Genomic DNA, 285,830 nt, shown 5'->3' on the forward strand with positions numbered 1-285,830 from the left:
AAATGCACCGCCGGAGATTAGAGATAAAGTCGGTCTAAGCTTTCCGGTATATCGCTGGAAAAGATAGATCTGAAGCTTTTTAGCATCGGAAAATCGAAATCTAGCTCCGCTAATTCGCTTGAGAGGATAGATCTAAAAGTTTTAGGTATAGAATCGAGATTTAGCTCCGGTATCATAGAAATTCAAGAGCGGAGGACGCTAGCTTCGTCGGAGAAGATGATCGGCGGTGGCTCCGAAGGAGAAGATGACCAGCGTCGGCTTCGACGGAGAAGAGAGAGTTGAGCTAGAACAGAGAGGGGGTTGAGGAAAAAGATTGATACAATGGAATAAAATGAGATGGGTTTTGAATTAGTTACCTTGTGTAACTGAAATACAAGATTTAGCTATGAAATGTAATTAAAATAAAGTGTAACTACTAAATATAAATAACTCCTAATGTTCTTTACACCACGTAGATATCCCGGAAAATTATGTTGGGTGTCCCTTGATGATAGGAATCGGGTTACTTGAATAAAACAAGATTATAATGCGGAAGCGAAAATACGAAGATTAAAAACAAGAATGTAAAGATAGGTGAAATGCGAGAATAAAATCCCCATATTTCAAGATTAAGTAATAAGAACCCTTATTGATCTTAGTATTCAGAATTAGCGGATTAAGACTAATTACGATACTAATAGAGTCAATTCAAGAACTTATATCAAAAGGTGATCTATACCCCTATTTTGAAGAAATTAGGGACAATAATTAGTATAAGACTAATTAACTTATTTAATTTACGAATAAGAATCAAAGATATCAAGTACGAATTAATCTTACCTCTTAAAAGAATCGTTCTTAAAAGAATCATTCTTATAAGGTTGCAAGATAAATCTAAAGTAGTCACACACAAAGGTGTAAAGAAGAGAAACTCTCAATAATAATAATATTTGTCTAATGAAAATAACAAAATCCACCCTATATATAGGGAAACCTACCCCAAATAGAATGGGATTCGAATTCTACTTTTATGGAAATAATAATAGCAAAACCTAACTAGAATTAAACTAGGAAACTTTAATCTAGGAAATCATGTAAAATAATACCAAAATTCTTCCTAAATTAACTAACAAGAAAATAAGGAAATAATTGACTTTGTTTGCTCCAAAAACCCCACGTCCAATTCCCCATGTTTGGGCGTCACTTTTGACCCCATTTTGGACTAGAATTCCATGTCTTTTTTAGCTGAATTTCAACTCCTTTCTTGGGCTTCTTTTTGGCTCCATGTGGGGCCCTTTTCTTGGGCTCTATGTGAGCCCAATCCTTCTCCTCTTAGACTTGGACCATAAAATATGTGTAGAAATTAGCCCACATCCCATAATTCTTAAGTCATTTTTGGGCTCTTCTTCCACGATAAGTATCTTCTCGATTTTCCACTGAAGCACGTCAACCTTTAATGCAGGAATGCTGCCATGGATTCTATCATAATTCTTGAGTCATTTTTTGCCTCTTCTTCCACGATAAGCATCTTCTCGATTTTCTATTGAAGCCCATCAACCTTTAATGCAGGTATGCTACCATGGATGCTATCATTCCCCTCTTCTTGAAATAAATTCGTTCTCGAATTTGGTCCTCGCAGAACCAAGAAGACATACATTAGTAAGCGACATCCCGAAAGTCACAATAGTAGGAACAAAACAAGATAGTAACCATGTGTCCACTTAACCCAATTAAGCCTAGCATGTATAAATACACACTTATAAAGCATGTGGATATCATCTTCCCAATAGAAAATTTTCTTACTTATATAAGCACAATGAAAGTCAAGTTTAGGTTCCATAGGAAATGATACGTGCCTCTCCAATTTAGTTCTATCAATAAAGTACTCTAACAGACATGAAATAGATGACGCAAGATCCCTATAACATGCACCAAATTGAACACTTTTATGATATATCCAAGCATCCTCAATTACACCTCTCATAGATCCTTCTACACATAAGCTATTCACATAAGCACATGAGCTTTCAAGAAAGATAGAAGAACTCTTAAATTTCAAAACAACATCTCCATTAAATTCGAACTCATTATCGGGATCATCACAAATAATATTCTTTAACTCATTGAATTCTAAGTAATTGCTCAAATTCTCAAACAAGTAATCATCAATAACAATTATTGCATCACTAGTATCATAATAATCATGTATCTCCTCATCACTAGTAGCAAACACCTTTTTAAGCTCACAATCACCAATATTTGAAGAATCATATCTCATCACATAGAAAGAATCATATTCCAACAAGTTATCACATGAAAAATCATGCGCAAGCCTCCTCCCACAAACATCACGCCTCTTTTCAACAAGTGGGAATTCACAATAAACAATGTCATGCTCAATTCTAAAAGGGAACAAATTATTCTTATGCTTGAACTTAGGGGGCATAGTTAATGACTTATTATATAGCAAAATAACATCATCGTCAAAATTAATAAAGTCACAAACATAAGAAATAAGAGTGTAGTTCATTACCTGCAGAAAGACCTTAGGTGATCTAGAAATACCAAGAATGTGAATAAACCAATTATACATACCGTACTTGGTCTTATGTAGAAAAGGATTAATATCACCTTGTTTTCCCTTGTTCGTTTGTGATAGATTCACAACTGCGCTGTTGGACTTCTTGTCATGAGTCTTACCTTGGACAGGCTCAAAATAATTCTCTTTACCTTTATCCTTCTTATCAACATATACTTGTTTCACGGGATATGTAGCTTCGACCAACTTAGGATTAAATTCATCCAAAGATGGTTCTCTAATGCAAACTTTCTCATGAGTACCTATAAGAGAGTCAAAACAACTAGAAGTAGAAGTAAGAATGTTAGAGTTAGACTAAGAAATAACCTCACTCAACTACTTTCTTTTTCTTTCTCACTCTCACAACCATCCTTCTCCTTTTCTATTTTGTGGTCATCTCTCTTTTCTTTCCTCTCAGTCTCACTTTTTCTCAATTAACATCTCATTCTCTTCACTAAACACAACCTCTCATTTTTCCTCTCTTGAGATGTCAACATGCACTCCCTTACACCTCTCATTCTTTTCTCTCTCAAAATTTTTCATTGCTTCCCTAACACGTTTTTGATCTTCATAAACTTGGGATGGAGTTAAAGGTGCAAGAATATATTTTCTTCTATTTAGCTTAATAGAAACTTTATTCCTTAAGAGAAACTTTATTCTTTCTCCTATCATGAATTGCATTCCTATTAAACAACCATGGACGTCCAAGCATGATATGACAATCTTGCATTGGAATTATATCACAAAGAACATTATCGGAATACATTCCAATGGCGAAAGAAATCATGCATTGCTTTGCCAGCTTAAGCTCACCAAAATCATCCAACCATTGCCGCATATAAGGAGTAGTGTGTTTGATGCATGTAAGTTTCAACTTCTCCACCACGTATGAACTCACCATGTTAGCACCACTTGCACTATCAATAATCATAGAGCATATTCTACCATTTACCCCACACCTTGTATGAAAAATATTTTCCCTCCTTAAATCAGTTGCGGTGACATTCATATCCTCCAATAGTATGGTAATCATACGAGACACTTTAGCTAAGTTGGTGTCGTTTTGAGTTCTAGCTTCAATTTCCTTACCTGTTTGAGACATCTCAAGAAAATATCAAAGAAACAAGTATCTCTCAATTTGGCTCTTTTTTTTCTCTCTTTTGATCTCATCATCTCTTGCCTTTTTCCACTCAAATTACTACCTTTGGTTGGCTCCTTTAGGATTTATATATAAACCCTCCTAGTAACAACCTTTTAGAAGGAAGATGTACAAAGAAAAAAGAATTTACCAACTCCCAGATGAATTGGGATTGATGAGACTAGAAAAAGACCAATTTGTGTAAAAACTCCAAATTTCCCCTCTTCTTGATTCTCCTTCTTGATGTTGAAACCAAGAAACACAACAATCCGAGTTTCTTGAAAATAACTTAATTCTCAAGCAATTGAATTTTCTCCTTTTTTTGTTGTAATTTTCGTTTTTTTTTCCTTCTCCTTTTTGCTATGTAGCTACCTTTCAAGTTGCTACAATAAAAAATAAAAATCAATTTTTTTTTGGCCTTTTTTTTACTACGATGAAACTCCCAAGATTATCAAGAACGGAACCTTGATAGAACTGATCTGATGCCACTTGATAAGAATCGGGTTTGAATAAAACAAGATTATAATGCGGAAGCGAAAATACGAAGATTAAAGACAAGAATGTAAAGATAGGCGAAATGAGAGAATAAAATCCCCAAATTTCAAGATTAAGTGATAAGAACCTTGATTGATCTTAGTATTCAAAATTAGCGGATTAATTAAGACTAATTACGATACTAATAGAGTCAATTCAAGAACTTATATCAAAAGGTGATCTAGATCCCTATTTTGAAGACATTAGAGACAATAATTAGTATAAGACTAATTAACTTCTTTAAGTTACGAATAAGAACCAAAGATATCAAGTACGAATTAATCTTACCTCTTAAAAGAATCGTTCTTAAAAGAATCGTTCTTATAAGGTTGCAAGATAAATCTAAAGTAGCCACACACAAAGATGTAAAGAAGAGAAACTCCCAATAAGAATAATATTTGTCTAATGAAACAAAATCCACCCTATATATAGGGAAACCTATCCCAAATAGAATGGGATTCGAATTCTACTTTTATGAAAATAATAATAGAGTAAAACTTAACTAAAATTAAACTAGGAAAGCATGTAAACTAATACCAAAATTCTTCAAACAACTCAACTTCTAGTGCTTCTTCATTTCTAAATCTCTATAATATTGTGTGATTTGTACAATGTGTTTGCTTTTTTAGTGTTTTTTGGAAACTCTAATCTGTTTTTGCTTCACTTTTATGAGTCGGTGGACTATTTTCTTAGAGATACAAGCTATATCCAGTCAATAGGTAGGTATTGTGTTGGAATTTAGGGTTTTTATATGACATTTATGTGATTATGTTTGTGAGTTATACTTATATCTGTGTTTGTTATGCATTTAGTTTAATAATATGTGTATAAATTTTACTAAGTTGTGTTTCCACTTGAAAATTTGTGTTGCCCAATTTTAAAACAATTTGGTATTTTTTGAGGATTATTTGTTGAATATAATTCTCATTTGCATCATTTTAAAGTCGCTATGCAGTTCAAAATGGTTAACCGTATGCCTGGGAAAGTTTTAGGTCACGGGACTAAGGTGGATATGACTTCAAGTGTTGTGTCTGATGACCAACCAGTTGAAGTTAACTCTGTTTCGAGTACAACCCTGGTCGGCTAAGAAAAACCCTTCTAAACAACCGCGTGAAGTGATCTCGGTTGGAAGTGCTCGACTGATTGAACCGCATAGCAAGCGAGTAACATGTGCCCAATGTTATATCCCGCATTTTTGCGTATTTGGATAATTTAAGGTAATGGTGGAAGGTCAAGAACAAGACTATAATTTTGATTTTGATTGGCATACAAGTTGTTTATGAAAAATTTGAAGTGGGAATATTAAGAAAGGTCAATGGCATAAAGAAAAATTTGCAATATGACTCGTGGAAATATGGAGGAAGGCGAGGGGTAAATTTGGAATTTTAAAAAAAAAAAAGAATTCATGAGTTACAAGACCAAGAGAGCTAAATATGGGTTTGGAATTAAAAAGGGGCCACTTGGGCCATCCACATGGATGGGCTAGGCCCAACTAAAGCTTAAGGGGTCAAAAATAAAAAGGATGACCAAGTCATCTTTTCCACTTCAACTTCTAGAAATTTCAAGAGCCTAAGAACACTAGAGAAGAAGGAGAAAAAAATCTCCAAGGCCATTTTCGGCCAAGTTCAAGACCATAAAAAAAAAAAAAACTTCAAAAATCATTTTCTACCAATTGAAGGGTCCTAAACAAAGTGGAGTGGTCATTGAAGCAAGAAAAACACATATTCATACAAGTTGTGAATTCTAGCTAAGTGGAGGATTAAAGGAACAAGGTAAGAATTCATCCTTCCTTATATGTTATGAATGTTTATGGATGTTTATGCATGTGGTAGTGTACAAAAATGGATGAAATTCATAAGAAAAAAGAATATGGTGGTGTGGCCGTGAGGTAGCATGTGTGGGTGTAGAAATCATGTTTTAATTATTTTATCTAGTAATTGGTTGTTATTGTTGTGAATGTTATGTTGATAATGGAAGTTGAATGATTTTGGAGAGGTTGTAGTTGTATATGCATGATGTATAGCCATGTATATTTGGTGAATCATGAAGGAATGTGAGCAAGTTTTATTTGGTATGTTGGTTGTTGTGTTGTGGATTTTATATTGCAAATAAAAGCCTAATGAGCTTAGTGAAGTATTAGTAGTTGGAGGCTTGCCTTGGAAGATTATGTAAATTGAATATTATGTCCTTACATGTATAGAAGATAATGATATTAGTATGGTGTTGTTGGAATATACAGTATAAGGTTGTTACTGTTTTTATTGGAGTTGGAAGGTTTTGAAAGAAGTAGTAAATTGATTAAGTTGTTATAATGTATCTTGGATTGAATATGGAAATTGTTAGTGTGGTTGTTGAAATTAAGTTGATAGTTTGGCCGGGTTGAATTCCCGGGATTGTTGTTGATTGAAATTGGCCAAGTTGAACTTGGTGGGATGGTGTATTTATAGGGGAAGTGCTGCCGAAATTTTGGTAGACAAATGTTACTTTGAGATTCCAATTCAAAAATGCTCTAATCAAAGTTTGGTAAATTTGACCAATTTGTAGATTTTGGCGGATTTGCAACTTGGATTCGGAATAGCATAAGGAGCGAAAAGAGGTACGAGCCTCGGGGACAACTTTGTTCCCCGGAATCCGCACCTAAAGTTTTCCACTTTTTGTTCAATATAATTGAACTAGAAAGTGTGCAAATGGTAGAAAGACCTCCTAAACCCCTAGAAGTTGCATAAATGGGACCCGATTACCCTAGAACCCTCACAAGTAATGCCAAGACATGTAACATATGTAAATCGTACACGCTACCTCATCTGGCCCGAGGTGGGCCCGTTACTCTCGGAATTTCCCTATAGTCTTGTTTGACTTACTTGAAGTGAATCCAAAGGGGACCTTTGATCCCGATCCCGCTACCAAATGATAAGTGTTGTGACTACTTTAACGAGAATGTTTCTATGGTGAAAATGATAACGACAATGTTAGACAAGAGAATGTGCATATGATAAGTACGACCGGAACGATTCTACGACTAAGATTCCTAAGCTAAGGAGTTAATGTGAATATGAAGTTGATAAACTAATTTGTGAATCTTATTTGTATCCTCTAGCTATGACTTTACTTTCTAAAGACTCCCAAGCCTATGAACTGTCATCTGTGACGCCCACGATTTCATTATACGTTTACTTTAATACTATTCTCCGTTGACCGTCTCACCTTAAAATATTCGTCCCTTCGAGGTGAGACAAAAGCGATCACGAGTATTCCATAATGTAATCGGAGGTCACCGACCTTACGTCACTCCGATGGCTACATGATTTTTCCTTGGGCTCCCTTGTGTGCTTATATGATATATATATATATATAAAACATGTATATGTATATATATATATATATATATATATATATATATATATATATATATATAAACATGTATATGTATATAAGATATGTGTAAGTATATAAAATATGTATATGTATATAAGATATGTAAATGTATATAAGATATGTATATGTATATAATCTATGTATATGAATACAAAAATATGTATACGTATATAAGATGTGTATATGCATACAAAGTACATATATGCAAGCTATGTATATGATCCTGGGCTGGGGGGAAGGGTTATATGGGGGAACGGGAAGGGAAATATGTTTCACTGCCACCTGATCAGCTGGGTTATCATCCCGGACGCGGGGTGCCCGGACGCGGGATATATGGGTGAGCCGGTGCGTATCTACATCGGCGCTATGTGGGTGAGCCGACATTGTTCGGCGCTATGATATGACCTACCATGTCATGACCAGACATGCTATGCTATGATATGACACGATACGCTATGATACGCTATGCTATGATAAAAAATGCTATGACAAGCTATGCTATGACATGATATGCTATGATATGCCATGACATGACATGCTATGATACGGTAAGCTATGCTATGATATGACAGGCTATGCTATGATATGATAAGCCATGCTATGATACGATAAGCTATGCTATGATATGACAGGCCATGCTATGATATGATAAGCTATGCTATGATGTGACAAGCTATGCTGTGACATGATATGCTAGGATATAATACTTCCATGACATGATATGCTACGATATGATATGATACGACACGCTATGATAGTGCAGAATGTAATATGATAAAAACATAACATGATTTAAACCATATTTTCCATGTCTATGAAAAAGAAATGTTTCAAAGAAAAAAAAAAGAAAAGACAAGGGGCCTCCCTAAGTGCAGGTTACTTTCTTACCTCATTATACGTCCTACGACTCCATGATACTATTAATCGTACTCTATGTTACTACTTGTATTATCTTCCATGCCTTACATACTCGGTACACTATTCGTACTGACGTCCCTTCTTGTGGACGCTGCGTTTCATGCCGCGCAGGTCAGCAGACAGGTGGACGTGATCCTTAGAAGCTCTACCAGCCGCACTTGACAGCGCTCCAGTTGTTTCGGAGCCTCACTCCAGCGGTACTATTTTGTGTATGTATATTCAGGCCCGACAGTACTCGGCCCTCTCTATGTATAAGTATACTATGTCTAGAGGCTCGTAGACAGATATGTACAGTCAGTCAGGTACGGTTAGATATATGGTGTTTTGGCATGGTTGTTGTATAAAGTGATAACGAAGTTTACTAGTCTATGTTCATAATGACGCTGCTAATGTTAATGTTCATTAATGTTAAAAAAAAAAAAAACATGGCACTGTTTATACGGCTTGCTAAGAGGTAAAGGTAACAAGATAAATAAGGGGTGCTCGGTACAAGTATCGGGTACTCGTCACGGCCCCTAGTCGGGTCGTGACACCCAATCTAGAAGTCCTCGGCAAAAGGTTAAAAAAGCAAAAGTAGTGAAAAGGCATAGAAAAAAAAGATAGAAAATTCACATATATACAGCCCCAGTGATCTATTTTTCATCCGCCATAGCCCACTTCCCTTTTACATAAAAAAATGGCCCAAACCACTTAAAACGCGCTGGCCTAATCTAGTTTTCATTATAAGGCTTCAAGTTTGGGCTAAATGACCTGCGAGCTTTAAGTGGTTTGGGCCATTTTTTATGTAAAAGGGAGCAGGGCTACGATGGATGAATACTAGATCGCTGGGCTATATATATGTGAATTTTCTATCTTTTTTTTTTCTTATGCCCTGTCACTACTTTTGTTTTTTTAACCTTTTGCCGAGGGCTTCTAGATTGGGAATGTGTTACTCGCTTGGCATGCAGTTCAATTAGTGGAGTGCTTCCAACCGAGATCACTTCACGCGATTGTTTAGAAGGTTTTTTCTTAGCCGAACCAGGGGATGTACTTGGAACTAAGATAACTTCAACTAGCTGATCATCAGACACAATACTATATCGACCTTAGTCCCGTGACCTAAAACCTTCCCAGGAGTATGGTTAACCATTTTGAACAACATAATGACTATAAAATGATGCAAACGAGAATGATATTCAACAAATAATCCTAAAAAAATATCGAAGTATTTTAAAATTAGGCAACACAAAGTTTCAACTGGAAACACACAACTTAGTAAAATTTATACACATATCATTAAACTAAATGCACAACAAACATAGATATAAGTATAACTCACAAACATAATCACATAATGTCACATATAAACCCTAAATTCCAACACAATTCCTACTTATTGACTGGATAGAGTTTGTATCTCTAAGAAAATAGTCCGCTGACTCAAAAAAGAAGCAAAAATAGATTAGGGTTTTCAAAAAACACTAAAAACAAACACATTGTACAAATCACACAATATTATAGAGATTTAGAAATGAAAAAGCACTAGAAGTCGAGTTGTTTGCCGAAGTTGAAGAAAAAATAAGGTTTTCAAAACACACTAAAAACAACACATGCAAACACATTTTTGAAATAAAACTTACAAAGATCTAAGACAAACAAGCACGAGAATCGATACAGGGATTGAAGAAAGAAAACGATGGTGGTAAAGTTGTGCGGACAGGCCTATGTATAGTGAACGTGATATAACAAGAGCAGTTGTAGGGCTTTCGACGACACTGGATTTTATAGGCTCTAATGATGTTTTCAGTTTTACTAAATTGCCCTTATTAACTTTAATAAATTAGAAATGCTTAGATATAAATGGAAGAACGATAATACACATGTGGTGAAAGCAAAGAGAAGGAGAAATCCAATTTGGTGAATCTCTAGTTGTTCCTCGCCCTTCTTCACATTAATGTCGCCAACCACATTGAATTTCTCTTTTTCTTTGCTTTCACCACCGCATACTTCTGATTACTATTCCAAAAAGAAAAAAAATAGATATAAAGACCACTTGCCTTTTATGGTGCTATTCCTTAGAGTTGTTTAAGTAAATTTTAATTTAGGACCTTGAATTGGAAAACCTTGAAAAAAGGATTTGAAGTCAGATCGACATGCTTAAATTGAAAAAAAAGATGGATAAAAAGAGCTGACCTTTATATGGTGTCAGCTCTAGGACTTTTTAGCAGAAATCTTTGGATTTCAAACCTTAAAATAGAAAATAATGAAAACATATTAGATCTCAGATCGACATCCTTAAATGCTCGACACATTCATAGAAGGTCGTCAAAAGTAATGGAAAGATTGAAGACGGTAGGATAAAAGATTCAGACTCTTCATTTTATTTCCCGGGGGGATTCATATGACGGCTGCAGCCATGAGTTTGATGAAAGATGAGAAAAATAGGTGGAGAGAACTGTGTATAGTGAACGTGATAGGACAAGAACAACTGTAGGGCTTTCGATGACACTGAATTTTATAGGCTCTAACTATGTTGTCAGTTTTACTAAATTACCCTTATTAACTTTAATAAATTACTCAAAATGCATAGATATTAACAAAAGAAGGATAATAGACATGTGGAGAAAGAAAAGGGAAGGAGAAATCCAATTTGGTAAATCTCAGATTGTTTCTTCGCCCATCGTCACATTGATGTCGCCAACCACATTGAATTTCTCCTTCTCTTTGCTTTCACCACCGCACACCTGTGATTACTATTCCAAAAAAAAAAAAGATATAAAGAACATTGGCCTTTTATGGCGCTATTCCTTAGAGTTGTTGAAGTAAATATTTAGCTTAGGACCTTGAATTGGAAAACCTTGAAAAAGGGATTTGAAGTCAGATCGACATGCGTAAATTGAAAAATAAAAGATAGATAAAGAGGGCTGACCTTTATACGGTGCCAGATCTGGAACTTTTGTTAGTAAAATCTTTATATTCAAGCCTTAAAATAGAACTAATGAAAACACTAATTAGATCTCATATCGACATCCTTAAATGCTTGGCATGTTCATAGAAGGTCAAAAGTAAAGGATAGATTGAAGACGGCGAGACAAAATATACACACTCTTCATTTTATTAGTGGAGATGCAAGGGGAGGGAGGGAAAAGGTCATATAAGGGCGCAATTGCAGCCATGAGTTTTGATGGAAGATGAGATAAATAGGCGGAGAGACCTGTGTATAGTAAAAGTGATTATAACAAGAGCGGTGATAGGGTTTTCGATGATGCTGGATTATATAGGCTCTAACGATGTTGTAATTTTTACTGAATTACCCTTATTAACTTTAATAAATTACTAGAAATGCTTAGATATTAACAGAAAGGAGAATGGACATGTGGTGAAAGCAAAGAGAAGGATAAATTCCAATTTGGTGAATCTCCGGTTGTTTCTTCGCCCTTCGTCACATTGATGTTGCCAACCGCATTGAATTTCTCATTCGTTTTGTGATTACTATTCCAAAAAAAGAAGCGGTAGACGTAAAGAACACTGGACTTTTATGGAGCTATTCGTTAGAGTTGTTGAAGCAAATATTTAGCTTAGGAACTTGAATTGGAAAACCTTGAAAAGTGGATTTTAAGTCAGATTGACATGCTTAAATTGAAAAAAAGGATGGGTAAAGAGAGCTGACCTTTATATGGTGTCAGATCTGGGATTTGTTAGCAGAAACCTTTACATTCAAGCCTTAAAAACACATATTAGATCTCATATCGACATGCATCCTTAAATGCTTGACACATTCATAGAAGATCGTCAAAAGTAAAGGATAGATTTAAGGCGGAAGGACACAAAAGATTCATACTCTTCATTTTATTACTCACTCCGTCTAGTTATACTTGTTCGTTATACTAAAAATAGTTGTCCAATTTTACTTGTCAACTTTAGAAAACCAATAGATAATTTACCACTTTTTTCCTGTTTTACCCTTAATATCAATAAGTCAAAATTTTCAATTCCTTTTTCCAACATTTTGGAATTATACTAGTCAAACTTAGCTTGATATGAAAATTTTGGCTCCAAAACAAACTTTTTATGGGAAATATGTGGATTGTTGGAACCCATAACTTAATTAGTTGGTTGTACTTTTTTTTTGTAAGCTTTAACTGATTTTAATCATTAGGTAATTAGCATTAATATCGTAAACTTTTCATTCTATTTTTCGTTCCTTAATAGACGTACCAAGTCAATATGTGAAAAGTAAAACTGGACGGTGGGAGTGGTAGAGATGCTAGGGGAGGGAGGGAAAAAGTCATATAAGGGTGCACTTGCAGCCATGAGTTTGATGAAAGATGAGAAAAATAGGCGGAGAGACCTGTGTATAGTGAAAATGATTAGAACAAAAGCGACTGGAGGATTTTCGACGACGCTGGATTTTATAGGCGTTAACGATGCTGTCAGTTTTACTAAATTACCCTTATTAACTTTATTAAATTACTTGAAACGCTTAGATATTAATGGAAGAAGGAGAATGGACATGTGGAGAAAGCAAAGAGAAGAGAAATCCAATTTGGTGAATCTCCTGTTTTTTTCTTCGTCCTTTGTCACATTGATTTCGCCAACCACATTGAATTTCTCCTTCTCTCTGTGATTAATATTCCAAAAAAAAAAAAGCGAAAGATATTAAGAACACGGACTTTTATGATGCTATTTCTTAGAGTTGTTGAAGTAAATCTTTAGCTTAGGAACTTGAATAAACCTTGAAAAAAGGATTTATAAGTTACACTAACATGCTTAAATTGAAAAAAGAGATGGATAATGAGAGCTGACCTTTCATCGATTTACTTGTATTTAGCAAGACCTTTAAAGGTTGTGGGCCAAAATTCTAATGGTGGCCGGTGGCTGATTTCGACGGTGGAGGAAGAAGAAAGGGATTCTAAGGAGAGGGGAAGAAGAAGGAAGGGGAAGGCTGTGGCCTGGGTGGGTTTGGGGAGAAAATAGGTTTTCTTTTTCATTTTTCTTTATTGAGATACTCTTTTTAATTTCCTAAATTGGTTTAAAAATAGGTTTTATTTTCGTTAACTCAAAATGTATTTTTTTGTAAATATTTTGGGCTCATATGCCATGTGTCCTCATTTCATCGTTCATTTGCGACACTGTCTGAAAGTAAGTTGCACGCACCATGTATTGGGAATTGGATGCCATTTTGTGCTTAATATGTATAGATTTGTTAAGGTTGGAGTGTCTTATAGGAATAAAGGTATGTTGAGGTGTTTAAGTGAATTTTGTGGACAACTTTAAGAGATTGTCGATGACTTAAGCCTTTATTATTTAGGTGTAGTGCTACTTTCAGTTTTTGGAACCAATTAGACATTTCCTATGTAGTGTCCTTGCTATGCAAAACTAAGTTTATCTGTGAGAATATGTGTATTACACATGATGCTGTTAGTTGCTTAACATGTGTTGTGTCTTCTTAATTGCAGGCTACAAGAATTCTTGGTCACGTGATTGTTACAGGTTCTGGAATAATGACTTAACGTTTGCTCAGGAAGGTCATCAGGCACTTGCAAGCAAGTGTTTGTGGACATATGGCCACTTTGATTCTCTCTTTGCAATAGTTAATTGAGCATTTTACAACCTCAAAAGAGCAAAATAAATAAATTTGGGCTTTACTAAATCCAATTTAAGCAATAACAAATACGGTGCTATTTGTCAAAGACACCAGCTTTTGAGGTGTTTTTGCACGGAAAGTAAGTGCAAATGAAAATCCATATGTACTATTTTTTAAAATAAAAAAATTATTTTATTACATAGAGGTAAGGGAAGGGGAAATAAGAGAGGGAGTTACAACGTGTGGATTTGAACCCTCGCCAATAAGGTAAAAGTTCAGGTAGCCAATCAACTGAGCTACTAGATCACTATGAAAATCCATTTGTACGAACAAGGTTTTGGACCTTCATATTACAGCACATACGTATATTGAATTTGTGTGATGACTCAGTTACCTGGTGCAAATATATGCCTGAAGCGGTGACATCTTTATGACTTGCCTTCGCTTTACAATGTGGTTGGTTAATGAAAGATGGCTCAACAATCAGTGCTGTTCAAGAAGCAATCCTTTTTTTTTTTTTGTGAGAGTTCAGGTAGTCAACCAACTGAGCTACTAGATCCCTACAAGAAGAAGAAGCAATTCACAATATCACTGATCAAGCATTACCATGATTAAATCAGAGGCTAGGGAAATTCTTTAGCTGTGTTTTTGCTAGAGATTCTCCTGGTCTTTGAGGAGTATGTTGAGCAGAAATGCATTGTCCCACTCACCATGTTTTTCCTATAAAGGTTTCCGATGTATCTATTTTCAAATTTTGCCTGTGCACGCTGTACTATACCTTAGGTAGAAGCATTTTAATTAATTATTGTGTTATTTTCATCGCCTTTGCTGTCCTTTAGCTCAAACCCTCATTTCTACCATTATTTCAAGCATATCTGGCAGTAAAATCTACCGAGTCACATTGAAGCAATGCCCTTGATATTGTCACGACCCAATCCACGAGTCGTGGTGGCACCTACACTATCCCCCGAGTAGGCGAACCACATTCCCAATAACAAGTTAAATAATCAAAAAATTAAGGAAGAAGAAGTTATCAAGTCTTAAATACTTATTATCACTAGAAATGTCACGACATCCCCAAAATCTGGTCAAAGGTACAAGAGCGCTAAACATAGTCCGGAATACAAGTCTGAAAATACTCGAAGGCTATAGTCTGTCGAATATAAAAACAGAAGTAAATAAATGAGGTCCTTCAGGGGCCACGGATGACCAAGTAGCTCACCCTGAATGACTGGAAGATGTCACCCTCGCGTATCAGCCACGGGGTGTAGAACTGGAGCCTGGATCGTACTCTGCACTCAACAAAAAGTGCAGCAAGAGTAGTATCAGTACAACACTAGTACCGGTAAGCATCACAGGCCAACAATGATTAGATAACGCATGAAGAAGTGGAAACTAACAAGTAGCACATAGAGCAAATAGGTATGGTCACGTATCATATACAAGTAAAGTGTAAAGGAATCATGAAATCAGCCAAGACAAATATAGTTCACCAAATAATCAGTCAAATATATGAGTGGATGAATGCAATGCAAACAGTCACTTCTCTCACTCCACTCTCGTACACACATGCTAAGGGCAGTGCCTCAAAGCCATGACCCATGGGGGACCCGCGAAGTCCATGTACCACTCGTGCTCTCCGGCAGAAACCTCGGAGGCTATCAATCACTCTCAATCTCCGGCAAAGACCTCGGAGTCTCTCTGTCACTCTCAATCTCCGGCAAAGACCTCGGAGTCTTTCAATTACTCACCTCACCATCATCACAAGAATAATATGGAAAGCATGTCATGCATGATATCGTCTCAACAATATCACCAATATACAATCAACAAGTACAAGTCATATTACTATCCACTGTTCAATTATCAATATTACAACTCTTTTCCACGTGATGAGTGAGCTAGTATGTGACGGAGATACACACAGGTGATAATCACATAAAATAACACATATGGCGACAAGCCCACATAACAGCTGACAGAACCAACTTAATTGGAATTCACCTCCACTCCATGCCCGAAGGCCTAACATGCTATCCCCTTCAATTTCTACAACTACATACGATTTTCTAATCAGAGTCTAATTAAAGTAGACCGTAACCTACCTCAATGTCGAGCGGGTGCCACGAACAATCAAACTAATGTCTTCCCTTTGCGTAGAGCCTCTGAACGATTAAAATGTATAAAATATGTGATCTACGTTAGCATACGAATCTAAGGACACCCATATTGCTATATTTATATTCGAAATCCAAAAACACACCCCAAAAAAGTGGCCTTGGGCCCACAAGGGCAAGATTGGAATTTTATTGAAAAATAATTTCACCCATTATCTAAAGATCATATATTTTTAAAATTGGTCAATTTCATCCATAAATGGACTCTCAAATCATTAATTCTCCTTTCTTAGGACTAGGACTCGAAACCTCTAATTTCCCCAAAATCTTAATTGGCAGGAATTTGGAGGCGTACATATAATTTAATACATCTAATATTTGACTTCATATACCCAATATATCAAAACTATAGTCAAAGCATCGAAGTCGTAAAAGAAATTTTGAAACATGAAGAAATGGACGGACCAGTAGCTTGGAATAAGCATTACAAGTGAATTCATTAGAATTAGAAAACCTTTAGCTTAGAAACATATCCTCATTATTGCCCACAATTATCCATAATCATTACCCAATCAAAATGATAAATTAGAACACTTATTTCATGTCATTCATGGAAATATTAAAGTTGCCCTATAGCACATGACATAATTAAAAAATGGAAAATTCTACCAAGGCTTAATACTATATTAATGGTTATATGAAAAGATAAATGGACAAGAAAAGGGAGTTATCCAATTTGCCAAGAAAAGGTACGAACAAATGCTACAATTCTCCATATTCACAAAAAAGCAAATTGAACCCACAATCATTACTAATATCATCTTTGACATTAACGCCATAACCTAACCACTAAACACATAGAGGATTAATTATATTACACCAAGAATCAATAATTCAAATGAGACTTACTTGATGCCCTTAAACTATATGTACGAAAATCCCTTCAGTTATTGCGTTCTCCCGTTCTTTTCTTTTCCTTGCCAAAGGTAAATATATTATTTTTAAACCCTAGGATTTTAAGATATATGGGTTATAAGAAGTGGGTTAAGCCCCATAACTTAGCCCAATAATTTCTACAATTTACTTACTCACTTAACCATTGTAGTAAATATAGTCATCCCGTCAAATACTTTATTTACCAACTTGTACCTTATATGTGTGAAACTCATATTCCTATAAATAAACTATTTACACACATTAAATATAATGTATTTCAAAAAGTACCAGTTAATTAAATCACCGTGCCACCAATTCCCGTAAGTCAAGAATACCTTTTAAAACTACGAAAAATGTATTTTAACGAAAATGATTTCAAAAGTGCTAAACGACCAAATGGGTCGTTACATATGTGGTGGAATAGATGGCAGAGGAACAATGAATGGCGAGGACATTGAGAGTGAAAGTAGTGTCTCATGGTAATTTGTCATTGGAAGCGTAAGATTTCACCTCTTACAAAAAGTACACATGGTTAGTTATTTGATCTAGTCCATCCGCAATGAAAAGACGAGAAAGGGAGAAGCCGAGCTCGAGGAGTAAGCCGCTCCACGAAAGGATTAAGTAAAATAGTGATAACAACTTACTCGTTCTATGTGTTTACACCAACCCATTAATACATGGCACATGTCTTCACGTACATCTTATTACTAAATTGTTGTTAACCATGGTACCTATGTTTACCTTAATTTATGAATTAACCATGGTAACCTAGTAAAGCATCGGTGTAAACATTGAATGCGGCTAACTTTTATCAGATATATGCTGAGACATTTGGTTGCACTTTGATCATTCTCGTAAAGAGGCGAGTTTTCCTAAATGTGTTAAAGCTAGCCGCTAGGTACTTCCTCTACTGCTATATCTTAATAGTCGTAATTTAGTTAAAACTACTTTTCTATATTTATTCAGTTAAATGAGGTGCTTCCTTATAAAAATAGGAGGTACTACTAAAATTTTGATAGAGGGTGGGGGTATTTTTTTTTACCTGACAAGTTATTTAGGTATTGGAACTGCAAGAGCGATGCGTTATCATTTTGTATTTGTACCTTCTTTTTTTTTTTGAAACCCTAGGATATCTGCACCCACTATCCTTCGGTGCGCATGGGGTCACTTGCTCAGTGTGAAATAGCTCGCAAACCACACAAGAGATGTAAACCGCACTAGGCGAGCCCGGTGCAATGAGCTCTGACTGAGAAAGATGCTGGTGAGGGGAATTGATCTCAATTCTCCCATGTGGGAAATCACTCATCCAACCAACTCAGCCAGTCTTTGCGGGTGTATTTGTATCTTTTATGATGGCTAAACCTAAATCGAGAAAAAATTGCCAGTAAATTTCATTTGGGTACTCAAATTACGGCATTTTACAATTGATCATCTGAATACATGAAAAGGTGTTTTCTATTAGCTTCCAGCGCCAATTTTGGAGAAGTTTGTGCACGGGTTTCAAGCGATCATTACGTAGATAAGTTAAAGTTTACGGCTGACAAAAGTTAATGTATATAATTAAAGGAGGTTAAGCGGTTAACTTATTACCTAATGAGCATTTGAGAACACACAAAAGTTTTTTCAAATTTGAGTTGAAAGTGTTCAATAGCAACATTTTATCATGTACCGAATGCTTAATTGAAATAAGTTGTACCTCGATTATTCAAATGAAACTTTGTTTGCAAGTTTAAGGGGTTGCGGGTGCGTTCAGCCTTTTACTATAACTAGTTTCTCTATACGTGTGTTGCACGTGTATACCGAGCTTTGTAGTATACGATGTTATAAAATAATATTAACCCTATTAAAATAAAGCTCTAATTAATAATTTAATTATTAAACATAAAAGAATAAAAAACTAGTTTAGTAAATGATCAATATATGTGGATCGTCATAAGGTGCTTATTTATAAATGTCTAAATGATGATATTGTTTGAAGCTATGAAGAAGAACAATCGAAGTTATTGTTTGAAGTTACGAAGAAGAACAATCAAAATTGTCTTTGAGAAAGAGGTGATTTTTTAGTAGTATTGTCTTCTACTTCTGTCACTGTTATAGTTTATAGTTCACACAATTTTTTTTTTAAATTAGTTGTACACAATCAACTGATCGAGTTAGTATCATCTTTTTTTATTTGGATACAATTTATTTTTGGCTTACCATTATTGTTATTGAATAAATATTATGTTGAGGATAAAAGTTAATGCAACAAACTAATGTTCGACCAATAACTATTCTTCTAATATATCAAATTTTCAACTTGATTATTATTTTGATTTTAAATATTTCAGCAACACAATATATTTTAATATGAGCAACATCAACTTGATATTTCAGCAACACAGTATCAAGTACATCTGATATTGCCTTTAATATTTGTTTGTTTCCTATCAAATTATTATGTCAAAGTAAAATATTATGGCTAACAAATAATTTCTTTAGGTTTATCTAATTTTTTGAGTATGTGTTTGCTATGATTTGCCATGTTTAATTTTCCTACATTAGATGCAACATATTTTCCTTCTTTTAGATATCGTGCCCAATTTTCTTTTGTCCAATATAGATAAATGACGCGATCAATATTTTTAGTATTCGTGCTTCGATTGTTTTTTTATTTAAATCTTAACATATCGGTCTTCATATTATAAAACTAATATAGCAGTAGTTGATAAGTAAATTTACATGGTGAATCATTTAGGAATGGATACAAACATGATTTAAATTTTAAAAAAGAAAGAGCTTCTACCTTGTTTATAGCGTTTTTCAGTGCTTCTGTTACCACTAATCCCTTCCTTGTACATAATTAATGAGAAACATCCACAAAAAAATTCACAAATAAATGGCAAGTATATAACTGAATTTACACATTTAAAAAGGAAAAGGTGAATAATATAACATCCAATTTGACAGTGATATCATAACTGTAAAAAGAAGAATTTCGTTGACGTATTTACAAGAAAGAATTTTGGTGAATTTAAAGAAATTTTCAAACAGGCAACCCTGAATTATTTTTCTCACATTGGTTCCTCTTCCACCAGAACTAATATTTGAAGATGGGATAAATAAATTTAATATCTTTTATAAAGACCAGATAAGACAACAATTAACAGCTTCTCTTAGATAATATTGGAAAGTTGAAGAATATGTTATCACACTCGTAAGTCGTAAATAAAACCAAAGAAGAAACTTCCAGATATCTGGCATGCACGGTCCCTCATTTCCTCATAACACATTCAGACCCATTGACTATAAAGTATTCTAAAACTGTTAAATCCTGAAATTAACCACCGAACATTAGACTAAAGAACATACACAACAAAGCAAGAAAGCACATATTTATGTCCGAAAGTATAACGGTAAACAACAAGAAGCGTTAGTTAATTCAACCATTAGTAACTAATCTTAAAGATTCCATCTCTTCAAATAAATTGGTGGGCTTTTTAATAAGTAGGGTATTCAGTTTAATCGAAAAAATAGTAATTAGATAATTCAACCGTTTAATTTAGAGTTCCTCTTTTTAATATAATAATATAATGTTAAACTTTGTTTCATCTCTGAAGATTTACCAACGGATGGAGACTAATTTTGAAAGAAAATGTTTTTTAAGCCTAAAGGTTGACATAGTTGAAAGGACAGACCCTTTTTTAAGAAAGGTTACTTCAATTTTATTTTATTTTTAGATATTATTAGAGGTAATTTAACTTTTGATTTAACCAATTCTCGAAGCTAAATTGGATTATATTGAGCGAATATTTCAAAATTATAATAATTATCTGTCCTCACACTTCTCCATTCTCAATCGCTTTTGCTGTTTTGAATTTGTTGTGTACTCAAATACCGGTAATTCCATGGATAGAACATGCAAAAACGTCAAGGAAAAATTATGTATATTGTTATTATTTTCTTGATAATTTAACATTGCATCTTATGTAATGTTAACAATTTTTTGCAGAAGGAACTTTAAGTTATCCTAATTCCACAGTCACCTTCTCAAAAATTTCAAAGTCAGGCCTTCCATCCTAGCATGAAATATGTGTCAGTAGATTAACTAGATAGGAACAAAGTAGATGCCATATAAAACAGAGTAAAGAAAGAAATGATCATACAATACCGTTAATTAGATTCAAACATTGTTCGGCCATTTGAAAACATATATGAATAGACAAGGCGTGAATCTCAAACGGTGGGTTCAGAGCTATTGATTGTTGACCACAATGATTCTGTTAAACCCATAGTAGATTCCGTGGACACAGATGGAGGAATTGTTATGAGGGACTATTGCTCCTTGAATAATAAAATCGTTGCGACTGTCGGGTTGCCTTCGTAGGTTGTGACTGTTGCGTTGGTCGTTGTAGGATTAGATTTTTTTTATTTTTATTTTTATTTTTTTGCTAAAAAAAGTTGTAAGGGTTGTTAGATTATTAAAGAGGGCATTTTAATAATTTAACTTTTTAGTTAGAAAATTTAAATTTTTAATATAATATAGATTTATCTTCCTTTTCTCTTTCAACATAGTAGGGTGAATAGTGGTTAGGCTTAGGTAGATAGATCTGTCATTGCCGAAATGTTTGACAATATAGGATATGCCGTAATAATTGGTGTTTAGGGGATATCGTGTATGACTCTGTCAAGTTTGAAATCTGAACCTTACATTGATCTTTGAGGCAAGAAGAAATAGACCTTCAATTTTACCCACTGAAAAATCTCTATCTTGTCTACAAGCAGGGACTCAAATTCAATACATTTTCAGGAAACCAACAAAAACAGTTAAGACTCCTTAAGTGAAAACGGTAGATATCTTTTCGAACCGCCACTCACGAACCCCCACTCAGGGGCGGAGCCAGCATATGTCCAGGGGGTCGTCCGAACCCCCTCGACGAATAATTACAATGTATTTTTAAAGTTAAAATTATTTTATTATGTATATATAATAGATGTTGAATCTCCTGACTTTTTCGTATATTTACCTTTTAGAATTTTTGAATCCCTGGATGAAAATTCTGGCTCCGTCACTGCCCTCACTCCTGCCCCATCCCAATTACATATAAATATTTTTAAGATAATATTTTTTTGCTTAGTCACCAAACACTAAAAAATAAGTAAAAGTCTCACTTGTTTTCCAAGAAAGCATTTTTCTTGAAAAACATGTTTCATGGAAACACATTTTCCATCATACCAAACACACCCTAAATGTCATAACAAGTTAAAACACACTAATAATTATAGCATGTTTGAATAATCGTGTCATCCTCAAAATGGATTAATTCTATTATTTCCATCTGTCCCAAATTGTATTTGATGTAGTTGAAAAATAAGAGGACATTTAGCACTTTTCTTCATCTAACTTTCCTGTCTAATTAGTGGAGTGTTAATTAAGTGACAGGGAGAGATAAATGGTAGTTCAATAGATACACTTATGATTTACAAGGTTATAAAAATCTTTTCCAATGCAATTTGCAGAACTTTAAAGAACAAATTATGCGACCGTGATATTATTCACAGAACTCAATTTACACTGTTCCATATAAAATTTAAGTCATACACACACACAATTTAGCGCAAAGAATTTTTTTATACTAATAAGTCACCCAAAAAATGAAAAATAATTATAATCTTGAAAATAAGACACATTACTTGATACAACAAATATAATACATACAACAACAACAACAACAGCCCAGTGAAATCCCACATCTTGGGGTCTGGGGAGGGTATAATGTACGCAGACCTTACTCCTACCAAGGTAGGATGGCTGTTTCCGAGAGACCCTCGGCTCAATAGAAGCATAAAAAGGGGGTCAGATAAGGTTAAAAGATTTAAAACGATATTGCAATGAAATAATGCAAGCGACACAGTAAAACAGGATAATCAAGGAATTCAAAGCGATATGGAAATGCAAATCACGAAAGCGGCACAGATAAAATAAAGTAATCAAAGTACAGAAAGTAGCAAATAATAACATAAATCAAAGCACAAGAAATTATAATGCGCTAATGCGCCTACTAGTGATCTGATAATAAAAATATAGACAATTTATATATTCCTTATTACCTCAACACGCAAGGTACATAATAATTGTTAGAATACAAAAATGACTCAATCGAGAACCCTCTAATTTAAGGCTTGCTTTAATGGGGGTCCCGACCCCTACGAGTGAGCAGAAAAGGGAGGAGGAAAGAGGCCTGATGAACCGTCATAATTAGTGAACAAGTGTAAGCTTCGCTGCCTGACAGTATGGGAAAAGGAATTTATGTACTACTGATCTATTTTTTATGATAAGAAAGTAAAGACTAGTTAGGTGAACGGCCCCACCCATATCGACGTCTTGAAGAAAGGCAAATTAAAGTCGAGATGAAGATCATGATTCACGATATTTCGGCAGTTTACGTGTTTTATTCACTTTGATCGTCGAATCATAACGCTTTCTTTTCAACACTAGGAGCCTAGATGGGCTTAAAATAAGCCGCTTATAAGCTGAAAATAGCTTATAAATTAAAAAAATAAATTGGGATAAACTAACTTTTTTTTGGCTTATAAACTGTTTCACCTTATAAGCTGCTTTAAATAAACTAAGCTAAATTGATTCAATTATTTTTTTGAGCTTATTTTATGCACAAAATGATTTTAAACTGACCAGTCAAACATTCAAAAAAGCTAAAAATAGCTTATAAGCCCCTTCAAACAGACTTTAGGTAAGCTATGCCCGTGTTGTGAACAGGCCCCACAGATTGAATAGTTGTAATGTTTTTAATATTAATTAGCGTATAATTTTTTAATTTTTCTCTGTTATGTGAGTTTTAACTTTATTAAAGTTCATGAAAAATGATTCTCTGTCTTTTGTACTTTTGTATATTTATCATTGTACAATATTTGTTAAGGATGGACTCAGATAAAAATAATTAGTTATACATTTTATTAAAATTACAATTAAAATAAAATAAGAAAATATACTGAGAAAAATTATTTTAAGCGATTTAAATTGGAGTTCTAAAATTGTTAGCCCATCTATAAATGGGGTAAAAATTTATTCGCACTCAGTGTTTACACTACTATTAAATTTATTATAGTTAAGTGATTTAATGAGACAATAATGCATGTTAATTAATCACGGTTAAATACTAAAAAGTTATGTGCAAAAAATCACAGTTAGGTAACATAGATCTGTTCTGGAAAAATAGTTTTAATTTACAATAAAACTTTGTGAAGAAGGTTTTTGGAAAAAAAAATCGTGTCTTTTTGATGGATTATATGTTGTGTAATTGTTTTCTGAAATCTGGTTTGGGACAGCTTTCAGAGATCCAGTTTTAAAATTTACCAGCATTGATTTAGTTTTGTTTTTCAGTTGCTATGATGTATATAGGTAAAAATAATAAGTACAAGGCCACTAAAAAAAAAGGTAAAAATAAGTAATCCAAGTGGAGTACTTTTCATTTGTCCCGTTGATATTACGTAGTACTAATAGTTAAAAAAATGAGAACACCTGACAATTGACATGACATTCCAATATTCCATTGAAATATGGTTTGGCTGTGGGGCCCAAATGAAATGATTTATCTTGGAATGCGTGGGATGACATTAGCCGAAGAGGGTACAATAGTCATGAAGATATGTACTTTCAAGGGAGCTAAGTAACCTAAATGACAAAAGGTAGGATATACTTGGTGTTTTCATAAAGATGCTTGGGTACTTTGTCATTAAAGCACGGGAGAAAAGCGGCTGAGCATACGTACAAGCACTCATAGCACAAACCTTAGGATGATATGGCTAAATTGTCCAGAAATATCACACAATTTCCCAAAATACCATTACGACCGGAAGCAGCTCTTGTTAGCCGCTTCAATATAAGTGGTAATAGTAATAAATACAATGAATATGGATGAAGTTAAAATTTCAACTTTATAAATTTTAAATTTTTGAATACTGATTCACATGCTAAATATCAGAGTTGTAAATTTAATATGTATATATTAAATAATTTTTTAGTATAAATTTATTGTTTGAACAAAAATCTTTTTTTTTGCGCGAAGTGCCCTTCTTTTGGGCTGGTCATTATATTTTGTCCCTCATTTATGCCTTCTTTAATTTTTGCCCTGCCGCCTGTTTAATAAAAGTTTTTTTACGAGATTACCCTTACCTCATTAAAACCCTTTCTATTTCGTCATTTGCCCTTTTCTTTTCTTTTTTTGCTTCTTCGTTCCTCCTCTGTTTTGTGTCTGTCTTATCTGTTCTAAAATTTAGGTACATATTTGGATCTTTTGCTCGTTTCAATATTTGTTTTTATGTTAAATTGTTGTTTGTTGAATTGATATCTTTGTCTTCGTCGTTTTTTATATTTAATTGATCCTTTTTTATTTAAAATTATAGTGTTTTGTTAAAGTGTCTGTATGATGTTTGAACTTTAGTTTCGTTCCCCTTATATATATTTTGGTTTTTTGAATGTCGTATTATGAATGTCGTAATATGTTTTAGTTGATTTTGATATGCGTTTTGGTTTTCTCTTTGTTGAATCTTTGAAGTTTACTTACTGACTTTTCTAGTTCTTAACAGTTAAGTAAATTTTTGTTTTGCTCATGAAAATGAAAGTTTACCTCTAACAGCATACTTTGTTCTTTTGTAAAGTGAACTTCTGCCTCCTCCGGCGGACTTGTCTAATTCTTAATACTTGTGTACTTTTTTATTTTGCTTATGAATATGAAAGTTGTCTCTAACAGCATACTTTATTCTTTTGTAAAGTGAACTTCTGCCTCCTCCGACATACTTTTTTAGTTCTTAACACTTGCGTAAATTTTTGTTTTGCTCATGAAAATGAAAGTTTGCCTCTAACAGCATACTTTGTTCTTTTGTAAAGTGAACTTCTGCCTCCTCGGGCAGACTTGTCTAATTCTTAACACTTGTGTACTTTTTTATTTTGCTTATGAAAATGAAAGTTGCCTCTAACATCATACTTTGTTCTTTTGTAAAGTGAACTTCTGCCTCCTCTGACATATTTTTCTAGTTCTTAACACTTGCGTAAATTTTTGTTTTGCTCATGAAAATGAAAGTTTGCCTCTAACAGCATACTTTGTTCTTTTGTAAAGTGAACTTCTGCCTCCTGCGGCATACTTTTCTGGTTCTTAACACGTGTGTACTTTTTTATTTTGCTTATGAAAATGAAAGTTGTCTCTAACAGCATATTTTGTTCTTTTGTAAAGTAAAATTCTGCCTCCTCGGGCATACTTTTCTAGTTCTTAACACTTGCGTAAATTTTTGTTTTGCTCATGAAAATAAAAGTTTGCCTCTAACAGCATACTTTGTTCTTTTGTAAAGTGAACTTCTGCCTCCTCCGGCATACTTTTCTAGTTCTTAACACTTGCGTAAATTTTTGTTTTGCTCATGAAAATGAAAGTTTGCCTCTAACAGCATACTTTGTTCTTTTGTAAAGTGAACTTCTGCCTCCTCCGGCATACTTTTCTAGTTCTTAACACTTGTATACTTGATGTTTTGCTTATGAAAATGAAAGTTTGCCTCTAACAGCATACTTTGTTATTTTGTAAAGTGAACTTCTGCCTCTTCTGACAGACTTGTCTAATTCTTAACACTTGTGTACTTTTTTATTTTGCTTATGAAAATGAAAGTTGTCTCTAACAGCATACTTTGTTCTTTTGTAAAGTAAACTTCTGCCTCCTCCGCATACTTTTCTAGTTCTTAACACTTGTATACTTGATATTTTGCTTATAAAAATGAAAGTTTGACTCTAACGGCATACTTTGTTCTTTTGCAAGGCGAACTTCTGCCTCCTTTGGCATACTTGTTCAGAACTTTGCCTGATTATTTTTTGTCAACTGAAGTTACTGTAATTTCAAGTCTAAGTCATTGAGCATTGTATACTAATCAAATGGAACGTATAAACTAATCAAAATCAGAACAAAGCAATAAATTTGATCAATTCTATGTTGTTGAGTAAAATTATGATTTGCAATGTTGAATCTCAACTGAATATCAGTTGTTTAGTTCATAGAAGATGATTTGTTGTTATTTTCAAATATTAACAAATCTAAACTTAATAAAGCATCAAATTGAGTTGAATTACGTTCAATTGAAACGCTATATATTATGTATTTACCTTTCCGACGTTGTAGCAGCAAAATCAATGGAGATTTCTCTGGTGAAATGTTGGAACAATGGAACGATTGAAAGGTTTGTTGTTGGAATGATGGATAGATTTAATTGGATGTTTGGGGTTCGTTACAGACTTTTAAATTTTTATATGTTATGGGCAGGGATAGTAATATCTTTTTTTTATTATCTTTTAGCTCAGAAGGACAAATATTAAAGACCACGCATTATAGGGGCAAAAATTAAAGACCAGCGCATTTGAAGGGCATTCGCGCCAATTGCCCAACAAAAATTAGTGAGTTCAGTAAACGGGCTTTGCCCTCCGCCAATCATGAATACATGATGAAGTGGGTCAACGAAAGCCGAAAACCATGACTTTTTAAATGCTTTGTTAAAACTTTCGTTCAAGCTTTCATACGTGCTCTCGCTCTCTCTTTCTCTTTAAAGCTAATTATTAATATAAGATACAGAGAATGCACAAGTAGAAGTTTATACTTTACTCTCACTCTAAGCTAGCGTTTTTAAAACCAAAATATAGACATCTTCAAATTGTTTTTCACAAAGCTTCTGATCATGATGAGAACTCCATGCGCGTTTCCATGCAAAAGGCCAAGCTCGTATCATTATTTTTCAAGCTTTGGAAATGCCAAATTAAAGGTGAGTTTTCAAACTAGATTCACAACAAAGGATAAGAGCCCGTTTGGATTGACTTATAAGCTGTTTTAATTTTTTTTGAGTGTTTGACTGGTCAGCTTAAAGTCATTTTGTGCTTAAAATAAGTTTTAAAAAATAATTTGGCCTATTTGACTTAGTTTATCTAAAACAGCTTATAAGCTGTGAAAATAGTTTATAAGCCAAAAAAAAAAGTTAGACTACCCAAATTTTTTTTTTAACTTATAAGCTGTTTAGCTACAAACAGCTTATAGACATAAGCCCATCTAAACCGGCTCTAAGTCAAGCATATATGTTTTTTTCATTTTTTCTTTCTTCTAGTTCGGGTCGGCGATGATGTTTTCCTCCTTTTGATAGAAAAATATTATATTCACATTTAACGAGGCACTTAATACTTCTTCATTTTCAATTCACGTGGCAGTGTTTTTGACTGGATCAAAATTTCTTTTTAGATTATATCTTTTTAGATTTTAATTAGTATCATTCTACCTGAAATAGACTATGAAGGAACTAGTGCTGATCACATAAAATGAAGCAAATTAAATATTGTACGTGGTGTATATGTATATAGTTAATCCTGTGGTATGCAGGTCACTCTGTCTCTATGCCTGATTGCCTTGTGTGAGGCGAAGCATTTGGTACATCTGTCTTTATTAGTACTCCTGATTATTAGTATCTACATAATATAGGATTAGCTCCTCTTCATTTTCATTCTCTTCATTTTCCCCAAGTTTCTATTTAGATGAGAAACACATGTCATAGTTAAAAATTAAATGTTAGAATTTAATTTTCCAAAGTAAAATTCTAATCATGGTTAAAATAATAAATATTTCCTTTATTTACTCTAAAAAATTTGGACAATCCCACAATTCTAGCTAAAACATTATCTTATCCATAAATATATTTAAGATTTTCTCACTTTTCCTACTTTATTACGAGTTTTTTTTTAACAGATTTTGTTTTTATTTTTATACATGTACTAAACTACCAGTTTTATATTTTCCCCCTAATTCTTCTTTACATTCCTATCAAATATGAGGGAAATAGACATCATTAGCTCAGTGGGAACAGTAAGACCAAATTGAATCAACATTTAATAATTTTTTAAAAACAAAAAATAATATTTGCATTTTTTAAATTAAAAAGAATTTGTGAGATGTTAATTTTCTTTATTTTTGCTAAACTGATAGTTATGGAAATCTTTTAGCAACAAAATAGCTATAAAAATTAATAGAATAAGATTGTTCGTCGAATTAGACGATCGCAAGCGCTATCATGTCTTAAATGTCCAATGGAACAAATGCGATTATAAAAGAGTTATAACACAATTTGACAAAATATAGATATTCATGATATGTGTAATTAAAACAAAAAAAAAAGGAACACGCAATAGAATAGGAAAAGTGAGAAAAAATCAAATATATTTATGAATGAGATAATGTTTTAGCTAGAATTGTAGAATAGTCAAAATATTTAGAGTAAATAAAGGAAATAATTATCATCCTAATCATAATTAAGATTTTGCTTTGAGATAATTAAATCATAACTTTTAATTCTTAATAATGACATGTGTCTCTCATCTAAATAGGAACTTAGAAAAAATGAAGAGAGTGGAAATAGAGAGGAGCCTAATCTCATAATATAATATAGATGGTAGTAGCATCTAAAATGAAGACGTGTGAGATTGACTTTATGAACTTTAATAGTGACGTGTACAATAAATTATAAAAGAGAATGTAGTTCTAAGATTTCATGACCTGAGCAACTCCAATTTAGGGGAAGACCGGGAAGTGTAGTCGATAAAATAATTTGTTGGTCTCTTAAAAGAAGTGCCTAGTAATGCCCGTTTGCTTGGTGGTTTTCATCTCATTAGTCTTTGAATCTGAATTGTAGTTTCTTCTACCCTTTTTTGGTAATAACCACTTATTTCTCGCATGAAGAGGTTAGATACAAATCTAAAAGGCAAAGTGATAGCCTCTTAAACTTTATCACATTTTTTTTTTTGGGGTATCTAAACCGAAAGTTATATCTATTGGGTATCTAAATCAATTTAAATTCGATCCTATTGAATATTTTTTGCCTATATGGCGTCTACGTGGCGCATCAATTAAGTCTACTTTTTATTGGGCGCATGGACATCCTTTTTTTTCATAATTTTTTTTTTGGTTAAAATTTTATCTATTTTAAATAAAATTTAATAGATAAATAAATAAAAAATTAACCCACTGTCCACCCCCCACCCCCGACCTTCTGTCCCCTGACCCCACCCCACCCCTCCCTTTTCACCCATCTGTCACCTGACCCCTCCCCTTTCTCCACTGCACGTTCTCTTCAATAATTCTTCTTCTTCTTCCTTTTTTTTTCCTCTTCTTCTTCACTGCGCTCAGTTCTCTTCTTCTTCTTTCTTCTTCCTTTTTTTTTTCTCTTCTTCTTCTTCATTATAATAATTCATTTCTTTTAATCATTTATATAAAAGTAATTTGTGAATTGGATGTTATTTCTTATCATCATCTTTTTTGTCCTTTTTAGATCTAAAAAGTAACATTATCATCTTGTTCACCCAAAAAAATAGGGATTTACCATTACTATGACTTTTTATTCACCATTACTATGACTCTTTTTTTTATCTCACCTTTCATTAAAGGTTGGTGGCTCTTGTAAAGACATTAATAGACCTAAATAAGAAAAAAAAAAGAGAATAAATTATTATGGTACCCACTGGGATCGAATTTAGACTGGTTTAGATATCTAATAGGTACACTCTCAGTTTAGATACCCCTGAGGAAAATGTGATAAAATTTAGGGGGCTATCTATGACTTTTGCCCATCTAAAACTCTTTATGACGTTATGTCAATGTTCCTTTAAGATTCATGTAATGCAATAGTGACATCTTAGCACGAGCCATCATCGTGGACCTGGACCACCTCCACCGGTACCTCCGCCTCCACGTACCACAAGACTAACCAGCCTCAACCATCTTCACCATCAACCACCACCTGTGCCACCAGCCCCCACTGCATAGTCATCCGGCCCCCCCAAACCATGTTCTGACATCATCATCTTTGCCTATTTTTCCACAAACACTATAGAAAAAGATAGTTTTTCTCATTGAAATTCAATGGGAAATTCATGCTATAGAACAATGATTTTTTCTCTTCCCACCAACATTTAGTGGGAAATAGCCACTTAATTAACATTTTTTGGTGGAAAATCAATGAGAAAATAAATAGAGATTTTTTAGTAGTGAAATACAACCCGCCAACGTGGCAAAGTCAATGTCGCAGTCTCCTCCCTCAACCACGATCACCACCAGCCACCATCACACAATCTATCGCCACAGACCACCATCACCTTCAGTAGCCACTGCCACTAGCTTTTAATTAGATTGGATCCTAGGGAGTACATGTTTAGATGCAGAGAAGATGCGAAGAAAATAAATAGTCTTACTTATCCGATTTTTAAATTTGAAGCAGTATAAAATGAATATTTAGTAATGAGAAATGTATTCATATTTAGAGTCTGTTTGGATGGGCTTATGCCTATAAGCTGTTTTCAGTTTATAAGCTAAAAAAAATAAGTTGGAGTAGTCTAATTTTTTTTTTTTTTTTGGCTTATAAACTGATTTAGATAAGCTAAGTCAAATGGGCTCAATTATTTTTTTGAGCTTATTTTAAGCACAAAATGACTTTAAGCTGGTCAGTCAAACACTCAAAAAAGCTGACAATAGCTTATAAGCAACTTATAAGTCAATCCAAACGGGCTCTTACACAGCTTAATCTTCGAAAAACAAAAACAAACGGGCCTAAGTCTGGTTCAAAGTAGCATTGACGTTAGGAAAGTTCGTAGGAGTAAAATTCCCTAATATTAACAAGTTTTCATGTAACGCATTCATAATCTGATTCAAAAGAACGTTCCAAGAGAATTTAAGTAAAACATATTCCCCTTTACTCAGCATCTACCATTAATAAATTAGAATTAAATGAAAGTGCGGCGTTCCACAAATCTAATATACTATGGTCTATGCCTATAATCCAAGTGAAAGCAACTAAGTCACGTTACTTAATTATTCCCCACTAATTAATAAATTAAACTTGCGTGCCCACTCTTTCTTAATTACTATTTACCTACCTTCATGCCTTGTCATGCAAAAAGGCAATTAACTAGCCAACTTCAGCTAGCTAAGAACAGAGGCGAATTTATGTATTAATTTTGAGTCACGTGAACACATGATCACTCGATTAAACTCGATATATTATGTGTATAATTTTAAAAATATATCTAATATTACCTGAAGTAACACATGGTCAAACCAGACTGAGTGGAGCATTGGTTAAGGGTTGTGCTTATTTTCTCAAGGTCTCGGGATCGAACCCGAGCTCGCAAAAGAAATAAAAAAACTCCATAGCTAATAGTGAATCTATCCTCTTAAAATTCTGAATCCGCCTCCGGCTAAGAATAACGAAAATTCTACTCATCTATATATAGCTTCCTTAAATTAGGCATCATTATGTATGTACCGTTCTCATTGAATGTGATATGCATTGTGACTACTACATGGAGACACATGGCTATGAATAATAATTAACAAAAGCTAATTAACAACCTACCATTAATAGACTTGAGACGATTTAAATTACTTATTGGAAGTTTTGAATTTTTACTACAAGGTCATTTGAATCAAGTTCATTTTTTTAAAATGATTATCGTATGATGTGAATAGGGCTAGGGGTGTCAAAAAAATATGAAAAATCGATCGAATTTAATCATACCGAACCGATTTATAGTGTTTTTCTAATAAACCGTGAATTTTTATTTAAGCTTATAACCGCCCCGAACAATTAGGGTGGTCTTTTTAATTTATACAAAAAATCGAAAAATTCTCGAACCGAACCTAATAGCCTTACATGTATGAGATATATTTTATATAATACAGATATGTTAAATTGAAAATATAAAATATATTTTATAAGTTCTGTTTCAAATATAGAAAGGAATTTTGGCCACTAAATTTTGGGTCTTTAGTTGATTAAATTTAGTTTCAAAAGGATACCTCATATACATAGTCATACGGTCATAGATTTAGATGATTTAAGTAGGCATTTTTGGTTATAGTTAGCACTAACAGAAGTTTACCTCCATCTTGGTCTCCTCTACTATGTTGCTTGATGTAATTGTATCAAATTCAAGTTGTGGTTTCCGTAGCCTATAAGTTAATGTTTGTTTTGGCTCAATTCAACATTGTTGTCTTTGGCAAGGTATTCTTCTCTCTGGTCAATCAGTGAGGATTCACGTCGTTGTTGTCTTGCTACTTGATATAACACATTTCAGTTTAATTATTTTGTGTAGTTTTTTAATAGCTTTTACATTAAGTATTTCATAAGAAACTAATAAAAGTTTTATTTGATGGTGTACTATAAATAGGTTTGTGGAGGTCTGCCGTCACATTTTAATGGTGGTGTATTCTTAGGTAACACTTTAAAACTAAAATAACAGAAAATTAACCGAACCATACCGATACCGAAGAAAAACCGAGATGATGGGACGGTCTCGAAAAGTCTAATTTCGGTTATACAAAATAAAATAACCAAAGAATTGAGATTATATAATTTTTTTTAAAATAACCGACCGAACCGTCCCATTGACACCCCTAAATAGGGCGATAAGGAACTAGTCTCTAAAAGAATAAATGTTGATGCACCTCTATATACACATTTCCCAAATTACCTTAAGCAACCGTCCAATAAAAAAAACAATAAATATCTAATATATGCATATTAGCATTAATATATGTATATCGATTAGCATTAAATATTTTTGGTCGAGCGCCAGATATGTAACTTCCCTTTTCATAAATTGGGCAGGCCAGTGAAGAACTTGAAGCTGAACCTTTAACACATAAAATCACACCATGCGTATTTTCCATTAATCCATGACAACATATTGTTCATAGTAAATAGCGCTAAAAGTTTCTCTGAAGTTAAAATAAACTAAAAGACAAAAAAAAACAAAAAAACAAAAATCAAGAGCCCCACTATAAAACCATAAAATACGTGACTATCTCATCTAAAAGCTAAAATAGTTAGACAGACTAAAAGAGCACACTGACGTGCAGACCTGATTCTTTTTCATAGGCCAAGCACATGAAAATCCATTTTGATAAGTAGTGACGGTGAAACTCGAACTCATGACTTCTGCTTTCTCTGATACCAACATCGATCATCATTGGCATGTCATCTCCTAGTATAGAATATTGAAGTTACTTTCCGTGTTCAAACTCTTCCCAGTTACTTTCATCCGGTCCACAACTTGAACTAGAATTTCCAATTTGCTGATAATAATTACTTAGTTCTTGCTCCTCATTTGATGCTGGCAATTCCACTGATGTGTTACACGATGATTGAGAAAAATCAAAAGAGCCAGATGATGAATATTCATAGCAACTAGGCGAGAAATTGAAGTTCAAATCAGTAACATTATTATCACTACGAAGTAGCTCAGCATATTGGTCAACATTAGGGTAATAAGACTGAAAATTAGAAGGGATCAAAAGATGATTATTTGAAGATGTGGCAGCTGGAAATTGTTGTTGTTGAGGAACAATATTAGTCAAGTGCTTATTATTTTGTGTAGTAGTAGTAAGGTATTGGAATTGAGTTTTGCCTTGAACTCTTTCAGGAAAATTGAGTTTAGCTTTGTTGCCTTTGAATTTGAGAGCAGCGTCATCATAAGCAAGTGCTGCAGCTTCAGCAGTTTCAAATGTACCAAGCCAAACTCTAGCAGCTTTCTTTGGGTCACGGATTTCGGCCGCCCATTTACCCCATGGTCTTTGCCGAACTCCTCTATACCGCCTTCTACTCGAATTCCCTTCACATTAATAATATTGACAGTATAAAAGATTTTTTGTGTCTTTAAATTAAAGATTACTAATTAATCGTTAGAAAAATTGAATAAGTAACCTGAAAAATAAAGCGGATTAAAGATGATCAAATATCGTGAGATCAATGAAAGGCAATTAATTATGACCATCTTGAGGAAAACCCTTGTCATCCTTTGTTGATGAAGATGATAAATATAAGTTGAATGTTAAAGAGATAAATAAAGTAAACGAAAGTGTGCTATATATACCTAACAACTTAGGCTTTTTTAAATCACATGGTTCACACACTTTAATGTATATGATATCATAAACACAGAGCTCATAGGTTCGCATCGCAAAAAAAAGAATTTTTATGTGCTTCACCCGTGAAAAACAATCAGGCCTACACGTGAGAAACAGTAATAAAGTAAAACAAAAATGTATTATGTCTAACAAATTAAGCATTTATTATATCTTAACAACTTAAGCTTTTAGATGAGATGGTTCACACATATCAACACAAAAATAAGTCCCTTTTCTTTTGTTTTTGTCCCCCCGCCCCCCCCCCCCCCTCACTTTTCACTTTTTGCTTCAAAGGAAAAGGGGCCAAAAGAAGGATTTTTTTTTTTTGTTCAATTTCTCCTTATACATGGAAGATAAATAATTTGAAGTTAATCATATTGAGTATACCTTGAGCTTGAATAGATGATTGAGATTGGTTTTGCTGAAGTGTAGCAGTGGATTGAGGAGTTAGGGTTAGTGGATTAACATGCAAGGAGGAATCAACAGAAGAAGAAGAGTTTCCAATAACTTGAGAGAGCACAGAAACCATAGCAGACATGTCTTGCTCAGATCGAGCTGCTGAGTATATTGGCAAAACACTGCTCCTATCATTATCCTCTTGCTCTTCCGTTTCATTGGAGTCTCTTTCCATGTCTTCGATCTAACAAAACTTTCAACAAACTTTGTGATAGTACAAATTAGTAAATGAGCATATATACGTAGATCCAGAAAGAATTGTAAAGAAGCGGATAGATGAGGTGAGAGTAAGGAGTAGCTTTAGGAAGGAGGGAGAAGATATTAGGGTTTACTACTATTGCTTTTTATGTACGAATGTGAATACTTTCCTGCTTTAAAATACCAATGTGGAATGGATACTCTATACGGTCCTACTTTATCTTTTGTTGGGCAGACGAGCACAATATTCAACTTTTTCGGTTTTCTTCTTTTGTTTTATTCATATGGGACATAAATAAGTACTCCATTACTCCTTCCTTTCAATTTATATGACATAATTGACTGGGAGAGAAGAAAAAGAGATCTTGTGAAATTTGTGGGGTTAAATTTGTCATAGGTTATGTGTATGACTATTTGTAAATCTAACGAGCAATAACATTTGTGGCTATAAAAGTTTTTTTTTTAGGGTAAAAGAATAAGAAGCTCAAGTTGAATTATTTATTGAGTGTCAATCTTCTTTGAAAGGATTAAAAAGAAATTGTGTCATTACTTTTATTTTATTTTTGGAACTGATGGAGTGTATAGTTGTATTTGCTTCATGAGTTTGAAGAAGAGTTTTAGAGAAACATTATTTCGCAATAATTGTTTTTCAACTAAATATTAATTAAGTAAAGTTGTTTTTATTTTATAAAATAACTGAAAAGGCATTCAAAACTAGTTACTTTAAGTTCTTGCCAAACCCCAAAAAAAGGTTTCTTCTGGGCGTTCGATTGAATTTTTTTTTTGCAAAACATCGAAAACAATATTTAAAGAACTCTTCTTCAATCTACGTCCCGACATCTCATAATTTCATGTAAAAAGATGTGAATGGACATAAAGGTCTAAAATTTCAATTTGATCTTTTAATGTTTTAGAGTCAATAGTAGAAAAAAAGGTAAACTACATAAATGACAAACATTTGGGCTTTAATTAAGACACATAGCAAATGTTTCAATATTTACATTTTGTAGCAACAACCTAACTACGAACGGTTGTATACGTTTTTTTCACTGTATTTATTTTTTATTTTTGTTGTATTCATGAATACAACAAAATATTTTTTTTTCCTGTTTTTTCACTGTATTCATGAAAATGACTATCTGTATTCATAAATTGGTTTGTTGTATTCATAAATACAACGAGTAAAAAATGAATACATAAAAACATATATACACCAAAAATTAACAAACACCATATTTTTCGGTATGTATACAACAGACACAGGCGTATACAACATAGATACACCAAAAAATTTAACAAAAATAGGCGAAAAACACTGTACACAACATATGTACACCAAAAAAATAACGAATACACTCAAATATTGAATACAAAAAATAAAATTGATTGTATTCATTTTTATACAGGTGTAAATTCACTCTATTCATTTGTATACAAAAAGATTTCTTCGAAAAATGCAAAAAATAATGTATACAGTGTATGTATACACAGATCTGAAAAAAGAACTTCCGAAAATATGTATACAGTATAAGCAGATCTGGAAAAAAACTTCCGGTCAAAAATTCCGATCATATCTGTGTATACCTTCTTCTCCTTCATCTTTTTTTCTCCGTCATCATCACCGTCACCTTCAGATCTGAAAATTCTGATCAAATCTAAAAAATTCGACAAGTTTCTGGGCACCGCCACACCACACCGCCTGTCACCAACAGCAACAACACCGCCACACCACACAGCAACACACCACACCACCGTCACCGTACAACAACACACCACATCCGTCACCAAACCACCGCCGTCACCAACAACAACAACACCGCCGTCATTTGCCGGAGAAAATGGAGAGGAAGACGAACTAGACGTTAGAGAGAGAGAGAGAGAGAATGTGGAGGAGAGTGTTGTATACGTTAGAGAGAGAGGAGGAGGAGGAGGAGAGAGTTATGTTTTTTATATTTAGTAGCCAATAAGTGTCATTAACATATAACTTTTTGCTATGGGAAGTAATTAATGCAAGCTATAGCTACTAAATATAAATATAATTACCTACTGCTAGTTTGTTACACCATGTAGATTTCCCTAGAAAAAAATACTAATGAAAGCTGTGAAACAATAGTTTAAGAAAACATATCAAATCAAAGTTTAAATTCGAGTATCTAATGAATTTAAATTTTTAGATTTTATTAAATTTTACATACAAGTATAGTACTAATAATGAAATTTGACAAAAATTTAGTAGTATTTATTAAAGTAAGATTGTTTTATAAATTACTCCGGAGACCGTTACATTATTATACATGTATTTGTACGGTGAGATATTGCCAGGAGAAAACAAAATAAAATTTGCAAGCCAGTATATCGCATATTTCATATTCTTATTTTTAAGATAAATTTCATGTCATACCGCGTGAAATACACCCATCAATTCAGTTTTCTTCAGGGGCTTTAAATAGGAAAATATTCTGCTAACAGCCTTAAACTTTGCTAGTTATTTTACCATCAGCTAGTTTCTTAGCTTCTTGGGAGCAACTTGAAGGTAACTGCAACGTCCTCTAATCAAATGGAGATTGGAATCTACAGTATAAAAGGCAATGGACTCCCGTTTTTTATCAACAAAATCAACTACAACATGATGCTGAAGAGAAATATCAGCTTAATCATCTAGGCAACTTGAAGGAAGACGTAACCAGAAATTTAGATGCAAAATTTTAGTCTTGGGAAGGCCAGCTCTAAACTGGCAAATAGCACAGGGCAATAGACGAATCAACATTTATATGTACAATTCTTGTATGATCATGATGAAGTCGGTTGTATCTTTCTGAACCGCATGTATTCCAATAATTGAGAAGGTAATTCTGCTAAAAGCGATTGAACGACTGAGACATCTCCATCTGCAAATCAAAGCAAAGGCATCAGATCATACAGCAGAAACCCATTTGCTATATTCGTTGTTTGATTATCCTTTTCTAATTAGGAAACTTCATTTATAATATGACCTACTTTGTACATCACGGAGGGGAACAAATTGTACTATATCGCGTGCAGCAACACGTCCGGTTGTAGATTCTAGCCTCTCTCCTTTATCAGCATCTAATATCTGTGAAAACGAATCATATGGGAAATCATCCAATACACTTAATTGAATTGGGTGACACAAGAAACACTGCTTGCTGAGGAAACAAGTTGTTGCAGTCGCATACCTCCATTTCTTTGAAGTCTGCTCCTCCAACCCCAACAATTAGAATTGACAATGGCAAATCCGCTGCTTGAACAAGAGCATCCTTTGTTTCCTGGAGATCTGTTATGACTCCATCCTGGATTTTTTCTATAATTTAATCAGACTTGGAATACGTATGACTTTCAGTAATTAAAAAGAACATCCTCAATGAAGCATAGATATATATATATATATATATATATATATATATATATATATATGACCGTGGAGGAATCAATTAACTATAATTCTGATTGGTATAGCTCAAGAAGATAACATATGATGGTTAATATTTTACTTGAAAGGTCTGCAAAGATGTTCATCAGGAAAATAGACAATAAAAAACATAGAAAATGCAATGTACCGTGATTATTAACAAAACGAAATACTTCCGCTCATGGTTCGTCAAAGACTGACTTGCTATATGTGCAGCAGAATTAATCACTGGTCCAAATAAAGTTGGGCCTGCAAGTGAAACATTATGAAGGGCACTCATGTATGCCATCATGATTCCCTGGATTCCTTCGACCTAGAGTTAAAAAAAATGGCTGAAATTTTAAGAAAATAAGACACAGAAAGCTAAAGCAAGTATAAATGTGAAAGTATATAAGGCTCTCCTAGAATACCTCACAGTAACTACTGCTACCGTTTAAGTTGAAGCAATGAGAAACTGGGCCATCAATTGGCCGTGCTCCAAACCCCCAAGCAGGAAAACGTTTGTCTGTATCGTAAAACTGCAATACCTCTCCAACATCCAGGATTGCCTGAAATTGGGATTCTGTTTAAATATCTTACTTCATGTGAAGGAAATATCATTACAACTGAGAATATTTTCTTACTCTCTGATAAGCATTTGGTCGTCCTGAAGGGTCAATATAATGCAATGAATCAGGGAGGCGTGGATTTCCATTGGAAGCTGACAAATAATAATTCAAGCAAAAAAGAGAATACAGGCTCAGATGCAAGTTAAGCAAGAGCGCAAACATTACATAGAGATTTTTTTTTGATAACCAAGAATAGGTTTAAATAAAGCAATATGGTCAATGAGGATTCATATAACCGATCCTAACTTGTTTGGGAGTGATGCTTAGTTGTTATGGTGATAACCATTGTGAGTTAGTTGGCACTACCTTCCGTTGGCCCACAGGTCCGAAACTCAGAGAAGCATGGGCCCACCCCTCTATCCGGTTCGAGTTGTTGGGTGCATTTATTTTTTCTGAATAATCGTTTATGTATACGTACGATACAGAACATCATTGAGAAAAGGGGTAGGGGGATCAGGATGACTTTCACATCCATAACATCTTTCAACTAATCCAAGTGTTATTTTTATGATAGTAGTAATAAATAAGAGTTGCCAATGGAGGCATCAACCCTCAAAACCCTTTGATGCCTCAATCCAACCCCCTGTGCATCCTAATAAGGAAGAGTTTGGAGTTTTCTAAATAAAGCGTACCAGTGATAAAGACAACAGATATGAATTCAACGCTTAGCTATGGAAACAAATCAATGGTTTATATATATGTATATATCAATGTACAACCACATACCAGTAAAATCAATGGCCACCATGAAGTTCAGTTCATAGCCGGACGCCAAGTAATCAAGGAATGTATATTGTATTTTCTCAGAATAGCTTTCCACGTAAAGTTGACTCTTTAGTACCTGGATAGAAATCCAGCAACCGTCATAATTAAATAAGTATAACTAGCAGTCGCGCTATCTCATAACGAGTTCTTTACCTTGCTTTCTTGTTTTGGTCCAATAGCAGTTGGTATAAAAAGATTTGCACCAACACCAGCAGAGTGCAACTTTTCTAAATCTAACAGCGACTTCTGAATCTTTCTGACAACCAGTAGAAGTACTGTCAGCTTCCAGTCTGTAGAGGTCAGAAATGAACAAGAGAGGAAAAAGCTTACCCAAGTAAACTGTGCTTGCCATTGCTATTGAAGTCATAGCACTCAATAATTAATGGGTTCTCCTGCATTAATTCAAATGCATTTAAATTGAAATCAACAAATAGACATTGTGCAATGCTGCATACCATCCGTATAGAGTATATATGATAATTTCCTCAGGGCAAAATATGTTATCAATCACATCCTTTAAAAGAAGTGAATTCTTAAAGTACAGGCCCTCAAAATCAAAACCATTAAATACTTTCATGAGTAAAGTTTGTTTGTATTGCACAAGAGGGCAAGATCCCATAGACATCTGCAGTATCCCTCAACACAAGATATATCAATCATAAAGTCAAAAAGACAGCTAATTTCAAGTTTTAGAGAATAGATAGGTGAAATCTTCTCAGTAAGACAGCAAAGAATCTGCCAAAAGTTGGTTCAGAAGTTTCATCATTTAGAGTATCAATTTATTTCTTCTGCACAGAATTCATATAGAAAAATACTAGTAATGTTTTCTAAACTCGCACAAAGGCTTAAAAAAACCCAGCATATTGCACCTATAGCTCATAACAGTACCTTGTTTACTTGTAACAGCATATAATTCCCATGCAAGAAAGAAAATTTCTTCAAATGATTTCTTACCTTCTTTTTTCGGGGTTCTATTTGTAGGGATCATCCCAGGAAATATAAACATTCTTAAGAAAAAGCAAAAGTGATCACTCAAAGGAGCATTGTATTGTACCTTACTTCCAATTTGTTGAATATTCAAGAAAACCGGTTTCCAGTTGGGTGAATGATCATTTTTTATCACTTCTGTTTTGCAAATTGGAACGACAATTCCACTTTCTGTAGCTTTGGATACCACTAGAAATGGATCCTGCCAAAAACAGAAGAATTATGTATATCAGCATCATACAATTCAAAATGATAAAAGATTATGCTAATCTGATGAGTTCGTACACTTTTTGAAAACAAATCCTTTGATTCCAATTCTGAACATCTTAATCTCAACTCTACAGTAGTCTTTGAGCTGATACTTTCTTCAGCAAAAACAGTAAGCTTTCCAAACTTCTGTGCGTGTGCTTGTCGAGAAGATTGTTCGCCACATACAAGGTCCACAGTCAGGGATCTGTCCGACTTTGTGACAATCTACAAGGAAATATGTTTTAACATTCATTTGATTAATAGAAAAAATAACCTCACAAGTCCAACAACATTACTAAAATGGAGAACACCAGAACTAACTTGAATCCTAAGATGGTTGGAAAAAATAGTTTTAAGCAAGTTACACAGAGGTGAAATATATTAAATGGACTCAGGGCTTGTAACCATTAACCGACAGAAAAAATTCATAACCCCTTGAAAAATAGAGCAAAGGGTGCAAATGGAACAACAGATACACAATACGTAGCTACCCACCAACAGGAAATCCATTTTGAATAGTGGCAAAAATATTATTCCAGGTATATCCATAACCAGGTACTATACAAAATAATTAGTAGAAGGGCCTCAAGCTGAAATGTGTCTACTGTTCAATCAGCAGACCAATAACAGCCTCGATTGTGAACACATTATCTACACTTCAAGCAGAAAACTATGGCGATAATACAATTTCAGGAACAGAAGCTGTGATTAAAAATGGATGCACACCTGAGCCAATGTGCAACTGGCCTCACCCAGAAAGTCCTGCTCCTCTAGTTTAAGCATCTGCATTAATTATATATATATATAAACTTCCATGATTCCGTAGGATCTTTTCTGTGAAAGCACTTAAATGAGCATTAAAAGCATTATGATTTTATACCTTGTATCCTTTAATATTTTTTCACAAAATATATAACACATGATTGTATCCTGTACTCTCAAATAGCATTTGAAAAGACGATGGACTAGAAATTCACCATAATAGGCAAACAAAAGCAAATTCAAAAGAGTATTGTGGGTGCTCTCCATATAATCAACTTCAAGGTTCATGTAAAACTTAAATAGCTATGTTCTCTATTCCATTTTATATGACATTCTTCCTTTTAGTTTGTTCCAAAGAGAATCTTTCTATATTTGGAACTCTATGATTTTAAACTTCCCATTTTACACTTAAAAGGCATGCTCTTATAACAATAAAAATGTCATGGCATATTTAAGACCACAAGTTCTAAATATACTATTTGTATATGTTAGAAGTTCTTTTATCTTTCTTAAACTATGTTACCAGTCAAACACCACCGTATGAAAAATAGAAAAAGGTCCTATCTGGATATGCTTAATTATGCCATCCAGTTCACTTTGGCAGGGGACATATTACACCAAAAGTCTAACGGAGGGCAAAGTTGCTCAATTTCAGATGTACAGGGGAAAATATGATCTATTTCCCTATAAAATAAAATGCAGGGAGGATTAATTAATTCAAAATTACAGGTTCACCTGATATGATGACCACTGGTAAATTAGTGTCGGGACAAGTAGAAACTATAATTATCATTATCAAAATTTTAGACGGAACAACATAAATACCTTGACATCTTGATTATGAAATTGAGTGTCAATATCATACACACGAAACCTGAAATAAAGGCAAGCTTGTCATATAAATGTATTAGCTTGACAAAAAACAGGAAATGGAGTATCAAGACTCACACCAAATTCTGCACTGTCTCAAAATAATAAGCCATAGTATATTTCGTAATCCACTTTGGGTTCAATGAGTTCAAGACTACTTCAGTACGGCTAAGCTCTTTCAATGAACCATCTTTTTCTTTTGAATAAAGGACTGCCATAGGGTCACTCTGCAACAAACAAATTCTCAGCTAACTTAGTAACATGTTTATAGTTTTTAAAATGTAAGTGGAATTTTATTAACAAAAGCAGCACCAAGAAAGCGATGAAACTCTACAAGATGTATGACTTAACCCCTAGAATCTATAATGTCGAAAGCTAGTAACATGTCTATATTAAGAAAAATGGACTATGATGCTTGAAGATATAAGGCAGCTCATATTGACAAGGTATGATTGATAAAATTAAAGAAATACCATTAATTGAAAACAAAGGGATAAAAGAGAATTACATAATTTATAAAACTATTTTTTTTCACCAAAGCAAAGAATAGTCTCCAGAGAACTATGAGTGATGTTTAGCTGATTTAGACACAATGAAAAAAAATTCTACTTCTTAGTTCTTAGATAGGTGGAAGTTAGTTCTTTTAAATATTATAGAAGTACTATCCACAATATCCAAATACAACTTAGCCAGTCAAACATCAAAGACGAGCTCAGAGCACAGACCACATAGAAGTCAAGTAGTTCTAGCTGGCGCAGGACCGCATTACGGGCTTGTCCTGAAAGCAATATTTTAGGAGCTACCCATACAAAGTAAATCAAAGACAAAAAATGATAACAAGCTGGCAGGCAGTACTCGTATTACATGAAAATAACCTCTATGTTTGGTACCAGTTTCTCAAGTATAGTTCCATTGAAATTTATGGTTTAAAGGTCGTCTTAGAAGCTAGCTTTGGAGAGTGAAGAACATAAGGTCAGACAGATGATATTCTGGAGTGTTCAGTGTATGTATTAATATTGACAGTATCTATAGGGAAAAAAGTAAAACGAACAAACTCGGAGGCAAAGATTTATATTTATCCTTATATTAGGGAAATGAAGCAATTCTTATTCAGCAACATTAAATTAAAAAAAAAAAAAAAAAAAAAAAAAAAAAAAAAAGCAATAACCATAATCAATACTAGCAAAGAGGATACTTCATCTAAGAATACTCCAGTTCTACTATATCACAACACATGAAAGTCAACGTTATCATTTACATTATCTAACGCAAGTCAATTAAGCAGCAAACCTTGGAAAGCACATCGCGGTCACGCAAGCTGGTAGCAGATAGAGACAACTGCAAGTGTACAAATAAGGAAATATATTTAGAAAATCAATATTGAAAAATGAAGAGCATATATTAATTACAGATAATGACAAAAGCACGATAACAATAAGTAGTTTGTACATAGTGATAAAATTGCAATATGATGCTGCATAATAAAACAGCAAATGAAAAGCTACACTATCAGTGTATATATGGACTGGATGAGGTAGCTTGCTTCACAAATAACTGCACCGCGATATTTTCTATTCATGAAGGTATTATTACCTTTCTATCACTTTTTTTTTTTTTTTGAAATTGTATATTACCTTTCTATCACGTGAGCTGAATAGGCACCAAAGCACTTTACATTTCCATCATGTAAAGTGTAGTCATTGAAATGGAATGACTTGTTGAGATCTCCTATCTTGGTATCGGCGATTGATTAACTGTAGCCATTAAAATCTACCTAAAATTGTATTATTAAGAGTTTCCTCTTATTTTTTTAATACTGAATAAGTGGGAGACGTCGGAGATATTTTATGTTAATGTCAAAAAAATATTAATATTAAATTGCATGACATTTCATTTTAGTGGTTATAATGGTGAAGGTGGCCATAATTTCTTGCATAAATCTCGAAACAATTATCTTATGATCTACCCACTCATTAACCCAATAATTCGTCAAGCTATTACCTATAAACTGATGATCTCATGTTCTCACAACTTCATTCCCCCACTAAATTCTTATTTATTCGATGTAAAAATTTCTACGACTATAAATAGGAGTCATTCTTCCTTGTGATGATGCATTAAAAGTATAATTGTGTGCATCAAAAAGTGAGCAACGATTGCAAAAAAAAGTTACGAGAATGAAAAAGCTAAGCTCCAACATATTTCCCAAAAAAGAGAGGGTATTACTTATTGAAGAAAATTTTCTTTATAGAAGAGCTTCGGAGTCAACCAGTACAGAATTTATTGAGTCTTACAACATTGTCGAGCTAGTTGTTTATCCTGGAAGGGACAAGTTGAAAGTATTAGTGCTATACCAGTGAAAATATAGTTCAGTAAGCGTGGATCTCCTTAAAGAGAGCATGATATCCGTGTTTCAACCTACAAAATTGTTCTTTTTCTTCTTTTTCCAATTGAACTTGTATTTCACTAACATGGACAGGCATCCAAATTCCTTCAGAAATATCTAGAAGAAAGTCAACCACTCACAATGAGTACCTAGTTATCATACGAGTTCGGATGTAAGGAGTCCATGTCCATTTTGATCACCAATTAAATTTAGTGAGGGACATCTAATCAAGCTAGTGACTTAGTAATCGCGGAGTAAGTCCATTTCTCAAACGGTCAATGCTAATTCAACTTGGAGCCTAATGTACTCAACGACATTTTCTTACCAACGTATCTTAATTCAACCACAAACCGGTAATGACAATGACAAATATACTGCAGTAGGTGTGAACCTCCTTAAAGAGAGCAAGATATATGTGTCTCACCCTAATGAATTTGTTCTTTTCTTATTCTTTTCAATTGTACTTGTGTTTTCACCAACATATACAGACATCAGCGTTATGTCGTTATCAAAGGCACAAATAAAGTGTTGACTTTAATGAAAAAGGCACAAATGGAGGAAAAAATACAAATATATATATATATATATATATATATATATATATATATATATATATATATATGTGTGTGTGTGTGTGTGTGTAGTCCGGGAATAATAATTATTAGCCCGAATAACAAATATATGGACAACAAAATTGGAAAAAAAATAACTGTAAAGAGAAATATCAATTGTTTAGTGTAGCCTCTTCAGGAAATGGAAATGTACGTCTTAGAGCCTTGATGACGACACTAAAGCGCACATTAAAGCGCGGTGAAGCGCTCAACATGTTTTGAGCTCACTTCAAGGCTAAGCGCCCTTTAAGGGCGCCTTTGACAACACTGACAGACATCCAAACTCCTTCACAGCTAATCTAAAAGAAAGTCAACCCCTCACAACGATTACCTAGCTATAAGGAGTCCCTGCCTATTTCAATGACCAATTAATCCAGAGAGGGACATCTAATAAAGCCAGCGATTCAGTGATCACCGAGTAAGTCAATTAATAGTCTATGCCTATTCAACTTGCAGTCCAATCCACTCAACGGAATTTCCTCACCAAAATATCACAATTCAACCACAAACCTCCTTAAAATTACCCTCGTTAACAAAAAACAGAGAAAAACGATATGTGTGCGTATAAGCTAGTTAGTAACGTTATTAAAAGGGACATCTAATCAAGCCAGCAATTCAGTAATCACCGGAGTAACAGTCAATGCCTATTCGACTTGTATTCCAATCTGCTCAACCGAATTTCCTCACCAGAATATCATAATTCAATCACAAACTAACTCCTCAAAATTACACTCGTTAACAGAACATAGAGAAAAACGATATAAGCAAGTCAAGGTTGAATGAAAAATCAAAGTAAACAGAGTGAAAAGAATGCCTCGATCTGAGAGTAGAGGCCTTGATAGCCGCGAGATTTAAGGAAAGCATCAACGGCTTCATTCGGACCGTCCGATTGATTTCCGTGGCTAGTTCCGGTACCACCGACTGCCGCCTGACCGCCTGCCACGTCAGAGAAGCAATTTCCCATCGCCGCCCTCTATTTCAAAGAGCTACAAATACTACTCTTTGTTCTCTCTCCTTTGCCATCTTAAACGTACATTCTGTGTGTAATGTAATATATATATAGGTGTCGTTTGGCACAAGGTATAAGCCGGATATCCGGCATTAATTTTTATAGCACGTTTGATATAAAGTATAAATTAATATTAGGATAAATTTATATCTTATAGCAAATATAGTATAAAAATTAGTGCTAAAATATTTCAGTTTATATTTTTTATCCCATTTATACTGGGATTATTTTATATCATCTTTTAAATAATATAAAATAATTTCAATAAATAATATAAATTAATACCAAAATTATAATTTCGGATAAATTCAACTGCCTACCAAACGACCCCATATAGTATATAGCGGCTGTTCAAGATTTGACACAAACTTTGTTGGACCCGTTGCCTCGTTAGTCCTATCTGTTTTTAAACAAAAGCGCGTTTTTTCTTTTTTCTAAATTAAAGAATGACTTGCATCAGCCTATTATAGGTAGGGTCGGCCTCGTATGGTATATACCGATTATAATATTAAAATTGAAATTTTTTATATCACAATTTTGATATTATGATATTTAGTATGCATTTTTTTAAAAAATTTAGTATTCAGTACGGTATTCGATATTCATAAAGAAAGTATCAAAATATCGAATATTATACCAAGTATATAATTACATATACAATTCATATATTTTAGTATTATAATAATAACAAATATATAAACTAGTTTTATTAGAAAACTAATTGTTTAAACTTTAGAACTTTGACTACTCTATCTTGATTTAAATGTCTTTTTTGTGTAATTGATTTACGAAAAGAATTGCTTGTACTTTCTTTTGAATATTTTTACATGTGTAAGGTATTTAGTTCATAATAATTGAGACGTTTCTTAAGTAGCGGAAGTCATAATTCTCCACGATATGAGTATATGTAAGTCGAAGTCGGATAAACTATATATGGTACCGATTTACCGTATAGTAAAATACTGAAACTGAACTTTAAAACACCGCCAAATTAATTTGGTATGATAATGGTATAGTATTTTTAGAAATCAAAATTATCGTACCGAAATTTCAAATACGATACCATACCGTACCGTGCCCACCCCTAGTTGCCTATAACTCCTTATAGGTGGACTTTCAATTTTTAAAATTTTAAATTCAAAGAAAAGTAGATAAATAGTAACTAAATAACTGAATTAATATAAAGAGAAGTACTTGGTATTTCATCTTCATTCTAGTTTGTCAAAATATAATTTAGCATCTGTTTTCCGACTCACTTACCTTTTGATAATCAATAATAAAAGAAATGAAGTTATTTTTTTATTTACATAAAATTACAAAAAGAGCTAACAATAGTAATATTTTCAGTTTAAATTGTCAGTCCAAGATTTTTAGATTCTCTTCTCTCTACCTATCAAAACAAATAACACCGATCCTCTAAAATTTATCTACTTATCTTGCATGGTTAAGACTTAAGTCTTCCAAATCAAATTTTCGTAGTGCTTCATAATTTCAATGCTAATTATATTTGGTAAATGTTCTCTCATATAAGTTAAGTAACCTCGTTGTTTGATAATAGTTTAATGTGTTGAGTTTGTTCAAAAATGGTAAAAAGTTATATGAGCAGAACAGAAGCTTCTGTTTGGAAAGGCAAACGTAGTTTACGGGTTAGGTATTCGGTGGGCATGTACACTAATGCTTTTACAAAAGAATAATACTAGGTGAAATTTACACTCACATGTCATGTCTTTCTTTATTAACATCTTGACATCTTCTTAATCTAATAGAGTAGTTCATATGAGTCTGATATTTACTGCATAAATGAAAAATGTCCAGCGTTAACTGACCCCACATGCTGATTAATTATTGCATAACTTTAGAAATTAAGACATTGACATGTAAGCATTGCGGAGCTTTTAGGAAGCATCACTTTTTAAGCTGCTCCACTTTGTTGCATGTAATTGTAGAAATTGGACGACTTCTGTGTCTCCTCTGCCAGCTTTCTCTATAATTTAATTGTGTCAATGATGTTTAATAATCAAGTCTAAAAGGACGAACCAACGAAAGAATATTGTCTTTTTAAAGAGTTTGCCACCATAATTTCGTAAAAACACTATTTCCGTGGTTCTTTTCCTTCTACTTAAATCTCAAACAAATAATCTATCTTGTCATGAGCTCGATTAAGAATTTTGAATTGAAAAAGTAAGCTAAATTATGAGTTATTCGCAAAAAAAATAAAAAAAATAGTCTATTTATTTCACTAACTTTTTTATTTCTTCATGCAGGCAAAGGCTTATCTAAGAATGGTAAAGCCAAGAAACTTGCTTTACAGCATTGACTTGAAGCTTTAAGTAAATTATTTATGCTATCTTGATTTTCTCTTTGTTTGAGGCATAAGTACAATATGTGTCCATTATGTACCTAAATATTATGAAGTCAACATATATAACGAGTCAATGAATATAACAAAATCGGATTTCTTTCATGCTTCTTTGTGACTACTGTATTATTCAAGTAAAAAAATTTTTTACTATTTTTAGTACGAATACTAGTTGTAAAAGCACATACTTCTATAGTTCTTTTCCTTTTCTTAAATCTCGAACGACTAATCTATGTTGCCATCAGCTCTATTAAGAATTCTGATTCGAAAAAGAGAGCTAAACATTACTTAAGATAAAGAAAGCAAGTGCGGTAAGAAAATCGCTTTCTTAAAACTCCAAATTACTAGTCATTATGACGATTTTGAAAAGTGAGAGAAAGTCTTTTCCTTGACTTAGCTTGCGTGCATTACACCTAACCTTTTAACTTAAATTCAATCTCAACAAAGAAATGAAAGAATAACTCTTGACCTTTTAGTCTTTTATTTTAGCATGTCTTGTGACGATTTTGGTGTGTATATCACCAATCCGATCAATCTCTTGATAAGGAGAAGCAACTTTCCTCCTTTTTATTAAACCATGGAAAGCCCCGAGTTGTTTACCAAACAAATTGAGTGGCATGCTTCTGTAAAAGCATTATTTCCATGGTTCTTTTCTCTCCTCTTAAATCTCGAATGACTAATCTATCTTGCCATCAGCTCTATTAAGAATTTTGATTCGAAAAACAGAGCTAAACTTTACTTAAGATGAAGGAAGCAAGTGCGGTAAGAAAATCGCTTTCTTAAAACTCCAAGCTACTAGTCATTATGACGATTTTGAAAAGTGAGAGGAAGTCTCTTTCTTTAGCTTACGTGCATTACGCCTAACCTTTTAACTTAAATTCAATCTCAACGAAAAAATGAAAGCATAACTCTTGACCTTTTAGTCTTTTATTTTAGCATGTCTTGTGATGATTTTGGTGTCCATCGCAAATCCGATCAATCTCTTGATAAAGAGAAGTGTCTTTCCTCCTTTTTATTAAACCATGGAAAGCCCCGAATAGTTTACCAAACAAATTGAGCGGTTGACCATGTACCCCACGCCTGAATTACTACCAAATTTACGTGCATAGGTCATTAAATAAAAAGACAACACAATCATCGTCCATCGAATTAGTCTTTCTTTAAAAGAAAGCAACCAAAAAGGCTATGCCTCCAATTAATAATGTGATCTATACGTCTGGCAAGCTTTTTAAAGCATGATTGGTGTAGACCCTTTCATGGAAATTCATTAATCCATTCATTTCATCAAGTGCAAATGAAAGTACTTTGCCCACGCCACAACAGACAGAGAGTATGCATTTCCACGACGACTCACTCCTCAAACGGTAAACACATAACTGCACGCTTAAAATTGACACCAAAATTTATTACTTATCATGGTTAAATAATCCAATGAGGCAAGAATGTATATTAATTAATCATAATTAAGTAATAAAATCTTTTATGTACACATTGGGTGCGAATAAGTTTTTATCCTCTTGATTGAACCAAGTTTCATTTATACACTAAAATACTAAAGTGTGACCTTGATCCACACATTTATAACCTGAATTGGTATATCAAAATCTAGTTACTAGTCAACGATCACGAAGGCCAACAGGTCAACCACTAGAGATGTGCGTTACTGGACAAGTAGTGGAGCAGATAAAGTTGAATAAGATGTGAATCTGACCTAATAAGACGAATGGCATCCTAACTGTCTGTCCAAGAATTCACATTTTTGGATGACAGTTATGCCCTGGACAACATGCACTCATCTCGATTAATTTACCAAGTATCTTCTACCTCCTACCAAAGCTATCAGGTAACTCAACCCACTTAGATTTGGACAGATAATAACTACTATATTTAGTTTCTGTTTCTACTAGATTTAAGCGTTGGTTCTCAAGATTGTCATTCCAACTATTGAATCTACAGAATAAAGCACAGACAAAGATGACACTCCATACAATTTTCTTTTCAAATCGCCTGCTGTATCATAGCCCACGCGTGAATTTCTTGGGTTTAATACTTACCTGAATATTGCTTCCCAGAGACAACTTTGGGAATGAGCGCGAAAAAGGAAGACTAAAAAGAAAAGTGAAGATAGCTCTTCAAGCACCTCAAACAATTTTATGCAATCCAATGTTCGAATCAGAAGATATAGAAATGAGGAGCGGGAGAGCATGGTGCCAAACAGCTTTGAAGACTCGCTTATGATGAGGTCTAATGGACTGGGAAGGTACCTTGGAATTGTACCGTATATCAAATATGTGAATGACAGGATCAACTGAGCCAGATGAAATGTACAAACCATCAGGTGACCAAGCCTGACTTATAAGAGCCGAGTGCGAGTCACTGCTTTCTTGTTTCCACCCAAACAAATGAACCTCTGCTTGCCTCGATCTAAAATCAAACAAGCGAAGCTGCTTCTCTAAGGTCCTGCATTGGATTAGAAAGAGCACAACAAAGATATATCAGCCTAATTAACAGTTTCCTGCTTAAATCATATCTGCTTTTAAGATAATAATTCAAATCAGACTTGTGACATAATGAGAAAATTGTTCAAAATACAAAACAGGCTTTAGACTACTACAACTAAGCCTAAATCTCAAACTATTTGAGGCTTGCTATGTGAATCCTCAATATCCACTTCACTCATTTTGTACCCGTTCCATTTATGGCATAAATTTTTATAGAGAAATTAGGGGTCTTCTACATGTTCAATATAAGAGGTTCCTTACAATTTCCACTAGCATACAATATTTGAACAAACTAAAGATGCTTGCCAAACACCAGACCAAACGTAAGTGTACCATTAAAACTAAACATTAATTCCAACTAGTAGGTAACATTGCACTGAGCCAGTTCCATAAAAAGAAATTACAAGTTGTGCAATTTCCCATCATTTCTGACATTGCACATACCACATTTTGACAAAAAAAAAAGTAAAACAAAAAGATGACCGCAAAAACACAACACATTGGCTGCTTTGGAGGTCAAGGGAATGGGAAATAGCAAGAAAAACCATTACCATGTAAAAGAAACATCTACATAAGGAAATATGCACTTCATAGAATGACCCTAGCGGAAACTTACCCTGTCTGAACCATAAATAGATTCCAGTCACGTGGATTAGGCAGAACACTCATGCATTTACTTTCTAATTGATGCTTGAAATCTATTCTCTGAGCTGGTAAATCAAATCCAAATATACGCTTATCGGCACCAGCAGACATCACAACATTCTTATGCTGCAAACCGGCAACTCCCATTACAGCAGAAGAATGCCGGCTATGCAACTCTTTAGGCTTCCATGAATGTTCTCCATCTTTATCGGTCCACAAGACAACTGCATGATCACTACCACCAGTAACAAAACGTTCCTCCTCCCAGGGCATGAACTCTATGCTGTTAATGATCCCTCTGACATGGGGCTTCTCCTCCAAGAAATTCACTCGCGTATTCTGTTAATACACCAGGATATGAGAGCAGAGGAGAAATAAAATCCAAGAGTCCTTTGACACAATAGAGTAAGCAAGAGACACAATCAAAAGCGACATAACCAAGCGTAAGGCTACGTATGTTAATTCTGATAATGACAGACAAGAAAAACAATGCACCTATAGTTCCTAAAGTTTAGGCTGGAGGAGCGGCATATAAATATCAGGTGTACCTGATGAGTTTCCATGGTCTTTTACCTTCAGTGGAGGGGAGAGTCTCAGAGTTTTTCTATGTACTTGTATAATTGACAAAGGACACGGTATATCCCTTTTGGATGTCTACTTTTTAACTAAAGTCTAAAAATAGAACCGTACTGCTGGCTCTGTATTTTCATACAATTTTCCAAAGCAAAATCGTGCGAGAGGAAGACATGGATCACTGAACCTTATAGTAACCTCAACAGTCTTTCCTAAGATTTTAAATCATGATTTAACCCCTTTTCTCTACTACTATAAACCTCGTCCATCATAAGGCAAAACTGGTCAGTCAACATGGAAAAAAGAATAGTTTACTCCACGGACACCACTCTCCAACTCTTTAGCCAATTATCTCCTTCCAAATTTCTTTCATTTCGCTTAATGATATTCCATAAAATATTATAAAGTGCGACTAAAAATGTTCTAAAAGCTGTTCATACTCATTGAGCTTTCAATAGTATAGAGTGTAGCAGAAAAACAAAAGCAGTTTAGAAGTGTAGCTCAAGGATTTTATAGTTAGTAGTGAGAACAAAATCAAGTTACAGGTTTCGACTCATAGGAAAGAGATTAGGTAGTTATTCTACGTCATTGGCTTTATTAGTAGCACAGATGAATGAGTAATCATCAATCAGCAAAAAAACTAGCCCCTCCCTCCCTCCCTCCCTCCGAGAACAGTACAAGATATGCTCAAGGTAAACAAAATAGAGCTCCTATTTTGATGTAGAACAGTAGTCAAGTGAATACCACAAATTAAGGCAATACCCTCACACACACACATGACGTGATAATTGCCAAACCATATATGGTGCTCTAAAAGTCAAAAGATATTGATCTTCAAACATTTGACATGGCACTCTCTTACCAAATACACCACATAACCTTTTCCATACATCTTACTAGTTACTACGAGCAAAACCTCAATATTTGATGGCTAAGTACTTCCTAAGCGAAACCCTGATAACCAATTTGTAAAGCTTACTTGGTGATTAAAACAGAAGTTAGTTACCAAAAAAAGAAACCTTGATAACCAGCTTAAGCACCCTAATTTAAGGAATTAGAAGAGTTCCTTTTCAGATTTTCCTAAGAACTCTCGCTCAGCAAAACCTTGGTTCTGCGCCTTATTTGTCCCTTCATCTATTAAACCATTAAAAAATGCATTTCCATACACCACCGTATGCATATAGCTAAAGATTAGAAGTAAACAGGATTTAACATGTCCTATCCATGTACACATACTTCAACCATACAGATTTTCTAGTCAAATGACATTTGCCATATAATTTCAACAACAAATTTCCTAGAAATACCTCTTTTCCCCTGTTAAGATTCAGTATTGAAATTTGTGAATTTCCACCATCAGCGCTGTACACAGAAAAAAGACTGCTGCCTTCTGGATGCCAGGCTACGTCTTCTGGCCACTTTCTACACTCACGCGAAAGGCAATCAGTGCTACTGAGAAGATTGGCATTCGACCTGATTACCAAAATGACCGACCATCAAAATACAAGCATTTGGTGGTACAAATGGAAAATGAATTGACATTTTGAAAACTAATTGCTTATAAAGTGGGTCAAACAAAGGAAAAAGACATAGATGCAGCTCTGGAAGTTGAATTTTAGAATTTGACATACCCCCTGTCCTGCACCTGCCACAACTTGACAACCCCATCCAGTGCGCTGCATGTTAAGGAACTCTGGGTGAGCATTTCTAAACAAATAAAAATATATTCACTGAATTGTTGCATTTGATGCTGAAGTTTGAAAATTGTATGAGAAAGACTGAGAAACATGAGTAACAGGCTGTTCTCAAAAGAAAGCAAGTACAGTGCAGCATTACATCAAGGAAAGTAGGAAACAGCCCATCAAATCATTTCCTAGGCAAATTTAACTTATTGTCATCTAAAATGGCCAATTGCAGTATGTAATTTACGAATACGAATTTAATTTTTGCTCGGATACGAACATCGTCAGATTGACCACAAAATCTGATCATGTGGCATCAGTCTAGGATCTCTTAACTAGATTAAAGCCATTACATACATGATGAAATCTTGCTTTCCTGCTATTGCTGGAAACTATTACACATTGCTCGAAAAACTAGAGAATAGAGAGAGAGAGTGAGAAACAGGGGAAAGGGACATGCTCTGTTCTATAGCTAGTCCATCCATAATTAATTAAAAAGTGTAGAAGCAACTAAAGAAATGTATCCACAATCAAAATTGTGGTTTATAAAGAGTGCATAAGCTTTTAATCTACCTGCTCGCAAAAAGTTGATCATTCGTAGGGCACAAGACAATAGTTCTCATCTTTCGCTTGTGTTGACTAGGTATGACACTGCATGTCTGGCAGTTGATCTTGCTAGCTGAAGATCTACCTATCAATGGAATCAGCTCTTTATGCTCTTTCTGTTCTGTATTCACAAAAAGAAAATATGAAAAACAAGCTCGTCAAATGGTAATTTTCAAAAAAGCATTTGCATATTATGTCGGAGTGCATGTTAGCACATGCTAGTATCAAAAGATCAAATGCAACAAATAAAGTCTTACCAAACTTCCTTTTGGTTCCTTTAGGTTGAATCTCAGCAGCTCCGATGTCAGGAGGGGTTTTCACGCTCTTATCTGCTTTTGAACTTACAATACGAGTGTTACGAAAAGAAAAACCTGAACCTTCAGCACAAGAATCAGAACGACATGGGACGGGACTAGTTTCTACCATCTTCAAAGGCTGAGAAACCTTCGGTCTCACGTCAGGAATGATAAGTAGTGGTTTTGCCCAGGCTACCTTACTGGAATTATCATTGTTTTTCTGAAAAGGGCTTGCTATTTTTTTATCAAGTTTTGAATATTCCCTGAGTGGCACAATGTTGTCTTTGTCAGGTTTAGGTTTACACTCAGAGAGGTTTTCAGAAGAATCATCACTTATAACAATAGGACTCATGGATCTTCTTTCAACTTTCACTGGATTCAAATCATTCCCATGAGAGCTTGTGGATGTTGCCACATTGGCCCGGCTCCGGAGGTGAGCCAGTTTCTGTTGTGTCTCCTCTAACTTCTTTTCTGATTGATCAAGCTGTAACTCATTCCAAAGAACGGGGAGATGGGAAATATAAGTTATGGTCCCAAATTAAGAGAAAGACCAGGACTAAAAAGACCGTTATTCCACCCGCAAGGGTGGCTCAGTTGGTTGAGCATGGGGCTTTCATAATGGAGGTCTCAGGTTCGAAACCCCTTTCATAATGGAGGTCTCAGGTTCGAAACCTCCTGCCTACGACAGCAGGGGATTTGCCTTCTGAGTCGAGCTCGTCGCATGGGGCTTGCCTAGTGCGGGTTATCTCTCCTGTGTGGTTTGCGAGCTATTACACAGGAGCTGGGTTTACCCTGTGCGTACCCGAAGGGTAGCGGCTGCAGGTTCCCATGTCATCGAAAAAAGAAAAAAAAAAAGAGACCGTTATTCCAATTACATATTAAATTAGATAGTAAAGCATCCGCCAGGTAATAGCCAACAATCAACAAACATCATCTCGTTGAGTAAAATGATTCCGGTCTAAGTCCCGAGATGTGTATGAATTTAAGAGATACATAATCATCCCTGTGGAATTTAATAGATATGTAATCTACAAGACGAAGGAATTATGTTACACTACAGAGAGTTTAACTCATAGATCTGTTGTCCCAGGCAAAGATTTGAAGCTTATTACTCATAAAATTGGACATTCAAGTATCCTCCTTTTGCCAGGGAATCAGAACAATATGACTTATGAAGTATCCTTAGCATATAGAAAACTTGCAAATGTCAAGAAATTGAAAGAAAGACAAGTCACACAATTGGGATTCATGTATAAAGCAACGGCACAAACATTACGAACATAAACAACTGAACAACAAGCTCATATTCCACTTGAAGACCACAGAATGTCGAAATTTGAATATAACTTGCAATAGGCCACATGATAATATCTCCATGTCATCTATTTGAACATCGAGAAGACCATTACAGAATCACCCATGGAGGCTCTTGCAACCAGTGAATGTGATCTTAATTGAACTCAAAATCCTTCTAGTCTGGAAGAAAGGAGAAAGCACGTTGAGTTTTTAGGGTTCTCAACATGTAAAATTACTCTCAAAAACGAAAAGAACGAGAAAAAAACAAAACGTAAAACACACAGCAATTAGCCTCTTTCTGATTATACTGGTCCTGAACATACAACAACAACAATAACAACAACAACATACCCAATGAATCCCACAATGTTGGGTCTGGGGAGGGTAGAGTGTACGCAGACCTTACCCATACCTTAGGTAGGGAGGCTGTTTTCGGAAGACCCTCAGCTCAAGAAAAGGCATAGGAAAGGTTAGATACGGGCAAACAATTCAAAGCAATTATGAAAATGAAAACAACGAAAGTGAATAAGCCATGATAAACCATTCTGTGCAAACAGATACTCGCAGAAATCAAGGGACAAGAAACTAAAGATCAATGCAGCTACTCGCAAGAAAGGATAGACGCAACTACCTACTAGCCTTCTACCCTGATTTGAGTCATCCATACCCTCCTATCTAAGGTCATGTCCTCGGTAAGCTGGAGATGCGCCATGTCCTGTCTAATCACCTCTCCCCAATACTTCTTCGGCCTACCTCTACCTCTTCTGAAACCGTCCATAGCAAGCCTCTCGCACCTCCGCACTGGGGCATTTGCGTCACTCCGCATCACATGCCCAAACCATCTCAGCCTCGCTTCCTGCATCTTATCCTCCATCAAGGCTACTCCTACTGGTCCTGAACATACGTGAAATGATTTTGGTTGATCCAGATATAGCGACATGGCATAGAGGTCTCCAAGATTGATGGTAAGAATCACTACTGCAAGTCTATGCTACTTATTGATTATCAGGAAATGAACCTCCCCTCCCTTCCAACTTGGAACTACCCGTAACCTAAGATAAGCAGGTTTCTGCCCTCAAGTGGGGGAATAGAGCTGACTCATCGGAGAAAATAACAATTACTAATCCCAATCCTGGCCTTAAAAAAGTAGTTCCTCTTCCAATTTCATACATCAAATTGTGTGTATAAAGAAGAGTGTCCTTCAAAGAAACAAAATCATGCGGCCCTTCAAGATAGAGGTTTCGGTCATCCTTGGAATCTTGGGGCGGGCCAAATTACATAGATACAGGATACTTATTTCAAAGTGGTTCAGGTAAATTCTTGCCTGGTTTGAATCCACATCCATTTGACAGCCCCTGATGGTCCACTTAACAGCATTCCCAATACCAGGGACTTGTGCCATTCTTGCTGAAGCATCTGCTTCAAGTTCTCTTAAAATTGAACCTCATTCATTAAACAAGAAGATGGCCAATATTTTATGGTAGCAAACCCAAAAGAACTCCTACGGGCCAATAGTAGCTTTTTCTCATTTTTTTAGCCTTGCTGACTGAACCCTCAACCTCATGGTTGAAGGTGGAGAAACCTCTCTATTAAGACAAAGATTTAATTAAGGGCTTATCAAGAATGGTATAGTAGGGCAGACACCTTTTGTACATGTACATACATAACCTCACTGGTTGCAGGGGTGGAAGCACAATTTTAGCTACTCTTTCGACAAAACAAAAGTAGAGGTAAGACCTACGTACATCCTGTCCTCCCCAAACTCCACTTGTGGAAACCCCACTTGTGGGACTACACTAGGTATGTTGTTGTTGTTGTTCGGCAAAACACACTAGCTTTGGCTCAAACCCTATCTTTTTATTAAAAAATTCATTCGACATATATAAATAATCTATCAAGAATCCAGCCTAAGAGTGGTTGAAGGTTCCATTCCATTAAAACTAAGACTTTACCACCGAGTTCTCAAGAATTGCAAAATGGGGCAGAAAAAAAAAAAAAAAAAAACCTTAAATATATCCACAGACAAAACAGTAAAGTTCATCATTCAAACAAAAAAACGGGGGGAAAAAAATCAAAGTAGATAGGACAAAGTGGTCCCCATAGTAAGCCAAGTAGGAAACTTTAAAGCTTTAACTTTCATCCATTATTAAAGTTGAAAAGGACATTAATAAAAGCTTTGTTTGGGTCCCAAAAAAGATAAACCTGAGAAGTGTAATAAGAGAGTCTTCTTCGAAGGTTTTCAACTTCCTTAGTACGTTGTTCAACAAGATCCAACAGTGCTTCTTCTTCATCCTTTCTTATACCCTTTGCTTCTTCTTCCCACATTGTTCTCAGCTTTGCACCGCTTCTTGCTTTTCCAGGAATTTCAATTTTCGAGGATACCCGCCTATATTGTATAGTGGGGTGTAAAATGTATTTACTTTTACTTTACTTTACTTTATTACTATTATATAGAAGCATGGGTTAATCCATACTTTCTCGTCGTCCGTCCCAAATAAAATAAAAAAATGTGAGCCCAATATATATTAAATATAGTAAAAGCAGGGGTTAAACCCATGCTTTCTGGTCGTCCGTCCCAAATAAAATAAAATAATATGGGCCTCATATATATTAAAATAACAATTAATATTAAAAAAAAAAATTGGGCCCCATATTTCTAATATATATATATCCATTCTAATTTAATAAAAAAAAAATTGTGAGCCCCATATATATTAAACAACAACTAATATTAAAAAAATAATGTAAATTAATAATGTCCAAAAAAAAATTGCACCCCATATTAAAAAAGTAAACAATATTAATGTAATTTCCAAAATATCTCATTAAGTCAATAATGATGGATTCATTGTCACGTGCGTATTCGTAGCAAACACTAATATAATAAAGTTTTAAATACGGAGCACAAATTACAGTATTATATTAATCGTGTTTTGAACATACTATCCCGTATTGACAAAATCAAGCAATATATATAAAAAAAAAAAAAAGTGCAAAAAAAAATTGTGGGCCCCATATATATTAAACAACAACTAATATTAAAAAAAATTGGGCCCCATAATTCTAATATATATATATATATATATCCGTTCCAATTTAATTAAAAAAAATTGTGAGCCCCATATATATTAAACAACAACTAATATTAAAAAAATTGTGCAAATTAATAATGTCCAAAAAAAAAGTGCACCCCATATTAAAAAATCAAACAATATTCATATAATTTCCAAAGTATCTCCTTAAGTCAATAATGATGGATTCATTGGCACGTGCGTATTCGCAGCAAACACTAATATAATAAAGTTTTAAATACGGAACACAAACTACAATGTTATATTAATCGTGTTTTGAACATAGTATCCCATATTGACAAAATCAAGCAATATATATATATATTAAAAAAAAAAAGTGAATCCCATATTAAAAAAACAAACAATGTCAAAAAAAAAAGTGTAAAAAAAAATTGTGGGCCCCATAATTCTAATATATATATATATATATATATATATATATATATATATATGCATAAAAATAGTGCAAATTAATAATGTCAAAAAAAAAAGTGCACCCCGTATTAAAAAATCAAACAATATTCATGTAATTTTCAAAGTATTTCATTAAGTCAATAACGATGGATTCATTGCCACGTGCGTATTCGTAGCAAACACTAATATAATAAAGTTTTAAATACGGAGCACAAACTACAATATTATATTAATCCTGTTTTGAACATAGTATCACATATTGACAAAATCAAGCAATATATATAAAAAAATGTGAAGCCCATATTAAAAAAAATATAATGTTAAAAAAAAAGTGTTGGTTTTGTATTCGTAGCAAACACTAATATAATAAAGTTTTAGATATGGAGCATAAACTACAATGTTATATTAATCGTGTTTTGAACATAGTATATGTATATATATTATATGCATAAAAATACTACAAACTAATAATCTCCAAAAAAAAAAGTGCACCCCATAAAGGGTGGACCTCATACTAAACAACATCAAGCAATAAAAAAATTAAAAAACATAATAATAAAAAAGTGGAACCCACCATCTCCAAACTCACTGTAAAAAAAAGTGGACCTCATATTAACAAAATCAAGCAATATAAAAATAATGTCAAAAAAAAAGTGCAGACTTTGTATTCGTAGTAAATACTAATATACTAAAGTTTTAGATACGGAGTACAAACTACAATGTTATATTAATCGTATTTTGAACATAGTATATATATATATATATATATATATATATATATATGCATAAAAATAGTGCAAATTAATAATGTCAAAAAAAAAAAAGGTGCGCTCCATATTAAAAAATCAAACAATAATAATGTAATTTCCAAAGTATCTCATTAAGTCAATAATGATGGATTCATTACCACGTGCGTATCAATCCATTAGTGGGAGCAAATGAAATTATTTTTCTTCAAAAAGTTAAGTAGTCAAACCATACAGTTTTCTTTCTTTTTTTATATTAGCCTGAGATATAATCTAGATATTAAACTGTTGTATTTGCTATTCCTCCATGTCATTTATTTGTTATGTTGACTAAAACAAATATACTTAAAATATTTATATTTTAAAATAAGATAGAATTTAATTACTTTTTTATTTTTATTCTTACTCTAATAAATGTGAAAAGAGATTAATGTCGTAAAAAAAATATATCAAATGGAGATCAAATAATGAATAAGGTAAATTAGTCAAATTATAATTCTAATCGACATTTTCTTAAAAACCTATGCAAAAGACAACATGACAAGTAAAATGAGCTAAACCGAGAATATTTACCAAAAATTAAAAAATAGTATTTCTTCGTTTAAATAGAAAATCAATTTCTATTTTGTTTCGTTTTAAATATGTAAAATTAATTTAATAATTTGAATTAGAATTATCCAAATCAAAATTTGATAAAAAATAATAAGTATTTTACACCTTTAAATTAATCGAATTAAAATTGAAAGTATCAACTGATGCTTAAATATTGCTATTGTTTTATCTCAAAGAGAGAAAAATAGTTTCCTTTTAAACAAGTCTTCTCTTTTAAAAAATATTAATGAATTTGCCGATTTTGTATTCGTAGCAAACATTAATATAATAAAATTTTAGATACAGAGCACAAACTATAATGTTATATTAATCATGTTTTGAACATAATATATATACTCTCTCTCTCTCTCTCTCTCTATATATATATATATATATATATATATATATATATATATATATAATCACTATTCAAAGACAACTACATACACATAGATGCACTATAATCTAAAGTGTTGAGCCCGTGCACAGCACGGGCATAAGCCGTCTAGTAATAATAATAATAATAATAATAATCGTGTTACCATAACATACGGGATTAGCGCCATCTCCTTGCAAGATTTTAGTTAGTTACTACTTACTTTTAAAGCATAGTAAGTAATTAACTACAGATAACTAGTACTAATAAAAAATTAGATAAATGGCTCGTGTCATACGACGCTTTATTAATCTGACGTACAATTTTAATAGTTTTAGCCACAAATTGAAGCGAATTAAAATAACACATTTCAAATATTAAAATACTAAAGTTTATAGTAAATAATTATGAAAAAAAGTTTAACATTATTTAAACAACAAAATTTACATATAGTATTCTTAATCCTAATATGATATACTAAAGTTTGTTATTACTTTACTCAAGAAATAAAATATTTTAATAACAATATAATAAAGTTTGTTATCACTTTACTTAAGAAATAAAATATCTAATAATGATGTAATTCTTAAGTGACATTTTTGAAAATAAACGTACCCAAAAGAAAAATTGAAATAACTGGAAGTTGAAATGGATTTGAACAAAAGTCTAATTTAATACGACAACAACATACCGAGTGAAATCCCACAATGTGGGGTCTGGGGAAGGTAAAGTGTACGCGAACCTTACCTCTACCTCGAAAGGAGGGAGATTGTTTCCGAAAGACCCTCGGCTCAAGAGAAAACATGGCAAAAAAGGATAGATAAGAACAAGCAACTCAAAGTAGTATGAGAATGAAAGCAACTCAAAGTAGTATGGGAATGAAATAACGAAAGCGAAAAATCATGATACCAAAAGTCTAATTTAATGATAAACAATAAAGTATTAAACATTTGATAAGTGATATATTTCTTACACCTTTAGGGTCATTTGGTTCGCGAAGTAAGTTTTTTTTAGGATTATAATCCTTAGACTAATTTATATCACATGAGAGGTGATTTGATGGAATAAGGTAGAATATTTAAGATAAAATTTATATTTTCAACCAAACGAAGTATAAACCTAATCCACCACCTCCGATGAACCAAACGACCCCTATGGTCTTCTCCTGTCATAACAAAATTTGAACTCTATTTAAACAACAAAATTTACAACCTTACATAGGATTTAAGGGTCCCCGTGAACACTAAAATTATAACAATAAAAAATGGGTACTCCTCCCCAAATAAGTTGGGCTTGCATCTATTTTGCCCCATCTTTTAAGTAATAAGGTTACAACCTTAAAAGGAAAAGGTATTCATTTACGTATGATAACAGTTCTCTATATTGAGTTTGATACATTTATACTTCTTATTCGAATTTTGAACTACGATATTAACAAATTTCTAACATACAAATATTACAAATCCTTCTTCTAAGAAATTTATGCGATTTTTGGCACATGCAATTAAGTCGAGCATTGGCCAATAATCAATCCAAACATCGGAGCATACCATCATCATATATTATAGACAATGAAGTATCAAACATTTGACAAGGCTCATTCTGAGCTATCATTATTCGAGTAGAACAGGGTCATATGATGTGACCCACAAAGCTGATTGTGGGCTATCAGAGTAGAAAAGACCCATAGAACTTCAAAACTTAAACTATGAATTGGGTAGGGGCCGCGCGAACGCAGGCCCCCTCTGCCACAAATTATGACGTAGGCTCGACCACTTGGGCCGACCTTAGGCGGGCACCCCTCCAAAGTGCAATGGAAGTCACCAACCTAGGCCATGGGCCTTCATGATCGCCCATTGACCCCGTCCAGGTAAGTATGTTCTAAGTTGTTCCATCCTGTTGCTTTATACTACTCCAGCTCTTTGTGTCTCTTTACCTCAGCCAATGTGGGACAAAATGCACTCACTCAGCTTTTCTATTTTTGCTCTGCTGAGCAGAGAAGAGAAACCCCCATTTTCATTGTCGTAGTAAAACAACAGAAACCAACCATGTTATGTTGTTCGGCACTTTTGTCTTTTTTTTTTCCGAAAAATAATTTATGACCTACACTGTTCTAATTTTGGTCTTAAACAAATCAAAGAAAAATGAGATTACTACCAATAACAAAGAACATCATATGCTTGGAATGCACTTATCTAATATAAGTCCAATGCCACAAGATAAATTTATAAAAGTTAGAGAAAACCACCCCCTCACGACTCACGTATGAATTCCTTACAACTATCTTTAACTTTTAATTTTGCATCACTTATCCAATCAACACTGAAACTTTGTAACTAATCTTTACTACTTAAAAATTCATCAAAACATTATCCAATTGCTAATATTTTTATTAATCTTTAACATATACTATTAATTTCTTGAAAAATATTTTTCACTCGAGATCAAGCACTAGAAAATAGTTTTTAGGAAAATAATTTTTTTATTGAAACATTAAAAAGGAAAATGATTTCCGTTATACCAATCCCAGTTTGTTAGGTAAAAACTTCATTATTTAGTGGCAATAGTCCTGAACAGTTGGGCCAGTGACCGTTACTTGGAAATTTTAGTAACCCACAGCAGAGGGTCAAATACACCTTTTAATAGATGCCTTAAACGATTTGGCAATAAATGAGAGTACCAGTATTTGGTCACTCTCCCTTCTCAGAAATGGCAACATCTTCAATGAGAGAATCAGGCAAGGCTGTAAGTTTTGATGTAATAGTTGTGTGAACAAATTTATCCAGCAAGGGCATTTGCAATTGGACAGCATAAATGTACTTAAAGAAAACTGAAAATTAAGGAGTGCTTGAACAAGAAAGCCTTTAAAATTCAATGCCCAAAGAAAGAATTCATGCCTTTGTTTGGAAGTCAATCACCAATCAACTTGGTAAATCTCTTTAAATATCAAAGCAATATCTCCAACAATGTACAGTGTACACGACCCAACTGTAAAGAGATAATAGGCCATACTTAAATTTCCTTCAATAGTCTATTAGTCTTTACAATTTCAAAAACAAAAAATAAAGTTTCCATCAATAGACTGTCCCCAGAGCTCTTTATACTGTCCCCTTTTGTGCTATATTTAGCTCACCCTGACTACTCTGAAACAAAATGACTTTAGGCTCAACAGAGATGAATGAAAACACCACACCATTAGCTGATGGACAGCAAAAACTTACAGAAGACAACATATGTAAAACACCAAGACACTCGCGATGGACCAGGCAAGAAACACTTGTTCTCATACAAGGAAAAAAGGTTGCAGAGGAAAGAGCTCATAGGGGGCGTAAATCCACTTCTATTTTCGGTTCAGACAAGGCAGAACCCAAATGGGATTCGGTCTCCTCTTACTGCAGACAACATGGAGCAGACAGAGGATCTGTTCAATGCAGAAAACGTTGGAGCAACATGATCAGTGACTTCAAAAAAATTAAAGCATGGGAATCACAGGCAAATGGAAGCAGCGAATCTTATTGGAATATGAGTAACGATCTAAGGCGAGAGAAAAGGCTACCAGGTTCTTTTGACAGAGAAGTTTATGATGTCTTGGATGGGAAGGAAGTCACAGAAGAAGCATACCAACTAGCTCTGGTAACTATAACCACAGATGATAAATATGACTATGGGATAGAAACAGTTGAAGAAGAGGAACAGGAAGAGGAAGAGGATGACGATGTTTCTCATACAGGGGAATATATCATGGCAGATGATGTTCTGCATCCAGCCATGGAGGAAATTGGAAGCAACCCAATGAAGGAACGTGCAGTCAAAGATAAAAAAGCTAAGTCCATTCCCTCTCCAACGCCTATATCAGGTAAACAAAAGCGTCTTTCAAAACTTGTTTTGATCTCAACCTCAACTTCAGTTCAGAAGTTAGTTAACTTTTTATCATCAGAACTTATCTGAGATTGTTGCACAACTTTCATGATGGCAATTGCCTTGTTATTATATAATGGTTAGCACAATCTTTTCGTGATTATTTTATTTACAAATGTTGGAGGAATTACTTAATTCTATAGAACAATATTTATATCCTATTTATATTGTTGGAGGTACTAATTTTATCCTGGTGGGATAAATATTTGCTGACAACTACAATTGATTAGATAGTTAGCCTTCTTCACAAACATACAACTCATTTCCTACAAAAAAGAGCAATACCAAAATTACCATTTACTATGAGATTTGGTTCATACTACCACTGTCTATCCCATCTATAACCAACAATGCAAAGCTTGAAGCAGCCTCTCTTTCCTAGCACATACTTGCTCTCACACAGAATTATGTCCCAACTCTTTTTCTTGCTTGATTTGTAACAGCCAAAGTACATTTTGAATTTTCACGAATATTCGGCTAAAAGTTAACCATAATTCCAAATATGCTAGACAGGATGAGTTGTACAAGTAAAGGATCAGAAACTTAAATAAAAGAAATCGATGGACCATTTTTCAGAAACTCTAATTTAATAGCACATTTCAAAGTGCCTACATTCTAATTTAATAGCACATTTCAAAGTTCCACCATGTAAATTAACTTATTTATAACAGCTTTTAGTTAAATGCTACACAGTAAAGATTGAAACAGTAAAGTACATTCCTCTATATTGTTCTCAGGTACAGCTGAAGGAGAACAGCCTGGATCAGATTTCTGGAATAGCCCCGTGTTTCAGAGCGGAGTGAAGAGAAGAAGACAATCATCAGATGGTTGTATTGATAGTAGTCTGGGATATAAGCTGCTGAAAACTCTGGAGCAAAACACCAGTATGCTTCATGCACAACTTGATGCTCAAATGGAAAATCGTCAACTGGATAGGGAGCAGCAGAAGGAACAGACTAATAGTTTAATTGCTGCTCTTAACAAGGTAGCTGATGCAGTAGCAAGAGTTGCTGATAAGATTTAATGGATAAATACAAATTCTAAGATAATGCCAATTTAACAGTAGGTTTTGGTTATTTATCAATTATTATTGTTCTTGACACTGATTACGAAATATTGTTGCTGGTTACTTGGTTTTGAAAACCATAGGATTTTATTTACATATGTGAATGACGGTCTTTTCTGTGATGAATTTAACTAGTACCAATCTATCTGAAAAACCTTGATTATAATTGGACATACGAAAGCAAACACTTAGCAAGAAACTGAATGTACGTTTTTCCTTTTTCTTCTTTTTCTGGGTTGTACTAGAAATAAATAAGATGAAAGGAACCCGCAAGGGTGGCTCAGTTGGTTGAGCATGGGGCTTTAATAATGGAGGTCTCAGGTTCGAAACCCCCTACTTACGACAGCAGGGGATTTGCCTTCCAGATCGAGCTCGTCGCATGGGACTTGCCTAGTGCGGGTTACCTCTCCTGTGTGGTTTGCGAGCTATTGCACAGGAGCTGAGTTTACCCTGTGTGCACCCAAAGGATAGCGGCTACGGGTTCCCGTGTCATCAAAAAAAAAAAAAAAAAAGATGAAAGGATATGCCATAAGAAGGTTAAGTGGTCCTCAATTAGATTATTGGAAACTCATAGACGAGTATCCATTTCTTAAAATTAAATCATAAGGGAAGAGGCTATGTTTGAAAAGCTTCACTCTCGAATTCTTATGTTCAATCTCATCCCTGAACTGGATTACTTGATAGTTTCTCCAAGGGAAGAGGCTATGTTTGAAAAGCTTCACTCTCGAATTCTTAGGTTCAACCTCATCCCTGAACTGGATTATTTGATAGTTTCTCCAATTTTTATCCCAAATGCTTAACACCATTCCACTAATAATTCTCCCTCCGTTCACTTGTACTTGTCCACTATGGACTTTGCACACCCCTTAAAAAATAATAAATGAAATGCATAATTTACCATGATACTCATATTAATCGGTGCATATTTTTAATGAATTTGAAAAATGATTTGACATGAGTAATTAATACTATGGGTAAAACAGGAAAAAAAAATTGTTATCTCTTAATATGCTAAAAGTGACAAGTAAAAGTAAAAATGTATTTTTAGAATAGTGGTCAAGTAAATGTGAACGGAGGGAGTAATATTTTACAGTTTTCATGACTTTAAGAAATCAAATTCATTTAACAGTTCAATTCTCAACTTTGATGTATGTTTTCTCCCTTAAACTAGTTTTGAAACCATTATTTTATATTTTCTTTTGCTGCCTCTAATATGATATAATACATAACTCAACTAACATTTTAAAGTCCGTTATCCTATAAGACACTGTCATTATACAAAATGAAACTAGAAGCATAAGAAAATAAAGGAAAGGATTTCACAAACAATCAATCATTGTTTGAGGTGAAAATGTGGCAGAGCTGCTGGCAGAAAACCACAAAAGTTAAGGACGAAAACGAATAAAGCCACCAAATGATGACTAAATTTACATTTCGTGATATATTAATAATATCGACAAAAAATTTCCAAGTCAGAAGCAGAATTTAGATACATTGTAAACTATTATACAAGTTAGAAACTGAGGAGTGAGATAACGCATTCATAATAAACACTCAACGGACTTCCTAATCTCTAAACAGCAGCGAAGAAACATGGCAAACAAATGAGATCTCACTTGCCTTTCAATCCTAAGCAGGGACAGCCTCAATAAGCTTTGCAAAGTAAAATTGTGTGGCAATCAAGCCTCTCTTCCTTATCTTCCACCCAGCTTTTTGCAGTGCCCTCTCCACATCAGCCTCTGCATGTAGATATGCTCGTGTAGCCTTTGAAGGTCCAGGGAACAACTCTCCGATTCTTTTTAACAAATCATAATAGAATGTCTTCGGGGCGAAGCTAATGATCAAACGATTCTCAGCCAATGACGCAAGATGAGAAATCATACCATCAGCCTTACTTTGTGGGTAATGTATCATAACATCTAAGCAGACCACAGTGTCATACTTCCCATCCAAACTCTCCAAGTCCTTCACTTCAAATTTTGGCATTACTGGTGCTGGGGACTGGTCATCCTTAGCCTTGAACAACTCCTCTTGTGCCTTCATTAAGATTAAGAAGTATTTTTCAGTTCTCAACTCCACAAAAGCCATATTCCTAATACCAATGACACTTCTAAAGCAAGTTTCTTCCTTTAAGACGACTCAATGCTCGCCTTAAAATCTAAGATAACCTCTAAAGGATACAAAACACCTGCTGGTCCTAAATCTGTAATTTACTTTGTTCAACCTAAGAGAAGCATAAATAAATTTCTTTTTCCACACTACTCAAAATGTGATGCAACAGCATAGGCAGATCCAACTCTCTGGACCCTTGACTAAAACTACTCCCTTTGTCCTTATTTATGTAGCGCACTTTCTTTTTTAGTCTGTTTCACCTTTCTATATTTATACGCAATTAATTTTGAACTTTCCGTTTTACCCTTAATGAAGACTTGTTTTAGACCACAATTTTAAAAAGTTTTTCTTTCCCTCTTAAACTTGATGCCCAGTCAACAATGAGATGGAGGGAGTATATTTAAAATATGTATGAAAATTTTCTAAAGATTATTACTTATAATAAATCAGCTATGAGGAGTATTAGCTGCTGCAGTAGTCTACCACGGAGACGGATTCAGGATTTGAAGTTTATGGGTCTACATTGATCTCGAGTTAATAATATAATACGTACTAACTAGATTCACAGTTAAATATTTATAAATGTTTAGTAGATTTCTATATATATATATATAGGGTCTGAGCAAAAGCTAATAGATTCACGTGAACTCGTAACCAGGCTTCTAAATCCGCCACTGACTACCTACCACAGACATAAAACTTCAAGTATGCAACAAGACTATATTTTTATCTAACAAATAAGCTCGGAAAAAATATTCGAAAATGAGCACCTGTTTTTGGGCTTCAGCGACCATGGAAGCAGAAATATCACTAGCTGATACAACAGCACCTTCTTTAGCTAATGGAATCGACAAACACCCGGTCCCACAACCAGCATCACATACAGTAACTCCCTTCAAAGATCCTTCTTCAGTCAACATTTTCATAACATTCTCAACAGTTTTAGAATGTCCCAATCTAATATCCATTTGCACTTTATTAACATCATCAGTATCACCATATATCTTCTTCCATCTCTGAAACCCATTATTATTAAAATACTCTCTCACTACTTCCTTATCACCACCCCCTACTTCCTCAGCTTGCAGCTGTCGCCGCCTCTCAGGGTCGGCTAGTGAGAGGATAGCGGCGAGTGCTGCCACAGAACTGCCGCCGAGTACGGCGAGTGTTGTGCTGTCTAAGGCGGAGATGTCGGTGGTGGCGGTGGAGAGTGGGGGGAGGGCAGAGATGGTGAAGTTACGGCGAGTGTTGTTTGGTTTAGTGTGATGGATTTGGGGGTTTAAGGTGAAGTTAACGGGAGAGAAGAGTGGGGAAGAGAAAGCCATAATTTAAGTGGATAGTTGAGTCAGCTAAATTTCCGACCAAAGGCTGAGTTGAGTGGAATAGAAGGTAGTTGACGATAGCGTGTGTAATCTTGCGGGATAAGGATATGATTCGTTGCCTTTCGTTCCCGTTGGGTCACCACTATTCAACAGTGTACTAGAGTAAAGTACAGTTAGTTGAGTTTAATATTAGGCTCAAAATGAACATATATAGGTAAACCTTTTTAGAATATGAAATTTGTGATTCTAATAATTAAAAGAGAAACTTATAGAAATTAGCTATGATTTGGACGGTTCTAATAAGTGATATCTATAATTTAGCTAATTACGGCTCATAGTTGTTAATTCCTTGTCATATGGTGTATTCGGCTTCACTCAATGGTTTCATTCATTCGTAACTACTTTTACGTTATATTTTATTCGGTTGTGTTCAAACAATAAAAAATTTAAATAAAATATAAGCGAAAGTACAAAAAACATAAACTCCTTTAAAATACAGGCAAAAAAAACAAAAACATAGATTGTATTTACACTAAAAATGACGAATACACTCAAATCCGGTCAGATCTGAGAAATACAAGAAATAAAATACACTCAGATTTGAGAAAAAACCGATCCGTTGGCCATGGATTTCAGCCAGAGATGACGACGACGGGGGAGAGGGGTATGTAAAGGAGAAAGAGACTATGGCGGCGGAGGGAGAAGAAGAAGGTGACGATGACGGTGGATGGAGATGATGACGGCGCTAGAACTCCCTAGTTTTTAGGCGGGAGATGGCAACGGCGCTCGAACTCGAGTTTTCCGGTGTGAGATGGCGACGGCGGTGGAGGGAGAAGAAGACGACTTTGTTCTCAATTTATTTTTCTCCCTGATATCGTATTATTCTTTAAATATATATTATAGCTAAGGTAGGTAATTAATTTAAATTATAATTACTGTAAGTAAATACCTCTTAGATGTTATCTGCACCATGTAAAATTACCTAGTAATAAAATATGCTACTTGCTAAAATATATAAAATGTGAAATTTATAATCTTAAAAATAAAATTGATGTTGAACATCCATAATATTATCTGACATTCAAATTGTATTTAGTTGTTATGAACAAACAAAATCTTGTCTTTTTTTTTTCTTTTCCAATTTGCTTACTGGCCTTTCACTGTGATAGAGGTAAAATCTGCGTACATTCTACCCTTTCCAGACCCTACTTTGTGGGATTTCACTGGGTATGTTATTGTTGTATACTCCCTCTGTCCCAATTGATGTGGCACCAATTGAAAAAATAAAGTTAAAAGAATATTTTTTGAGAAAAATTATTGATCTAAAATAAGATATAAACATTTGTGTGACTATAAATCATGTGGCTATAAGCCATCTCATTAATAGTGAAATGAGAAGTTTAAAGTGAATTTGTTTCTAAATATGAAAATGTCATAAAAAAATTTAAAACTAAAAAAGAAACTATATCACATAAAATGAAACCGGGAAGTAAAGGATAATAAAATCATTTAATCTTAAAATCTCAAATGATATTTATATTTCATTAATTTTTTTTTAAAAATAATTCAATACTAATAAGGTTGAATATGTATAACATGTATAACTATATAAATCTTGTATTGTCAAAACAGTCAGTCTCCAAAATCAAACAATCAGTTGTTCCATTAATATAATTGATCTTATATCAGTGTATTTTTTTCTTTGTTTTCTCTTTTTGTTTCCACCCGGTGCCGGCTACCCGCATGGGAGCCGACTATATCCGAATTCACGTCGCGTAGGCCCATTCTGGAGAAGCGCTCCTAGCAAAAAAGTTTCCATACTCAAGACAAACCCGAGACCTCTAGGGAGGAACAGCCCTATTCACTGCACCACGTCCTTTTTGTCTTGTATCTTGGAAACAATCTGATTTTGGCAATAGAAACTTTTGCCCATTTCCCTTCTCTTTTAATTTATAACGGTACACAAAATTTACATGGTAAGTAATTGCAAGTGGACACACATTTGTACTGGTGACTAGTATCTTTATTCAGCTGCCTCTACCCACATCAACTGGAAAGAAGCCGTTTCTTTTAAACTATGCTGACTCACTCTTATGCTGGAGTGTTATAAGTTGTAACAAATGATTAGCCCAAAACTATAGTCTTTAGTCTGCAAAATTGATTAGCAGCTCAATTTATTGACACGAAAGGGCACATTTTGTTGACTGTTGTCCCTCTTCCTTTCAGATACTTCCTCATGTGCCATAAAAGTTTTCAGGTTCAGAGGTTGGAGCACTGCACTACACTGCACCGTTAATATCCTCGATATCGTCTTTTGTCAAATTCATCTTGCCTTTGTCTCGTCCGGGGTTTTTTCGTGTTTGATCCAGTTGCCCTCGCTGCAAAAATAAACAAGATTTTAACCAAGATCGCAATCACTATAGTCAATGACACTATCCGTGCAAAGGCTATTATCATAGACAATCTAATATGAAAGAAGTAATTGATTTTATTTGTCATAATTGTGTTGACACATATTGGTGCCTAATATGGTACCTAGACTATACCTGGACTATGACAGCGGGGCGGAGCTAGAGACCAAGGTAGGAGTTCGGCTGAACCTAGTACCTTGGTGAAAACACTGTATTTGTCTTGAACCAATTTACAACAACAATAACAACTCAATGTAAACCCATTTAACACGTACAAATTACTATTATTACTAATTTAGAACCCAGTAACTTAAAAGAGCTAGAATTTTGAACCCATAAACTTCAACTGAGCAACCCAATTGTGCCTTACATGTGCTCTACAGGTGCACATAATATTTCTTCCCAATGAGCCCTAGCTCCGACTCTCTATGACATGGTTAAAAGGATAAGGGTTCGTTCGATAGGGACATGCTGTCGGGGATGCCGGTCAAGGCCCCCTAGTTCGGTACTTGGATTATACTATTTAAGAAACAATGGTAATATCAGAACATAAATTAGGTATATTAGTACCTTTCTCAGAACAAATGCCAAATAAAGGTAGGCTACCTCCCATTCATCTGGTGATAGAGTACCTGTTGTTAGCAACATAAATCAGAACACAAGCTGGGGAAACATATGAAATAAGGCATCAAATATCACAACATTACTTTCGATGAAACATCGAAGCAGTAACATTCGGCAGCCAAAGAACTAAACTTACTTCGGTCTTTGTTCCCATCACCTAACGCACCAAGCCTCCTCATGAGTTCAACGAACTCTGGTTTCTTCATGTATTCGTCTACAAATACGTGGTTATTCTTCACAAAGACTAGCTCAAAGTCATACTGCATTTAACAAAAGAAAAAAACTGCTGTGAGAACAAACCAAAAAGGCGAGAAAGAACTGCATGCCATGGTATTCCTGAATGCTAACTATGATATGTCTAAATCCTTTAGATATCAATAACTATGCCTCATATACCATACATAAATTATCTCCTACTTACTAGAAGGATTTGTGTAATATACTCCCTTATTTTTGTGACTCATAACTAACATTAGAGCGCTCTTAATCAAGAAAAACACCGCCTATTCAATATAAGAGAGAATGTACGATGGTCCAACTTAAAGAAAACGGATATAAGATCCAAAAATGGGGAACTTATACCCAACAGTTTCCTGTTTTCATTTAAAGAAAAAGGGATCTATATAAAGTCAGAAAGCAAGTGACCTGTGGGTTCGAAATATATCTAACAACTATAAATAGGGGGCACAGACACTAATACCTCTTCAGCCAATGCCTTGAAGACGTGGAAAGGGACAATCCATTCGGGGCAGTCAACAGCATCCTACAATGCAAATCTTAATTGTTTAATTTTTTATAAGCAGAGATACATATATGTAATCAAAGGATATTCAATCAGGACCCTAACTTGGTTTTCAGAATTTAATAGGAGGATGATAAGATCCCAAGAATAGCACATATAATCTTTATTAAGTCATGTTTAGACCGGAATTCCTCGCCAATTGAACCCAAACATAGTGTTTGATTTCATCCATAAGACCATAACACATGCAAATCCATAACAATAGAATAGAATAAGAAAACTCATCTAGTCTTGCTATAACTTGCCAATTGTAGAGGCTAAATCAAAAAGACAAATAAAAATCCTCCAATGTGCATTATTCTAACGTCTATAGCAAAACTGAAAGACGTGCATGCATAAACTAGCTACAGAATGAGTAAATAAAAATCGTAAAATTGATTCCAAATGGAAGCTAACATTTATGTTTTGCAACAAAAATCAACAAGAACACAAAAACAACAACAAATCTTTAGCAATAAGCTTAAAGGACGCAGCTAAGATATATAGGAAGGCACAAGGTGTACAGACCTCCAGATGGAACTTATATTTGATGCCAAAAGGATTTGAAGATTTAAATTTCTGCAACAGTAGAAGAGAAAATCTCATTATACAATAAGTCAATAATACAAACACCTAGAATAGAAAATATACATTAATAACAAAATTACTGGAAAATGATAAATAATTTACCTTCTCCGAAAATTCTTCATCAAACCGTATCCAGTAGACACTATTACCAAAGGCTAGTCCTTCAGCTGCAATTTCACAGAGGAAAGGGACCATATATCAACAGATCTTTAGGATGTACCAAAAAAACGACTACATAACACATTTCAAAAGTAGCAATGAAACCATCAGTCCACTAGTCGAGGCAATGGTTACGCGATCATAAAAGCCTGGAGAATATTAGAGTAATTAACAAAGTACTTGGAGGAATTCCAATCTGACTTATACCATGATGTAAAAGGTATATATACATATCCACTAGGTTCTAATTAAGGAAAAGATAAAAGAAGATACTCTATGAATCTTTACATATTTCCTAGGTTATGTACATAAAACCAAATGTAGACTCTATTCATTTTGTAACAAGACAATCACACAGGGGTCCAGTAACACAGAGTATAAAATCAGAAAAATGTCACCTAAGATGGTTGATACCGAGCTTGTAAGTAAGAGTGATACTACGACGGTTGAAGGTGCTAAAAAGGGACGATGTGGAACCTAAAATCACATGAAGAGAAATTGTCTCAAGAGACCTACAATCTCTCAAAATCAGTGCAGACTTAACAAGGAAAAGAACAGAATAGAAGAACAGGAACTATAAATACCAAAAAAATACAATTAAGGTTTAGTTGTAGATGTTATTCTTACATTAGGTTTGGTGTTTGTTAGAAGTCTTTTTTGTCTAGTTGCGTGCTTGCAAGTGTAGGAAAAAGCATTAGAGTTAGATAACTTCAATTTTTGAAGGAACCCTTAATTTACAAGAAATTATTTGTCAGTGCTGGAAGGAAATAGGTCCAAATAGAGGGCATAAAGGATTTACATTTCCAACCCATCTAGTTTAAATTTGAGATATAGTTGAATAATTGATTGAATCAGACAACAATCATAGCATTTATGCACCCACCCCCCAACCCCCCCCCCCCCCCAAAAAAAAAAAAAAAAAGGAGATAAAACGAAAAAAAAGTGGAATGACTTTGTTGTACATCACAAAGACATGACAGTCTCACATATATAGTTTCAACAGGGACAAGTAGAGCAGAATTGAGCAAAATTAAACCTTCTCTTAGCTTCTTGATGATGACATTGGCATCCGGCATTGTTCCAATAAATATTCCTCCAGGTCGAAGTAAAGCTGAGACATTGGCCAGCGCACGCCGTGCACGTGCCTCAGTAGACCACGAATAATGCATAGCAAACTGCAAATTTCAAGTTTTCTTTGTTTTCAATCAACTATGAAAGTCCACCCAAGACAAGCTTAATTATCTAACACTCTGAAGAACGACGTTTGTTACTCCCTCCGTCCCAATTTAAGTGTCTTACTTTCCTTTTTGTTCTGTCCTAAAAAGAGTGTCTTTCTATATTTAGTAAGTTGACAATTCAAACATCCTACATGGCAAGTTTATAACCACAAGATTCAAAGGACATTTCAGTACATTATACACATCTCTAATTTAGGACCACAAGATTCAAAAGTATATCTTTATTTTATAAACTCCGTGCCTAGTAGTCAAACTAAGACACTTAAATTGGAACAGAGGGAGTATATTATAGGAAATGCGGGAGACTAACATACCTGACAGCTACAAACATCAAATGGTGCATCATCTTCTAAAACCCGATCCAGACGAACCTGAAATTCACCACAGACAAGATATCAGTAGAGTCATTGCCCGTGATTTTTCAATAAAAGCACAAAGCAGATTGGTATATCAGTAGTTTAAAGCAAATGCTGATCATCACTATGCATAAGGTCCTAGTATGTCTAGGAAATGATTCATCAAACATTCCTGATGTTTACCACCAGAAAGAAAGCAACAAAAGGATATGAATTTTCAGTTCCATCTGCAAGAACAGGAAAACTTGATCATGTGGTTAGCTGATTTACCTCAAAACAATCTCCGCACATAAGTCTGGCAGGAAATGAGAACTTTTTGCGGCGCTGATGGTGATCTGCTTCACCATTGTAGCGAGTTCGGCAGTCTTCTATCTTTACATAATTCAACAATAATATCAAAAGTCAGGCTAGCACTCAAATGCCATTGAAAATAAAACATAGACCTCCAAATGAATTTAACATAAACACATAAGGAAATATAACCTTCTAAAAGGTAATGCCATTGAAAATAAAACATAGACCAAAAAAAAAAAAAGAAGAATTTAACATGAATATATAAAGAAATATAACCTTCTAAAAGGTGAATTTTAGTTCCCGTTAATAGAGGACAAACCCTAGCATGTAAATCTACTAAATCGAGGACTCATTTAAGAAATGCAAGCCTCTCAAATGGCTGAAGTATTTAGGACTGTGATGTCAACTGGTAGAATTTAAGAAAGGTTCTTTGACCTTCCTGAAGTAAATAAACCAGATTAACCTCCAACTGAAAGGCAACAACAACAACAACATACCCAGTGAAATCCCACATAGTGGGGTCTGGGGAGGTAGAGTGTACGCAGACCTTACCCCTCCCTTGGGAGGTAGGGAGGTCCAACTGAAAAGCAAAAACTACAATTTTATCACCATTTCCATCAAGTAAAATGATAATATGATATGAGGTTAAAAAGAAATGCGGATTCCACATAGCCGACCACAACTTGTTTGGGATTGAGGCGTAGTTGTTGTTGTTCCATCAAGTAAAAGTAGCAACCCAATACATTTTCCCATATTCAGCATTTATCAAGTATTCAATAATAAACGAATCCATGGAAAATAGAGAGACTGAAGATCAACCTTCGTATTACAATAAGCAAGTATTGCAGGGCAATATTCATTAGTCCACGAATCCGCTTCATAGGATTATCTATGGAGATGCATGCACACGCACGGTTCAAATAGAACATATACAAGAAATTGATTTTTCTAGTTAATCTTGCTGGTCAATGCTACTAGTCAGCTACGAATTATTTAACTTTCATCAGCTAGTTTTGGGAAATCATGCGAGCAAAAATGATCGCATAACATGCAGATCAGATACATGGCACGCTCTCCATGAGCAAAAGCTGTCTACGATAACCCCTTCGTTAGTTTATTTGATAAGTTAAAGTTCTACGATAACCTAAAGAACAAAATAGAGATCCCCAATGTGTTTGCCCGTTTTATCACAAACTTGAGTCGTTACGGCATTGTTCATGCAAAGAATATTTCAAAAGTTTAGCCAAATCTGAGAGTTATTTAATAAACGAATCCACGGAAAATGGAGAGACTGAAGATCAACCTTCGAATTACAATAAGCAAATATTGCAGGGCAATATTCATTTCATTAGTCCACAAGTCCATTTCATAGGATTATCTATGGAGATGCATGCACACGCACGGTTCAAATAGAACAAAGATACAAGAAATTGATTTTTCTAGTTCAATCTTGCTGGTCAATGCTACTAGTCAGCTACGAATTATTTAACTTTCATCAGCTAGTTTTGGGAAATCATGCGAGCAAAAATGATAGCATAACATGCAGATCAGATACATGGCACGCTCTCCATAAGCAAAAGCTGTCTACGACAACCCCTTTGTTAATGTATTTGATAACTTATAGTTCTACGATAACCTAAAGAACAAAATAGAGATCCCCAATGTGTTTGCCCGTTTTATCACAAACTTGAGTCGTTACGGCATTGTTCATGCAAAGAATATTTCAAAAGTTTAGCCAAATCTGAGAGTTATTCCGATTAAGAAGACCAAGTGCATTTAACTAAGACTAAAGAAAACAAGGCGGGGATTTTCGGTACTTAAGCAATTAGGCTGCATGCTATGCAAGTTAAACAAGGCGGGGTTTTTTGGCACTCAAGCAATTAGGCTGCATGCTATGCAAGTTAAGTAAATTTTGGATCTTGAAAAGAGAGGCAGAGTACTATTGACAATAAACAGAAACATAAACCTATATAATGAGTGAAATCTGACTGAATACATGTCAATTTAGTGGCACCAAATCATTATGGAAGCGCAAATTGAAACGAAGATACGCCTTTATCTGTTATTTATCCTTCTTTAACCCCTTTATGAATTAACGATGGGATGCAAAGTCGCACCTTAAATAATCCCATTACGCTTCACTCAAAGCACCATTCTTACTGCTAATAGCATAGTAGCCTTCAGAAGTTTGATGAATAATATTTAATAATGCTGAACTGCAGAACATTTAAATAATGGTTAAAACATCTTTCCACATTACAAGTGATCAAATAACAGACGGTATGTTTTCTGGAAAGTCTTATCAGTAGTTCAACTAGATATACATAGCTTGCTGAAAGGAAGCTCTGACTTGCAGCGCCAAGTGCAGAAAAAGCAACAAAAATATATTCATCCAGGATGAACTTACCGAACCATTGGCAATATCGATGCCAACATAATATCCAACATTTGCTTTATCCCATTTAATGAGATCACCACCCTGGTGTAAACAGAAAGATATTCAAAATAAGATGCATGACTACTTGCTTATTACACCTAGAAATTTTAACAAGTAGTTAGTGCCCGATAATTTGGGTGTACAATATGCAAAAAGTACCTTCCCACAAGCAAGATCAAGAACTGCATCTCCTCTTTTGGCATAGAGTTGAATTAAGACACTCTTAATCTAACACGCCAGAAAACCTCATTAGCAATGAACTATGTAGAATATCCATGCCCACGAATAAACAAGACATACCCAATTGTTAAGTTTCTTTAAATGAATAATAGGACTTGCTTCGCGCTCTTCAAGAGTTTGGTTGGTCCTCGCGCTGTAATGATCAGCCACCTTCCTGGCAAATATTTTTGTGCTCTCATCTTCCAGAAAATTAGCGTCGCCTGACACCAGTTCAAACTTTAAATTGAACCGCAAATCCGCAATATAAAACCAGTTTCTGACTTCTTTTATCCAAAAGGTTATAACTTCCTACAGTTTTGTATCACAAGTTCAATTTTTAGGGCATAATTCATTGCTCCTAACAGTTAAACAACTACCCTGCATAGTAAATAAAATTGTGGCAAAAAACTTTGGCAGCTAAAATAACAGCAACATATCATTCTTATTACTAATGCAACAATGAACAAATACGATGTACCCGTGTCTATATAATGAATAGTAATAAAATCAGATGAGGTTTCTATTTATAAGAAAAATATGAGAAAATTCTCTTCTAGGTTATGCTTAAAAAACAGTAAATTCGCTGACTTCTTGGGTACTAATACGACAGTGAGAACACATATGATGTATCCATACCTATACAAAGAAATGTCAATAATTAATTCAGATTTGTTTACAATAGAATATGAGAAAATCACCTTCTGGGTTGTGCGTCTACAGAAGTAAAGTTTCTAACTTTTGTCATATGATGGTGGTATTCTAGCCCGCTTGCGCACACCTCGACTATTTCACCAGGACCAGGTACCTACTACCTCCTACCTCCTACCTCCTACCTCCTACCTCCTACCTCCTGCTAGCACAGGTACTAGGTAACTCTGCTTACCAAGGCTTGTGACTTTAACTTTATTGGGTATTAATGCAACACTGCATAATTATGTTGTATCCATATTATACCAAGAATTCTTGATAAATAAAAATCAAGTTGGATTTTTGATAAAATTTATAACTAAGAAAAAAAACATTCTGGGTTGAGCTAAAATAACAATAAAGACTCTAATTTTATTGGTATTAATGCAACAACGAATGAATATATCGTTTCCATTTTATACCAAGAAAATATAATAAAAAAATAAAGTTGGGGCTGTGATAAAAGACTAAAAAATGAGAAATTTACCTTCTAGGTTGAGCTTAAGTAACAAATACTTTATGTTGTATTCATATTAGGTACAAATAATAAAAATCAAGAATGATTTGTGTTAAAGAAAAGGAGAGAATTACCTTCAGGGTTGTGCTTAAATTTGGATTGAGGAGGTCCAAGAGAACCTGAAGATGGAGACTCTGAGTAACTTCGCTTCATTATTAGAATCAAGATTCAATAACACCTAACTTATTTTGATAAATCTGAGAAGTACATGGACCTGAAAAGAATTTTTTCTAAATTAAACTATCTACCGGGAATGAAGGGAGGGGTTTGATTTATTTATCTCAGGGAGATTGTTAGTTCATACAGGTCTTCACTATTTGATTGGCTTTTGTTAGCAAAACCTCATGGGCTATGGCCACCTTTTTGCTTCAAATCCAAATCCCTTTTTGAGTTTTCCCCTTTCTTGATTGTTAGTTTATATTTTCTTTTTTGTTTTTACTTATATCAATATTTGTAGGGCAATATGCTGGACAAATTGCTTGTCTTTAATTTTTGTCCTACCCCAGGATTCGAACCCGGCTTAGTCATCAAAAAAAAAATACAACACAAGATTTTGTAAAAATTCTATCTTATGCGGTAGACTTTACCTTATAGCATAACTAAAAGACACACTCTACCTGCTTTAAGGCACATCTTTTGCAAAGCATTGCCATGCAAATTATTTATTTTTTACTGAGCGGGGGTTTAATTCCAGAAACTCAATATTTTCGGTCATCTTTTTAAGAGAAGTGCAAAAATTAAAGACCAGCTGAGAGACAAAAATTAAAGACCACCCCACAAGAAAGGAAATCCGCGCAAAAAATTAATTTTGTGAGTAGTCAACGGCGGGGGAGCAAAATACTCTAGAGTTAAGTTGCTTCTAATTATAAAAAAGTAATATTTTTTTGGAACATACTAAAAAGAAAAGTGTGTCACACAAATTTGACGGAGGGAGTAATTATTTACTAATATTTTTTATAAATTTTATGCAACGGTAGAAAAATGTGTAATAATTGCCACTTTTAATAATTAAGAAAGAGTTATTTGACTTCATAAGTTGTATGAATTAAAACGAATAGAGTAATAATTATGTAGTAAGTAATTTGAATGGATTGAATTAGCACCTCAATGTAACTGTAATTACAAATATCACGTGTTCCAACTCGACCTACAATAGTCTTAGCCAATTCAACATAAGATAACTCAAACAGAACCAATCCCGTTTTTTATTAGCCTAGCCTAGTTCGTATTTTAGAAAGCGTTGCGATATGTCCTCGCTCTTTAGAGACTTATTTGATCGTGTTATAGTTAGAAAGAGGTAAATTATGCATTAGAGGTTGGTGAAAATCGAGGCTAGTACTTACTAACCAAGATAAATAGGCCTACTCGTGAAGTAGCTGATATTTGATTGGTATGGTGAGCATTTTGCGTTATCGTGAGATAGGCCCCCAGTGGTATGGATGAAATATCACTCGGACTCAAAGCTAGTCGATTCTTTTGTAAATATATTGAGGCACAATAATCGACTGGATGATAAAATAAAGGGTCATACCAAATAGAGCCAAACTTTAAATACTAGATACAACTTCAAAATAACATGGGATAAAACCTAAAATTAACATTCAGCCAATGTCTGAACCCTAGGATATTCAACCTAGTACACATCTTAAGGCACATAACATATCTTTGTTGCATTATTGTCTTATTTGGTAGACGTTTTTTTTATGGTTTCCAGACAGGAGTCCGGTATTCAGAGTCGGATTATATCCGGGGTAGGGCCTATTTACAGGGATAGCGTTCCTTATTAAGAATTTTTTTATATCCAAAGCTCGAACCCGAAATTTTATGATTAAGGGAGGAATAGCTCCATTCACTACACCACACCATTGGTTATTTGGTAGATGTTAACATGTACATTTAAGTACTAATCTATCTAGAAAGAATGACTGAGTTCGAATTGAAGGATCAAAACATCTAAGTACTATTTTGTGTGTAATGAAATATCAAATTCTTATTATTTTGAAAATATAATTTATCTATTTAGAAATCACACTAAATTTTTCGAGGAAATACGATCCGCTAGCCTCTTACAATTTCTAGCAAGCCACAACAAGACAGTAATTTTCCTTAAATAAGACTAAAGTACTTACAAAGTGATTGACAAATTTGCTGTAAATAAGGGAATTGTTTTAGAATTGCCCTTAAATTTATTACAATTCTCAGATTATTTATTTACAAAACTCCGGCCATTTCCAGCTGTTTAAATGTCCCCTGACCAAAACAATAATGATTTCCACTAAATATTTAACAAGTAGTTAGTAAATATATTTATTTTGATGGACGACCAAATTAATAATAGCGGTACAGTCATATAATCTAGTCCTGTATAAGAGGACAAAACATTCCAGAGTACTTTAGCTTAGTACGTACTACTAGTAGAATATAAAAAGAGTAGTGGCGGGCAACCAAGAATGGAAGGTGTTAAGCACGGCGCCCAATATAGTATAGACAGTTAAATTCTTGAATTGAAGAGTATTACTATTTTAGTGACAGCCATGAAATATCGCAACCATGGTCCCCATTTGTCCAGCAATATTTGTTTCCTCCATTTTCGGTCATCTCAAAACATTAAACTCCCCTTACTATTTTCATCTTCTTCTCTTCTCTCTCTTCCTATTTTCTTAATCACCCATTGCTCTTTCCAAGAATCATTCTTTCTTGGGATTCTTGATTATAAGAGTTTTTCTTTTTCTTTTTGGGGGTTCGAATGTGGGTCAAGAAATTGATTCTGGTTTGAATAAGATGCAAGAAGGAAAGATGTTATTCGCCAGGCTCGACGATTCCCCCATGTTTCGTCAACAGGTAAAGAATTTCAAACTCGTATATTTCCCAGGCTTTCTCGTTATATTTTTTAATTATTTGTTCTCCTTCCTTTGTTTAGTTATGGCTTTTGGTGATCACTTGGTAATGCATTTGATAGAAAAGTTGCCATCGTTTAGGCGGTAGGCCCACGATGATTAGTCATTTTATTTGAATGTTATCAGCATTAAAAAGAAAGAGCATGTTAATGGTATAAATAACTCCAGTATGATGCAGATGAAGGATACATAATCAATTTGACTCTTTTGAGGTTTTTTTGAGTACGTGGTGTCAAGGTTAGCTTGCAGAAACCTACTACAGGCCACCAGCCTAGATATCGCGTAACTCTGTCCACCAAAGATTAGAGTATTAGACAGATGAGAATAATTTATCTAGATAAAAAAAGAAGCTATTTTGCGCTTATATTAATGCAGACACTTTGCTTTTCTTTTTCTTTTTTCTTTTTAATGAAATTTACTTTTTCTAAGTTACATGGTCTTAAAAGTGTAACATAATAAGTTGGGAACATGTACTTGTTGACTGAGCATTTTATTGGACAGTTTGTTTGGACTGTATTTGGGCTTTGAGGAACCTGGTTTGCCTGGAATAAACTCCAAGACTATGAGGATTGGGATAGTTTATCAAAGGTATTAGAAAGAACGAAGGAGAAACAAGTTATGCAAGGATGATTTGCTTTAGCTTAAGCATTCTTCCTCGTACGAGCATATAATTATATTTTGTTAGATGTGAAATGCTAAAATTATGATGGGTATAATCCATTGTTAGATGATAGGTGTAGCACCAACTCCTTCAATATGAAAGATTCTATATATCTGTTTGATGATATGCCAACAGTTAACTGACATATAATCTAGGGCTACTATATCTTACATGATTACGCCTCCACAAAGTAAGTGTGCTCATACACAGCTGGTCAAGTAGGTGGTATTCTATGTGATATATACAATGTGAGTGGTATTCATGAAACATTAGATGCACACATGCTCAGTAAATTTGCTTATCTTTGTTGATGTTCTTTTACCATGAGTTGGGATCCTTAAATTTTGTTCGTGCTGGTGGAACAGATCCAATCATTGGAGGAAAGTTCTGAGACTTTGAGGGACAAATGTCTAAAGTATTATAAAGGATGTCGAAAGTACACGTAAGTTTATTTATCATGCTCTAACAATTTCTGATCATACGTAACATTGCACAGGGCAGTCCATTAGCAAGTATTATGATGTAAAATTGGAGGTGACAAGGGTATTTCTTTCCTGCTTTATCTTTCGACCGTGGGTCTGAAATGAAAGCAAAGGACAAGCTACTATACATCTGGAATCTGCTTTGCCACTATGGTTCATTAAGTTACAGTATTTCTTGAAGTTCCTTGGCAATTCATTGTTGTTTCTTTCTGACTGTATCTTTCTACAGTTGCCTTTAAACCGGCTGTTATAATGTAAAAAATATCTGTATCTTCTAATTATTGACCATAGATGTATATTGCACTGTTAATGGGTTGTGCTTATGGAAGGAGTGTTTAGTATTCATACAAGCTTCATTTCAAGGATGTTACTGAATAACAAACAAAAAGAAAGTATCTCAAGTAGTTCTGTATAAAATTATTTCCATGGTAATCCAAATATGCACTAACATGTTGCTATGAGCTCATTTGTTCTTGATTATTATTTATAGAGAAGGGCTTGGAGAGGCATACGATAGAGACATTGCTTTTGCCAGTTCACTTGAAATCTTTGGTGGAGGGCGTAATGATCCCATTTCTGTTGCATTTGGAGGTTTCCATTCTCTCTTTACCTTTTCAGATCAGATTATTTGCTATTATTGATCTGCTTTTTCTTCTCTTCTCTAATTCTTTCTCCAGATGTTAAGGCCTATCTTACAGACACATACTAGAATATGATCCATATCATGATTATCAAATATCCGGTGCAGTTTGACTTCTCTTAAGTACCAAAGAGGGTCAAATACATAAGAAGTTGTGGCACATAACTAGGAATTGAGAAATAGTTTGGAATAATGTGAAACTTCTATGATATAGTCTTGTGAATATACACATTCCTGAAAATAATATACCTTATAAAAAACATGCTTGAAATAATGCAATATTGGAAGATTTTCTGGTAATGTAATCAAAGGCACATAATACACAGATCCGTTTGTGGAGTAGCAATCAGACAACCAATTATCTAAGCAAACATAGTTTGCTAGAAATAGACTTTGTTAGATCATTATCACATTTTAAGAAAATGACAACACTTTAAGAAACATTAATTAAAAAGATGACAATTTTTAAGTTTTTGTTGTTTAAATAGGTTTAACTTTAGCTTAAAGATTCTACAGTTAAAAGATTACTGGAATTACATGTTTATCAAGTGAAGTTGAGGTCAGAAGGGTACTAATTGCTAAACTTTAGAAGGTTAATGGCTAAGATTGGCATATTCAGCTGCACTTATTTAACTCAAGTGCATTTATTTGTAATTCTCCTTTTTTTTTTCTTTTTCCGTTTCCACATAAAGCAGCACTTATTTTCGATAAAGAATGAAAACAAAGTCTTACTTTCCCAATTATACTGATAAATGCAAGTTGCATTCATAGGCCCTGAAATGGCCAAATTTGCTATCGCTCTGAGAGAAATTGGAACGTACAAAGAAGTTCTTCGATCACAGGTAGCAATTTTTCCCCCATATCTGCACTTCAACTATTATGCTGTTTATCAAATTATTTTTGTTGTTGAGAGTCATTATATCTGCATGGATGTAATCCATAACCTAGTATTGGTCCATAAATTGTTTGGAAAAGTTGTAGAATCATATTGTAGAAAAAGTGACCACCATGTAAAAGTTTAAACTATTACAGAGAGGACACTTTTAATTCAATAATTATTTTTAACACTCTCTCTCACATGCAAGCATGATCTGTTATGTGAGTACCGCTCAAGCTGTTCAAGATGAGATACTTTTATTTATTAATGATATCTTGACACGTCCAATCTGCTCAAACTTTCTCATGCCAACTTGATTTTAGGAGTACTATTTCTCTTCTAGACTTTAAGTCTGCTTTACTTTTTTCTTTTTTTCCATTCCAGCATCTAATTTATATTGTGTGTGCCTTGAAATATCCTTGCCTTGTTGATTTCATTTGACTGGCATCTTTTCTGTGTCTTGCTTAGGTAGAGCGTGTGTTAAATGATCGATTACTGCATTTGGCAACCATTGATCTTCAAGATGTAAAGGTACACTCACTACTTCCTCTTGTAGATTTATGTAGAGAAAGTTTGTACAGATCTAGAAAATCTAGTCTTTTGGGTACTTCAGATAACTCTTACTCATGAAGCACATTTTCTAGGATGTTCTCATTGCCCATTGGTGTAAGTACTTTTCCTTATTTTGTCAATATATAATTTCATCTTCCTGGATGCTGATAGAAGGAAGCATCCGAAAGAAAAATAAATTTGATGAACAAAAAATGGTCAGTCAAAATACTTTGTAGATGATCTCACATGTAATGATGTAAGCTAATCAAACTTGCATAAACTTTATTTTCAGCAGGATGGATGTTTATAGAACCCGTCCTACCTGGACTAAAGCGTATGCTTGTGCACATTATTATATGTTCTATTTATGAGAGTATGAAAAACAATAGAGTAGGATTATCTTCAAAGTAAGCTTTAGGATTATCTTCATAGTAAGCTTTGAATACAGGCATATATGGGTGGTGTTTTGACCTCTGTTGCCGACTTGCCGTAACCTGCCCAATGGTTAGTTGGTTGGGCGAGTGACAAAATTGGAGTCGTTATAATATGTTGAGTTTCTAATGACACTCTTTGGCATAGGGTACTAATGCATGGTAACCAAGTAGGCTAAAATTGGCTAAAGCTTCCACCAGGCTTCAAGCTTCAACCAAATGAAAAATCAAACCATTGGCAAGCTCTTCCAGCTTGTACATCTTAGCTGGCTTCAAATCTTTGAGTTAATAGATCTAAGTGATGGAGAAGCTGGTTTATTCGAGTTAATAGAGATAAGCAGAAACCAAGTTAACAAATAAGTTTAGACAAGGATTCCTTTTGGGTAGGAAATGTTTCTGTAAAGCAACTGAAGGGGCTGGCTCGGTTTTGTAGAAGTCATCGAAGGAAGGAGCAATAATGTATGCATGCTAGGGAACCCAGTAGGTAACTTCGTCTTGACACTGACTAAAGATTCTGTCAGGTTTCAAGCCTTCACCTAAATTTGAATGTAGCCAATTATCTATTAGCTTTTTGGGCTCTACTCTTACACTCTGTGTCTTGATAGTAATAGAAAGCATGTGAGGAGCAGAAAAGCTTACCTGATCAAAGTAGAAAGCCTTTTGCTTTCTATTTAACGGCTACTAGAGCTTCATACTTTTCGAGGTGCAGCAATTTTCTTGCGTAGACTGAGAAGTGTATTATATGTGTGTGTGTGTTTTAAACAACAAAACTAATTTGTAGTATTTGTAACTTACTTCCTAAGGGCTCATTTGGTATGATGGATAAACAAAAATAGTCCTGGGATAAAATTTAGTGCCGCCTTATCCCACGTTTGGTTGGAACAAAAACTCGGGATAACTAATCCCGGGATTAGTTATCCCGGGATTATAGTGTTTTTTTATCCCACCTTGAGGGTGGAATAACTAATCCCGGGATAAGTTGTTTCCAACCAAACGAGCCCTAAATGTTTAATCTTTATTTTCAAAAGATTACACTTGATGCCATCAGATATTGTTTTGAGAATTTGTCAAATTGATACATAGAAAAAGAAAATCAAAAAATTAAACTGGAGCAGACAGAAAAAGAACTATGAAAACTATTAAATGTTTCTTAAAAGTTAAGATTAGAAAAAGACGGTGTCTTTGTTTTGGGTTTATTTTCTATGTTTAATGCCGCTATTCTTTCTAGATAACTAGCTTGAACTCTACAATGTTCTTAGCTTTTCGGGGTTGCTTCAACAGATTTTTTAAGAATATCAACTGGTTTCAACATATAGATAGTTTCCGCTCCAAATATATATACATATCTCTCTTCTTGCTCATTTTGTAGTTCAACCACTCATAGTGTACTTTCAAAGATCTAAATTGCGCATTTGATGTTATGTGAATTTTCATTACTTTCAGGAAGCTCGGAAGCGTTTTGACAAAGCTAATGTTGCTTATGATCAGGTGGATACAACATCTCTTTAGTCAATTCTTTTATCTATTGTGTGTTGAGCTGCAGGTTCTTGGATAATTACCCATTCAAATTGTAAAATACACACACTTGTAATGGAGTGACTTTCTGTTGAAATTGTACGTAATTTTTCTGTTTTTCTAATTGTACTTTCTCTTTAAAATGCCGGACTCAACTTAGAACTTCTAAATACCATTTCAAAAAGATAGGGGAGGTAGTGATCAATAAATTATCAAGTGAAAAAAGTGGGAATTGCTAGTATAAGAAACTTGCAAGCAAGATATTATGTACCTAATATGCCAATAATTGATCACATCTTTCCAACAGATGTTTTTTTCTGTTCTCTGTTTGGTTAGTATTCCTAAATACTGTAATTTTAGTGACATCCTTGATTGTTGAAGGTCAAATATGTTTGTGCGTGTTTATGTATCACTTTGAATTAGCTATTGTGCTGCTCTCTGTTGGAAAAGATTTTCCTGTTGTCCTTGGCATATCCTTATTTTTTCAAATAATTTTAAGCAACAAATTTTGGTATAGTAAGATGTTAATCTAAAATGGTTCAACAATGATAACTTCTAAACCCCAAACTAAGTTGGTTCGACTATATGAATCATCAATATATGTTTGCTCCGTTTGGACCACATTTGGTACAACCCTTTTAGAGTTACAATTTGAAGAAACAGAGTTTTTAGGTATTTACTTCTCGAAACTGACACAGGATGGGTTTTCCACATCTTGCTTCTATGTCCTAAATTCATTTCCACATTTGTTGAGTTGTAGCCCTCTGAAAAGTAAGTTGAAACAGTTCGAACGCTAACGTGATGGTACTTGGTTTGTTATTTTGATGTACTTTAAAATGATTGCTTTTATCATCCAGGTTCGGGAGAAGTTTTTGTCATTGAGGAAAAGTACTAGGATGGATATAGCTGCAGCCATTGAGGAGGTAACAAACATTGGTTCTTCTTAAAATCCATAAACACTATCCTTTTATGTTGTTTATTGATCAGGTAGTTTCTTTGGTATGCAAAATCTAATTTGGTAGAGTCATTCCAGGAACTTTACAATGCAAGGTTGACCTTTGAGCAAGCCCGCTTTAATCTGGTATGCACAATTCTTTGGCAGTTGGTACCAAATAGTGATGCAATATAATTTAATTTTTGATTTCATAAGTTCAGGTCGGAGCTCTTTCTGCGGTTGAGGCCAAAAAGAAGTATGAACTTTTGGAAGCTGTTGGCAGTACGATGGACGCTCATCTTCGGTATTTCAAACAGGTCCTTTACCTTTTTCTTTTTGAGTGGAAAACCGGTTTTAAAATGGTGAAATCTTACACTTGTTGTTATTAATATGTGCATCATGCTGAATTTGAGATATTACGTGATGCACAGGGGTATGAACTTTTGCATCAAATGGAGCCTTATATCAACCAGGTTAGATATTAGTTATGAAGCAATTTTTTCTGAATGTTCCCAGTGCAAAAAACAAAAAGGATGGATTCCTTCCTGTAGAGAACCTATGAATTCTATCATGCTATTTTCATCTTTGACATCCTGTAAGTTGCACCAAAAAGCCATAAACATCTGAATTTGATCTTCTATATAGCATCAACCTTCCCTTCAAAAATATTGCATGCGTGTGTAGTTTATTTGATTTTGTAGGTATTAACACGATACACGGTAAATTGCATGCATGTGTAGTTTTCTTTTAAACCTTTCAGGAAAAAAAATGGATTTAGAATTTTTACCAATTTTGTGACTGTCGAACTGCATTTTAAAACGTAGGGAAGAGTGCATAAAGTGGAAGTCATTAACCCAGGCGTTCTCCGAACCTTAAATTCTAAGAAGTATCAATTTTTGATGCTTGAATTGGATTTGCAACGTTGCCCACCTGCTAATTAAATGGGTTTGGGCATTGAAGCTTTAAAGGGTCCAAGCATGAGCTTGTAAATTCAGGAGATAACTACATGAATTCCAAGTCCCTTGCCAACCCAGGATTACCAGATAGGCAGATGAGGCAATTTAGTTTCTCAATCATTAATAGCTAACTCGATTTTTAGTTTGCGTCTTCTTTTTGTTGTCTGGATGATAAAGTTCTTTTGTAATAGTTCAAGAGTTTCGTCTGTCGGATCCATTTATTCGTACATCTACTATTGCACTGTACTTGTGTAGCATACGTGGAATTTTACTTCAGTGATATACTACTAATTTTCATTGTATGCTTATGGCATCTTTTAATAATGTTTATATGTCTTGAGAGGTTTTGAGGTCCGTGGTTCTGTTACAGGTCTTGGCTTATTCGCAAAAAGCTCGAGAAAGCTCCTTGTATGAGCAGGCAGCTCTCAATGAGAGGATGCAAGAGTATAAAAGGAAAATAGATCAAGAAAGGAGACGTTCGTTCAATGGGTCTCCAAATGGTGATGTCACACAACCTTTTTCCAGGAGTTCTCACAAACTTATAGAAGCAGTCATGCAATCTGCTGCTGAAGGAAAGGTATGTAGCAAATAACTCTCTCTTACTGCTTACAATATTCAGTATTCCTTTATGAAAAAAAATCTACCTTTCATTTCTTTAGCTAAGATTTCAATAGTTTAGGTACAAACTATAAAACAAGGATACCTGTCCAAGCGTTCTTCTAATATAAGAGGTGACTGGAAGAGAAGATTCTTTGTTCTAGATAGCAGAGGAATGCTGTACTACTATCGAAAACAATTGAGCAGACCGTCTGTAAGTCATCGAATTAAATGTTTTCGCAAGTTCTTCTAGCTATTATATTATATATGCTTGCTCAAATGTGGAGAATGCAGTTTCAGGGTTCTGGCAGCCCACTCCTTTCAAACAGATGTTCTTCCCCAGAACCGGGATCAGGACTGCTGAGTCGTTGGCTTTCTTCTCATTATCATGGGGGTGTACATGAGGAAAAAACTGTTGCACGTCACACAGTGAACTTACTGACATCAACGATAAAAGCGGATGCAGATCAGTCTGATCTGAGATTTTGCTTCAGAATAATTTCACCAACAAAGAATTATACTTTGCAGGTAAAATCCTGAGGATCATCAGAGACGTCTAATTAAAAATAACCTTTTAGTAAAGATATATCTTTTGGCTATTCAGGCAGAGAGTGCAGCGGAGCAAATGGACTGGATAGAAAAAATAACAGGAGTTATTACTTCGTTGCTAAGTTCCCATACACCTGAAAGGGTAAACTACAAAATAAGTATGTAAGTCTTCCTTTCCTTCTTTGTGTTCCTTATATCTGATAATATGATATTTGGTGATCAGCATTTCTCTGGTAGTCCCACTAGCGAAAGTAGTTCCATAGGAAGTCCAATTGATCATGATCAAAGGGCAACGGAAGAGTACACATCTGGGAAGGATCTTACTGGAAGATCTTTCATACGGCCATCCAAAAGTACAGTGCACATCCTCAGCACGAAAAGAGAGAAACCAGTTGAAGCACTAAAAAGGATACCTGGGAATGATAAATGTGCTGATTGTGGTGCTCCTGGACCAGAATGGGCGTCTTTAAATCTTGGAATTCTTATATGCATTGAATGTTCTGGTGTTCACCGGAACTTTGGTGTACATATATCCAAGGCAAGTCAAATTACTTACATTTTGCACCTAAGTTTCATTCTGTATGCATAATCAGAAACTTAACCTTCTTAAATCTCTCTCATTTCATATGGGGATAAAATGGAACCATGCATATCTTGTGTAATTGTCTGTTAGAGATTCTACGAGTCTGTCTATACTCTTTCTGTGGAAAAATTAAAGGAGACCCATTCCAAAAGAAGAAACGGGGTAAGAGCTTTTGCAGATATGAAGGACCAAGGAAAATAATATACCTCATCTGTAACTGCCCAATCCCTTGATGCCAGATTGGAACTCTTCTTTTGCTGCTGAAATTTTTGAAGTACCTAGATACATGAAAAGATAGGTGACGAGTGAGCTTGCGGTGGCAATTAAAATACTAAATGAAGTCTGATCTTATTGTGTTTAAACTTCTGAGGGTTTTACTTGATTATTCTCAACCTTGTCATCATTGTAAAGTCTTTCTTCATTTAATTTTACTTTCGTTTATATTTATTCATTTATTTTCTCCTAAGTTACACTTGGCAAAAGAAGAAAGTTTGGATCTCCAGTTTTTTTGTCTTAGTTGTATTTAGCGCAAGCCGCAAATTAAGTTATGATCTAAATGACATAACTTGTGTACGAAATATGAATATCAGTTAACCAGGGTAAGTGAAAGTGACAAAAAAAGACCTTAACTGCATTTTGTGTTAACTTTCTGCAGCATGTCCGAAGAAAAAGGCCATAAAATGAGACAAGGGAATCATTTTGCTGAATGACAATGCAGTCCTCTGTCCATTTTCCCTTTTCTTGTTTAGACTGGGAATAGTTTGTCCTTTGTTAACCACTTCAATTGCTTTAAAAGAATAGTTTATAGAGCTTTGATAGATGATCATGCAAAAGATGAATTTTCCTTTTCTGAAGTCATCTTAGAGCTTTCAACTTTGAATGCAGGTAAGATCTTTGAAACTTGATGTTAAAGTGTGGGAGCCTTCAGTCATAACGCTCTTCGAGGCACTGGGTAATGTGTTTGTGAATTCTGTTTGGGAGGAGCTGTTGCATGCAAGAAAAACGTTTCAGGCTGATGAAATACCAATGCGGTAAGATTTGACATTTGAGCATGATTAACTGGTTTTGTCATAGTTCATAGTTGAGGATTCCAATATTTTTGCTGTAGGTTTTTCGAGTCTGAAAAACACAAAGAGTTCTTTGGCAAACCCAGTTATGCTGATCATATTTCAGTAAAGGAGAAATTCATTCATGCAAAGGTACTTCTCCGAATAGTTAAGCTGGTTCCTTTGCCATCTCTTCAATCTTGCCCATCTGAAGCTCTCAGCAGTCTATAGAGGCCTTCTGTGGCATTTTTGTGCGCAAATATATATTACTATTGGTGCTTCCATATGTGCAAATAGTCCGCACGTGGTTACTGAAAGAACTCTTTCTAAATAATTCACATCTCTATAGCTTTTCTGGTTAAATTCAGTTTAATGTATGCTTGCTATGTCTGATTTTGGTTGCAGTACGCAGAAAAACGTTTCATTCACAAGGTGAAGGACACTACACACCTCCTTTCGGTTGCAGAACAGTTGTGGGAAGGTGTCCGTGCAAATGACAAGAAAGCTGTATATCGTCTCATTGTTGTCTACCAAGCCGATGTTAATGCAGTCCATGGTGAAGAAGCATCACCTGGTACGTCTCAAAATCTAGAGACTTGTTCAGATTCAAACAAAACCTGATTATAACATTTCTCTTTAGGCAGTACTAGTTCAAGCTCTTTTGACCCACAAAGTGAAAGTGAAGAGCATTGCATTGATGAATTTCTTGATGGCTGTTCCTTACTTCATCTAGCCTGCCAAACTGCTGATATTGGCATGGTGGAGCTGCTTCTGCAGCATGGTGCCAACATAAATGCTTGTGATTCACGAGGTCAGACCCCACTTCATCATAGTGTTATGAGAGGAAGAACTGCAATTGTCAAACTGTTACTTGCAAGGTAATTCTTTGTTTTTAAGCTCACTGCTAATTCCTCCACCTCTTTTTGGAACTACATTAGACTTGCACTTACCAACTTTTTGGTAAGTGATACTCGGCTTAAATTTGGGAGGGAATTTACATGTTTTTGGATCAATAATGAACCTAGTTCTGATTATGTTTGAACCATCAGACTAATGACCAAGATCATCTTGTCCTGTATAACTAGCTACAGCTGTATCATACTATCATTCGTATGCTTTAAATCAACCTTGTTTGACCAATAGGATTTCTTTTGAACAGGGGGGGCAACCCACGCATTGCTGATCTTGAAGGCAAAACCCCATCTCACCTTGTCTCAGAATTAGCCCTTGATGACGTGGAGATTCTTGCCCTCCTGAAAGTTTCAAATAGATAGCAGCAGCGCAAAGGTCACTCGGAGGTAAAGTTTCCACGTCCCACAGGGTGATGTTTTATCTTCAAAGCAATGACGGTTTAAGTTATCTCGGAAAACAGCTTGCTATAATATGTGCGGCAAATTGGATCCAAGAAATGATATACTACATGAGTGCCAAGTTACAAAGGATGTTGAGTTGGCTGCTTCAAGATGCATAATCCACTTGTTCAATTATTTTTAGGCCTTAGTTTCTTCTCTTTAATTCTTTGCACAGCTTACAGAATTAGGAAGTAGATTAGTTGTACATAGTATGTTATAGTAAATTAGTTTGAGATGCTGCAGAAACTGAAGAGGTGCAAAGGGATGAGGTTACTTTTGTTTTTACTCCAAATATATGTATAATGCGAAGTCTCAGGATTTAGGCTTTGCTTTATTACTGGTGACTTCAAATGTTGATCAATTATTAATATTTGTTCCGGTTTCTAGTTTAAATTTTCCATAGAGTGATTTCCTATATTACTTTTATTTATTATTTGGAAAACACTAAATAAAGAGTGTATGATTTTGTCTTATTTGCAGAAATTAAAATTATATGCCACATGAACTGTTTTCACCCGAGTTAACAGGACTATGAGCGTAACCCGTAATAAGACATTTGATACTATCTATTTGTATTGATATTATTTTACAACCAGTAGTCCAGTACCAAGAAAAAACAGAAGTCAAATACGATATCAGGGATTAGTCATTTTTTATTCATTCATTAATAACTTTAGGGATATTTAGTCATTCTTCTAATAAGCAAACATTGTCATCTTCTTTTATCAGTTGTCAAATTAGTTGAGTGATGTTATACACATTCTGTATAATTTTTCACTCTGAAAATTCGGCAGAATCTCTTTTATACAGGCATCACTTCGAAGTTCTTTTACAACATCCAAACTAGCTCAGAAACAATTAGAATATGAATTTGCGGTTATCATAAAGAATATTAAATCACAAATGACACTACAAATAAGTACTAATTTTCTAATTAATACTGCACTAGCTTTTATTGTTCATTCAGATCATGTAATGATAATAGTGTTTTGGTTTCATTACTCTACTTTAATATATTTAATTAAATTGGAAACTTTGGTTAAGGTAATTTTATGTAAATAGTATGTATTAAAAAATAAATATTCACTTTGCTCTATTTTGCTATGAATTTGTCATTATGATGATCCTTTTGGTATACATTCATTATTTCATAATCTGTGAACTAATTTTCTAACGAGTTAATTTTATACTATCTTTTTCGGTGCAAAATTTTATTTATTCAATTTTTGAGATTTCTTATTCTTATTTGTAATTCAGTGAATTCTTTTTCATTTATCTCATTCTTAGACTTAATTCAATTAATCTGACACAACAATTGTTAGGAGTTAATTTGATATACTATCTTTGTCCTCCTAGCAAATTTTATTTATTCCACTTTTGAGATTTCTTAATCTTATTGTAATTCACTGATTTTCTTTTTTCATTTACTTCATTCTTAAACTTGATTCAATTAATTTGAGGACGCAATATTTGTCATTCATTAATCTTTTAAATTTGTATCATCATCCTTAGATTTGGTTCAATATTTGTCTTCAGTACAATTTTTGTTTATTCCACTTTTGAAATTTCTTATTCCATTTTTTTTTCCCTTCAATTTACGTCATTCTTAGACTTGATTCAATGAATTTGACTAAATCTTACATTTTAATTCAATTTTTTTAGGTGAATTATAAAAGCCGCCACTCATCCACGCTAAACTCAAAAAAAACACACACATTTCCCAAACAAAAAAATGGCATCAAACAAATCAGATTCAAGCGGCGATCGTCGCAAAGTTGCACTAATCACAGGCATTACCGGCCAAGACGGTAGCTACCTAACCGAATTTCTCTTAAACAAAGGTTACGAAGTACACGGATTAATCCGTAGATCTTCAAATTTCAACACACAACGTGTTAATCACATATACATAGATCCACACAATGTTAATAAAGCAATGATGAAGCTTCACTACGCTGATTTAACCGATGCATCATCATTACGTCGTTGGTTAGATACAATTCAACCTGATGAGGTGTACAATCTAGCTGCACAAAGCCACGTGGCAGTTTCATTTGAGATCCCTGATTATACTGCTGATGTTGTTGCTACAGGTGCTTTAAGGTTACTTGAAGGTGTAAGGTCACATATATCAGCTACTGGTAGGTCACATATAAGGTATTATCAAGCTGGATCATCTGAAATGTTTGGATCTACACCGCCACCACAAAGTGAAGTGACGCCGTTTCATCCTAGATCTCCTTATGCTGTCTCCAAATGTGCTGCACATTGGTATACCGTTAATTATCGTGAAGCTTATGGCATCTTTGCTTGTAATGGCATTCTGTTTAATCATGAGAGTCCTAGAAGGGGTGAGAATTTTGTCACCCGCAAGATTACTCGGGCTGTGGGTCGGATCAAGATCGGGTTGCAAAGCAAGCTCTTCTTGGGGAATCTGCAGGTAATGGTCGTTTGCGCTTTTGGCCCTATTTTGTGCTGGTCTTTCATTTTTGGCCCTCAAGTCAAATCATAATATCCCACAAGTTATGCACTTATAAAATAGGCAGGTTGGGCTCAACTTGAGCGGGACTTGAGCTAATAAATGGGCGGGTCAATGTATTTCGACTGCAATGGGTTGGGCTAAAGTGGGTCATAACTCAACCATCCAATTTTTACTAAGTTTTAATTTCTTTGTTTGTTCTTTCATATAGTTTTTTAGTACCTAATAAAATAAATAAAAAATCTTTATAATGGCTATGTATAACATAGCAAATTAAAAAAATGACTTATTGAATATGTTTTGACAAGATTTCTCATGGATTAAATTGGACTACATATCAGCCCATTTTTTATGGGCTGAGCTAATAAATGGGCGGGTTTGGGCAGGCGGGCGGGTCATGTTTTAATGGGCTAATTTTGCCACCTCTATGTGCAGGCATCCAGGGACTGGGGTTTTGCTGGGGACTACGTTGAAGCAATGTGGATGATGCTGCAGCAAGACAAGCCGGATGATTATGTGGTAGCGACAGAGGAGTCTCACACGGTGGAGGAGTTTTTGGAAGTGGCATTTGGTTATGTAGGATTGAAGTGGAATGATCATGTGGTGATTGATAAGAGGTACTTTAGGCCTACAGAAGTGGATAATCTAAAGGGAGATTCAAGCAAGGCGAGGAAGGTTTTGGGATGGAAGCCCAAAGTTGGGTTTAAAGAATTAGTGAAGATGATGGTAGACGAGGATGTCGAGTTGGCTAAAAGGGAGAAGGTTCTTGTTGATGCTGGTTACATGGATGCTCAACAACAGCCTTGAACACATTAATAAGCTTTCTGTGATTTCACACTTCCATTTTGCTATTTACTTTGCTCTAGTTGGAATTGTATTGAAGAGCAGCATCATCTTATTTTGTATTGTTATTGTTGTTTGTTCAAATACAAACAAATATATGAGGCGTCTTATTGAATCAGAGTCAATCGTTGAGCTTTGAGAAATTATAGTCAAATTAATGTCTATTTGTTATTTGAATTTTGCTGCTTCAATGTTGGAAATGGAATTATGTCTATATAAAACTTCGAATTGTGTGCAAGGTTTTATGTTGAATTCAGATGTGCAAGGTTTTGTGTTGAAATTCAGATAAGTCAAACGATAGGTTAACATGGTAATTAAAACACTCAATAACATATATATTACTATTGGTGCTTCCGTATGTGCAACTAGTATGCACGTTGTACTACAGAACATTCTCTAAATAATCCACATCTCTATAGGGTATCTGGTTATATGTAGTTTAATGATTCTGGTTGCAGTATGCAGAAAAACGTTTCATTCACAGGGTGAAGGACGCGCCACACCTGCTTTCAGTTGCAGAACAGTTGTGGGAAGGTGTGCGTGCACATGACAATAAAGCTGTATATTGTCTCGTTGTTGTTTACCAAGCCGATATTACTGCAGTCCCTGGCAAGGCATCTCCTGGTACATCTCTTTATCTAGAGGTTTTTGTTTAAATTCAAACTAACCCTGATTATAAATTCTTCCTTTTTTAGGAGGTGATTGTTCAAGCTCATTTAACAACAAAGTGAAAGTGAAGAACATTGCTCTCTTGATGGCTGTTCCCTACTTCACCTAGATGGCCAAACTGCTGATATTGGCATGGTGGAGCTGCTTCTGCAGCATGGTTATTGGTGCCAGCATAAATGCTTGTGATTCATGAGGTCAGACCCCACTGCATCATAGTCTTATGAGAGGAAGAACTGCAATTGCCAACTGTTACTTGCGAGGTAATTCTTTGTTTTTAAGCTCACTGCTTATCAGTTTTATCTCTTTCCTGCATGAAATAAGCTTGTTTCTCTATTGTCAGTTTACGAACAAAGCAATGTCTGGATATTCACAAAAGTTTCTAGGAGGTAGAGGTTAATAGCATCTGCCGAAACATTCTATAATTTTTTATTCGTTGAAGTCATTTGTAGTCCACAGCTATTGTGCTGATATTCAAAATAATTATATCTTGCACATGCCAGGGGGGTGCTTTATTGGGTAACGCCACCTATCTCATGGGTAGTCAGATTTCTAATTCCAACTTAAGTTTAGTTCACGAAGCTGTCTCTGAGAATTTCTATTAGTTACACAACCGTTACTTTCACTTGATACATCATGTGAAGTATCCAAATGCCGAACTATGTGCTTTTGTATTCGATGAAATGCTTCATTACACGTGTGTGTGCATGCGCGTCCAGGTTTAAGTGTGTGATTCTTTTAGCTTTTGGTGGTTCAACCAAAATTCTGAATTGGGATAATTTGGTAAATGACGATCAAATATTCATGTCTTAGTTTCTTGATGGATATTATTAAATAATTAGGCAGAACTCATATGAGGTTGGCTTGACTTATTCGGGTCACCAGCTAAATAGCTGAATCTTTGCGCACTTCCTGAGTTGGGAAAAGCTCGAAATTTATATTCTTCAGGGTTTAACTCTGCATATTTCGTATCGAAGACACCCTTAACTCATGATATATAGCTAAAAAGGAAGCTAGATCTGCACTAAATCATATGGTAGTAAAATTGCATTCAGAAACATTTGAAATTGAAGCTGAGTTGTAGTTGAAATATGAGGAATACAAGCAACTGTAAAGAGTGTCTTATAAAGAGTATGTATTTCAATATATTCTGTCACTTCTTTGAGGGAAAATAGTTAGGAGGGGCATCAGCACGATCATCTAATCCAGCCGAATTTGCGGTACGGGTGATCAGATTCATGCTTTCCAGAATGCAAGGAGATTATGATAAAATATCAGATGGACACCAGAACAGCTTTCACTATTTAGAAACAACAACAACATACCTAGTGTAATTCCACAAGTAGGGTCTGGGGAGGGTAGAATGTACGCAGACCTTACCCCTACCTTGGGAGGTAGAGAGGCTGTTTCTAATAGACTCGGCTCATACTTCTATTTAGAACATTATTTTAAATAGTCTTCACCCTTGCCATTTATCTAAACTGCCCACCCTGACTGCCGGCCGCTACAATTTAAAAAGATTTGTCGTCTTCCTCTGCCATGTCATGCCATCCCTGTTCAGAAATCTCTACTCTATAAATGGGACACTGTTATTTTGTTTGGAACAACGCTTGATGAATGATACTTTAGAATTATTCATTCTCTTTTGTTGTCTCTTTGTCTTCTCTTTCCCTCTTATTCCTTCTTCCTCTCTTTTTGTTTCTCTTCTGTCCTTCCCTTTTCTGCTTTCTCATTTCCTCCCCTTGTCTTTCCTCCACCTTTTTTTGGTACTAGAGTAGAGTTGCACTTTTTACTCTTTGGCGAGTGATACTTGGCTCAAATTTGAGAGGGATTTATATGTTTTTGGATCAGTAATGAACTTAGTTCTGATTATGTTTAAACCATCAGACTAATGATCAAGATCATCTTGTCATGTGTAATCAGCTATAGTTGTATCATTTGCATATTCTAAATCAATTTTGTTTTGACCCAGAGGATTTCGTTTGAATCACACATTGCTGATCTTGAAGTCAAGACCCCTTGTCTCAGAATTAGCCCTCGATGAGGTGGAGAATTTTGCCCTCCTGAAAGGAGCAAACGGATAACACCAGCACAAAAGTCACTCTGAGCTAGAAGTTCCACGTCCCAAAAAGCAACGAAGGTCTAAGTTATCAGGGAAAACAGCTTGCTCAGTCCAGGTTATTTGTTATGCCAAAGGACATTTTAATATGTGCAAGCCTCATGGAATGAAAGAATTTATTGATCTCTTTGGGTCGGCAAAGTGGAGCCAAGAATTGATATAAACACAAGAGGGCCAAGTTACAGCGGATAGTTTGTTTGCATGTCTCTCCTCAAAAGGGTTTGTAGAGCTCTGCATAAATCGGTGCTGTTATATAGTGTTTTTATCCCTCAGTTTCTTCTCTCTAATTCTTTGCACATCATACCGAATTAGGTGTACATTGATTTGTTCCGGCTTCTAGTTTCAATTTTCCATAGAGTGGTTTCTTTTTTTCATTCCCTTTTTATCTTCTATGTTCCTTGTTTATTTTTTTTCCGATTCTCGGTGAGGTCAAATTTTGGTGGAGACTTGATGTTAAAGCAGAAAATATAAGAAATTTTAGCAGTGACTCGGTGCAATATAGTACTTCGAACATTGTTGACGGAAGTCGTATTGACATATACTTGTTTAATATCTGCTAAAATTAAGGATACAGGAAGCAGTTCCTTAATGCTGCCTTTTGTACTGAAAGTGAATGGAGAAATGAAACCACTTATACATCACAATCAAGACTTCTCTGACACAGAGCTTAGGCAGATGGGAATAAATCATTAGCGTCTTTTTGCCTCAACTGGTAGCCGGGACCTTATAATTCTCCTCACTTCATGGACCACTCACTTCATGGACCAGTAGGACACACCCTTTTGTGCTATGAATTCCCAACACCTTGTAACTTCATTTAGAAAAACACACCCTTTTGTGCTATGAATTCCCAACACCTTGTAACTTCATTTAGAAAATATAACAGCAGACGTGTATAATGAATGACGAAGCTGAGGCGAAAGGATATCCACTTTACCTTGTTAATTATGACTCATCAGCGATTTACATAAGACAACTTGGGCAAATGTTCGTCAAAAATATCTTCATTCTTTTTTCCAGTGACACTGTGAGGCCTAATACATAAAAATTATTAAAGCCTAACAAAACGTATAATCATCACATGTCTGAACGATACAGAGAAGATTAGCATGGCCCTGGCGCAAGGATGACCCTCACAAATCGAGAAATGATCCAAATGTTAAAAAAAAAAATCATCAGATAGTGAGTCAAGGGTCTACAGCTGACAAGAGACATCCATCCTAGGTTCAACACTGGAATGTAACTTCAGAAGTGCATTAGAGGGGTTGAAATCCATACACAAAATTAAACACTCCTCGACATCCTTCTCCATAACTACATAAGACAGAAAAGAAACCGTGAGCGAGTATTGTTTTTGATATAAAAGCTTTGACATTGTATTCAGTATGTATATTACTTACATTTACTCTAATGGGTATATCAAGGTTTCCTTGCCTTGCTTTCCCTGAATAGTCCGAGGAGAAAGCACTGAAAAAGGGGACGACATAAGCACAGTGACCACAGAACTGAAGAATAATGTAGCAAGTTCCTTTGTTTTTGTGTAATATACCAAGTTCCAAGGTAAGAACGCTTATCTTCACATGTAAGCGGTACAAACATTTGCTTCTTTAAATGGAAACAGCTTATATCAGATAACATGAGAATAAATCAGACCAAACAAGTGAATGAACCTTCTTGGAGTTCCACGGGTTGCAGACAATTCTTCTCCAATCAGGCAAATAAGTTATGCTGAAACTTTATCATTTGTTAGTTCACCTGATTTTAGACACCTCAATAGAAATAATAGTCTCACCACTCAAACCATGCAACTCTGGGTGCATAGTATGAACAACAATGTGAACCCAACAACTCTGCCAACCAAAAAAGGCAATAGAAAGAAAAAGAAAAAGGCGTCATGAATATGGCCAATAAAACTTCAAAGAGCAATTATTCACCAAGCTAGTATCATCCTAAAACAATTCTCAAGTTCTTTGAATATCAATGTTCTCATAAATCGTGTGTTTGGCGAGCAGAGTCAGATGAGAAAATATTGAAACATCAAAGGCACGGTGCATGTCAAAGCAGATGAGCCATCTTTTTTCTTTTTTAATAAGCAAGAATTTTGTTAGCATTCAAAGCCCACATTAAGAAAATACTGGACTACATATAGAGATTTTTTACATATAGGTAAGTTCTGACAACCTTTTCCAATTTTACATCAGAATACTTTCTAATGGACTGCAGTTTGCAAAATTATATATGACAATAAGTTGATAGAGCAGGATGAAGAAACTTACGTGTACTTTCGACATCTTTTGTAAAACTTTTACACAATTGTCCCTCAAAGTATCAGCACTTCCCTCCAATGATTGGATCTGTTCCACCACGGACAAAGAAATTAAGGACCACAACTCATGGTAAAAGAACATCAACAAAAGATAAGCAAATTTTACTGAGCATGTGCACATCTAATGTTGCGTGAATACCACTCACATTGTAAATATCACATATAATACCAACTAGACCTTTCTGTGTATGAGCACATGTACTTTGAAGAGGTGTAGGATCTAATAAGACATAGTAGCCCTAGATTCTTATGTCAGTTAACTGCTGGCATAGCATTACCAAACAATCTATAGAATCTTTCATATTGAAGTAACTGGTGCTACATCTAGCATCTAACAATGAACTATACCACAAATAAGCATAACTAGCATTTGACATCTAATAAAACATCATTTTAAGCTCGTACGAGGAAGAATACTTCAGCTAAAGCAAATGTCATCCTTGCAAAACTTGTTCCTCCTTAGGTGTTTATATTACTCTTGGGTAAACTATCTCAATCCTCATTCTTAGACTCTCAGGGTTTAGTCTAGGCAAGGTGGCAAACCAGGTTCCACAAAGCCCAAATACAGTCCAAACAAACTGTCCAATAAATTGCTGAATCAACAAGTACATGAATTCTCAACTTGCTATGTCTCACTCTTTTCTTTTCTTTTTTTTTTTCTTTTTTTTTTTTTTTTGTTGAAACTGGTAACGAAGTCTCACTTTTAAGACCATATAACATAGAAAAAACAAATTTCGTTAAAAAACAAACAAACAAAAAAAGGTCTCTGCATTAATATAAGGGCCAAAATAGCAGCCAAGGGGTGGTCTGACCAAAGAGAAAGCACTAAACTGATTTCGCACATCCAATTTCAACTCCATGCCTGATTTCTATAGCACATCCAATTTATAATTTGATGCATTCTCCAGGAAAACAATAAGCACAATGAAACCGAATAGGATACCAGGATATACAGGAAGTAAGTTTTCTTTCTTTTCCATCTTTTCCTGAAATGAGATTCATTAAGTTAATCAAAGTCAGGTTACCTCTACTGCGATCAGGGTGCTTTCAGCTTGATGTGGGTGCTCTGTCATCAAGCATCCATAGATAGAACTGCAGAAAGAACGGAACAATCCAGCATACAGTATTCTTGTTGAGCTAGGCTTGAGCTGACAAGCAAGTTATAAGGCTGATTGCTTTGGAAGGTTACTAACACTTTCAGTATGTCCATCCATTTGACAATGCGTGATTAAGTCATTTGAAGTCATGGAATTGGAGATCCAGGAAAACTTTACCATGGTCTCCAGAGCCATAGGTAATATTTCAGAATATCCTGCTTTATTTAATCCATGGGCTAAAGTACTGCACATAGCAAGACTAGGTACAAAACCTTGCTCTCCTATTTCATTGAGTGATGACAATAGTGCAGAAGTTTCTCCTTTCTCACACCAAGACCCCACTAATGTTTCGCTTACATGTCCTTTCAAAAGACCTTTATCCAAAAGTTCATTCCAAAGACTGAAAGCTTTATGTGGATTCCCTTCTCTGTAAAGTACATCAACCATCGAGCTGTAGACTACTTCATCAGGCTGAATCCCCCCTGCCACCATCTCCTCAAATAGTGAGAACACCTTCAGTTTATCTCCAATTCTGTGATAACCTTGAATGAGTGAAGTGTAAGTCACAATGGTTGGTATCAGTTTCTTAACTTGCATCTTTTGGAAAAGCTCTTCTGCTTCTTTCATCATTCCATTCTTGCAACAGTAGTCAATTAAAATAGTGTAAGTTACATGATCAGTTGGGATGTGCATATCAGACATATTCGTCACCAACTCCAGTGCTTCACTCAATCTTCCTAACTTGCAGAACCCATCAATCAATGTGTTGAAAGTAAGAGTGGATGCAATTCCCTTCTCTATCAATTCATGGAATAATGGCAATGCCTTCTCTACTTCTCCTGCCTTGCAGCATCCGTGAAGAAGAGCATTGTATACAAAGGCATCCGGTTGAACACCCCGTAAAGGCATTTCATCTGATAGACGAAATGCCTCATCTAGATCACCGGCTTTGCAGTAACCATCAATGATAGTGGAATAAGTCACACCATTTGGTGCCAAACCCTTTCCAGAAATACCATCAAACACTTCTCTGGCTCTCGATAGGTCACCTGACTTACAAAGACCACCTATTAAGCTATTATAAGTCACGATGTTTGGTCTAACCCCCTTTTGACTCATTTCATCAAGAAGTAGAAAAGCCTTTTTCAAATTACCCTGCTTGCAGAAACCAGAAATCAGTGAGGTGTAAGTGAACACATCAGGAACTAGACCCTTATTATAAAGCTCAGATAGAACATCCATGGCATCTGACAACTTCCCATTCTTTGAGAGGGCATTTATAAGAACACCATAAAGCTGAACGTTTGGCAATCGTCCTATTTTAAGCATGCGATTCAGTACTGAAAATGCTTGCGATATATTCCCATGTTTACAGTACCCGTCAATGATAGGCGTAAAAGTGGCATAATTAGGCGCTACACCACGATCTAGCATCTCCCAGAAATACTGTTCTGCAACTTGCATATCCCCTGCCTCTCTATACCAAGAAATAAAAGGCCCAAAAGTATATGAATTCGGTCTCAAACTTCTCTTCTCCATTTCAACGAGACACATTTTTGCTTCATCTACCCTTCCCACCTTGCAGAGCCCACTAATAATTGAATTATAACAGAAGATATCAGGTAATATACCTTTCTGACACATATCCTGCACAATCTGTTTTGCTTCTTCAAATTTACCATCCTCTACATAGCCTTTTATGATGGGGGTGTAGATGACAGCATTTGGTCTCACACCAGCTGCAATAATCATTTTCTCCAAAACAAGAATCGCTTGACAGAGATCTCCAGAGTTGCAGTAAGCATTAATCAGCACACCACAAGTATAGGCCGAAGGTACCAAGTTTCTGTCAGTCATCTCAACCAAAAGTTCAGAAGCCTTATCCGTGTTATTCTTGCGACCATAGCCCTCAATTAAATAATTGTATGTTTGCACATCAGGGAATATACCCATTTTAATCATGTCACCCTTGATAGTTACTGCTTTATCCATCTGGCCGACTTTGCAGAGCCCATTTATGATAGAATTATAGGTCATTATATTCAAACTCTTTCCACGTGCAACCATTTCATCCTTTATTCTAAATGCCTCCTCCACCTCGCCCTCCTTCATGAATCCATCAATTAACGCAGTATATGCAAAATGATCAGGATTTTGACCTACCTCACACATTTCATCCAATATCCGTTTTGCCTCCTTGGACCTCTTTTTCTTACAGAAGCCATCAATGAGTGTACTATAGGTATAGATATCTGGAACCAATCCCATTCCTTCCATCGACTTCTTTAGCTCCAATGCTTCATCAACTGCACCTGTCCCACACAAGCCTCTAATAACTACATTATACGTAACCAAATTTGGACTGCACCCCTTCTCTCCCATATCATGAAGAAGTCTTTTCGCGTCCTTAATATTACCAACCTTGCAATAAGCATTGATCACATTGGTGTAAGTGTAAACATCAAGACTCATCTTGCTCTCCAACATTCCCTCATATGCCTTCCAAAACAGTTCCATTTTATTACCATTTAACAATTCATTCAACAACGTATTACAACACAACAAACTTGGGAAAAAGCCTTCATTTTTAACACCCAAGAACATAAAAACAGCCTCATTTAACATACCCTTTTTCCTATAAGCATCAATTGGCAACTCAAACACAACAACCTTCGAGCTAAACTCATCACATTCCTTAGCACATTTAACCAACGAGCTTAAAATATCCATTACTGGAAATCTTCTTCTCTGAATCATTTCATCAAACACCTGGTTGGCCGGTCCAAAATTGTTCGAATTACACAAAGACAAAGCAAGAATGGAGAAAGAATCAATGTTTTGAGTAACACCCACTTTCTGATTCGACCAATCAAAGAAATCAAGCAAGCGTTTTGGATTTACAACCAATTTATTTCGATCAAGAACTGAGTAAACCACATCTGGGTTAAGCTTTTGAGGGATTGTTGATGACTCTAAGAGTAATTTCCAGTTCTTATGTTTGAGAATCGTAGAGATTTCTTCATCAGTGGACTTACTTGGTCCGGTAATGTTGTGGGTACTACAAAAAGAGACATGTTTTGGTTTCTTGATTATATGTCTTTGACAATTGTAGATAATAGATAGTTTCTTTGAAAGTAGTAGATTCATGATTTCCTAATTAACTTGTCTGGGTGTTGCACATAAGCAGTTAAAATGCTATCTGAATCAAGAAAGGTTACAAAGAGGCCGAGGAAGATAGGTTAGAGGGAGTGAGCAATGGACGCTTTTTTCCGCTGCTGCAATTTCTATCTTGGACTGACAAAAGTGGGAAAGATGAACTTCAATTTAGGCCCGGGCATAAATACCGAAAAATAGAATCGAGCCGAATCGAAACTTCAACAAATCGAACGGAACCGAACTAAACTAGTTTGGTTCGGTGTTTGGTGTCCACCTTTAAAAAATCGAAACCGAAATAGTCGAACCGAAAAACCGAACACACATCGAAATTTAATACATTACCCAAAAAAATTAAAATAGTCCAAACTCATTAAGTTTAAAGCCAAAAAACCCAATTGTAACAAGTTCTCTTTTGCATTTGTATCCCTAATTTTCTACTTCAGTTGAGAAAATCAAATATGTTAAGGAAGACAACTAGGATGTGTCTTTAGGATTAATGTATGTCCTTTATGTGTTTTCTTAATTATTCTTACGGTATGTGTATAACACCTAGTAATCCTATATCATGGTTATAGTTTTTTATTCTTGTATATCCTGTTTGTTTGATTTTGATTTCAATTTATCAGTTTTATGTTTTATTGCTTTTGAGAATATGAATTAGTGTCAAGGAATCGCTTCTAATATCATATCAAAAAAACCGAATTGAAAAAACCGAAACCGAACCGAAAGAACCGAACCGAACTAATTTGGTTCAGTGTTCGGTGTCCACCTTCAAAAAACCGAACCCGAAATAGCCAAACCGAACCGAAAAACCGAACGCCCACCCCTACTTCTATCCCTCTAAAGTTTTGCAATTGAAAAAGCCATTTTATTCTATTCAAATTGTAAAAGAGCAAGAGATCTTATTTTTACTTTTTGATTTAGCTTAAAAAATTTAGTTTATGTTTTTACAAGTTATAAGTGTTTATTAAACAAAAATTAAATTGGATAATTGCATATTTAGACCGCTTGTAGAAATAATAGCATGCAAATGTATATGTTGTGTATATTAAGTATAAATATACATAAAATATACATATATTATATACATAACCAGTGTATATTTTGGCTGACAATTAATTTTGGCCGAAGGGATAAAATAAAAAAGTTCAAAATTAATTTAATCTAATTCGTCATGATTTGCATGTCACGATTTTAAGATAGTATTCTTTAGTTCAATAGTTCGGAGTTCACTAAATTTGGTTCCTTAACATGCATTAAATAATCATGATATAAAAACGTATTAGAATTAGGGAAAATTTCAGAAATATACAAGTTGGTCACTTACATTGCAAAAAAATAGACCAAAACTTGCATTACGAAAAATAGCCCAAAATATACAAATATATATAAATAATATGCAAACACTTATACCAACATATGCAAACATATGAGTTAATTTTGATAGCATTGTTGTCCCAATGAACATACAGTGTAATTTTCTTTTAGAATTATAGGCAAAGGCAGTTTCATAAGATATATTTTTACGCATGTCCCTTTTCGAGACCACGGCTTAGTAAATAATATTTTTATTTCTCTTGCAATTTATGAATTTCTCTATTTCTCTTACAATTGAAGGATTTTTTAGATCACATTCTAACGATCTTTTTGTACTAAACTAAAAATCATAGAAAGCATTACAGTACAGTCTAAAGTTTTGTATATATTATATGGTAGTCTGACATTTTATCGTTTTAGGGAATATATATTTACATAACTTTTAAGAATAATGACAAAATCTAAATAGTAGTTTAAAAAGGAAACATTTACGTAAATCAACCTTTCCCTGAGAGGCCTAGAATTCAGGCCACGTTGGGCCTAATGTAACAGACTTGGACTGCTTGAAGCCAGAATTAGGGCAATTTGCAGGATTGTCCTTTGCTGGGGATGATTTTTAATTTTTGTCCCTCAAAAAGGTAGTTTTTAACTTTTACCCTTCAGGCAGAATTTGCCGATGCAAGGCAGAATTTGCAAATTTCTGGCTTAAGGCAGAATTCTGGCCATGCAAATTCTGTCTTCAGATTTGCAAAATTCTGCCTTGCGATTTTTTATTTTTTTTTCTCAGCTAGGGTTCGAACCCACAACTTCGGCGTATTAGGCGAACGGAAAAACTTAAAGAACACCAATTTGAAGGACAAAAATAAAGACCATCCCAAATGAAGGACAATCCGCGCAAAAAAAAAAAAACAAAACGGAATTAGGCTTAACTTTTCCCAAAAGCATCATACTGCATTTGTAATGGTGAATATGGGGCTCTTCAAAGTAAAAAGCCAATAAAATAAAATGGGCTACTAGAACTTCAAACAGTTCATAGACCTTTTCTATTTTGTATTTCGTCACCTGTTGGATGAATGGGGTTGGTAAGAGTGAATTGGAGCTTCCCTTTGCAGTAGTGGATAGGGGTGTCAAATTGACAAGTTGAACTAAATTTGGGTGAGTCAAAATAGGTTATGATCCATTGAATGAGTTAATAAATAGGCGGGTTAGTTATTTGGACTGGCATAGCATTATCAAACAATCCATAGAATCTTTCCTATTGAAGTAATTGGTGCTACATCTAGCATCTAACAATGGATTATACCACAAATAAGCATAATTAGCCTTTGACATCTAATAGAACATCATTTTAAGCTCGTACGAGGAAGAATACTTCAGCTAAAGCAAATGTCATCCTTGCATAACTTGTTTCTGGTTAGGTCTTTATATTACCCTTGGGTAAACTATCTCAATCCTCAGTCTCAAGACTCTTAGGGTTTAGTCTAGGCAAAGTGGCGAACCAGGTTCCACAAAGCCCAAATACAGTCCAAACAAACTGTCCAATAAATTGCTCAGTCAACAAGTACATGACATTCTCAACTTACTATGTCTTACTTTTAAACCATACATAACATAGAAAAAACAAATTTCATTAAAAAAATAAACAAACAAAAAAGACTCTGCATTAATAAAAGGGCCAAAATAGCATCCAAGGCGTGGTCTGACCAAAGAGAAAGCACTAAACTCATCCAATTTCAACTCCATGCCTGATTTCTGTAGCACATCCAATTTATAATTTGATGCATTCTCCAGGAAAACAATAAGCACAATGAAACCGAACAGGATGCCAGGATATACAGGAAGTAAGTTTTTTTTTTTTCCATCTTTTCCTGAAATGAGATTCATTTAGTTAATCAAAGCCAGGTTACCTCTACTGCGATCAGGGTGCTTTCAGCTTGATGTGGGTGCTTTGTCATCAAGCATCCATAGATAGAACTGCAGAAAGAACGGAACAATCCAGCATACAGTATTCTTGTTTAGCTAGGCTTTTTTTTTTTTTATTACTTATAAGGCTGATTGCTTTGGAAGGTTACTAACACTTTCCGTATGTCCATCCATTTGACGATGCGTGATTAAGTCATTTGAAGTCATGGAATTGGAGATCCAGGAAAACTTTACCATGGTGTCCAGAACCATAGGTAATATTTCAGAATATCCTGCTTTATTTAATCAATGGGCTAAAGTACTGCACATAGCAAGACTAGGTACAAAACCTTGCTCTCCTATTTCATTGAGTGCTGCCAATAGTGCAGAAGTTTCTCCTTTCTCACACCAAGACCCGGCTAATGTTTCACTTACATGTCCTTTCAAAAGACCTTTATCCAAAAGTTCATTCGAAAGACTGAAAGCTTTATGTGGATTCCCTTCTCTGTAAAGTACATCAACCATCGAGCTGTAGACTACTTCATCAGGCTGAATTCCCCCTGCCACCATCTCCTCAAATAGTGAGAACACCTTCAATTTATCTCCAATTTTGTGATAACCTTGAATGAGTGAAGTGTAAGTCACAATGGTTGGTATCAGTTTCTTAACTTGCATCTTTTGGAAAAGCTCTTCTGCTTTTTTCATCATTCCGTTCTTGCAACAGTAGTCAATTAAAATGGTGTAAGTTACATGATCAGTTGGGATGTGCATATCAGACATATTTGTCACCAACTCCAGTGCTTCACTCAATCTTCCTAACTTGCAGAACCCATCAATCAATGTGTTGAAAGTAAGAGTGCATGCAATTCCCTTCTCTATCAATTCATGGAATAATGGCAATGCCTTCTCTACCTCTCCTGCCTTGCAGCATCCATGAAGAAGAGCATTGTATACAAAGGCATCCGGTTGAACGCCCCGTAAAGGAATTTCATCTGATAGACGAAATGCCTCATTCAGATCACCGGCTTTGTAGTAACCATCAATGATAGTGGAATAAGTCACACCATTTGGTGCCAAACCCTTTCCAGAAATACCATCAAACACTTCTCTGGCTCTCGATAGGTCACCTGACTTACAAAGACCACCTATTAAGCTATTATAAGTCACGATGTTTGGTCTAACCCCCTTTTGACTCATTTCATCAAGAAGTAGAAAAGCCTTTTCCAAATTACCCTGCTTGCAGAAACCAGAAATCAGTGAGGTGTAAGTGAACACATCAGGAACTAGACCCTTACAATAAAGTTCAGATAGAACATCCATGGCATCTGACAACTTCCCATTCTTTGAGAGGGCATTTATAAGAACACCATAAAGCTGAACGTTTGGCAATCGTCCTATTTTAAGCATGCGATTCAGTACTGAAAATGCTTGCGATATATTCCCATGTTTACAGTACCCGTCAATGATAGGCGTAAAAGTGGCATAATTAGGCGCTACACCACGATCTAGCATCTCCCAGAAATACTGTTCTGCAACTTGCATATCCCCTGCCTCTCTATACCAAGAAATAAAAGGCCCAAAAGTATATGAATTCGGTCTCAATCTTCTCTTCTCCATTTCAACCAGACACATTTTTGCTTCATCTACCCTTCCCACCTTGCAGAGCCCACTAATAATTGAATTATAACAGAAGATATCAAGTAATATACCTTTCTGCCACATATCCTGCACAATTTGTTTTGCTTCTTCAAATTTACCATCCTCTACATAGCCTTTTATGATGGGGGTGTAGATGACAGCATTTGGTCTCACACCAGCTGCAATCATTTTCTCCAAAACAAGAATCGCTTGACAGAGATCTCCAGAGTTGCAGTAAGCATTAATCAGCACACCACAAGTATAGGCCGAAGGTACCAAGTTTCTGTCAGTCATCTCAACCAAAAGTTCAGAAACCTTATCCGTGTTATTCTTGCGACCATAGCCCTCAATTAAATAATTGTATGTTTGCACATCAGGGAATATACCCATTTTAATCATGTCACCCTTGATAGTTACTGCTTTATCCATCTGGCCGACTTTGCAGAGCCCATTTATGATAGAATTATAGGTCATTATATTCAAACTCTTTCCACGTGCAACCATTTCATCCTTTATTCTAAATGCCTCCTCCACCTCGCCCTCCTTCATGAATCCATCAATTAACGCAGTATATGCAAAATGATCAGGATTTGGACCTACTTCACACATTTCATCCAATATTCGTTTTGCTTCCCTAGACCTCTTTTTCTTACAGAAGCCATCAATGAGTGTGATACACGTATAGCTATCCGGAACCAATCCCTTTCCTTCCATCGACTTCTTTAGCTCCAATGCTTCATCAACTGCACCTGTCCCACACAAGCCTCTGATAACCACATTATACGTAACCAAATTCGGACTGTACCCCTTCTCTCCCATATCATGAAGAAGTCGTTTGGCATCCTTAACATTGCCAACCTTGCAATAAGTGTATACGGTAAAAACCGGATAAGCGTTAAACCGGTGAGGCGAGGAACCGAAGGGAGAAAGGCACAGGAACGTGCACGGAGACTTCCGTTTTGAACCGGAGGAACGCCTAGACCAAAACCAAGGCAGGGCACCATTTGGTCCGGTTTTCTCCATGGCCGGGTTGGACGCGGCCGTTAGTCCGGATGATTAAGGCCGTTGGTCCGGGAGATCCGTTGCGCGTCTGCCACGCGTCGATAACGTCCTGTCATGCTCAACTGCTAACCGTACGAGTGTCAGATCGTACGGCCAACCTAACCCAACCTAATCCAACTCAGAGCTTTTTCTTTATTATATTACTTTTTATGTTGTATGAAGCCCATGAGGCAACACTATAAATAAGAGGCATTGTCCTCCTTTTAGGGGGTTGGCTCCTTCTTATCAAGCATTCTTGTAAAAGCAAAATATGAATACGAAATCACTCACATACATCAGATTCGTTCCATATTTGTTGTGTTCATTCCATGTATTTCTTAAATCAAACAACACTTATTTGCTATTCCATGTATTTCTTAAATCAAACAACACTTATTTGCTAGTTGATACGCGAGTCTAGAGCAAACCATTGGTCATCAATCGCTCCTTGTAGCATAGTCACATATTTCTTTTCTCCAACACATAAACTCAAGATAAGATCACATATCCTATACCTCACCAACAAAATTAATTGATTATCCAAATTCGGGGTAAACAATAAGCATTGATCGTATTGGTATACGTGTAAACATCAAGAATCATCTCACTCTCCAGCATCCCCTCATAAACCTCCCAAAACAGTTCCATTTTATTACCACTTAACAATTCATTCAACAATGTATTACAATATAACAAACTGAGGTTAAAGCCTTCATTTTTAACACCCAAGAACATAGAAACAGCCTCATTTAACATACCAATTTTCCTATAAGCATCAATTGGCAACTCAAACACAACACCCTTCGATCTAAACTCATTACATTCCTTAGCACATTTAACCAACGAGCTTAAAATATCTGGAAATCTTCTTCTCTGAATCATTTCATTAAACACCTGGTTGGCAGGTCCAAAATTGTTCGAATTGCACAAAGCCAAAGCAAGAATAGAGAAAGAATCAATGTTTTGAGTCAACTGCACTTGCTGATTCGACCAATCAAAGAAATCAAGCAGTCGTTTTGGATTTACAACCAATTTGTTTCGATCAAGAACTGAGTAAACCACATCTGGGTTAAGCTTTTGAGGGATTGTTGATGACTCTAAGAGTAATTTCCAGTTCTTATGTTTGAGAATCGTAGAGATTTCTTCATCAGTGGATTTATTTGGTCCGGGTAATTGGATTTACAACCAATTCGTTTCGATCAAGAACTGAGTAATTATTATATAGGCCACACATTTGACCATCCCTAGTCAAAGCCCAATTAAAAATTTGATTAAGGGTCTGTTTGGAAAGCCACCTGGTAATTGGAGTTGGTGTAATTACGAGGGTAGTAATTACACAATATTGTAATTACAATGACCTATTTGTTTGTTATGATATAATTACAGTGTAATTACAAGCGTGCTGTTTGGTTGGACAAGTGTAGTTATACAGTTTGTTTAATTTAAAAATAAAATTTAATTATCAAAAATTTAAAATTAATATTAAAAAATGTGTGCCTTTATAAATGATATTAAATTAGTTATTTAAAAACACATTGTTTCTTGAAATATATTAATTAATAATCATATATTTGTAACTAATATTGTAAAAAATAATTGATATGCAATTTTCAAATTAATAATATGTTAATTTTATTTAATTATAAAACTTAAAAGCATACTTTTTTTGTGAGAAGATCATGGATGGTATGTTTGACAAAAAAATATATATATTTATAAATATAATGTCATAACATTATTCAAATGTTTGACAAAAAAGTCTATCAACTGTAAGTGAAAAATAAACAACTTGCAATATGAAATAACAAGTCAATAGTACTAAAACAAATAAATTAAAATCGAAAATATAATCTAAATTCAAAATCCAAAAGAATTTTTTTAACATAATACTCTTATCTCAAATTCCAACATTACATAAGTAAGTTCCAACGAGACTTAAGTAAATATAATTCAAAAGAAAGGAAAAATAAAGTCTATAACCTCATTCAAAATGAAATTCTACTTTAATAACGTCACTCATTATATGCCAAGTTTGTTAATGACTCATTCTTTCTAATATTAAGAGGTATAGTTTCAAAAATTAGAATAATAGCATGGTTATGCTAAATTAATAAAATAAAAAATATGAGTAATTACATAACCACAAGAAATAAAGGTTGGGATTGAGAAGAAAGGAAATGAAAGATAAGTAATATAAAAAGGAAAAATATATTTTAAAAAATAAAAATAATTAAAAAGTAAAAAGTAAAAATAATTTAAAATAATATAAATAAAAAATAAATTAAAGAAGAAAAGAAATTGAAATAAAACAAGAAAGAAAGAAACTAAAAAGTAACTCTGGAATTACAGGGTGTAATTACACTCAATTCTCAATCAGCCCGCCCGCCCCCCTCCCCCCCTTGAGAATTGGAGAGTGTAATTACACCCTCTCAATTATAACCAACTCCCACCTAACTGTGTAATTACTTGGTCAAACAAATAGATCAAACTGTGTAATTACACTCATTCCAATTACCTGGGTGGCTTTCCAAACAGTTGTGCTAAAACAGTCTTTACATAAGAGGCCTAGAACTCGGGATATGTTGGGCTGCTTGAAGCCTGAATTAGGCTTAACTTTCCCGTACCCAAAAGCATACTGGATTTGTAATTGTGAATATGGGCTCTTCAAAGTAGAAAGCATATAAACTAAAATGGGCTACTAGAACTTTAAACAGTTCAAAGACCTTTTCTGTTTTGTATTTTGTCTCTTGTTGGATGAATGGGGTTGGTAAGAGTGCATTGGAGCTTCCTTAGTGGATAGGGGTGTCAACTCGGCAAGTTGGATTAAATTTGGGCAAGTTAAAATTGGTTGAGTTAATAAATGGACGTGTTAGGTTACTTGGACTGAAAAGGGCGGATCAAAATGGGCTAAACAATGAATCATCACCCAACTCGTCCAACTCTTACCAAGTTTTAATTTCTTTGTTTCATATAATTTGTTTAATTACTCATAATTTTTCTGTTTATTATGGCTATATATAACATAATAAACAAAAAAAAAGTTTTTATAAGTTTCTCATAAATCAATTTAGGCTACATTTCAACCCAACTTTTTTATATGAGCTGAATCGAACGGGTCAAAATGTGCAAACTAATAAATAGGTGGATCAGTAACCCGTCAAACTTGAACGGACTGAGGAGGTCATGTTTTATGACCTTTTTGTCTTTTGCAAAATGTGTTAAATGTGAGGGCATTATATTTCTGAAACTGTAAGGAAGTGTGGCCCAAATTAAAGGACTATTTTGTAAGTATGCATACTTTGAGACACAGTGAACAAAGTGTTGTTGAGGGGAAGTTCAATGGATATGGTGAATTGTAGTACAAAGCAAACTTCACATGTTATGGTCTTTAGCATCATTATTTATGAATCCTTTTCATTCCTATGATGTTAAACATATAGTCCATCAACTCAACACAATATTCATCTTTTTGGGAAATAAAAAGATTCATCACTTTCCATTTTGAAACCTCTTGAGAGGGGAAAATAAAGAATTCCTAGTGAATTTATTAAAAGAACAAGCATAAGTAAAATACCAGTCCATACTTTCTTACTTATCTTAGATTCACTAATTTTGTGTATTAAGAACCACGTTAAAAAAGGGGGCAAAAGTGCCAGCTAAGTGTGCAAAGTATCCCGCGTTAGTAGGACTACACGAAGGGTTGCACCTCAAGTCAAAAGTTGAATGGCATGGTGTTCTCACCAGTGGTGTCAAGTTGAATCTCATATTCCCCGATTAAATATGTAAAATTTAAAAAATCAATTTGTCAGACGCGTATTCAGCATATAATCACATGGATAGCTGAAGTACTAAATCTAACATTTTTAGACTAATATTTACATATAAAAAATCACTAAAATTTTAATAAATATTAAGTGTGCACCCATGATATAAGTTTAATGGTTCAATTTTAAACCTAAAGGTATCAAATTAAAATGCTAGATCAGCCTCTGAGTGTTGGATCGGGGTGGCAAAGATGGTCTATGAAAGCATGAGCTGGCCAAATTTGGGCAGGTTAATGACCCGTCTATTTATTAACTCAACCCGTTCTGACATCGCTCAATTCTACCCATCTAAAAGTTGGTTGATTTGGGCTAACTGTGTAGTCCAACTTGAACTATGAGAATTGAGAAACCTTGTCAAGCTATTTTTAAAAGGCTTCTCTTTATTTGATATGTTATATATAGTCATAATAAAGGAAAAAGTTTTATTAAGTCATAAAAGTAAATTATAAGAAAATAAATAGAGAAATTAGAACTTGTACGAGTTGTGGGCGTTGGCTATATGACCTACTGTTTAGCCCCATTTTGACCCAATCTATCTCACCCCATGTAATATTTGAGTGGATTAAAGAGCCATTGATTTTTAATTCATCTCATTTTAATATGTACAAATTCAGTTCAACCCGCTCATTTTGACACCCCTAAATTACTGAAAAACCTTGATAAAAATCACGAGTCCCCCTTACTACTACAAGTTTTCAAGACTGAAATAATTGGGCTGGATGCACCTGAAACCTGATGCATTATGTCATTATTATTGCCTCTCCTGTATTTTCATAAATTCATCCCAATATTTTTTTTAGATGATATATATTTATTTTTTTGGCTCATACAAAAGCCATGTTCTGATTTCTTAAATTGGGAATAACTTTTATGATACGAAGGAAGAGCAAATAATTCCTGGTTGGAGCTTATGAAAGTTTCTACAACTGTTCTTTAGCTCATTTTAGGCCAAACCTTGACTAACCATTCTGTGAATATAAGAAAAAGTTAAAAAAAAAAAAAAATATATATATATATATAAGAAAAAGTTTTTGATAAGATCAAAAAATGTTATGGACAGGATCCAATAGTACTCAGGCCCACTAACCATATTGTCCCCATTACCCAACACCTTATTTGATAAGCCGATGAAATAGCGTTTAGTGACGTTTTTGGTCATTGACACTTATGCCCTTATATGTGCTGGTCTTTAATTTTTACCCTCGTAACAAATAACTTTTTGCAGGTCATAACTGACCCAACTTTATATTTTAAAATTATAATATCCCACAAGTTATGTGTCGTATGGTTAAAGAACTTAGAGAAAAGGTGCAAATATACCCTTCAACTTTGTGATTTAGAGCAGATATATCCGTCGTTAAAAAAGTGGTGTTTATATACCCCTGGCGTTATAAAATAGTGCAAATATATCTTTTTTGCTGACAGAATTTTTTGTAAAAATCATTTAGCTTATTTTTAATTAAAAAAATGTCATGCGGCTTTAAAAAAAAAAAAATCTACCTATTTTTTTTAGTAGACATATTTTTCCAAAGCCACATGGTAATTTTTGTTACCTGGTGGGTCGGGTCAAGCTCGTTTAGAAAAATGGGTAGACTTATATTTTAAAGTCACAGAGATATTTTTTTAATCGAACCAAACACGACGCACCGGGAAAAAAAATTACCATGTGGCTTTAGAAAAAAATGTCGACTAAAAAAATGAGCAGACTCTTTTTTAAAAGCTACGTGGCATTTTTTTTAATTAAAAAAATAAGCTAAATGATTTTTTTTTAATTCCGTCAACGAAAAGGGTCGGGTCTGGTTTATTTAAAAAAATGGGTAGACTTATTTTTTTTAAGGGAAAACGGTCAAATATACCCCTCTACTTTAGTTTAATAGTTAAATATACCCTCCGTTAGTCAAAGTAGATAAATATACCCTTTCCGTTAGTTAAAGTAGATAAATATACTTCTTCCGTTAAGAAAGTACACAAATATACCCCTCAGTCGACAGAATCCCAAATTCCACCATTAATTACCCGATTTAGTTCTAAAAAACCCATGCCCGCCTTTCCCTGACCCGCAAATTAAATTGTTTCCACCCAGATATACCCACCACCACTATAACCGGCCCAACACAACCACCACCACCATTTCCACCACCACAACCATTAAATTCTTCATAATCATCCTTAACCACAATCCCAATTTTTTTATGCCTAAAACTTCAAGAGATTGTTGACTTTTAGTTTTTAATTTTAGATTGGAGTACCGTTATTTAGAAAGGAGGCTTGTGGCAGGGATTTTCTAGCCTTTTTGAGCCTAAAGCTTTCATTTTTATTGATTTTAATGTTGGTAGCTACCTGGATATGTGATACAGTGATACTTGAAGAAATTTATCTCAGTTTGCTTCAAGCCAAAGCTCTCTGTTGGATACCTAAGTATTTTATAAAGTGTGAAATATTATAATAATCATGTTTGACTGATGACAATCATGCCTTTTCTGGTATTTTGCATATGATATTTAATACTGTATTAAGGATTTAATGTATTTACTGAGATGAAATGGTCTTTTTTGTTTTGTTCAGTGATGTAGGAGAACATGGTTAAGGATGGTTATGAAGAATTTATTGGTTGTGGTGGTGGTTGTGTCTGGTCGGTTGTAGTGGTAATGGGTATATTTGGGTAGAAAGAATTTAATTTGCAGGTCGGGGTCGAGGCAGGCATGGTTTTTTTAAGTTAAATCGGGTAATTAATGGTGGAATTGGGGATTCTGTCGACCGAGGGGTATATTTGTATACTTTCTTAACAGAAGGGGTATATTTATCTATTTTGACTAACGGAAAGGGTATATTTATCTACTTTGACTAACAGAGGGTATATCTAACTATTAAACTAAAGTAGAGGGGTATATTTGACCCTTTTCCTTTTTTTAAAGTCACAGAGATTTTTTTTAAACGAACTAGACATGACACACCAGACAAAAAATTACCATGTGGCTTTAGAAAAATATGTCTACCAAAAAAATGAGTAGACTTTTTTTTTTAAAGCCACTTAGCATTTTTTTTTAATTTTAAAAATTAGCTAAATGATTTTTTTTTAATTCCGTCAACGAAAGGGGTATATTTGCTCCATTTGTGTAACAACAGGGGTATACTTACATCATTTTGTAACGTCGGGATTATATATACACTATTTTTTGAACGAGCGATATATCTGTTCTAAATCACAAAGTTGAAGGGTATATTTGCACCTTTGCCCAAGAACTTATATACCACTAGGCATAAATTTGATTGCTCGAGGGCAAAAATTAAAGACCATTCCATTTGAAGGGAAATTCGTGCAATTCTTCACCATTTTTGACCAGAATAATGACGTTACAAATTGTTGTGAATTTTCAGTTTTGGGAATTGAAACTCCATGCAATTGGCCATTTTTCAATTATATATGCTTTCAATCATAAATGTTAAAAAGTGATTATTTGTGAGTTTTATCCAATTAACACTGTTATTTGTTGGGTCAGATAAACTCTTATCACTATTTAATATACTGGTTCATGGAATGAATTAGGGAAAAAAATTCTAGAATGTGCCTTAATCGTCGTGGTCCAATGTTTTAAAAACCACCATGTTATACATGGAGCACGTTTTTCTGCTTATTTTTTTCGATTTGGGTACCATTTTTTTGTTGGTACAAACCATTTTGGCCTTTTACCACTTTGAGTGTTTTAGTTTTTGAGGAGATTAAAAAATTTATTGACTTCTATGTCCTAATATGTTTCTACATATCTCCTATTGTCAAAAATATCCCAAATAGTGGATATCCAAAATATCCCAAAATATCCCAAAATATCTCAAAATATCTCATGTCCTGTTTCTCTATAAATAGGATGCACAAATGCAATGTTGAAAGTGCAGAAGTAATATAATCTGATATCTCTCTACATATTCTCTCTACATATTTCTTCTGTGTATTTACTTCATAGTTTTTATTTTATAACACGTTATCAGCACGAGACTCTGTCATCTCGAGCAAATACTTCAAAACCTCGAAGGTATTGATTTCTTCGTTTTCCTTTACTAATGACAAATCTTACTAAATGTGAATTTGTAGCCTTAGATATATCCGGTAATAGATATATGTCTTGGATTCTTGATGCCGAGATTCACCTTAATGCGATGGGTCTGGAAGACACCATCAAAGATAAAAATGAGGCATCAAACCAAAACCGTGCTAAGGCAATGATATTCCTCCGCCGTCATCTTGATGAGAATTTGAAAATGGAATATCTCACGGTTAAAGATCCTCTTACGCTGTGGAATGATCTGAAAGATAGATATGATCACCTGAAGATGGTCATACTTCCACAAGCACGTTTTGATTGGCTCCATTTAAGGTTCCAAGACTTTAAATCTGTTAAGGCATATAATTCTGCAATGTTTAAAATTATTTCTCAATTGAAATTATGTGGTGAAAATATTACTGATGATGATATGCTGGAGAAAACATTCTCCACTTTTCCTGCCTCGAGTATGCTCCTGCAGCAGCAATACCGAGAGATGAAGTTCAAGAAATATGCTGAACTAATCTCACATCTTTTAGTGGTTGAACAACATAATGAATTACTGATGAAAAATCATGAAAGCCGACCCACTGGTACTGCCCCATTCCCTGAAGTGAATGAGGCAAATTTTCGCCATTCTAAGCGTGGAAGAGGTCGTGGCCCCAGTCGTGGTCATGGTCGTGGTCGAGGAAGGAATTTTAATAATGATTCTCGTTATGCACCATATAATACCCTTCACCACCAGCAGTGTAAAAGGAAGGATGAAAAGCATGATGTTGTGCAAAAGAAAAATTCAGAAAATAATTGCTTTCGATGTGGAGGAAAAGGGCACTGGGCACGTACCTGTCGTACGCCAAAGCACCTTGTTGATCTATATCAAGCCTCCCTCAAAAGGGCAGAAAATGATGCCGAAGCAAATTTTATTTCTGAAGATAATGTTGAGCCTATGCATTTAGATGTGGCAGATTTCTTTGAAATCCCTGAAGGAAAAATAGATCATCTGATCGGTGATGGATCTGTATTAACTTAGATATTTCATACATGTCATTTGTATTAGCTAATGTGGTTATGTTTCCATATATAAGTAATAAAGTGTGTGTAATACTTTGTCTAATCAAAATATCTACTTCGATGTTTACTTTGCCTATTTTTTCGTTTTGAAGAATATATGGAAAATCCTCAAATATTATTTGGATCAATGACAAATCATGAAGATATTTGTGTGATTGATAGTGGAACAACGCATGCTATATTCAAAGATGAAAAATACTTTTCTCACTTGCGTAGAAAAAGGGGAAATATTAATACAATTTCTGGCAATTCGAAATTAATTGAAGGCTCCGGAAGAGCTACTATATTTCTACCTAAGGGGACGAAACTTGTTATAGAAGATGCACTATTCTCTTCTAGATCCCCAAGAAACTTGTTGAGTTTCAAAGATATCCGCCGTAATGGGTATCACGTTGAGACATTAAATGAAACAAATGATGAATATCTTATCATTACAAAGAATGTCTCCGACCAGAAATGTGTTTTGGAGAAATTACCAACTTTGTCTTCTGGCCTGTACTATGCAGAAATTAGTACAATGGAAGCACACTCAATCGTAAACCAGAAGTTTAACGATTCAGGAACTTTTGTGCTTTGGCATGACCGAATGGGTCATCCTGGATCAATAATGATGAGACGAATTATTGAAAATTCAAAAGGGCATCCACTTAAGAACCTGGAGATTCTTGAAAGTAGTGAGTTTTCATGTGTCGCTTGTCATCAGGGCAAATTGATAACCAGGCCATCACCAATGAAAGTTGACATTGAATCCCCTGCTTTTCTAGATCGTATACATGGGGATATATGTGGACCTATTCACCCATCTTGTGGGTCATTCAGATATTTTATGGTTCTAATAGATGCGTCTTCGAGATGGTCTCATGTGTGCCTCATATCGTCTCGCAACCTGGCGTTTGCGAAATTATTGGCACAAATAATACGCTTAAGGGCACACTTCCCAGATTATCCTATAAAGGCTATACGTCTTGATAATGCTGGAGAATTTACATCCCAAGCTTTTGATGATTATTGTTTATCAGTTGGGATAAAGGTTGAACATCCTGTAGCACATGTTCATACCCAAAATGGCCTTGCTGAGTCATTTATTAAGCGTGTGCAATTGATAGCAAGACCATTACTTATGAAAACACGGTTGCCTACAACCGTCTGGGGTCATGCTATTTTACATGCAGCATCTCTTGTTCGTCTTAGACCGACTCATTATAATAAATACTCCCCGTCACAATTAGTGTTTGGTCATGAACCAAATATTGCTCATCTCCGAATCTTTGGTTGTGCTGTATATGTGCCTGTAGCACCACCACAACGCACTAAGATGGGCCCCCAAAGAAGGTTAGGAATATATGTTGGGTTTGAATCACCCTCCATTATTCGCTATCTTGAGCCATTGACGGGAGATTTATTCACTGCCCGATTTGCAGATTGTCGATTTGATGAAACAAATTTTCCACAATTAGGGGGAGAGAGAAAAGAAATCAAAAGAGAAATTGCGTGGAGAGTTCCATCACTATCTCATTTTGATCCACGTACCCCTATATGTGAGCAGGAGATCCAGAAGATCATCCACTTACAGAAAATAGCAAATCAAATGCCAGACGGATTTTCTGATTTGAAAAGAATAACTAAGTCGCATATCCCTGCAGAGAATGTGCCTATTCGAATTGATGTTCCAAAGGGACAATCTACTAGTGTCATAGCCTCTGAATCTCATCCACGCCTGAAGCGTGGTAGGCCATTGGGCTCCAAGGATAAAAATCCAAGAAAAAGAAATACAAACAATGATCAGAATGACACTATGAAAGGATCTCATGAAGAGATTCAAGATCTGATTAATTCTGATATTCCTGAAGAAATCAGCAAACCCGAGACTTCAGTGAGTGAAGAACTATATCGTTCGAAAATTGTGGTGAATAGTGTTTTTGCATATAATGTTGCACTAAATATTATAAAGGGCAGTGAGGATCAGGAACCTCAATCTGTCGGAGAATGTCGCCGAAGATATGATTGGCCAAAATGGCAAGAAGCAATTCAATCAGAATTGAATTCACTTGCTAAACGTGAGGTTTTTGGACCTGTAGTCCAAACGCCTAATGGTGTAAAACCAGTTGGTCACAAATGGGTCTTTGTACGGAAAATAAATGAGAGAAATGAAATTGTGCGATACAAAGCACGCCTTGTTGCACAAGGATTCTCTCAAAGACCCGGCGTCGACTATGAAGAAACATATTCACCAGTTATGGATGCAATAACATTTCGATACCTCATGGGTTTAGCTGTCTATGAAACCCTTGAAATACATCTTATGGATGTGGTTACAGCTTATCTTTATGGTTCACTTGATAATGAAATTTATATGAAAATTCCTGAAGGAAATAAAATGCCTGAAGCATTTGGTTTAAAGTCTCGGGAAATGTATTCAATCAGATTACAAAGATCATTATATGGTTTAAAACAATCAGGGCGTATGTGGTATAATCGCCTAAGTGAATACTTGATAAATGAAGGATATATAAATGATGCCATTTGTCCATGTGTTTTTATTAAGAAAACAAAATCAGGGTTCATTATACTTGCTGTTTATGTTGATGACATAAACCTCATTGGAACTCCAGAAGAGCTCCAAAAGGCGATTGAATATTTGAAGAAAGAATTTGAGATGAAAGATCTCGGAAAGACAAAACTCTGTCTTGGTCTGCAAATTGAACATTTCGCAAAAGGGATCTTTATCCATCAATCTGCCTATACTGAGAAAGTTTTAAATCGGTTTTACATGGACAATTCGCATCCTTTAAGTACTCCTATGGTTGTTCGCTCACTTGAAGTGAGCAAAGATCCGTTCCGACCTCAGGAAGAAAACGAAGAGCTACTTGGTCCTGAAGTACCATATCTTAGTGCAATAGGTGCACTTATGTATCTTGCTAATGCTACAAGACCTGACATAGCATTTTCTGTTAATTTGCTAGCAAGATATAGCTCTTCTCCTACACGGAGGCATTGGAACGGGATTAAGCATATATTGCGATATCTGAAGGGAACTAGCGATATGGGTCTGTTTTATACTAACAAAGGTAGTACAGATCTTGTTGGTTATGCAGATGCAGGTTATTTATCTGATCCACATAAAGCTCGATCTCAAACGGGCTATCTGTTTACATGCGGAGGTACTGCTATATCATGGCGATCGACCAAGCAGTCCATTGTTGCTACTTCTTCAAATCATGCTGAGATAATCGCTATTCATGAAGCAAGTAGAGAATGTGTGTGGTTGAGATCAGTAATACATTTCATCAGAGAAAGATGTGGCTTGAAGTGTGATACAAAAATACCCACAGTATTATATGAAGATAATGCTGCATGCATAGCTCAGTTAAAAGGAGGTTTCATAAAAGGAGATAGAACAAAGCACATTTCACCAAAGTTATTTTTCACACATGATCTCCAGAAGAATGGTGATATTGATGTGCAACAAATCCGTTCAAGTGACAATCCTGCAGATTTGTTCACTAAATCTTTGCCAACTTCAACTCTTGAGAAGATGATATTCAAGATTGGAATGCGAAGACTCCGACATCTGAATCTTGGTCTTCGTCAGGGGGAGTGAAATACGTGTTGTACTCTTTTTCCCTTAACCAAGTTTTGTCCCATTGGGTTTTCTTGGTAAGGTTTTTAATGAGGCAACTCTCAAAGCGTATTATTAGATATGCGCACTCTTTTTCCTTCATTAGGACTTTTTCCCACAGGGTTTTTTCTAATAAGGTTTTAACGAGACACATCATCTATTAATGGATATCCAAGGGGGAGTGTCAAAAATATCCCAAATAGTGGATATCCAAAATATCCCAAAATATCCCAAAATATCTCAAAATATCTCATGTCCTGTTTCTCTATAAATAGGATGCACAAATGCAATGTTGAAAGTGCAGAAGTAATATAATCTGATATCTCTCTACATATTTCTTCTGTGTATTTACTTCATAGTTTTTATTTTATAACACCTATTTGTTTGTATCTCTCTTGTTGCGATTTTTCAGTTCAATAATTACAACAACCTGCTTTTAGACAAATTTTATTTTTGATGAGAATCCTAGGGGGTTGATTGAAAAATTTACTAGGATACATCTAATTGATTTATAAAGTGTTCATATTTAAAGGACAAAGCTTAGGTTGCTAATTATGATTTAGACGATTAGACGTTGGCACTATACCTAGTTACCTACTAAGACCTTAATTATGTAAGATATAAAGGTAGGACGGTGGGGCTAATATTTTTCAATTCAAATAATAAAAACCTTTATTCAAACAAAAGCTCCCCATGTTCCATTGTTCATAACATGTCCTAGTTGACACAACAACATAGCTAATCGAAGCTTTCCTTTACCTGTTCCACAAGTACTTATTATTTTTCAAATAACGATGGTGTCCAAATCAATTGGTACGTATCTCGATTAATTTGTCACACACATGCTATACACATGCTATCAGAGGTGGATTAAGAAGTTTTAGCTGTCGGGATTGAGATAAGATTCTTTATACATATTAAGTACATTTTTTTTTTAAATAAACACATAACCTAAATCAAAGTTACAGGGTATGCTGAAGCCATAACTTCAACGGTAGATTCGCACTTGCTTGCTATCTTATACCACCGTTGATGACTAATAATCGTGTTTATCAAAATTTAAACAGATAAAAATATACCATATAGTATCTTTTTGCCGCTTATCTTTTACATGGTCAAAAAACTTAGGTGCGCTTGGTATGGAGGAAATATTTTCTCTCAATTTTCAAAAATAAGAAAATAAGTTTCTTTACGATGAGAAAAATGACTTTCTTAATTGAAATAGGAAATATAAATTCCACAAACAGCATTCCACTTTTCCCCACCTTCCACACACCCCACCCCCATAGTCCCAACTCTAACCACCCTCACTCCTCTTCCCTTACTCCGGCATTATATTATATGTCTAGATTACATATAAATGATTTTAGGATTATTTTTCATGCTTACTTACCGTACACCAAAAACTAAAGTAAAACTATCACTTATTTTTCAAGAACACATTTTTCGTAGAAAATATTTTGCTTCTTACTAAACACACCCTCCTTACTAAAAATAAAACAAAAGTATATTCTAAGAATCAATCTTAATATATGACTAAATTATACTAGTAAGCCTTGTTTAACCACAAAATTAATTACTAATAAATATTTGGTAATAGTCGGTGAAACATGAGCATATGAAGAAGTCATGGTTGGCCATATTAGAAGCCGATTAATCACTAATAATTGGACACATAAACATGGTCCCCTTTTCAGAAAAAAAGAAAAACATTTAATTTCAAATAGTCTGTTGCATTTGGAATATTTTTTATTTTATTTGTATTAAAACTTATCTTCCCCAAATGATGGAGGAGTTTGGCGCATGTGTGCCGAATGCCTTGGTGTTTTAGTCGTCCTTTTAGATTAAAGTCTTAACTAATACTATGACAGCTTCAATTTCTAAAAAATTGAAGGTCCATGTATTTAAATTATAATAAAAAGTACCCAATTCCGCCATGATTTATTGGTCTTCTATCTCAGCCACCTACTTAGAACACTTCACTCATTATAATAGAAAGAAAGGAAAATAGCAAAGAATAACCCGCAAGGGTGGCTCAGTTGGTTGAGCATGGGATTTTCATAATGGAGGTCTCAAGTTCGAAACCCCCTGCCTACGATAGCAGGAGATTTGCCTTATGGGTCGAGCTCATCGCACCGAGCTTGCTTAGTGTGGGTTACCTTTCCTGTATGGTTTGCGAGCTATTGCACAGGAGCTGGGTTTACCCTATGCGCTAGCTCGACCGGGCTTGCTTAGTGCGGGTTACCTCTCCTGTGTGGTTTGCGAGCTATTGCACAGGAGCTGGGTTTACCCTGTGCGCACCAGAAAGGTAGCGGCTGCGGGTTCTCATGTCATAAAATTAAAAAAAAAAAAAAAAAAAAAAAAAAAAAAAGGCAAAGCATAGTATACAGGGACAAATTTATTCTTGGGTTATGCTTAGCGCATGAGTACGTTTGCGTGCTTATATTATTATCAATATGATATTGGATCATTTATAGGATTAGTATACCTTTCTTATTTATTGTAAACTGGTTATTTGTCAATACTGATTTTGCTTACAATGTGTTTAAAAGCCCTCGGCCAAATAAATATTTCATAGAGAGATGACGACAAATTTTTTTATTAATAACTATCCGCATAGATCCTTAGAAACAACACATTGAATTTGATAATTCCTCATCTTTTTTCTCTACTAATTATGGAGAGATTGAATACCACTAATCGAAATATCGTAAAAGTCACTCGGTGTATATATACACGTTTGGATTGAACTTCCAATTTCTCATTTTGAATTTGCGCTATCACCAAATTAAAGTGATATAGCCAGCACATTTTTTTGATTGAGTGCTTTATTTTACTAGTACAAGTATGTAAAAAGTCATCTGATTCATAATGAAAACTATCTGATAATTAAACCAAAAAATAAATAAATCCAAAGCTCCGAACAATACACGAAACTAAGATTTTCACTAAGGAGATTTAAAATACAAAGAAATGTAAACACATGAAGGAGCTAAGGGAATTTAATATCTACTATCAGGGGCGGAGCCAAGTGGTGGCCAGGATGTTCACTGGAACTCCCTTCGGCGAAAAATTAACATGTATACACAAGGTTAAAAAAAAAAATTATGTATAAATAGTAGATGTTGAACCCCCTTGGCTTTCTCATTTTTTACTCTTTTATATTTTTGAACCCCCTTAGTGAAAATAATGGCTCCGCCATGGTTTGCTATATAAACATAAAAAGCAATATTAACCCTATATATACAACATAATCAAAATTAACCCATTGTGCCCCCTAACTTCGCCTTTAATCTTGAGGTTAAGGATTATAAAAGATAACTCAGGAAATAAATATATTAAAAATCATTCACCTAATTAAGTTAGTTCTGTACGTATGTGCTAATATAATTACAACCAATTAATTATGAGAATTGTGTTGCAAGGATTTCAACTCGTTGAAATGCTATTACTTACCATTTTCTCGATGACCATAGAATTTTGAACATCTGGTGAAAACTCAACCATCATAGATACATAATAAAAAGGAATTAAGTCAGAGGAGCATTAAGAAAAATGGCCTCTAATCAAGCAATAAAAAAGTGGGAAATTGACTAAGCACACGTGTTAATGTTTATCTATGTTTTCTTTAATTAGAGTATTGAATCCATATCTTGTTTACTGAGTATTTAGAGATAATATTTAAAATTAAACATGGCTTCTACTGGTGGACTGTCTTGTCCAGATAAAGAGAAAATAGTGTACCAATGATATCATACTATTAATTGTGGAAGCAGCTTGAAAAGAAATTAATTTTAAAAAATTTAATAAAAAGAGTATATCAATTAATTAATCAAATGGATTTCCATTTTGTTGGACAAATTTGGCCAATGGAAGAAGGTCAAAGACTATGACTTTAAATTGATATAATATAATCAAGAGCCCACATTTAAGAATTTTTTAATCTATGATTGGCTTTTCTTGCATGCGAAAGTTACTCATTTAAATTGTCACTTCTTGCCTTCTAATTGGAGGGAATTTCGGTTTTTAGGACATTTGACATGTCTTATTCTATGTTTTCTTTAATACAATATAAGGACGGTCAAAGGTGTCACAACATATATTTCTTGTCGTGTAAGTCAATAATGATATACTTTGACAAGCAAAAGGATACCTTGTAACATATGCATAAGGAGAATATTGATCGGTTAAAATAATAATAAACTAAATAGGTTTGAGCTATGTGAGGGCTCCGATCTCACCTAGGACTAACTTGATGATAACATCAAAATAATAATGGTCGCGCAAATTTATTCGATGATAATATTCAAGACTTGAATTTAATTGATCACACATCCTCAATCACAACTAACGCGTTAAAATATATATGTAAATTTTTCAAATGACAAATGCAACTGAAAGATTTTAGATAAAATGTTTAACATGTTTATTTCCAAAATTCTAAACAAAATATTATTAATCACAAAACTTTGATCTTAACCAATACGCTAAGGTTTGTAATTTTTCTAAATTAATGGTGAATTCAACATATAGACTTTCAAGCAAATCAGTATGTAGCCCTAAATTCTTTTGAACGGGACGAACCCTTCTAACTTTAATTTATAAATTAAAACCATCATTAACTAATCCATGATTAGGATTAGAGGTGTTGATGATAATTAATCTTATAAAGTTAGTCCTATAAAGTATAAACCATGATCATTGGTTTTAATTTTTTTTTTTTATTTTTTTTATTTCTTGTTTTTTAAAGATTGGGAATGATAGGGAAATCTTATTTTGTTTTATACACATTATACATCATTCTTTGTGTGCCCCTATCCCCATCAACCCTAATCTTTTGCTGGAACCTAAGCCTATTACTTATTAAATTAAGCATGCTTGCTGTTGCACTAATTATTCTGCTAGCGTTATCTCTAACACCAGTTGTCATCGCTTAAACCACCAATTAAAAGATTACCTAAATGGTGCTTTTTAACGAGAAAGCTACCGGTTGTCTTAGGTGAATAATATAATTTCTCAATATCATTATATTCAAATACTAATAAGCTATAGATCATTGGTGTTCACATAAATTTTTCATCTTGTCTTGTTTTATTAGTTCTCTAATTTTTCCTTGTCTTTCTTAATTATTTCCTAACTTTAACTTGGAATAAGTAATTTGAAGTTGAAAATCTGATGATTTTGACTTATAATCCAAATGAAATGATGGTTTTCGAGATAACTAAAACTTTTAAAATACTCATTTTTTATAACTTTTACCTCAAAACACTATTTTTTTTCAATTTCAACTAAATACTGTCCAAACGCATAGTACTATATATTACTTAGAACTTATGATCTTAAACATGTCATTAAAAATAAAATGAAAATTTAAAAATTTTAAAAATTATAAATATAAAATAATATTATTCTTTTTCAGCCACATAAATGAAAAGAGTGTCACAAAAATAAATTGTGTTAGTACACAATATAAAGGGAAGCAGAATATTAAAAAAAATGGACCTCGGATAGATCTCAACCTGAAACTAATTCATAAAGCGAGGATTGACCAAGAAGATATAATGATTAATGAGACCAATGTCTATATCGTACCCGATTTTGGAATTCTCAACAATGAAAATTTGTTTATACAGTTATGGCAATCCTCATCTCTTTAGCTAGTTTTTTGGATTGAGTTAGAACAAAGTTTATCTTTATTATGGTATCAATTTCAGGCGCACCCAATTTTTGCCCCCCTCATTAATGTTGAGCTCTTATATAATATTGTTCACACTCCAGTTGGTAGGCTCGGCATAAGATGAAAGTATGCAATAAATTATCGCACAGTGGTACGTGGATGAAAATTTAATTGCATACTTAATTACTTTACTTTACTTTACTGTACTACTATTAATAAGGGAGAAAGAGAGGAGCTACCCATCACAGTGAAGTTACAGAAAACCCTTCTGTGTCCCTTTTTGTATCCTGCTTTCTATTGTTGGGCCAGGAAGACTGGAAGAGTATTTCGTCATTATGGTCTTAAAGAAGCATTTCTATTGCATGACACAATACCTTATTATAGCTCCCTTGAAAATATTTTACCTCGTTGACTATTCTATCCTTTGCTTATGTCATGACCACCTTGGCTCCACAAGCACTTCACTTGGACTCCATTTGCCCATTGTTTTACTTCGTTCTTTGATATCATTTACAAATATTTGTATTTTTCTCTCTACAAAAGTTTGTATATCTCCGTAATATCTCTGTGTGGTACATCATTTTATGAATTTTACTACCTTTATTTATGTGATTTAAAAAAAGGAACAATAAAAGGCAATTTCCAATATGTAATATTTTAAAAATCCTTACATAAGTGTTAAGTTTCACAGAAATTGATGCATTAATTTGTTACTTAAGAATATCAAATAACTAAAATTTACTAATGAAAACTCATGATGGTTAAATTATAAATTAAGGATTATAGGATTTCTCATGAAATTCTTTTATCATTCAATGCAATCACATATTTAATTAAAAAAAAAAAGTTTCATGTGATATGACTTTGTAATAAAAAATCAAAGAAAAAAAAGTTCTCCGTTAAGAGTTTAATAAAACAATATTACTTTAATTTGTTCATGTTGGGCCCGGAAACGCCCGGTGTATACTTACTAGTTCTTCTATAGACTCAAATCCTGATACCGAAAGATATAAAATTCTTCTATACATTCAAATCCTGATACCGACAAGTTTAATTTGTCATTTTCATTTAAAATATTACTCCCTCCGTTTTAAAAAGATTGTCTTACTTTTCTTATTAGTTTGTCCCAAAAAGATTGAACATTTCTATATTAGAAACAATTTAACTTTATGAGATGATTTACAACCATACAAATATCTAACGCTTGTTTTTTATCACACATTTCAAAAGTCTTCCTTTATTTCTTAAATTTCGTGTCAAGTCAATCTAAGACAATCTTTTGGGATGGAAAGAGTAGTAGCTTGTTAGCATTTCGCGGAGTTCTTTACAATTTGCACCCCTAACATGTTATATTTCTTTATAATTTACATCTTATCCTGTTTTTTTAAAATAATTTGCACCCTAATCTCCTTAGATTTACACTCTAATCTCCTCGTAGTTTCAAGAGACGCGCAAAGACACCACAAACTTTTCTATAGAGAGATGGGATAGCGAGAGATGTGACACTACATTATGATAAAGTAGAAATTAAAAAGAGCAGCGCAACAAATGATTTTTCATTTTCGTTGTAGAACAGACTACAGAGTACTCAGTTATCTTTCATTTAGCTTATCCGAATCTTACTTTTATCAATATTATTATGGACAATTAAATTTATTTTTGTCGGTCATCTAGAATACCAAGTCCATTATCGGTATTGAGTTCGTCTACTCATCAAAAGTTTTTAGTTTTACTCAACTTCTCTAATTTAATATTATTTATAAAAGTTACAACCATACCTTTTTTGAAAAAAATAATGATAAAATTAAAAACATAGCTGAACTATCATATTTGTTTTGGGAGTTTCACACCCAAATATTTGAATAATCACCATCTATATTAAAACACACGTCCTCGAAGCTGATGATATCAATTATCATTTATTTTCTTTTACTACTTAAACAATCACCTGAGTGTGCTTTAATACATAGTCGGTAATAATTCAGGTAAGAAAAGGGAAACCAACTAATAATTGGAGTATGACTCTAGCAAAAAAAATGATAGTTCACATAAGTTTTTGACAATTAACTCTTGAAATAAACAAACTTATATACAAGAAGCTTATATACTCTTTTCTTTTCAAGTAAACAAACTTATACTACAAGAAATTAACCATAGGAATATCAGACACAAGCCATTGTCTCAACATATTGGTGATTGTCATGCCATTCAAACACCGAAACATCTTCCCACATGACTGGTATCTTTCCATTTTCTACACTTGTATAAGGCATAATTCTCAATTTTTGAGCTAGCTTTTACATTGAATTAGATTCAATATCGATTTTTCTAAATAAAAAGGAAATACTACTCCATTATAATGGATCACATGATGTCATTGTCACTTCCCAAAATACTCGCTAGTCGTGATTGGCACCCAGTAAACACCACCCGGCAGGCGAACCATATATCATACTCTTAATCATTTACAAAAGCACTAAAAGAAAATAAATGCAGGTCCAACAACGTTATTAATGATAAAAATGCGAAATAGTCGCCAACCAAATCCCTAATTAATTTATAAAAACCAACCAACGCTAAGATAAAAAGAATCTCTAGCCCACGTCCCACGCTAAGACCATGGAGCATCTAACAGAGTTACATGAGTTTGAGTGTCGGGCATGTAAACCCAAAATAAAAGAAATAACTAGATAAAGCTGAAATGGCTGCCTCCACGAACAATGCGGTGGCTCACCTCAGCAACAGAATCCACTCACGAAGTCTTCAATTACCAGCCTCGTTCTCAACGACAGTATCTGCATGGACATGCAGGTAAGGAGTGAGTTATACATAAATATAACCCAGTAAGATCCTTGACCCGCCACTTCAAATACCCCTGGAACAAGTGTTGGAAATACAAACACACAACTGGCACAAAAATATTATGCATATGAATATATCATTATATAATAGCAACCAAGGTCCAAACCACTGTTTATCAAATATATTATATATCTCAACACAATTTACACTACGAACAATCATAAGTGGCAGTTAAAGAATTAGTCAACGCTATGAATCCACGGCAACATACACAATGTGCCAAATATGTCAGGAAGCATACACAATGCTAAGGGTAGTATACACAATGCCCCAATATCATCAAGAAGCATACACAATGCTAAGGGAAGCATACACAATGCCCCTATATAATCAAGAAGCATACACAATGCTAAGGGAAGCATACACAATGCCCCAATATCATGGCTCACAGCTATATCACATCACAAAATAATTTATAAAGAGAGTTTTGGATTATTTGAAAATAAAGTTTATGCGGTTGGCCTTAAGGACCACCGATTCTGCCAAGCACACGCTCGCCCCAATACATGGACCAGGCAGACAAAACATATTTTTAAAACGGGTTTTGAAAAGCAACTACCCAAAGCTTAAAGTCTCACTTATCTCAAATTCACAATTCAAGCACGCTTCCCAATAAATCAAAACTGTGTTCTCAAGTCTCCGGATTGCCTCAAACTACACAAAAACGGATTTAGAATGGTCAAAACTCTTAGGGTAAACCACTTCTATATTTTTAGAGGCTTAAACGGTTAAAGTCAAATTTTAAAGGACGAAAACGCTCTCTGATCAATATGTTCAAAACCCGACAAGACATCGATTTTCGGGAAGGCCTTAACGAGAGGATTCCAATGATATATAGAAGTTTAAAATCCGACACTATTTGCCCTTCCAAATCAATGATTTAGGTTGAAGAACCCTAGGGCTGAACTTTCTCAATTCCTCAAAATATCCCCATGGTTTCATCATAAAAATTTACCCATAATTATGTAATAAACTTAAATAAAGGACTAGAGTAATTACCTTGATGATTTGGGGTGAAAGTTCTTATTTTTCTCCTCTCCTTTCTTCTTTTTTTCTCCCTTTTTTTTTTCCCTGCTGGTTTTCTCTCCCTCTGTTTGCTCGTTTTTTTTTTTTTTTTTTGGTTCCTTCAGATTGTAGTGTTTCACGTTAGCCATCAGACTTTTTAAATATTTTTTTTTCTTTTCCTTTTCCTTTTTGGGCTTGGCTACATTCCTTCTTTTATATTTTTTTCCTATTTATTTCCTTCTTTTATTTAAATTACCAAATAAGCCTTAAAAATATATATGGGTTATTACATTCTCCACCACTTAAGATGAAGTTCGTCCTCGAACGGGTCTAATTCATACCTGTCGCGTCAAATAAATGAGGATATTTATCTCGGATATCCGTCTCGGACTCCCAAGTAACCTCCCCGGTTGGGTGATTACGCCATAACACTTTGACTAAAGCTACCTTCTTCGACCTCAATTGTCGTACTTGCCCATCAAGAATAGATATGGGACCCTCCTCATAAGTCAAATTCTCAGCGAGCTCCAAATTCTCTGGCTGAATCTTATGGCTATCATCACCAACATATCGTCTTAGCATAGACACGTGAAATACAGGATGAACAGCAGACAATCTCGGAAGTAAAGCAAGTCTATATGCCACCAACCCAATTCGATCCAAAATCTCATAAGGACCAATGTACCTAGGGCTTAACTTACCTTTTCGACCGAATCTCATAACTCCTTTCATAGGGGATACTTTTAGAAAGACTTTTTCCCCCTTCATGAACTCCATATCACGTACTTTCTTATCTGCATAGGACTTTTGTCTGCTTTGTGCTGTCCGAAGTCGTTCTCGTATCAATGCAACTTTTTCCAAGGCTTGCTGAACCAGATATGGACCTAGTAGTTGTGCTTCGCCCGGTTCGAACCATCCAACTGGTGAACGACACCTGCGACCATATAGAGCCTCAAACGGCGCCAATTGTATACTCGATTGGTAGCTGTTATTATAAGCAAACTCTGCCAAAGGCAACTGATCGTCCCAATGACCACCAAAATCAATCGCGCAAGCTTTAAGCATGTCCTCTAAAATCTGAATAACTCGCTCAGACTTTCCATCAGTTTGTGGATGAAAAGTTGTACTCAACTCGACCTGTGAACCAAACGACTTCTTAAAAGACTTCCAAAACTCAGCAGTAAATTGTGCACCTCGATCAGATATTATAGAAATAGGCACACCATGAAGTCGTACTATCTCACGGAGGTAAATATTTGCTAACTGCTCTGCGGTATGAGTAACCCGAACTGGTATAAACTGAGCGGATTTAGTGAGTCTATCCACAATCACCCAGACTGAGTCATGTTTCTTGAAAGTATTCGGCAAACCAACTACGAAATCCATCGTAATCCTTTCCCACTTCCACTCTGGGATAATCAAGTTTTGCATTACTCCGCCGGGTTTTTGATGTTCATATTTGACCTGCTGACAATTTAAGCAACTTGTCACATGTTTCAAAATATCAGCCTTCATACCTTTCCACCAATATAATCCACGCAAGTCTTGGTACATCTTCGTAGCACCTGGGTGGATGGAGTATCGCGAGCTATGAGCCTCTTCAAGAATTAGTTGCTTCACATTACCCACCATAGGAATACCATGACAACGTAACACGCCTTCGCCATCAATAGAGAATGAATTAACGCCCCCATTTTGCACTCGATCTCGCAGACTAGCAAGACGGGGATATTCAGATTGGCAAGCCTTGACCTGCCCCACTAAGGACGATTGTGCCACCATAACTGCAAGTAACCTGCCCTGTACTGTATGATCAATCCGAACTCCGCGGTTGGCTAATGCCTGAATATCCTTAGCCATAGGTCGTTCTTCAGAAGTAAATCGGGCCAAGCTGCCCATAGACTTTCTACTCAAGGCGTCTGCCACCACATTCGCCGTACCAGGATGATACAAAATAGTAAGATCATAATCTTTAAGTAACTCTAACCACCGTCGTTGTCTCAAATTCAGATCTCTTTGCTTGAATATGCATTGCAAACTCTTATGATCGGTATAGATTTCACACGGCTCACCATACAGATAGTGACGCCAGATCTTGAGTGCAAATACAACTGCGGCCAATTCTAAGTCATGAGTTGGATAATTTTTCTCATGTTTCTTTAGTTGTCGAGACGCATAAGCTACCACTTTACCATTCTACATCAAGACACAACCCAACCCGACTCGAGATGTATCACAATAAATAGTGAAACCACCCTTATCAGTAGGTAAGGTCAAAATCAGAGTCGTAGTCAATGCGGTCTTTAATTTCTGAAATCTTTCTGAACATTCATCTGACCACTGGAATACCACACCTTTCTGAGTTAAACGTGTCAATAGAGCAGCTATCTTTGAGAAACCCTCCACAAACTTTCTATAATATCCAGCTAGTCCCATGAAGCTGCGTATCTCTGTGGGAGTAGTGGGTTGAGGCCAATCTCGAACTGCTTCAATTTTCTTTGGATCAACTTGAATCCCATCTCGGGACACCACGTGTCCTAAAAAGGAAACTGTGCTCAACCAGAACTCACATTTTGAGAACTTGGCATAAAGCTTTCGTTCCTTAAGTGTCTGTAGCACAATTCTCAAGTGTTGTCCATGCTCAGCCTCACTCCGAGAGTAGACCAAAATATCATCAATGAACACAATCACAAAATGGTCTAAGTATGGCTTGAATACCCTGTTCATGAGGTCCATAAATGCTGCGGGGGCATTAGTCAGCCCGAATGACATCACCAAAAATTCGAAGTGCCCATATCTTGTCCGAAAGGCTGTCTTTGAGATGTCCTTAGTCTTGATTCTCAGCTGATGATAACCTGATCTCAAGTCAATTTTGGAAAAATGAGTAGCACCCTACAGTTGATCAAACAAATCATCAATACGAGGCAATGGATACTTATTCTTGATAGTCGCCTTGTTCAGTTGCCTGTAGTCGATGCACATTCTCATTGTGCCATCTTTCTTCTTCACAAATAACATAGGTGCACCCCAAGGCGATACACTAGGCCTAATGAACCCCTTATCAAGTAGCTCTTGGAGTTGAGCCTTCAGTTCTCTCAACTCAGCTGGAGTCATACGATATGGACGAATAGAGATAGGTTGAGTCCCTGGAACTAAATCAATGCTGAACTCGATTTCTATCATCGGGGGTAGGCCGGGTAAATCTTCAGGAAAAACATCCGCAAATTCGCGAACAACATGAACACTATCAATAGTAACATTCTCCGCTCGAGTATCATGAACGGTGGCAATAAAAACCAAACACCCATGATTAATCATTCGGCGTGCCTTTACATAAGATATTATTTTTCCTTGAGTCACAGGAGTCATGCCTTTCCACACTAAAGTTTCTCCAGGAAAACTAAAATGTATAAGCTTAGCATAGCAATCAACCGATGCATAACATGATGCCAACCAATTCATTCCCATAATCACATCGAAAGCGGACATCGGTAACACACATAGATCAACTACGGTGTCCATGCCCTGAACCGATATCACTCAATCTCTATAAACTCTATCCACTAATATACTCCCCCCACTGGGGTTTCTACCACATACGACACATTAATAGACTCAACTCCCCGTTCTAAGAATATAGCAAAAGAAGGAGATACATATGAATACGTAGAACCGGGATCAATAAGAGCATATGCACCATGAGAACCAATAGTAATAATACCCGTGACTACTGCATTAGATGCCTCGACATCCTGTCTAGTCATAGCAAAGAATCACGGCGGTCCACCCCCTCCCTGAGCAACCTGTGCACCCTGTCCACGAGCACCCTGTGGAGCGGTCCTAGCTGGCTGAATCTAACCCTGTGTAGCTGTAGTAGTTCCCTGCGGCTGTGTAGTAGCTCGACTAGCACCAGAATTTCCTTTAGGACGATATTTAGCAATATGCCCCTTTTCGCCACAAGTAAAACAAGCCCCATCTGCCCCAAAGCAACAACCACTGTGATTTCTGCCACAGTTAGAACACCTCGGATGATAACCTGACTGATATGAGCTATTACCTTTCCTCTGCATCTGCTGCTGGCCCTATCTAGCGGAATAACCACTAGAAGACTGCACCACTGATTCTGACTGAGTAGATCTGGATTGCCCACGATAAAAACCACTCTTACCCCCAGATGGAGCACCACTAAACCCACCTGTGTTACGTGGCTTTTTGCTTTCACGCTCAACTTTGTCCATCTCTGGATAGGACTCGTAACGGAGAGCAGTGTCAACTACATTTGAATAGGTACCATATCGCACATCTTGTACCACAGGACCACGATATCGATGCTCAAGTCTATCCATAATTCGTCTCACCTTCTCTCTCGGATCCTCTACCAAACAAGGTACATACCTGGATAAATCTGTAAACTTGGCCTCATATTCTGTAACGGTCATAGTTCCCTGTCGCAGATTATTGAACTGACGTCTCATGTCATCTTGCATGCTTAATGGAATAAACCTGTCCTTAAACAGTGCTAAAAATTCTGACCAAGTAATAGGTGGTAACCCTGCTGGTCTACCTCTCTGAATCGAAATCCACCAAGACTCTGCAGAGCCTGAGAATGAGAAAGTGGCAAATTCCACACCACGAGTCTCCTTCAGCCCCAACGTAGTCAATATCTTTTCACAACGATCAATGAACTTCTGAGGTTCAATAGAAGTTGGTGAAGCATCAAACTCTGGTGGCTTAAGATCCATGAAATTCTTAAAATCCTTAGATTGCCCTGCAAACTGGACAACCTATTGAGGGGCCAACTGAGGTGTCTGATTAGCTGCAACATTCAACTGAACTTGAGCTTGTGCTTGTGACGTAGCCTGAGGACCTGGAATTCCACCATGATTAGGCGCCAATGCCTCCAACACTTTCAATAATCTAGTCATCACATATGCGGGCATAGCAATAGTAGGGGCGGCAGCTGGTGCCGGTGGAGTGTTCTGAACCACTTGTTCCTGCACTTGCTCTGACGCAACTTAGGGCTGACCCCCATTCAGTGGCCTGAGTCCTAGTCTGAGCTCTAGTCTGATGAGCACTAACTTGTCTATCACCGCGGGTAGCACTCTGTCCAGCACCACGTTTAGCGGATGAAGATGCGCGTTTCTTAGCCATCTGCGAAATAAATATTACAAAGTTAAACTTGATTCAACTCTCGCGCGAAACAAGGAATGAAAGAAGGGAAAACTTCCTAGATGTCCAGTAGCCTCAAGGTCATAAGTATGGGCGCCTACATCCCCATGAACAAGATTCTACTAAACACTGCTCCATGACCCGGGACTTAAAGCCTAGGCTTTGATACCAACTTTGTCACGTCCCAAAATACCCGCTAGACGTGATTGGCACCCAGCAAACACCACCCGCCAGGCGAACCATATATCATACTCTTAATCATTTACAAAAGCACTAAAAGAAAATAAGTGCAGGTCCAACAACGTTATTAATGATAAAAATGCGAAATAGTCGCCAACCAAATCCCTAATCGATTTATGAAAACCAACCAACGCTAAGATAAAAAGAATCTCTAGCCCACGTCCCACGCTAAGACCATGGAGCATCTAACAGAGTTACATGAGTTTGAGTGTCGGGCATGTAAACCCAAAATAAAAGAAATAACTAGATAAAGCTGAAATGGCTGCCTCCACGAACAATGCGGTGGCTCACCTCAGCAACAGAATCCACTCACGAAGTCTTCAATTACCAGCCTCGTTCTCAACGACAGTATCTGCATGGACATGCAGGTAAGGAGTGAGTTATACATAAATATAACCCAGTAAGATCCTTGACCCGCCACTTCAAATACCCCTGGAACAAGTGTTAGAAATACAAACACACAACAGGCACAAAAATATTATGCATATGAATATATCATTATATAATAGCAACCAAGGTCCAAACCACTGTTTATCAAATATATTATATATCTCAACACAATTTACACTGTGAACAATCATAAGTGGCAGTTAAAAAATTAGTCAACACTATGAATCAACGGCAACATACACAATGTGCCAAATATATCAAGAAGCATACACAATGCCCCAATATCATTAAGAAGCATACACAATGCTAAGGGAAGAATACACAATGCCCTAATATAATTAAGAAGCACACACAATGCTAAGGGAAGCATACACAATACCCCAATATCATGGCTCACAGCTATATCACATCACAAAATAATTTATAAAGAGAGTTTTGGATTATTTGAAAATAAAGTTTATGCGGTTGGCCTTAAGGACCATCGATTCTGCTAAGCACACGCTCGCCCCAACACATGGACCAGGCAGACAAAACATATTTTTAAAACGGGTTTTGAAAAGCAAGTACTCAAAGCTTAAAGTCTCACTTACCTCAAATTCACAATTCAAGCACACTTCCCAATAAATCAAAACTGCGTTCTCGAGTCTCCGAATTGCCTCAAACTACACAAAAACGGATTTATAATGGTCAAAACCCTTAGGGTAAATCACTTTTATATTTTTATAGGCTTAAACGGTTAAAGTCAAATTTTAAGGGACGAAAACACCCTCTGGTCAATGTGTTCAAAACCCGACAAGACATCGGTTTTCGGGAAGGCCTTAACGAGAGGATTCCAACGATATATAGAAGTTTAAAATTTGACACTATTTACCCTTTCAAATCAATGATTTAGGTTGAAGAACCTTAGGGTTGAACTTTCTCAATTTCTCAAAATATCCCCATGATTTCATCATAAAAATTTACCCATAATTATGTAATAAAATTAAATAAAGGACTAGAGTAATTACCTTAATGATTTGGAGTGAAAGTTCTTATTTTTTTCTCCTCTCCTTTCTTCCCTTTTTCTCCCTCTTTTTTTTTTTTTTCCTGCTGGTTTTCTCTTCCTCCGTTTGCTTGTCTTTTTTTTTTTTATTCCTTCATATTGTAGTGTTTCACGTTAGCCATCAGACTTTTTAAAGTCTTTTTTTTCCTTTTTCTTTTTGGGCTTGGCTACTTTCCTTCTTTTCTATTTTTTTTCTTTTTTTATTTAAATTACCAACTAAGTCTTAAAAAATATATGGGTTATTACAGGGTACCCTATAAAATAAAGCCCCGTTACGATCTTTTTTACCTAAGTGGTCACGCAAGCTCCGTGAAAAGACGTAACAATTTTTTATTCCTTAAGGACCATCTTCAACTGCTTGGCGCAATATGATTTGTACACGTGTTCACAAGACGACATCAAGACACGTGGCTCATTCTTATTGCAGCCTATAAAGCAGGGTTCGTTTCTTTGCCGCTGTCCTATCTTATCTCTACAATTTCCTTTTCTGTCTTTTTCCTAAATAAATAAGCTGTAACGCAATCCCGTTCCAAGTCCGTAACCGTTAAAAAAAAAAAAAACTTATTTTGTAAATGTCCCCTTACAAACGATGCCAATATGAGAGATGATGGGTTGTGCATTTAAATTTTGAGTTATAGTATAGGGGAAAGGCGAAAGCATTGTCTTACATTTGGAATATATAATTACTTGAAAATTATAGTTCAAAGCTCTAAAAATAACATGCTAATGGGAATAGAAAACAAAATATTTCCTCAACGTCAAAGCACACGGCATAGTAGAAGACTAACTAGACCGCCAATCCATTCAAATTCATTTTTAAGAAAATAACCCTGCTCTTTATTTGTTGTAAATAATAGTTGGGCGAGCTTGTTTGCAACAATTTGTCAAGTTACGAAAATAAATTGCAACCATAAACAAAATATGAAAATAATAATAATTTTATTTGGTCGGTTTTTTTGCAAGTTTGAGTCGAAGTCTATCAGAAACATTTTCAAGACCTCATAAAGGTAGGATAAAGGTTTGCGAACATTCTACCCTATCCAGACCCATTTGTACATTTGTGAGATTATACTGGTTATGTTGTTGAAAATAAATTACAACAAAAAACATAACATATAGGAACAAAGATAGATTTTGTCGATGTATGTTTATGAGTATAATTCTGTTTATCTATTTGATATTCTAGAATGTTATCGGTATTTTGAAACGTCTTTTGATCACTTCAGCTTTGAGAAAGACAATATTCAATATCTTGATCTCTTTGTGAATATTCTACGAGTTATGCCTCCAACAAGATCCGACCACTATCAAATATACAATTAGAAAGAGGAACCTAATTTACTAGTAAAATCTAAAGAGAAAATGACCTCCTATGCTCAGTTATAATTTGGACGAAATAAAATGATTCACCAAAGATCCTGATGGTATTATATGGTCACTTATACGGACAGTATAAAGTTATACAGATCGTATAAGTGTCCGTATGAAGTTATACGGACCGTATAAGTGTCCGTATATAAGACTTTTTCTAGATTTTTCTATTGCTTTATATATATGACCCATGGTCATTTAATTCATTTCCCACACTCTCCACAACTCTTGAAAGCTCTCAAAATGATCAATGTCATGACTCTCTACATGGCACATAACGCAATCATAACCTTGAGTCTCATAAAGTCAACAAGGTAAGATCAAGGGACTCATCGTCATTGATATCAAATAGTGGAGGAACCTAATTTACTAATAAAATCTAAAGAGAAAATGACCTCATATGCTCAGTTATAATTTGGACGAAATAAAATGATTCATCAAAGATTTACGTTGTTTTAATAGATTTTTTATGTAACTTCTACGCATTCACCGTACGAAATAATATATAATTAAAGTAATATTAATAAGTAAAAAAATAATTAAAGAGGCCAAATCTCCCAATATCAATTGCCTATTTACGTCTCTTCGGTAATCTGAAATTTTTGTTCATTTTTGAGAAATTATTTGTCATCATTATTTCCTATTGTCTTTGTCTCAATTTATGCAATATACTTTTATTTTTGATTTGTCTAAAAGAGAATGTCATCTTTTTTGTTTAGAAATATTTAACTTCATAATTCACCTTTTACTCTTAATGAAGTGATTTACAACCATAAAAAAAATATTCAAGTTTTATTTTAGATCACAAATTTTAAAATTCTTTTTTCTTACTTAAACTTTATGCCTAGTTAAAAAGTGTCACATAAATTTAGACAAATAAAGTACATATTACTGTACCAAGCATTTACATAAATTCCAGAAATGAAAAAGAAGCATAAAAGGATATTTTAAAGTGTAGGAAAAGTGAGGGGCGATTGGAATAAAGAAATAGTATGAAATTGGTCTGCAGGTTAGGGGCCAAAAGCTGGGAAGATTATGAAATTATGCAATTGTCCCAAATGCTTAGCGCAGAGGACACAAGGGGTTTATTTGTGGACCCCGTACAACTTCGATTATTGTTGGCTCCACAGGGGACACACTATGCGGGACCCACACGCTCTCTCTTTTTCCCGCCGGTGTATTTTCAGTCAAGACTAGATATTCTTTTTCCGATTCGATCTCCTCCACCGACACCTTCATGCATCACCGCAGCAAACACTGAGGTTATGCAAAGTATTAGTAATATATACGTAATTAATTATGAAAAAATTTATATACTTCTTGCACTTCAAGATAAGTGTCTATTTATTTTTTTATTTTTGGTACGGAATAAGCGTTCACTTACCAAATAAAAAAGGAATCAACTTTATATTTTGAGATTTGTCCCTACTTACTCAAGACAATAAATAAGCAATTGTATTGTTCATCATGAGTAATTTAGTTAAAATACTTATTTTTTTTCTAAATAAGTTAATGTTTCCTACATGTGTGTGAAAATAGCTAAATGAACATTTATTTTGAACAAAAAGAGAGTATTATTTTATGCAGAGTTTAGTTATGTATTAGTGTCCTATCTTATATCTTTAACCAAAGAAAGTATAAATTTTGTATCAAACTTAATTTTGAATATGTTATCTTATCCCATCAAATTAGATATTATTTTATCTCACATTTCAGCTGAAATAAATTAATAATTCCAAAAACTATAATTGCCAATAACTTAATCAATTGTTAATATTGATACATAGGTTCCGAAGATCAGATCTTTTTATTTTATTTTATTTTAACTAAAGAGTTAGTATGTCTAGACACTTAACTTTGTACTCCTATTGTTTTGCTTTTTTATTTATTTAGTGCAAATGTAATGCATGTTTTATTGATTAAGTTTTTTTTTTATTCTTAAAAAAGGTAACAAGTATTTGCTGCACTTATGTGTCGTTCCTTACAGGTGTCATTAATTTGATTATGACAATCAGACTAGTGGTCTCAAATATTTCGCTGACGAATGCACCATCAATTGTGGCCAAGTTATGTGGATGTTTAGCACTATTTCTTAAGATATTTTCGGCACGATAACACAAGTTATTGATGAAAGCGAGAGAGGATAGCCTCTGTTCTTTAACTAAATCAAACAAGCCACAAAAATTTAAATTGATTAAGACTAAACAATAATTATAGAATCTATGTGGATATTTTTGTTGGTGTTCATTATTCACTTTAGGATTTGATTAATTCGATTTTGTGCTGGAAAATCTCACTTAGTGTAAGACGCTTCCCTATCAAAGACGACGCAAACCCAGAACCTCTAATTAAGAATGACTGTATATTTATTTTCACTGAAGACACTCTTTTTATTACATCATGTTATTTATTCCTTTATACCATAGTATTTAGGTAATTACGACCTATTCCAAAAAATAAGAAAAAAAGACAAAGAAGAAGAAAGAAATATCTGATATAATGATCTTGTCACTTACTTAACAAAACTCACTGGAAAAGATAGAAAAAGCGTTATGTTACTTGCCTTTTTATCATTTCAGAGGGAAAGAAATGCCATACAATTTCATTAAAAATCCGTATTCTCTCTTTAACAAACTGAAAGCACAAATGCAATGCAATATTTAATTAGTTAATGAAGTTAATCAAGTATAATTGTGTAAAGTCAAGTAAATAACAAAATAACAATAAAAGCAAATGTATTTATTAACGCTTCAATGAAGTGGAAGTACTATTTGGACTGAAAACTGCATAGTATTTGTTTTTCTTCCAATCGATTAGTTCCATCAAATTCTGTTTTTGAAAATATGGCAAACAGGGAAGTTCAAAAGGATACAAAACCTAATAGTATAATTCCTTAAAAAGATGTACTACTAAATAGGGGCACATTGATTACCCCAATTTATGATTACAACTTTTATATGTTTTCCCCAAAATAGCTTCAATACACCTTGAACATAAGACCACTAACATGCACACATTTTTCACCTTTTTCTCGCTTTATAGCAGCCAGATTAAAGGTATCAAACTTAGTGGTATATCAATATAAATATAAATGTATGTTAAGCTTGCATATCCTGACAATATTTGACAAGCTTGCATTACTATTTTTATTGAGCTGTTAATAACTCTTATCAATCGTATTTGTAATTATTTTTTTAAGTTATTGAGTTAAGTAAAAGCTAGGCTAATTAAACACCATTCATATTAGCCAAGGGAGGCATCCAAAAGTGTGGCTAAGTAGATAATGGAGTTGGTTGAGCATTCCGAGGTCTCGACTTCTAATTTTATTAGAGGTAAAAATAAGTGATCTCTTCTCATCTGCTCAAGTGTTATTTACTACCTATTATGGTGGAAGATAGTAGAGACCTCATGGAATTAATCAAGGTACGCACAAGTGGTGACACAGCCAATATTTTCTCAAAGGGCATTCAAAATATAAAGAAGTAAACATTGGAAGAAGCAAAGAGGATTCAATATCTAATATATATACATAAAAAAAAGTCGCACTTTACCCCACTAACATTTAAGGGTTGGGAAACGATACCCCCTTCGCATAATGAATGGGAACGATAACCCTCTTATTCAATATTTTCTGGTAGGAATTTTCTGTTTTTGAGTCCAGATTTTTTTTTCTTTTTCTTTCTAGAATTAAAAGCTACCACAAAAAATAAAAAGTTAGAATAATTTTTCCGTTGGAGGTGATACTTTTGGCGCTATTTGTTTTCCCGTATTTCTGGCACTATGTTAATTTGGTTTGCACAAATCATTTAGGGAAATATGCAAAACTTTCACTTAAAAATAAACTCTCGGTGTGGCGTTTGAAAAACCTAAGCCATTTGGAAGCTAGACAAACTTTAATTTGAAGGCGAGAATTGTTGTTTTTAATAATTAAAGTATTAATCCATATCAATAGCTTAAGGCTCTGTATTTGCGCAAATATTTCAATGTATACATGTATATGTTTAATTTGCACGTAGTATAGTGTATGCTAAATGTTTAGATTGTAGTCTATTAATAAATCCAAGTAGCTCTAGTATACAAGGGAAAGTTAGTACAATAAGATTAACAAAATAGGTAAATAAGAGAACTTATAGATGACCCAAAGATAATGTTAGAGCGGGAAATTAGGTAGGCTGTTGCTGTGTAATTGGAATCCAAAAAGTTTAATGCTCATGCAAATAAAATGAGTGTCACATAGCTTGAAATTTATTAACAAAATATTCTAAATAGCTATTATATTCTAAAAAAAGTATACTATTTTCAATAGAATAGATGAATGGGACAATAATAAGAGTTGTATATTTTTATATTTTAATTCTAGAAAGAAAAAAAAATCTTTATTCAAAAAAAGAAAATTCTTACCGAAAAATATTACATAAAGGGATTATCGTTCCATTCAATATGCGAAGATGGTTCAAATGAACCCCTTGCAATATCCTAGCTCCGCTCGTGGGCGCAAGCCTACCTGGACCCGTTTGGCCAATAGAAATATTCACTTTTTTTTTTTAACTAAAATTTTATTAACTTTATATTAAAAATCCATGTTTGGCCATGAAAGTTCCAAATACAACATGAAATTATATTTAGAATTTGGAAAACACCTAAAAATCCCGTTTACCCTTTTAGTATATTTAAACAACCAAATAATTTTTTTGTAAAAACTACAACCAAATATAACTTCATTTTCTATTTCAACTACAAAATTTCAAATAAAGTGAAAAAAAATTGATTTCTATAGCCAAACGCCTACAAAAATTAACCAAGTGAGATGTATTAATTACCCACAACCACCTATTCACTAGCTAGTGTGGATGTGGCAAGGCTATTTGCTTGATTTATTTCCTAATTTGGATAAGCCCTTCAACCAAACGTCAAAGCACCATGCATTGTTTGGGACAATTTGGCACCCTATAACATCTATATCATTATTATATGGAAAATTAAAGATTCCGAGATTTCTAGGGGCAGTACCTTTTTGATGTGGCAAAGTTTAAAGGACTAAAGATTTAAAAATTAAAAAGTAATGACAAAAACAAATTTCCATTGAAAAGTAAGGTCAAAGCTGAATGGAAAATTTCCACCAAATTGTGCTTTGTTTTGTACTTTGCTTGTGAACGAGCGGAAACTACAGTAACACAAAAGATGATAGAGACATCGCAGTGTTTGGGTTCGGGTCAAGTAAACGAAACAAATATTTATTCGCATTTATTTATGCTAAATTATGTAATTTAAAATTAGTTAAATAACGTGAGTACACATTATTAACATTAAATATATGTATTCGTTAATTGTTACTCTATAACACTAAATCGGAATTCTGTTTCTTTTTTTTTTTTAGGAGACGTTTGGTTAAAATCACCCAAAATAAAGTTATTTCCGGGATAAAGTTGCACCATTTGTAGCTTTTAGACCACACACAGTTACTAATAGACAAAATCAGCTGGGTCCCGTTCTAAAGGATGTTCTTACTGATTTTTTATATATATTCTTAATCACTGTTATTTGGGTGCAATCTGCGTAAGTTGCTAGTGGCAAACCCACAAATCACACAGGAAATGTAAAGCACACTAGGTCACCATTATGAGTATATTATTTAACTGATCACATACCTCTCAGGTAAGGAACCACTCGTTGACCAACTCGACCACCCTTACGGATATATTATTTAACTGAAAATAAGATATATAATTTTTTTCACTTTCTGATCCAACACGAGCTATATAAGTTTGAGTTTATGCCTCTATATCTTATATTTTAAAATATAATTATTTATAAATATAAAACATTTTTTTTTATTTTTTTGTTAAACTACTCTAGAAAATGCGTTATGAGATATAGAAATATAGCAGGCATTTGGCTATAGAAATCAAATACTGATTTCACTTTATTTGAAATTTTTGATGTTGAAGTTGGAATGGAGTTGTGTTTCATTATACTTTTTGCAAGGGAGATAAGAGAGCATTTCATTTGCCACTATGAAGATAGTTAGAAAACATGTTATAAGTTGTTTTTTAAATTTCGGAATTCAACTTTAAGTTGAATTTAAAAATTTCATGGCCGGACACTGATTTGCAAATAAAGTGTGAAAAATTATTCTAGAAAAAGATGAATAATGTAATGCCTCCTTTTGAATTTCTCTCCCCAGTGCGTGCACGTTTTTCCTTCTTGTTCTTACGTACAATTAATTAACCAAGTTAAATGAACCAACCATTCGTTATCAGATGTGCAGGTACGATGCATGTATTATCTTAAACATAACCGTTTTGGCATTGAACTTGGCCATAATTTAACAGTTCTATAACATTCTATTTGATAGCGATAAAGAGTTAAAGAGTTATGTTACGTATTTGAATCAAGCTAGAGCAATTGAGCTTATTAATAGAAGTAGTAAAGTTATCAGAGCATATCATGTATTGCAATTTTAACTTGAATTGTAATTTTACTAGTACCTAGTATTAGATTCAACTCAATAGGTGGCTTCAAATATATTTGACAAACAAATTTTTTAAAAACAAAAGTAAGTATATTTTCTTCCGCAATTTTTTTCCCGTGGATTGCCTGAGGTGGGAAAAATGGAAGAATTAGAGTTTGCTTAGGGATCGTTTCGTTTAGAAGCTAATTATGTCGGGATTGTAATATGATGGTTAATTAATAACGCAGGATTTTAATGCAGAAATTAGTAAAAATTATAATGTATTGTTTATTACCAATGTTTGATTTGTTTTAATAAGTTTTATTATACAGTATATATTTTTATTTTTCACTGACAATGATTTTTTGGGTTAACAAGGGAATCCGCAGCCGCTGTCTTTCAGATACGCACAGGGTAAATTCCGCTCCAGTGTAATAGCGCAAACCATACAGGGACACTGGCAGACCACTCCTTGCCGAGGGGTGTCAACCCCTTCATGACCCTTGTCTTTTTAATATGTTTACTTCTTTATAATTTTACATTATTTGGTAAAAATACTGGCTTCGCATGGCACAGGAAATGTAAATCGCACTAAACAAGCTCCATGCGATAAGCTCAATCAAAAATTCATGCAAATCGCACTAAACAAGCTCCATGCGATAAGCTCAATCAAAAATTCATGCAGGGAGTTTTGAACCTAGACCCAAGGCAACAACTGCGGATTCCCTTGTTTACCAAAAAAATCATTGTCATGAAAAATAAAAATATATATTGTAACAAAAAAAAAGCACCACTAAATAAGAGTGGAGTTAAAGTTATACCAATTTAGCAGAATTCAATAGCTTTAATAAAAAAAAATTGTATTTATATTAAAAAAAATACTTAATATATTCAACATATTTATCTAGAACTCATGTTTTTTGTCATTAAAATTCAAAATCTATAAACTCAAAATTTTAAATTCATTTTAACCTACAGTAAAACTCAGTTTTTGTATAGTTATTAATTAATCTTCTAGTTAAAGTTTTTAACTATTCATTTGATAAAAAAAGAAGAAGATGGAAACCACGCTTTCCTTGCTGGCATGGCATGGTGTGTTGCAGGTGCCTTGGAGGCACGAGTAATACGCTGAGACGTCTTGTAAATTGTAATCATATCATCCGCGCGCACAGATAGTGTATACAGACTACTCTACATTTAATTGTAAAGTAACCACGGTTAACGTGCGAATGGATGGGGGCGTACTTAACCCCATCCCCCTTTGCCCGTTAATAGCACGACAGGGCAGCTTCCCCATAAAAATAGAATAATACCTGTCTCAATTTATGTGACACAATTTAACCCGTCTTAAAATCTAACAAAACAATATAATTAAAATAAATTTTAGACGTTTGTAGGATTGTAGGTTATTTTATTAAAGGCAAAAGGAGAATTTGAACTTATGTTGCTTTTTTATCATTAAAATAATACTCCGTCCATTCCATTTTAAGTGTCTTAATTTGAATACGCACAGAGTTTAACGAATAGAAAGAGACTTTTAAATATTATATTCCTTAATTAAAGATATGTGTAATATATTAAAATGCCATTTGAATCTAGTGATTTTAAACCTATTAGGTGCATGTTTAAATTGTCAACTTATTAAATATAGAAAGAACACTCTTTTTGAGATTGATAAAAAATAAGACATTTAAATTGAGACAGAGAGAGTAGCATTCTTTTCGTCAGACTAAACAAGAAATTGAATCACGTAAATTAGAACGGAACAAATAAAAATACATAATTTATTAAGTTGTGTATATTTACTAAAAGTAGATCAATTATTCTGTTTAAATACTAGAGTAGTATTCCATAAGAGTGTAATAAAAAATAATTGTCAAATTTAATTTAATTCTTAAAGTAGCAATTAATTTTGAGCTAAACTAACTACATTAATGGAAGTAGAGCCCAATGAGAATTTATTAAAACAAACGGCAAAAGCAGACGTCGTCAGTCAAGAGCCCAATGAATACGACAGAACCAAACGGCTAACAGTACGAGCCGTTAATATCTCCTTTATGAATTGTCCCCCCAGACAGTGTCTTGACCACCGTCTATACCCAGTTGAAAAGACAGAGATCAACTGGCTATAGCAAGTTCCCCTAACTCCGGTTAGAATTTAACCGCGGGTGAAATGATTGCTGCAACCGTTTTGACCCCTTTGGTTATCGAAAGGCTCTCACCTCTTTCCCTCAATATACTTTTTTTTTTCTCTATCCTTTTGCTGATATACTACAAAATTTTAGCTGATATATATATAGAGAGAGAAACTAGAGTGAGAAAGTTGTTGAACATGTATTAAGAGTGTTTGATTTGCTGTTCTTTAGGGCCTGTTTGGTTACCAAGTTTTGCATGTTCAGTGCTTTTGTCTGGTGAATTTTACGGTTGTGTTTGTTTAGAATTGATTATGTGTGAGCGGTAATTGGAGATGAGAGATCTGTGTTGAGAAAATTAGTGTGTACGGAAATGGCTACTTCGGAGGTATCGATTAAAGGTTACAACGAGCCAAATGATGGCTCAAGGCAAGTTTTAGAGACTGTTAAGAGTAATTCCGGTGCCGGAAAAGGTAATTAAACCTGATTTTTTTTGTAACTGAGTTTTCCGGTGAGTTTTTTTTTTCTTTTTTCTTATTTATTTTTTGTTTTTTGAAGTTGATGCTGAGACGGCGTTGTATACGGAGCTATGGCGGTCATGTGCGGGTCCATTAGTGACGGTTCCTCGTGAGGATGAGCTGGTGTATTATTTCCCTCAAGGTCATATTGAGCAGGTTTGTTACTAAAAACGCTTTAATTCTGTTTTTAGCCTCTGTGTTATTGGAATCCCTTGTCTAATTTCAGTTTAAAATATACTGTTGATCATGCATCATTGGGATACTCTGTTTTTTCTGGTATTAGTATGCGTTTGGCCATAGAAAATCAAATATTTCCACTTTTTTTTTTTTGGGGTGGGGGGGGGGGGGTGGAATTTTTGAAGCTGGACTTGGGAGATGAAGTTGTTTGGTTATAGTTTTTGTAAAGAATATTTTATTGTTTGAATGTAAAGTGAAAACAGGGTTTTGGGTGTTTTCCAAAGTTAGTATTTCGATTTTTTATGGCTAAACGCTGATTTTCAAATAAAGTTTAAAAAATCTGGAAAAATGTGAATAATTCTAGTGGCCAAACGGGTGAGGGTAAGGGGTTGACGGAATTTAGTTCTCGCTATTACTAATGTACATAGAGCTTTCTGTAATCAAATGTGTTTGTATGATAGGTTGAAGCATCAACTAATCAAGTGGCTGACCAGCAGATGCCTTTGTATAATCTTCCTTCTAAGATTCTATGCCGTGTCGTTAATGTCCTGTTGAAGGTAATGATTTTGTTAATGTCTTCCAAAGGGTTTTGGGAATTTTTTTAAAAAAGATCTTCCAGAGGGTTCTTTGGCTTACAGCCCTTTTTTCTTTTATGGACATTCTTATTTATATAGTTTGTACTAAGTTGATGTTTATGTATTGACTTTTGAGTGCGTTTTCAGGCTGAACCAGATACTGATGAGGTGTATGCACAAGTGACTTTGATGCCGGAGCCAAATGTAGGTTTACCATTATGTTTATATTTTAACTTTTTTCGTTTGTTTTTCAGTTTTCAGTTTTTGATGTCATGTTGAATAAAGTATGTCCAGCTATTTGAGTCTTGAATTTCTAGTTGAAAATCTCATCTAATATTCTAAAATGACTGTTGTAGCAAGATGAGAATACAGTGAAGAAGGAAACTATGCGCCCTCCTCCACCACGATTTCATGTACACTCGTTTTGTAAGACACTAACAGCCTCTGATACAAGCACTCATGGTGGATTTTCAGTCTTGAGAAGGCATGCTGATGAATGCCTCCCCCCACTGGTTAGAAGAATATATATATTTTTTTTAATGTGTTCATGGTCCCGTATTGGGGAAATGGAGTGGCTAATTTAAATTGCATCTTTAACAGGATATGTCTCGGCAGCCTCCAACGCAGGAGTTGGTGGCCAAAGATTTACATAGGAATGAGTGGCGCTTCAGGCATATATTCCGGGGTATGATGCATAGCATAGTCTTCATCACCTTATGTCTGTAAAGCTTACCACCTCCAACTGTTTGGCCAATTTATGCCCTTTGTGAGCTTAGGTGGCAGGCGAAGAAGGCCTCCTTTGGGGTGGGTGGGGGGTGTGGGAGGTGACATAAGATGCACCATCACACAGCACATTCCGCCCTATTAAGTGCTATTGCTGGTGTAGCATACCAGTTGCATTCTTGTAATCACACGGCTAAATGAAGATTGCTATGATTTGGCACTTGTAAAAATATTATTATTTGGGATTTTGCAAAAGGGAAATCTGAAAGAAGAGGGATGCAGAGGGAATTTCATTTGAACGATACTTTTGCTGTTCAGGGAGTTCCACTGTCCTTGTGTTTCATATCATGTTGGTTACCTATATAATTAAATCAACTAAAAAATATGATAACATAGGTCACAACTCAAAACAAGAAAATAATGTTAGGAACAGACATTGATTTTCTTTTTCCTTCTTCGGACGGTGCTTTGGTGGGGGGTGGAAGTCGGTTAACAAAATTTTTGCTACTGTAGACACCGAGTTTGTAGGTTTTATCTTCTTTTCTTCGTCTGAGGAATTGTCTTTGGAAGTCTGGTAGCATGCTTCTTTATATCGTGCACTTTATATACCATTATTGGAGGGGTGGGTTTGTTTTTCTGCTTTGTTTCTCACTCAAGCATTTGAATTCCAGGCCAACCAAGGAGGCATCTTCTTCAGAGTGGTTGGAGTGTCTTCGTTAGTTCGAAGAGGCTTGTCGCTGGGGATGCATTCATATTTCTTAGGTTTGAATCGTGAAACCCTCTCTGATTTTATTTGTTCCATAATTAGAGTCTGACCTGTAGCTATGTGCTACTTTAGAGGTGAGAATGGGGAGCTTCGTGTTGGAGTTAGACGTGCCATGAGACAGCAAGGGAATGCCCCATCATCGGTGATATCCAGTCATAGCATGCATCTCGGTGTACTTGCGACAGCTTGGCATGCCATTCAGACAAAAACAATGTTCACTGTGTATTACAAACCAAGGTAACTGGTCTGAAATGACCGAATGAAGCACTGACTTAAAGGGCATAAAGAGATCTTTGATTATAAGTTAAAGAATTAAATAGTACAATTTAGACTTCCTCCAGAGGTTGGAATCAATATCTCATGTTGTTATGCATTTGGGAAACATTTTATGGTCTTTCGTCTGAGGTTTTGGAATTAGTAGTGCATGTTGTTTCATTGCTTGTCCTCTATGCATTCGGGAAACATTTTATTTAAGTCGATTGCCCTCTAGAATAACTGGCTGCTTCATATGTTTGATGGCTCCTAATATCAATAACGTGCAGTATTTTATAAGTCCATTTATTTTTTGATTGGGCACCGGACCCTGCAAATGCTGTTTGCTTTATGCATCAGGCTGCCCTTTTTCTATCTTTTATGTCCGTTTATGGGGGAAAGCAGGGTGAGAAGTAGGTTCTTGAGTTATTGTTGATTTAACACTGACAAAAGGATTAGCCTCCCTTACCAAATTACTGTTTGTGTTACAGGACAAGCCCTGCTGAGTTTATAGTTCCCTATGATCAGTATATGGAATCTGTGAAAAACAATTACTCTATTGGAATGAGGTTTAAGATGAGGTTTGAAGGTGAAGAAGCTCCAGAGCAGAGGTATGCTGCAGTTTAGTTTATAAAAGTCATCTTTTTACTATTTAATAAATGTGAGTTGCTGGTTGTAATCTTGACCTGTGTTATGGACCTTTAAATTGACAGGAAAAATGACAGCATTTGGTGACTGGCTGTCAAATTTTTAGACTGTTTGATTTAATTTTCTGTAACAGGGTATTTTCTACTCAATTCTCTAATTTAATTAACTTACAATGTTATAGGTTTACTGGAACTATAGTTGGCATTGAAGATGCTGATCCCAAAAGGTGGCTTGAATCTAAGTGGAGATGTCTGAAGGTAGTTTCTACTTTACTTTTCTTGTTTGACTATTTCTTTTACCTCATTATATTGAAAAATCATTCATTTATGGTTTTTAAAGGTTCGGTGGGATGAAAATTCTACCATTCCAAGGCCAGACCGAGTTTCACCCTGGAAAATAGAACCAGCTCTTAGCCCTCCTGCACTTAATGCACCTCCAATCGCAAGGCCAAAAAGGCCTAGATCCAGTATTTTGCCCTCATCTCCTGATTCATCTGTCCTTGGTAGGGAAGGTGAATATCTCATCCTGATCTTTTCTATACAGTATCTTGCACTGCTTTTAAATCTTGTGTTCTAGCTAAGTAATTGTCATGTACTTTCTGATTTTCGTTAAAGGTTCATCCAGAGTAACTGCAGACCATTCCCAACCCAGTGTGTTTTCGAGGGTCTTGCAAGGTCAAGAGTTATCGACCGTTAGAGGCGGTTTTGCAGAAAGTAATGAGTCAGACTTGTCTGAGAAATCGATGATATGGCAACCATCAGTGGATGATGAAAAGAATGCTATTCATTCCGCATCTAAGAGATATCTTTCAGATAAATGGTTACCTTTGGGGAGGCCTGAGTCATCTCTCACGGATCTATTATCAGGTTTTGGAGTGCAAAATAACTCCTCCCATGGGTTCTGTTTACCTTCTGCGGACCAAGCAGCATTTGGTGCTGGCTTGGTGAAGCGACAAGCACAAGACCAGGAAAAAGATTTTAGCTTACTGGGAAAACCATGGTCTCTATTGTCTTCGGGTCTCTCTCTTAATCTGATGGATTCAGGCTCAAAAGCTCCTGGCCAAGGGGGTGATACTCCCTATCAAATGCGGGGAGATGCTAGGTACAGTGGTTTTGGCGAGTTCTCAGTCCTTCCTGGTCATAGAGCTGAGAATCAGCAGGGAAGCTGGATTATGCCTCAATCAGTGTCGCCTTACATTCAGCTCTCCTCTCATTCAAGAGATATGATGCATAAACCCACTGTAGCAAAGCAGCCTGAGGCTGTGAAACCCGAGGGGAACTGCAAATTATTTGGCATTCCCCTTACAAGTAACGTTTGCACGGATCCTGTTATGATGCGAAAAAGTTCATTGATCAATTCAGCAAGTGACATGAATATTGTTATACACACCCATCAATCCCCTGCCACTGATTCTGATCAAAGGCATGAGCAATCAAAGGGATCAAAGGTGGATGATGGAATTGCAGCTAATGATCATGACAAACAATTTCATACCTTTCATCTTGCTGCTAGAGATAGGGATGGCAAAGGTCATAGTAGTTCAACAAGGAGCTGCACAAAGGTTTAAATCTCATCTTTTGTCACAACTTTGGCTGTTGGCTCTAATGAAATTTCTAATGATTTATTTTTGCCTACAGGTTCATAAACAGGGTAGAGCACTCGGAAGGTCAGTGGATCTTGCAAAGTTCAACAATTATGACGAATTGATTGCTGAACTGGATCAGCTTTTTGATTTTAATGGTGAACTCAAGGCTGGAAGTAAGAGTTGGCTGGTTGTATACACTGATGATGAGGGTGACATGATGCTTGTTGGAGATGATCCATGGCAGTGAGTACATACCCATATTGCTTTTATAAATCAAAGTGATGATTTTGTTTCTTCCTGTTGCGCTGCTTCTCTGTGTAGTCTTTCTAGATCAGTGCTGTGTGTTTTTGGTGTTCGTTACATTCTTTACCGGCTTAACACTGGTTTGGAACAGGGAATTTTGTGGTATGGTTCGCAAGATTTTTATCTATACAAAAGAGGAGGTGCAGCGTATGAATCCGGGGACTCTTAATTCAAAAGGTGAAGACACGTCTTCTGTCGCAGAGGGCTCAGAAGCTAAAGAAGTGAAGAATCTGCAACTTCCTTCTGAATCTGGTCAAGAAGAGTCTTAGGTTTTCCTCCGAAATTGAGGTACTCAAAAGAAATCTACTTGAAGAGCAATTGATTCCTTTCTTCTTCAGTTTTTGAATTCTCCCTGAAAATTAGGGCGGGAGATGACTCCAGCTGCTTTTTCTAGTTGCTTAACTACCGTTACTTTCTATTTAACAGGTTTATAAGATAGCCGAGGAGACGGCTTGTATCCACCTAGGTGTTGGCTTTTTGGGGATTTTTGAGTATAACCTACAATATCAGCTCCCTTTGACTTCTGGATGGGATGGTCTCTCTCCAGATAGATGCAGCTTTAGTATTTGCAATTTTGGACCCCTTTTTGGAGCCAATATCTGGCCCTTATCTATCTATACATAGTATATGTAAATTATCAGCGTGGTCATTAGCCTTGCTTTTGCCAATCCCCCACTGTACATACCCCGTTTACCAATTTCTCTAGCTCTAGATGTAAGTAAGATGTCCATTCACTACCTTGCTTTGCTGTTGATTTTTAGGTGGAAGTGGTATCCACCTGCGTCGGTTAGACAAACATATTTTGTATCAGCATTTATGGTTATGCGTTAGAAAAGAAGTTTTTTCTTGGTGAACATCTCTTTGTTCTGCAATTTTGGTCATAAGAATTGACTACAGGACATAAGTTTTGGTCATTGACCTATCTATTCGTTCCTTGCCCTTTGTAGACAATTGCCGTCTTTTCAAAAAGTGGGGCAACTCAAGTAGTTATATTAATGTTTCAAAACACGGATATTTGGATCATAGGATAGTGGGATTAATCAAGATTTGATAGAGCAGCAGGACATTGTAACGTAACTTATTGTTTCAGTTGTTCTCTCTGCCAATTGGTTTTTCTCTACACATGCTTTACGTAAGCAAGGTTAACCAGATCGTGTAAAATGTGAATCATTTCGTTTTGACTTGTTGCTTGTTTGGCATTTCTAAACCCATTTATTGATGCTCGCGGTGGGTTAAAGATTTTCTTCTTCGTCTTCATTGTAGGATAAAGGGTTCAGACATGGATTGAAGATACATGTCCTGCTGCTTTTTTCTTTTAGGTGATAGGGTTTTGTTAGAGGATGGAATTCTCAAGCTTAACAAAACTCATTTGTATACCACGTGAAAGAACATGAAAATTGAACTTAATAACCTTATGAGTAGCGTGACTTTAGACCATTATTAACCCCTCTTGGATTAGATCCTTGCATTATCATTGTGGAAAGAAGTATATTCTTTCAACAAATTTTCATGGTAAGAACTCAAATGGTGCTCAACTACATGTTTTCTATCGTGATTCAATTAAATAGAGTTCCTAGTATTTGTCGGACAAAAATTAATGCTGCAAATGTTATTCCATTAATCGGGTTTTGATTAAGCAGAATTTACATTCAATCGAGGGGTCATTCATTCATATCGAAAGAATTCTCAGCTGAAGTGAAAAGCAGCTGCAACTAAGGGGATCAATCAATTGCTTGGTATGTAAAAAATGTCTGAATAAAGAGGGTTATGATGAGCTAAGAACTTATGACTGGAAAATCATAGCATTCAAGTTTTGGAGCTTCTAAGCATACGCTCAATGTTTCTCCTAAAGAAAACACAAATACAATTGGCTAATAGATTGAAAATATCAGTAAACTACAAAAGGAGCATAGAAAGTCTTGAGGTTTGAAAGCTAGAGCCTGAGGCCCAAAATCTTGGATAGAACCTCTCTTTGTAAACCACAACAGCTTACATCATCCCATGGAAGCCAGCAGAGTCCAGCAACACTGCTTTGATTTGTTCTGGATGGATGTCTTGACCTTCTTTAGATTGCTGCAATTAAACACAATCTAAAATTAATACTACAAGTCAAAGAACTGTATCCACAACTCAAAATAGTAATATTTTGAAGGCTTGTTATAGTAATAGGTTGGACATTCCAGAAAGATATTGCACAGAGCTGATGGGACTTCAATTCTCCACCTACAAACCTTCTTGCTCACATGAAGCATTTTCTAAAATAAGATGGAAGTTCAGAGAAAGAAGGTACCTCAGCTCGGAAGATATCCAACGCAAACCCATTGAAGCAGCTGATAACAGCCTGTTGAATATCCAGTCCAAGATTGTCCAGAGCCCTCATTGTTGAGAGTAAAAGGCCTGGTCTGCGGCTGCAAAACATATGGATATTCACCGCTCTTCCTTCTCTTGCCCTTACTTCAACCTACAAGTACAAAAAGAGCTGCATGCATCATCTCAAACCAATAACATACTAACGAATGGAAAAGAAAAAAAGAGCAAAAAGTTCCGAATATCAACATTTATGCACATCTAATGGGAAAGAGATGCCAGTATTAGGTTTCTTTAGGGTAAAAGGAAGAACATTTTACCCTTGCAGGTTGTCCAGTAGGGCTAGACAGTGGACTTGCAAATGAACTTGGACAAAGTTCTTCCTTGATACGACCAGGTAGAGCTGTTGCAGTTGGCGTTAAAGGATAGAAGCTTGTTGTCGGAGTCAATGAAGAGTTCGGTGGAGTGGACTCCAGCTCATTATGCAGGTCATTGATTTTTTGTAGAAGCTCCTTTAAGTACTCAATCGCATCTCCTAAGATTGAAGCCCTGTCCATCTGCCAACATGCAAACAAAATCACAAACCGATTCCATGCACAGAAATTGCTTAAGGTTCTCCACCAATTCAATTTGAACCAAAGATGAAGCTTCCAGTATTAGGAATTCAAGAAGACGAGATATCTCGTTTCATTCAACAAGCTTAAAACAAGTACCAAGATTCTGTAGGACTGATATCAGATTAAAGTTGAGAAAGATGTCTGAGAAAATCAGGACTAACCAGCAGGAGTTAACTATTTGATTTTAATCACCATAAGTTTCTCCTAGACAAATTTTCCTCTCTGCATTTTGCATGAACCTTTGAGGCATTTTAATAATTTCCTATACACGGGTTTAGTTTAGGGGCTCTACAACTATTTCGTCATTACTAGTAAATCATCCACAAATGTTGGCATCAACAATAGCTAATCAAACTATATGACTATCTAGGATATTTGAGTGCGGGAACGAATGGTAGGAACTCAGAACAGATCCCAGCCCCTCTCCTGGTGGATAAGGTAGTGAGGGGGCTGCCAAAGAAACTAGTCGTCTCTGTAAACACTGATTCAAGGCCTAGTTGAATTACGGCTATTCTCACTAATCTTTATTTCCCTTCTCATCCAGCTTGAGATCGGTTTATGTCAATCAGGATTCAGGCTTTAAGACAGCACTACTGGGCCCGCAGCTTCGAGAAGCTGAGAGGCTAAAGAAAAAGTCAAGACCATCAACCTCGTTAAGAGTCATTCCACCCCAGTGGGTGAAGAGGTTGATGTCAGGCGAGCAATCAATATTATCTTGGTTGGACAAGGGCGGTTTCCATTCCCTCGCCAAGGGGTAAACAGTGATTTCTCGTCCCAATGGCCACTTATTAAAACAACATGCAAAAAAAAAAAAAAAAAAAAAAAAATCATGTTAAAACAAGTGAGTGAACTAGATAACACTCTTAATGAGTTACTGTAAGGGAGGTACCTTTCAAGAATAGTTCCATTCCCTATGTGGTCCAAAATTAAGATGCTTTTTAAAAAATCAGCTCATAGAGTCCATGTGAGTGAATTAAATGCTATACTATCTCAATTGTACTTAACTGACAAACCTTTTGAACTACGCAAAACTCAAAACTTGCAAGTCATAAACAAACAAAACTAACGCCTAAGTAAACAACAAATAAATAAATCCTTAATAAAAGCTAAGTAAACAACAAATAAATAAATACATAAAACTTACACTCTGATGATTGTAAATGGCTAAAAACATGTTAAATTCATATAATAAAAATTGACGAGAATTATGTTACCTTACTAATCTTTGGAACAACAGATCTCAACATGTAAAGTCTATCATTGAGTTTCTTTCTACGACGTCGTTCAGCCATCAGATTCTTAGCCGGAAGACCTTTTTTCTTGCCTTTCTGATCAACACCAGTAACAGTACTTGTTGCATTTGAACTATTTCCACCATTTTTATTACTAACACCACTATCCTCAACCTTGCTATTAGTATTCTCAACAAAATCATCAGAATCATAATTCAAAGTAGACCCATCAATACTAACATCTTCAAATTCATCTCCATTACTGTATTTCCTCTTCCTTTCATCATTCACTTCTTTATTGCTTGAAGACTGACCAATTTCATTACCCCCATTAGCCAAGTTTTTCCTAAGTGCAGCTCTTTTTTGGAATAAAGTTGGTTGTGCACCAATTGAAGCAAAATTATCAAGGGGTTTTAATAACTTAGACCTATTAGCAAGAAACATAGAGTTGTTTTCATTCACAGAATCTCCAAATGTTGGGTTTAAACCAAACCCAACAGTTGTTTGAGGTATTTGAAGCAGGTTTGAAGAACATGGAAACTGAGTAAAAGAAGTCAAATTGTTTGTACCCATTTGGTTTTGCGAAGTAAAATCATGAAACCCACCGCTTAAATCAAATGTGTTATCCAATGGGTTGTTTGATAAAGAACCAAGCAAAAGTGGAATGGTTGTTTTTTGGGTTAAAAAGAAATGGTTGTTAAAAGCAGATGAAGGTGAACATGAAGAAGAAGAATCAACTGGCTGAAGAAGTAAATTGTTTGTCTCATTGGCTACTTCATTGAAATTTGAAGTGAAAGATATGTGGCTTTGCATGTTATTGTTGTTGTTGTTGTACCAATCAACATCTTCAACATCAAGCATAGATTTGAAAGTTGAAAGTGCACCCATTTCCAGTTCATCTTTGTTGTTATTTTGGTTGTTGTTTTGATGAACCCATGTACCTGTTTCTTCATCTTCTTTTTGGTCCATCCATCCCATACCATTCACTCCAGATAACATTTTTTTTTTTTTTTTTTTGTAAAACAAAGAAGTTTACAGAAAGAACAATAAAAAAGGGGAGTTAAAGAGAAGCAGAAAAAAAGGAAAGACGTAAGCAAGATGGCAGAGAAGAAAGGGGAATGGCTTTATATGTGACAATAGCTAAGAACGTTACAGAGAGAGACTCTTGTTATGTTATGATGATTATTTATACTAGTAATTATTACTACTACACTTTCTGTTTCTGCAAATCCACAATATTAGTGTTTGCATATTAAGCTTTTGTTTGGTCATGAAAATTTTGCCAACTGTTTTGAGTTTGGAATTATTAGTTTTTTTTGGCTGGTTGTTTGATCTTTGAAGGAAACTACAAATGGAAGGGAGGAGATAAAGTTTGGCATAAATCTAGGCTTTATTATATAATGAGCTATACATAACTAATTATGACTAAACTGCCAAATCTTCGATTAAGATGACATCAATTTGTCTTTTTTCCACTCTACTTTTATTTTACGGCCAAGGCTCAAATATGCCTTGACCTTTGTGAAATTGTACACATTTATCCGTCGTTAAAAGGTTGGCGCAAAGATGCTTCTAACTTTTTTTTTTGCCACACATGCCTTTGAGTTAACGAAAAATATTGGAGGGCATATTTGTTCAGTTTCGCAAACGTTAGGGGCATATTTGAGCCTTTGAAATTCTTGAATATTATGGCATAAAATATCATTACATTCCAAAACATAAAAAAATATTTGTAATTACAATCCATCCACTATTGCATTACATCAAAAGTATACAACTAAAAGAGCAGATGCAATTACAGCTATCTTTTAAAGACTGTTTTCACAAACAAGAGCATCATTTTCCCTTTTCAAAAGATTTTTTTTTACTGATGATAATACCATTTTTATTTTTCAATTTATTGATGATCTGGATAGTTCTTAATGAATATTTTTTTGTCTTCTCAGTTCCAATATCTACACAATAATGGATGCAACAATTACCGCAATAAAACATAAACATAAAAAAGGAGATAACTTACATTAGACTTATGACACATGAAACAATTTCTCCCGCAGTGCTCAAAATTTCGATAATAATAATAGAAAGAGTATCACATTTTAAGCATTTATACGGTTTCTTACATAACATTCAATGTGGTTTGGCCCTTTCGTGAATTCACGCATGACCGAAATTTAGTAGAATTATTTGAAGTCCATAAATGAGATGGAGTGCAGTAACTCCACGTCCACAAACCCTTTCACAACTCCACATCCACAAACCCTTCCGCAGCCATTTGAAGAACTCGAAGCTTCCGACATTTCATAAACAAGTGAAAGAATAAGAGAGAAAAGTGAGGGGTTGTACGATAAGTGTGAAGTTTCAAAATGCAATTGCAATAAATCATTGGCTAGCATAAAGTGCACTACAAAAAAAATCTGAGAACTATTTGTGCCATAATATTCAGGAATTTCAAAGGCTCAAATATGCCCCTAATGTTTGCGAAACTGAACAAATATGCCCTTCAATATTTTCCGTTAACTCAAGGGCACGTATGGCAAAAAAAAAACGTTAGGGGCATCTTTGCACCAACCTTTTAACGACGGGCAAATGTGTACAATTTCGTAAAGGTTAGGGGCATATTTGGACTTTAACCGTTTATTTTATTGTGGTTTCCCATCCTTCGATAGTTGCATTGGGAGCAGATTAAAATTTTAAAAAAAGTGTCAAAAGCAGTAATATTTCACTAAGGGGTCGTTTGGTAACTAGTTAGGATTATGCAGGTATTAATTATGCAGGTATTAGTAATGCGAGTATTAGTTATGTAGGGTTTAGTTATGCATAAATTATTTCTTTAGATGTTAGTTTGTTATACTAGAAGTTAATAATATGTACTTCTTAAAATTAAAATATTATTTATTTAAAAAATATTAAATATTATATTAAAAATTATATAAAAATATGGTTTAGAAAAGGAAAGTGTTTAAGTGGGGGTTGATAGGGGTAATATTGTCATTTCAACTTTTTATTCGTGTATTAGTTATTCCATCTTCTACCCGTATAAAATAATACATAGATTCCCTCATAACATATACATGTATTAGTTATGCAGGTTTCTAAATTGCAAACCAAACGCCGTACTAATTTTATACATGAATAACTTAATTCCTAACTAGCTACCAAACACAGTATAAGTATGCAGAATTTAATACATGAATAAGGTATCTCTTTATTAGCTACCAAACATGGTATAAGTTAATGCAAAAATTAATACATAAATAACATGTCTCTTGTCCAGCTACCAAACGACCCCTAGGAGGATTTCCAACATATAACGAAGTAAATATAGGAAGAAGGGGAATCAACATCTATTATATATACACAAAAAGTAAGTTTGAAATTAAACACAAAAAAAAAAAATCTTTGTAGCCATGTTTTTATTTGAACTAATTTCTTGGCACGTGCGTTGCACGTGAAACCGAGTCATGTAGTATATATTTGTGTAAAATAATATTAATATCATTACAAAAATTAAATAAATAATCATACATGAAAGAATAATGTAAGTTCCGATCAACATGATCGACGTATAGTAACTTGTTTGTTGTATTAAAATGATGAAATATCGTCTGAACCTACAAAAATGGACAATACAAGTTTAATTAGGTCCATTTTTTTTCTTCTTATATTTGTTTTATGAGGTACAAACATGTGATTGAACGTATCCTACATAATACTTCTGTATAGGTGATATTCCCGGTGTATGTTCATTACGGTCTTTTTAATAGCTAGGTTGGCCTAATGGCTTTATAAATTAAGACTCTAGCTTCGCAAAAGCCGGGGATTGTTTTTTCATCTTTCATTTTTTTTTAAATCCACCTTTATTTTCAGTTAATCTCCCCATAAAGTAACAATTCTATGATCACATATATGTTTTAAAATCATAAATTGCACATGTGTTGCACGCACGTATATGCCTATTCACGTCGTATAAAATTTTGTAAAATAGTTCATTAAAGATAACAACAATTTGTCTTCTTCAACTCTACTTTTATTTTAATTTTTCGTGGAGTATCTGATATATGTATTGGAACTCGATTAAATGTGAATACGAGTCAAGATCCTGAAGATTCAAAATATAACGAACACACTAATTATGAAGAAACTGTCAAATCTTCAATAAAGATGACAACAATTTGTCCTCGTCCACTCTACTTCTTTTATTTTATTGTTGTTTTTCATTCAGTGTTTGATCGATGCATTGGGGGCAGATTAAATTTAAATACGTGTCAAAAATAGTAGTAGAATCAAAATTTTCACTAAGAGGATTTTCAACGTATAACGAAGTAAATATAGGAAGAAGTGGAGTCAACATCCATTATATATACATCAAAAGTAATTTTGACCTTGTATATATACAATAATTTTTTGACGAACCCCCTTGTGTTGTCCTAAGTCTGCCCATGATCGAGAAGCCCCATATTGAGGGTAAAATGCTCAATAAAAATAATTTCATACTCAGAATTCGAGCCCAAAATTTTTAATAAAAATAAACGAATACTTATCAATCCATCACAACCTTGTTTAATCCACTTCTAATTTTTGCTTACCCCCTCAAAACCTCTTCCATTTTGAATGCCCTTTTCTGTTTTTTTTTTCTCTCTTCTTTCTTTATTTCTACTTTTGATGATAATATTATTTCTTGTAAAAATATTTTTGTTTTGTAACTTTAGTGTTTGATTATGCTTATGCGCACCAAAATACTCTATTAAATATCTACTAACTCTCATCAATACATGTATCGAATAATTCTACCTATCATATTTAAACAGATAAGAAAGAATCACGTGACTTTCATTAACTCATACTAATAAGTACTTTAAAAATTTCCTGTATGTTAGAAATTTAGAAAGCAAATACTCCAGTCTCTAGTCTCTACATAAGAACAACGGAAAAATAGAAGACTGCATAAGGAATATTTTTCCCCTTAGATTATTTATAAGAGAGCTGCAGTAAAATGCATTGACAACCAATGAAATTTCCTCATTATCTTCCAATTACAAAATAACCTTTCCAACGTGGCAGTTTTTGTGCAAATTATACGAGCCCACGCAGTAAACACACATAAAATTACTAAATGAAAGACTGGGTTAAATCATACTGGGGAACCAATGAAAAAGCTCAACATGGAGCAGCGTGACTGAAAGTAAACGGTCATTTTACGTATATACGGGAAGCTCCTGCATTCCCCTTTGTTAATAGTAGTAAAATTTCTACTTTTGAAGAAAATATTATTTCGTGTAAAAGTATTTTTGTTTTGTAACTTTAGTGTTTGATTCTGCTTACGCGCGCTAAAATACTCTATCAAATATCTACCAATTCTCATCAGGTATCGAATAATTCTACCTATCATATTAGACAGATAAGAAAGAATCATGTGACATTCATTAACCTCATACTAATAGGTAGGATTAAATGGTCAGATAATTTTGTAATCTTTTACAAATTATTTTTATATGTCTTTTTTGTAATTTATTGTCATGTATATGAAATTTGAATTAAACACACAACAAAGCTTTGTAAAGTCATTTGTCTATTCGAACTAATTTCTCGGCACGTGCGTTGCACATGATACCGAGTCATGTAGTATATGTTTGTGTAAATAACATTAATATCATTAAAAAAAAATTATACATGAAAGGATAATGTAAGTTCCTATATACGTGGATCATCGTATAATTTGAATCTTTCATCAACGTAACAAAAGGTATAAAAGTTACGACCAAATAATGTGGTGCAACAGAGCTGTTCTTCCCTTAACCTTTAAGGAGGATCAATTCCTAACTAATTTTATACACAACAAAAAACAGCGCTTACTAACACTTTAAATTGAAATTGACTTTTTTGATATATTTTTCATGCAACACCAATCAACAGTTGAAAAAAAAAATCCTTTCAAATTATCGTCAAAATTCAGTCCTTTTTGTAGTAATCCTCGTTATTTCTCCGTGGCACGCTAAGCTCAACTTGGTACTTTCAATCACTTCACGCAATTGCTTTTTCTGTATCCACTTTTTCTTCTTCATTTGTCGTGAATACTGCAACTTGGCTTCTTCCATATCTTCATCCAATTGCTTTTTCCACATCTCTTTTTTCCTCTTCACTTGTTGTTCATCAAATTCTTCTTCACCAATCAGCAACAAAATTTTGTTTGCTCTCATGCAAAGACTTCGCCTTTTCGATTTCTCCAACCATTTGCTTTTCCCCCAGGTCCCTTTTTCTTCTTGCAACAATTAGTCATCTTGTTTGAACAAATATAATAAGTAAAAACCTAAATTTTTGTCTGATAACAAAGTATAATACTAACTAAAAATCTAATGAAAACATGTAAAAGATAAAATTACGGTGAGTACAAAACTAAGGACATTAAGAAAATATATAGCAAAAATTAAGCCAATTCTCCATCTCCTATATGAAAAGTGAATTATTTTCCTAAACTAAATATATGCAACGTAAAGTTTCCTAAAAACCATTTTAGTTTCCTAAACTATTAAAGTTGTGCAATCAAATATGGAAATTTGCTAGATGAAGAGAACCACGTACATTAATTGTGACGTTGGTTTCTTGATCACAGAGGTAGTAATCAACTAGTTATATGTGTTAATACCATTTGACCATGTTTTAACCAAGTGTCTTAAACAAATGGGTTATCCTAAATTTGAGCGGGTCGAAATATGCTTAGTTAATAAATGTGCAGGTTAACGACCACCCAAAAGTTAGTTGGATTTATATGATCTAAGTCAAGTCCACAACAAGCATATGATAGTAATATTAAGTCCACAACAAGCATGTATGAATAATTCTACCTATCATATTTAGACATATAAGAAAGAATCATGTGACATTCATTAACCTCATACTAATAGGTAGGATTAAATGGCCAGATCATTTTGTAATCCTTTACAAATTATTTTTAATTTTATGTCTTTTTTGTAAGAGATCTTTATTGTTATGTATATGAAATTTGAATTTAACACACAAAAAATCTTTGTAAAGTCCTTTGTCCATTCGAACTAATTTCTCGGCACGTGTATTGCACGTGATACCGAGTCATGTAGTATATGTTTGTGTAAAATAACATTAATATCATTAAAAAAAATTATACATGAAAGGATAATGTAAGTTCCTATAGAAGATGATCATCGTATAATGACTTGCTTGTTGTATCAAAATGATTGAATATCACCTGAACCTACAAAAATAAAGATAAAAATTTGATTAATATTAGGTCCATTTTTTTCTTATATTTGTTTTATGAAGTGCAAACATGTGATTGAACGTATCCTACATAATAGTTCCATATAGGCGATATTCCTGGTGTATGTTCATTTCAGTCTTGTTAATTGCTAGGTTGGCATAATGACTTTATAAATTAAGACTCTAAACTCACAAAAGCCGAGGATTGATTCATAATCTTTCAGTTTTTCAAAAATTGACCTTTATTTTTAGTAAATTTCCATCACTCCCTTGTATTAACAAAGATTTTAAGGTCAAATTAGTAAACCATGGTATATAGCAAGCAAGGGCATGACCTAGTGGTCAATGAAATGGGTTGAGAACATGTCTCAAATTAAGTAGGTGTTTTGCCATAAACCAAATATTTTTTACTTTCTTTGGAATTTTTGAAGTTGTAGTTGTGTTTGGTTATAGTTTTTGCAAAAGATATTTGGTTGGTTGAATGTATTGAAAGTGAAAAAAGTCAAAATAAGGTTTTAGGTGTTTTCCAAATTTCAAATACAACTTCATTGCCATATGCGGATTTTCAAATAAAGTGAATAAATTTTTCGGAAAAAAGTGAATAATTCTCATGGCCAAACGGGTCCTTCAATGGAGGCAAAAACACGTGATTTCTTCCTATCTGTCAAAGTTAGTAGGCAGAGGTAGCAAATACCCCGTGAATCTCGTGAAATTAAGTTGAGGTGCGTGCAAGAATAATTTTCTCAAGTACCACATTTGTTTTTTATAACCACATTCCTATCTGTCAAAGTCTTTGTAGACAGAGGTAGCAGAAACCCGTGAAATTTAATTGAAATGCGCACAAGGCTAGTTATCCCAAGTTCCACATTTATGTTTTGAAACCACCTCCCTATTTTGCTAAAATAAATTCTTCCTAATAATTGTATGATCACATCTATGTTTTAAAATCATAAATTGCACGTGTGTTGCACACAATGTCGTTTCACCTAGTATAAGATTTTGTAAAATAGTTCATTAAAAATGACAAGAATTTGTCCTCTTCCACTATACTTTAATTTTGGTTTTCCACGGATTTTCTGATAGCTATATTAGAGCTTAATTAAATGTGAATACGAGTCAAGAATAGAAGCAGAGTCAAGATTTTCACTAAGAAAATTCAAAATATAGTGATGTAGATATAGGAAGAAGGGGAGTCAACATCTATTATATATATGTTTTCTTGTAAATTCTTGGTGTAATACTCACTCGTAAATGATTGGTGTCAGAGTTTCTCACTAATCAGGTGTGATCAATCTCATCCGTGTAAGAATTAGGAATTCCTCTTCCAACTCGTCCCAGGATGGGCGTTATGGCAAAGAACAAGAAGAAAACTAAAAGAGAAATTTGTCCAATAGTAACAAAGGGTGCCTCCACAGGTTGACATCCGATCCAACCGAGTAGTAAGCAATCTGTGGAACGCAACCAAAATATTCCTTGGTGAATCGGGTGAAAAGTTGAACTACGTGCATACATACTTTTAAAAAAGAGTAAAGCTAACAGACATATAAAAATTGGCGCTATTGCGGCTACACCTCTCCATTTGTCAGGTATACTACGAAGAATGACCTGGATCGGTAGAAAATACCATTTTGGCACAATATGAGGCGGGATGGACATCGAATTAGTAGGTGTGTGTGTGTGTGTATATATATATATATATATATATATATATATATATATATATTTCATATTGAGGGTAAAACACTCTCTGATCTGGAATTTTAAGATTATTGATGCTCTATCACTATTAAATTAAATGCAAAAGTAATACAACAAAAAGTTATCCGCACACAATATTTCATATCAAATGGATGTACTTTCTTCTGATCAAGTAATTAATTAAGGTTAAAATACAATTAACGGAAAAGGGTCAAAAATACCCCAAATGTATAGGAAATGACTCACAAATACCCTTCATCCACCAATTGGTCTAAATATACCCCTGACCTATTTTTTTGGCTCAAGAATACCCCTCAAACTAAGACCTTAAACTTGATGGGTTATTTCCAATTTAAAAAAGCCACATGACTTGTTATGATAGGCTGCATATATTATTTAGTTTAAAAGGTTAACCCGCTCCTTTTAAATCTAAACCCCTGACTCGTTTAATCTTTTCCCGTTTCTTTTAATCTAAACCCACATTGTATGCATCACACGAATTAATTTATCTGCAGAAAACATCGTGTACGTTAAACTACTAATATCAAATTAAAGCAATGCCCATTTGATTGAACAAAAATACCCTAAGAACAACAAATAATAGGAGCCATGCATCTCATATAAAATTCATTAATTCTGAAGCATAAAGTGCAACACAACACATCGTTCCTAACTCATTGAGAATCAGAGAAAAAAGAACTAGTTGAGAATGGCACTTAACCTGCTAGTTCCTTCTGCCTATTTCCCCTGTTAATCCAGCATCAGTGACCCTTAAGGATACTGGAGGAATTGCAATTTATTGGGGTCAGAATGAAAATGGAGGCACCTTAGCATAAACTTGTACCACTAGGAAATTACTAAATTGTTAGTTTCATGATCAATCGTGTTAAGATCTGACAAAATCAATTGGGTTTAAAAGTGCGTGGGTTTAATTCTTAAATTAAATAATATAATATATGTGGCTAATCATAATAAGCCATGCGGTTTTTAAAATTGGAAATAACCCATCAAGTTTAAGGTGTTAGTTTGAGGGGTATTCTTGAGCCAAAAAAATAGATTGGGGTGTAATTTTTAGACCAATAGGTGGATGAAGGGTATTTGTGAGCCATTTCCCATACGTTAGGGGTATTTTTGGCACTTTTCCGTACAAATAATAATTGGTGTTCAAGCACACCACAAGTTACTATGTGGGTTCGCATCTGACTAGACCCTCACCAACAACAACGTGAACACGCATGTAGGCAATCAACTGCATTATTAAGATTTATCATCACTTTCCTCAATTTCAAAAAGTAACTTTAATAAATTTCCTCCACATTCTTTTTTCTTTTTTCGTTTTGCGAACTTGAAAATAGTGATCTTGCATATATTCAATATTGAGTGTGAAACACTTCTTGATAAAGGCGGTCTTTATCTAAGGTTTGAATTTGACATCTCTAATTAAAAATGAAGGAATACTTATGACTCCATCACAATCTTGATAAATATACTTCTAATACTTGTTTTTACCTCCCTCAAAACCTCTTCCATTTTGCATGCCCTTATTTATTGTAAAAATATTTTAATGTAATTTTAGTGTTTGTTTTTGTTTTTGTTTTTGTTTGCACACATCTAAAACTAACTCTCATCATCATAGATATCAATGGAGTGAATTCCCTAAATGGCCACTCATGTTTTAGGAATTGCCTCCTAAAATTATTTTTGTTTCTTTTAGGACTAAAGTATCACCCAACTATCCCTATGTCACGCCCCGAACCTGGGCCTGGACGTAAGACGCACCCGCTGCTTGACTGCATGTGACCGAGCGAAACAACTGGCTGGCTGAATCAACATGTGAAACCAAAACATAACTAATTTATAAATTAAAACTAACACATATTGATTAACTAAAAGTCTGACTGAAATATCATAATGCGAAAAATACTTAGACAATCTGAACATATCTGAAAGTAGCCAACATGGCTAAACCAAAACAACTGAACGACTGAGTATAACTGTCTACAAGGCTAACATAACAAATATCTGACTGTCTGGACTGTGTCTATGAAGCCTCTAAGAATACTGAATAATAAAGTTGTTTATAAACTGAAATAACTGGATAGCTGACAACGCCCCGAAGGAATTTGGGGCTCACCAGTAGCTGATACGTGCACTCCTAAATAGCTGAGTCGTCAACCTGTATATCGTTGCCTGCATCGGCAATAAAAAGGGACATCAACACATTTGAATTGTACTGGTATGTAAAGCAACTGAAGCAATAAAGTACTGAGACTGAAACTGATAACTGTAACTGTAATAGCAAGGAAGTAGAGATATGAATACTCCCTGCTCTGTATCTGAATCATCTGTATTATCTGTGTTTGTATATGTGGGGCCTCGACCCAATAATAATTGAACGCTATAGCCTCGGCCTAGTAGTGCGTCAGTCAATGGCCTCGGCCATGTATACGTATACACAAGACTGTACTCTGCCCTTGGCAAAAATCACATATGTTTAATTATGGATAATTAATAAGGACTGAGACCATAATAACAATGAACAATGCTGAATTGAAATAGACATGCTGGACTGAATTGAAAACACTGACTGTTTCTGAGCATACTGAATCTCTGGACTGAGACTCGTGTGGTAACAATACATAAGTCTATAAAGATTATGTGCTGAGTTCATGATTCAAATTGACAACCATGAATGAATTCTGTAACTGCAACCCTAGAAGATAACAGTTCTATAACATATCATGAAATTAGGGCTAAACTGTATTTTGAGTCAAATTACTGACAAGTATGAAGAATGAGACATAGGGAGAATCATGAACATTCCCTAATGTAGATAGTTAGCCTCACATACCTTAATTCCAGCCTTTGAGCGTAATACAACGTTCGTCAACCCTTTCAACTTTGATCTATACTAATACAAGTCAAAGGGATTCTATATTAGCAATAATATCCATGCTTTGGTCATCTAAGCATTTTATCAAACACTTGGTGGGCATAAAGCTCCACAATCTCCATTAATGGTGTTTCTTCACCCAATTCTCATTCTATTACTTCGAAGTGATTCTACAATCTCAATTCGATGAAAGTAACATCATTCTTCATCACTCATATGACTACAACAATCCCAAGTTAATAATCCAAACCCTAGCATAGAAGTATTACCTTTTGAAGTTCAATCCTCTTGAATTCGGATTCTAGGGTTCCTTTGTCCAAGACGAAGATTCAATCGATAATCTATGGAATAGATTAGGATTCTAGCATTAATCTTTGTTAGATTGATGTAATAATCAATGGGGTTTGAGTAAGAACTCACCTTGTATGCTTTGTGGAAGCCCTAGAGTGTTTTCTCTCCAAAAAGATGGTTTAGGAAGAAGTGGGAATTTTTTTTCGAAGTTGGATACATATAAAATTCGAAAAAGGGAAATTCAGGCATAATTTGGCCTGGTGCGTCGCCCAAGGCGGGGCACTAGGCCTATATTACAGGCCCTGATGAAAATTTATGCTTTCTGCAAATTTGGATTGGGGCGGCGCCCTAGGCCATTCTGACAGCGTTTGGTAGAATGGGCATAACTCCTAGCAGAAAACTCTATTTTGGCTACATAATATACCGTTGGAAAGATATTTCAAAGGGATACAACTTTCATGTTTTACGTTTTCTCAAATTCCCAACAGATTTTCACGAAATTGGGATGGAAAGCACACATATCAAAACTTAGCCGATTCTATCGAAATCTGAGCACCCCTCTATTTGCCATTTTGAGATGATCATATCTCCTTGATCCGGAACCCGATTGGCCTGATCCTTATATGCTTGGAAAGGTATTTCTACGTACTACAACTTTCATTAAGGGTACTTTCCCAAATTCCCAAATTCCCAAATAATAAAGGAGTTATGGCTGCCCGGAATAGGCCTATCAACCATTTTTGCAAAACGTTCAAACCTTCAGTTTTCCACTAAAACTCTAATGATACGAGCCTAACTTTTGCTCTAAGATACGGGGTATAACACCCTATTCCTTAGAATTTGTTAAATACTACAAAATCCTCCTTCTCTCCTAAGTGTCATGCTATGTCACATTAAAATTCTAATTTTTAACAATAAACTTATTTAACTCATAGAAACCCATTTAACCCAACCCAACTCATGTCACCGATTTAGATCCGATTAAAAAACATTCAAAGAGACGATTTTATATCTGATAAAAAGACAATACTTTTCTGAAATATTAATACCTATCAATAACGATAAAGCATAAACAAAAAGCCTAAACTTTCTGTATAAATTTGAGTAAAAGTACGTTTACCCTTTTTCTGGTCTAAAAGTGTGAGTTCTTGGACCTAATGCTACGAACCAATGAATCGTATATATATTTAGCATAATATATTTTGGTGTAAAACGCATAAGTATTAGATATAGTTTTCCAAAAAATATATAAAGAAAAAGAGCTAAAGTTTGGAATCAGCATCAAATGAGGGTAAGTGAGAGTTCAAACTTTAGTAGATAAAATTGTTTAATTTGCACCGGTAATGACTCAACACAAAGTTCAATAGTGCTGAACGATTACAACTGCTATTAGACCCGGTTATTAAAATATTATGCCTTCATATTTTGGAGTGTTGAAATATGGTGGACAAATTTTTTATTTTTATTTTTATTCAATATTAAGGTGTTTAACTCTAAGATTTTTGTATGCTACGAGTTGTCCTACCAATTTTTTTTTTTTTCCGGAAGTTGGACAAATATTAACTATAATTTGTTGATTTTGTGCTAGCTAGTTTGGTTGTTCAAGTTTGGAAGAATTTTTAGAGAAGTTGCGGATACTTCTGTTTGCTGTCCAAAATTCCCCAGCTACCGCAAAATAACGGGTATAAAATCAGGTATCAAACCTTTGTGTCTTCCCATGGTTTCATACGATATAAAATCAGGTATAACATCGCTTCTTTGGATATATTTTGGTCTAAATCGGATATAAGACATGGGTTGGGTTGGGTTAAATGGGTAAACCCATGAGTTAAATGAATTTATTTTTTAAAAAAATAGAATTTTAATGTGACATGGCATGCCACTTAGGAGAAAAGGAGGGTTTTGTGGTGTTTAGTATATTCTGAGAAAAATAGGGATAGTTGAGTGATACTAGAACAAAAGTGATTTTAGGAGGCAATTCCTAAAACATGGGTGACTTAATTCTTGAATAATTCTACCTACCAAACTTAGACATATAAGAAAGAATCATGTGAAATTCAGTAACCTCATACCAGGTAGAATTTAACAGTCAGATAATTTTGTAATTTTTTACGAATTATTATTGATTTCATGTCTTTTTTTATAAGAGATCTTTATTTCTATGTATAAGAAATTTGAATTTAACACACAAAAAAATCCTTGTAAAGCCCTTTTTGTATTGAAATTGTACGAAGTTGTGCTTGCTTATTTTCTCTATTTTTAACCCATCTTTTCCTGTAAATCATTTCAAAGTAAATGGGGATGGGCGATTGGGCGTATGTACATTTCAGAAAATGTCATTTAATCTTGTGGTCTTAAACATGTGCAAATGTTGAAATTAAAAGTTGCGGAAGTAAGAAAGAGACAATTTTTTTGACATAGACTGAAAAAAGAGTAAGGGAAAAAATTGAAACAGGGGGAATGGTACTCTATATTTTATTCTTATTTCACTATAGTTAAGTCAAAGATGGAACACCAGTATATCAATTGATCACCAAATATAAAACCTTGGAAACATAGTTTCCCAAATAGATAGATTTTTTTAGAGCATTTATTATGCGTCTGCGCTATTATAGTAATAATATCATTATATATCTTGTCCTGGATATCTTATGTTTTCATTTCTTTACATTTAAATTCAAAAGTTTAAGCACCTTAACTCTGAAAATTGTAGTGCATATCTCATGACTTACTGATATTGTTGATTAAATGAATTATACGTGTGTGTACGTGTCTGTGTATATTAAACTGATTTTAAATCTATATATAATATAAAGGTAGGCATGGACAAGGTGATGTGACACTTTCCTATAGCCTCTATTTCTATTTATCTTTTTTTGGCTTTTTCTCAATTAAAAAATTTATGTTCTGGGTTAAAAAAAAAATAAAAGTCATGTCTCTTGATTGAAGCAATTAAGAATTACATTGGCTAATAGTTGATTAATATAAAATGAGTAACGTATGACACGTCCTTTAGCCATGAATCAAATTAATGCTCTTAATACTCATATTTTACTCCATATTTTAGAATGAAGAAATGGGCACGTTTTTATAGACCTGACTCAAATTGAGGATATATCCTTAAATGTGATGATAATGGAGGATTAATTATTCAACTCATCCTCATATTTTTCCTCTACATAAATAAGCTTCATGCCCTCTCTTTGGATAACATATTCTATAAATCTTTTGAGTTTCTTTTATATTTTTAAAACTTTTTTTTATCAATTTGTAGTCATTTTTTGGCAATACAAAAATTAAATAAGTCGATGCTAAATCTGTGGCGAACTTCCCGCTGGACAACAAAGAAAGGAAAGAAGGGGGTGACAATATTAGAATAGAGAGATGGATAGGAAATATCTTTACAGAGATTTCGTTGTTGGTTAGCTTCTTTATGTTTCACTTTCATTTTAAAGGTGATTAACTAATATACAAGTTATGATTCAAAGTAACTTTTGTAAGTTTGTAGTCTTGATGTGTGAGAATTATCATCATGAGACTTTGCACTTTGTGGTGTGGATATATAAATAGTATTCTCAATTTGGTCGGATGAATTAGCTTCCTCGGATATTGCAGTTAAATGACGTTATTCATAATCTACCTTCTGAAGCAGGTACAACACCATTGAGTGGGTTAAGGAAAGATTCCAAGATACCAGAGATGAAATTCCGAGAATGAGGAAGGTGATGTGGCCCCTCTCTTTGGCCAAGAAACGTAATTCTTTTTAATTTTTAAAAAGACCTTTTTTTCCTTATTCCTCTAATTAGAAATGTCTAATACCAATCTTATGAGATTTTAGTTACAAATTCTTCATTTAAGTCTCTTGAGTTTCTTGTCTTTATTATGATCTTTAAAAGAAAATACAAGCTTTTAATTACTATTGTAAATTTTTTACTTCTCTTCCGTTCATACAAATAATATTTATCAATTCATCAAATGTCTAGCAATTATTCTTCTGCAACATTTTGTAATGAGATATGATGAAATGATCCCACAAATTCAAGGTTCTTGCAGGAATTCAAAGAAATCACCATTTTTTCCAATTCTTTCTAACTACTGATTTTCACACTCTCTTGATGTTAAATAAGATGACTTCTATATCTTTCTTTTTTGCAGCTACTTCTTATTCTTCAAAAGGGTAATAATACCCAAAAGATTAGGCGTTTTAAAATCATCCCTAAAGCAACTTTAATCGTCTTCCCTCAAACATTTAGGCATAAGAAATAGCCAACAATTCTCGATGTCTCTCAATTCTAAAGTTAAGATTTTGAATTGATGTCCTTTTATTGATTTCTCCTAAATTACATTGATCTATTCTGAAGATTTAATATAATTCGATTAATTTGCAGACGTTCCTATGAGAAATACTTATGATATTAGAATTCATGTCCTACCGAGCATCTTATTCCTTTTTGAAAATGGTTTATTTTGTAGCTTTGTAAGATTAATCCACTAAAAATTACTTCTGTGAAGTTTTCCTTACCGAATATTCCTTTTTAGAAGTATTAGTTCATCCTAGACGAATTTGTATTGCAATAAATTTGCAAAATTTAGTTTGCTTTGAAATGATTACTTTAACAAGCGAAGAGAGTTTGAAATTTTTTTTTTCTATAAAATTTATTTCTTTATTTAATATTTTTATGAATCTTTATTTATTTTTTCTTATCATATATATTGCATTAAAATTTTAATACTGTTACATGCAATTTTTTTATCACATAATATTTTCTCATTTTATGTGAACTCCTCTTATTATGACGTGTTCTACTCCACTAAAATAATGTCGAGTCTTTATTTATGATTTTCTCATTCAAACCTTTATTGAGTTAGATTGATTTTTCATACTTAACCTATAATATTTTTCACAATTTTTTTCTGTCAATTAATTTTATACATAATTTTATGATTTGAATCATATTTTTCAAAAATTATGACCGTGCGCAGCGCGGACAAGTATGCTAGTTATATAGTATAACGTAAAGAATTTTATATCATTGATACGATTTAACTATTAATATCAAGTGATTATCTTATTCTTCTTATTATTATATCATGTTTGATATGAACAATCACTTGTTATTATAAATAGAATTTATCCAAATGATATAAATACATAAAACTTAAACTCTTAAATATGCATTGGATTATCCAGATGTTTGCTCTGAATAAAAGGGCAGCTCAGTGCATTAAGTTCATGTATGCGCGAGGTCCAGAAACTTTTGAGTTGTTTGCTCAACAACAATAATAACATACCCAGTAAAATTCACTAAATGGGGTCTGAAGAGTGAGTGAGTAAGGTCATCTTTAATAAAGAGTGTTATACCTTCGTAATGAAACTTTTCGACGTGAATCAAAATTGATAGAGTTCCAAATTGAACGTTAGTGATTAGGTGAAAAATAAAAAAAGAATGACGTTACATTTTATTGAAACTTTGAAATGTGATGTGACGGTTTTATGGGAACTTCATCTTATTGCATAAAATTAAGAGAAAAGACATCATTTCACCCTTGAACTTGGCACGAAAACTCACTTTAGCAACTAAACTTAAGTTGTATTTATATACCCCCGTTAACAAAACTTTCATTTCAATTATTTTCCACCTCTAATGCTGATGTGGCAAAAAAGAAAAAAGAAAAAAAAATTAGGCAAGTAAATGACATAAAAAGGTGGGCCGCTAATATATATATTATTATTATAAAATCAATAAAATAAAATAAAAATGAGCCTTTTCTCTTTCTTCTAAACCACCTCCCCCCCGGGTCCTCTTCCCCCACCCACTTAAATCAACCCCCACCCGCTCCTCTTCCCCACTACTGCCACCTCCACCACCACCTCCTCCTCCATATCCACTTCCACCACGGCTACCACCATCGTATCCACCACCACCACTACCATACCCACTGATTCGACCACTACCAAATCCACCCCCACCTCCATAGCCACCACTATCAAAGTCATAATGTTTTTAAATTTAATTCCAATTCTTAATTTGGAAAAACTTACCAGAATGTTATGAGCTGATTAATTAGGCATTTGAATTTCATCATCTGGGTTGAATATATTACTGAAACATAGTCGTCTTCATCATTGTCGTCGATCAATTTCATCGGGAAAAATGGCGTCGGCCATTACTTTCCGGCCAACCAAACCCACATTAATTAATCTATCTAAGAAATGAATTTCATATTTCTTTTATTATGTAATAAAACACATTAACCAAATTTGTTTACAAAGAAATAGAAAAGAAAAGGAGAAGGACATGGAGAAGGGGAAACAATATTGACGGAAATGGCAGAAAAGAAAAGGAGAATGACATGGAAAATGGAGGTTGGAATTCTTATATATATTTTTATATGGAAAATGGAGGTTGGAAAATGGAGGTTGGAATTCTTATGGAAAATGACATGGAAAACGGAAATGGCAGATGATCTGTTTTGCTCGAGCTTAACACAGATCTGAGCCTCAATTTTTCTCTGTTCAGCTTGGAATTCTTATATATATATTGTTGATGATAATGGAGGTTTGAATGACAAAGATGGGATTTTGTGGTGAAGGCGGCGGCGGCGGTGGTCGGAAGAAGAAAGAGAAAAGGGAGAAGAAGAAGAAAGAGAAAGAGAAAAAATAATAAAATAAAAATAAAAAATGAAGGGTTGGTAATTTTTTATGTGGCAATGACGTGGCAACGATATGGCAACGAAGTAACAATGACATGGCGCGAGTGTAATACACCTCACAATGTGAGAGTGGTATTATTTTTTTAGGGTGAAAAATAATTGAAATGAAAGTTGTTAAGGGGGTATATAAATACAACTTAAGTTTAGTTGCTAAAGTGAATTTTCGTGCCAAGTTCAAGGGTGAAATGATGTCTTTTCTCTAAAATTAAATGCACCAAATACTTTTGAACTCACTTTTCGCAGTTAACTCTAAACAACGCAATAGGAGACTTTTTTGACTATATAAATTGCCTCTTATCCAGGCAAGCCCACCTTCATTACTTGTTTCATTTCTCTTTGAATTTCCTCAAGCCTACTTAGGAGTTATCTTGTTCTCATTTTGTTATTTTAGTTTCATCACCTATTTAATTTTAAAAATAAAAGAAAAGAGAATCTAGATTTCCTTCTCATCCTATTTTAACAATTTCTTTCAAAATTCTTTTTATTATACATCGGAAAAGGGATGAAAAAAAGAGGAGAGAATAATAAGCGAGGTTCAAATCTAGGGAAGGATCTAGAATTTTAAGGTTATTGATGCTCTACTACTATTAAATAAATGCAAAGGTATTTCAACAAAAACATTATCCGCACTCAATATTTCATATCAAATTAACGTACTTTATCCTGATCAAGTACTTAATTAAGGTTAAAATACAATTAATAATGGGTGTTCAAGCACCCACAAGTTACTACATGGATCCCTCCCTGACAAGATCCTCACCAACAACGTGAACATACAAATAATCAACTGAATTATTAAGATTTATCATTACTTTTCTCAATTTCGAAAAGTAATTTGGATCAAAATAGCAGGGAGCAAGTGTATTCACCCCTACCCCCACCCCAAGAATGGAAGCTATACATCCTTGAAGAAATGTTTTCGAATTAATTTAGAATGAATTAGCATATATATAAGCTTTTAGCTCTTTTTATAATACTAAAATATTTGCATCAATTTAATTAGTTTGAATTGTTATAGCATTACACTTCAAGCTTATCGTTCTTTAGATGTTTGGTTTTTATGCTGAGACTCGCTGAGCATTGATCGAACCTCTTAATTTCTCTACATTTTTTTTTTGTACCGTATAGTATCTCTTCCTATCATTATCAAAATATTAAGGAATGCACTTTTAGAAATAACAAAAAACAACAACAATTACAATAAACTAATTGTTACCATCATTCCTATTATTAGTAAGTTCTTGGAGTTTTTTCTTTTCTTTTCCATATCTTCTTACAAAGTTTGAGTATATCCCATTTAGACCAATATGTTGCGTCTTGCTTATTTCAAAAACAAATTTTGCTATCCATTTTTCTTCCTATTATCAAACATATTATATTCAATAGTCTAATGAAAAACTTATTTGTATCGAGTATTTATCTCGTATCAATAAACGCAAGATATGTGACTTTTGTAAACATATTCAACAATTAATCATGTATAAGATACATATTTTAATTTTTAATAAATATTTTTTAACATGATTTTTTTTCAGTAGGAAGAGGGGAAAGAATAATGAAAAAATTAGTCAAAAAAATGAGGAGGCGTTGGGGAAAATAATTAAAGGGGCAGAGCCAAGAAACCCGTGAGGCCTTAAATTTTACCGCACCCAATTCCCAATTATAGACGTTAAATTCTGATGGGCCCCCAATAAAAGAGTCCCATTTATATCCAGCAATGCTTTGCTCACTCCTCATCTTTTTCATTGTCAGGATTTGGTTGCTCAGCCCTAAATGTCCACTTGTCCATTTTCACCTCCACACACCACACCCTTCCTTTCATTGTTTCTTTTTTCCACTTTTGTTTTCTATTTGCTTGCTATTATTGTTATTTGCTTTGCGCGGGTTTAGTAACGCAGAGATTAGTATTGTTAAATTATACATACAGTCGGATCTCTTTATAACATGCATTCTTTATAATAATATTTTACTATAATTGTTAAGTTATCTTTGGAATATGTTTTTAATGTTATGTTATACTTATATATTCTCTATAACAAGAAAGTATTCGGACAAATGACGCGTTATAGAGAAGTTTGATTGTATAATGCGGGAGTAATTTCTTGTTGGATCTTCAATTTGACTATTAATATATTTGGCCAAATGACACCTTAGGGAGAAGTTTGACCGTATAATGAAAATCTCTTGCACCACTTAAATATATGTGTTTAAACTTAAAATAAAATAAGAATTTGCTTCTCGTTATGAGATTAATTTTCCATTTTAATAGTATTAATTCATATACATTATTATTAACACCCTCATTCTTATTCCACATTTTATGTCGCATAAAATAATAGATATATTTTTGTATAAGCTATGCATATATTAATTATGAGAAAAGTAAAGTAACAAGTATGTAGAAATTACACTTCCATAATACCAACCAAACGACCCCTAATAAGGGTATAATAAGCATTTAGTGTTCTTTAATGAAGTAGTATGTTTTGAGATGATGGATATATGATATGAGGAGGGGTACATCATACATGATTCGATACAATAACTTAACTAGACAACGATATCTTGAGTTACATTATTGGAGACTTTTACTCTTTAAAAAGGCAAAATATTCATTAATTGGTAGATCTAATGATCTTGTAATTTTCTCTTGAAGTCATGATTGTTTGACGTTCCCTGTGGACCCTATCAAAAGAGCAATAACAATACAATATTAGAGTCACATAATCAGAATTGTTGTTTATGAATTCTGGTGATCTTCACTTGACACTGAACTCCTAACTCATTTATGCTACTGGGTTTGTAACTTATTATAATATATATTTATTAAATATTTCAATATATACAAAGGATTTGAACTAAAACTATTAAATATTGCCGAACTCGACTATGAACTATTGCATCCGCCCCTTAATAGAGAGTCTATTTACAAAGACAAGAGGTCTTCTTTACGTATATGGTTGTGCATAATCATAGTTAATACACATACATATTTCAAAAATGAAAAATGTTAGAAACCTTTTTTTTAACATTAGTGACACACAATAAATAGTGACAGCAACAAGTTGAAAACATACTACAATTGAGTGGGGTTGTGGGTTGGGTGAGAGCGACAATTGAGGAACAATTAATCAGAGCTACAATTCAGATGCTAAGTTTGTCTATGTTTGATGAGATATCAGCAGCTTTTACAATTTCTTCCTTTTCCTCGTGAATTGGGACATTGTATTACTGCTTCTATTGCCACTATCCTTTTTTTCAAAAAAAAAAAAATATATATATTTTAGTTTTTTGCTATTGTCCTCAATTTGTTCAATTTCCTAAACAAATGGAGGAAACTATCATCAAAGAGGAAAAATTCAAGAAAAAAAAAAACATGCAAGGTTTGCTTATTCCGTATGATTTGTAGACAGTATAATAAGATAGGTAAAATAAAAATTGTGCTAAAAAAATTTCCAATTCAATAAAATTTGTGAACAATTAGCACAAGTTTTATCAATATGTCAAGACTTCTAAACAATTTAATAACATAAGTAGAATGAAAATTATACTAAAATTATGTCTGCCCTACATAACTTGTGAACAAGACAAAATTGGCTAGCTCGACATGACTTCTAAACAATTTAACAAGATAGACAGAATGAAGATTGTCTTGGAGTTATGTCCTATCACTCCTATGAACAATATAATATTAGCTAATCCGATAAAAATTTACGAACAATTTAATAAAATAGGGAGAATAAAAATTGTACCAAAATTATAGCTCGTTCTACATGACTTGTGAAAACTTAATTTCCCATTTTACACACCTAAAGCGTTAGAGTAAATTCAGAAATAGAAGGGTGGTTAGCACAATGAGTGGACATTTTCCAACACTAAGCGGGTGGGTGGTTAAATTTTTCTTATTTTACTTAAGACAACTACAATTTTAATAGTATAGATGGTTAGGTTACTTCTTGGATTCTAAGGTGGATTCTTTATTTTGCTACATTTTGTTTTGTCTAAGACAATAGTTACAGCTCAAGTGTGGCATTTACATTTTGGTTTCTTATAAGTGTATCTGCATGTTTAACTTGGAAAAAAGAAGTTTTTTTTCATGACTGGCAAAGCAAAAACTGGACTGAGAGAAAAATTACCAACAAAGTTTATTTTTGGTCAAGTAAATGCATAATATGCTTTGCATCGTACCACAAAAGAAACAAAAAAATCCGAAAAATCCGAGAAAAATCGAGATTGAAAAATTCAACTTTTGTTGATTTAATTTGGTTTATAGATTTAAATATCCAACACAACTGATTTGATTTGGTAACTGGAAAATTCAAATCAATCCGGTCTATGTACATCCCTAAGAGCAGTACAATCATTTGAATCTTTCATCAACGCAACAAAGGGTGTAAACGTTACCACCAAAGGATGTGGTGCAGCGAATGGGGCTGCTCCTCCCTTAAACAGAGATCTCGGGGTCGAGCCCTAGTATGGAAAATCCTTATTAGGGAAAGCTTCCCCCGAATAGGCCCTACGCGACGCGAATCCGAATATAGTCGGAATCTAATATGGGTACCAAATATCGAATAGAAAAAAAAAAAAAAAAAAAAAAAAAAAGGTATAAAAGTTGTTTTTTGTTGTTTCGCAATAGAATCACCATCTTGATTACAAGTTGTCTATGTGCTCCTGCCAGGGGCGAATCCATTCATGAAAAACTAGTTATCAAGCCCTAACTAGTTTTCTTCCACAACCAAAAACAGTGCTTAATACTTTAAATTGAAATTGACTTTTCTGATATATATATTTTTCATGCAACACCAATCAACAATTGAAAAGAAAAATCCTTTCAAATTATCGTCAAAATTCCGTACTTTTGTCATTTCTATAGCAATCCTCACTACTTCTCCCTACTTCTCCTTGGCACACTAAGTTCAACTTGGTGTTTTCAATCTCTTCTTGCTTTTTCTATATTTGATTTTTTTCTTCTTCATTTGTTGTGAATACTTCAACTTGGCTTCTTCCATCCTGTCACCCAATTGCGTTTTTCACATCTCTTTTTTCTTCTTCATTTGTTGTTCATCAAATTCTTGTTCACCAATCAGTAATAAATTTTGTTTGCTCTCGTGCAAATACTTCGCCTTTTCGATTTCATCAAGCAATTGATTTTGCTTCTTTTCCATTTTCTTCTTGCAACAATTACTCATCTTGATTGAACAAATATAATAAGTAAAAATCTAATTTTTTGACTGATAGCAAGTATTATACTAACTAAAAATCTAATGAAAACATGTAAAAGATAAAATTACGGTGAGTACAAAATTAGGGGCATTAGGAAGAATAAATAGGGAATATTATTCTACACCTCCATTATGAAAAATGAATTCTTTTCCTAAATTAAATACATACAAAGTAAAGTTTCCTAAACTATTGAAGTTGTGCAATCAAATATGGAAATTTGCTAGACGAGGGGAATCACGTACGTTAATTGTGACGTTCGTTTCTTGATCACAAAGGTAGTAGTCATATATGTGTTAATACGGTTTGACCACGTTTTAACTATGTGTGTTAAACAGACGGATGGTGCTGAATTTGAGCAGGTCGAAATGTGCTTAGTTAATAAATGTGCAAGTTAATGAACCGCCCAAAAGTTACTTGGACTAAAATGAACTAATTTCACAACAAGCATATGATAGTAATATTATTATTTAAATTAATAAGATTCAATTTCAAGTTAATAAGATGTTTGTCATGTGTTTGCAGTGTATTACATTAGATCTTGTTGTAGAAAATTTTATTTTCTAACATGAAAATTTGAGTAGTTTAGTTTAAAGTCTTAAAATATTTCTACGGTCAAAAAGTAGGTTGCTTTCTTTAATGCAAATTTAGTTATTTTTTTATACACTTCAATATTTTCTTATCAAAAACCGACAACATACCCAGTGTAATAACACAAATGAGATCTAAATTTCACTATGAAATATTTTTGGGGACCGAAAATTCTTGAGGCTATGGCAAAGGCATTACTAGCTTTTCCCTTGAGCCGCATCAACTTGTGACCCAGATGCGGAGCTATGATTTTTAGTCTATGAGTTCTCGATTATAAAAATAAAATTACTGGGTTCTTGATTGATTATTTATACATACTAAGTGCATATCTTAACATAAATACATGGCTTGCACTAAAGTTAATGGGATTTGTCGTAACCCCAGTCGACATGCTAGCTCCACCCCTTTTGTGACTGTCTTTTAATTTATTTATTTATTTATTTATTTATTTTTGCATGTACCTACTTTGGACAACTTCAGATACGATCTCTAAAGTTAATCTTGATAAAATCTAACTTCGGACACATTCTCCGAAATTTTGTATGGCTGAAGTTTAGGCACATCTATCTGAAGATTTTTTGTCTCACTTCAACTATTCCTGCTTGAACTTCAGTCATATAGGACTGAAATTCAGTAATTTTACCTTACCTCAGGTACATATATCTGAAATTTAGTTATTTTTGCCTGAACTTCAGTCGTGTTCGATCATATTTGCCCAACTTTAATTATTTTTTTCTAGAATTTCAGCTATATGTGGCTGAAAGAATGAAGGTGCAAATATACTCCTCGTTTAAAAAAGTGGTGCATATATACTCCTTCCATTACACAAATGGTGCATATATACTCTTGTTGTTACACAAATGGTACAAATATGCCCTTTTCGCTGCCATTTTTTTTTTCAAAATCATTTAGCTTATCTTTTAATTAAGAAAAACGCCACGTGGCTTTAAAATAAGTCTACCCATTCTTTTTAGTAGACCTATTTTTTTAAAGCCACGAGACAATTTTTTTCTAGTGGGTCTAGTTCGTTTTAAAAAAAAAAAAAGTTTGCCCATATTTTTAATCGAACCATACCCGACCCACCAGAAAAAAAATTATCAAGTTTTTTAAAGCATGTGGTATTTTTTAATTTAAAAATAAGCTAAATGGTTTTTTTTAATAAAAAAATTGTCAGCAAAAAGGGTATATTTGCACCACTTTTTTAACGAGGGGTGTATCTGCTCTAAATCGTAAAGTTGAGGGATATATTTGCACATTTTTTGTGGCTGAAATTCAGTCATTTTTTCTTGATTTCAACCAGTTATATTCGAAGTTCATGCATATTTAGATGAAGTTCAAGTAAAAATGATCAAAGTCAGGAAAAAATGAATGAACTCCATTCAGGCAAAAATCTGAAGTCCAACCTTTTCTGCCTAAATAGTATCAAATTCATTTTTTTGCACAAATTGTCCTTCTTTTGGGGTGGTCTTTAATTTTTACCCCTCAAATTGATGGTCTTTAATATTTGCCCTTCGCTTAACACCCAGAGGTCCTGGGTTTGAACCCAGGCTCAGTCAAAAACATAAAAATCGCAAGCCATAAGTTGAGATTCACAAGGCATAAGTTGGACCCAACTGATGCCTTAAGGCAAACTTTTACCCAAAATTAGGCCTTAAGGCAAACCTCTGCCTTGAGGCCTAACTTTTGCCGAAAGTTAGGACTTAAGGCAGATGTTTGCAAAATTCCAGCGAAATATATATATATATATATATTTGCCTTAAGGCAGAGTTTGAAACCCAACTTATGCCCTGTGAATCCCACTTATGCCTTGCGATTTATATATATTTGTCTTAAAGCAGAGTTTGAAACCCAACTTATGCCCTGTGAATCCCACTTATGCCTTGCGATTTATATATATTTGTCTTAAGGCAGAGTTTGAAACCCAACTTATGCCCTGTGAATCCCACTTATGCCTTGCGATTTATATATATTTGCCTTAAGGCAGAGTTTGAAACCCAACTTATGCCTTGTGAATCCCAACTTATGCCTTGCGATTTTTAATTTTTTTAATTTTTGACAGAGCGACGATTCGAACTTGGAACCAAGAGGCTTGTTGCGAAGGATAAAAATTAAAGACCACTAATTTGAAGGCCAAAATTAAAGACCACTGATTTGAAGGCCAAAATTAAAGACCACCCCCAGCGAAGGACAATCCTGCAAATTGCCCAATCAAATTCGGGTTGCAAAAGTGGTTATCTGGGCTTCAGCCCAAGTTATCCAAGTACTATAGTGGGTCCTTTCACTCAAACAGAACGACATAAATAGAGGCCCAACAACATTTTTTTTTTCCTGGAGTTAGGTTCACAGTGATAGATTCTTTTATTTATTAAGTTGATGTGTTAGCGTAGAATGCTAGGCAGTTCTAGATGAGTGAACATCTATTTTTTTTGGGATACATTAAACATCTAGTTTGTAGGAATTCAGAAGATCGATAGGCTCTTCCAAACAGGGATTACTAGTTGATATAGGTTTATTTTTATGTATATCATTTTGATTTTTTCCACTTGCCCTATAGGAATGTGAAATTCACTATTTAACGTATTCCCTAATGTCTCTTCAGATTCAAAATAAATAGTGTCAGAAGTTATTAGTTGATATGATTCTTCCTCTGTCTGGATCTCAAAATTGCATATGGTCATTTTCTTATCCATTTTGTGTTTGGACATGAAAGGGGTATCCTTAAAAATGGAAAAATATTTAAGTACAAACAAGTCATACTTGTAGAACAATCTCCCGCAAAAGTTACTCCTACCAAAATAGCCTCACAATCAAATTACTCAACCTAAAACAGTACACAACCGAGTCATTATGCGATAATAATTACAAACACCTGTTTGTTGTCATGATATTATTATAGTGTAATCATGACGTATTGTTTAGTTTCACAAGTATAATACATAGTTAGATACTTTAACCTAAAAATAAAAATTAATTGTCAACAACTAATCGTTAATGTTTAACAACTATGTTTCTAAATAAGAAATATTGTTAAATTTTGTCTATCAAAAGGTATTTAAGATACATATTATTTCTTTTAAAATATAATTTTAAAAATTATAAATTTGTAACTAATACCATGAGAAATAATTAATATATAATTTTTAAATTAAATTAATTAATTAAAATCCTAAATAATCACAAATTTTATAAGTGCATCATAGATTGAGTGTTTGACGAAAAATCAATAATTACAATCATAACTCAAAACATTGTTCAAATGATTGATAAAACTAAAGTAATTTAGCAATTCTGACGTCACTTAGTACACGCCGATTCGACTACAACCTCGCTCAATAACGAAATTAACTTTAGTGTCATTGTCATTATAAGTCAAGTTTGTATATTACTCATTAATTTTAAGATTAGGAGATACAGTATTTTAAAAGATAGAATAATAACACAGGGATTTTGTCGTTTCATATTCAAATCTGCTACCACTCAGAGAGAAATGACGCGTTTCACCAGTGACCCAAGGAACGTTTAGTGTTAAATGGGGTCATCTTTCTCTAATTAACCGCTATACAATTTTTGCATAGTGTTTATATATATACGTTTAATAAAATTAACCGGGGAGCCGGGGTCATCCGACATCGCTTAACACAAGGTGGTTGCGCCTCCCTTTAGGAAATCACGTAAAACTTTCATTTGTTTATTAGTTTTGACTTAATAGAAGGATGAAACTTATTAATTTTGAGAAAGAATACAGATTTTTTTTTTTCACAATAACACTTTAAGAATTTAGCTTAAGTTATAGGGTATAAGTAAAGAATGCTTTTGGCCAAACTCAATCAATATTTATGTAAAATATGTGTATCTGAAACTTTTGTATCTTGAAATTTTGTTATTCGTATATAAATTTACCCATGTCATTGTTTGATAGAGCGGATTTACGTTTTTGAATAAGCCCGAATACATTCAAGTACAACCAAAATAAAAGGATAGATCAATATATAAATCACTGAAATACACAGCTCCGTCGTGTATTTAAATTCACTGGAATACAATAATTTTGAATACACGTGTATTCAAATAATTTAATGCTGCATGTATTCAAATACATTCAAATACACGCGACATCAAAAAAGGTTGGATACAACTGGACAATGTATTCAACTACACTAGTCAATTGCCCTAAAACTAGCTACGAAATGTAAATACATAAAAGGGAAAATGGTCAAAAATACTCCTCTACTTTGGGAAAAGGGTTAAAAATATCCTCCGAACTTGTTTTTGATAAAATATAGCTCTCCCGTCCTTAAAGTTTTCAAATATACCCCTGTCTTGATGGAAATTATCCCCCAAAATAACCCGGAATCATTTTTTAAACCCGCTCCATCATTTAAACCCGACCCAACTAAATAATAACTCATAAGATCTCCTTATTCCCCCAATACGTAGGTTTGAAATTTGAGGGAATTGGGGGAATAAGGGGATCTTATGGCTTATTATTTAGTTGGGTCGGGTTTAAATGATGGAGCGGGTTTAAAAAATAATTTTCAGTTATTTTGGGGGATAATTTCCGTCAAGACAGAGGTATATTTGAAAACTTTAAGGACGAGAGGGGTATTTTTAACCCAAAATAAGTTCGGATGATATTTTTAGCCTTTTTTCCAAAGTAAAGGAATATTTTTTATCCTTTTCCCTTTAGGTAGCTATGGATCGTTAAAAATCTTAAAAAGTAGTGGTTTCTTTAAGTTGCGCTTGAAGCTATGTGTTTGCCACTTGAGATAGATAGACAAACAAAACTGTGCAAGTCTTTCCTCTTTCCTTTTTTTTAAAAAAATAAAATAAAAAATTAAACAAGTATTTCCATTTCCTAATGCTCCAAGCAGTCCTTTTTTTGTCATTTTCTATAATGTACTCTAATTAGTTATCTTGTTGTGTGTTGAATCAGGTAGTATATTGTTTTTCTAATATCAACTTTAGCTTATTTTCTTTTTGAGAATTATTAAGAGCATCTCTAAATAAAGATTGAGAGCTGTACCTTGATTTGCTACGTTATAACTAGGTCATAGGTCTAATGGGTGAGCTTATTTCGTATATTTGGATATTTCGAATTCATTTACTTTAACTCGATCTAATAGAGAAAGAGTTAATACGCATATATGTCTTCGAGCTTAATGAGTAATGATTAAATTCCTCTTAACTAGTGAATTTATTCGCGCTTCGCGCGGTCATAAGAATATCAATAATTTGTTAAATATAAAATAAGTAAATGATGTATTTTGAAATATGCTAACTTAAATTAGGATTTTAAAATATTTTTTGAGAGTTTCTTTTTTACATAAAAAATGTAAAGTCATTTCTATATATCTTGAAATATCGAGACAAACAATTTACTTCTATAGAGAAAAAAAGAAGATATGTTGTAAACGTCTAGAATTCACGTGTGATCATCTCTTAAAAAATTAAAGAACACGCTATTTATTCTTGCAATTTTTTCAAAGTCAATCACATAAATACTCCATTTTTCAGAGTAAAAAGGAAAATGAAGAGATAAATAAAACGTAATATTTCTTTTTCATGTATATAAAAGTTTTTAAATTACCTTATTCTTCCTCCCCGTGTTGCTTAAGGTTTATCTGTTTTCACGCTTTACATATTTCATCGTGTTAAAAACTTAAACATAAGGAACACCAAATAAAGAGCGTATTTCATTATCTAAAGCTTTTTTTTTTAGGCAATCAATTATAGTTTGAGAAATTACACACTTACGACAGCTAAAAGTTCGTATAAGAATCAAACTAAGGAAGTATCATAGAAAGAACAAACGAACTATAAACAAAGAACAGAACAATAAAATACATATACATCATTCATACAACCTTAATCGTTAAACAATAGGCGGAAGTGACGAAATGGTCAATGCATAATTTTCCGAACTCTTATCGCTATCCATCCTGGCAAGCCGATCGCCATTCAAGAACCTTCTTCTTCAAGCCAGACTAAAGCAAGACTATAATACTACAGTAAATACAATTACAACATTACTACTTCAAATAGGATGAAAGGAATAACCTTGGGTAGGAGTCTCATGAAACTAAATATATGAATTTATATAGGCAAATATGAAGGAATGCCATAAGGTGTCTTAAGATTTAAATTAATTGTTTGGTGGTTATGAATATGAAAAACATGGGAGTTATGAACATTAGTAAGAGTAAAAATTAAAGAGACGTGAGTAATGGAGGTAGTATATTTAAACTTAGGCCATAAATAAAAAGGTGACGAAAAAAGCCCAAAAAAAACAGAAAAGATAGTTCTGTGGGTTTTTTCTTCTATTTTAAGTGTCAAATAAAATAGATGGAGAGAGAGATGGTTAAAAAAAGGTAAAGCATAAAGAAACGTAAGTTAAACACCTATGGGATCTGCATTTTTACAATTCACTTCCTTTTCTTTTTAATTTGTTTTATTATGCAATAAGTTCTTGATAACTGTTACAACTTTTCATTTCTCTATTATAATAATAAAGTTATCCTTTCTATTTCAACTTTTTATTACCCTCTTTAATTGCACAATGAATAAATAATGATGGGAAAGAGGTATTTAGTAGATTATTATGTAAAGAAATGAAGGAAAAAATGAGAAAAAATGAGAAAAAAGATAAATAGGAATGCTAGCCATAGAGAGGGGCCACATCACCTTATCTATGTCTAGCTTTATATTATACATAGAAGCTCGCATCAACTTATATCAAAACATCTTTATTACTTTTCCTCTTCTTTTCCTTCTACTATTATTATTTGGAAAAAAGTTCAAATTTATTCTGTACTATATGAAATTATTTAATTTTGCTCTCCGTTAGATGTTTCATTTATATTCTTGTTGTTAGCAAGATATCTCGTATTTTCATTTACTATTAGTGAAACTCCAACGTAATATACATGAATTTCATGTGTCTAAATTTTTCGAAGAAAAAGTTTCAAATTTAATTCGACTGTTTACTGTGATTTAAATTTTTCTCAAGTTGAAATTTAGCAATAATAAGATTTTTATAGGTCAATATTAGATCAAAAGTTTAACCACCAAAAACATTAGACAATTTTGAACAGTACACGGTAAAATGGACTCAATATCGGATGATATAGGGACAAATACAGTTTGCTTGTCAATCTCGATTAGTGAAATCGTTCATACATTTATCATCAACAAACTAGCAATATATGCCCGTGTACCGTACATGTTTATTCACTTTAATTAACCAGTCTTTAAGGTTTATATTTTGAAAATAACTTTTAAAAACATTCTAATTGTTATTATATATAGCAACATATATAAAATGTATTTTATGTACCATCACTTTAGTTATAATTAGAAAATGGAGTTTAAAAATTAAAAATATATGATGGAATTAAGTCTTTGAGATGGAAAGAGTCGGATTTTTTTCTCATTGTCATGACAATGAAAGTTGTTCATCGATGTGAAAAATAAAATTAGTAAGAATATGAGGGAAAATTAATATTTTGATTCTAGATTTTTTCTTTTAAATTCTTTAATATATTATATGTATACCGATAGATTGATATCCATATCAATTAACTAATTGTTCAGATCTAAACATAAAAACCATTGTTGTATATATTGGATTTTTTAAAAGCAAAGAATAAAATATTTTTACTAAATTAATTAAAAATATTATAATTTTTTATATTAACAATTATAGATAAAAAGAATTGTTACAAAGAAATCAAAATTAGAAAGATATATGTTATATCGTAAATCACCAAATTTTAATTCTGAAATGAAAATATAAAGTAATACATTTTATAAATGTAAAGAAACAATAATGAGAGATTGCAAAGGAGAGTAAAATAAGTAAAGTATTGACAAAAAAGAAAAACGGGGATAAAAGTCACTCCCTCCATTTACTTTTACTTGTCCACATTGACATATCAAGAGAAAGAATTTTTTCTTTTTATTATTTTACCCTTCACATTGATTACTCATTTTCATATCATTTTCTAAGGCTATTGAGACTATACACCAATGAATATGAATATTATGATAAAATATATACTTCATTTATTAATTCTTAGAGAACGTGAAAAGTCAAAAGTGGACAAATAAAAGTGGACGGAGGTAATAAATATGTGTAGGAGAATTAAAATTGAAGTGCATATGTGTATACATGAGAAGAGAATAAGTACTCTGTACTATGACATATATCCAAGTGGGATTAAAAAGTAGGTGGTTAAAGTGTACAATGTATATAATTTGGTACAATTTCCATTGCTATTGTTCGTCCTCTCCTCACGTTTAAAGTATTGACAAAGAAGGAAAATGGGGATAAAAGTCACTCCTTCCGTTCACTTTTACTTATCCATGTTAACATATCGAGAGAAATAAATTTTTGTTCTTATTATTAATTTTACCCTTCACATTAATTACTCATTTTCAAATCATTTTCCAAGGCTATTGAGATTTACACTAATAAATATGAATATTATGGTAAAATATATACTCCCTCCGTCCCATATTACTTGTCCCTTTCCCTTTTGGACGCCCCTTAAGAAATCATAAATAAAAGATATATTTTACTATCTTACTCCTATCTCTCTCTAATAAATACATTCTAATCAAGATTGACTATTTTCAAGAACATTTATTACTAAGGGTAAAATGGGAAAGATTTAATTAATGTTATCTTGGTTTTGTAAATGAACAAGTAATTTGGATATATATTTTTAGTAATGTAGCCAAGTAATATGGGACAGAGAGGGTAAGATGAGAAATATTTAATTAATTTTATCTTGGCTTTGTAAATGAACAAGTAATTTGGACATATATTTTTAGTAATGTGGCCAAGTAATATGGGACGGACGGAGTACTTCATTTGTTAATTCTTAAAGAACGTGAAAAGTCAAAACACAAAAGTGAACAAGTAAAAGTGCACGAAGGAATAAATATGTGTCGGAGAATTAAAATTAAAGTGCATACGTGTATATATGAGAAGAGAAATATTCAGTACTATGACATGTGCTCACATGGAATAAAAACATATTTTAGAAATGTGGCTAAGTAATATGAAACGCAGGGGCGGAGCCAGAAAATTTGATAAGGGGGTTCAAAAAAATTAAAAAATAAACAGTAACCTTAAGCGAGCATATCCCATTTCAAATGCCTACAGATTATCCTATATCATAAAAAACTCTACCAAATGTCTCAATAAGCAAGAAAATAACTTAACCACAATCCAGCACACATAAAAGGGAATTGATTATTAAATAAAAATCTACACTTTGATTCTTTTATTAGCTAAAAATAAAGATTTGGAAGACCGATTTTGCAAATAAACAACATTTAAGAATTAAAACAATCAAGGCTTGGGGTTCATGGATGGAAAATGGGTCAGCTACCCATTTCACAAAATGGGTTAATTAACAACTAACAAGAAACAATAATGGGTTTGTTGTGATTTTGAGTATGGTGAAAAAAAAAAACCTTGGAATTGGAAGCCATGGGCGAAGGCCCAAGAAGATGACAGAGTAGGCGCAGGGGTGGAGAAGATAAACAGGAGCAGAGGTTTGAATAAAAAGGGAGCCAGCAGCAGCACAATTGAGTTGACAAAGAACAATGTGTTTTGAAATTAGGGATTCTTTTATCCCAAATGGCTCACGTTTTTATTTTTTAATAATAATAATAATAATAAATAGAGTTCAGTATGACGTGTTTTTGTTAATTTTTTTTTTTAAGGGACTGGATGAAAAAAAGTTTAAAAAGGTGTCGTTGCCGAGAATCGAACCCGTGACTGCGGGCTCAATCACAGGCGCCTCATCCACTGATCCGAAATCTCCATTTGTTAAAAGGATGCAAAAATAATATTTGTACCTGAATAAAAAAATTCACCGTATATATATATAGTGCAATTTTCCAACGAAGGGGGTTCGATTGCCACCCCTGTAGCTCCGCCCCTGATGGAACGGAGGGAGTACTTCGTTTATATATTGTTAAAGAACTTGAAAAGTCAAAAGTGAATAAGTAAAAGTGCATGGAGAAAATAAATATGTCGGAGAATTAAAATTGAAGTGCATACGTGTATACATGAGAAGGAATAAATATTCAGTAATATGACATATATCCACATGAAATAAAAAAATAATTGATTAAAATATAAAATTTATATAACTTTTGTTATAAACATTCATTGTTGTTTTCATCCCTCTTGTAAAGTTATATACTCCTATAACAGAAGAAAAGAAAACCTAATAACAAAGCAAAGAAGGAGCAATGGAAAAATGAAGTGAAGGCCATCCACAATAGAACACGTGTACCAAAAAGGCAATGATGAATTGGAAAGTATGCTTATGCTTAAGAGTTAAGACAGCAAATTGTACAATTTTGTATGAAGTGTTCGTCCCTCCATCCCACTTCTATTAAAAAAGAAAAGCGCCAAGAGGAAACAGGGAAGCGGGAAAGAGAAGCAGCATGGCAGAAGAGCAACTTGTAAGCATGGGCTTTCCGGAAGAAATCGCCGCCGAAGCACTGACGGCTACGGGCGGCGATATCATCAAAGCCACCGAGTGGATTCTCAGTAACAGCCACAACAACAAAGATTCCCAAGATTCTTGCAATTCTAGCCCAATTTCACCATTCCAGCCCAAAATTGATCGATTTTTTACATTTCAATCCAAACCCCTCACACCCACTTCCGTTAAACCCATTGTTACTAATCAGGAGGTGGCAACCCATGAAGAAGATGTGGAATCTCCATTCCTTCGTTTAACAAAGCGTCCTAAAGTATCTGATTCTGAACAAGGAAGAAATAAACACCCACAAAAAGGACCCCCACATGAACCTTTGTCTGAACGAATGAGACCTCGTACACTTGACGATGTTGTTGGTCAAGACCATATTTTAGCACCAAAATCTCTTCTTCGATCAGCCATTGATTGTGGTCGTTTGCCTTCAATACTTCTGTGGGGACCACCAGGTACTGGAAAAACATCCATTGCTAGAGCTATAGTTTACACTTGTTCTTTTACTTCTGCTGAAGGTGGCGTAAATACTTATCGGTTTGTTTCTTTATCTGCTGTTACTTCGGGTGTTAAGGATGTTAGAGATGCTGTTGAAGAAGCAAGAAGAATGAAAAAGAAGGGGAATAAAAGGACTATTTTGTTTATTGATGAAGTTCATAGGTTCAATAAGGCTCAGCAAGATTCCTTTTTGCCTGTAATTGAAGATGGTAGTGTTATTTTCATGGGAGCAACAACTGAAAACCCATCATTTCATTTGATTACTCCTTTATTGTCTAGGTGTAGAGTTTTGACTCTAAACCCCTTAAAACCCCACCATATTGCTATGTTACTTAGGCGAGCCGCGAATGATTCTGATAAGGGGTTGTCTTGTTGTATGGGAGAGACGATGAAAATTGAAGTAAATGATGGATGCATAGAGTTTCTTTCAACAAATTGTGATGGAGATGCAAGGGTTGCATTAAATGCCTTGGAAATTTCAGCTACCACTGCTGCTGCACGAACTCGAATGGCAAGAAATGATGATGTGTCTTCTTTCTCTGCAGTTGTAACTCTGGATGATGTAAAAGAAGCAATGCAATGTAAGCATTTGGCTTACGATAAAGCAGGAGATGAACATTATAATCTAATCAGTGCGCTTCACAAATCTATGAGAGGAAGTGATGCTAATGCTTCCATCTATTGGCTGGCGAGAATGTTGGAAGGGGGTGAAGAGCCTCTTTACATAGCACGTAGGCTGGTTAGGTTTGCTAGTGAAGATGTGGGGTTAGCTGATCCATCGGCTCTTTGCCAGGCTGTTGCTTGCTACCAAGCTTGCCATTTTATTGGCATGCCCGAGTGCAATGTTATCCTTGCTCAGTGTGCTGCTTATTTGGCCTTGGCTCCAAAGTCTATAGCCGTCTATAGAGCACTGGGGGCAGCTCAAAAAGTGGTAAGGGAGTCAGTTGGACAAAATGAAGGAGTGCCCCTTCATCTTAGGAATGCACCAACTAAGCTAATGAAGGATCTTGGTTATGGAAGGGAATATATTTATCCTCCTGACAATCCAAACTCATCCCAGACTTACTTGCCACCGTCTCTTCAAGGTTATAAGTTTCTTGATTGGCCAAATGTTGCAGCAAATGATCGATGATGAGGATTACATGACTATGTTATGGCTTCATGAAAATAGCTTCTTTTTCTGGTTAGCACAGTTTCTTCTCCCTTTTTATCTCGATTTCTCTGGTTTGGGGAATTGTTAGTGATCAGAGAAATCTTTAGTAATTGTGAGTCACATTGTAGTTATTTTGTGGGGCCTTTGCTTTAGTTGTGAGCTGAGGAGGTGGGAAAAACTTACTGGTTTGGAGGGATTGAATGATTTCATTTATGGTTGTAGTTTTGTCAGAATCTATGCATTCCATTCCCTCCTTTTTTTTTTTTTTTGTGTATTTGGGCTACATCTGGAAACAATACATATTTGCTTGATGAGATCTTGTGAGGACATTTGAGGTTTACTTTTGCCACTTCTTTCTCCAATTTTACAGGGATTGTTCACTTGTTATCTCAAAAACTTAATTTGAAATTTGGCCTAGATGGAGATGAATAATTTCTTCATATTGGATCTATATGTCCAATGGTTGAGCTTTGCTTCCACGCTAAACGAATGGAATAATAGTTACGATGTGATTGTTTTGGGTGATGCTCAAATTCAGAGTTCCTCTTTTTTGATGTCATATGATTTAGGATGTTTTCGAAGACTGATTACTTGGTAACATATATCTTTCTTAACTGCTGTCTTAACCATCAATCTATACGGCTTAAATATCACGTCGTTCTGAGCAGGTAATGTGGAGTAGCAGTTGCTGATTGAAGACATAAGCCAATTGATAACTAACGATTCAATCAAGCTTTTCTCTGAGCGGTCTTGTAGAGACTGCTTAGTAGTGTGTTCCTGTTACTTTAGAAACCTGTCTCTGATATTCCCTGTAAACCCACTCCATGTTAATTCTCTCTTGTGGTGTTTCTGCTGAACATGCTAGCCCAAGTTGGAAACTAGAAACCAAGCACTTGATCTGTTCACTACTTATATTCTTGTTTGCATCCCTCCTGCCATTTCTCCACAAAGAGAGGAACCTTCAATAGTATCCATCATTTGATCTGGTAATGCCATCTTGACAAAAAAAGTGGACATTCACATTGTATTCAAATAGTTTGTCTGTGGACCTTTTTCTAGTGAAAATCTCCAGCAATAGGATCCCATAACTATACAAATCTCCTGTTATGGCGACCTCAGCACCCATGCTGTACTCTGCAGTATTGATCCATAGTAGTCAATCATATCTCTGTCTAAAATGTGCATATTGAACCTGATAAAAATTGTGCATATTAAAATTAACCAAGTTTAATTAGAGGATTAGAAAACGAGAGGATATTTACCTGGTGGGCGTAACCAATAGTCCCCTGTATTCCAAGTGAGCTGAATTGGTTAAGGCTGTCTTCCCCAGAAAAAATAGGTATGAGCCTCGCCAATCCAAAATCACTTACATGTGCTATCATGTTATCGTCGAGAGGAATGTTACTTGGCTTGAGATCACAGTGGACCACAGGGATTTCACATTGATGATGAAGTTAATATAATGCAGAAGCCACGTCTATTGCCATATTTATTCTATGAAAAATGTTTAAGCTATTTCATTGTATTTGTCTTTCTGATTCTTGATGTAACCACTCCTCCAATCTACTATTTTCCATAAACTGATACACTATGGTTTTAAAGTTATTTCCTTTGAAGTCAATGCTGGAGCATCCAGTTATGACTTTCACCAGGTCTCTATGCCGAATATTTCTCAAGGCTTGGTATTCATCCACGGATACCTCTTGGACGGGAGCCTCATCCTCTAAATTGTTGCCTGAAAGATTCAGAGTCCAAGGTGGAATTTCTCCTGAGAACTTATTTGTTGAAAGGTCTAGCTCCCGTAGGTTTGTCAATCAGCTAAATTCGGGATGTACTCTTCAAATGAATTGTCTTGCATGTAAAGTGTTTCCAAGGGCCAAACATTTTCCTAGGAGCTTTGAATCCTGAGAAATTGTTGTAGGAAAGGTCAAAACCAGCAAGGTTTGTTAAATCTCCAATCTCCATTGGCAGGGAGCCCATAAAAGAGTTGTAAGAGATATTAACATGTGCCAGGAATTGTGCCACTGAGATCGTCTTCGCCTATATAAAGCCTCAACAGCTGTTTGCAATTTCCAAGGGAGGGAGCAGTCTCGTGATGTTGCCTATTGAAGATGAATCTCGCCTGTCAATCTGATTGAATCCAAGTCGAGAGTTCCCGAGTTTGAAAGGATACCTATAGATGCTGTATGCTATCAGTTAGATGATTTTCTTGCAAGTAAAGTATATTTAGGTTCACCAGCTTTGTAATTTCTCCTTGAGAGTTGTCCGAAAGATCCAAGAGAGTTCAGAAGGAAAGATTTCCAATATGAGGCGAGATGCTTCCTGCTTAACCTCTTGCTTTTCAGATTCAAGTGAGTTAACCCTTTGGTGTTTGAGGCTACATGTAACTCCAGGCCAGTGGCAGAAATGTGAAGAACCATCCCAAGAATCCAAGACTGCTAAAGAGTCTTCAGTTATATAGGATTTGACCTCTAGCAACGCTCACATGTCCGTCTAATTTCTTTGAGTGGCTGCTGCTTGCATCTTGAGTTGCACCAACATTTGAAATTGATAGTAGAAAGAGTGAGCATGAAGAGTAGATTTACACTTATACTATGAACCTTCATTGCTTTCTCAGTTTTATTTGATAGACTTGCGGTTATATTACAAGTCTTGGTTTAGCACTGATTTCAAACATGAAATTTGGTTGTTCCTTCTTTATGCTAAACCATGGGGTTGAAATTTTGTTTTATTGATTATTATAATTTATTTAAAGTTTTCATTCTAAAAGTTTGCAATTTATTCCTAATGGCTTCATTGGCAAGGCATTTGTAATCAACGAGGTCCCTTAATTAAATTCATTTGTCTACTAAATCATGGAAAAGAAAACAACAATTTGGGAAAAGGAAATGATTTTGGTCAAAATCTGTACAGAGAAGAATATAGTACTGCATTTAAGAGTTGATTAACTGCCAGATTTGATAGTATTAAGCTAGGCTAAGAACAGGAAATTTTCTATACTACACCTTCAATTTCAAAAGATAAAAACTAGTGTTGATTCATTCAAGCTCACATATCCTGTTGACTCATGCTAAAGTCAGTGAGGTAGCTCTATTAAATCAGTTAGTCCACTACATGTGTAAATAAAAAATAAAACCAATCTGACTTGTGACGAGTTAAACATGTCAGTTTTGTGTTTTTTCCTCTTAATAATCATCCGACCTGTTACTCGGATTCAATGGCTTAACCGTTTTCAAATCTGGAGATAACTTAGTGATGCAGTGCGCAATATTGTTATAAGGGGTCGTTTGGTTACAAGGATTAGGGGGTTATCCCAGCATAAAATTTGGAATTAAATTTGTCGAATGCTTATCGTGGACATTAGCTAAAACCAGTAGATAAACACATGTTTATAACCTAATCCTTAGCTGTGATTTGAGCCAAACAATGTAACAAGACAGCAGGAAAAAAGTGCTGGAAATGATGACAAATTCAACTATCACCAACCATAAATTAGAAGAAATGCTTCTACATAATCTGTCACTACAATTTCAATGAAATCCAGTAAGTATAGTGTGCAATCCTGGATGCTGCTTTCTCAAATTGGCAGAATATCATCACCCGTCACCCCAAAAAATTACTCACAAGTTGCTTCATAAGCGCAGGAGGCCAAGACAAACGAAAGCAACATTACACAAACAACAAATTTGCAGAGCTAAATGTAGAATTAATCTACACAGGGATAGGCTCAGGAGCTGGATCTGAGGGAGCACCACTACTGCCATTTAGGACGGTCACATTTCCATCTGAATCCACGTCCACAATTACTGAATCGCCCTCTTTGATCTCACCTGCAAGCATCTTCTCGGCCATGCTATCCTCCAGCAGTCTCATAATAGCTCTCCTCAACGGCCTTGCTCCATAGCTTGGGTTGTATCCTTCCTCAACCACCCTGTCTCTAAACCTCTCTGTCACTTGAAGTTCTATCTCCTTATTTTTCAACCTCTCAAAAACCTCCTTAAGCATGATATCAGCTATTTCCTTCACCTCTAACTTAGTGAGCTGACGGAACACAATCATCTCATCCAATCTGTTCAAGAACTCCGGCCTGAAGTACTGTTTCAACTCTTCAGTCACCAAGCTCTTGATGCGATTGTAACTACTATCCTTCTCATCATAATCCAGATCAAAACCTATACGACGTCCTCCTTTCTCTATCACACTGCTTCCAACATTAGATGTCATGATGAGGAGTGTATTCTTGAAGTCGACAGTTCTGCCCTTGCTGTCTGTCAATCTTCCATCTTCAAGAATTTGAAGCATCATGTTGAAGACATCAGGATGAGCCTTCTCAATCTCATCAAAGAGCACAACAGTGTAAGGTCGACGCCTGACAGCTTCAGTTAATTGGCCACCTTCAGTGTAACCAACATACCCAGGGGGTGAACCAATGAGTTTAGAGACTGTGTGTCTCTCCATAAACTCACTCATATCAAGCCGAATCATTGCTTCTTCAGAACCAAAGTAGTAAGTTGCTAAAGTCTTGGCCAGCTCTGACTTCCCAACACCAGTTGGACCAGAAAAGATGAAACTGGCAATAGGTCGGTTGGGATTCTTCAGTCCAACACGAGCACGTCTGATAGCACGACTAATCGATTTTACAGCTTCATCCTGGCCAATGACTCGGTTATGAAGAGTTTCTTCCATTTTTAGGAGGCGATCGGATTCATCAGTTGAGACCTTCTCTACAGGGATGCCAGTCCAGGAAGAGACAATGTGCTGAATATCTGCCTCTGTCACTACGGGACCTGCATCTCCAGCCTCAGATTCAGCCTTGCTCATCTCTTTGTTTTTGTCTATCAAGGCTGAGATCTGTGCCTTAAGATCCATTTCTCTATCACGCAACTCCCCGGCCTGTCCAATGCATAGAGAGGTAAGAGATTAATTTTCCTCATACGTGTAGTGTGCTAGTTGAATTGGCTGACAAATTACAATTCAAAATCATATAGGAGGATTAAAAAATTGCATATCTTGAACATCTCAATGCTTTCAATGAGAAATTAACCAGTTCAGTAGAATTTTATGCACAGGATTGAGAGCAAAACGAGGTACCTTTTCAAAATCTTGACCGCGGACAGCTTCATTTTTCTCCTTCGTAATCTGGCGAAGATCTTTCTCCAGCTCTCTTGCTTCCTCAGGGAGCTAGATGGGTATCAGGAAAACGGGTCATGACTCCATTAGCCAAAAAAAAAGACAGGACAGGGTAAGATAAAGAGAGTACTCTATACCTGTGCATGCTGAAGTCGAACACGGGATCCAGCTTCATCAATCAAGTCAATTGCTTTATCAGGCAGAAAGCGGTCACTGGCCAAAAAAGGTTCAACTTAAAAACATATTCATGCTTTAATTGAGATAAATTATGGAATTCAGAGAATTCTTTTTGGAGTGTAGATAAATTTGCAAATTTTCAGGAGATAAAATATGCTTAAGCGTATTCAGACACCGATACAAAAGAAAACCAGCTTCTACTAGATTTTTCTTTGGAAAGGATATATCTTTAATCTATGTTGCTCGGACTCTTCAAAAATTTCAACGGGTGCATGTTGGATTCTCCAAAAGTAGTGTATTTTTGGAGAATCCGACACGGGTGCGGCATCGAAAGTGAAGAGTCCGCACAACTTAGTCTTTAATCATACGAGAAAAAGAAATTAGTTGGTTATGAAATCCCAAAGTCAAAATGTACCAACTACTCAAGGCTGGAAGAGAATTTGGAAAAGGAGAATATGATTAATACCTGATGTACTGGTGAGAAAGTTGGGCAGCAGCGACTACTGCCTCATCAGTGTAACGGAGCTTGTGATGAATCTCATACCTCTCCCGAAGCCCTCTCAAGATCTGTATGGTTTCGTCCACAGAAGGTTCAGGGACTTTAACTGGCTGGAACCTCCTCTCCAGTGCAGGATCTTTCTCAATGTGCTTTCTGTACTCATCCAGGGTTGTCGCTCCAATACACTGTCAAGCAAAACCAATATTTTGTTATGTTAACAGATACACTTTTGAAATTCCTTTGTACTTTTACCAGGATGAGCTCAGATCAAGATAAATGATCAAACACCAAATTTAGAAGTAGCTTTCATAGTTCAGGATGAAATTCCCAAGGAAGGACATACTAGGTCAAGGAGGATAACTAACCTGTAGCTCGCCTCTAGCCAGGGCAGGTTTCAAGATGTTTGCTGCATCAATTGCTCCCTCTGCAGCTCCAGCTCCAATCAATGTATGCACTTCATCAATAAACAGTATTATTTCATCGCTTTGTTTAATTTCCTCCATTAGTTTCTTTAGTCTTTCCTCAAACTCTCCACGGTATTTTGTTCCAGCAACAAGCAATCCCATATCAAGTGTTATGACCTGATCATCACCCATAGCACGTCACAGACCCACATAATGACAAGGATCTATATCTTTCTTCTTCTTCTTCTTCTTTTTTTTTTTTGACAAAAAGGAAGCAAATACCACATCGAAATAGATACGGACCAAAAAATTCACAAAAATAGGTTCATCTACCCTATGACTTTAGTTAGACTAAGAAAAATTCACAAAAATAGGTTCATCTACCCTATGACTTTAGTTAGACTAAGAAATGAAGTAAGAGGGTAACTAAAACCTGTTTTTCTTAGCGCTTTATAGCTGGGTCCATAAAGCAGTGTTAAGGAAAGATGTAAAGCATGCTTACGGAGGTTGAAATTTGAAAGTACAAGTTAGCGGGATATTCACATGTTTCTGTAAATATTTGGCACGCCTACAAAAAATATTGATCGGACAGATAATTAGATACTTTAGAATCATGTATTTTTTGGCCAGGAGAAGAAGGGGGGGGGGGGGGGGGGGGGGAGGGTTGGTGTTAAATGGGGAAGAACAATATGGCATTTTCTACTTTACGTACTTCTTGTGTATCTGTCTGCGGGATTTTTACTTCCAATTTAATAAATTACCCACTTCATAGAAACCAATTCCAAGACACTATACAAATGCTTTTTGAAGCCTTTCTATCTAAGAATGTAGTGCAGCTTCTGGATCTGCCATACAGTTGACATAAAATTGAAAAAGAAAGAAAATAAAGCACAAGAATACATCATGTTCTGCAAAGTTATCATAAACATCTTTACCTTCTTTCCCTCAATTGTTTCAGGGACATCACCATTAGCGATTCTTTGAGCTAGACCTTCAGCAATAGCAGTTTTTCCAACACCTGGTTCTCCAATAAGACAAGGGTTGTTTTTTGTACGCCGACCCAAGATTTGAGTGACACGCTCGATTTGAGCCTGTCTTCCAACTACAGGATCTAGTTTCCCCTGAAAATACAATATGACCAGATCAAATAAATGGAGACCCAATCAATCACCACATTATGACAAATATCTGTCTAATTACCTCTTCAGCTAACTTTGTCAAATTGGTTCCATACTCCTCCAACGTAGGCATCTTTTGGCCAGAAGTTCCACCTCCAACACTAGCACCAACAGCCTCATTACTCTCGCCAACCATCCGTATGACCTATTTTTAAAAAAAAATAAAAAGAGAAACCGATTACAATGAAGTCAAGCAATTTAAATACCCTCCGCCCCATCAAAAGTACCAAACAAAAACGAAGGTACCCAAAGGAAGCACAAGTTACTTGCCTGTGTGCGAATGTTACTGGGGTCAGCACCCAAGTTTTCAAGAACACGGGCAGCCACACCTTCACCTTCGCGCAGCAATCCAAGTAGCAAGTGTTCCGAGCCAATGTAGTTATGCCCTGAATCAAGAAACCAATCAACATAGAAAACATCCAAATGATTTTCAGAATCCAATGAAGTTTGTGCGCGGAGAGGACTAGAGAGAAAAAAGTACCTATTGAAAAGCATGCCTATAACAACTACATTAAAATAGACCTCAAAGAGAACATCTTTTTTTATGCCGTACGACAATCCCACAAAAGACTGAAATGATTAGATAGGGGTACCTAGTTGGCGGGCTTCCTCCAGAGAGAGTTCTAGAACACGCTTTGCACGAGGAGTAAAAGGAATCTCAACAGCAACAAATCCACTACCCCTTCCAATTATCTTCTCTACCTCCACACGAGCATCTTTCAAATTAATTCCCATGGATTTTAGAACCTTAGCAGCAATACCAGTTCCCTCACCAATAAGACCCAACAAAATCTGCTCTGTGCCAACAAAGTTGTGACCTAGTCGTCTGGCCTCTTCTTGTGCAAGCATAATAACTTTTATTGCTTTCTCGGTAAAGCGCTCAAACATTGCTTTTGGGACAAATCGGCACCCTCGTGGCCGTCTGAAAGAAGTAGCAGCTGCCACTTTTGAATGGAGAGTTTGTCCAGATTTTACAAGTATGGTATCTATTGCATTGCACCCTCGCAGTCCTGAAAAACTGTTCAGCCTTAAGGAATGAGATTTTACATCACATAGCATTCTAACAGTTCTTTGTTTTTTCCCGGATCCATTGAATTGTCCAGCCCGGGCAACTGAAGATGGGATGTTTGTTGAGTGAACTAAAGCTCTAGCCATGATGGACCTGCAATGTGACATGATAGCATATCAGAAAAGATCACTAGTGGCATTTGGCAAAATACCAAGGTTCATATTACATAACAGAATAAGGATACAGTAAAAAATGAATTCATAATTAGACGACATCAACAAAACCATCTTTAACCAATAACCATTGAAGATTACTTTTTTTAGGTGACATAATGTAGAGAAATAGGATCATTATGGGAATGCCAAACTTCAAAAACTCTGCAAATGCATGTTGCCAATTTCACAAGATACTCGAGTAACATACAACTAGGGCACAAGCTTAAAACTAAATTCAAATGTCATCATAAATTACTCCATAAGAAAATAAATAATAAAGTCGCAAGACCTGGAAAACTATGCAGCCACTGAGTGGCAACTGTTTTTCCCTGATTATGCAGCTGAGCTGCAAGGACTTTAGTTTCTAAACTAGCAGAATTGCGAAACATCAAAAGCTGTATGTCGATTTTGTATAGCTTAACTTGGTTCCAATCAGATTATCTCATCTAAAACTCTAGGATATAATACAAATTAGTAAAACAACCCATGCCCTTAAAAAATCCAGTTTCATTCTACATCCCAAAAGACCAAGTGGTTATAAACACTTATGAGTAATTTAGTGAAGCAGTGAAGGGAGAATTCTAATACCACAACAAGTCAATCAAAACCACATCAAGTGCTTAATTAAAAATCTAAACATGGTGAGCTACATCATACCCCTTTCAAAGTAGCAACTTGAGAGACAAGCTCAGAATCCACAACAACACCAAACGATAAAATAGTAACCACATTAAGCTCCTAAGCTTTGAAAGAAAATACTACAAACAAGTAGAAGCAAAAGACCCATCTTTACGAATTCAATTTGATAAAGTAAAATCACCAAAATAATCTAAAATAACAGAACAAACAGCTCAGAACAACTCAAAATGAACAAAATCAGCTCCAAAGTTTCAATTTTTACCGCTTTGTTGAGCAACTAATGCTTGAATTTCAACACAAGAAATAAAGGGGTGGAGGTACTAACATGTATTAAACACCTAACTCAAGCATTCAACACACACCCAAAACCAAATCTTGAAAAGAACCCTAAGACCAATCTCTCATTCACCAATAAATATGTACATACAATTATCCATTAGGTCAAGGAAAAGCTCACCTTCAATAATACAAAAGATTCTGAAAATTTGAAAAAGAGATAGAGAGAAAGAACAAGAAAGGGAAAAGAAATAGAGAGACCAAAAGGTCGGCTGTGTAATAGCTAATAGATATTGAGATATAATTGTTGGATGTATATATAACAGCGCTCTCTCTCTACCTACTCTCCGGACCCTCTTTGGATTGGCTTATTTTAGGTGTAAAAATAAAATAGCATTCAAAACATTTTTGTAGTGTTTGTGCAACATAAAAAAATAAAAAAAAACTTTTAATTATTTATTTTTAAGTTAAAATAATACTCCCTCCGTCCTAGTTGAATAGTCTTATTTTATCTTTTTTGATCGTCTCAATAAAAATGTTTCTTTTTATATTTAATAAGTTAAATATTCAAATATCCTACGTAGAAAGTTTGTAATTGAGGATATTTTAATACATTATTCATATTTTTAATTTAGAACTACAAGATTCAAAAGTCTACTTTTATTCTTTAAATATTATGTCAAATCAAACTAAAATACTTAAAATGAGATGGAGAGACTAAGAGGGTGTTTGGATTAATTTATTTTAAGTACTTATTGGCTTTTAAGCTTTTATTTTAGTTTTTATAGTGTTTGGCAAATATAAAAAGTGTTTAAAAACACTTATTTTTAGGCAAGAAAAGTGTAAAAATAAGTCAAAAATTGAGTATTCCAACTTATAATTTTTAGGTTATAAGCGACTTTTAAAAAGCCAATCCAACACTCTCTAAACATAAGTAAAGTCATAAGTTATAATTACATCCAAGTTGGCTCGTAGTCTCTAGGATTGTGTTTTTGCATACGCTACTCCACTGACCACTTGTGCACCGTCGTTGCACAACAAAAAAATCTCTCTTCTTCGTATCGTCACCTTTCTTCTTCTTCGTTGAAATCACCAATGCAAATCTCAACCGTTGCTTTTGATTACTTAATCTTACTGGCCAAGTCACCCGTCAAAGGAAAAGGACATATGGCCCCCACTGTTGTTGCTGTTGACGTGTCTGCTGGTTGATCTCAATTTTTGTTTTCCTCTTTATTTCAATTTGTTATAATTCCAACATCTCATGTATCATATTTAGGATTACAAATTTTAAAAACATTTTAGTACGTACTATAATATACACATTATATTTAAGATTACTAGATCTGAAAGTCTTATTTTTGTTCTCAAACTTCATTCATGGTCAAATTTATCCACATAAATATTAGCTCGAAATATCATAATTGTTTAATCATTGATATTCACAATCAATATGTTAAGGAGCAAAATCACTATAAAAAAAATTTGAACTCAAGATTCTAGTTAATGATAGAAAAAATCCATCGCATTGTAATGGACTTGGAAGATTTTTTTTCTTTCTTTTTTTTTGGACAATTTCCTGATTTATTGAAAAAGACTTTTAGATTGGGAAACTTGGAACAAGTAGGTCCTCTCATTTTAAGCAAAATTTGGGCAAAACAATCGTTCTTATTTGGACTGACATTAACCTTTGTTTTGTTTTTTAGTTTGTGATTCAAGCCCCTGTTGTTCACGTCACCCACGCTTTCCTCCTTTCTTTTGTCTAGAAAAGAAGAATAAAAACAAATATAGTAAACACATGGTTAAATGACTTGCATTTTAATAGTCAGACACAAATAAATTAGTTGCGTGGAAGTTAGAAATACAAATGACAACAGGGGAAAAGTAAAAGAAGTACAAGATCTTCATTTGCTTTACGTAACGGGAAGCCAACAAGAAGTTTAAAATGTAAGAATTGGCGACTACAAATGCTAAAAACAATCCATGCTTCTACATTGTCCAAGACCAAAACTAGTTACCAACAACAAATGTGTCAAAATAAGAAATCAACCTCAAGCCAAAACACTATATGACACTCATAATAAAGTCGCATGGTTTTTCTATATTGGCGGTGTTGAAACCAACTTACACGCACCTCGACTATTCCACCAGCATAGGTACCTCAAATTCTGTCTACCATGAGTTAGACAAGCTAATAAACATTTCTTTTACCCTTTCTATGGCTGGAAAGGTTACAGATTTCTAACTTCCTAAAATTACTGCGAGAATACAACTACAGAGGGAGGATCCTTAAAACTCTTACGCCTCTGCTTGTGCATGTCTACAAATTAAGCCAGCACGCGAAACTTACATGTTTTATTTTGTTTGCCTGATTTTGGAATTACATAATCATGGGAAAGACTTTGAGCTTCATGCTCCACATCTACAATGACCAATTCCCGTGTGAGGTTGGTCAGGCCAGCAGCACACTATTAAAGTCAGGATTATAATTCTTCAATCATGGAAGATTGTCTCTGCGTAGGGCTGACACTTCCACCTCGACTAATTTTGAGTGCATCTAAGGCCTTCTGTATTTCCATGTTCATAGCACTGTCGACACTACCGGATGATAGTTTCTTGTGTGCTTTCTGCAAATGAAGCTTCAGTGAACTGCTGCTCAAGCCAGCGTTCTTTCCACAGATGGGGCAAACCTTCATGATTGGCTTCCGCTGTTGCCATTCCATAGATACCTTACCATGCAACTTGCGATCTAAGTCCAAAAGAATCTTTGCAAAGCCATCATTAGGTTGGGCTCGGCGATGAACTCGTCTCAGTGTATTCCATGCCTTCAACAAAGTAAACTTCCTGCAGCATATAATCTTTCCATTATGAAATTTCTTGCATGATTCCCGGAAAACAAATAGCATCACTAATCTACTCGCCCGGTTCTAATAGGCAACGTGTCTAATTGCTTCTAAAAATTATAACAAGTCTACTAGAGAACTTTCTATGCAGAATACTACTAAGTTTTGAGACTTTTTAAAATAATATAGATAGATAGATAGATTACTATTATATATAAGGGACTACAAAAGGGCTTTTGTAGTCCTCACAAAACTTTCCCAAAAAATGTCAAACTTTTCAATTAATTACTTCTAGGTCCTAATCTTATTTTTTAAAGTCCAATTATTTTTGTTCTTACTTCTTAAATAATAAGCAAGTCAGCTAATAGGAGTATCAATTTGTTTGAAATTCAGCTTCACGTTATGTAAGTTAATTCATAAGCCATTCATCATATCATTCTGAACTTACTTCCTGAGCATTAAATAAGCAAGAACAACTGTAGCACTCCTGCTTCTCCCTTCAAAGCAATGAACCAGAACCTTCCCACCGTTTTCCTCAACATGGTCGATAAAATCATGTGCTTCTTCAAAGAGAGCACTGATGTTAGAATCTTCATCGTCACATATCTGCCCATACATGAAAAGTATCAACAGACATGCAACCCATTGTTACTATATAACAAATATAAGAGTAGGAGAGCATCCAAAGACGGTTAAGAATTTCTGAGAAAATAAAATAAATGCCACAAACAACCAATTACTTCAGTTGCTAAAACAAAAACATCAGTAAGAAACTTTTTTCGATTTGTAGCTTGCACAGTCGACAGGTTTTAAGAAAAAACTACTTCCTCCTGCGTCGAAATTCGAAGATTTTAGGATAATTATTTCATAGTATAGCCACACGATGAAGACTCAGAAAAATTGGGAGAATTCTAGCACTTTCACATTAAGGAGACTGAAAGATTGAAGTTTTCAGAGCTGTATCAAACACAAAGAATTATCATAAAATTTAAAGCCAGCATAAAAAATATTAATCCAGCAGAAGCAAGAAGGCTAAGAGGGAGATTCAAGCACTTACAGAAAAGTTTTTATATTCGAACAAATCAGGAAACTGGGAATCTGACTGCCCAGTTTCATTTGCACAGAGACATAAAATATGTGTGATTCCTAAATGTTGCAGTGTGTACACAGATCTAGCGGCAAGTGCGCCACCGATAAACAGGCTGCCTGAGATTGCAGATGGTTTTTCTGTATTTGCAGCATCAGAAATCAATGATATCCTCTCCAGAATGTGCTCAAGCCTGACCTATAAGTTGCAGAATTTGGAAAAGGATTACAACAAAGATAAATTACTCGGGTACCAAGTGTCTTAAGAGACATGCTGAATATAAGTCTAGTACCTTCAGCTCATAAGCATCGACCACATAATTACTATCACTTCCTTCAAAGAAACCTGTATTGAAATTGTTTTCCTGGCACAATTTAATTGCATCACTTTTAAGCATCTCATTCCATTGCTCCAATTCTTTGTTTAGTTCTGCATCTACCTGAAAAAGAGACGCAAAATGCCAGTAATTGAGAGGAGCTTGCTCAAGACTTAGGGTTTGTTAAATTAGGCCTTGAGCCTAACTCTCACCCCAAAAGCTAGCTCAGAGGGAGGAGGATTGTCCAAGCCATATAAGGAGCCCAGGGTTCTCGTCCGTCGATGTGGTATTCCATTCATCACCCCCCTCACGCCCAGATCCAGACATTCTTTATCCGAGGTTCCACGGTCCGGTCTGGAGCGCGCACATTCATCAACCGGGGTATTTCCACCCCTCTCTCGGTCCAGGACCGGTCAATTATTCCAGGAGGCATTCCACATCCCCTCATAGGGGATGTTAAAGAAATGAACCTTGGGCCTAACTCAACCTTTTAAGCTAGCTTATGAGGGGAGGATTGCCCAAGGACATATAAGGAGACCAAGGACCCTTAAACCCACAAAGGTGGTACTCCAACAGGGTTTTCTTTTATTAGAAAGAAATCTCCAGAACAGTATAAAAAAGTCATGCCACAACCAATGACAGTAAAGAAACATTAACCAGGATATGAAAAAATTTCGTGCCAAGAGACAAACAAAATTCTTAATTCATAACTGAAAAGATGTAATGATACCCAGCATATTTCATATGCAAATACACATCTTAATGTTTATGGAAAGCAACTGTAGTACTTAAAAAGTTTAGTCACAGAAAATCATGTAATATCAAGAGAAGCTAATCAAACTACCCTTTCATGAATCACCCAACTTAGAACAAAAACCGTCCTTTTCCACCGTTAATAGGGAACTTGCCACACATCCTCTGGCACCAAAGTAAGTCTCTTTGGACTAATCAGACAATACGTATAATAAATACTTAAATACTACTCCCTCTGTCCCAATTTATGTGACACCCTTTCCTTTTTAGTCTGTCCCACAAAAAGAATATTACTTTTCTATAATTAGAAACACCTTAACTTTAAAATTCCTGTTTACCCTTAATGAAATGATTTGTAGCAACACAAATATGTATGGCTTATTTTAGACAACAAGTTTCAAAAGTCTTCCTTTCATTCTTAAACTCTGTTCCCAGTCAAATGGTGCCACATAAATTGGGACCAGAGGGAGTAATACTCTAGATTTAGTACCCAAAGGAATATTATAAACCATCACATAATTGAATACCGGGAAACGGGGAAAAAGAATTTCTTGTCTAAATTTGGAAAACCACTGAATAAGCTTATCAACATCTTTTAGCTTTCTAGCTGGAGTAAAGTCGTAATTAGTGCTTTGTCAAGAGAAATTTTTAATGTACATCACAAACCTTAGCAAATTTGTGAAAGTCACGGAGTTTTGATGTGAAACGGATACTACTAAGTGGTTCACCACTGCCCTTATAGCACTTTCCTTGGCTATCGCGTGAATTTGGAGAAATCATAGAATCCAAACTGTCTCTGCATCCAGAAGATGAAGGTCTAGGAGCTGTTCTTTGACAGTCTGATTCATTTGAATCCAAATATGTATCACTTGGTGCGCGTTCTTTGCTTGGTGTTGAAGGGCAATGCCCCACAAAACCAGCAGATAGTGAAGGCGACTCAGGAATTACCATGTCTTCTTTCTCAAGATCTCCAGCAGAAGCTCTGTTGATAACACCAAGAAATACTCGAAAGACACTATCCAGTTTCTGATGAAGGGTGAGAAGGAATATATGAAATCCCTGCAAGTCACGCAGAGCTGCTCGAAATCCAATCCGAAATTCATGCCCTATTGAAGCAAAGTCAGCTGCCTGATTGTTGTTCATTGCATCAGAAGGCTCTGGAGGAGATCCTAATTTTCCTCCTGTAATCTCGTATAATAATTTCGATGCATACTCAGGACTGTTAATAAGGAGCTCAACAAGCTTAGGATAATTTTCTTGATCATTTGCACGCTTTCCAGCAGGCGGTTTTCGCGGAACCCCAGAGTCTATTGCTACAATGTGAAAATCTGGACACGTTGACTCATTTGAAGTTTGACTTGCGTTCAGATTGCAAGATTTTGGAGATTCTGTGATGTCAGAAAGGTCAGAACTCTGTGATATTAATCCGGGGTTAGGAGTGCTTATTCTGCTATCTACAGAATTAGCTCTTCTTTCTTTCTGAAGTGCCCGAATCACTCTCGGCCTATATCGATCAATTGCAGAATCAAATGCTGCCGCTAGTGCATCCAAGTTTGCAGAATTCACTTTATCAGCCAACAATAAGTTTGCAGGGTTTCCGCGCCATCTCAGATGGCGACATGGAAGTCGATCTTCATTTCTTATGACAAGATCCAACATCAAAACCCTACCTAGAGCTGCTGCAGTCCTTTCTCCTGCTTCTCGTGAATCAAATGCATTTGAGCTCTCCAATAGAGGGGACCCGTGGATGTAGCTGAAATAGCAAGTCATAAAGCCAATGAAAGTATCAACATATAAATCTAGCATCATATAACATTTCCTTAGACCAAAAACAATTTCTTTAATGATAGTAAAAGGGAAAAGGTAACACAAGGACTTCCCAAAGTGATTACTGTCCTAGTTCCCCGAAAATTTGTCATATTATATGTGGTACAAACGAAGCGCCGCCAAAACTGTAGGTTATCTAACTTGGTCTTTCACTCCACTTTCCTACTTTTGGCTCCCTCATCTATAACTATTTCCTTTTATAGTTTGTTTTCATAATCATCAAATTAAATATTCGACATTATTTTTTTTAGTAATATATCAAGCCAAACAGTTAAAAAACACATATGCTCATGCATCACATGAACATGATTTATGCATCACCATACATTGGTAGACTTCCTTTGAGCTGAGGGTCTATTAGAAACAGCCTCTCTACCCCACAAAGGTGGGGTAAGATCTACGTACATCTTACCCTCCCCAGACCCCACTTGTGGTATTATACTGGGCATGTTGTTGTCATACACTGGTAGACCATACATACAAATACAAGAATGAAGAAAAGAGTTGGTTCTCATTCCACAAGAAGGCAGTAGCTGAGAGAAAAGATTGCCTGATCCAGCAACAGTTCCTCGTTTTGGCTTATGCTTTCTAAGCGAAGCCTAATTTGATAAGATTTACAACCTAAAAAGAGCAAAAATTATCGATCAAATAAATTTGCTTCCCATAGTAAGTAACAGCCTCTTGATTATATTCTCATATTTTCAAATTGCGTTCATCTAAATTACAATCCTTCTCAGGCACCAATCCACCAGCAAAGAGATTTTAAGAAACAGGGTAATTAATGCAAATGTGCTCTAACGCTCCACAAAAAGATCAAGTTGCATACGCACTTCATTAACGTAAGGCACCGGCTTAGCTCAAGAGCTTCCAGAAGTTCTGAACACGTCATTTCCACAATCTCGTCACCTTCTGAAATTGCTGTCTCTTTTGCTTTTTCTGCAGCTTCCTTGATCTGTAGCCACTCTGGACTACAGTTATGAATAACCCTGGCCTGCAATATTTGGATACATTAGTTAATGATATGACATACAAAATCTCACTAATAAAACATATAAACACTTATAATGAAAGTGAGAAGGAACGACTTGTGGAGTTTGGACACCTAGCCACTTTGCAAATTCATAGCCCAGACGTTCTGATTGTGTTGCCATCCTTGAAGAGGATATCTTTATAACAGCTGCAGCTTCTTTTGGAGAAGCATCATCATTTTCAGGTTCATTAAATAGCGCAAAAAACACAACACCTCCAGAATTTACAGTCACCTGTGTTCAGTTGACATGAGCAAAAAAATGTTAAGAACACAGCAATAATGGAAAATGCTCAAAGTGTGCGCAGAATGTGTAGTTGACTTTCCCTTCGCCACTTTGTTGTTTACAATAAATATAAAAGGTGATTTTATAACATAAGTTCATTTACTTTCTTACATTCCCTCTCATACCAGAAAGTATGTTCAGTTGAAAATGATGCATATGATTATCAGAATCATGAACTTCCTTGGTAAGAGAAAAGTTTAAAAAACTTGAAAAGAAAAAAAGAGTTAAATAACTAAGGATAATGCTACTAATTTTTATTTTGGATAAGTAAGGGTCATACTGTACTTGTTTCAGTCAATTCTAAATCTTTTTCAGACAATCAGGTACTGAGGAAATATAATATCAAAACTGAAATACCTCTAATGCTTTATTAGGGTCATCCTCAGACTGTTCGGTACTACTACTGTGCTCCGTGTGGTGAAGAGAGGACAGCATGTTCCATGAAAAGGTGCTTGATTCAATGTCCAAAACCGCTGCTTTGCCAAGTCTCTCCCATAAACTTACTTCTGTTGTTTTCTCAGATGGTAGAGGATCAACCTGATCAAGACTCGACTCCTCTGCACTGAACGGGAATTATACTGGAGCTACATTATGGTTGTATTTGTACTTTATATGTTTATAAAACCCAACGAGTCCATGCAATTATTTGCACAATAGACAGAAAGAAGAATAGAAATGTAATTACCATTATTCTTTTAAGAATATGGGCCCACAACAGCAGCTAAGACTTTGCTCTCATCAGAAAGTTCGAAATTTTTCTTGAAACAAAGGTGTGTTAGAAGTTAGAACTTGTGTCACTCATTTAATCTCAATAGTGAAAGGGAAACCACAGTTCCCATTCTTCCATTTTTTAAGGAAGTGTCAACATGGCTCCAGACTTGCATGCAAAAGACACTTCATCCCTCAACTTGAAGCATTTTAGCAGCTACCACTGGAGAAAATAGCTTCTACCGAACATAGGTACTTATTTTCACTTGATTTCCTTGTGAAGAAGAAGATGAAAGACAGATAGGAGATCTTTTCTTCTGCTCCAAGTCCTATGTATAGAAATTAGAAACAGAACATGAAAATGCCAACTTTCAACTTCCTTCATTTCATTAGGCACTCTTTCCTTTTTGCCAATTCCAAAAAGAATGACACATTTCTATATTTTGAAAATTCTTTAACATTCTAATTTAGTCCTTATGACATGGCTCTTCAGGAATTGAAGTGGCATCTGTAGACAACACAATACTGTGGGTACTTTGATTTGGGCATGTTATATATCTTTGCATTATATATCAAAAGACTTTCTTTCTTTCTTTCTTAAACTCCATGACAAGTTAAACACCACCATATAGAATGAAACAGATGTAGTAATAACTTTCGCCTTGCCACCACGGACCGAAGATAAAAATCTAAAATCCCAACTGGCAAATTGTGGTCTATAAATTAGTCATAGCTCTTGGCAGAATAAACTCGAGTACAGTATAACAGTGAATTTCAAGACCACTCAAATCAGGTTAAAAGAACCAAAGTCACTAATCTCAAATCCCATTTAATGCTTTTTCTTTTGCAGAGGACTGTAGGGAATATGTGTGCGTCAATACCATCCAAACCCAACTCTCAAAGTTGTGTTTCCTAGTGGCAAAACTAGGATTTTATCAAGAAGTGTCAAAATATGAAAAAGTAAACATACTGTTAAAGAAATGGACCTTGGGCCTAACTCAACCCTAAGAGCTAGCTCATGAGGGGAGGATTATCCAACTCCATATAAGGAGATCACCCATCCCTTGAATGGCTGATAAGGGACTCTTTCACACATACATAGAAATCAAGGGGATTCAACACATTGTATATGTACACAAAAATGTCTTTGTACCTATCTACACAGTGTAATTTTGCAGCGAAGGGGTGTCAGTTTTCTTTGACACCCCTTGGATACATGTGGCCCCGCCACTAGTGCTGCCAATACACAATAGTTGGACTAATAGCTTGAGTAAGCATCAATCTAAAGGAGTATTTGTAACCACTAATCAAGTTATGATTAATAAGGCATAGTATAAACAAGGGAGGTACCTTAATGGCATGCTATCGGCTCGTCTAGGGAAACCTGAAGAGCGGTACTTGCTGCTGCGCTTACGGACCAGCTCAAGCCATTGGGCGAACCGATACGCCGGTCCCGCCGTGATATCCCCCAACATATACAGCACCTGCAAATAGCAATTGTCCACCCTTAAATTATCCAATCCCATTACTCAATAGAACTTCAAAAATGATAACAACAATATACCCAATGTAATATCACAAGTGGGGTCTGAACATAGACCTTACCCCTACCTTTGTTGGGGGGTTTCCACCCTCGGTTCAAAAGAAGTGTAATCAAAGACAGCAATATACCAAACAAATGTAGCAAGAGATACTAATACACGTTGAAGAATAAGACTTCAAGAATGAAACTGACCCGAGAAGTGACAGTGAGGGGCAACGGAGCCTCAGGCTCGTCAGATCCCAGATCAAAGTCTTTCTCTTCTTCTCTCTGCATATACATAAGTTCTTTTTCCCACTTATAATAAGATCGCTATAAGCAATACAAATCAAGAACCTAGATCTATATAATTCAATACAAACACATACAGCAAGTACAGTACTAAAACTAAAAACTCATAATGATTATTCATGTGCTATGCCTATATCCTATACGGGCAGTATTTTTTCTTTTCTTTTTTTATTATGAAAAAGGAAAAAAAAGGGACATGGGGTGTTATTGATTTGAATAGAAAAAGGTAATAATGTGAAGGAAAGAGAGAGCGTGCCTGAAGGGAGTACATATCTTCTTGATTCTCATTGGCCATTGCTTTACTTTTGTTTGAAAAAGCAAACAATATTTTGCCGCTTTTTTTGGGCCGTTGAGACTTTGAGAATACGGTACGTTTAGCAGAGAGCGCTTTTCATGGAGATTTGAGATCGAAACTCAGTTTGGGCGCTTCTTTTTTTATAGGCAACAGTGATGATGACACACTCACGCGACTGTTTTATGTTAATGCGAATTTTGGACAGAGTCCTTGTACTTGTTTTGTATGTAAGGTTCAGCCATGTATTTCTTTTCTCCCGCCAATTGTAACTAACTTATTTGATTAAATTTCTAACATCTGCTTATTTTAAGAAATACATTTTGTTAAGCAAAATTAAACAAGTATTACAGAAGTCGTTTGTGTTAATATTCGAGAGTCTTTTTAGTATCAAATTACGATAAAAAAACATGTAAATGTGAGCTTCACATTTTCTTTAAACTTAGAGATACATAAGTATGCTTCTTTGAAGCTCAACTAATAGAATTCAAAAAGTTGTTCGTTAACATTAGTATACGTAGTAGAGTGGATGGATTCAATTAATCAAGATCTCGAGTTTGAGTTTTGAGAATGAAAAAATTCCTAACAGGAGTATCCTTCTTTAATACGTTGTGACTTCGCATTAGTCGAGCTTAGAGGTGGCAATTTGAGCCCATATTTAAAAAATTAGCCTATTTTACTCACATGTTAGTGAGTTGGTCACTCATATTTCAGGTGGGTAAATATGGGTTTCAAGTCTCTTTTTAACCTATAAAAATATGGGCAAAATATGGGGAAAAAAGATTCTTACTCCTGCCCCACCCCCACCACGACCCCCCCCCCCCCAAATTTCAATTTTCCTATATATTACTTCTATAAAAAAAAATTATAAATAATGGAAAAGAATTTATGGTCCCCCTTACCCCTCCCCAAAAAAAATCAATTTCATATATTTTACTTTTATAAAAAAATTATAAAAAATGAAAAAAAAAATTCTTACCCCCACCCCACCCCCTCCACAACCCCCACCCCTCACCCCTGAAATTTATATGAAAAAACTAATTTAACTTGACAAAAGAAAAAAATTATAAACATACACTTGAAATAATATTACACTTGTATAATATGAATTAACCCATAACCAACCCAACCATTTATCACCCAACCCATATTTATCCATATAAAATATGGGCGGTTTGAAACCCAACTCATTTTTGTTCAAACCATTTTCAACCAAACCAAATCCAATCAAACCCACCCATTTACCACCACTAGTCGAGCTAGTACTACCAAAAAATGGACGGCTAAACCAGATAAAAGAAGGTCCTCTTTTTTATTATTCTTGCCTCAAAGATTGCTTCTCTTTTTTCCTTAAGTATCAACTCCTTTTAAGGATTAGTGTATGTCATAAGATTAAGCCCTTGAATGGATTCCTGGGTTTTAGAATATCAAAATTTACTCACATAACAAGAGCGAACTTAGAAAAATCAACAATTATCTAACATAAATTTGTAAGTTCATTTCAAAGTTCCAATGTTCATTAATAAACCATTTTGAAGTTTAAAGAACTCAAATTAACTATAATTATTTCAAAATATTGAAACATTCTTTCCAACAATGACTTGTTAAGTAGCATCAACATTCATAACTTGTATTAAGCTGCTATATAAATTAGAATAATGGGAAGAAAATTGAAGTTCGAATATGGCTTTTAATACAACGACTTTTTAAACTTCGCTTGCTAAGTCTGTCAAATGTAAACTAAAGAAATAATAGTTACTGAATTTCTTCATCAAGTTTTCAAGTAAAACAACAATCTAACACCAAATCTTTTGATGCCTAGGCCCTACACATCAACATAAACTACTTCACAAAAGATCAAATGTTTAGTCATGGAATCTTTTGTTTCCAATAAAAGTTTCAAATACTCTACATTTGCACTCATCTAGATGTATCTAAACTATGAAGAAGAAAAAAACTCATCTTTTAGTATTTTCTTCTTTAATCTTCCATGCATGAACTCACATTGAGAGACACATTTTCTTTTTGTGTTCTTCCAGTCTCCAGTAATCACTTCTCATTCTTCTTTTCACTGTCTGAGGATTAACACTTGATTCTTATCTTCTTCATTCTTTCATCTCTGGAACAAAGAAAAAAGGAAAGAGCAAAATCCAAAAAAAAAAAAAAAAAAGATCCTTTGACATTTAATAGTGACTGGTGACAGAGCTATTTACAACTTGGCATGTGATCAGAAAACTTCAGGGAGTGGCCTGCCTTGAAGAAATGACTTGAACAGCACAAGTGATCTCTCTGGCTGTGAGAAAGGAGCCTCGTGTGAAGCACCTCTAATGGTTGCAAAGGAGAGCATATTGTCATAAACATGTGTCCATCCACCAACCTAACACAGCCAAAAAAACAAAAAGGAAATGACCTTTTGCCTGAAAAGTAGTCTTAAAATAATCTGTCTTTTTTTGCAAATTGGAGCCGATTAAAAAGTTTTTTTTTTATTGTTTTTTTTATAGTTGCATGATATTATCCATAACAAGTTATATATATTTTTTCTTTTTTGTAGTTGCGTGATATTATCCATAACAAGTAGAATTAGTAACCTGAAAAATAAGACGAGTAACCTTCTAATGCACGTTAAATTGTTACCTGCTGTCCTGCAAACCAAACTCTATAGGGGACAGTTGTGTTCAGCCGCATCTGGCTTGCTAGTTGATGAACAGTTTCTCGGCTTCCAATCAGTGGAACAACAGAATCTTGATCACCACTGTTTGTAAAGGTTTTTACGAGTGTTAGATGTCAAACGAAATGCAAGCTGATCAGACGAGGAATTAAGTGCATGAAGGCACATCAAATGTGGCTGCACATGTACCTGTATATTAAGACTGGAATTCTTTCTTTGACAAGCATTCCTATTATGGAGATGGTTGGTATCTCTATGTCAAGCAGTTGATAGTCCAGAACGCTGTGGAAGCAATCATAGGATGTTTATTGATTGATCATAACGTAATAAGTTAATCCCTTGAAGAAGCAACTACAGAAATTAAAGCATTGGCATGAACTTCCTAAAAGAGTACATTATTTTGCATGAAATATATTGATTTTTTGGGGAAGTCACACATTTGGCCGCTCGCCAAAATAATTACAACCGCTAGCCAAATATACAAAAATACATTAGTTATGTATAAAATATGTATATATACATTAACATACAAAAGATATACATTTTCGGCTATTATTATGGGGAGCGGCTATACACTGTAAAGATCCCCTGATTTTCTGGCGTTCATGTGCTGAGAAAGAAGCATAGTCATTTGTCTGGTTTCTGAAGGTGCAATTAGAAATATCTGTTATTTAGCGAGTTGTAAACTTGCAAACTGTTAATATCCCAGATAAGTTGGAGCCAGTGGAATGATACACTTCATATTCTGCTACCAATTTACGTGCTATACACTAATATGGTAGCGATTTAGTTACCATTTTTCCAGGTTACTGCTTAACTTATGACCTGACTGTGTAAATATTTCTTTTGTCACTACGCCATTCGGGTATTGACTGTTTTAGCAAAGCAAGAATGCTTACCTGCTGCAAACAGCCCATCTGCGCACTCCAACAAGCTCGGCATGAAGGGCCCTTCTCACATCTTTTCGGTTCAAGTAATTGACAACTTCATCTTCCACACATACATCTAACTTCTCGGCGTTTTCCTGATAATTAGTATCACTTTAGATAGTCAGTGTAATCAGACAAGAACACGAAAGAAGCCTAACAAATAACGGGAGAAAGTAGACTTACTTGGGGACTTATAATCTTGGATTGGGAGAGCACAGAGGAAATACAGACATCAAGGGTAATATCATACTTGTCCACAAACTTACTGGTTTCTCTACTAACTAGTCTCATAACTCTCGAACAAATTGGTGATACAGAGTCCCTGTAGTACTCACTAACATATCGAGAATAATTACAACCAGAACTAAACGTTCTGTATGTAGGTTCTGATATTAGACCATGAGACCAGAAGTATTCTGCCCTCGAATTAAAGTCAGTTGCGAATTCCAGAACCGGATTTCCTAGCTGCAACGAAACAGAAAAAGAAAATTACAAATGGGATTAAACAGAACTTTTCTTTTTAAATTTCTTGATGACATGTAATTGCAAACACAATGCATAAAAGCAATAAAGAAATACTTAAGATCTGCAACATGTTTTGAAATTTTTGGATAAAACTTACTGCAACTCCTTTTAGATTGAATAGCTTCTGTTTCTTGTTAAATGCCATCATGAGCTTTGCTAGTTGAGGTATATAATGTCCTATAATATAAAAAAAAAAAAAAAAAACAAGCCAATTTGTGATTAACCAAGAACAAAATAAATAAAAATGACAAATAATTTTCCATCTATGGCACTTAGTAGGAATAATCTTACCTGCATAACTTTCACCAGTTAAAAACAAATTGCTTTTGCTGTACTGTGGGAATTTATGGAACCAGCGTAGCAAGAATACAACATTGTCCCAGGCTTAAGAATTAAAAAAAAATAAAAAAAATAACAGCTTTAGAATGCAACAGAGGCATATGTAAAGCAAGAAATTTAAAATTCACAAAGGCAAAGTTCAATTAGGACAAAAAACAAGAATTAAAAAATCAGAAAGATTCAAGAATCACATTAAAGCTAAATGAAAGGTGCTTTTAATTTCCATTAAGAAATACTTATCATATTACTCAAGATCAGGAATCACATGCTCATCATAAAAGGAAAAAAAAAAAAAAGATAAAAAGGAACAAGCTTTTGGAAATGAACCAATAGCTGGAATCACAAAGTATCAACGTGAAATGCATGTTGAATTAATACTTTTGGAGTGGCAAAAATACCTGTTACTTCATCATTTACTGTCTCATAGGAAGAAGTATTAGCAGAATAAGAGAATCCAACTCCAATTGGACTCTCCAAATACAACATGTTTGCCTCTGCAAATATTTCAAGAAAAAAAAAACATTTTTTACTTCTGATCAGAACTATGTATTTACCAGAGGGAAAAAAAGAGGAATTTTTTTTTGAATAAAATAAAATCCACCTTTGTTCCAGCTGTGTTCATTCTGAACAAGAACTTGTCCTCGTGGTCTAAATGGCCCATGTTCAGAAAATGCACCAACCCCAAGTGAAGAACATCCAGGTCCTACAAGAAAAAAAATGCAAATACTCAAAAAAGTTTGAATCTTCATCAAGAAAAAGAACACCCCATAAACAAGAATGCCTTGAAACCAAACATTTTTGTTTCCAAATTGTGTACCTCCATTCAACCACAAAACTAAAGGCTTTGAAGCTGGATCTGTTTCAGCTTCAACAAAATAGTAAAAAAGAGATCTTTGCTTCTTATCATCTACAGTAACATATCCTGAAAACTGTTGAAACCCCACTTGAGGTTGTCCAGGCAATTTAATGATCTTGTCTGGATGAGGTAATGCAGACACAATTCCTACAAAAGCATAAAGAAGAGAGAGAAAAATAGCCATAGCCATTGCTTTTGAAATCTGCAAATCCATAAGGAAGAAAAGAAGAAGAGATTGAGACTCAAGGTACTGAAAGAGAAGAGCTATATAGATAGTGTATCCAGACAAGGCGAGATTTGAAACTTATATTTAGTGATTCTAATTTTTTTTAAGTTATTAAGTTTTAAATCAGTAATTCTACGTATTTCATGAATATTTTCAGTTAAGTATAAGGATGCCAAACATGTAAACTCTACTCCAGCTCCACCACCACTTTAAATTTTGATAGAAATTAATAATTTTGACTCAAATTTTATAGTTGTATTTAAAATTTCACTGTATAAATAATTTATCAAATTTTTTAATAAATTATAAATTTTAATAATTTAAAACTCATAAAATTAAAATTCTAGCTTCGGCTTCGCTGCTGGACAGAAAGTCATGGGCTGGTAAGTGAGGGGAATTAAAGAAATAGCATGCCTATTCCAACATATCAATATCATAATAAAAGTTTTATCATTTCTTGTCTATAAATACTGTAAGCATGGAAATATATGATCAGAGAGAGACATGTACAAGAGACCAAAATGACCAGAGGAGGAATTCTTTTAATTAGGTGGTGGCCCCACATTGCCTACATGGGCCTTGTCTTGTGTCAGCACTCAGCAAAGAGGGAGAAATTGGTTTCTTGAAAGTGAAACGTGCTTGCCACTCCTACCTCACTGAAAACTCTGAATTACTACTACTCAGAATTTACAGTCTTGTTAATATTTCTTCCTATCATTTTACATGACATTATATTTGTCCATTCTAAGAAAATGAGACTTTTTTTTCTTTTAATTTTAAACTTCTTGTTTCACTGTTAATGACATGCTATTATGATTATATAATCAAGGTCCTTTAAAAAATAAAAAAAAATGGTTCAAAATGGAAGGAAATGTTGGAGTAATTATATTGTATTTTCACCAACAGGAGTACTCCTTATTTCGTTTTAGTTAGTCCCTCTAATAAAGAATGATTCCTTTTTAAAATTTAGAAATAATTTCATTTAAACTTCTCATTCTATCCTTAATAAGAAATTGTTTATAATTAAAAAAATATTATAATAAAATTAAGATTATAAATTTTATATAAAAAAATGTTATAATAAAATTAAGATTATAAATTTTAAAAATCTTTGTTCTTTTTTAAAATTTGTATCAATTGAAACGGAGGGAGAGAGATACAGATTTTAGGTTTCCAAGACAATGAGTACAAAGTTAAAAACCAGCACACAGTAGGTCACATTTTTGGGCAGGTAGCTAAAACAGAGGAAAGACATGTTTCTTTCCTGAAAGTAGCTTTACGAGAATACTTACCATGTCTCACTAAATGTGTAAAAAATGACTAAGAATTATGGTGTCTTCAGAGGTGTAAAAAATGTATTTAGCTTCATCTTCAAGTAAAGAGCATGAGAGAATCATCACTTTCTTGCAAGAACTTGAGTCTTTTCATTTATGTACTTGGATATTAAAAACTAGTACCACTTTTGTTGTTAGCTCGGATATCTTTCCAAACTAAAAATCATAACAAAATTTGAGGGGTAGTAGAAACACGTTTTATCTTAGACGCGCCTCTAAATAGGTGTTAACAAACACTTTGCCATCTGTTAAGCCAGGAGATTTTAACCCTTGAAAAATATAATTCAAAAGGCAACGGTAAGACATAATTTAAGTATGAAACCTGCAAAAATGTGATAGGTTAGGGAGGTTTTTAGCTATTAATTTTTAAATAAAACAAGGGAAAATGAGATGTGGTTCACTAAGATTAGAACCTTGTTGAATGAATATAAAAGTGGATAATGGCATGTACTTCAAATCAAATACAGCAGAGTCTAAAAACATTTTCTTTATGTACGTATTAGGTTGAAGGGATTATAGTGTTTTCTTATAATAATGAAGTATCAAATAGTACAATGATTTGTCAATGCACTTTTCACACACATTCACAAGAACTCCATTATAGCTTCTAAACCAGGGTCCCCTCATGCCCATTTTGCTGAGAATTACAGAAGGAACCTTTACAAAAGTTGCATTTACTTAAATCATTCCCTTTTCCCACTTGCATAACTCCCAAAAGCAGAGACAGATAGACATCTAAGCTTCGACCCTTTATCTATGGCAGCCTCAGTGACGAACTTAGAATTTTCATCAAAGTATTCTATATACACAATATAATTTTTTGATAGAATTATTCTACTGTCTATCTTTCGATCTATGTGGCTCCGTCACTATACTCAAGGCCCCTTCATGGTCCAATCTAGAATTTTTAAGAAAGAAATTCAAAAGATGTGTGTGCCCTAGAAGCCCACAACTAAGATACAAACTTACAACAAGTAGCAATTTTTGAGCCATTTTTACCGCTAAACTGCATTATGATGTTTTAACTTAAGAAGATTCAATAATTTTATATTAAAAAAAATACTTCTACCTATACATACAAGATAATTTTCAACGAAAGTTCGGACCATACAGCTATACCCCTACCTCTCTTTAAGAACAACGCCATCACCCCCACCCTCCCAGAAATAAAAAAGAACAATTTGAAAGATTTGAGACCTTGTGATAAATCCACTCGGAAATTAGCTGTTAAGTATTAACCCTTCACACTTGAACACAAGTCAAAGATATTTGAACATAAGTCAAAGACACTTTTTGGCCCTTTTTTGCCAATTTTCAAACTCTAACCTTCCTCAACTAACTTAAGAAATATAGTGCACCTAATCTTGTTGACTTATTAAGGTCAATGCATCAGTGTTGGGCGGGTAACCAAGTTAGGAATTATCATTCCGCTTTAACTTAATACACTCAGATATATAAAAAATTATTTACACTATTAGATCAACTTAAAAAACTATATGTAATAAATAAAATTAATAACGTGAAAGACGAAATAGGTAATCAGATGCTAAATTACAATAGTAGTGCCAAAAATACTAGTTCAGTATTGATGTGTATAATTTAAATTCTTAAATCATAAGTATTCATTAACCTACCTTGAGAACAATAGAAGCGAAAAATTGGTAAGCTTAGAAACTCTCTCTAGATGATATGACTGAGAAAATGACATAGGTTCAAAATAGTCCCTTAACTATGCACTTAACAATGTTGGTTCTTTAAGTTTGCCACAAGTTAACAAAAATAGTCTCTTAACTATGAGGGTTGGTTAAAAATAGTCCCTTAAGTACGCACTTAACAGTTTTGGTCCTATAAGTTCACCAAAAGTTAACACTTTTAGTTTCCGACAAAATATTCAGCAAACTTTGTTTGTTAGATTTGACGAAAACTATGAAAAGAGAGAAAAAAATTAGCGAGAACTCACATTTAGAGGTACACATTACTTAAGAAAAGGCCAAATATCTCGGGACAAAATCGACGTAAGTAAATTGTAAATAGCAGAAACTACCAAAATTGTCACTACTAAAAACAACCGAACAAACGATGGAAGGAAACTGATGGATAAAATCGAGGGACACTATTTTTTAAATTTTTATTGTTTTCTATGAAAACCAATGCACGTTCGTCGGTTATTTTCAAGGAAAAATGCGCGGAAACTATTTTTTTTAAAAAAAAGAATCACTGCGATGGAAGTATTTATTTTTATACTGGGTTTTCAGTAAAAACGAGTCTAGTGTATTTTACTTAGCCGATAGACTCCTCGGTTTTAATCGACAGAGTCCGTCGGTCTTTGTGTTTTGAGACACTATTTTCTAACATTATTAAGTTTGTAGGTTTTTCGCTATAAACGATTGACGTCCGTCAGTTTTTTCCCGAGATATTTGGTCTTTTCTTTAGTAATGTGTACCTCTAAATGTGAATTCTCACTAATTTTTTCCATTTTTTTCATAATTCTCATCAAATCTAACAAGCAAAGTTCGATGAATATTTTGTCGAAGACTAAAAGTGTTAACTTTAGGCGAACTTAAAGGACAAAAACTGTTAAGTGCATACTTAAGGGACTGTTTTTAATCAACCCTCATAGTTAAGGGACCAATTTTATTAACTTATGACAAACTTAAAGGACCAAAACCGTTAAGTGCATAATTAAGGGACTATTTTGAACCTACACTCATAGTTAAGCAGTCATTTATGTTCTTTTCTCTGATATGACCATTTGACATTTGCCCAATAAATATGCATATAAGTATTTCCTAATAGTAATATTTTAAGAAAAGATCAACCGTAACACGAGGTTTTAGCGCCTATAACCACGCTAGAAGATTGATTATTCTATGACTTCACTTGCATTCATATGTAGCGTGAAAGACACACATAAAATTGCCATTTCCCAAGAAGACATCACACATATTTTGCACGCTCAAAGATATGACGCTCTTTTTTTTTATTATTATTATTTTTTATGAATTTCATGCCAGCAATTATAATGTTTCACAGATAATGTTTAGTCCACTGGACACGACACCTGTATTTGACTCAATCATGAATTTTCCCTCTTCCACTTGCTTTTTTAGCTTGCACTCTTCATTCTGCTGGTACACTGAGCTTTTAGCAATTTCTTCAAGAAACCCATAGATACGAAGTTAAAATTTATATGTGTCCAATTTCCTGTCTAACATTTCATTGGAGATATACCATACTCCAGACGGACATTATTGAGGACAGGCAGAGAAATGATAGGGACAGGACGAACAAGTGTTTACGTCCATTTTGGATCATTTGGGAAAAAATAAATAGACTTTAATTACAGATGATGCAAGGAGTACTGGCATATAGACGAATATGGTTAAATCTCACCTAATTGTCAGATATGTTTTTGACACGTCTCGTGTTATTAATGGAAATTATTGGATTTAACAAAAAGTAACATTGCAGCTCAATTCACAGATGATATCAGTTTTTGCATCACTCAATTGATTATACAAACAACTAATTACAATTTTCTGTTCTCAGATCCCAAAGCTCTACCATTTCAAAATTCCAGGAAAACAAACCAGAAGAATAAATCGGACGACGACGAAGAAATAATATCTATCAGAACTGTGAACCCAAAAAGAAAAAAGAAAAAAAGGGGGGGTTCAATCCCTAAAAGAATAGAGATATCAAACAACTACATTTATGCACGTCCATCATGGAGATGTCTCTGACTCCGCGGTCATTTTGCCATTATCTGGTTGGTCAATTTCTTTACGAGAAGCTTCCCACAGTTGCTGTTCTATCCCCAGCTTCCTCAATTCTATTAAACCTCTTTCAACTGTGAAAATAAGCAACGGATTACATTCGGCCAATAAACTCTAATACACAATTCAAAGACACTTTCTAAAGACCTCCGATTTTCAGCTTTCAAGTCCTCAGAAGGTAATTCATTTATTGCATAATGAAAGATTAAAAAAGATAAACAGACCAATAACGTTATCGACAAAGGTATATCTCAAGTCATCATTCTTTCCTCTGAAAGAACCCTTTTTTTTTTTTCCTTACCTGAATCCCTCATCATGCCAAGCATCATCTATTAACTTTGAAAAGAATGATGGAAGGAATTACAAATAGGTGGTGATGCCATAACACTAGGGTAATAGTTTCAATTCTTTCAGCGGGAACGGTAATAGTTTCAATTCTTTTAGCTGTCCTTCATAAATATGTAAGAGAATAGAGAAACAACGAAATAGCACGCATGGATGGAAGATACAATTATAGAAGCTGTATTCTATGGCACCATTGGAAACATGAAGTCTAGTGTAACACTAGCTTTGCAGGTCCAATGCTAAACAATGCATGTGATGATCAATTATAGCTTTACATAAGATAAACAGACCAATAACGTTATCGACAAAGGTATATCTCAAGTCATCATTCTTTCCTCTGAAAGAACCCTTTTTTTTTTTCCTTACCTGAATCCCTCATCATGCCAAGCATCATCTATAAACTTTGAAAAGAATGATGGAAGGAATTACAAATAGGTGGTGATGCCATAACACTAGGGTAATAGTTTCAATTCTTTCAGCGGGAACGGTAATAGTTTCAATTCTTTTAGCTGTCCTTCATAAATATGTAAGAGAATAGAGAAACAACGAAATAGCACGCATGGATGGAAGATACAATTATAGAAGCTGTATTCTATGGCACCATTGGAAACATGAAGTCTAGTGTAACACTAGCTTTGCAGGTCCAATGCTAAACAATGCATGTGATGATCAATTATAGCTTTACATAAGAAAAGCTCTTCCACCAGGGCCTACAAAAGAATGTTCTATGGCACCACCGACAATATGAAGTCTAGGTAAAAACTAGCTTTTGGGTCCAATCTAACCAATGCCAATCATAATTAGGCGACAAAGTAATGCCAATTATAGTTTACAAAATTTAGATTTTCCACCAAGCCTACAAAGTACGGACTTCGCAACCATGATAAGTGGAAGCTCCTACGTGCTTTTAGGGGCATCTTAATAACTATCCAGGTAAAGCAAATAGTAACTCCTTTATAAGTTAAGGGACAAAATAGTTTTCAACTATTTCTATATTTGTTTTACAACTTCAACCCTATTACATGTGTAACCTTTACGTAGTAGATATTGTTCAGAATTTTTTCTTTTACTTTCCTTGGAACTGTTTAAATTAAAAATTTCATATCATAATTGTTGCTCGAACTTGTGAAACACTATTTGGTTGTAACTTTTCCCAGTATGGTATATTAATAAAAGTTACATATTGCCAATAACAAAAGAATTTGTGATTTTTCAAAAGACTTCATTTTCCATGTTAAATATTATTTCCCTAAAGTTAAAATGAGAAGTTCCTTCGAAAGAGTTGAGAAAGAATAAAAGAAAATTATAATAGGAGACAAAGCATGTAGGAAAGTGGAGTGTAGTAGAAAGACTAATTTAGCCCCTATCCTACTCAAGCTAGCATCATAAAATGGGGGCATCCAGATACTTAAACTATGATGGATCAAGAGACTTGGCTATTTATTGCAGGAGTTTGGGCTTTCATTAGTAGTATAAAATAACTAAGTTTTTTATGCTCAAAAGTTGATTAAACATAATAGGATTCTAGGTACATGGAATTTCTAGGAAGAAACTTTTTCTTTTTTTGAAAATGAGAATGGTTTAAGTGGCAACAATGGAATGTGAAAGCTAAGACCGAAGACCATTAATTGAACTTTAATTAGTAGTAAGTATGGGTCGTATTCCTTTATTCAAGAAAAAAAATAGAGGAAGTGAATTACCATCAACTGCATCATGAGTGGTTGGTGTCTGTCCACTACGGCCAATCCAGACTTGAAGCCTCTCTTCTGCAATATCTTCTTCTACACAATGCACTTTGGCTCTCCTCCAAAAGTATGTAAGCCAAGCCTGCAATTTTAAACAATGGTTCATCATGTGGTGGAACTAATGCAACTGACATTGGGTCGAGTGGAAAGATCAAGACTTGTATCTTCTACTAGTTTCGACGATTGACTAAACCATCGCCTCTATTCAGATCTTTATAGATATAACAAACTTTCCATCCAGTCAGATTGGTCTCACCAGGAGCATAATTGTAAAAAAAATCTTTTGATAGGTATAGGAGTATGATATGTATAACTTCATTATGCTATGAGGGAAACAATCAAAAAGCTCAACCGTCCCAGCATGCCAACTGATACAGGGGCTAACACAACAGAAGAAGAGGAAATGGCTCCCTAACAAAATAAATAAATCACAAAAAGGACAGCAGACCTCCTTGAAAAAAACATCTTCTGACTCCTCTTGGCTTAGCTCTGCAACCAAAACACACAGGTCAACCCTTGTAAAGAAACCCAAGAAAGAAGGCACATCTTATACCGTAACAAATCAACATGTCAACATTCTCCAGTGTTAGCAAGCCATGACCTATATACCAAACAGCCTAAAAAAAGAACAAAAACTGAAGTCCAAAGGGGGAAATGAAATTGATTTATAAAAAGAGTTGCATCTATAACATCTGCATATAGGATCAAGAAGGGATTATTCCAGCTGCTCTCAAATAAACAAAAAGGACAGCCCGGTGCACAAAGCATCCGGGGTTAGCAGGGTGCGGGGAAGGGCCGCACCCAATGGGTGTGATGTAGACAGCCTACCCTAATGAAAGCATTAGTGTCTGCTTCCACGGCTCAAACCCGTGACCTATAGGTCACACAGAGACAACTTTATTGTTGCTCCAAGGGGGGTTCTTAAAGACCCCCCATCCCTGCAGGCAAATTGAGTCCAGAAAAGGGGAATGACATTAAAGGCACTTCATTAAACAACTTTTTTAACAAATTCTAGATATAGAAATGTAGATAATTGATCTAGCAATCCTAGTTAAGGAGAATATTCAAATAACCAGCAGATCGAGGTATTCCAAATCAAACATGTTCAAATTTGTATCAAGTGGATTGAGCATGTTCCTTACCATATGCTTCCATCAACTTGGGGTCAGCAGATGATTTAGGATCTGCCAAGCAACAAAAGCATAAAAAACAGAGTAAGTGTTATTCTTTTTTTAATTTTTTAGACTATTCTATTTTCAAACTAAAAAAAGATGGAACAGCAAGAAGACTAGCAAATTAATCATTAAGGAGAAGTACATGTGCCACTGGATGTTCAGTGAGCAGGCAAGTTAATAATAGTCATTAGGATGGCAAACAACCCAGAGATGGCCAATGGACAAGGTAATCCATCCTTAAAGTTTTCGTGCTCAATGGAGCACTTCTCGTATGCAGGTTTACATGGCCAGAAGACGATAGCCACCCTTTGGTAAGGGCAACAGGCATTTGCTCTAAGTTGATCACTGTGCCCTACTGCAATTATGGACCGTCAGATATGGTGTCAACTGTCAACATAAATGTGTAAACTCTAGGAGATCGAAACTTAGATGTGTAAAAGCATACAGCAGATAAACGTGAGATGAGAGGAGTACAAACTAGAAAAAATCAGTTTCATCCATTGAAACAACAAAACTACAAATTCACACAAAATTTTAAGTCATACCAGAGGACTGCCGGACTACATTTGAGCGCCGTTGCTGTGCCAATGCAAGAATAACAGCATCCTCAACCTAAAAGCAGAAAAAAATGTTGTTTACAGAATATACTGCACAGTTTTACGACATATAATAGGAAGGAAACAAACAGAAACCTTGAGGGAAGCTAATTCTCTTAGAGCCATCTCAACTGACAGCATACTCTCAATATTTCCCTCTCCAGATAAGTCACTAATGTCACGAGCACGTCTGCTCCGATCAGAATCATCGCCACCTGCTCAACACAAAGAGAGAATAAAATCCAACTTAGATGCAAAGAGAGAAACATAAGACATAGAAAGAAAGGAACATTTTGAAGTTAATGCAGGGCGGAAAATTGCAAGGGAAGAGCTAAGCACCACTCCAGGATTCCTCCCTGGCCTTCTGCCCAGCAGAAATCACAACTTCAAATGGAAGAGGTGCAAAAGATGACCAATGTTCGTGCTTCGTCCCTGCTATATCTGCACAGATACCTAAAACCACAAAAGTTAGCCCACCTAACTATTAGCCCCCTTAAAGAAACCACATGACTAAACAGCCTCAAATAACCCAGGAAGAACACACTTATAAAATCGAGCAGTTAGCCAATTTTTTTTGGTTTCATGAGTAAGATTGAACATGAAAGAGAATAGGCTACTATTTAGTTCATTATGAGACTCCCACCACATTCATTTTGTTGAGTAAAATCCATAATTGGTCCTCAACTTATCACCAACTATATCCCAATTTCATCCCTAACTTATCTTGAATGTTAATTTCATTCTAAACATACGACATGATCTAAAAAGGTTCCTAGGATGGTCAGCCAAAAAATTTCGACTAGAGGTGGCTTCGTTTCTTTTGTGAAAAATGTTATGAGTCAGGTGGCTTATCTTGGTGATTATAGCAATTAAGTGAGTCAAAAGCTTCTGTAAGGCTCTTGCGGACCATGAAAAAATAAGATAGTCAAGCACCCAGGTAAGTGGCCAATGGGTTCAAAACCAAGTAGAGACGAACTAAAGAAAACACTGGTTGATTTCAACTCATCCATCTACACCTTGGTGTAAGCTAGCAAGTAACCAGTAGATTAATCGAGGTGGGGGCTAGTTGGCCAGAATACCTACATTAAGTAAATTTAAAATTAAGATAGTCAAATGAAAAGCTAAATTGCTCACAGATTCGAAACTCTAGGGAACATGAGCCCAGCTCCTCCACTCTCCTCTTAACTAAGTATCAGGCTTTCTTCACGGCGGGGTAACCCGCATATTGCATGTTTTTGAGATATGTTGCGAAAGACTCCTACCTCGCCATGAAAACCTCATAATACAACAATGCACCTGCGTATTCCTGGTAATAAAAAGGAAGGAATAAAGGGATTACAGTTTGAGATCCTTTCCGGATTTGCTTCATTTTGGATAACTATGCTTCAATTCCAAGCAAGTCGGGGCCAGTCATATGAATCCTCAGTGTCCGTTTCACTCCATCAAAGTTTGTTTTAGTCCACTATTACAAAAATTAGAAATTTTTTACATTTTCTAAGGGCTCTAAATCTCTGGAAAGACTAAAAGACTCCTAGCACATTGGACCTAAAGTTAATGTACTACTATAACTAAACTGAATCCCAACCAATTGGTGTTGCCTGTGTATATCTTATTATTCTATTACGCCCTTTTATTAGCTAGGTCTGCATGGATTCCAATTTAAAAGAGATCGTAAGTCATTCAAGGCAACTTCTTCCATGTGATTTTACATATTCTCGGTCGCCCTTTTAACGCGTTCAATCACAATGGTGTCACACCTAGGGACCGGTGCATCTTGAGGTTCAATGTAGGACAAATTTGATATTCCTTGAACCTTCTCTAACTAAAACTTCATCTATTTCTTAAGTCAACTGATGGGAGGGCTTTCTCAACTTCATAGTTGCTACATTATGGACACTTTCAGTGATCATGGTATTTTTTTAGTTATGAAGCCAAGAAATACGTTTTCTCCTAAATAAGCAATGAAAGATATCAGAGCAGTAACTATACGTAATACAACCCCTAATTAATCCACAAGAAAGATGCTGATTAAGCAAATTACCATATTGTACAGCTAGGCCCCAGTATCGAGAAAGCCAACATCTCTTTAGAACCACCTCCTCCTAGAATGTCAAAAGGACAACAGAGATCAAAGTGAGGAAGACCGAGTAGTGAGTAGCATACTTTGAAGCAAAGCCAAAAAGTTATCTCATCAGAATTCAAACAACAACCATCTCTTCATGGGTCAAAATCATTCTCTGCGTCATCGTTCGAAGAGCTTTTGCTTCAGATTCAGCTTCCTGAAGCTGTTCCATTGCATTTGCAGTGTCGTCCTTCAAGTTCTGGATAAAGAAAAATTTGCACAAAAATTTAAAAGAAAGATCAGTGACAACAAAAACACACAGCACCCAGAGAGTAGCATGACTTTTTTTTCGCCGGGGGGGGGGGGGGGGGGGGGGGGGATAGGTTCTAAGAGTAGCATGAACTAACTTCAATTTCTGTACGAAGTATCGTAATTTCGTCATCTCTTCCATCCTTAGTTTGCTGTGCAGCTTTAAGAGCAGCCTGCAATAACATTGCAGGAGAAGAACAGTATCGTCAAACCAAAAGCAATAGAAGCATAAACATTAAGCAAGCAAGACTGGTTATTATCGTAATTCCCAATAGACTTGTCTAGACACGTAAATTAATATTAAAAGACTAAAAAGTTCGACAAGCAACAGTCTTTGACGCATCAGTGACACAGCTAAGCAACAATGTTTCTTTACTAGTTGTATTCACGGTTCTTCAAGCTACCTCTCTCTGGCGAAGTGCTTCTTGCTTCCTGTAGTCATTTGCATACCATCAGACAATGTTTGTTAAGCAGAAATATGGAAGGGGAGAAAACATTACAAATAGTACCTGCTTAATAATTTGGCTTCAAGTGATACTCCTTCTCCAAGAGCAGCAACCTGTAAATAAGGAATTGCAATAGCTTCAAACAACTTTTAAATCTAGAAAACTAGAAAGACCAAACATGACCTCAACAACTAGAATCCCGTTCTATTAAGCCATAAATAATATATGTCTCATTGGGTAAAGACCAGTTAGAGTTATTATCATTAGTTGACTGAAACTGCTTTCGTACAATAATCAGCTGCGCCCCTTTTGTTGGTGTTTATAATTAACTATACATTTTAAAAATGTCCCAGGAATAGATTTAATTATAGTGGGTCAAATTAAGATCACCCTCCAGAAATCACCACCCACAGTGTAGACCATTACTATTGGTAAATTACCTGTTGCTCCAACATACGAACCCTAGCTTCAGATTCTTCACGTTGTTCTTCTGTACGACGTAGCTGTAAAATACATCAGCCATTGTGATCCAAAAAGTGACAAAGTCGCACAAACTATTTTTTCATCTATCCTTTTCATGTAGAAAGGTTAAAAAACTAACCTTATCTAAAATAACATCGTTTTCTTCTTGAAGCATATCAAGCTGCAAAGAAATAACACAACTCTCATTTGAATGTTAACAGAATTGTCATTATCCAATCGTCTGAATTATGCGAGCCTCAAGAGATGATGAAGACATGCACCGGAATGGACAAGTCTAGCCTATTTTAGAAGCCATCCGGATACCATATTCACTTAGATAACATACCTCATCACGAAGCGCAGAAGCTTCGTGCTCATTTCCTGAATCCTTCAAATCAATGCGTCCTAATTCTGGTGTGAACCTAAAATTATTGTTCTCTAATACAGTTAAAAATCATTGTCTCTTGCCGTGATAAACAACGAATACACATTGCATCAAGCTATTATACAGATTAAGGGGACATCAATTATTGTACAATTTTCAAATATGTCATATGGTTTTTTGCCAGCCCTCCTGTGCGTCAAATGAAGTCAGGAAGAAGGCTTATTATGTAGTCTGACATATGGGATTAAGGGGCAGTCGACTAATAGTTGATTGATTGCTTTTGAAAATCACAGGAATAGTCCTTAATTCTATGTAGTCCCTCATGAATTCACTAGATAAATTATGTTAACTTCCGAACTTTTACAAACAAATACTAGTCTTGTTCTGGTCCAACACCAAGTCCCAAGTCTTTCTTATTTATTACACCAGCAAGGGCAGTTGGTGGACTTCTTCGACTCAAAGACATTGGGTGGGCCATTAAACAGCATAAGCAATACAATCAAGAAAAAGATGATTTAAAATGCCAAAAGTTAGAAAAGATGAGAACTAGACAGAAACTCAACATCAGCATCAGGTCACAAATTTACAATTTCAATTTCAATCCAACTGTAATCGGTTTCTAATTCGAGTTTCAAAATGGACAAGACAGAAGTAGCAATCCATAGTTTCAATGCAAGTATTAATAAGCACTCGAAAGTTGAAGTTACACGGCATACTAGTTTCGTCAAAATACTTTTCTGAGGATGTAGTTTAGTCACATATTAAGTCAAAATATAAGTAATAGATATTATCAGTAGAAGATAAAGAAAATGACAATTGTTACCTTTTTACCTATCCAAAAAACACGATTGTTACCTTTTCTCTCTCAAGCGATTACTAGGAGGTTCTACTGGCGGTATGGAAACTGGAGTTCTCAACGTTGACCTACTTGGTGGCACTATTGCTCCAGTTGTTGTTGTTGCAGCTGATGTACGAACAGACATCGAGGAGGGTCTTCCAGTAGACGATGAACGAACAGAAGGAGTGTGATCCATAAAGTTCCGACCTAACTAAACATGATAGCATCTAATTACCATCAGAAAAGGAGCCTTCAGCAAAGTATTTGCATGATTAGTTATAAAGCATTAGTCCTTTACAAAAGAAAAAGTCACTAGTGGAAATGTCTTCCACGAAGTGATTAACAGATCACAAGCGTTGCCAGACTTGATACTTATGCAACACAGAAAGCTCTTTAGACAGAAGCCAATTTTTCATCCCCTTTTGTTGAATAAAGAAGCCAATTTTTCATTATAGCTTATACCGACTAACCATTGCATATGTATAATAGCTATGTGATTAAATACCCTTTTAACAAACATTCAGGAACACGCCTCAGTGGACGACTTCGAAGAGTCAGTGGAAGATCTACTTGACAGTGACGTAGGTACGAGTTCGAACCGACCAACTTCAACAAGTAAGTTGAGAAGATTGAAAAAAAAAAAAAAACAAGAACCTTCTACTCCCTATCTGGCCAAGTTGGAGGACTCCCCCCACCCCCCCAAGGCTTGTGTAAATGCCGGCTCACAAGACTAGAAATAAACTTCTGATAACAGCCTTTGGCCTTTAGATTTTAGAACAAGATATATCGAAAACAAAATTATCTCATTGAATCTTGAGCCAGTGGAAGAAAAGTCAAATCAAAAACCACAAGTGCACTTTCCCTCATAGTCAAGCAATGTTAGCACATGTTTCAGTCAGAAAGAGTGTTGCCTAAGAAAAGGGTTCACCTGCAAATATTTTTTTTTCACTCTTCTTTTTGCCCAATCAAGAATCTGATTAACCAACTGATTCCAATTCCAACAACTTCCACTAAATTAGGCAACAACGAATCATTCATAATCTCACACCAAATCATGCAATAGTTAATACTCGCTCTGTCCCAAATTATGTAATACTTTTCGCTTCCCGAGATTCAAACTGCATGAAATTTGAGTTAATCTAATCCAATTCATAGCTTCAAAGTTTAGTCAAATTGACTCTCGAAAAGCGAAAAGTATCACATAAATTGAAACATAACATACAGAGGGAGTAACTACCAGAATATTTAGCATAGGAAACACAATTCAATAAGAAAAGAAAAAGTGTATTGCCTAAGGAAAGGGTTGACCTGCAAAATCTTTTTTTTTTTTTTTCATCCTCTAATTCACTCTCTTCTTTTTTATCTGATTAAGCAACTGGTTCCAATCCAAACAAATTCCACTAAATTAGGCAACAATCTCACATCAAATCATACAAAAAATCAATAACTAACAGAAAATCCAGTATAACAAACACAATTCAATTCAATTTAAAAAAAAAAAAGGTGAATAAGAAATTACCGAGGGTGAAGGAGATCTATTAGGCTTAGCTAATGAAATAGCAGACAAAGCACTACTCTTGTTATTGCTATTACTATTACTACTCCGATGGTTCCGAAACCCTAGATCAACATCATCATCATCGTCGTCGTCATCATCATCAAGCCTATTATTCGAAGAAGCCATAACTTGTGCTAAACGCTGAGCAGCAGCTTTAGCGGCGACGTTTTGAGTTCTCTTTATAGTAGACATGCCTGTAGCAGTAGGTGGTAATCGAGCACGTGGATGAGCTGGTGATCCTACTGGTGACGACGAACCTGTACTGCTTGATCCTCCACTCCATTGACGCGCGTACACCGGACTTCCCGTACGCCGCCGATCCATCTGATTGTCTAGAAGGTTCTAGATTTTCTCCGAGAAGAAATAGAAACGCGTATCGCGGGAGAGACGATAAAAACGGAAGAGATGACCGTTTAGAAAGACAGCTATGAGTAGCTTTGATTTCAGAGCGACTTCAGTTACCGTCAAATGGCCCTTGAGCTATTTTTTTTGTTTATTTTCATCTCGGTGGCGAAGACCCCAAACTTCTTATTTGCTCCTCTTAACTCCCTTTTAAGAAGCCTTTTCTTCTCTTATACTCCTAATACATACAAAGAATATTTCAAACTCTAAATTCAACATGAGATAACATTTTAGTTATAATTTTTTTTTTAAAAAAAATCATTAGGAAGGATGATTATTTTTACCAAATTACAAATTAATACTTTTATAGAGATTTCATAATATAGTGTATATGCGGAAATGAGCATGCCGCGGTGGATGTGTGCGCATATTAGGAGAGATGGATTAGAAATGAAGATATATGCGACAAGGTGGGAGTGGCCTCAATGGAGATCAAGATGAGTGAAGTAAGGCTAAGATTGTTCGGGCATGTAAAGAGGAGATGCGCAGATGACTCGGTGTGGAGGTGTGAGAAATTGGCTATGGATAGCTTCAAGAGAGGCGGAGATGGGTCGAAAAAGTACTAAAGAGAGATGATTAGACAGGATATCGAGGACATGACCTTAGATAGGAGATTGTGGAGAACACGAATTATAGTAGAAGGTTAGTAGGCAGTAGAGCATTATTTCGCTTATCTTACTTACTAGAAGTCGTAGTATTTCTCCTATAGTTTACTGTCTTTCGATTTATGTTATAATTTATTATATTGTCTCTTGTTCTTAAGCTTAACATATTGATTTGTTGTTACTGTTCCTTTTTTCTATTTGACCTACTTTATTATTGTTTTATTCTGAGCCGAGAGTCTATCGAAGATAGTCTCTCAACCTCTCAAAATAGGGATAAGGTCTGCGTACACTTTACTCTCCTCAAACCCCACGTATGGAATTACACTAAGTACGTTGTAGTCATTGTTGTGCATTGATAGTAAAGAAATTATTACATTATCGGGTCATCTAATTAGTTAAGTTTTTGTTGTTAAGAATTTAAGACATTAGAAATCTAGTCAAAAAGAAAATAAGAAGCAGATATTGGAAATCAAGAAGGAAACAAGTAATGATTTTTAGGTACCATGAGATAATGTAAGAGCAAAATAACAATAATAGAAAATGAAAACTAGAAATCTAAATGAATATTAAAGAAAAGGTTAAGGTGATTACTAAGGAAAAAAATAATATTGAACTTAAGAGTTAAATAATTGCAACATTTTTTACATTATTTAAGTTCAGAGTTTTAATGGTGATATCATTTTCTTACTTTTGAAGTCTTTACGGTACATCGGCTCAGCTCATCAATGATATTAAAAAATTTAAAACCTGCAAGAAACCGATTGATATTTTAATTTTGTTGAAATATAACTTTGTGCCTTAAGATCGCTTTAGTCAAAATCCTTATTTTGGCTTTTCATTTTTGGATGAAAAATGACATTAATTTTGTGATTTGAAGACTTTGTTTACCGAAATTCAGAGCTCCAAATGAATTGTTCATATTTGATTCAACTTTTTTGAAATCCTTTTTGCATAAATGCTACAAATTATCAAAAGTTCTCGAAGAAGAAACTCAATGATTTTTTACTTTTATTTTTTATTAAAAATTTCCTTCGTCAAAGTTTGTTTATGTACAGAAATCCCCCAAATTATAGTTAGACGGATTTATAAACCCATACCGGCCAAGAGAAATATGTTAACCCAACTTACCAAATTTTGGTTAAATAGGTTTAACCCAACCAATAAAATACCCGTTTAGTGTCTGGTATTTATTTTATTCATATTTTTAATAATAAATCAATCTCGCTTGAAGTGGTAATATTATCAGCTATGGATATTATAGTACATTAATCAAAGTTTTAGGTGTTACTCTTTCATTCACATAACACAATATCCAACACTTTTTCCTTTTTTGCACAAACTACTTTTCTTTTTAAAAAAAATTACAACAAAAACTTCTTTTATTTGAATGAAAGAGGCAGCCATAAAAGATAGTGGCGATTATAGGATGCTAAGTCTTACATGACTAACATTCCGATAGGAGAGTTAGATCCTATATCTTACTCATTGAGTTGTTTTTCTTGTTCATTTCAAGAAAATCAGCGCGTGTTTTATGTCTTGAATTGTCTATCAACAATTCTTCGATATTTTTTTTACTTTCCTGAAATATGAATATAACCTATAATATATTGTTCAATACTTGTAAATTTGGTGATTTTGTAAGAATTCATCATGTATATATGTTGTTATAACTAGATTAAAAGTTTCGTACCTTTTTCTTTTGTATGATATACTATTTTTATATTAGTAATATATTTTCTTAGTTTAAATACTTTTCATTGTTGTCACAGTTGGCAATACAACTAGGATATGAAAGATTAGTAGAGGACTAGAGGTTATCAACATTTGTCTATATACGGGGATATATATGCAATAACACATCTCTAACTCCAATTGCTTTAGATGGCAATAATACAAATTGGGAGGAAAGGATTATCGGAGGTTATTAGCTGCATTGTCGGAAGGATCAGACTAGTAATAATAATTTAACTAATAAAATACAATTGTAAATCTAATTAGCAATGTTGGAATAATTATAATAAGAAAAAAGGTACGAAAGAGAAGTCATCATTCAGATACCCAAAAAGAATGCTAATAGCAAGGATGCAATCCAAGAATAAGAATTACATTACAATAGTAATTAGTCCATAAAAATTGAGCTAAACTCACTCTCATTTTTCCATCCTATTATTTGTCTACTTTTTTTCAACAAGTTTTTCAATCAAGTCAGCAGCATCTTGGACTGTTGCAATATTCTCAGAATTCTCTTCTTCTACTGCAATCCCAAACTCCTCCTCCAAGGCCATCACAATCTCCACCTGCTCGTCACAAACACTTATAAGGTCATTGGTCATTCTATCCCGAAAATCATACTGTATATATAAGGTTTTTTTTTTTTTTAATGTACATATAATAGATGTTGAACTGATTCAGAAAATTAAGTGAAGATAGAAAGTACTCACAGTGTCAAGAGAGTCAGCACCAAGGTCCTTACTAAACGTACTTTCAGGACCAACTTTAGTCTCTGCAGGTAAAGCCAGTTGCTTCCTCACTATGCTTATCACCTTATCCACTGTCTCTGCCTTTGCCTGCTCATACATTTAGTGGGTTGAGACGTATTAAATCAATAAATAAATATGTCATGACATTATCTAATAATATCGTGAGTATTTCTTATACAATAAGTGCGAGTTCGATTCTCAATACCTTTTTCCCCTCCCCCATATCACCATGTAGTGAATTTTTTAAAAATAAAGTGTCATGGTTTGACCTGTTTAAAGTTTGTTTGAGTCAAGATGAATCGATCAATAATGAGTCATAATCCAATCAGCCTAACATGTTGAACCTCCCCTTTCCTTTTCTTGGAAAAAAAAAGTGAAAGTTAATGCATTTTTGTAGACAAATTTAAGTTTTTCCAAATTTATGTAATCCCAAATCTCCAAAATTTGATCTAGGCGTTTGGGTTACACTATTTTTTTCCATTTGAGCCAAACCGTCTAAACTTGGAAGGGAAGAACGAGTCACTCCCTTTGTCCCCATTTAAGTGACTTAGATTGACTGAGCACAAAGTTTAAGGAATAAAAAAAGACTTTTGAATTTTGTGGTCCTAAAAATTAAAGATGTGTGTAATGTACTGCCATCTGTAGATTTTGTCAAGGCCAATGAATGTGGTATGGTTAGCTCATTTTATTCTTTAAGGACTCATATATAGTTGTTTAATACAAATGTTAACTATGTACAATATAAAAAGAAACGGAGAAGAAGATTTACAGCTGCAACATGGAAACGGGATGTTCTGAGAGAAGGGAAACCAGCAGTCCTTCCCCAACCCACAGAGACCAACTTTACACCTCTGCTTATCTGCACAGTTATATAATTTTGCCCAAAATTAGGAGTTGAATGAAGTAGTTCATGGACTAATCACAATAATGAACTGTTATTGACTCCATACATGCTATATATACAGTCAAATCTCTATATAACAATGTTGTTTGTGCAAATATCTTTGACTGCTACAGCAAAATGTTGTACATTTCATATAATATAACATAACATGGAAAATCTGTTCCAGCGAAAACTTGACCGTTATAGTAAAATGTCGTTATTTACATTTCAAACTTCTCTATAACAATGCCGTTTGTGCAAATACTTTTTTGACTGCTATAGCAAAATGTTGTTGCATAGAATATATAATATAACATAACGTAATATGAAAATCGGTTCCAACAAAAACTTAGCCATTATAGTGAAATGTGGTTACATAGGACGAGTGTTGTAAGGTTGTTAGTGCAAAAATAAAAATAAAAAATTGAATTACTAGTTATGACCTGAGATGTGTTGAACGCCTGATTGGCTGAACACCCAAATCTGAGACAAGTAGCTGAAGCACTAGCCATTTATGAAAAATGAGAAATACAGAGGAGAAATGGAGGGGCTAGTTACTGATAAGGGTATGTATGAGTTTGTGTCAAGATTCAAAGATGACTGACTATATGAACGTTATCCAGAAAAGAAGAAAAAGGCATAGCAATTGCACAGTAATATTAGTAGTATTATATTATATTACATAGAAGTTGACAAAACAAAGGACATAGCCTTAATTTGTGTGGTGGAAAAAGGAAAAAAGAGGTAGGATCCAGTGAGTGAGCGGTGAATAATTACCTGCAAATCCTATCCAAATTACAGTATGTATATGTTGCTTTCTTATGTGACATAGCGGGCATGCTTGCTAGCTAATAGTATTTTGTTTCCATTCTCCCTTTCTCAAGTTGACCACGTGCAATTTGGGGGCGGAACTCGTGTGTTATTGGTGAGAGGTTCGGCCGAACTCAATAGTTTTGGTTCAAACTTTATATCAGTCTTAAGAAACTTATTGAATGTGCACAAGTGATTAGTACACGGTAACTTAAAAAGCTAAAATTTCAAACGATAAACTTCAAAATCTGAATACGCCTCCGAATACAACTACTTAACTCATTCTCCTCCTAATTTTGCACAACATTAATTTTTGCTTCAAATCAGATAAAGACTACGTTTGATATGAAATAAATTCTTCCATCTAATTGATTATTACTGTGTATGGTTAGTACTAATACTAGTTGCATGAGGTCAGTGCAAAGTCGAGGCTCAAACTCATGATACAAATATAGTAAAATTAATTTAAAAACACTCTAATGTATGTCATATTTTTTTATTGCATAATTAATTTAATCTAGCAACACGTTAATCATGTCTTATTGATAAGTCGTCATAATTATTAAAGGTTTTTAGTCACATAATTGAATAATTTTTTAAAAATAAATTATTTATGAGGAAGGGAATTTGGAAAGACAAATAGCAAATACAAAGAGACACAAGATTCGAATTCACTAAAAAAACAAAAGTTTGAGGGTTTAAAACAAATAAAGGGTGTGTTCGGTATGAAGGAAAATACTTTTTAAAAATGTTTTTCAATTTTTTGTGTTTGGTTGGTCAAAATTTTTGAAAAAAAATTTCTCTAAAAAATAAGTTCTTTAAAACTGAGGAAAATGACTTTCCTAGTAGAAGTAGGAAAAAATCAAATTCCCTTTCACATTCATTAAATCAACCCCACCTTCCAATACACCTCATCTTCACCGACCATTGTAGCTCCCAACCCCACCAACCACCACCCCACACTCCCGCTCCCATCCCCCCTTCCATAGTACTTGTCTAGGTTATAGACAAATGATTTTAGCACAATAGTTTTGCTTACGTACTAAAGACAAGAAATTAAGTAAGCAACACAATTATTTTTCTGAAAAATATTTTTGAAATAATAATTTTCGTGAAAAATATTTTCTTCGTACCAAACAGACCCAAAGAGAAGAATATGGAGTACTAATTAGTAAGACTTAATAAATGTTTAAATTGGAAATAAAATTGTGACTCCAAAGTTACATGAATTTTATCAAAATGTATAATAACAAGATATAATGGTCAAAAACACACCTGAGCTATCAGGTGCGAGTTTCCTACCTGAACTAGCACCAAATATATATTAAAAGACAAGTCAACTATAAGTTGTTCAATTTTCCTACCTCAACTATTTAGACAAGTTGAGGTAAGTTTGACTATTACTCCCTCCGTCTCAAATTATATGTCGCTTTATTTTACAAGCCGCTTAAGAAATTATAATTAATATGAGTATTTGACTACTTTACCCTTAGTTATGTCTAAGTTATAATCTCTCTTTATTAAATGTTTATCTATTTATGTGTCATCTTCATTAATGACAAAATTCTACGAAGGGTCAAATGATAAAAAATAATTAATTGTACCATGAACTTCTAAAACGACAAATAATTTATAACTATTTTTTGTAACCACGATAAATAATTTGAGACCGAGGAAATAATGCTTATGTAGTTACTTAATGATAAGAGTAGTATATGAAGAAATTTATAAATCTTTCGTGATTTGCTAAAATAGACAAATAAAAAAAAATTAGTACAAGGAACAAGTAAAAATAAGCGGAAGGAGTAATATAATTAGGGACAAGAACATACCCACAAAAAGTTACGATATATGGTGTCAATCTAGTCCAATTACAAAGTCCTAAGTGAGAATGGTCATAAGAAAAAATGAATGAGAAAAATAAAAATACGTAAGCAGCAACCACATGTAGCAACCTCATCGCTCAAGAATGATGTGAAGACTACAAAAACTTGGAATCTTTCCTTATATATAAAAACAATTGAAAAAAGTTACTATTATGCTTTTTATTTCAAGAAAACCCACAAATATGGATTGGCTAGTCATACTCTCCTAAAGTTTTTATTAAAATAACTCGAGTGCTAGATCAAAAGTCCTCAACCAAAGGGTGTTTTCGGTATCGAAGAATAATGTTCTCCTAAAAAAATAAGCGATTCTTTTACTTATTTTTAGTGCTTGATAAGTAAATAAAAGATATTGTTCCAAACATATTTATATATAATTTTGCCAAAATCAATGAGTATGGAGGTGGAGGCAGGAGGGGGCAGAGGCTAGGGTGAAGGGTGAGTAGAGATAATCAACATGAAATACCACTTATCGAACTTGTTTTCCCTACTTTCACTAGAAAAAATTCATTTTTCTGATTTTTAAGACACTTATTATTATATTTTTTGATAAAATATTTTGATCATATCAAACACCCCGGACAGGATTCTCTTTGCAAGTAATTATTGAAAAAATAGAGGAGAAATGATTATAGAGATAACTACGCCTAAATACACCTCGGCAATCTAATTTACCATATTTTGCCCATCTACCTACTTTTTACTCATATGTACCTTAATTTCTTCTCAAAATCTACTTGACATATTCCTCACACACATTGCTCGATCCACCATCTTCTCCTTTTCCTGGAAAACCATTTTTGGAAATTACAGTTACTCCATCATTTAAATCTTAGTTTATTTAAAATCTTATCCATTTCCTTTTATTTCACAGAAAATCCTTCTAGGTCTTATCTCAATTTTCCCCTGAAAACATAGATTGAAAATCTCGATTTTGCAGCACTTAACCTATAAGAATTTTGTGTATATAGAGAGACAGACCTTAGGCTAAGTCCTAACAACCTTTGTCCAATGCTATATTCCAAAGGTCTATCTCTCTATATACACAAAATTCTTATAGGTAAAGTGCTGCAAAATCGAGATTTTCAATTTACGTTTCCAGGGAAAAATTGAGATAAGACCCAGAAGGATTTTCTGTGAAATAAAAAGAAATGGCTATGATTTTAAATAAACTAAGATTTAAATGACCGAGTAACTGTAATTTTCGAGAATGATTTTCCAGGAAAAGGAGAAGATGGTGGATCGAGCAATGTTTGTGAAGAACATGACAAGCAGATTTGGAGAAGAAATTACGGTACATATGGGTAAAAAGTAGGTAGTTGGGCTAAAAATGATAAATTAGATTGTCGAGGTGTATTTGGGCGTAATTATCTCTTTCTGATTTACGCAAAAAAGAAAGAAATGGTGGGAGGTGGAAACAGGAAGGATGAACACTTTGTGATAAGCAACAATCACGTTTTTGCTGCTCTTAGAACACTAAGGAAAAAGAAAAGTGACCTCAAGGATTTTTTGGCGGCGGATTTGAATTTTTGAGTCCCCAAGGGAATACATTGTTCATATATTTTTATATAAAGTATATATATTTTTATATAAAGTATATATATTATTTATACATTATATATAGTGTATAAGAATGTATATGTGTCACGCTTTGAACTTGGGCCTGGACGTAACACGGCACCCGGTGCTGACCGAGCGAACCAACTGGCTGACTGAATCAACGTGTGGTATCATAACATACTGAAAACGGAAAATAAACTAACACATGTTGATATACTGAAAGTCTAAGTGATACATAATCGAAGTGCGAAAACACTAATATAAGTCTGAAGCATAACTGTAGCGAACATAGCTTAACATGAAAAGCCTGCGACTCTGTCTAACTGTTACTCTAGTCTATGAAGTCTCTAATGAAGTACTTAAAACACTGACTGTCTGTAAATACTGAAAGACTATAAGGTAATAATAATACCCCGAAAGAACTGGGGCTCACATAGAGTTAACTTTCTGCTTTTAAGCGTAGTAAAACGTTCGTCAACCCTTTCAACTTAATCTATAGCAATACAAGTCAAAGGGATTCCATATTAGCAATAATATATATATATTCATGCTTTGGTCATCTAAGTATTTTATCAAACACTTGGTGGGCATAAAACTTCATAGCCCTTACTAATAGCGTTTTCTTCACCCAATTCCGATTCTCTTGCTTCTAGGTGACAATATGTAAACAACATCCTTAACCAGCAATCAACAGCTAATAACCCAATCATATAATTCCTCATGATTTTGTATCAAACCCATCAACTCATATCTCATGAACTTAGAGTCTAATCATCAATACGAAGTTATAATCAATTGAAGTAGGAAAGTCTTACTTTTTCGACGTCCAAGTCTCTTGAATTCAGATTCTAGGATTCTTTTGTCCAAGACGAAGATTCAATCGATAATCTATGGAATAGATGAGGAGTCTAGCGTTAATCTTTGTTAGATTGATGTAATATAACTTTGGGGTTTGAGGAAGAACTCGCCTTAGGAGGTTTAGGGAAGCCTTAGGGTCTTTTCTCCTCAAAAAGTCGGCCAATAATGAAGTAGAATGAAATATTTAAGAAAATTTCACGTTCTGGGGTTATTATAGGCGAAAGCGTTCTGCTCTAGCAAACGCTAGAGCATTTCGAAAGGCATTTCAAAACAGAATACCTAACAACTTTTAGGTCAAAATGCGTCGCAAATGTGCCCGCATAATGCCATCTGCAAGGCGTTTCGATCCAACGGACAACTCTACGTCTTTTCAGTAAAACGGTCATAACTTTTTGCTTACAGGTCCGTTTGAGCTCCACTTTATATCGTTGGAAAGGTATTTTGGCGTACTACAACTTTTATTAAGAGACCTTTTCCAAATTCCCAACTAATCAAGGGGTTATGGCTGCCCAAATTAGGCATGTCAACCATTTTCGCAAAACGTTCAAACCTTCAAATTTGCCACTAACACTCTACCGATACGAGTCTAACCTTAGTTCTAAGATACAGGGTGTAACAATACGTAATGTATAAGTGTACAAGGATTTATATGAAAAGTTATAAAAGAATTGAGCAACTTCTACGTAGCTATACATTATCTGTACACTGCAATTTGAGTTGGTTTCATGTATTTATACATGATTATAGCAATATACATTATATATACAGAGTATATGTAATGTTTAATATATAGATATACAAGACATATACATTATCTATACACCGATGATACACTGGGTTGTATCGACTGCAAACTAGATGTGTGTGTTGTACATATGGGTTATTTCCCCATGATTATATTCGTGAATATTCACCCTGTACAAAGGGACGTGGGGAAGAAATGAGAATCTACATTAAACCTAGACCTTCAAGGTCTTACTTTTGGTCCTATATAATTCTTAGAATTCAAACTACTTCAGATTTTAACATTCTCTGTCACTCTATAAAACTGCTTTCATTTAGGGGCATACCAGTCTTCAGGTAAAAAAAAAAAAAAAGTAACCACGAATTTTACATAATAAAATCTTCATGAGAAGCTGGCATAAACGTCATATCCAACAAGCTGTGATTTGTACCAGGACTAAGAAGTCTTGTTACCTCAAAAATGTTTTGGGGGATAATTATAATGCAAAAGCAACTCAATCAGCAGATGATGTAATTTCACGAGGTAAAAGCTCAAAAAAGGTAAGTCTCACAATAGACACTTGTTAATACACTTTCACCACCCACCACAGCATTGCCTCCCTAGACCTTGTTGATGTTAACGAGTAAAGAAATATTAACTTTCAATCGTCCTCCTCTTCGTCAAAATCTTTAACCTTTACGTCAGCATCCTCTCCATACTGAATGCAGTTGTCAATCTGAGATAAGATGTACTGTATGCTGCAAAATGGTAAAGAACATTGGTCTTTGTCATTGAAGCGGAAAACAACATTTATTTAATAATAAGACTACATAGCACAAAAGGTGCCTTTCTACAGGCTATATGCACAAAACGTACTCACAAAAAAGTGCCTTTCTATGGGCTATGTACACAACAGATACGCACAAATGAGTTACGATTCGACTAGTGGTTCAACCATATAATGTATCCCTTATTTCAGAAAGTTCTTCGTACTCTAAGTTTACCAAGCAAGCAATCTATAAGAAAAGGCTAATATCTGGAAACTAAAAGCACATATAACACACTGTCATCAACTTCACATTTTTATTTGAGAACAGTTGCTACGAAAACCCAAAGCATGAAGCAGGGAGTGAAAACATGAGCACCGGATGCATATTGACAGAATCGAGATACTAAAAACATCAATACATGCACATTTTCCATCAGTAAATCAAGCTTTAAAATTCAATCTACGGGCCAAACAAACCCTTCTGCTTCCTTGTCGAATACTTAAATTTACCACCAGCGTATATTACCTGCTCTCTTTTCTCAGGTCAAGCGGGAGAAAGCTCACCATGCTGTACTGGTCCACCTGTACACAAGAAAACATCAATTATGGATCACTTTCTTCTTATATCTTTTCATTCGAAAGCCATGAGTCAACTGCAGCAGAATCAGTGGCAGACAAGGCATATCCTACAAGCCTGTACAATCTTGTATCTAACTTGGGAGAAAGAACCTCTTCAAGTAAAGGTGTCATGAAGTACTAATGTCAAAGAGAATAATAGAGGTACACAAAACATATGATTGTCAATTGAATATCTAATACATAATTTCTTGGAAACATTATAAATGTTAGAGCTTACCACTTCAATCAATGATTTGTTAAGCTTTTGAAATTGTGGAGCCATTCGCTGATTCAACTCTGCCAGTAATAGCTGAGGCTCTGGATTCAAGTAACTAAAGGGAAGATAAATTTTAACTCTCTAAAACCACAGAAATTTTTAGTAGGAGTGATGAAAGTGCCAAAGAGATAAAGAAAATAGTTATAGTAGGACTAACTTCTCAATTTCCTTTTTGTTTGTCACAAGATCCATCTTCGACAGAATGTTAACATGGGGTAGTTCAAGTTGAACCATAGCAGAGAGTGAAGCCATACAACCACTTATGAATTTGGTCACATCTGTAATAAACTGAGTACAAAAAGAACATAAACATCCACGAACTATCAAGGGAAAAAAGTAGAAATTTAACTTGTAAAGACCACACACCTGGGAATCAAGTAAATATACGACACAAACATTAAAATTTTTACGCCTTAAGTGCTCCACGAAGTTCTTCAGCACAGGAACATGTGAGAAAAGTTCAATCTGGCCTATATAATGATGAGAAGTCAGAGCAATCTTTATGTATAGGTGTCTGTGATGCATCTGTGCATATCTTTCTATAAATACATGAATGAATATATTTGTTAAGAGACAACACTACCTGGTCAGTGTAGAAATTTAGATTATGAGTATTCATAATCAGGAGACAGATGTCCAAAGAGCAATGTAGAAATAAAGTTTAGGAAACTTAAAGAGTGCTTTTCCAGAGTTGAGTAGGATCACATGAGTGCAATGGACTAATGTGAAATTGCTGTATCATATTTATTCTTCACTGACTTGAAGAGAGAAGACGAGAAAACACGATAACTATGGCCTTAGGATGGAGAGATGGAGCCCAAGAAGTGAAAAGGCAGGAGGTTCTCAGCTTGACATAAGCCTTGTCATCTCATATCTAAGATTGCTTCATCACTATCCAATGGAGTAGAAGCGTCTTAATCACGTAAGTTGCATAACAGATAACAGAATATCAAAATCTCTGTCATCTCACCAACTTTTCTTTTACTAAACAATTGTCTACTATCCAGCAACAATATATGCAATCAGTTCCAAGAGTAGTCAACAGATGAACTCAATCCTTGACTAATCATCAGAGTAAATATATCTGAGCATACAATATTCGTTCCCTGATAATGTACTCATGAGAACAAGGGGGATGTCATTGACAAGAATAAAGACAGTTAGAATTAGACAGGTATCTCAAAATTAATCCAGATGCTTTGATACAAATGTGTGCATCTGAAGTTATTTAACAAGAAAGAAACAGCCAACCCTTGATTTTAATCCATGAACCATCTAAACAGCAAGCATCTTTAAAGACAATTTTAAGTAAAATCACAACTGCTAGTCAAGCTTTCGGAGAGTTTCACCACCCTGTGTCCCCAGAGTACTTACTTACATGGAGTTATGCAATATCTTAGCGTGCTAACAAAATTCTGTAGTCTACACACAAAATTTAGCAGTAAATGTGTAAAGGAAAAATATTAACATACCTATACAATGACTGTACTACTGCTAATAAAAACAACAAGTATGAGGGGGAAAGTACAAGTACCTGGGCAGTCAAACACTAGGTAATCATCATCCAAGTAGTTCTCCAACTCTTCTGTTAGCCAGTCATCCAGATTTTCTTCAAGATGTCTGAGATCACCATCAAGGGCTTACAAACTTGACAGGGACAAAAACAGAATGTTGAAGTTTTCGTACAAAAGGACTGGGACTCTGAAAATGATAATCTTCCAAGGAAAGGATACTCCATGCAATACATAAGGCCACCATTTGGTCCGAGACCAAGTTCTTCCATAACATCATCCAGCGAGATAAGATTTCTGATGTCTGCAACCAATATCACTAAGTTAATTCTAGAATTAAGACACATATAAATAGCAAACTAATTACTTAAAATACTCTATCTCCACTCACCCATAGCCACTGGATAGTCAAAGTTCTCTGCAGCAGGATCTAGGTTCACAATATGGATTGTGCGTCGTGTGGTCTCACAGTGTTGATACAAACTAGAGCAGTAAGTGGACTGTAAAACAAAGTAGTATAGCTGAAACTAGCGATACCGGGACATCCAAATATAAAGCAATACAGAACATTATAGTAACGTGAAGCAATATGATTCAGCTATCACCTTTCCACTGCCTGCAGGGCCAATAACTAACTGTGCGTAACCCATGATCACTCCCTTTTCTGTTCCTTTTACACGCGGCTAGAATCAAGAGATCAACTGAAGATAGAAGTTCTAAGAAAACTGAAAATCTGAAAGAAGCCAAGAACTGCAACCAACATGTATGTTGCACACCACACACCAGCCGCCAACAAGAAGCTTAGTACATCAGCGTGTTCAGTAAGCATTATCACGAGAAAATAAACATCATAATATCACCTGAACTACTCATTAATAGAGTCAAAAAGAAAAAAAAAAGTATTTTTGAAAACGGCTAAAAAAGAATTTCTATGAAATAGCCTCCGGATCAAGAAAGGTATTGGTTTCCTCCAACCATAGGTGACTAGAATGTGGGATAACAATAATGTTTGTAAGTCTTCTTTTATAGAGTATATACCCCTTTTAATGGTTATTCTCTACTCTTTCTGGGATGGTTTGAGGATTCATTGCTAGAAACAATGGAAGGGTTGGGGTTGGTGGGCCCGCTCCGGGTATGATGCAACCTCAGTTAACCCGGCCTCCAATGCCTCAAGTTTCTACTCCGCCTATTAGTTACCCGCCTCCAGTTATGAGGCCCCGGCGTGGTGGGCCACCAATGCCGCCACCTCAGGGTATGCAGATGAGGCCTGGGGACCCACCGATGGCGCCGCCACCACAGTTTGGTGGTCAGAGGCCTATGGGGGTTCCACCGCCTCCAATGATGAGCGGTCCACCTCCAAGTGCAATGTATGGTGGTCAACCGCCTCGACCGGGTATGCCACCACCGCCACCAGGCGGGAAGGATCCTGTTTATGGACCGCCTCGTCCTGGTATGCCTCCACTGCCTAATGCTCCTCCACAGCAGAATCAGCAGCAGTAGTAGAACTGGTGGGTACTGCTTCAGTTTATATTGAGTTTTTTTTTTTTTTTTTAACTAGGTTTCGAGTTTGATATGTTAATTTGAGTTATATTATATTGGTGATAATGGAATAAAATTTGGAAATTTAGAGCCTGTTTGGATTGGCTTATTTTAGGTGCTTTTAAGCCAAAACAGCTTTGAAGCACTTTTGTAGTGTTAGAGTAAAGATAAAAAAGTACTTTTAAGCACTTGTTTAAACCAAAATAACAAAAAATGAGTAAAAAACCATAAGTTAGGATTCCTAACTTATTCTAATGCTTATAAGCCATCAGTAGTAACCCCATCCTAACAGGCTCTTAGTTGATATGGAACTAGATTTAACTTTTAAGTTAAATTGCTGAAGGGATCAGACTTCGTGGGAATTAGAAAGACTATATATATATATAATGTCAAACTTACAGAAGGTAATGTCATGTAAAATTGTAGTGGAGGCAATATCTTTTTTTTCTTGATGAACTAATGCTTTCTACAATAGAAAAAAGAATGTGTTCTAGTGGTGGAGGGAGTATACTATGATAGTGGACATGTTCAAGTAGTACCAGTTTGATCTACTGCAATCTAGCTTGAAACTTCAAATGTAGTTCTACTGAACAAGTGGTCTTTAGAGTAGCCAATATTAGTAACGTATAAAGAGGGCTAACAAACCAAGCTATTTGGGTGTCGGAACGACCCCACACTTAGTTCGCTAGCGTGGGTGCTAACTAGTCAACAATGGGGTACTCACACTTCCCCTTTATTCGCATAAGAAAACATAACTAGGAACACCCGCCATTACAACCCATTTTCAGAGCTTTCATCGCCCAAAATCCAACAAACCACCCCAAACTTAAATTTTTGCATATTCATGAGGCTAATCACACATTCTAGCATCCTAGGACTAATGTTCCCTCAAGACGATCGTCATCCATCCGTTGTTGAGACCATTATGCCCCAGGGCCAGCCAGAGGGCCAAGCCACTAAAGCGGGGGCTTTAGGCCCCAAATTTTTTCATCCGGTGTTCGATACCTGTATTGAATTTTTCGATTAATTCGATTTCGAGACACGCAACTCGCAAGGCCGGTTAAAGAGGGAAGCACTCCATAGCAAGATTTTTTTGTTTTGAGGCTCTTATCGAAGACCTCTAGTTAAGGGAGGACGAGACCTAATTTTTACCTATAATAGATATGTAGGTTAATTTTTCTTTTAATAAATATTGAGCAGAAAAAATAAGGCCTCCCGTTAAAGTTGGCTTTAGGCCCCGATCTTATTGAGCCGCCCCTGTTATGCCCATGACTATACTTTGGGGCATTTCATCGAAGACTTGGAGTGCATAGTTTGTGTTAAAAGCTTTTACTGGGTTAAGGATGCCTAAACAACCCAATTTTTGGCATAGAAATCAAGCTCAAGCAACAACCAATCCAACAACTATGACAGAGTTATCGGGTCAGATTCCAACATTCACCATTAACAAAACTCAAAAGCTCCAACTTTCACCATTAAATTCACACATGCAATTTCATAATTTAGCACAGTGGGGGAATGGGACTTTCACGTGTGCCAGCAAGAGAGAGAGATACGAGAACAAAGAAAACTTACCGGGAAACAATGACAGTGGTGGAGCAGTTGCAGTCTCACGGTGGGGAAGTTGCTTTGACAGAAAAAATAATTTGGTCTTTGAGGGGAGTGGAATTGTTTTTGAAACGTGAAGCCCAAGTGGGACGGGTCGGGTTGACCCGCTTCACTAACCCAAAAAAAATGGGGAAATTTTCAATAGTTGACAATCCAGCATATAAAATTATATTCGCGTAGTCATATTTTTAAATTACACCCGCATAGCACTTTTTCATGGCATACAACGCTATTTAACAATATACAACTTTATACATCTGGATTAGATAATGTATCAACTTTGTATAAAAGTGCATATAAAATATTATGTAATTTTACATACTTACCGGAGATAATGAGCCTGTTTGGATGGGCTTAAAAAAAATAGCTTATAAGCCAAAAAAAAAAAAAAATTAGGGTAGCCCAACTTATTTTTTTTGCTTATAAGTTGTTGTTTTTTTTAAGCTAAGTCAAACGGTCCAACTTATTTTTTGGGGCTTATTTTAAGCACAAAATGACTTGTAAGCTGGTCAACCAAACACTCAAAAAAGCTGAGCCAAACGGGCTCAATGTATCAACCTTGTATAAAAGATGTTTATACACACTTTTACACTGTTATACAAAATTATACAAAAAAATATTTGATTCGCTAACTTCAACTCTTGTTCCCCTCCTCCACCGTTGTATCGACACCACAATGGGCATCACCTACTAGTACCCCGCTGTCAGCTCCCTACCACCGGAACACATTGTGAGAACTCCTTGTACAAAGTATTAAATGTCAGCAAAGTATTTTGCCCTAATTGGCATAGAGTGTAAAATTCCCCCAAAAAAAAAAAAATCGGACAAAATCATCCATTCGCCGAGCGGAAGGGATAGTGAGTTGGGGTCTCGTTTTGAGCTTCGCTCAGTGAAACCCTTTGTTCGTTTAACACTTAGAACCACTTCCGTCGAAAATCTTTTTTACCTGTTTGCTTGCTGGCCAAAGCCAAATGTTCACTCAGCGAGACTACTGTCCTGAAATTTCCTTAGAAAAAATTCATCTTATGGTTGTATCCGGTCATTAAATTATTACGCATGATGTAAGTTAACAAGTTTGAATTGGCTATGCTGAGTTGGCAGCTGACGTGACAAGTTAGTTAGTACTTATCAAATTAGTTAAAGAGTTTCGAAAGTTAGTTACCAGTTTTGTTAGAGTGTTAGCTCTCACTTGCTCGATTAGTTGACTAATTTCATTGGAGTATTGAGAAAACTTGTAATTGTACATTTCACATTCATTCATGATAGTAAACAATCTGTTCTTTCGCTTGCCAACTTCTCGGATTAGTAACAATCACATTCATTCATGGTTGAGCTCAGCTCTTGGAAATAACTCACTGTCATCGATTGCAATTGTGCATCAACACAACTTCAGTGTCATCAAATTCAAGACATAACAAAAGGTCTAGAAATTCGCTGGTGTTTATAGCATGTTCCTGAATCGAAAAATATGAGAAACACTTCAATTTGTGTAAAATTGCCCAAAATATGTTTAATAAATACATTTTTAAGCAGTACAAATGTTTAATAGGAATAATACTTAATTCAAATATCTAAGTCTAAAAAGATGAGCAAATTTAAGAGATCGCGGGTCTGTAATCAATTTTCTTTCTTTTTTAGTTTCAAATATTCCTTTTGCTACTACAACCAAATATCATCCAAACGATATCATAAACTCATAAAATAATTTCAATTTTTTTTTTTTTTTTTTGGTTAACTTCTTAAGGGCGAGCAATTAATTTGGTTAGAAATCTAAAGATTAAAGAATAATTCACAAAAATAAAAAACAAAGTGGACCTTTACACACAATTGGGTTTGTCAAGAAAAGAACCGACCTACTCAATAGTCAAGCATGTTGCCCAAGCAAATATAAATATGCCAGGCGGGTACCGGGTCAGCGGTCCCATCACTTGTTCACCAAGGCGAACCTTTCACAACCTATAGCCCTATTTAATTAATAACCCTTTTCCTCTCTTACTTACCCCTCTCTCTATCATCCCAAAAAAATCCTCAATAACAGCCAAGTAACCGACTCCCGAGAATCACAAGAACTAATCTAAAGAAAGAATTTTTGTTTTTCCTTTCAGTTTCCTCCCTGTTTTCTCGAATCAGGTATTAAACAAACCTTTTCTTTAATATTTAGGGCTTGAAATTGAACCTTTTTTTATTATAGTTTTTTCCGAAATTCCTTGTTACTTTTTGGATTGAAATTTGTGCCAAGTAAGATTCATATTCGTTCTTCTCTTCAATACTTGGGGCTTGAAAATTGAACCTTTTATAGATTTGGAAGTTCCTCATTAAGCTGTAGTTTTCTTGATTGAAATTGGTGCAAGTACAATTCATATTTTCATTTTTCTGAGTGTTTCTTGTTCTCTATCTTTTAGTTGAATCGATTTGTGTCAATCTGTCGTTGGATAGGGATATTGGGTGTTTACAAGATTTGCATCAGAATATGAGCTTTAATGCACAAAACAACAACAACAACAACAATAGAAGGAATAATAACAATAATCGGATTACTAGAAATAATAATCTTGTTCAAAGTGCTGCTCGGTGGGTAGCTCGGGGATCCACTGCCACCAACACTGTTTCAGCTGCCCCTGCCCCTCTCACCACGGTTACAACCACACTTGTGACTCCTGGGTTCGGTGTAAATGGTTCAAGTTCAACTGGTAATGGAAGGGATGATGTGCCGGTTAATCGAAACCAAAATCAGACCTATGTGGAACCCAAATACAATAGGGTGAATCAAAGGAGAGAGACTGTAAATGGTTCAAGTTCAGCTGGTAATGGAGGAGGCCAGGATAATGAGTCACCAGTTCATCGGAATCACAAATATGCGGAACCTAAACACAATAGGGCGATGTATACGAGTCAAAGGAGAGAAAGGGTAAATGGTTCAAGTTCAGCTGTTAATGGAAGAGAAGACAAGGATAACGTGTCAGTTGCACCAGCTAATCGGAATCAGACGTATGCGGAACCCAAATACAATAGGGCGACGTATACAAATCAAAGGAGAGAGGGTGTAAATGGTTCAAGTTCAGCTGTTAATGGAAGAGAAGACAAGGATAACGTGTCAGTTGCACCAGCTAATCGGAATCAGACGTATGCGGAACCCAAATACAATAGGGCGACGTATACAAATCAAAGGAGAGAGGGTGTAAATGGTTCAAGTTCAGCTGTTAATGGAAGAGAAGACAAGGATAACGTGTCAGTTGCACCAGCTAATCGGAATCAGACGTATGCGGAACCCAAATACAATAGGGCGACGTATACAAATCAAAGGAGAGAGGGTGTAAATGGTTCAAGTTCAGCTGTTAATGGAAGAGAAGACAAGGATAACGTGTCAGTTGCACCAGCTAATCGGAATCAGACGTATGCGGAACCCAAATACAATAGGGCGACGTATACAAATCAAAGGAGAGAGGGTGTAAATGGTTCAAGTTCAGCTGTTAATGGAAGAGAAGACAAGGATAACGTGTCAGTTGCACCAGCTAATCGGAATCAGACGTATGCGGAACCGAAATTCAATAGGGAGACGTATACAAATCAAAGGAGAGAGGGTGTAAATGGTTCAAGTTCAGCTGTTAATGGAAGAGAAGACAAGGATAACGTGTCAGTTGCACCAGCTAATCGGAATCAGACGTATGCGGAACCGAAATTCAATAGGGCGACGTATACAAATCAAAGGGGAGAGAGGGGAAGGGGCAGTGAGAACCATAATCAGAGCCATGGTTATCAGGAGAATAGGGTGGAGAGGCCGGCTAATGGGAGGATTAATCAAGGAGAACACAAACAGTTGAAGGACCCTAATTTGCCTCAACTTGTGCAAGAAATTCAGGAGAAGCTGTCGAAGGGGAACATTGAGTGCATGATATGCTATGATATGGTGGGGAGGTCTGCACGCATTTGGTCATGTTCAAGCTGTTACTCGATTTTCCATCTTAATTGTATCAAGAAATGGGCAAGAGCTCCCACTTCTGTTGATACGTCTGCAGAGAAGAATCAAGGGTTGAATTGGCGCTGTCCAGGCTGTCAATCCGTCCAGCTCACTTCATCCAGGGACATCCCTTATCTTTGCTTTTGTGGGAAGAGGCAAGAACCCCCTTCAGATTTGTACTTGACCCCACATTCATGTGGAGAGCCTTGTGGCAAAAAACTTGAGAAGGAGCTCCCAGGGCATGATGGTCTGAGTGAAGAGGATCTTTGCCCTCACGTTTGTGTCCTACAATGCCATCCTGGTCCTTGTCCGCCTTGTAAGGCATTTGCTCCAGCTAGAAGTTGCCCCTGCGGGAAGGAAGTAATTACCACTCGCTGCTCTGATCGCAAGTCCGTTCTTACTTGCGGACAGCAGTGTGGTAAGCTTCTTGACTGTGGGCGTCACCGGTGTGAACAAACCTGCCATGTTGGTCCTTGTGGGCACTGTCAAATTGTTGTGAATGCCTATTGCTTTTGTAAGAAGAAAACAGAGGCTGTTCTTTGTGGAGACATGGGTGTGAAAGGAGATATCAAGATGGAGGACGGCGTCTTTTCGTGCAATTCAGCTTGTGGAAAGAAGCTTAGTTGCGGAAACCACGTCTGTCATGAGCTCTGCCATCCAGGGCCATGTGGAGACTGTGCCTTGTTGCCAAGCAAGGTCAAGACGTGCTGTTGCGGTAAAACAAGCTTGGAAGAAGAAAGACACAGTTGTTTAGATCCAATTCCAACCTGTTCCAAGGTCTGTGGTAAAAGCCTCCGGTGTGGGGTCCATCGCTGTGAAGCGGTGTGTCATTCTGGTGATTGTACACCATGTCTTGTTCCTGTCACTCAACGATGCTGCTGTGGTTCAACTTCTCGAACAGTGGAATGTTACAGAACTCAGTCAGAAGATGAGAAGTTCACTTGTGATAGACCTTGTCAGCAAAAGAAGAACTGTGGAAGACATCGTTGCAGTGAGCGATGTTGCCCACTTTCTAATCCAAAAAATTCCGTCACAGGTGATTGGAATCCTCATTTTTGTTCAATGCCATGTGAGAAGAAGCTTAGATGTGGGCAGCATTCTTGCGAGTCACTTTGTCACATTGGTCACTGCCCTCCCTGTCTTGAGACAATATTCGCCGATTTGACTTGTGCTTGTGGGAGAACGTCGATCCCCCCTCCGCTGCCTTGTGGCACACCTACTCCTGCGTGTCAGTTACCATGCTCGGTTCCTCAACCTTGTGGCCATCCAGCTACTCACAGCTGCCATTTTGGAGACTGCTTGCCATGTGCGGTTCCCGTAGCAAAGGAATGCGTTGGTGGGCATGTAATTTTGAGAAATATACCTTGCGGATCGAAGGACATCAGATGTAACAAGCTTTGTGGGAAGACCAGGCAATGTGGCTTGCATGCATGTGCTAGAACTTGTCATCCTTCACCGTGTGATGTTTCTGCAGGACCCAGCAACGGCTCCAGGGCCTCTTGTGGGCAGACGTGTGGTGCTCCTAGAAGAGATTGCAGGCACACATGTACTGCTCTTTGTCACCCCTCTTCGTCATGTCCAGATGTTAGATGTGAGTTTCCTGTTACTATTACTTGTTCTTGTGGCCGGATCACAGCAAATGTTCCTTGTGATGCTGGAGGTCAGAGCGTTGATTCTCTTTTCGAAGCTTCTATAATCCAAAAGTTGCCTTCACCTCTTCAACCTATTGAAACAAATGGGAAGAAGGTTCCTCTTGGTCAGAGGAAGCTCACTTGTGATGATGAGTGTGCGAAGATGGAGAAGAAAAAGGTTCTTTCTGATGCTTTTGGTATAAGTCCCCCAAATTTGGAGGCCCTCCATTTTGGTGAGAATGCAGCTGTGTCGGAAGTGCTGGGGGATCTTCTTAGGCGTGACCCCAAGTGGGTTTTGTCTATAGAGGAAAGGTGCAAGTTTTTGGTTCTTGGCAGGAGCAGAGGCGGGGTTAATGCGCTCAAAGTTCATGTTTTTTGCCCAATGTTGAAGGAGAAGCGGGATGCAATTAGACTGATAGCTGCAAGGTGGAAGCTTTCAGTAAATGCAGCTGGTTGGGAACCCAAGAGATTCATCGTTATACATGTTACACCCAAGTCAAAAGCTCCAGCGCGTATTCTTGGTGCCAAAGGTTGTACCGTCAATAACATTGCTCAGCCTGCTGCTTTTGATTCTCTGGTGGATATGGATCCAAGGCTTGTTGTGGCTTTGTTTGACTTGCCAAGAGATGCAGACATTAGTGCTTTAGTTCTCAGGTTTGGTGGTGAATGTGAGCTTGCCTGGTTGAATGACAAGAATGCCTTGGCCGTGTTCAGTGATCCTGCCCGAGCAGCAACAGCTATGAGAAGGCTAGACCAGGGGTCGGCTTATTGTGGTGCTGCTCTAGTTCCTCATAGCGGTGTTGCATCAGCAGTGACATCATCCACTGCTAATGCTTGGGGAGTTTCCGGAGGAGCCAAGGATCTTAAGGGTAATCCATGGAAGAAGGCTGTAGTCCAGGAGCCTCATTTGAGGGAGAGTCCATGGGATGCCGAAGAATGGTCCAAGAATCCCACTGATTCAGCTACTCCTTCGGCCTGGAGGGCGAATGAAGCTCCACCTACTGCCTCTTCTAATAGGTGGAGTGTCTTAGAGCCTGAAGTTACTTCCAGTTTGCCCAGGGCCTCTATTACGATCAAGGAACCTGTTACTGAGCCAGAAGTGGGGGGTTCAGTTTTCCCCCCCAAACCTGGAGTTGACGATATGGCAGATGTAGTGGACGATTGGGACAAGGCTTATGATTGAGAGCGTGGAAATGCATATGTTTTTGTTGCCTAATATTTCTTCTATTTTTCTTGAAGTGCTCAGACAGGAGTTGATTTGTTGATGTTTAGTAGCTCCTGTTTTAAATGGAGAGTGCTGTTTTCTTTTTGGTTAAAAAAACAACTCCTTTAGCCTTGGTGCCAGTTTCCTCTTGTTTCCTCGATGAAGGAAAAGAATGGAGGGAATTTGTTTTTGGTTGCATGGTTCAGAATGGGCAGTTGTTATAGGCTCTTGCTGGTGTAATGTACCAGTTGGTCAGTTCTAAGATGCTGCTTGTATAAGCATATTGTTGTTGCCTTTGAAGCTCTTGATAGTTGGTAGTAATAATAGCTAATGGGTGGTTACTAGCAAAACCCAGACTTATTGATCTTCCCTTAATATGACTTGGGTGTTGATATGATGAGCTTTTGCCTTCAACCTGAGATAATGTCGATGGGTCAAGTTCAAAAGTATCATTTTTAAGTTTGCTAGTATCATTTTGGTTAAGTTTTACTTCAATGAAACGTGTGGTCATATTAATAGTTATTAACTGTCAATTTCTATACACTATAAAATAATGGAGAAAACTTAAAAGGCAAAGATTTATGTCTCTGTCATGGTTATATTTGGTGTACGTGAAAAAGAGAAGGAGAGATAAACACCTTCATAATATGGCTCAGTTTCGATTAGTTCAAAATCACGCTTCCTTTGAGAGCTTTTCCATGACCCGTTTTTCCAATGAAAGAACGAAACTAGATCATAGAAATGACACTAATGTCTAATTCAAGAGTATAACTTTGCCATAGTAGGCGTTACGAGTACTTGTCCCATAGGGGAAAACAATGGGAAATATGAACTCAAGTTTCTTTTGACTAAAAGTTGTAGATGACTTCGAAATCGTAATTAATATATAGAGAGTAAAACTTTTATTTCCAATTGGGTTAAAAAAGGAATATATGGGCATAATATAAACATGTGTTAGTTTATTTAAACTAAATAAACCTGAATAAACTTTTGTTTCCAACTTTAACCTTAATTTTATTTCCAATGTTCACCTTACTTTTCTTAAAGGACTTTGTGAGAAGAAGTTTGGAGAAGTGTGTCAGTTCATTTTGGTGTTCACTCCCACTTATCCCGGGATTTTTATCGCACATCTAAGTAGGCTATTATGGAAATGGAAATAAGTGCTTTGCAAAAATAATATAACAGAGGTGTAGAAAAGAATGCAAGTACATTCTGCATCTGCACTAATGTATGTACACAATACATGAACCGTTGTAATCTGTCAGTTCGTTCCTTTCCTCAACAAATACAGGGGATAAAGAAAAATCCCCAACTATAGAATCTATACATCAACTATGGGAGCAATACAACAGCTACTCGATCTGTGTTGAAAAAAAAAAAACTATGTGGACTTTATCATTGAACAGTCGATACATTGAGAAAGGATCAATGGATGACCAGAGTAAAATGCTGTCACTTCTGCAAATAATCTTGCTTTGGCCTCAAGGATAGTAGTTATTTGCACAAGCCATCAAAGAAGTAGCTCCAATTGCTTCTTTTTTTTTGGGGGGGGACTTCTGAAGGTTTCAGACCTTCAAAGATCCTAAACCTCCTCTTAGCCACAAGTCAATAATCATGTCAGATGCACTAGCTTGTCGTGTAAACCTTTTACACGTATATGCTAACCTACCACCTAAGAGAAGCAACAAATGTGGTTTCAATGTGAGCTCCAAACCGTTGCTAAAACTACTATTAATTTGATAATGTAAAGCCAAATCTATAAGGCTAGAAAACTAGTGAACGCAAGGATACATCGAGAGCTGCCCCGGGCATGACATAAACTAAAACTCCACCATCTAATGCATTTTGTGGAACTCAAACCGATACACATTTTTCCTTCGTAGAACAGACAATAAGGATTAAAAAGATCATCACATATTCCATATTTTGATGTCTTACAGAGAAGCACAAGTAGAAACAACATAAAGCTACACCTCTGTGAACAAACCTTTCTCTAGTTTCAAACCATTCTGATGACAATATAGTAGAAAAGTGAAAACATCTAAAATTCTGAATCCCCCAACTACGTATAGCTTGAACCTCATGTTTCTGAAACACATTCTTTCTCTAACTCTCATTATTACCTTTTTCTGTACTTTTTTAAACAACTACTCATCACACAGTGCCAGATCATTAATTCCCTTTCAGAAGCTTAGCTTCACAACTGAGGTTTCCTTTCACAAAAGTTCCAATGATAGAAAAGCCTATATTCGGTGAGATGAAACCGTCAAGACATGTACCTTATCTGATCAACAATTTTTCTGCCAATGAATCATGTAGTTGGACGTGTCACTGTAGATGACCCACGTCCCATGGGCACAATACCTTGAAGGCCATCATCTATTTCTTCCACTTCTAATGAGGCTGCACAAACAGTTCAATTTGTTAATGGCAAAATGTGGATAACGAGATGACAAGAGTTGCCTAGAACACATAATTACCCATGAGTTGAGAACTTCCTACAGAGTAGAAGGAAAATGAATAACAGGAACAACTATTATTCATTGGCCACAAAGCTTTAAAAACCAAGTGAAGAGAAACAAAAATTAGGCAATATAGCCATTATTCCAGCTCGAAGTGGAAAATGTTATGATCAAGATAAGTAAAGGCAGCCAAAAAGAGGGCAGTAATGAAAGACACCTAAAGCAATTCAAACCCGTTCAGGAACCCATTATTTTACCAGAAACATCTTCTCCAGCCTGAGCCCCGGCGACACCAATGCAAGAGTACAAAGAGTTCTCATCTATCTTCAACTGCTCATAGGCAACATATACGTCTTCAATGGTAGCATTTTCATACAACAAAGTGAGATCTTTGATGCAAGAGATGTCCTGATAACAAACAAAAGAAAGATAGAAGCAGTTGAAGATAAAAGAATAGCGTAGCTAAACAATAAAACTACAAAGCCTTTGGGCTTCCACATGACGTCTCTTTGATCATGGATAGATTAGTGCATTGAGAACAATAAACCAGAATAAAGCAATACCTTCCTAGGTACAGAAGGTGATTGTAAATGAGATAACAATCCAAGCCAATAGGCATTTGACTTAATTTCGGCTTCATGTCGCATAAGCAGTGTTCGTCTTGCCTATACAGAAAAGAAGTGTAAACCATATAATTTTAGTTTAGAGAACATGACTGGAAGAGAAGAGGCAAATTAGATAAGACTCGAAAACACTAGTCACATCAATTTTACTAACTAGTCAATCACATGCCAGAATATCAAAATTCCAGTATAAAACCTAGGGAAATGACTTGAGTAGTGGCTGAGACGTGAAACAGAATGATCTTTTGTTACAATTATTCACGAGGAGAGAAACAAACCCGGTCCAATTCCCTCGGTGCAACCCTGTTGCTATGCAGACCTCTTATGACATTCTTGCAAGCATCAACAGCTTTGTGCACCTGTAAGCACATTTATCAGTCTTGAGAAAACAAAAATGGACCATTATATCGGCTAGTTCAAGTAGAAAAAGATTGTACCTTTCCAGGGGTTGAAGTCACTGAGATGACATACCACCCAAGCTTCAACCGGTCAAAAAGGTTAAGTTCAAATGAAACATCATATGTCAGTCCGAGAGAGTCCCTAACAGTTGTGAAAAGCCTGCACAGATCAACGTGTTATAATGTAATAAATAACATTGCAACAGAGGTAGTAAGTTACAGCAACCCTCAATATCCACAAACCAGAAATATATTAGCAGCAAAGCATGAAATGTAACAGGCACTTTTTTGTGTCATCAGAATATAGTTATCCTTTTAGTTTATTTGACAGCTCGGTACCACCATAATGGCAGTAAAAGTACAGTTGCCATCAAGACATGATAATAACTATGCCTCAATCCAAAGTAGTTTGGTTATAAGAATCCCCTATATCTATTTTGCTCTATTTGGGCACAATCAGTTCGAATAATAAAAAAATTATCTCTTAAGATACATAAGGAGCTCTCCAAATCTCACACTTGCTTCTCAAAAAGAAAAAAAAGTCTCACAATTGTCGTACAGACATACAACCTTTTAAACATACTAAAAGACTCCTAGTCAACACCAATCACAAAACACCACTAACGTGTAATCCCAACTAGTTGGTATCACCATATAGACCTTTTGCTTCAGCTATGTTCTGTTTTTCACTAGGTTAGCATCAATTCCAAGATATTGCACGTCTTCTCATATAATTCAAAATCAAGAGCAGGCAAAAAAATTAGCATTGTTAAAAATTAGAATGAGTAAACAAATTATTATTTCATAATCTACCTGGAGTTTATGATCTCAGCCAATAGACCCATCGCAATGGCAAAAAACAGAGGATGGTTACGGATTCGTCCTTGTAGGTTCGTGTTGCTTTGTTCCAACTCATCTGGAAAGAAATTCACTGGTTTGCATTATGTTGATGGCTAACACTCTATACCATTCATGCAGCAATCTTTTATTTATTAACTTCTTCATCTTTAGGAAGTTTTGCATACTAAGACTGATGTATGAGAATTCGGTCTGAATTATGTCAATGCAGAACCTTGTATATCATGCATGTTGTACCATGCATTAACCAGTTCATCTATAAGGACACGTTAGTAAACTAAGATTTGCAAGAACAGCAATACTACAGCGGACTTTGAACCAATGTAGTGAAAAGAATGGCATGTAAGGATAAAAAGACAATTAGTCAGTTACTAATTTCAAAAAAAAAAAAAAAAAAAGACAATTAGTCAAAAGTCAAGCAATAACAAGTCAAGAGTCACTCACTAGTTCCGCAAATGGTTATTACATGCACATTAGCAGAGTAAATAAGCTTTTCAGAGTGGAGGGCAACTAGGAAATCACAACTGCCGTAGACAATAATATTTTATTTTTACTAAATAATACCTTGAGTTTCATCTCTATTTCTTCCACACTTCAGACAGCGGTGTTCTTAACTCATCTTTCTTCACTACCCACTATTTTAATATTAAACATATAAAAAGTTCAAACTTATCCTCTTACTACAATTTTGAGACACAAGCTTTGATAGTGACATAGGCACTTATACTTTGAAAACTACACAAACCTTGATCAAAATTCATAGTGAAGATCATAGTGTTCATCTATCACGCTTTGATAAATTTTTGAGTTTCTTTCACAAACAGCAAGCGACTGAATGGGACAAACACACAAAACGGAATGCGGAATTCTAGTGTGCTTATGAATCCACAGAAGAAAGAAATGCAGTTAGAATGTCCATCGCGACCATCTATCATGATGCTTTTATGAAACGTCGTTTTTTTCAACCCTAGACGTGCTACAAAATGAGATTAAAGAAAATCTTCCGCAACCTGGGGATTTTATCAGATTACATTTATTTTTCATCAGATTATTTTGTTGGGATAAGTTCAACAATTTGACACTTGTTGCAAAAATGAATCCAAGTATATGGTGAAAACACTCACGGTCATTTGCAGATGGATTGACAACAGACTCAAAAAGATCGCTCCCCTCAAAAGTAAATCCCCAGCGGTTAGGTGCTGGGCCGGCAATATAAGCACATGCTCTCTCATCTGTATCCTTTAAATATACCTGGCAATAACCAACGAACTTCAGTTTAAAAGGAAAATGAAGGAATGAATTGGAATTATAGAAGTATGAGACATCTTAGGCCCACAATAGAATTGAGATTTAAAACATAGGATTTTAACATATATAACGAGAAGCCATCTACGGCCAAGATGATCATCCAAAGAAAGGCAGAAAAAAAGAGAAACAATCTTTTCTTACTTGCTGATGCTGCAAACTAAAGGGAGCAGCACTAAACAAGATTGGGCTGTATTGCTGTGCTTTCTCAAAACCTTTTGTTGGTCTGACAGTTCCCAAGTAGTCAAGAATGCATGACTCAATATCTTCCTCTGAGAAGTCTCCAACCATACTCACCTAACAAAAGACAATTACAATCAAATGAAGAGGAAACACAATCAACAGACATGGAGGTACTATGTTCAAATGAGCAGAACAACAAATTGACCAAAAAGATTATCGAAATTCTTTTGTACAGAAGAGAAAGCTCACCTCCATGTTGTCACTGACGAATTGATCCATTACAGCCGCTCTTACGCTTTCCAGATTTAAGTTTTGTAATGAATGTGGAGTTGGCTCAACAAAGCGTTCATCTCCATTTAGCATAGCTAGCATGAGCTTATGGGCAGTTGAGCGTTCTAAACTCTTAGGGATAGAGCGGTAATATGACATGTACAACTGTTTAGCTCGGTCAAATGCATCATCCAGCCAAACGCTATGCTGCATGTCATGCACATTTAACTTAAGTGAGAATATTGTTTAACAACACAATAGCAAGTTAGTGTTCTCATTTGTACAGATGACTAGCACACTGGCCACACACAACTTGACCAGCAAATCATAAATTTGAACATCTCATCGTAAAGTTTCAAGTTAGAAAACAAAGCAGTCCTGATATAATAGCCCAATAGTTGCAATAAAACCTTGGCAACATTCCATGGTAAACCATAAATTGATTTATCATTTTTCATCTAGGTAATATAAAAAGGTTTGGGGAAAACAAGCGGGGGATGATAAGCAACATTGACAACAACTGCAGAAACTGTATTTTAGTTTTAATAATGGTACTATGAACTACTTAATATGTTTCCTTTGCTGAAATTACCTCAAGCACCATATGAAGTAACTGGAAAGCAGCACGCATTGCATTGTCCCGCAAAGTAAAACGGAACTCCATGCAGATAAATTCTTCTGTTGACTCCAGTGAGCAATTTATTAGGTGATTCACACAGAAAAGCTCTACCTGGAGACACCGTAAAACACCAAAAGAGTTGACAGATGTCATTCCAGACAATGTGTATGCAGATTCAGCAAAGAAGTTAACTCCATGGCACCCAACAATACTTCCATGGCAGATTCAAATATGTGATCCTAACCTGTTCTCTTGAAAAGTTTCCAACACGGCCTCCTTCACTCAGAGTACGAACACCCACAATCACGGAACCCTTTTCATGAGAACTTTCAGCTGCCCGTCCACCTCCAACGATAAGTCTCATCACCCCACAATTGGCTTCATCTTTTGTAATCTATCAAATTACAACTAAAAAATAAGAAACTAGAGCAACTAGCAAGCAAGAAAAACCAAGAAAACAGGAATCTCTCTCATTTATTTATTTTATTTTCATCTGGTTGCAAGATCTCAGATGTTACTCAACCGTATATCAATTCCTCTTTATTTGGGTACACCAAAAAATGACCTTATGAACTTGATTGGAGGAATTAAAATAACCATAAACATTGGGTAATGTTAAAATTTCAGACTTTTGAAGGCAATAACAGGACAAACACTAGTGTCAAAATATAACTTGAACATGGTACAGGGCCATACCTTATAATTTATAGGAATACCATTTGAAAGACGTCTTTGAACGATCCCAGTTTCATCGTCATAGGATTTAGTGATATTTGAATCTGTCTCCACTGGGAGAAAGGATGGACACCTCTTACACCTCAGTTCTTCAAGTTGTTCTGATGTGATCAACTCTGTAGGCACCTCAAGCTGAAAACATCAAAGAAGAAACAGTTAATAGTCATCCACGAGTTGTCGACAAAAAAGCCTCTACCTTGCCTTTACAAATAGAAAAGAGTTTTAGGTCAGAAAAAGAAAATAAAAATTCATACTACTTAGACTTTGTTAAGAGAATAAATTTGAAGTAAATTGCAGCAGTTCGGCCCTGAACTATCAGCTAAGAAAGCAAAGTGCTCCATAAACAAAATAAGTGACTGAAAGCAGTTAAAAGATGAGAGAACTTAGAAAATCCACCTCCGGCTCTGGCTCAATTGGTTCCTTCAGACCTGATTTGATAGCACTTGTAATCTCCTCTGGAGATATTCTGAATTCATCTTCTCCTCCTCCTCCTTCAACATGCACCTTTGTTGGAACACATGCAACAATTGCTGCAGGAAGTGGTGCTGATGGTTTTCCAAAATCAGAAATATATTCCAACACTTCAGCACCAGTGGCATTTACCTGAAATGCAGTTAGGTAATAGAAAATATTGTTAAGAACTTCAATCACCAAGAAGCAACAGTTTTGAACACTCAAGACATATCAAAATATGGTTGGCGCCATGGACTGAGTAGCATTTTGATCAGAGATTATGAGATCATGCACGTACCAAAGGAGCAAATATATGCAGGTTCAGCAAGTAATAATAATTAACATATATTCATCATATAAACCTCAAATAACTGATGAATGCAACATGTTGGACTGATATGGAATCTCCAAGATAATCTCTAAAAAGACAATGTGGAGAGTCGAAGTCCACTGCAAGTATAGAAGCACCAATTGAAGATTACCTCCTCCAAAGTGATTGTTCCAGCAACAGCAAGCAAGCTTTCATGCCCTTGGCTTTGATCCATAACAGTATGGCCAAGTGCATCACTCTCCATAACAAAATCCAGATTATCCACTGATGAAACATTGTCGATCATAGCAGCTAACTGTTCACTATCTTTCAGCAAGGCATCCGTATAACGAGCTAACTCACCCTTTGTGACACCGAATTCTTTCAGCCTTCGGACCTTCATCATATATAGGAAAACATCATCAAAGATGAAGAAAAATGATAGGCGAGAAGACGAGAAGAGTAGGATATGATCAGCATAAAGAAAAACGAATATCCCCATCAGAACAAATGAAAAGAGAAGAGGCATCAAGGAATTGCAAAGAGCAGCCTTGATCCATTTTGAAGAAAAGCACAGAAGAAGATGCAAAGGAAAGATATAATGTTGAAGTGTGTGACCATCTCATCTAAAATATTAAGTTGTTGAAGTAGCAAACTTTTGTTTACTTAATCATATCTCCGAGACAACCCTTCATGTGCGGGCTTAATTCTTTTTCATGAGCCAAGCACGTATAAATTATTTTTAATACTGGGTAGCGGTGAGACTCGAACTCAAGACCTCTACCACCTCTGAGACCATGTTGAAGTGTGTAACCATCTCATCTAAAAGCTTAAGCTTTAAAGAGAGCATACTTTTATCTACTTAATTATATCTCCAACAAAAACGAACATCAGCAACATCATAATCAAGAAGAGTACAATGGCAACAAGGAGGATAAAAACAAATTATCAAGAGAAAAACTGAAAGCAACTGCTGCACTGAAGCAAATAGCAGAACAAACCTCCTGCACAGCAACTTTGATTGCATTCTGCCAATTTTTAGGTTCCGCAGCCACTGTGAGAGTGGTCACAGTACACCCTTCCCTTCCAGAGTCACTATGATCCAGCTCAACTGAGGTGAATGGAGGATTTGAACTCTGAAAAGTTCTTCAAATTAGCAAACAATAAAATTGCAGAAATTGAATTTCAACTGTTAGATTGTACAGAAGAATCACCCATCCCCACCTAAAAAAAAAAAAATTAACTAGCACAGTTCTCAGTTTGTAGATAGGAAAGTCTTCCTTGCAACTCTAGTGTACTGGACATACAATCTTCTCGGGAATAGAAAAAAACTTTTTATTCAACAAGACAGTACCATGCAGGAAACCAAAAATCGAAAAGCATAACTAGTACTGGGAAGGTATATGCCTTTTTTCTGTTTGGCCGTTTAGGTTTCTTTTTAAGGACAATATGTCCTTAGCCATGCCGTCCTCTTCTTTGCTCTTCAATAAATCTTTTAAATTTAAGCATAAATAAATAAATAAAAACTTGTACCAAAAACGAATCTGCTCAACTATGGACCATTGGCAAAAAAAAGAAAAAATTATGGAGTGAGTTGTTACATTGCTGGCATCAAGAAGATGCAACGGTTGCAAAAGAAGTACTGTTAGCTCCAGTAGATTTGTCTATGCTAGAACAGGGAGCTAACAAAATCCATAAGGGACAAAGGCTGAACAAAAATATACAGTGGCTGAACAAAAATATGTGAGACTATGCTAACATAGTGAAACTGTCAGCTCCAAATACAAGTAAACAGTTCTATGTGCAAGGAGCTCACAAAATCCAGAAACTGTTCTGGGATATTTACAGGGGAAAGTTTGGCCATTCGCTAACTTTGAAAAATACATAAATAAAACAAGGATGAGGCAATGGTTGCATTATCAGTCACCTTTCTTCATGTTTAATCAATGATTCTCTTGTGGTAAACCCATTTTAAAATATCATAGCACCAGTCTCTTAGCTAATTCAGCACAATAAAACTTTTAAGAATCATGTTTTAACCAATTCCACTCCAACGCATCAGCTCGTTGTGTTAGGACCTTCTCCTTCTAGATGATGAAAGTGAAAGAAAAAAGTAGATCCCCTAGTTTCCCATCAGAAGTAAATGCAGACAAATAAACTATTTTTCCATGTTGAATAAAGCATGAAAGAATTTAAAGAATCATATTATAAATCATCACGTTACATTATAAAGAATATTTACATTACAATCTTTTCAATTAAATTGTGAAATCTATATTCTTCTCTCTTTTTTTCTATTTGGACAAGTTACATTGAATTTTACATTTTTCCAGACTGATTAAACCATAAGAATAAGTATACAAGCTAATAAATATTTGAGGCGTGACTGAAAGCATATTTTTAACATCATATGGTAAAATGTAACTGAGGGTAAGAGGAAAAAGAGAAAAGGATAAAAGGGAGACAAAAGTACATAGATGCACCTTGTAACGAGTGTTGATGCGGAAATGTAAAGCAGAAAGAAATATCCTCTTCATTAGCACATTCCTCAAATCACCATATGTTCGGACCTTTTTCACGGGAATCTAGGTAAAGCATAATAATAAGAGAAAAAGCAAATCAGAAAATGCAGATACAAGAAGGGAGCTCATATAGGAAATTGAGAAAAGACCATGCCGGGAAGAATGAACATGATATAAACCCCAGGCACCACCATAAATGAAATGCATATTGCATAATTTGATAAAAACGATTTGAGATGGATAGAACAATAACAGTTTCACATGCCATATCAGAGTGAGATATGAGATCTTATCATTCCTACGTCAAAGAGGAGAATGAATATTGCTGGGATGGCTGGTGAATCCACCCTAAGGGTGAGAAGGTAACATGACTACGACTTGTAGACAAATAACAACAAAATCTGAGTCAAAAACCAAAAAACTTATTGCTACAGCTGGCACCACCCTTAACCCACCAGCTCACCGGCCAAAAAAAAAAAACTTAAAGATAAAGAGGACAGGGTGTTAGACTGTCTGATCGTTGCATAAAATCACAATAGAGAACACCTGCAGAGCTTTACAGGTTGAAGTTACACCAGGGGAAGATGAAACAATAATTTCCACACAAAAGTGACTTTCTTTCGTTTACCATTCAATATATGGTCATGTCCAGTGTGATCAGTTAGGAAGCTACAAATGGTTAATGGAGAAATATAGTAGACACGAGTTTAACACAGTATTAGGTCCAGTATACCTTGCAAAACATATTAATTGAGAAATTTTGTAGTAACTCATGCTGAAATATCTGTGGTGTTTTAGCATCATCGCTGTGTCCAGGAAGAGACCAATTATGCTGAACCGGAGGCCGCACTGCATGCCTCTCCTTCCGCAACGCTTTGGACTGATCCAACGAAACAGATGACCTATCATGCGTGGAATTGGTTGAGAGTCCAACTGTCAGCTTGGGAACTAGAAAACTAGCCATTGCACCAAAAGCACTCGGATTAGGTGCTGAATTAGACTCATTATCCATTTCGGTTTGCCCAAAAACATCCTGCAGAGAGACTCTTCTGTAAGTACTAGATACAGTTGCAGGAAACCTCTATAAAATGACAAACATTCCCGTGTGCTAAGGAACATACTTCAATATGGTAAATGGTCTGTGAAATGTTATCTATATCTCCCACAATGTATAAGGTGGCATTTCCTGGAAAGTACCAACGTTCATGAAATTTTCTGATTTTATCGGCATCCCATTTCTTGATCTGCTCTTCCAGCCCAATTGGGAATCTTTTGCTCAGCTTGTTCTCGGAATGCAAGTGTTGTAACAACTAAGATCACAAAGCATGGGAAGATTTTTTTTTTTTAATTAGTATGAGAAGTTCAAACTAATGAATTACATAAAAACAAGCAAAAAGATGATTTTGATCAGCTTGCTAATTACCTGGCAATCAACACGGTATTCTATAGTATTCATCATTTGTAGCTCTGACAGTATTGCACGTCTTTCTTTCTCAACTCGCGAAGAAAGAAACTTGGGATGGAAAGCGATCTATATTTTTCCAAAAAAAAAAAAAAAAAGTTTAAACGATCAGCCATAAGCTTTCTTACTAAGTAAGCCCAGAGGGGAAGCACACGTGAGGCATGGGATTTTTCATACGGTCAGTTTAACTGACACAAGATTCTAGGAGAAGCGAAGATTGCTGCAATCAAAGAAGCAAATGAAAAGTAATTACTAGTAATACCTCATTCAGAGCATCTAGGACCACTGGAAGACAATCGCCTTCTGAGCCCTGGAGAAAGAAATTTTGATCAATCAAACTCATGTGGTGCAAACTAACTAAAAGCAACAAAAATAATAGGTGGATCACATAGACATTACTTGAGATCACACTGTGAGTTGTTACAGGTGAAAAAGCATTAAATGGAACAAGTTTGTCTTCATACACTTTGCAAGTCTACCGAAATCAGCATTGACTAGGTCAATCTAGTTGGTTATGTTACATATGCATGTGATATAATGCCTCATCACAAGAAGGCATTAACATTCTTGAATTCTGTTTCTTTCTATGACCTCTGTTTTCTTTCCTACTAATATCTTCTCTTTGGAACTTTAGATAGGATGAAGTTAGTTACGGGGTGTAAAACAAAAAAATACGCCGATCGGGCATACTATGTGTAATGATTCCCCCATTCACGATAAATAAAAAGATAAAAAGGAAGAAACTGGTTACAGGTGTGAGTACTGTATTTATGAGATCATCTACTGTTCATGAAATAAACATGCACAAATTCAAAGGCATAATGACATGATAACTAGGCAAACCTTCGTGCTAGTGGGTGAATGGATGTGGAACACTGTATGATGAAAATCTGTGTAGGCATTTGATCGTGCCCCAGTTCCCAAAAGTTTCTCGCGCTTCTTACTTCCGAGAAAAGCAACATGTTCAATCATATGGGCAATTCCTTGCTCATCATCTTCCTCATCAATTGATCCAACATGAACTTCCATGTGTGCTTCAAATCTGTACTTAACATGGACTAGAGTAAGCAGCGGATAAGGAGAGACTGAGGGAATCACATGATTGTTTTTATAGCATGACAACAATCAAATTAATTTACTTTCAAGAGGAAGGGGGGGGGGGGGGGGGGGGGGGTGAGGTGACCAATTTTTTATGCCCTTAAAGCGGATAGTCTAGGGTTGTAGAATGTATGTAACTTCTATTTTTGACATGGTAATCTGCTCTGATGGTGCTCAAACCCACATTCTTGAGCCGAGGGTCCTACGGAAATAGCCTCTCTACCTCAACCAAGGAAGGGTAAGGCCTGCGTACACCCTACCCTCCCCAAACCCCCTAGTGGGATCATGCTGGGTATGTTGTTGTGGTTGTTGTTTTTGGTGACTCAAACCCACAACCTTAAGGTTGGAGGTGGGAGGTGCTTTCAATTTGAGCTATCCACTCTTGTCTAGGGTTGTAGAATATTTTAATTTGGTTAAATTGGTTTTGGTCAATTTTTTTTTTTTTAGATAATTTGATCTAAGAATGCTCACCTCTCAGTTTTCCTTTCAGCGGCAGTTTCAAAATCATCACTGGATGTATTTAAAGATCAATCCTATTTCATATATTCTTCTGGAGACTGCAGTGTGATTGTACAGTCGGAATAATTCGAAAGATGATGGTGGAAAAGTTAAGGTAAGATTAAAGGAAATATGGTGATAAATGGCCACACAGACTGCTAAATTAGTTTCCAACGCCAACTTGGTGTGCTGTTATAAAATGCCTTAATATAACCAAAAAATGAAAGGTTAAGAAAATAGATATTGACAGTGTGCTTCTCCCAATTCAAGGAGAAGTAACATCCTTAAAGAGTGTTGATTCACGGGGGAACACGAGATTTTTGGAATCGTAATAACATAATGGAAATATCTTGATTCTTTCAAACATAATAGGAACATGCCTATTTGGAGGAACTTTATTAGGTAGAATGAGGTAGCGAAGTCCATTTTTGAGCTGCCCTCTGTGCAATTTCGGGTGACATGGAAGTCCAGATCTCAAAAACTGTTCAAACTCTGCTCTCTCTACTTCAGGATCAAGCATATCAAATCCTTGTTTCTCTAACACACCATCTGGCCATGCTGTACCTGCTGCATGAGGTTCATCTGGGCCAACAGTTGCCCGTGGAACCTCCAATTTTTTGACCTGGAAATGATATTCTATGGCCGATGAAAACTAGGCAAATATAGTCGAATAATTTGAATTTAAGATGCAAAGCTAAGCAAAACTGCACCTTTTAGTTCTTAAACTAATGTTAAGCAGCAAAGAAATAACAAAATAATACTGCAATATACATATAACATATCATAGATTAACAAGCCCAAAACGTCTCGGTATGCAACATCCATATAGGAGCACCAAAAGAGTTTAACCAGAGATAAGACAGTGCTTCGCTCATTCTTCACATGGAAAGCATCAACATCTACTGATCAACATTTGATTGAACTAGTCAGTGCTGCATGAACTGAACATGTCCCCTATTTTCCGTCATCATCATGATAAGAAGAATTGGGAACATTTTGGGGATTGGGATTTACTATTAACAAACTTTATCCATGATCCTTCACAATTTGACTTCTTCACTGTAAACCATTTCAAACCCAACCAATAATCTCAATGCTAAAAGCGAGGTCAATAAGACAAGCTCAACAAGTATCTTATCTAGAAAAAAAAAAACGATCCTTAATAAACCCTGAAAAAATTTGATGGGGCAAGTCAACAAACACAATTGCAGATTTATCAAGTGTTTAAACCACCATATAACAACTTAAAGGCCACCAAGAATACTGCTGAAGGCTAACTTACATTGGCACGAGGCTGCTTTGACAGATGAAAGCTAGACTTGTCAAGAAAGACTCCATTTTTTGGTCCTTTGACAAGAATCTGTTTGGTTTGAGGATAAAGAAAACACGAAACAGGTTGCCTCCGATTTAATATATTGGCTCTGTTTAATTGCTCCACATTCTGATGAAGACATCTTCCCTGCACATTCTGGAGCTTAAGAAAAAGAAATTAACAGAGCTGATAATAGATTAACAGAGGCAATGTCAGAAGGATGCAACTAAAGAATTCAATCAAAAAACAAAAAACAAAAAACAAAAAAAGAGACAAAAATTAACCAGGAATCAATAAAAGAAAAAATATACATTTCATTTCCCTCAAGTTTAAAATATTTTGACTTGTCTTCCATGTCCAAAAGTGTTTACAATCATCTTCATTTTCATTTCAAAGTACATGTCATATAGTAAGCCACTTTCACTGAGTAAGTTGGACGAGCAGCCCTCAACCCAATAGATTGACCAACCTACTGCAAGACCAAGAAGAAGCCAAAATGGTCTCAAAAGCCTTAACCTGGCACATATATCTCCAGCTGCTGCAGTTTCTGAACTTTTCTTTTTCTGAGAGGCAAAATAGGCTTTTATGAAAAAGAGCCATGAACTTGTGATGCCTAATAAATAATTAGGCAATCATTATAATTCTCCGGCAATGATAAATTGACGCACTAATCATTATATCCATCTAAACATTTTTTTGTTATTTTGTAAGTTAAGTATCAAAAAAATACAGAGATCACTATACACATGTTGTACAGGGAAATCAGAACTATCAACCTCGTAATGAAACTAAACAACCTTCAATCACATTTCATTGAAGTCAAGATAGGAAATGACTAATATGTTTAAGGTTGTGGCCTAGTGGACAATGAAGTAGCAGGAGGACCATGAGGTCTCATGTTCAATTCTCAGCGGAGGCAAGAAAAACTAGGTGATTTCTTCCCATCAATCCAAGTCTTGGTGGGTAGAGTTACTCTGAACTTGTGCTAAGTGGAATAGTCGAGGTGCGCCCAAGTTGGCACACACATCCCACACTGTCATAACAAAAAAACAAAAACAAAAAAGTACACAATAAACATAGAAAACAAGGTCTGTCACTTACCAAATGTCCTAATATTCACACTATTATCAAGTTTTGGACCTCAAAACCCCACCAAATGCACATGTATTGTGTTCCAAACAATCAAATTTTACAATTCAACCAGCTATTGCTTTGTAAATTCTCTATCTTTTGCTATATCCCTTGTATACGGCCAGAATTTTGGCCATATTTATGAATGAAAATACGTTTACTTGATCAAAACAAAAAAAAATCAACGCCCCCAACCCTACGAAAATACTGGACTTAGTTTGCTTGGAGCAAGTGTTCCTCAATCTTTATAACCCTTGGATGCAATTTATCTATACTACAAAGCAGCTATTGCTTGACCATTAATATTGAAGCAAAACAAGTCAATTGACAAAGAACAAGAAAGACTATGATACCTTATGTTGGATAAGATAAGATCGATTTTGAGATTGCCTACGAGAACGCAACTTAATGCTCTTTTTCCTATTAACCCAATTAGATTGAGATGCTACCAACGAAGATGAGTATGGGTCACTATATAAACTCTTGACATGAATTGGAGCAAGAACAGGCTTGGTATTGAATACAACAGATGTTGCTTGCATATTTTCTTCCCAAAATATTGAGAAATTAGGGTTTATGGGAAGATGAGGAGAGTGTCAACACTGTGAAAGAGAAGGAAGTTAAAGATGAGCCTTTCGTTTTAACGGTAAGTGTTTGGAGGGTATGGTTGAGGTAGAGTAGGCGGTGTTAACTGTTAAGTGGTGACCGTTTGGCCAAGTTGGCTCAAATTTTTATTTTATTTTTTCTTGTTTTTTCATTTTATTGTGAAAAAAACAAAAAGAATCAACATTTGGTTTGATGTATTGAGTACGGCTATTGAGTGAAAATTATGGTATAAAATTTGATATTGTTTATTTTGTCTTTTGAATTATGTATAATTATGTATAACTGTCATTTGAACCTAGGACACTAGAAATAATTTTGAATGCCCTAAAACGCTTGAGCTGACATTTTGCATTTGTTTAGGTTATTCAAAAGTTAATATATGTATATAAACACAGAAAATCTACCTTATATATACAATATAATTTTTTACCGAGGGTGTACGAGTGAACACCCTCCTCGCCCTCTAAATCTGCTCCTGATTATGTATATAACTTGTTGTATTATTTTATACCAAAATCAATAATATAGTATAATAATTTCACAAGTGCAGTTCGGGAAGGTTATGCACGCATATCTTATCCCTACCCTATGGGGATAGAGAGGTTGTTTTTGATAGACCATCAGCTTATTGAATATTCATAGCCCAACGTCGATTTTGAAATAAATTTCCAATAGACCATCGGCTTAATGAATTTTCATTGTCAAACACTGATTCTCAAGTAAAGTGAAAAAAATGAAAACTTCTTGTGGCCAAACGGGTCCTAAGCACGTGCGAACCTATTAGCCCTACACATGCAGATGAGAAAACAATCACGGGAGGGGCCTCACACACACACACATTTAAAAAAAAAAAAAAAAAAAAAAAAAAAGTGCAAAAATAAGATTTAATTGGTCAAGCTTCTAAAATCAGCTTATTTTGAAAAGTAATTTTTCTTCAAAGGTGCTTTTCAAAAAAGTACTTTTGGTGAAAAACAGTTTGTGTTTGGCCAATTTATTTTAAAAGCACTTTTGAGCAGCAATTAGTGTTTGATCAAACTTTTAAAAAGTGCTTCTAAGTGTATTTTTCTCAAAGTATTTTTCAAAAAAGTTCTTTTAGGCAAAAACTATTTTTTTTAGCTTCTAAAGAACTGTTTCTGCTACTTTCCAGAAGCACTTATTTTCTCCCAAAAGCTTGGTCAAACACCTCAATTTTTTTCAATTTTTTTTTTAAATAAGCACTTAGTGGAAAAAATAAGTACTTTTGGGGAAATATAAGCTTGGCCAAACAGGCTATGAAACCACTACTATCGTCATCCGAGTTTTTCTAAGAGAAATGCGCATGTGACATATAAATCGCATACCATGAATTAGATTATCGTAAATACTGTGGTTTTAATATTTACTTAAGTGAAAATATGCATAGGAATTAATATCACGTTATTTACAGAATTTCGAATTATATATCACTGCTTCTCGAAGATTTATCGATTATAGAAAAAATTATGTGCTATTACCAGGGGCAGAGCCAAGTGGTGATGGTCCCCCTTTCACGAAAAAATTACACTACATACGTAAGGTTAAAATCATTATTTATGTATATGGTAGATGTTGAATCCACTTGACTTTTTCGTGTGCTTACTTTCTTTTATATATATTTTGAACCCCCTCAGGTGAAAAATCTTGACTCTGCCATTGATTATTACTATTCAATATTTGTGCAAGATGCATCGATCTACAAGAGTTGTAGTGAGATAAAGAGAAATTTCTCATCCTTAATCAGAAGTTTCAGGTTCAAATCCTGCGATTCAAAAAAAATAATCTAGCCAACACTTTCCTCTTTAGTAAGTCTTATATAACGCGAATTTAAATTAGTCTGGTCAATACTTTAAATAAGTAGCGAATACCGAATAAGAGACTAGGAGGATAGTGCTTGTATTGCTGGTGTGAAAGAAGAAGCAGATACGACCCTCTAAACTAACCACCAAACCTATCCCACAAGAAAGCAAATACAACTATCACTTACCAACTAATCGTTTACCTTATTCCACGACCTCCATACTCTCCTATCTATGAGCATGGCCTCGGTAAGCTGAATATGCACCATGTCCTGTCTAATCAATCCCTCCCCCCCTCCCCCAACACACACACAAATATTTCTTCGACCTATATATACCTCTCCTGCCAACCGACCAGTGCCAATCTCTCAAACCTACTCGCTAGGGCATTTGTTATCTCCTCTTCACATGTCCGAACCACCTTAACCTCACTTTCCTCATCTTGACTACCACAGGCCACTTCCACCTTGCCCCCCGATAGCATTCCTAATCCTATCCCTCATAATATGCCCACACATCCATCTCAGCATCCTCATCTTCACAACTACGATTCTTAAATTCTCACTTGTAGAACTACGAATTACATGACATAATCATTGAGTTTTAGTCGTAGAACTATGAACTTCATTACCTTTTCATTGGGTTCTTATTTATAAACTACGAACTCCAAGACTTTTTCTTTGAGTTCTTAATTGTAGAATCATAAACTCCATAATCATCACTAATGTGAACTCCAGTAAAATATATTGAAATTCGAAATTTACATACGCGTATAAAATTTAAGACAAAATTCCTTGAGTTCTAATTTAGTAGTCCTTGGGAGTTCTAATGGAGTAGTCCTTGTTAAGTTTCGTATCTGAATCACAAACTTAGGAGTACCGAATAATGGTTCTAAAATTTTATTAGCGGGGTCAAGATTTTAACGATGACACCAAAAATTTCTATTTACGCAAATTACAGAATTTCTAATTAACGATGTAAAAAGTGGCTAGTTGTCCATTTAGCCATACTGAGATTCACGTATCGGGCCCTGCGATTTTAAATCTAATAGCACACAATATCTCCTCTAACCCATTTGTCTGACCATCAATATCCCATTGATTACATTTAGGGCTTGTTTGGAAAGCTACTCTGGTAATTGGAATTGGGTATAATTACACAATTTGGCCTATTTATTTGATCAAATAATTACTTAGTTAGGTGGAAATTGGGTGTAATTGAAGGGGTATAATTACACTCTCCAATTCTCAAGGAGGGGTTGAGAATTGAGAGTGATTACACACTATAATTACAGGGTTGCTTTTAAGTGTTTTTACTTTTATTTTAATTTATTTTAACTTTTATTATTTTAGCTTCTTTTTTAATTTTACTTTTTAATTATTTTTATTTTTAGAATATGTTTTTCTTTTTATATTATTTATCTTTCATTCTCAATCTCTACTTCTTGTGATTCCATGTAATTACTCATTTTTTTAATTCATTTAACTAACTGTATTATTATTCTAATTTTTTAAACTACACCTCCCAGTATTAGAAAGAATGAGTCAGTAACAAACTTTGCATACAACGAGTGATGTTATTAAATTAGAATTTTGTGGTGAATGTGGTTATATATAGACTTATATTTTCCCTTTCTTTTAAATCATAGTATTTATTTAAGTTACATTGGAACTTCCTTATGTAATATTGGAATTTGACATAAGAGTATTATGTTAAACTATTTTTTTTTTATTTTGAATTTAGGTTATATTTTCGATTTTAATTTATTTGCTTTAGTATTATTGACTTGTTATTTCACATTGCATGCTGTTTATTTCAACTTATAGTTGATATATTTTTTGTTTTTGTCAAACATTTGAATAATATTATGGCATTTTATTTATAAATATCAATATTTTTTTTCTCAAACATTCAGTCCATGATGTTCTCACAAAAAAGTCTGCTTTTAATTTTATAATTAATTAAAATATTATTAATTTGAAAACAATATATAAATTATTTTTACAATATTAGTTACAAATATATGATTATTAATTAATATATTTTCAAGAAATAGTGTATTGTTAAATACATAATTTAATATCATCTATAAAGAAATTTAAATTAAATTAATTGTGTAATTACACTAGTGCAACCAAACAGTACGCTTGTAATTACACTGTAATTACGTGATGACAAATAAACAGATCATCGTAATTACTTGATTGTGTAATTATTATGCTGTGTAATTACTACCCTAGTAATTACACCAATTCCAATTACCGGGTGTCTTTCCAAACAGACCCTTATTGCCTCTATATTTCAAATTAGCAATATATGGTCGTGCGATGCATAGGTCAAAGATGTTTATTCACTTCAATTAGCAACATATACAAAAAGTATTTTATGTACCATCACTCTAGTTATAATTAAAAAATGGAGTTTAAAAAATAAAAACATATGGTGGAATTAAGTCTTTGAGATGGAAAGAGACGGGCTTTTTTCTCATTGTCATGACAATGAAAGTTGTTCATCAATGTGAAAAAGAAAATTAGTAAGAATACGAGGAAAAACTAATATTTTGATTCTAGATTTTTTCTTTTTAAATTCTTTAGTATCTTATATGTATACCGACAGGTTGATATCTATCTCAATTAACTAACTACCCAGATTCAAACATAAGAACCATTATTGTATATTAGATTTTTTAAAAAGCAAAACTAATAAAATATTTTTATTAAATTAATTAAAAAATATATTATAATTTTTTATTTTAACAATTATAGATTAAAAAAATTGTAGAAATCAAAATTAGAAAGATATATGTTATATCGTAAATCACCAAATTTTAATTCTAAAACGGAAAAGGGCCTAAAATACCCTCGAACTATTGAAAATGGAGCAAAAATACCCTCCATCCACCTTTCAGCCCCCAAATACCTTTATCATCCACCTATTGGGTCTAAAATACCCTTATCACCACCTATTGGGTCTAAAATACCATTATCACTAACATAATCTTTTCATTAAACACGTGTCATTTTTCTATTGGTTGGATTATAAAATTAATTAAACTAATTAACTTTTGCAATATTGACCAGATAGTGCCCCCACCCCCCGACCCGACCCCCCCCCCCCCCCCCCCGTGAATTTTTTTTTTTTTTTTGAAAACAAAGTTGACATTTTTTTTTGCACCCCCTCGCACCCTACCCCCCCCCCCCCTCGACGCAAAAAAAATTAATATTTTTGAAAAAAAAAGTTTTGACGTTTTTTTTTTGGGTTTTTTTAGCTGGGAGGGGAGGGGGGCGTAGGGTGCGGGGTTTGGGGGGTGGGGGGGAGGGGGAGGGTGCGGGGTGGAAAAAAAAGTCAACTTTTTTTTTTTCAGCTGGGAGGGGGGGGGGGGGGAGGTGTAGGGTGCGGG

General features: G+C 35.0%; 24 protein-coding genes, 1 long non-coding RNA gene, 1 other non-coding gene and 1 pseudogene across 43 annotated transcripts; 9 read left to right on the forward strand and 18 right to left on the reverse strand.

Moving 5' to 3' along the window:
* Positions 1 to 33,780: 33,780 nt before the first annotated feature.
* Positions 33,781 to 35,738, reverse strand: LOC132633156 (ethylene-responsive transcription factor ERF113-like). The gene is made up of 2 exons (XM_060349383.1): positions 35,495 to 35,738; positions 33,781 to 34,812 (listed from the first exon to the last, which is right to left on the reverse strand). Exons 1-2 carry the CDS (start codon positions 35,736 to 35,738, stop codon positions 34,205 to 34,207), a joined length of 852 nt encoding a protein of 283 aa, XP_060205366.1. The 3' UTR covers positions 33,781 to 34,204.
* A 2,550-nt stretch (positions 35,739 to 38,288) lies between these two features.
* LOC132633157 (protein BONZAI 1-like) lies at positions 38,289 to 47,467 on the reverse strand. Of its 2 annotated transcripts, XM_060349384.1 has the most exons (16): positions 47,244 to 47,467; positions 44,723 to 44,770; positions 43,511 to 43,659; positions 43,388 to 43,436; positions 42,527 to 42,583; positions 41,837 to 42,025; positions 41,619 to 41,753; positions 40,895 to 40,956; positions 40,718 to 40,820; positions 40,526 to 40,640; positions 39,815 to 39,891; positions 39,602 to 39,739; positions 39,340 to 39,504; positions 38,959 to 39,072; positions 38,759 to 38,855; positions 38,289 to 38,649 (listed from the first exon to the last, which is right to left on the reverse strand). In XM_060349384.1, exons 1-16 carry the CDS (start codon positions 47,391 to 47,393, stop codon positions 38,552 to 38,554), a joined length of 1,746 nt encoding a protein of 581 aa, XP_060205367.1. In that variant the 5' UTR covers positions 47,394 to 47,467; the 3' UTR covers positions 38,289 to 38,551. The 2 variants fall into 2 exon arrangements, with proteins under 2 accessions (XP_060205367.1, XP_060205368.1); XM_060349385.1 differs by lacking the exons at positions 38,289 to 38,649; positions 38,759 to 38,855 and having other exon boundaries at positions 38,960 to 39,083.
* Positions 47,468 to 51,705: 4,238 nt separating this feature from the next.
* Positions 51,706 to 59,882, reverse strand: LOC132633158 (uncharacterized). 3 transcript variants are annotated; one of them, XM_060349386.1, is made up of 7 exons: positions 59,599 to 59,882; positions 56,062 to 56,584; positions 55,772 to 55,925; positions 55,148 to 55,192; positions 54,824 to 54,989; positions 52,915 to 53,282; positions 51,706 to 52,257 (listed from the first exon to the last, which is right to left on the reverse strand). In XM_060349386.1, the coding sequence occupies exons 1-7, from the start codon at positions 59,719 to 59,721 to the stop codon at positions 51,939 to 51,941; spliced, it is 1,698 nt and encodes a 565-aa protein (XP_060205369.1). In that variant the 5' UTR covers positions 59,722 to 59,882; the 3' UTR covers positions 51,706 to 51,938. The 3 variants fall into 3 exon arrangements, with proteins under 3 accessions (XP_060205369.1, XP_060205371.1, XP_060205370.1); XM_060349388.1 differs by having other exon boundaries at positions 58,028 to 59,759; XM_060349387.1 differs by having other exon boundaries at positions 56,062 to 57,576; positions 59,599 to 59,756.
* A 4,430-nt stretch (positions 59,883 to 64,312) lies between these two features.
* On the reverse strand, positions 64,313 to 64,472 carry LOC132634571 (U1 spliceosomal RNA). The gene has a single exon (XR_009580275.1). It is a non-coding gene; the product is annotated as a U1 spliceosomal RNA (small nuclear RNA).
* A 1,275-nt stretch (positions 64,473 to 65,747) lies between these two features.
* Positions 65,748 to 68,563, forward strand: LOC132631499 (trihelix transcription factor ASR3-like). The gene is made up of 2 exons (XM_060347071.1): positions 65,748 to 66,450; positions 67,250 to 68,563. The coding sequence occupies exons 1-2, from the start codon at positions 65,748 to 65,750 to the stop codon at positions 67,534 to 67,536; spliced, it is 990 nt and encodes a 329-aa protein (XP_060203054.1). The 3' UTR covers positions 67,537 to 68,563.
* Positions 68,564 to 68,963: 400 nt separating this feature from the next.
* On the reverse strand, positions 68,964 to 71,180 carry LOC132633159 (magnesium protoporphyrin IX methyltransferase, chloroplastic). Its single transcript, XM_060349389.1, has 2 exons — positions 70,461 to 71,180; positions 68,964 to 69,615 (listed from the first exon to the last, which is right to left on the reverse strand). Exons 1-2 carry the CDS (start codon positions 71,013 to 71,015, stop codon positions 69,208 to 69,210), a joined length of 963 nt encoding a protein of 320 aa, XP_060205372.1. The 5' UTR covers positions 71,016 to 71,180; the 3' UTR covers positions 68,964 to 69,207.
* A 1,560-nt stretch (positions 71,181 to 72,740) lies between these two features.
* On the reverse strand, positions 72,741 to 81,753 carry LOC132633160 (mRNA cap guanine-N7 methyltransferase 1-like). Its single transcript, XM_060349390.1, has 14 exons — positions 81,628 to 81,753; positions 81,398 to 81,537; positions 80,201 to 80,340; positions 80,060 to 80,128; positions 79,871 to 79,942; positions 77,440 to 77,541; positions 77,128 to 77,184; positions 76,612 to 76,750; positions 75,519 to 75,583; positions 75,357 to 75,407; positions 74,748 to 74,810; positions 74,184 to 74,307; positions 73,994 to 74,055; positions 72,741 to 73,390 (listed from the first exon to the last, which is right to left on the reverse strand). The coding sequence occupies exons 2-14, from the start codon at positions 81,474 to 81,476 to the stop codon at positions 73,292 to 73,294; spliced, it is 1,122 nt and encodes a 373-aa protein (XP_060205373.1). The 5' UTR covers positions 81,477 to 81,537; positions 81,628 to 81,753; the 3' UTR covers positions 72,741 to 73,291.
* A 1,953-nt stretch (positions 81,754 to 83,706) lies between these two features.
* Positions 83,707 to 95,821, forward strand: LOC132633161 (ADP-ribosylation factor GTPase-activating protein AGD3-like). Of its 2 annotated transcripts, XM_060349391.1 has the most exons (20): positions 83,713 to 84,164; positions 85,247 to 85,323; positions 85,854 to 85,954; positions 86,775 to 86,845; positions 87,349 to 87,411; positions 89,307 to 89,351; positions 90,236 to 90,301; positions 90,412 to 90,459; positions 90,534 to 90,629; positions 90,744 to 90,785; positions 91,639 to 91,845; positions 91,948 to 92,079; positions 92,160 to 92,393; positions 92,470 to 92,556; positions 92,638 to 92,952; positions 93,883 to 94,028; positions 94,106 to 94,196; positions 94,449 to 94,617; positions 94,684 to 94,921; positions 95,203 to 95,821. In XM_060349391.1, exons 1-20 carry the CDS (start codon positions 84,105 to 84,107, stop codon positions 95,315 to 95,317), a joined length of 2,403 nt encoding a protein of 800 aa, XP_060205374.1. In that variant the 5' UTR covers positions 83,713 to 84,104; the 3' UTR covers positions 95,318 to 95,821. The 2 variants fall into 2 exon arrangements, with proteins under 2 accessions (XP_060205375.1, XP_060205374.1); XM_060349392.1 differs by lacking the exon at positions 95,203 to 95,821 and having other exon boundaries at positions 83,707 to 84,164; positions 94,688 to 94,909.
* A 1,236-nt stretch (positions 95,822 to 97,057) lies between these two features.
* Positions 97,058 to 98,894, forward strand: LOC132633163 (GDP-mannose 4,6 dehydratase 1). Its single transcript, XM_060349397.1, has 2 exons — positions 97,058 to 97,835; positions 98,310 to 98,894. The coding sequence occupies exons 1-2, from the start codon at positions 97,128 to 97,130 to the stop codon at positions 98,679 to 98,681; spliced, it is 1,080 nt and encodes a 359-aa protein (XP_060205380.1). The 5' UTR covers positions 97,058 to 97,127; the 3' UTR covers positions 98,682 to 98,894.
* A 453-nt stretch (positions 98,895 to 99,347) lies between these two features.
* Positions 99,348 to 101,985, forward strand: LOC132633164 (uncharacterized). The gene is made up of 2 exons (XR_009579600.1): positions 99,348 to 99,646; positions 101,356 to 101,985. It is a non-coding gene; the product is annotated as an uncharacterized LOC132633164 (long non-coding RNA).
* Positions 101,986 to 102,479: 494 nt separating this feature from the next.
* Positions 102,480 to 108,243, reverse strand: LOC132633162 (pentatricopeptide repeat-containing protein At5g61990, mitochondrial). Of its 4 annotated transcripts, none has more exons than XM_060349395.1 (5): positions 104,854 to 108,243; positions 103,779 to 103,856; positions 103,173 to 103,352; positions 102,903 to 102,969; positions 102,480 to 102,816 (listed from the first exon to the last, which is right to left on the reverse strand). In XM_060349395.1, exon 1 carries the CDS (start codon positions 108,070 to 108,072, stop codon positions 104,989 to 104,991), a length of 3,084 nt encoding a protein of 1,027 aa, XP_060205378.1. In that variant the 5' UTR covers positions 108,073 to 108,243; the 3' UTR covers positions 102,480 to 102,816; positions 102,903 to 102,969; positions 103,173 to 103,352; positions 103,779 to 103,856; positions 104,854 to 104,988. The 4 variants fall into 4 exon arrangements, with proteins under 4 accessions (XP_060205378.1, XP_060205377.1, XP_060205379.1 ...); XM_060349394.1 differs by having other exon boundaries at positions 103,052 to 103,352; XM_060349396.1 differs by lacking the exon at positions 103,173 to 103,352.
* LOC132634593 (U6 spliceosomal RNA) lies at positions 102,550 to 102,664 on the forward strand (annotated as a pseudogene).
* A 2,602-nt stretch (positions 108,244 to 110,845) lies between the features above and the next one.
* Positions 110,846 to 113,961, reverse strand: LOC132631500 (pentatricopeptide repeat-containing protein At5g61990, mitochondrial-like). The gene is made up of 3 exons (XM_060347072.1): positions 111,624 to 113,961; positions 111,103 to 111,266; positions 110,846 to 110,932 (listed from the first exon to the last, which is right to left on the reverse strand). Exons 1-3 carry the CDS (start codon positions 113,959 to 113,961, stop codon positions 110,846 to 110,848), a joined length of 2,589 nt encoding a protein of 862 aa, XP_060203055.1.
* Positions 113,962 to 137,937, reverse strand: LOC132631501 (pentatricopeptide repeat-containing protein At5g61990, mitochondrial-like). The gene is made up of 3 exons (XM_060347073.1): positions 137,630 to 137,937; positions 136,525 to 136,711; positions 113,962 to 115,158 (listed from the first exon to the last, which is right to left on the reverse strand). The coding sequence occupies exons 1-3, from the start codon at positions 137,935 to 137,937 to the stop codon at positions 114,508 to 114,510; spliced, it is 1,146 nt and encodes a 381-aa protein (XP_060203056.1). The 3' UTR covers positions 113,962 to 114,507.
* A 14,905-nt stretch (positions 137,938 to 152,842) lies between these two features.
* Positions 152,843 to 159,273, forward strand: LOC132633165 (auxin response factor 2A). Its single transcript, XM_060349398.1, has 15 exons — positions 152,843 to 153,345; positions 153,431 to 153,546; positions 154,029 to 154,124; positions 154,290 to 154,346; positions 154,499 to 154,654; positions 154,743 to 154,827; positions 155,537 to 155,627; positions 155,704 to 155,868; positions 156,375 to 156,494; positions 156,713 to 156,788; positions 156,871 to 157,042; positions 157,146 to 158,092; positions 158,169 to 158,359; positions 158,511 to 158,707; positions 158,846 to 159,273. Exons 1-14 carry the CDS (start codon positions 153,246 to 153,248, stop codon positions 158,686 to 158,688), a joined length of 2,550 nt encoding a protein of 849 aa, XP_060205381.1. The 5' UTR covers positions 152,843 to 153,245; the 3' UTR covers positions 158,689 to 158,707; positions 158,846 to 159,273.
* A 911-nt stretch (positions 159,274 to 160,184) lies between these two features.
* LOC132633166 (transcription factor ICE1-like) lies at positions 160,185 to 163,913 on the reverse strand. The gene is made up of 4 exons (XM_060349399.1): positions 162,558 to 163,913; positions 161,047 to 161,283; positions 160,710 to 160,880; positions 160,185 to 160,492 (listed from the first exon to the last, which is right to left on the reverse strand). Exons 1-4 carry the CDS (start codon positions 163,572 to 163,574, stop codon positions 160,409 to 160,411), a joined length of 1,509 nt encoding a protein of 502 aa, XP_060205382.1. The 5' UTR covers positions 163,575 to 163,913; the 3' UTR covers positions 160,185 to 160,408.
* Positions 163,914 to 168,771: 4,858 nt separating this feature from the next.
* On the reverse strand, positions 168,772 to 180,840 carry LOC132631502 (glycine-rich RNA-binding protein 1-like). The gene is made up of 4 exons (XM_060347074.1): positions 180,737 to 180,840; positions 180,528 to 180,678; positions 169,801 to 169,806; positions 168,772 to 168,855 (listed from the first exon to the last, which is right to left on the reverse strand). Exons 1-4 carry the CDS (start codon positions 180,838 to 180,840, stop codon positions 168,772 to 168,774), a joined length of 345 nt encoding a protein of 114 aa, XP_060203057.1.
* A 16,605-nt stretch (positions 180,841 to 197,445) lies between these two features.
* Positions 197,446 to 202,090, forward strand: LOC132633167 (uncharacterized). 3 transcript variants are annotated; one of them, XM_060349401.1, is made up of 2 exons: positions 197,446 to 199,413; positions 200,986 to 202,090. In XM_060349401.1, exon 1 carries the CDS (start codon positions 197,683 to 197,685, stop codon positions 199,360 to 199,362), a length of 1,680 nt encoding a protein of 559 aa, XP_060205384.1. In that variant the 5' UTR covers positions 197,446 to 197,682; the 3' UTR covers positions 199,363 to 199,413; positions 200,986 to 202,090. The 3 variants fall into 3 exon arrangements, with proteins under 3 accessions (XP_060205384.1, XP_060205383.1, XP_060205385.1); XM_060349400.1 differs by having other exon boundaries at positions 201,001 to 202,090; XM_060349402.1 differs by lacking the exon at positions 200,986 to 202,090 and adding an exon at positions 200,052 to 200,954.
* A 744-nt stretch (positions 202,091 to 202,834) lies between these two features.
* LOC132633168 (ATP-dependent Clp protease ATP-binding subunit ClpA homolog CD4A, chloroplastic) lies at positions 202,835 to 209,249 on the reverse strand. Of its 3 annotated transcripts, none has more exons than XM_060349404.1 (10): positions 209,092 to 209,249; positions 207,365 to 207,933; positions 207,042 to 207,157; positions 206,794 to 206,916; positions 206,529 to 206,714; positions 205,555 to 205,770; positions 205,157 to 205,374; positions 204,651 to 204,726; positions 204,475 to 204,564; positions 202,835 to 204,276 (listed from the first exon to the last, which is right to left on the reverse strand). In XM_060349404.1, exons 2-10 carry the CDS (start codon positions 207,924 to 207,926, stop codon positions 203,095 to 203,097), a joined length of 2,769 nt encoding a protein of 922 aa, XP_060205387.1. In that variant the 5' UTR covers positions 207,927 to 207,933; positions 209,092 to 209,249; the 3' UTR covers positions 202,835 to 203,094. The 3 variants fall into 3 exon arrangements, with proteins under 3 accessions (XP_060205387.1, XP_060205386.1, XP_060205388.1); XM_060349403.1 differs by having other exon boundaries at positions 208,960 to 209,098; XM_060349405.1 differs by lacking the exon at positions 209,092 to 209,249 and adding an exon at positions 208,897 to 209,021.
* Positions 209,250 to 210,792: 1,543 nt separating this feature from the next.
* LOC132633170 (dual specificity protein phosphatase PHS1-like) lies at positions 210,793 to 220,608 on the reverse strand. The gene is made up of 11 exons (XM_060349407.1): positions 219,842 to 220,608; positions 219,490 to 219,564; positions 219,105 to 219,238; positions 217,404 to 217,608; positions 216,819 to 216,995; positions 216,564 to 216,724; positions 214,573 to 215,659; positions 213,130 to 213,276; positions 212,808 to 213,035; positions 212,199 to 212,356; positions 210,793 to 211,751 (listed from the first exon to the last, which is right to left on the reverse strand). The coding sequence occupies exons 1-11, from the start codon at positions 219,878 to 219,880 to the stop codon at positions 211,391 to 211,393; spliced, it is 2,772 nt and encodes a 923-aa protein (XP_060205390.1). The 5' UTR covers positions 219,881 to 220,608; the 3' UTR covers positions 210,793 to 211,390.
* A 972-nt stretch (positions 220,609 to 221,580) lies between these two features.
* LOC132633169 (serine carboxypeptidase-like 45) lies at positions 221,581 to 225,643 on the reverse strand. Its single transcript, XM_060349406.1, has 10 exons — positions 225,156 to 225,643; positions 224,940 to 225,041; positions 224,737 to 224,832; positions 224,291 to 224,383; positions 224,097 to 224,176; positions 223,658 to 223,939; positions 223,445 to 223,569; positions 222,735 to 222,827; positions 222,512 to 222,629; positions 221,581 to 222,254 (listed from the first exon to the last, which is right to left on the reverse strand). The coding sequence occupies exons 1-10, from the start codon at positions 225,406 to 225,408 to the stop codon at positions 222,105 to 222,107; spliced, it is 1,392 nt and encodes a 463-aa protein (XP_060205389.1). The 5' UTR covers positions 225,409 to 225,643; the 3' UTR covers positions 221,581 to 222,104.
* A 4,587-nt stretch (positions 225,644 to 230,230) lies between these two features.
* Positions 230,231 to 241,006, reverse strand: LOC132633171 (coiled-coil domain-containing protein SCD2-like). 2 transcript variants are annotated; one of them, XM_060349408.1, is made up of 17 exons: positions 240,413 to 241,006; positions 238,911 to 239,104; positions 238,017 to 238,092; positions 237,810 to 237,851; positions 237,649 to 237,711; positions 237,272 to 237,321; positions 237,167 to 237,194; positions 236,861 to 236,935; positions 236,602 to 236,712; positions 236,433 to 236,493; positions 234,731 to 234,844; positions 234,488 to 234,606; positions 234,341 to 234,407; positions 233,763 to 233,804; positions 233,069 to 233,109; positions 232,576 to 232,702; positions 230,231 to 230,604 (listed from the first exon to the last, which is right to left on the reverse strand). In XM_060349408.1, the coding sequence occupies exons 1-17, from the start codon at positions 240,773 to 240,775 to the stop codon at positions 230,480 to 230,482; spliced, it is 1,698 nt and encodes a 565-aa protein (XP_060205391.1). In that variant the 5' UTR covers positions 240,776 to 241,006; the 3' UTR covers positions 230,231 to 230,479. The 2 variants fall into 2 exon arrangements, with proteins under 2 accessions (XP_060205391.1, XP_060205392.1); XM_060349409.1 differs by having other exon boundaries at positions 238,911 to 239,100; positions 240,413 to 240,551.
* A 2,482-nt stretch (positions 241,007 to 243,488) lies between these two features.
* LOC132633172 (acyl carrier protein 1, chloroplastic-like) lies at positions 243,489 to 245,510 on the reverse strand. Its single transcript, XM_060349410.1, has 4 exons — positions 245,265 to 245,510; positions 244,708 to 244,797; positions 243,900 to 244,025; positions 243,489 to 243,755 (listed from the first exon to the last, which is right to left on the reverse strand). The coding sequence occupies exons 1-4, from the start codon at positions 245,331 to 245,333 to the stop codon at positions 243,633 to 243,635; spliced, it is 408 nt and encodes a 135-aa protein (XP_060205393.1). The 5' UTR covers positions 245,334 to 245,510; the 3' UTR covers positions 243,489 to 243,632.
* A 5,530-nt stretch (positions 245,511 to 251,040) lies between these two features.
* Positions 251,041 to 257,103, reverse strand: LOC132633173 (uncharacterized). Of its 2 annotated transcripts, none has more exons than XM_060349412.1 (10): positions 256,946 to 257,103; positions 254,437 to 254,532; positions 254,223 to 254,331; positions 254,054 to 254,135; positions 253,855 to 253,940; positions 252,687 to 252,790; positions 252,478 to 252,608; positions 252,282 to 252,375; positions 251,952 to 252,007; positions 251,041 to 251,414 (listed from the first exon to the last, which is right to left on the reverse strand). In XM_060349412.1, the coding sequence occupies exons 2-10, from the start codon at positions 254,479 to 254,481 to the stop codon at positions 251,318 to 251,320; spliced, it is 804 nt and encodes a 267-aa protein (XP_060205395.1). In that variant the 5' UTR covers positions 254,482 to 254,532; positions 256,946 to 257,103; the 3' UTR covers positions 251,041 to 251,317. The 2 variants fall into 2 exon arrangements, with proteins under 2 accessions (XP_060205395.1, XP_060205394.1); XM_060349411.1 differs by having other exon boundaries at positions 254,437 to 254,581; positions 256,946 to 257,097.
* Positions 254,593 to 255,331, forward strand: LOC132631503 (uncharacterized). The gene is made up of 2 exons (XM_060347075.1): positions 254,593 to 254,635; positions 254,913 to 255,331. The coding sequence occupies exons 1-2, from the start codon at positions 254,593 to 254,595 to the stop codon at positions 255,329 to 255,331; spliced, it is 462 nt and encodes a 153-aa protein (XP_060203058.1).
* Positions 257,104 to 258,915: 1,812 nt separating the features above from the next.
* Positions 258,916 to 264,168, forward strand: LOC132633174 (NF-X1-type zinc finger protein NFXL1). 2 transcript variants are annotated; one of them, XM_060349413.1, is made up of 2 exons: positions 258,916 to 259,108; positions 259,381 to 264,168. In XM_060349413.1, exon 2 carries the CDS (start codon positions 259,449 to 259,451, stop codon positions 263,748 to 263,750), a length of 4,302 nt encoding a protein of 1,433 aa, XP_060205396.1. In that variant the 5' UTR covers positions 258,916 to 259,108; positions 259,381 to 259,448; the 3' UTR covers positions 263,751 to 264,168. The 2 variants fall into 2 exon arrangements, with proteins under 2 accessions (XP_060205396.1, XP_060205397.1); XM_060349414.1 differs by having other exon boundaries at positions 259,415 to 264,168.
* Positions 264,169 to 264,961: 793 nt separating this feature from the next.
* Positions 264,962 to 280,674, reverse strand: LOC132633175 (stromal processing peptidase, chloroplastic). Of its 4 annotated transcripts, none has more exons than XR_009579602.1 (25): positions 280,364 to 280,674; positions 278,850 to 279,041; positions 277,948 to 278,189; positions 276,815 to 277,013; positions 276,234 to 276,281; positions 275,933 to 276,040; positions 275,631 to 275,819; positions 275,243 to 275,542; positions 274,471 to 274,572; positions 272,989 to 273,123; positions 272,160 to 272,384; positions 271,621 to 271,827; positions 271,186 to 271,356; positions 270,734 to 270,883; positions 270,463 to 270,600; positions 269,850 to 270,077; positions 269,562 to 269,714; positions 269,237 to 269,363; positions 268,068 to 268,185; positions 267,294 to 267,414; positions 267,135 to 267,215; positions 266,797 to 266,898; positions 266,451 to 266,641; positions 266,051 to 266,174; positions 264,962 to 265,443 (listed from the first exon to the last, which is right to left on the reverse strand). XR_009579602.1 is itself a non-coding variant. In XM_060349416.1 (25 exons), the coding sequence occupies exons 1-24, from the start codon at positions 280,550 to 280,552 to the stop codon at positions 266,083 to 266,085; spliced, it is 3,753 nt and encodes a 1,250-aa protein (XP_060205399.1). In that variant the 5' UTR covers positions 280,553 to 280,673; the 3' UTR covers positions 264,962 to 265,443; positions 266,051 to 266,082. The 4 variants fall into 4 exon arrangements, 3 of the variants coding, with proteins under 3 accessions (XP_060205399.1, XP_060205398.1, XP_060205400.1); XM_060349416.1 differs by having other exon boundaries at positions 266,491 to 266,641; positions 268,068 to 268,170; positions 280,364 to 280,673; XM_060349415.1 differs by having other exon boundaries at positions 266,491 to 266,641; positions 280,364 to 280,673.
* Positions 280,675 to 285,830: the final 5,156 nt, after the last annotated feature.

Source organism: Lycium barbarum, chromosome 3, assembly GCF_019175385.1.
Source record: "Lycium barbarum isolate Lr01 chromosome 3, ASM1917538v2, whole genome shotgun sequence".
In the NCBI taxonomy this organism is placed as follows: domain Eukaryota; kingdom Viridiplantae; phylum Streptophyta; class Magnoliopsida; order Solanales; family Solanaceae; genus Lycium; species Lycium barbarum.

What these genes read in the sequence shown, in the direction of transcription:
- LOC132633156 (XM_060349383.1), bottom strand. Translation starts at nt 35,738, where the DNA reads ATGGAAAGAGACTCCAATGAAACGGAAGAGCAAGAGGATAATGATAGG. An exon ending in ATCATCTATTCAAGCTCAAG is followed by an intron (nt 34,813 to 35,494) that starts GTATACTCAATA and finishes ATTAATGTGAAG; the next exon opens with GGAATTCGAGTAGAAGGCGG.
- LOC132633157 (XM_060349384.1), bottom strand. Translation starts at nt 47,393, where the DNA reads ATGGGAAATTGCTTCTCTGACGTGGCAGGCGGTCAGGCGGCAGTCGGT. An exon ending in CCAGTTGCACATTGGCTCAG is followed by an intron (nt 42,026 to 42,526) that starts GTGTGCATCCAT and finishes ATTTCCTTGTAG; the next exon opens with ATTGTCACAAAGTCGGACAG. An exon ending in TCGTTTTGTTAATAATCACG is followed by an intron (nt 39,073 to 39,339) that starts GTACATTGCATT and finishes GAAAAAATCCAG; the next exon opens with GATGGAGTCATAACAGATCT.
- LOC132633158 (XM_060349386.1), bottom strand. Translation starts at nt 59,721, where the DNA reads ATGTGGGAAGAAGAAGCAAAGGGTATAAGAAAGGATGAAGAAGAAGCA. An exon ending in GATCAACTTTTTGCGAGCAG is followed by an intron (nt 55,193 to 55,771) that starts GTAGATTAAAAG and finishes CTTAACATGCAG; the next exon opens with CGCACTGGATGGGGTTGTCA. An exon ending in TGGCAGGTGCAGGACAGGGG is followed by an intron (nt 54,990 to 55,147) that starts GTATGTCAAATT and finishes TTTGGTAATCAG; the next exon opens with GTCGAATGCCAATCTTCTCA.
- LOC132631499 (XM_060347071.1), top strand. Translation starts at nt 65,748, where the DNA reads ATGACTTTAGGCTCAACAGAGATGAATGAAAACACCACACCATTAGCT. An exon ending in CTCTCCAACGCCTATATCAG is followed by an intron (nt 66,451 to 67,249) that starts GTAAACAAAAGC and finishes TATTGTTCTCAG; the next exon opens with GTACAGCTGAAGGAGAACAG.
- LOC132633159 (XM_060349389.1), bottom strand. Translation starts at nt 71,015, where the DNA reads ATGGCTTTCTCTTCCCCACTCTTCTCTCCCGTTAACTTCACCTTAAAC. An exon ending in TCGCTGAAGCCCAAAAACAG is followed by an intron (nt 69,616 to 70,460) that starts GTGCTCATTTTC and finishes ATCTTAATGAAG; the next exon opens with GCACAAGAGGAGTTGTTCAA.
- LOC132633160 (XM_060349390.1), bottom strand. Translation starts at nt 81,476, where the DNA reads ATGAAGCGAAGTTACTCAGAGTCTCCATCTTCAGGTTCTCTTGGACCT. An exon ending in ATTTAAGCACAACCCTGAAG is followed by an intron (nt 80,341 to 81,397) that starts GTAATTCTCTCC and finishes AACTGGTGTCAG; the next exon opens with GCGACGCTAATTTTCTGGAA. An exon ending in AATATAAGTTCCATCTGGAG is followed by an intron (nt 74,811 to 75,356) that starts GTCTGTACACCT and finishes TTTGCATTGTAG; the next exon opens with GATGCTGTTGACTGCCCCGA.
- LOC132633161 (XM_060349391.1), top strand. Translation starts at nt 84,105, where the DNA reads ATGCAAGAAGGAAAGATGTTATTCGCCAGGCTCGACGATTCCCCCATG. An exon ending in CCCCCATGTTTCGTCAACAG is followed by an intron (nt 84,165 to 85,246) that starts GTAAAGAATTTC and finishes CTGGTGGAACAG; the next exon opens with ATCCAATCATTGGAGGAAAG. An exon ending in TTGATCTTCAAGATGTAAAG is followed by an intron (nt 87,412 to 89,306) that starts GTACACTCACTA and finishes CATTACTTTCAG; the next exon opens with GAAGCTCGGAAGCGTTTTGA.
- LOC132633163 (XM_060349397.1), top strand. Translation starts at nt 97,128, where the DNA reads ATGGCATCAAACAAATCAGATTCAAGCGGCGATCGTCGCAAAGTTGCA. An exon ending in TCTTCTTGGGGAATCTGCAG is followed by an intron (nt 97,836 to 98,309) that starts GTAATGGTCGTT and finishes CTCTATGTGCAG; the next exon opens with GCATCCAGGGACTGGGGTTT.
- LOC132633162 (XM_060349396.1), bottom strand. Translation starts at nt 108,072, where the DNA reads ATGAATCTACTACTTTCAAAGAAACTATCTATTATCTACAATTGTCAA.
- LOC132631500 (XM_060347072.1), bottom strand. Translation starts at nt 113,961, where the DNA reads ATGGAGAAAACCGGACCAAATGGTGCCCTGCCTTGGTTTTGGTCTAGG. An exon ending in ACCTAGTCTTGCTATGTGCA is followed by an intron (nt 111,267 to 111,623) that starts GTACTTTAGCCC and finishes ATCTCATTTCAG; the next exon opens with GAAAAGATGGAAAAAAAAAA. An exon ending in AGTTTAGTGCTTTCTCTTTG is followed by an intron (nt 110,933 to 111,102) that starts GTCAGACCACGC and finishes TTTATTGGACAG; the next exon opens with TTTGTTTGGACTGTATTTGG.
- LOC132631501 (XM_060347073.1), bottom strand. Translation starts at nt 137,937, where the DNA reads ATGGCTAAGGATATTCAGGCATTAGCCAACCGCGGAGTTCGGATTGAT. An exon ending in CACCCAGGTGCTACGAAGAT is followed by an intron (nt 136,712 to 137,629) that starts GTACCAAGACTT and finishes GGTGGCATATAG; the next exon opens with ACTTGCTTTACTTCCGAGAT. An exon ending in GACAATTGAGGTCGAAGAAG is followed by an intron (nt 115,159 to 136,524) that starts GTAGCTTTAGTC and finishes AATTGGTTGTAA; the next exon opens with ATCCAATTACCCGGACCAAA.
- LOC132633165 (XM_060349398.1), top strand. Translation starts at nt 153,246, where the DNA reads ATGGCTACTTCGGAGGTATCGATTAAAGGTTACAACGAGCCAAATGAT. An exon ending in CTTCAGGCATATATTCCGGG is followed by an intron (nt 154,828 to 155,536) that starts GTATGATGCATA and finishes TTTGAATTCCAG; the next exon opens with GCCAACCAAGGAGGCATCTT. An exon ending in ACTGTGTATTACAAACCAAG is followed by an intron (nt 155,869 to 156,374) that starts GTAACTGGTCTG and finishes TTTGTGTTACAG; the next exon opens with GACAAGCCCTGCTGAGTTTA.
- LOC132633166 (XM_060349399.1), bottom strand. Translation starts at nt 163,574, where the DNA reads ATGTTATCTGGAGTGAATGGTATGGGATGGATGGACCAAAAAGAAGAT. An exon ending in TTGTTCCAAAGATTAGTAAG is followed by an intron (nt 161,284 to 162,557) that starts GTAACATAATTC and finishes GCATGTTGGCAG; the next exon opens with ATGGACAGGGCTTCAATCTT. An exon ending in CTACTGGACAACCTGCAAGG is followed by an intron (nt 160,881 to 161,046) that starts GTAAAATGTTCT and finishes TTGTACTTGTAG; the next exon opens with GTTGAAGTAAGGGCAAGAGA.
- LOC132631502 (XM_060347074.1), bottom strand. Translation starts at nt 180,840, where the DNA reads ATGAAATTGATCGACGACAATGATGAAGACGACTATGTTTCAGTAATA. An exon ending in AATCAGCTCATAACATTCTG is followed by an intron (nt 180,679 to 180,736) that starts GTAAGTTTTTCC and finishes TGACTTTGATAG; the next exon opens with TGGTGGCTATGGAGGTGGGG.
- LOC132633167 (XM_060349401.1), top strand. Translation starts at nt 197,683, where the DNA reads ATGGCAGAAGAGCAACTTGTAAGCATGGGCTTTCCGGAAGAAATCGCC.
- LOC132633168 (XM_060349403.1), bottom strand. An exon ending in CTTTCTCACCAGTACATCAG is followed by an intron (nt 204,727 to 205,156) that starts GTATTAATCATA and finishes TTTTTTGGCCAG; the next exon opens with TGACCGCTTTCTGCCTGATA. An exon ending in GCGGTCAAGATTTTGAAAAG is followed by an intron (nt 204,277 to 204,474) that starts GTACCTCGTTTT and finishes TGCATTGGACAG; the next exon opens with GCCGGGGAGTTGCGTGATAG.
- LOC132633170 (XM_060349407.1), bottom strand. Translation starts at nt 219,880, where the DNA reads ATGGCCAATGAGAATCAAGAAGATATGTACTCCCTTCAG. An exon ending in CGGTGCCTTACGTTAATGAA is followed by an intron (nt 215,660 to 216,563) that starts GTGCGTATGCAA and finishes TTGCTATTTCAG; the next exon opens with CTACATCCACGGGTCCCCTC. An exon ending in ACTTTCACAAATTTGCTAAG is followed by an intron (nt 213,277 to 214,572) that starts GTTTGTGATGTA and finishes TCTCTTTTTCAG; the next exon opens with GTAGATGCAGAACTAAACAA.
- LOC132633169 (XM_060349406.1), bottom strand. Translation starts at nt 225,408, where the DNA reads ATGGATTTGCAGATTTCAAAAGCAATGGCTATGGCTATTTTTCTCTCT. An exon ending in AGATGGGCTGTTTGCAGCAG is followed by an intron (nt 222,828 to 223,444) that starts GTAAGCATTCTT and finishes TTGCTTCCACAG; the next exon opens with CGTTCTGGACTATCAACTGC. An exon ending in ATTCCAGTCTTAATATACAG is followed by an intron (nt 222,630 to 222,734) that starts GTACATGTGCAG and finishes CTTTACAAACAG; the next exon opens with TGGTGATCAAGATTCTGTTG.
- LOC132633171 (XM_060349408.1), bottom strand. Translation starts at nt 240,775, where the DNA reads ATGGATCGGCGGCGTACGGGAAGTCCGGTGTACGCGCGTCAATGGAGT. An exon ending in GGGCCTAGCTGTACAATATG is followed by an intron (nt 234,845 to 236,432) that starts GTAATTTGCTTA and finishes TTGTGGTTTTAG; the next exon opens with GTATCTGTGCAGATATAGCA. An exon ending in CAAGTTGATGGAAGCATATG is followed by an intron (nt 233,110 to 233,762) that starts GTAAGGAACATG and finishes TTTTGGTTGCAG; the next exon opens with AGCTAAGCCAAGAGGAGTCA.
- LOC132633172 (XM_060349410.1), bottom strand. Translation starts at nt 245,333, where the DNA reads ATGGCTAGTGCTTCAGCTACTTGTCTCAGATTTGGGTGTTCAGCCAAT. An exon ending in CCCGTTTCCATGTTGCAGCT is followed by an intron (nt 244,026 to 244,707) that starts GTAAATCTTCTT and finishes ATGTATGAGCAG; the next exon opens with GCAAAGGCAGAGACAGTGGA. An exon ending in GTGCTGACTCTCTTGACACT is followed by an intron (nt 243,756 to 243,899) that starts GTGAGTACTTTC and finishes TGTGACGAGCAG; the next exon opens with GTGGAGATTGTGATGGCCTT.
- LOC132633173 (XM_060349412.1), bottom strand. Translation starts at nt 254,481, where the DNA reads ATGGGTTACGCACAGTTAGTTATTGGCCCTGCAGGCAGTGGAAAG. An exon ending in TGACTATCCAGTGGCTATGG is followed by an intron (nt 254,136 to 254,222) that starts GTGAGTGGAGAT and finishes TATTGGTTGCAG; the next exon opens with ACATCAGAAATCTTATCTCG. An exon ending in ACAAATCATTGATTGAAGTG is followed by an intron (nt 252,008 to 252,281) that starts GTAAGCTCTAAC and finishes TCTTGTGTACAG; the next exon opens with GTGGACCAGTACAGCATGGT.
- LOC132631503 (XM_060347075.1), top strand. Translation starts at nt 254,593, where the DNA reads ATGTATGTTGCACACCACACACCAGCCGCCAACAAGAAGCTTA. An exon ending in AGCCGCCAACAAGAAGCTTA is followed by an intron (nt 254,636 to 254,912) that starts GTACATCAGCGT and finishes GGATGGTTTGAG; the next exon opens with GATTCATTGCTAGAAACAAT.
- LOC132633174 (XM_060349413.1), top strand. Translation starts at nt 259,449, where the DNA reads ATGAGCTTTAATGCACAAAACAACAACAACAACAACAATAGAAGGAAT.
- LOC132633175 (XM_060349415.1), bottom strand. Translation starts at nt 280,552, where the DNA reads ATGCAAGCAACATCTGTTGTATTCAATACCAAGCCTGTTCTTGCTCCA. An exon ending in CTTATCTTATCCAACATAAG is followed by an intron (nt 279,042 to 280,363) that starts GTATCATAGTCT and finishes CTTTTTCTTAAG; the next exon opens with CTCCAGAATGTGCAGGGAAG. An exon ending in ATTCACCCACTAGCACGAAG is followed by an intron (nt 276,282 to 276,814) that starts GTTTGCCTAGTT and finishes TTCTTTCTCCAG; the next exon opens with GGCTCAGAAGGCGATTGTCT.